Source organism: Pleurodeles waltl, chromosome 9, assembly GCF_031143425.1.
Source record: "Pleurodeles waltl isolate 20211129_DDA chromosome 9, aPleWal1.hap1.20221129, whole genome shotgun sequence".
Classification (NCBI taxonomy): Eukaryota; Metazoa; Chordata; class Amphibia; order Caudata; family Salamandridae; genus Pleurodeles; species Pleurodeles waltl.
Window position 1 is genome coordinate 1,059,852,974 of NC_090448.1, and position 288,358 is coordinate 1,060,141,331.

Genomic DNA, 288,358 nt, shown 5'->3' on the forward strand with positions numbered 1-288,358 from the left:
TGGACCTAGGGGAAGCACAGACCATATACTAAAAAAATGGAATGCAAGAGCTTCACCCCCACCCAGGTAAGTGGAGTGAGTAGAGGGTCGCTGGGGTACAATGGAAGCACAAAGGTAAGTAACACAACACCCCCAGCAACCAGGAAAGCAGGAGTAAATTACCAGAACTTCCCCAACACACCCACTTAGAAGAAAAGAAGAGGAATGCAAAACCCAGAGATGACTGCAAGAAACCAACGGTGGATTCCTGGAGAGGAAGACCTGTGGAAAGAGGGGGGCTAGTCCAGAAGACACAGCAGAGTCCAGTGGCGGCAGGAGCCCCTACCCACCAAGCTGAGGATAGCAGGAGTTGGTCAAGGGTGAGGAGGAGGAGTCAGCACTGCAGCCCTGGAGTTGGAGTCGAGTTCCTGGAGGATGCAGGTGATGTCCCAGTTGCATGTCCGGATTCCACCAGCAAGCCTTGGCACTTGCAAAACTTGCGGTTGGTGGAAAGTGGTACTACTGGGGACCAGCAAGGCCCAGGAGGACTAAACCCAGGAGGGAGAATCAGAGGGGGCCCGCAGCGCCGCAGAGAGCCCACAGAAGCACAGGCAGCACACACAGGAGTCCCACAGGATGGGGACACAGAAGGTGCAAAAGGAGCCCACGCAGCACTACGAAAAAGGATCCCATGCCGCAGGAGAGTCACTCAGGAAGCTGTGCATCGCAGGAATGAGTGCCGCGAGCTGGAGCACATGAAGACTGAAGACTCCTTGGAAAAAGTGCCAACAAGCCTTGGCAGCTGCAAATTACATGGTGCACGGGGGTACTGTCCTGCATGGGAAGGCAAGGGCTTATCTCCACCCAAGTTGGACAGCTGGTAGAGAGGACCGTCTGGACCACTTCCGACCACCACCCATGTGCAGGATCCACACAGCTCAGCAGGAGAGGGGATCCACGCAGCCGGTCATCGTTGCTCTTGGTGTCTGCAGATACAGGGGAGTGACTACTTCACTCCAAGGGAGATTCCTTCTTCTTTCCTGTGCAGACTGAAGACAGGCCATCCTCACAGAATGCACGACCGGGGAAATGTTGCAGAAGCTGGAAGGAGCCAGAGAAACAATGTTGTAGGTGAAGTCTTTGTTGCAGATTGTTGGGTTCTGCAAGCCAAATCTGAGGAACCACCTAAACGAGACACCCTAAATTGCCCTGAAAAGGGGATTGGTCACCTAGCTGGGTGACCACCTATCAGGAGGGGGCTCTAATGTCATCTGCCTGGTCTAGTCACTCAGATGCTCCCAGAGTTCCCTCCCAACCTTGGATTCAAGATGGCAGAACCCAGGGACCCTCTGGATGAGCTCTGGGCACCACCCCTGGGGTGGTGATGGACAGGGGAGTAGTCACTCCCTTTTCCATTATCCAGTTTCGTGCCAGAGCAGGGACTGGAGGTCCCTGAACCGGTGTAGGCTGGTTTATGCACAAGGGCACCAAATGTGCCCTTCAATGCATATCAGTGGGCTGGGGAGGCTACCCGTCCCAAGCCCAGTGACACCTATTTCCAAAGAGAGAGGGTGTAACATCCCTCTCCCAAAGGAAATCTTTTGTTCTACCTTCCTGGGCTTGAGCTGCTCAAGCAACAGGAGGGCAGAAACCTGTCTGTGAGGTGGCAGCAGCTGGGGCTGCCTGGAAAACCGCAGAAGCCTGTGGAAGCAGTGCTTGGGGTCCTTGAAGGAGTCCCGAGAGTGCATGGAATCATACAACCAATACTTGCATTGTATGGGGTATGATTCCAACATGTTTGATACCAAACATGCCTAGGTTCGGCGTTACCATCATGTAGCTGGACATAGGAAGTGACCTATGTCTAGTACACGCGTAAAATGGCGTCCCCGCACTCAAAGTCCAGTAAAGGAGGTCTGGAGTTTGTGGGGGCACCTCTGTACCTGCACCCTGCCCTCTGGGCTGAGAGTGCCTACCATAGGGGTGACTTATAGTGACCTGGTGCAGTGACCTATAGTGAAAATGGGTGCATGCACCCGGTTCACGCAGACTGCAATGGCAGGCCTGCAGAATCCTTTGCATGGGCTCCCTAAGGGTGGAAGAATAACTAATGCAGCCCATAGGGATCCCCTGGAACCCCAATGCTCTGGGTACCATATACTAAGGGCTTACATGGGGGCACCAGTATGCCAATTGTGGGATGAAATACAGAGTTTTGGGAGAGAGAGCATAATCACTCTGTTAAATGAAAAATGACAATTTTTTTGAAAACGTTCCTTTGTGTGGAAACGAAAATCCACATCTGAAACACAACTTCTTTTTGAACGTAGACATCACTTTGTGTCCTTCAGTCTTTTGTTTCTATTTACTTTTAACACTCATGACTGACTCATTCAGGGCATCTTGGTATCCATGTTAGCTGCTTATCTCTCAGCACAGTGTTTCTGCCCGCCAGCCCAATGGGAAACAGGGCCTTAACATTGATGCCAGCTCGTAATCGAGCCGGCAGCAATGTGGCAGTGCAGCGAGTGCAGCAGCACCTACCGCGGTTTCCACTGCTTGTAATTCAGGCAATGGAAAGCGCAACAGGGCTGTCCATGGGGCCCTGCACTGCCCATGCCAAGTGCATTTGCAGTGCAGAGGTCTCGAGGATGTCCCCGGCAGCCCCATTCCGTCAGCTTTTCCATGGCGGTCCAATCGCCATGAAAAAGCTGGTGGATTGGAGAGTCGTAACCCCTAGGGCTGCGCTGCATGCAGCGCCACCCTGGCAGATTACAACTGCCAAGACCGCCAGGCTGTCGACTGGCTGCAAACTGGCAGTGTCGGCGGTTGGACCGTGGCGGCTCCGCTACAGTCTTAATTTGGCAGTCGGACCGCCACGACTGTGGTGGTCTGACTGCAACCGCGAGTCTGGCGGCCTTAGGACCGCCAGACTAATAATGAGGGCGTAAGAGTTTATCTCAGCATTCGTCATCTGAATCAAACAAGCATCCATCAATAACTCTAAGCTGCATGGTTTCTTTATTGTTTAATTCACTGAACTTACAGTGTCTGATGAGTGTGTTTAGACTTTCCACAAATTCATCACTTGTTTCACCTACTGTTCGACATTCTTGACTGAAAACATAATGCTCATAATCAACGTTTTGGTACTGGATTGAATGTGAGATTCAACGCATTCTTAATCTGACGATATGTGACTTCTTTGTCAATTCTCTGCATTTTCTTTATTACTTCTTTCACACCATCACCATCAAGATTTTTTAGATATTTGATAATCTTTCTGTTATCAGCCTCCTCATGTGCATCAATGAAATGTTCAAATGTCTCTAACAAGGCAGTCCATCTAATGCCAATATTTTGCTTTTTGGCAGAATCGAAAAGTAGTGGTGGTTTTAGGTAGGTGGCAGCACAGTAGACCAGTTTCGAACTTACAGACGTCAGGAATGGAGTGCTTTCTGGCCTCACTGACTGGAAACCAGGATCAATTCCATTCATGCCATGGCCTTGAACCTGCGATTGGCCGGCCTCTAAGTCGTGTCGATGGGCTCCATTGGCAAAACAGCCTTCTGCCAAGTTTCTGGCTGCTCTAAATATGGACTGATCTGTTAGCACAACCACAGGCACTTCTCTTTGGACCACTGTCAATTGTGTTATGATGACTCTGTTTACTGGGCTTGGTAAGTCATCTATTTTATTCTTTTTATACTTCAGCTTGCTATCTGGTATCTGATATTCGTCCCTAACTGCACTTTGAAAACCTAGTTGAATCCGCCTTTAACATGAACGCTCCATACACTGTATAACTTTATTTTGTGTGGCAGCACAGTACTTTTTTGTAGGATTTTGTTTGTCGTTTCTTGACCAATGATGTGTGGACTTCTTAGTGAAGCTCTTTTTCCATTCACACGCTTCACACCAGCTGGAGTTGCGCTTTGACTCCACATACGCCAACCGCCGACTCAGCACTGTGACAAAGGTACACATGGCACGCACTAGCCGTTTGCTTGGAACACGGCATGCTTTCCAGGACAGCACTCTATTGTCTTTATTTCTCTACTTCCTCCTTTATTCCTTACATTCTATTCTAGAGATTACATCACTCTGATACAGAGTCTGCATGGAGCCATAAAGGTCCCCTTCTAAATCATGCAAGACACTACATGGACCGCCATACAGGACGTACTGTATGAGGAACTGCAGCAAGTGCATTGGCAGTGAGTGCATTGTGCTGCCTCGTGGACAGCATGCATTGTTAATACATTGGTGTGTTGCAGTCCTCTTTACTTTTATTCAATGATGAACTCTTTGTGAGTGTGCAGTACAAGGAATTATTATCAACCACAATCAGGCTGAGTCCAGGTCTGAGTGTACCATATGGTGTGTGCACCACATGGTCATGGTAATAAACAATATAACAATTTTGACCCGTTAGTTGGATCCAGTGGGTGGAGTCTTGCCTGTCGTTTTCCAAAAAAGCGTCTAACCCACTGTGATCACACAGAGTTTGACAGGCTCCATGGGCAACTCACGTAGCAAGTGGCAGCTTTATTTTTCCTTGCTCGACCATGGAGGAGGTTGCACCCAATGCCAAGGTCAATTCAGTCTTCACTGACGCAAAGAGTAGCATTGGAAAACCACAAAGCATGTACTCCTGACACACAGCACATGTAAGAGGCAGCGAAAAAGCGAGGTACCTAACAGTGACACTTTACCTTCCTTCCTCATTCAGTTAGTACTGGCGTAGGTGGCTGCTAGCTCTTTCAGCGGACCCGACGATTTTGTCCTGCGCCTCGAGCGTCTCTCACAGCTCACCTTCTACAGCACCCACAATTTACAGCCACACCTGCCAATGATGAGGACAGAGCCATATGCCTGAGCAGGTCTCTAAGCTCAGGGACGAGTAGGCCCCCCTTGGTGCATCAGTCCACTAACCAAACAGAATTTGACAGGTAACTGAGGTGCACCCACCGATGTATGTAAGAGATTTTTCTAATCCTTGTGGTAAACAGTTGTTCCTACTACTTTTTTTCAACCTCTTGCTTTCTGAAAATGGTGCATTTCAGAAAAGAAAATTGACTTAGCTAAAAAAAATCCCAAATGTAATTTCTGAAAAAATGCTGAAAAGTAAAATATGAAGTATATGCGCATTTGCCACACTTTTAAAAAATCGTTTTCATTGTATTATTTTAAAAAGCTAGATGGTTTGTATGCATGAGGCTTGTGGAGCTATGTTGCATTATTGCACATCTCGTTTTTTCAGGCATGCCTTTGCTAACATTGTAAAGGTTTATCCAAAATGAACGTATCACTGCATTTCTTTAAATGTGAAGCAATGTGCAACCTGAGCAGTCTCTAGTATTGTCAAAGTTCTGTAATAACTTGGGGCTATGCACAAGTGAAATAACTTATAACTTCTTTTGTAATAAATGTTGACTGCCCAACCATCATTGTGCTGATTGGTTAACGATCCGATTATAACCCATACATAATAATCCATGCAATAATATTAATGAGTTATTTCTGGAACATAATCATGTCAGTTGATCTTTTCCATACTCTTATTGTTTCCGTGTCCGATTATCAGATTCGCATTGGGACATGACATGTGTACCATTGATGTATAATGAACCCCCTTTCCATGATGGCCACCGGATTGTCCCTGTGGCTTTATACTGTTTAGACGTGCCTTTAAGAAACAAAGAAAGGCTCACAGCCAATGCTAGTCTCAATATGGGGGCCATTCTTTGAACACAAGCTCCAGTCTAGTCTTTTCAGGAGCCCTAGTGTTCACGAATCTCAGCTGTCCCGTTTAGGCAATGGGAACAAGCCTTAAAAGCCTACCGCCGGTTCCTGCCTTCACTCCGGCAAGGGCAGAGGATGGGGTAGGTCTCTGGCAAGACCCTCTACGGGACTCAAGTGAGTATCTCACCTTGTGGGATAGGCAGTGAGAATGACTGCCTTTTTAGATTCTTTAAGCCTTGGGCATAGTTTATTTTGTTTCACTCTCATTACCTTTCCTTTCAAACGTTTTAGGCGAGATGCACAAGGGGCCTCCTCTCTGCCACTCGATTGAACTTTTTAAGCGATCACGTTGCTAAGCCAGATTATTCTTGTTAATATACTGGCTGCTGTTGTTTTCATGACTGCGCTGTATGAGGATTTCTTTGCTGTATGTCACTACTGTGGTTTTGTGCTTTCTATTAGAGAATTTCCTCATTTGATTGTTTCTGTGCTTCTTTGCAGGTCATCTATTTGCAGAACAGGTAGACACTACACACTTATTTTGCAAGGGGTAGATTACATAGGGATATCCATTAAACACAACCAACCTGAGAGTAGGTTAGATTTCTGGTCCGGATGTATTGCCATGATCCATGAGGGACATTTAATGGGCAAGAAATATGCCAACCTTACTCCACTCATACACCTGAGTCAGAAGGATCATTGCGGCCATTACTGACTCGCTCTGTTGCTTTTAATTATGACAGGGGCTCCTACACAATACCCAGGGGGAACTATTGGGCATTGCTGCACTGGCACAACGTGGAGCTGCCCGATGATGAAGCATGACACCCCTTGGGGTGTGTGAGGGCTCTTGCTCCTGAAAGGGGCTACCCCCATGTGGGGTTCTGACCTGCAAGCAGTGCTTTTGGGTTTTGTAGGAACTGTATACTTACCTTTAGTTATAGGTAAATTTACTATGCCTGGCAACTTCATAGGAGTTCACCACATCAACAATATATACAATTCTAATGCATACATTTATCAATACCACTATACTGCACTTGCTCATTCTAATACTGTTGTAGTTGGACTCTCGCTCCCAGAGGAGACTGCTGTTTTAGGAAAGTCAGCACTTTTGTTTGTAGGTGACTAGGCCAATCCTACAATAAGTCGCAACTGTCGGCCCAACCCTCCCGGCTCACAACCAGTACATCACAGAAAAAAACAAAAAGTAAAAGGTGATTTCTGGCAGCCTTTATGCATGGACTCTAGAGTACGACATCTCAGGGGAGTCGTGGTGAACCCGATGTTGCCCTTTTCTCATGTTAGTAATAAGTCTCAGTCACACACAGGCAATAAAGGAGATGCAGGAACATTTTCATTTGGTTTATTAAAACGACTGCAATCTACTGTAAAATGTATGAGCTGCAATGATTAGGATGATGAACAATGCAAGAAGAAGAATGGTAAAGATGAGAGTCGTGAATACAAAGACCACCACCATCTTGCAATAAACATGAAATGTAAAATTCCTAAAACCCTAGCATGGAGAACCTAATCTCTAACCTAACCTAAGGAGAGCTAGGTATAATAAACCTAATCTGCCAGTACCAGGTCCATGAGAAACGCCCCCTAGCCCCTGTTACCTTGGAATGAGTTCTCTAGATCAGACTCTGTGGTGACACAAAGGCTGGGTCTGCATCATAGATGGCGTTGATAGCATCTGGTAGGAATCCCTCTGATAACTTTGTCTGTGTGAGATGTATTTATACAGAGCTTGTAGGACCCCTGACGCAGGTATGTTAACAAACAATAGATAAGGGGGCAGGCTTGTGGCAGCAATTATGTAAACAATTCCCACCAAAAGTACATTATGTTCCTGTCAGGTAAGTGGGAAAGTGACATGATGTGAATACCTACCTCTATCACTTGGTTTTGACGCTGTTAATGACACCTTCAAAGAGTGGCTCTGATAACTTAAACAAAACATTGCTCTAACTCTAAACAAATACAGCCATCCTAAAAGAAATAATGAAATAAATAGGCTAAGACAGCAGGATAATTAGCTTAAAAGTCACTGGGTGACGGGGGCACAGGCCTGCAAGCCAGAAGGCTAAGCTAACTCCTGATTCCCATCAAAACTAAGTAGAATCCACTACACCCTCCCCATTGCTGGAACAATGATGACACCATAATGATGACGCATAGAAAGTGCACAAGTCTTCAATAAAATGCTCTGAACTAAAAACATGTTAAGATCTTATTAAAAACTAACTAAAAACATCCAATGTGACAAAAATATCAACCATGACAGGCACAGAAGGCCAAAGTAAATCTAATTTAAAAAGGCAATTTGGCATAAACTTTGAAAACTTAGGAATGAAGCCAATGGTCAAATTAGTTAACAATAATCATGATCTCGAAGAATGTCTCCAAAATCACTGAAAGGAAGTGCATCCAAGAATGACTCCACATCCTCAGAGGTCAGATCGATGACAGGATTGGCAGACGGATCCACGGGGCAGAACTGCGCAGAAGCCTCAAGTGCAGGATCACCTGAGAAGGCAGCACCATCCAAAGTGCCTGAAGGAGCCAAATAGTTGACAGGGATTGGCTCAAAGGTGGCCTCGCGGATCAGCCTCAGTCTCATGGGGCAAGACCTTGAATGAACCCTCATCGGAAACACCGAGTAGTTCTCTGTCCACAGAAGGCACTGGCGGAACAGCAAGACACAGTTATGGTATACACTCAAAGAAGCACCAGGTGCAACGAAAGACAGGTTGCACACACCATGGGACTGGTCGGAAAGACAATGACCAATCATGCTCCAATTCCTCCAGCAAAGGAGCACCAAAGAACTGAACCATGTGATCAGGGCACAGCTGGGCTGGTGACAGTAGCTCCATAACTCCGCTTAGCTGGAAAGGCACAACCACTGAGTATTAGGAACAGAAGCAGTAGTATCGTGCCACAGTCTCTGGAAAGCCGCCAAACACACTTGAGAAGAGTGAATGGATAACCAATGGGATGACTCCGAAGACAGTCTGGAAGATGGAAATTAATCCATACCCAACAGCCTGAAAGAAGTGCACAATCCCTGTAGTACTCGAGGCATTAAATATTCTGGAAACCAGCTTTCCAAAGTGCTTGGGGAAAGTTGGTATTTAATAGGGATTGTATCTCGTCTGATAATCTTGCTATCTGTAGAGCATATGTCTCTCTGGTTGATGTCAACTTCACTTGTTTTTGGAACAGTAGTGCCTTTAGTCTGCTCAGCTTCTCATAATTTACATTAGTAGTATCAATGTGAGGCCACATTTCTGTTATTTGTATCTCTTGTGTGGGGGGGGAACAGAACATGTCCACAAGTTACAATCTGAGAGATGTGAAATTGCAAGCAATTCCTGGTCTCATACCGCAATAGCTCTGTTCGTTCAGGACCACACAACTTCCATTCAAAAGTATATGAAATGCTGACCGAATAAAAGGAAGAGGAGTACCCTTCAGTAAGCATGTCAAGTTTGCGATCCCCGCATTGCAAAAGCTGTGAAGTGATACCTGTTTGCAAATCATTGAATGACTAACAGTAGTCTTGCATTCGCTTCTGCTCAAAAAGACTTCTGTCCCATTGAGATACTTTGTACTCAAAAGGCAACTCCCACTCTTCTTTAATTAAGCTATCTTCTAGCTGCTCACATCTGCTTACCACAAAATGTTTCACAAATTTCGTGAAACGAAAGTTGGAAATGGGCAAATTTATAATGCCATGTATAAGCCATACTGTTGAAGGACTTTCTGCTAATGTGAAAGACAGCTTTTCTAACTTTTCGATGTTAAGCATGGTGTAACTGGCTTTCTTTTTAGCCATTATCTAGTGTTTCCTGGACAAATTAAAAGCAGAGAACAAGTCACTTGTGTTAATGTATTTTCATGGGAGGCGGCCATGTTTCAGAATCTATAACGTCCAACCCAACTGCATGATGGAGTGCAGCTGACTTTGTCCATGGTGTAAAAGGGACATGTCATTCTGTATGCTATCAATTGCAGATGACACTATGTTATTAAGGGTGTATATTCTGTTGGACAGAGTATTCATGCCGTTAACAACAGCTAAAGCTTTTTCCATTTTTTCTTCATCTATCTGCCTTAAACGTACAACTGCCTCTCTTTGAGAAAGCTTCCAGATCTCATTGTATATGGCATACAGAAATCGCTTAGAGCGTGGCTTTCTTGGACCTAGAAAGAAATCTTGCAGGTTTACGTCCTCTGATAGCAAATTAAGATGTTCCTTGACTGCTGCTAAGGTGTTAGTCTGTAACCATTGCTGGCACAGTTTACCCACACTGTATGTGGTAACTATACCCAAATGTTGATCCGAGACATAGTGAGGGTCCGGCTGGTTAATCTTGAAAACCTCTGAGGAATTTAAAAAAACATGCCTAACGCCCATTTGTGTCTGTTGGCCACAATAACCCCCCTGGGACTTGAAAGTGTGGAATTATAGGTACCATCTTCAGCCCAAGCATTCAGCTCTTCCACATGATATTAAGGAATTTTGCCAATCTGTGAATTTGGCTTGTGTGGGGATACTGGGTGCATTCATTTCCTTTTTTTTTGCTAACCCTAGGCAGGATGTTTGTTGTATTGTGTCATTTAAAAATATCATTTGGACAGGAACAAGGCATGCTCTAAACAAAGCTTTCCTACCCTGAATTTGCAATCTTGTGTCCCCCACACACTTTTAACATCCATAATGTTCTTCCAGTATTTGTATCCTTCAACTGTAAGTCAGGAAACAAAGGAATCTGAATAGATGGATTATACGCCTGGGGTGCAGGCTGCGCGCCGGGCGTTTCTCCCAGTCAAACGCACCCTAAGCCGGACAGATGCTAAGTTTTTTTCTCATTTACCCTGCCAAGTTACGTGTGTTACGTAAGGGCAAGTTGCACTTTTTTATGGATCCAAAGCTGGCGGCCAAGTATGTTAAGACTATTCCCAAGAAGGCACCTTCAGCTTGTGCCCCAGCGGGGGGACGGGCGATGCACTACCTGATGGAAGTGATAATGACTAGACTCTGGTTTGCTGCTGCCAACCGCTCTGGTCCCTCTGCTTGTGGGCTGGGCCTAGATCTCGCTTTGTGAGGAGCCGGTTCCTTGGTGGCTGGTGCTGGACTTTGAGCGCTATCCTGCTGCCCCTGCTCACCCACCCCTACTGGGACTGTTATCGGATGGCCTTGCTGATGCCCCTGGCGCATATTATGGAGGAAGGTGCTTTGGAGGATTTATGGAGAGCCAAGCATGGTGAGGACAGGCACGAAACGTGCGTTAATCATGCGCACAGCAGCTGGTCTAGAATAGACCGTGGTTGGGAACCAGGGATGTGGGACTCTGGTCGACCTCTGTTGAGCACATGCCTCGTACGCTGTCAGACCATTCGCCGGTCCTGCTTGAGCTGCATGTCCCCGGGTACCCTGGATGCACATTTTCATGGTGGCTGCTGGGGGGCCGAGGGATCCTGTCTTCCGGGAAGAAATTCATACTGGTACTGTAGACTACTTTGAAATAAATCAAGGTCCGGTGTCCTCAGCAGGCACCCTTCGGGAGGCCTTCAAGGTTGTCATTTGGGGAATCTGTCTTGCGAAGCAACATGGGATGCTGAGAGCAACTCATAGGGAACTGGCGGGATTGGAGGCGAGCCTAGCTGATCTGGAAAGGAGATTAGCGTCTGCCTGGCCAGCGAACCTTCTGGTTGAATTCCAGGAAGTGCTGCCCTGTTAGGGGAGGCAGCTCGAGGTATGTTATTTGGGTAAGGAGACGAAGGTGCGGCTCTATGGCGAAGGCGAACGGGCTGGGAAGACGCTGGTGGCTACGCTCCGCAAACCATGGGCTGGGAATTATGTAGTTGAACTCGCTGACTCTGGGGGACGCTTCGAACGGGTACGACTGAGGTTCAGCGCATCATTTCTGACTTTTACTCAGACCTGTATGCCAAGTGCCCGGGAGTGTCTGCTTTGGATGCCGTTAATTACTTCGCTTCGCTGACCGGACACATTGCGACAGCCAAGATGGTGGTATTGCCTACGTTTTTGTACCTCTTTGTTTACCTGCCTCTTGTTCTTACCGCTAGTTTTCTTTGACGGCTTAGATCCTTGCTTATGACCCTTGTATGGGCCGGGAAACAGCCCAGAATCTTTTGGGAAACATTGACACTGCCATTCGAGCGAGGTGGCTTTGCGGCCCCGGACCTGGAACTTTATTATTATTCTGCACAGGCCCATTTTGTTTATTTCTGGCTCCACCCTGTTTGTTATCTACCGCATTTGGCTCCTGAATCTGACTCGGTGTGGCCGGACAGATTGGGTGGGGTGGTTGGCGGGCTGCCTCGGCCCCGTCAACGTGGCGTAGACACCGTGGCGTGCTCGGCATGGGTCAGGACTTCTTTGCTACGGAGGGCTGGGTTGAGAGACATCTTTGCGCCGTTGATGCCGGTGCGAGATGTGGCTGGCTTGTCCCCATTGGAAGATGGCCAGCTTTCTGAGCAACTCCAGGAGTTAGATATGACTTCTCTCTGATCTTGGTTCCAGGCGGGGACGTTTGTCTCTTTGGAAACTGCGCTGGGCGACCACAGTGAGTCTGCGATTTATCACCTATTATTTTTTAGAATACGGGCTTTGCTGCAGGAGTGATACTCCTGCTTCCCCGAGGAGCCCCCGCTTTGTCCGGCGCTGGAGTTGCTATAAAGGGCACAAACTGCTTGACGGCTTATTACGTGTCTATATGTTTGTTTGCAACATATGGCACCTTTTGCTGAATCTAGAGCTCGAGTGCATTGGGAGGCAGAGTTAGCTGTGGAGAAATGGAGTTATTGTTGCGCCCAGATGAGGGAACTCTCCACTAATTATAGACTTCGCCTCATAAATTTAAATTTTCTACAGCGTGTATACTACACGCCCAGACAACTGAAAAAAATGGGTCTAAGGGTGGATGCTCGCTGTGAATGCTGCTTGGAATTGGAGACGGGCTTTTTGCATTTGGCGTGGGACTGCGGGGCACTGCGTGAACACTGGTCTGAGGTGTTGGGTGCGATTGATGAGATGACGGGCTTGGAGTTGCCGCGCACCCCTCAGATGGTGCTTTTGGGATATGTAAGGGAGGTCCCCTCTGTTTCCAGACGGTTGGTGGGATTGTTGTTGCTACATGCAAAGTGTAGGGTGGCGATGTGCTGGGGCCAGGGGAGGACACCCCGATGTGCGGACTGGCTGAAGAAGCAGCATATTGTCAGGAACAGCTGGTGCTATATTATGAATTGATACCGGAGGGCTCCCACTCGCGCGATATATGGTCCCCTTTTACGACATACCTGGCAGCTTGTGCCCCGGGTGCTTATTAGTTTATCAGGCCTCCCCCCTAGTTCATCTTGCTGTGCTCGGCCTCCTCTCGAGGCGTTGGAATGACCTGGTCCCCGTTTTGATGACAACGCTGCCTTTTTTCATTCCCCTCCCCCTGTTGTTCCTTCTTTTAACTCTTCTTCTCTACCTTGTTTCTCACGTTCACATGCATTAATGGATGATAATGTTGCGGCAAAAGTCTGCTTTATCCTGTATTTCTCCTATTGCCTAATCAAGGTCGTTAACTTCGCTGAGAGCCTTCGCAGTTTGCGCTGGCCATTTGCTATCTGTGCATGGAACTCGCCTTGTTTGCTGGTTGTTGTATATTTACAAATGCAATAAATAAATATAAAAAAAAGGAATCTGAATAGATTAGTTTGGTGTCAGTTAGTAAAACAAATCGAATTTTAGAAGGTGGTAATTTGAAATAATATGAGTCTGCATTTGTGCTGTCATGCCCAGAAAAATATGCATATATGTCTACATATGCCTTGGGGCCACCCAGAGGTGGAGTTGAACAGTGTTCCCACTGTGTGTAATTGAATACTAATCTGTGTCTAGTTGCTCGGTGCAGATAGTAATGTCCCCAATGATTATAACAGAACATCTCCCCATAATTTGCTGTGTTAATGTACACATCATCACTGTCAAATACAGTGTAATCCTGCAGCTCAGCAAACATTGAATTAACTGTTTTAACATCCCAGTCATCAGAAACAACACCATGTGTAATTACATCAATCATTGGAATTTTGAAAACATTTGGAATTTGTATAACATCAGTAGGCCCAAATATATCAAAGGAAGCTTTACCCCAAACAATCCCATCTGGAACTGGTACTGCTGAAATGTTCACAAGGGACAAATCTTTTCGGACCTTATGTGAGGAAAGATATGGTGTTAAAACTTCATCCACTGGCTTGACAGAGGAGCGTACAGGAAGATAATGACCATTTATCACAAAGCCAATCCATAATAGAAAGGCAAGCAATGTCAAAGATATCTACAGGTAATTCCATGAATAAACCAAATAGTTATTTTTAAGCCAAATGAACAGCTTAAGTGTCTTTGAAACAGTTTCAGTTGCAGGTGCAGATGAAGTTGAAAAAAAGTAATCTTGGTCGAAGTATCCAGAAGCAGTCTGTAGAAAAACAGGAGCTAGTGCATTGCTGGTAGATTAATCCACTTCGCGTGGAGGTTCATAGTAGGCGGTGTTGACTATTTGTGTTGCATTGGAGTAGAAAACAGACACATCTTTGACAGGTCTCGTCAGTGATGTGGTAACAGGAATCAGCAGAAGCTCATTCTCTGCCCTCCCTATCTCGAGGAGGCATTGGTAGCATCGTTGTACATGCTGGTATGCTCAGAAGAGTTGTAGTTTCTTCTTTGAAGAGATATGTCCTGTTGGGTAGTGAGAGGGAACTAGGAACTACCCAAGGGACCGCTGGGTAAACTGTGCAGGATCGCCCACATGATGCAATTTGATGTTGTCAATGGAGATAAATCTGTTCCCTTTGGAACCTGGCAGTGGTGGTAAGATGATAGTTCTGGTGCCTTGTATTCCCAGGTCTGGTACAGGTGCTCTGTAGTATTGGCCAAATTCCTTCTTCACAGAAATCTTATCATGAACCAGATCCCCATCTTTAGGAATCCAGCCGGTAGAAGTTGTTGGCAAATCCCTTATTCCTAAGGTGGCAGCATTGGCAGATGAATTATCATTACAAAATTGCTGAAGCTCCTGTAAGACAGTGAGACGTTCATTTATGTCAAAAGGTGTGTCTGCTGCCACCCTACCAGGGCCATCTAGATCTGGGACATACATAGGTATCCCAAAGAGACCCTCATAAGGAGTGCGTCCTCCTAAGGACCATCTTGACAGATTACTCAGTGCTCTCTGGCCCCTATATAGGTGATGAAGCCAATTGTGGCATGAACCTAATACTCTAGTTGTTAAAGACTGCTTTAGATCTTGATTCCTCCTCTCCAAAACCAACTTACCCTTGGGATGGTAGGGGGAGGATTAATGGAGTTCAACACTGTTAGAAATGGGGTTTTTGGTTGGCAGTCAGGTTACCCTCTGTCCAAGCAAGAACCCTCACTCTAGTCAGGTTAAGTCACACACAATCCAAAATTAGCCTGTGCCCTCCCTCTGGTACCTTGGCACGAGCAGTCAGGCTTAACTTAGAAGGCAATGTGTAAAGTATTTGTGCAATAAATTATACAATACCACCATATAGCACCACAAAAATACACCACACAGTATTTAGAAAAATATATAATATTTATCAGGATAATTGTAGGTCAAAACGAATAAAGTTGCAATGTGAATTTGTAAAGATATCACTGAAAAGTGATATAAAGTGTCTTAAGTCTTTAAAAAGCAAACAAAGACTCTTTCAAGCACAAAGTACCTGGTTTGGAGTGGGAAATCTCCGCAGAGGGCCGCAGAAGAGATACGTGGAAAAATGGTGTGTGCGTCGATTTCTCCCCAGCACACACGGATTGGCGTCGTTATTTTTCACGCGGGGAAGTCGTGCGTCGTTTTCCGGCGCGCGGACAGTCGCTTTTTGTGGGTCGCGGGGATTAACAGATGTCCCTGGTCTGTGTGTGGATTCTCCTGCTTGTTTTCCGGCTGCGCGTCGTTCTGCGGGGCTGTGCGTCGAAGTTTCGCTCTCACAGCAGGCGTCGCGTCGATTTCTCCTCTGGAGGTCGGGCGGCGTTGTCCTTGCGAGGCCGTGTGTCGAAGTTCCGGTCGTCCCGAAGGCGAAGCGTCGATCAGCGTCGGTGTGCGGCGTTTTTCTCGCCGCGGAACAAGCTGTCCGTCGAAAATTTCGTCGCACGAAGCGGCCAAGTGAAAAAGAGAAGTCTTTTTGGTCCTGAGACTTCAGGGAACAGGAGGCAAGCTCTATCCAAGCCCTTGGAGAGCACTTTCACAGCCAGGCAAGAGTTCAGCAAGGCAGCAGGCCAACAGCAAGGCAGTTCATGAGCCAACAATAGTTTCTTTTCAGCCAAAGCTCTTTCAGCTTCCACCTGTTTGGCTGCTCTTTCAGCTTCAGCTTGTTTGGCTGCCCTTTCAGCTTCTCTTTCAGCTTCAATCTGTTTGGCTGCTCTTTCAGCCTCAGCTTGCTTGGCTTCTCTCTCTGCCCTTCTTTCCTCCTGTTGAGCCTCAATTTTCAGTTTTGCCATTTGCAATTGGAATTCCCTTTCCTCTGCGGTCAGGCTTTGCACAGAGACACTTCTCCCTGGTCTGGAAGGGGGCACAATTGCAGTGGTAACATCATCCACAGATAGCAATAAATCCTCTGAGGGGCCATTTTCTGGCTCCTCTTCCTCATCATCCTCTTCTAAATGGGCTTCTGCCCAGGCCCTCAGCGCCACCTGAAAGTCTTCCTTTTTGGAGGCCCCTTGGGTGGGTACCCTCATTGCCCTGCAGAACCATCTTAGCTGTTTGACCGTATATGTATCCAACAGGACTAGGTCAAAGTCTACTATTTGAGACCCAGTCACGGACATGTTGAGTGAGGATTTAGTTTTTGAAAATTGTCAGGAAAAATCAAATTTGCAAAAAAGAGATAAAAATCAAGTTGACCTTCAACTGTGGGTAGGTAGTGAAATACTTAGCTACTGTATGTCACTGTACAAATACAAGTCCTATCCTCACCGCTGATCACCAATGTTAGAAATGGGGTTTTTGGTTGGCAATCAGGTTACACTCTGTCCAAGCAAGAACCCTCACTCTAGTCAGGGTAAGTCACACACAATCCAAAATTAGCCTGTGCCCACCCTCTGGTACCTTGGCACGAGCAGTCAGGCTTAACTTAGAAGGCAATGTGTTAAGTATTTGTGCAATAAATCATACAATACCACCATATAGCACCACAAAAATACACCACACAGTGTTTACAAAAATATATAATATTTATCAGGATAATTGTAGGTCAAAACGAATAAAGTTGCAATGTGAATTTGCAAAAATATCACTGAAAAGTGATATAAAGTGTCTTAAGTCTTTAAAAAGCAAACAAAGTCTCTTTCAAGCACAAAGTACCTGGTTTGGAGTGGAAAATCTCCACAGAGGGCCACAGAAAGAGATACGTGGAAAAATGGTGTGTGCGTCGATTTCTCCCCAGCACACACGGACTTGCGTCGGTATTTTTCACACCGGGAAGTCGTGCGTCGTTTTCCGGCGCGCGGACAGTCTCTTTCTGTGGGTCGAGGGGATTACCAGATGTCCCGGATCTGTGCGTGGATTCTCCTGCTTGTTTTCCGGCTGCGCGTCGTTCTGCGGGGCTGTGTGTCAAAGTTTCGCTCTCACGGCAGGCGTTGCGTTGATTTCTCCTCTGGAGGTCGGGCGCTGTTGTCCTTGCGAGGCCGTGCGTCGAAGTTCCAGTCGTCCCGAAGGCGTTGCGTCAATCAGCATCGTTGTGCGGCGTTTTTCTCGGCGCAGAACAATTTCTCGGCGCAGAACAATTTCGGCACACGAAGCGTCCAAGTGAAAAAGAGAAGTCTTTTTGGTCCTGAGACTTCAGGGAACAGGAGGCAAGCTCTATCCAAGCCCTTAGAGAGCACTTTTCTCGGCGCAGAACAATTTCGGAGCACGAAGCGTCCAAGTGAAAAAGAGAAGTCTTTTTGGTCCTGAGACTTCAGGGAACAGGAGGCAAGCTCTATCCAAGCCCTTGGAGAGCACTTTCACAGCCAGGCAAGAGTTCAGCAAGGCAGCAGGCCAACAGCAAGGCAGCAGTCCTTTGTAGAAAGCAGAAAGGTGAGTCCTTTCAGCAGCCAGGCAGTTCATCTTGGCCGGATGTAGTTTCTGGTTCAGGTTTCTTCTCCAGCAAGTGTCTGATGAGGTAGGGCAGAGGCCCTGTTTTATACCCAAATTGAAGTGGGGGAGACTTCAAAGAGTGGCTAAGAAGTGCACCAGGTCCCCTTTCAGTTCAATCCTGTCTGCCAGGGTCCCAGTAGGGGGTGTGGCAGTCCTTTGTGTGAGAGCAGGCCCTCCCGGCCCAGGAAGACCCATTCAAAGTGCAGATGTATGCAAGTGAGGCTGAGTACCCTGTGTTTGGGGTGTGTCTGAGTGAATGCACAAGGAGCTGTCAACCAAGCCCAGCCAGATGTGGGTTGTAAGGCACAGAAAGATTTAAGTGCAAAGAAATGCTCACTTTTTAAAAGTGGCATTTCTAGAATAGTAATATTAAATCCGACTTCACCAGTCAGCAGGGTTTTGTTTTACCATTCTGGCCATACTAAATATGACCTTCCTGCTCCTTTCAGATCAGCAGCTGCCACTTCAACAATGTATGAGTCCAGCCCCAATGTTAGCTTATGAAGGGAGCAGGCCTCACAGTAGTGTAAACATGAATTTAGGAGTTTTACACTACCAGGACATATACCTACACAGGTACATGTCCTGCTTTTTACCCATACAGCACCCTGCTCTAGGGGTTACCTAGGGCACACATTAGGGGTGACTTATATGTAGAAAAAGGGGAGTTCTAGGCTTGGCAAGTACTTTTAAATGCCAAGTCGAAGTGGCAGCGAAACTGCACACACAGGCCTTGCAATGGCAGGCCTGAGACAAGGTTAAGGGGGCTACTTAAGTGGGTGGAACAACCAGTGCTGCAGGCCCACTAGTAGCATTTAATCTACAGGCTCTAGGCACATATAGTGCACATTACTAGGGACTTATAAGTAAATTAAATAGTCCAATCAGGTATGATCCAAAGTTACCATGTTTAAAAGGGGAGAGAGCATATGCACTTTAGCACTGGTCAGCAGTGGTAAAGTGCGCAGAGTCTAAAAGACAGCAAAACAGGGTCCAAAAAGTGGAGGGAGGCAGGCAAAAAGGGGTGACCACCCTAAGGCATGTCAGGTCTAACAAACACCCACTATCCCCATGGTGTCCCTGAATGCCTTAGAGGCAAAAGCAGGGGTCTGGTCTGAATGGAATGCTGGAACTGCATATGTACCGATAAAGATCAGCATAGTTTTTATAACAGATCGAGCGTCAGCTGACCGCTGTGGCCGTACCCACAGGAATCTAGAACAAGAATCTACAGCAACTAAGAAGTATTTGTATGCACCATCAGGTTGTAAGGGACCACAATGTTCCAGGTACACACACTATAGTGGCCTGTGGATACTCGGAGGGATGTCTGCGGTGGGCGTTTGATACTTGAGCCCCTTATCTGCCGGCAAATGTCAAAGAAAATAACATATTGCTTGGTCTGTTTGTATAGACCTGGCCACCAGAAGCATTTCTGCAAGAGTGTTATGTGGCCGCAACACTAGCATGATCAGATGCAACACCCTCAAGCGCTGCTTTGATGAGATCTAACCTCTAGTGGTGGTTGAGGATCACTCGATCTCCAACCCCACAAATTGTTGCAAAGGCAACATTTTGTGCACTGATGTGATATGAATATTTAGTAGGGTATGTTTCTGAGAGAGGCTTGCCTTCAGCCGAAGCTTTCACGGCAGCCAGAATTTCATTATCCAATCTCGTCTGAGAACGAGTTACTGCAGCAACAGAAGCCGTAGCTACTGCAGATTTGACTGCTTCATCAGCCAAGATATTTTAAATAACGTGTACTCCTACACATTGGTGACCCAATGCATGGACTACATGAGTCTTATGAGGCTTATCCTTAAAATCAGCCACCCTCCCACACAGAGTTCTGTGTTTTATGGTGTTCCACTTAGAGTCTCTGAATCGGTTCAATCGACAATGATTGAGATAATCATTGTAGGACTGGACACAATAGTACGAATCATACACAATTAATGTGAGCTGCGATGGGTACGTAAGTTCCAGTGCTAAGATGAGAGCTTTAACCTCAGCTAACTGTGCTATGCAGTCCCATAGGGTCTGCGTGCAGGTGTTGTGAGGGTGGACTGCACCACCTTTCATCACTCTAATCACAGCTATGCAAGTGGCTGAGTACCTACAGCTGGTTGTGCTGAACCATCAGTGCAAATGACAGTGTTACCTGTCCAGCAGCAAGATGTTAAGAGTTGTTGGGTACTTCTGTTCATAAGGGAGAAATTCTTGTGTTTGAAGTTTTGGGTCAAAGATGTAATCAACATCAGTGGCAGTCAGGAAGGTTGCTCATTGATTCCAGCGTGGATGTAATGCTTTAGCATTAGGAACGCTACCTTTGGTGACAGCCTCTAAGGCTGGCACCGGGTTAACGACAATAATGCGTTTCCCTTAGGCAAGTGGCCTCTCCTTGATGACAGCCATCTGCACAGCAGTTAGAATTTGTGAATGCAAAGGGTTATTCTGCATTGGAAGATAAATGTGCTTTATATGCTATGGGCACCGTGTCGCCCTCATTAAAAGTGACATAGGTGAACCTGATAAATGCAAAAACAACAGATGATGGATGGATTGCAGAGCAAATCAAACATTCACGCCCAGTTACAGATCTGGGTTTAATCCATCAGTTTTTTTGCTTGACATGCCATTCCAGTTTGTACCCAGCCATATGCAAATCAGTCTTGACCCTGTTCCACTTGGGAACAGTCCAGCCTGAACTGCCAGACTAGGTCCTCCATGAACCAGAAACAAGCATCCTGGGACCAGTTTCAGGGTATCGTTCTTCTTCAGCTAGGCTAACTTGAATCTGGCGGCATAGCAAGCACAGACCCACATCTGGGCATACCCTTCCCACTTGGGGTGACAAATGCAAAAACAACAGATGATGGATGGGATGCAGGGCAAATCAAACATTCACCCCCAGGCACAGATCTGGGTTTAATCCATCAGTTCTTTTTGCTTGCCATGCTATTCTAGTTTGGACCCAGCCATATGCAAATCAGTTTTGACCCTGTTCCCCATGGGAAGAGCACAGCCCGAACTGCCAGACTAGGTTCTCCCTGAAACTTAAACAAGCATCCTGGGACCAGTTTCAGGGTATTATCCTTCATCAGCCAGGCTAGCTTGAATCTGGTGGCATAGCAAGGACTGGGCCCACGTCTGGGCCTACCCTTCCCACTCGGGGTGACAAATGCAAAAACAACAGATGGTGGAGGAACGCAGAGCAAATCAGACATTCACCCCAGTCACAGATCTGGGTTTTATCCATCAGGTTTTTTTTTGCTTGCCATGCCATTCGAGTTTGGACCCAGCCATATGCAAATCAGTCTGGACCCTATTCCTCATGGGAACAGTCCAGCCCGAACTGCCAGACTAGGTCCTCCCTGAACCAGAAACAAGCATCCTGGGACCAGTTTCAGGGTGTCACCCTTCATCAGCCAGGGTAGCTTGAATCTGGTGGCATAGCAAGCACAGGGCCCACGTCTGGGCATACCCTTCCCACTTGGGGTGACAAACTCAAAAACAACAGATGATAGACGGAATGCAGAGCAAATCAAACATTCACCCCCAGTCATAGATCTGGATCTAATCCATCAGTTTTTTTGCTTGCCATGCCATTCCAGTTTGGACCCAGCCATATGCCAATCAGTCTTGACCTGATCCCCATGGGAACAGTCTAGCCCGAACTGTCTGTTTTTTTGCTTGCTATACCATTCACTCACTATGCCACTGGATTCAAGCTAGCCTGGCTGATGAAGGGTGATACCCTGAAACCGATCCTAGGGTGTTTGTTTCCGGTCCAGGGAGGATCTGGCCTGGCAGTTCCGGCTGGATTGTTCCCATGGAGAACAGGGTCAAGACTGATTTGCATATGGCTGGGTCTAAACTGGGGTGGCATAGTGAGCAAAAGAATTGATGGATTAAACCTAGATCTGTGGCTTGGGGTGAATGTTTGATTGGATCCGCATTCCATCCATCACTTGTGTTTGTTTGCGTAGGTGAACCTGATGGCACCAGCAATTATTCTGATGACCAAATTTGTTTTGTTGTCACGTGTGTGTAAGTGTTTTGCTTCTAGCAGGTCATCCTGCAATCTGTGTTCAATTGTCCACTGTCTGCTTGAGAAATCTGGGTGAATTAAATCATAGAGTGGCTTGATGCGTTGTGCATAATCAGGAATGTATGTTCTGCCAAAATTAAAGAAACAAAGTAAAGACTGCAGTTTCTTGATTGTGTTTGGTAGTTGTAATTGAGCAAGTTTTTCTGAAAAGTGCGGGCCAGGCTCTTGTCCTTGTTTGATAGCTCGTATCCCAGGAACAATACGTTGAAAAAGGCTATTTTAGTTTTCTTGAAATTGAATTTGTAGCCAAGAGCTGTGAATCCTAGAATGATCCGATTGACCCTGGTAAGATGAATTTTGAGGTCGTCATCTGTGAGTTCACATAGGACAACACCTTGGAATCAATATCATGCAATATTGATGTTACATGGGCTAAAAACAACAATGGGGTGTTTTTTTGGCCTTGGGGCAAACAACAGAAGCGTTTTTGTGAGCCAAATGAAAATGCACTCCGAGCCCGACTTTCATATGCTAAGTTCTGACAGAAAAAAGCATTGGAAATATCTAAGGTTGTTTTGTATTTTTTATGCACTATGTTGTTAATTAGTGCGGTGCTGTGTGAATTTTGAATTGCATAAGTTTGTGTATGACATTTTAAGTGTCTGGGGTCTAAGACTATTCTATATGATTGGTGTGGTTTTGCAACGGGGAATAACGGGTTATTCATTGCAGGTCCGTGGTACCTTAGCTGAGTGAGGATCTCCTTCACTGGAGCTTTAGCCTCGTGTTTCACAGGATATTGGGGCTGAGGCTGGGATACAGACCTAATCAGTATTACATGGTTGGAGGAATCAGTACTACACGGTTGGGGGAATCTCTATCCGATCCTACATGATTGAGGTGTAGCGAGGGTGTTTGCGCAAAAGAACAGTCGACAGTATAGGCTTGTTTTACCGCTACCAGAACAAGATCAGAGAAAGAACGCAAAATGACATCTTCCCCATGTGGGAGCTTACGGACGTGCTCAAGTGGCCGGTCTCATTCTGCCAATAGGATATCACAATTAAGTTCATCCCAAAAAAGTACACTAATGGTGCCCTCTATGTCTCCCTCAATTTGGATATTTACATCATAAACCCTGTTGGGTGGGAGAATGTGCACGTCCCCAGTTTTGACTGCAAGAAAGTTGTTAGTTACTGTTGCATCCAGATGATCTTTCAGATTCTGGTGACATAGCATGACTTCTGCCACGCTGTCCAGCAGGGTCATCACCCACACCTTGTTCTTCAGCAATGTTCTCAAGTTTGCTGGCATGTTTAATTGAGATTGCTGCCACCTTTTTCTTTTTAAATTGTGGCTTTTGTTGTGGGGACTTGTCTTCTTTCCTGCCTGAAGACCGCTGTCAGTCTTTCTTCTGTTTCACATTCTCAGGACGTTGCTCTAACGGGCTACGTCTATCTGGTGCATCCTGAAAGGAATGAGAGGGACGTGAATCAGTATATCTGTCAGGAGCCTTCATATTTTCTCTATTTCCGAGATTATAGCTCCTTTCAGAGCTCTCCGGATACGGAGAGTCTGCTTTCTGACTTTGTATGTCTTTATTTTGTTGATCACAGCACTTTTTAGAAACCCTCTTGTGCTCGTTTAGCACCTTCTTTAGGGGTGGTACTCTGAATATCAGGTTTTTTCAGCTTAACTCTCAAACTATCCCGTCCTATACTAGTATAGGTGTCAGAAATAATTTTTGGTAGTTGACGCTCCTGTTCCAAGTGTTAACTCTCCCAGAGCTGCTGGCATATAGCCAACATAACTGTTTCACCTTTAATGTTACTGAGTTTTATTGAGGCAACTGTGTCGAAGTTACACATCAGTTACAGCCCCAAATCCAGGGCTGGTGCAGGCCCGTGCTCATTTTGAATTTGTTTTAACACTTCCGGCAAATTGGCAACAGTCGGGGTACCATGTGTGGTAGTAATATGACAGCGAAGAGAGTAACCCATGTGGTGCAGTCGTCCACTGAGGGAATTATTCCAAATGGCAAACACAGTGTGAAAATTCTATTTCTCCTGTGGTCCCGTATGGGGAAACGTGGCTTCCAACTGATTAGTCTTTTGTGCTATCCAGAATGGGATTTTCTCTTGTTCCTTGGGCACCTTGCCCATGATAGAATGTACTGTTTGTGAGTTAATCCCAGTAACGGCCAATTGGTATCCAGCTGGTGCTGGGTGTGCTGGTGTTGTGTTCAAAGTTCTCAATACAATCTGAACCAGTCGTCTACATAGTATTACTAGCTCATTGTAAAGATTGCACAGATCAGCTGTCTGCACGTTTTGTACACCTGGGTGTGGTGCATACGTGGCAAATATTGGCCATGTTGGTCCGTCATTACTTAAGGGACCTAGTCTCATGCATTCTATCACCTGTGGTAGGGCACCCTTAAACTAGTTCTGGTGTTCTTGATAGGTAATAGGTATTTCAAGATACTGGTATGCTCTGTACCGTTGTGGTACATTTGCTATTTCATATGTGTTGAATGTGTATGTTGTATTGTCTTCCTCAGGAAAGGTGACCCAGGAACAGAATGTTTCTGTTTGGTAACCTTCATTTGCTTTCACTATGAAGGTAACATCCCCGTCCTCATCTTTCAAGCCATGTGCTTTTAAATATAGCGTTAATGCATGTCTAGCATTTTCTGGAACCTCTTTGGCGTTAGCCATGTTGCATAACGGGTAAAGAGAAGGAACACCAAATGTGGAGAAAGTCCTTTTAAGAGTCCAAGCTTGAACAACCTACAGCCTAGTTAGGTGCTCCCTGTTCAGCTGAGGAGGATCTTCCCTAAGACCACGGACATCTCTGTATAACAGCACTTAAGGTACCTGCTGGATGTGAGACAGAGATACTCAAGATATCCATAACTTATTACCAAAACACCATCGCTGATGGCGCTATGTTGTAGTTAGACTCTTGCTCCTAGGCGAGACTGCTGGTTTAGGGATGACAGCACTTTTGTTTGTAGGCGACTAGGCCAATCCTACAAAAAGTCACAACTGTCGGTCCAACCCTCCCGGCTCACAAGCAGTACCTCACCAAAAACCCAAACAGTAAAAGGTGATTTCTGGCAGCCTTTACGCATGGACTCTAGCGTGCGACCTCTCCGGGGTGTCATGGTGGAACAGAAGTTACCCTTTTTTCACATTAGTGATAAGTCTCAGTCACACACAGGCAATAAAGGTGATGTAGGAAAGTTTTCAACTGGTTTATTAAAAAGACTGTAATCTATTGTAAAATGAATGAGCTATAATGATTAGGATACTGAACGATGCAAGAAGCAGATTGGTAAAGTTGAAAGTTGTAAATACAAAGACCCCCACCATTTTGCAATAAACATGAAATGTAAAATCCCTAAAATCCTAGTGTAGGAAGCTGACTCTGTATATACTATACAAAAGTGGACATAGTGTGCACAGAGTCCAAGGGTTCCCCAGAGACTTAACAGAGGCTAAAGTAGAGAATACTAATGCTCTCTTTTGTGGTAGTGTCATTGAGCAGTTAGGCTTATCAGAAGGTAGTGCAAAGCATTTGTTGTACACACAAAGACAATAGAAGAAGCACACACTCAATGACTTAAATCCAGACCAATGGTTTTTATATAGCAAAAATATATTTTCTTAATTTATTTTTAGACCCACAACATTCAAGTTGCAGGTAAGTACCTTAAAAGTTTCATATTTCACACAGGTATCAACAGTACTTTGTTTGAAATAGGTAAGTAATACAGTTTTTGAATTATTGGCAAAAATCTGTTTTAAAAATGGATACAGTACAATTTTCGGAAACAGTTCCTCAGGGGAAGAAATGTTTGATCGTTTTGCAGGTAAGTACAACACTTACAGTTTCAGTCTCCGGGTGTTAGGAAGTCCACCGGTTGGGGTTTAAGTTAACCCCAAACACCCACCACCAGCAACACTGGGCCGACTGGGTGCAGAGGTCAAAGTTGAGCAATTTTGAAGTGGGCTCCTATGGAGGCAGGGGATACTTGGAATCAGGCCTGCCTGCAGGTAAGTACCCGCGGCTCGGAGGGCAGACTAGGGGTGATTAGAAGAGCAATGAAGGGCCACAAGTAGGCACCAAACACACACCCTCAGCTGCACATGGGCGGCCGGGTGCTGGATGCAAACAGGACGTCGGGTTTTCAATGCTGGTCTATGACGGGGGTCACTCGGTGGCTGCAGGCAAGGTCCATGGGGGGTGTCTCGGGCACACCACCGGTGGGACAGGGAGGAGGGCCGCATGCTGAATGTAGAGGCACAGGGGGTCAGGTTCTCCAACGCCTGGGGGCTGTGGGTGCAGTGTGTCTTCAGGCATCGGATATCTTCGTCTGAAGCTTCACTGTCAGGGGGGACCTCAGGATTCCCTCTCCAGGCATCGTCGTGGAAGGGTGGAGGTGTCAACTCAGGGTGGCCACTTGCTCAAAATCGCCTGGGGACCCTCTCTTGCTGGGTGGATCACCTGGAAACGGGCCTTGGGCGTCGGGTGCACAGGGGTTAAGACTCAAACATCTGGAGTGAGGTCGGAGTCCTTGGTTGTAGGTCTCCTTAAACAGAGCTGCTATCCTCAGGAGTTCTTGGTCCTTTTGAGTGTAGGCAAGTCCTCTGGAGTTAGGCAGAGGTTGCTGGTCCCGCTGGACACGTCGCTGGTCTTTTGCAGGTTCTTTGAAGCAGAAGAAAGCCGGTAGGGCTGGGGCCAAAGCAGTTGTCGTCTTCCTTCTTCTCTGCTGGGGTTTCATTTTAGCAGTCCTTTTTCTTCTTGTTAGGTCACCAGGAATCTGGTGAGCTGGGTTCAGGGAGACCCTTAAATCATGGATTTAGAGGCGTGCTAGGGGTCAGAGGGCAGTAGCCAATGGCTACTGTCCCTGAGGGTGGCTACACCCTCCTTTTGCCCACTCCCTTTTGGGAGGGGGGTACAACTCTAATCCTATTGGTCCCTGTCCTCCAAAACCAAGATGGAGGATTCTGCATGAAAGGGGTCACCTCAGCTCTGGACACCTAGGGGTGGTCCTGGCTGGGGTGGTCACTCATCCCTACTTTCCCTAAATTTCCCGCCGACTTGCCACCAAAAGTGAGGCTGTGTCCGGGGGGCGGGCATCTCTACTAGCTGGAGTGCCCTGGGGCACTGTAATCCGAGGCTTGAGCCTTTGAGGCTCACCGCCAGGTGTTACAGTTTCTGTAGGGGGGAAGCACCTCCACCCAGGACAGGCTTTGTTTCTGACCACAGAGTGCACAAAGGCACTCACCCCTTTTCTGAAAATGGCAGGCTGGCACAGACCGGTCATTCCTACACAGGCAGTTTGGCTAACATACAGGGAGCATCTCTATGATGCCCTCTCTGTGCATTTTGTAATAAATCCCACACTGGCAGTGTGGGTTTATTGTGCTGATAACTTTGATACCAAACTTCCCAGTATTCAGTGAAGCCATTATGGAGCTGTGGAGTTCGTAATGACAAACTCCCAGACCATATACTCAATACGGCTACACTGCACTTACAATGTCTAAGAATGGACTTAGATACTTTAGGGGCATATTGCTCATGCAGCTATGCCCTCACCTGTGGTATGGTGCACCCTGCCTTAGGGCTGTAAAGCCTGCTAGAGGGGTGACTTACCTATACCACAGGCAGTGATTAGTGAGCATGGAACCCTCAGAGGGGTGTGTGTTGCTTCACTCTTCAGAATAACAGAACTATGCACTTCAGGATAGTTTAGGGCACAATGTGAAACAATCACTCTCACACACCTTAGTAAGTAGAATAATCAAGTTTATTTATGGGGCAAGTTCTTATATAGCAAAACTGACCACACTAGCATATCATGAAAAAATAACATGAGAATAACTGCGAGAATATATACACTCTGTGATATCATGAAAAATAACACGAAAATAGCTGCAAGAATAAGTGCATATTACATACACACACACACAATATGCTTCAATGCTTATAAATTGAAAGGCTTCACCGAAAAGAGATTCTGCATCCCTCCGCTGCACACAAAGCCGGGGAACCCAAATCGACTGGCACAGGGAGTCTCCTTCGGGACAATCAGTCCTCCTTGCGTTGCGTCCAACCCAGAAGAGAGTTCCTAAACCAGTCCATCAGGGCTTCTGACCTTTATAGTATTTACTAACACCCAGGAGTCTTTTCTAGAAAAAAAGACCCCCTCATTTACAAATTGTGCAATCGGCGGTACCTAGTTCACCCTTCGAGATGTCTCCTCGGAACGGGCCAGGTTCCCAGAAGAGGGCTCCAAGGTGAAGCTTGCATTCCTCCTTGAGTACAGGCGCATCCCCCTGTTGTCCTAACTGATAGCTCGTGGAATGTAAATAGTGCCCTCCGTACCAGGCAGATGGAGCGAAGTTGAACAGAAAAACACCCCACCCTACAGCATGCAGAAGCTTGTGGAAAAACACAGAGCAGTGCTTTACGCACAGAACCAGACTCGACAAAATGCTGATGCCGCCCGCCAAGGTCGTAATGACCCCCACTGTGTTTTGATTTCCATCCTTATTTATACTTTTTGCTGTAAATTATGTTCCTTTGAAATCCTTACTCCCTGCAATTTTCTTACTTTTATGACTCTTCTCAAATGTTTTCCTAGTTTTATTTCCATTCACAACACAAACTTCTTTGCTATCCTTATTATCCTCCAATGTTGCCTTAACACATCTATTTGAAATGTATGCCTTCCTCACTACAGTAACAACTTCCTTTAAAGTAGCATCACTACTAGCCCATAGCCTCTCTTGTACCCTTTTGTTATTTGTGTACATAATACTTTGATCCCAGAGCAATTCCACTTCTAAATTGGCCAAATCTGCTTGGTAATGCCAATTTTTTAGTGCTGACACATAATCATCTATGGACTCTTTCTGCTACTTTTTAAAGTGGAAAAACTTATACCTATCAATTGCTATAAAACTGTAGGTGAATATACTTCTCTAAATCATCAAAAGCATTCTTATATACATTTGTCTCGTCTGCATTTCTCTGTCTTTTCTCCATTTGGCTCTACTGCATTATATATACACCATCTGAACCTAATTAATGCAACAAAATCCCTTTTTTCATAGCAGCAGTCTCATTATCTCTACCCCTGATCTGGTCCGATAATGAGGCAGTTCAGTTTAATCTTAATATCCAGAGTCCATCCATCAAGACAAAAGTGGAAACGCAATGTAAAACTCCAAGACTTTGGAGAAAAACAGAAAAATTGACCCTGGTGGGGAGCCTCGAGCTGATGAAGCCAGATCTTGGCAGTGAGCCTAACGCAGCGGCTGCAAAATATCATGAATGGCTAAACTTGGAGATGTTGAAACATGCTCCAGTCAAAACACTGAATTTCTAAAGAAATCGATCCTCTGCCCCTTGGACTTCTCCAGCACTTATAGCCATGATACAAAAATGTTGTAGACAAGAGAGGGTGTGGTGGATTGATTATAGCGAGTCATAGAGAAGCAATTATAGGAAAGTCACTGGGGAATATAAAAGACTAATAGTAGCTGAAAAGTCCAAATATTTCACTTATAAAATTGAAGCGCAAACTTATTCCTCAAAAGAACTTTTGAAGGTTCTTCAATATCTTTTAAATCCGGATTCCTCTTTTAGACAACCACCTAGTCAGGAATTCTGTGACAGGTTAGCGGACTTTTTTTTAAACATAAGGTAAAGTCAGTGTACAGAGAATTCGATAAAGTTTGTTTTCCTCCATCTGTGGCTGGCAAGATTTTCACTTTGGAAGCAGAGCTATCAGACTTTCCACTGCTGATCAATGATCTAACAATTAAACTCATTAGCCAGATAAAGGGGGTCATTCTGACCCTGGCGGCCGGTGGCCGCCAGGGCCACCGACCACGGGAGCACCGCCAACAGGCTGGCGGTGCTCCCACGAGCATTCTGACCGCGGCGGTTCAGCCGCGGTCAGAAGCGGCAAGTCGGCGGGCTCCCGCCGACTTACCGCTGCTCGGGGGAATCCTTCATGGCGGCGGAGCGCGCTCCGCCGCCATGAGGATTCTGACCCCCCCTACCGCCATCCTGTTCATGGCGGGAAAGCCGCCATGAACAGGATGGCGGTAGGGGGGGTCACGGGGCCCCCATAAGAGGGCCCCGCAAAGTATTTCAGTGTCTGCCTTGCAGACACTGAAATACGCGACGGGTGCCACTGCACCCGTCGCACCTTCCCACTCCGCCGGCTCGATTACGAGCCGGCATCCTCGTGGGAAGGGAGTTTTTCCCTGGGCTGGCGGGCGGTCTTTTGGAGACCGCCCGCCAGCCCAGGGAAAAACTCAGAATACCCTCCGCGGTCTTCTGACCGCGGAGCGGTATAATGGGGGCGGAATTCTGGCGGGCGGCCTCCGCCGCCCGCCAGAATCAGAATCACCCCCAAAGTCTGGAGTGCCTTCAGAGCCATACCCGCCTAGGATAGTTAAAGATATTACTGGTAATCTTGCTCCAAACTTGGCCATTTTGCCAAATATTATACTTCTGTCAATGGTCTTTTCCAGCTGAGTGGAAAAAGCTCTCTATTCTACCTTTGTTTAAAAAAAAAACACCTTGGACCCCACAGAGGAGGAAAACTTTTGTCAGATTTTGCGCCTTTCTTTTGCGGCCAAGCTTCTGAAAAAGCGTATCAATTTGAGCTTATCTGAATATTTGGAGGTGAATGGTTTCTTGGATAATGCACAATTTGGCTATCGGACAGGTTTTAGCACTGAGACAGCTTTAATTGCAGTCTCTGAGGAGATCAGATACATTAAATTTAATGGAGGGAAACAACTGGGGTCCTTTTGGATCTTTCTGACGCCTTCGATATGGTGTGTCATACGGTTGTGTTAGAACACCTGACAACAATTGGGATTCGTGGAACAGCATAACACTTTATTGCTTCTTTTTTAAGCAGCAGAAAGCAGACGGTGGCCCTTATGGATTTTCATTCCAAATCTTTCATACTCCCTTGCGGAGTTCCCCAGGGTCATCGCTAAGTCACACGCTCTTTAGCAATTACGTAGCACCTTTGGCTAAACTGATAAATTCTTATGGCTTTGCTACAGTTGCTTATGCCGACCATACTCAGACAGTGGCATTGGTTCCCAGAAATGTGGAGGAGGTACCAGACAGATTTAACAAATGTATGAATGCTATTGTGAAGTGGGTGACCTTCAATTGTCCGAAATGAAATTCCGACAAAACTGAGGTTCTTACTTTTGGAAAGGAGTCCACTTTATGGGGCCACTCGTGGTGGCCTGACTCCTTTGGTACTAACTACTCCAGTGACTAAACTGAGAAATCTGGGTGTAATTTTTTATTCTAATCTCTCCTTTACGCAAAAGGTAAATAAAGTGGTGTCTTCCTCTTTTTTTCTTCTCAAGTAACTAGGGTATTGTAGGAAGTTGGCTCTGTATGTGCTATTTCAAAGTAAGGAATAGCATGCACAGAGTCCAAGGGTTCCCCTTAGAGGTAAGATAGTGGCAAAAAGAGATAATACTAATGCTTTATTTTGTGGTAGTGTGGTCGAGCAGTAGGCTTATCAAAGGAGTAGTGTTAAGCATTTGTTGTACACACACACAGGCAATAAATGAGGAACACACACTCAGAGACAATTCCAAGCCAATAGGTTTTTGTATAGAAAAATATATTTTCTTAGTTTATTTTAAGAACCACAGGTTCAAATTCTACATGTAATATCTCATTTGAAAGGTATTGCAGGTAAGTACTTTAGGAACTTTGAATAATCACAATAGCATATATACTTTTTACATAAAACACATATAGCTATTTTAAAAGTAGACACAGTGCAATTTTCCCAGTTCCTGGGGGAGGTAAGTTAATGTTAGTTCTTGCAGGTAAGTAAACCACCTACGGGGTTCAAATTGGGGCCCAAGGTAGCCCACCGTTGGGGGTTCAGAGCAACCCCAAAGTTACAACACCAGCAGCTCAGGGCCGGTCAGGTGCAGAGGTCAAAGAGGTGCCCAAAACACATAGGCTTCAATGGAGAAGGGGGTGCCCCGGTTCCAGTCTTCCAGCAGGTAAGTACCCGCGTCTTCGGAGGGCAGACCAGGGGGGTTTTGTAGGGCACCGGGGGGGACACAAGTCAGCACAGAAAGTACACCCTCAGCAGCACGGGGGCGGCCGGGTGCAGTGTGCAAACACGCGTCGGGTTTTCAGTAGGTTTCAATGAGAGACCAAGGGGTCTCTTCAGCGATGCAGGCAGGCAAGGGGGGGGGGCTCCTCGGGGTAGCCACCACCTGGGCAAGGGAGAGGGCCTCCTGGGGGTCACTCCTGCACTGGAGTTCCGATCCTTCAGGTCCTGGGGGCTGCGGGTGCAGGGTCTTTTCCAGGCGTCGGGATTTCAGAGTCAGGCAGTTGCGGTCAGGGGGAGCCTCGGGATTCCCTCTGCAGGCGTCGCTGTGGGGACTCAGGGGGGACAACTTTGGTTACTCACAGTCTTGGAGTCGCCGGGGGGTCCTCCCTGTAGCGTTGTTTCTCCACCAGTCGAGTCGGGGTCGCCGGGTGCAGTGTTGCAAGTCTCACGCTTCTTGCGGGGATTGCAGGGGTCTTTAAATCTGCTCCTCTGGAAACAAAGTTGCAGTCTTTGTTGAACAGGGCCGCTGTTCTCGGGAGTTTCTTGGTCTCTTGGAAGCAGGGCAGTCCTCTGAAGATTCAGGGGTCGCTGGTCCTGGGGAAAGCGTCGCTGGAGCAGATTTCTTCTGAAGGCAGGAGACAGGCCGGTAGGACTGGGGCCAAAGCAGTTGGTGTCCTCTTTCTTCTTCTGCAGGGGTTTTTCAGCTCAGCAGTCCTCTTCTTCTGTAAGTTGCAGGAATCGGAGTTCCTAGGTTCTGGGGAGCCCCTAAATACTGAATTTAGGGGTGTGTTTAGGTCTGGGAGGGCAGTAGCCAATGGCTACTGTCCTTGAGGGTGGGTACACCCTCTTTGTGCCTCCTCCCTGAGGGGAGGGGGGCACATCCCTATTCCTATTGGGGGAATCCTCCTTCTACAAGATGGAGGATTTCTAAAAGTCAGAGTCACCTCAGCTCAGGACACCTTAGGGGCTGTCCTGACTGGCCAGTGACTCCTCCTTGTTTTTCTCATTATCTCTCCTGGACTTGCCGCCAAAAGTGGGGGCTGGGTCCAGGGGGCAGGCATCTCCACTAGCTGGAGTGTCCTGGGGCATTGTAACACGAAGCTTGAGCCTTTGAAGCTCACTGCTAGGTGTTACAGTTCCTGCAAGGGGGAGGTGTGAAGCACCTCCACCCAGAGCAGGCTTTGTTTCTGTCCTCAGAGAGCACAAAAGCTCTCACCGCATGGGGTCAGAAACTCGTCTCTCAGCAGCAGGCTGGCACAGACCAGTCAGTCCTGCACTGAACAATTGGGTAAAATACAGGGGGTATCTCTAAGATGCCCTCTGTGTGCATTTTTTAATAAATCCAACACTGGCATCAGTGTGGGTTTATTATTCTGAGAAGTTTGATACCAAACTTCCCAGTATTCAGTGTAGCCATTATGGAGCTGTGGAGTTCGTTTTTGACAGACTCCCAGACCATATATTCTTATGGCTACCCTGCACTTACAATGTCTAAGGTTTTGCTTAGACACTGTAGGGGCATAGTGCTCATGCACCTATGCCCTCACCTGTGGTATAGTGCACCCTGCCTTAGGGCTGTAAGGCCTGCTAGAGGGGTGACTTACCTATGCCACAGGCAGTGTGAGGTTGGCATGGTACCCTAAGGGGAGTGCCATGTCGACTTAGTCATTTTCTCCCCACCAGCACACACAAGCTGGCAAGCAGTGTGTCTGTGCTGAGTGAGGGGTCCCTAGAGTGGCATAAGACGTGCTGCAGCCCTAAGAGACCTTCCCTGGCATCAGGGTCCTTGGTACCAGGGGTACCAGTTACAAGGGACTTACCTAGGTGCCAGGGTTGTGCCAATTGTGGAAACAATGGTACATTTTAGGTGAAAGTACACTGGTGCTGGGGCCTGGTTAGCAGGGTCCCAGCACACTTCTCAGTCAAGTCAGCATCAGTATCAGGCAAAAAGTGGGGGGTAACTGCAACAGGGAGCCATTTCTTTACACAAGTTCCCCCCCCCCCCCCCCCCCCCCCCCCCCCCCCAGCCCACAGGTCAGGAGACTCAGCCAAAGCTGGGAGAGTCTTCCTAGTCTGTCAGGCGAGGAAGAGTAGAGGAAATAGGCTGGTTTGTTGCAGGTTCTACTCTGCCTTACATCCTCCTGTTAAGGTCATTCCCTCTGGGGAACTGACCCACTTCCACAGGGATAGGACCTAGTCTGAATTGCCTCTTGTCTGTATCTTTAATGTCTCCACCCATTCTCTCTATTTTGGGGTTAGAGGTATCCACCTCTGCTAATCTTATCTTAGCCAGGGTCACCCCTAGCTTACCCAAAGAGGTTACCCAGAGCTGGAGTAACCCCACCATGACCAACAAGGTCAGGGGGCCTAACTTGCTATTTGGCATGGGGTCAGACCACCATGCCAAGGATAGTGCAGCCATAAAGGCTAACACCCAGCAGAGGCTACTGACAGCTGTCAGTGCCCAGAACCACACCTTTAGCTCTTCACCTACAAGGGAAGGGGCTAAGTTACAGGCTTCTTTGGGTTCCGGGGGCCTGTCTGCTGTATTAGAGTGGGGGGTTACCACATCTTGTAGTAAACACCCTCCTTCCACTCTTTCTTCTGTTAGCTGAGGAGCCACCCACTCAGGTTTAACAGTTGCCTGACTAGCCAGGACTTCTTGTGGGTCAGGTTGGACTTTACCAGTGCCACTTGTGGAGTTCTCCCCTAATGGAACAGAATCTCCTTGGCTTGCTGGAACCTTGGCTAAAGGTTGTCCACCCTTCCTACACTGTTTTCTTCTCTTTTTCTTCTGGGGTCTGCTTGCAGTTACTGCAGGGGCAGGACCTCCAGAATCCTTGGGAGAGGACTGGCACTGGACCAGTTCCTCTCTTGGGCTCTGACTAACCTCTGGGTAGTCATTTCCAAGGAGACAATCAAGGGGGAGGTCTGTACTGACTACCACCCTTCTCCAGCTAAAAGTCCCACCCACTTCTATGGGCACAAAAGCCACAGGCCTATCAGTGACCCTGTCTGGGCTAACTCTTACTCTGGCCATCTCACCTGGGATGTACTGGTTTGAGAACACCAGCCTGTCATGCACAATAGTGTGACTGGCACAAGTGTCTCTCAGGGCAGTGGCTGGGATTCCATTCACCTGTAGGTGGTGGAAGTGTCTACTTCCCTCTGGAATCTCCAACTCACCTGTTGGGCCCTTTTTCCATTTGAAGGCTATGAAGACATCCTCATCTGAGGAGTCATCCCCAATGGCTACACTGGTTACCCCTGGGATCTTGCTAAGGGGTTTGTTTTTGGGACAAGAAGTGTCCTTGGTGTGGTGCCCTGTCTGTCTACAGTTGTGGCACCATGCCTTAGTGGCATCCCAGTTCTTACCCTGGTACCCACCTTTGTTTTGGGTTGTGTCTTGGGGCCCACCCACCTGTTCTGGTTTTTGGGGGCCTACAGAGGACTCTTCTTCTTTATTTCTAGTGTCACCCACTTTCTCCAGGGCAGGCTTTGTAACCCCTTTCTTTTGGTCACCCCCAGTGGAAGTTTTGATTACCCTAGTCTTGACCCAGTGGTCTGCCTTCTTTCCCAATTCTTGGGGAGAAATTGGACCTAGGTCTACCAGATACTGATGCACCTTTTCATTGAAGCAGTTACTTAAAATGTGTTCTTTCATAATCAAATTATAAAGCCCAACATAGTCATGCACTTCATTTCCAGTTACCCAACCATCCAGTGTTTTCACTGAGTAATCTACAAAATCAACTCAGGTCTGGCTAGAGGATTTTTGAGCCCCCCTGAACCTAATTCTATACTCCTCGGTGGAGAATCCAAAGCCCTCAATCAGGGTATTCTTCATGAGGTCATAAGATTCTGCATCTTTTCCAGAGAGTGTGAGGAGTCTATCCCTACACTTTCCAGTGAACATTTCCCAAAGGAGAGCACCCCAGTGAGATCTGCTTACTTTTCTGGTTACACAAGCCCTCTCAAAAGCTGTGAACCATTTGGTGATGTCATCACCATCTTCATATTTAGTTACAATCCCTTTAGGGATTTTCAACATGTCAGGAGAATCTCTGACCCTATTTATGTTGCTGCCACCATTGATGGGACCTAGGCCCATCTCTTGTCTTTCCCTTTCTACGGCTAGGAGCTGTCTCTCCAAAGCCAATCTTTTGGCCATCCTGGCTAACAGGAGGTCATCTTCACTGAGGCTATCCTCAGTGATTCCAGAGGTGCTGGTCCCTCCTGTGAGGGAAGCAGCATCTCTGACTATTATGTTTGGAGTCAGGGATTGAGGGTCCCTGATCTCCCTAATTAGGACTGGAAGGGGGGAATTCTCCTCCAAGTCACTTACATCATCCTCTGGGTTGTCATCCTCAGAGGGGTTGGCTTTTTCAAACTCTGCCAAAAGCTCCTGGAGCTGTTGTTTGGAGGGTCTTAAGCCAACTGGGATTTTCTTTATTTTGCAGAGAGACCTTAGCTCCCTCATCTTAAGATGGAGGTAAGGTGTGATGTCGAGTTCCACCACATTCTCTTCTGTACCAGACATTATGTTTTTAAAAGTTGGAATACTTTTTAAGTATCTAAAACTAGTTCTAGGTTCTAATTCAAACTTTCACAAAACTTTTAAACTCTAAAAGAAATGCTAAACAGGGACTAACACAAGGCCCTAGCAGGACTTTTAAGAATTTAGAAAAATAGTTCAAATTGCAAAAATCAATTTCTAATGACAATTTTTGGAATTTGTCGTGTGATCAGGTATTGGCTGAGTAGTCCAGCAAATGCAAAGTCTCGTACCCCACCGCTGATCCACCAATGTAGGTAAGTTAGCTCTGTATGTGCTATTTCAAAGTAAGGAATAGCATGCACAGAGTCCAAGGGTTCCCCTTAGAGGTAAGATAGTGGCAAAAAGAGATAATACTAATGCTCTATTTTGTGGTAGTGTGGTCGAGCAGTAGGCTTATCAAAGGAGTAGTGTTAAGCATTTGTTGTACACACACACAGGCAATAAATGAGGAACACACACTCAGAGACAATTCCAAGCCAATAGGTTTTTGTATAGAAAAATATATTTTCTTAGTTTATTTTAAGAACCACAGGTTCAAATTCTACATGTAATATCTCATTTGAAAGGTATTGCAGGTAAGTATTTTAGGAACTTTGAATAATCACAATAGCATATATACTTTTTACATAAAACACATATAGCTATTTTAAAAGTGGACACAGTGCAATTTTCCCAGTTCCTGGGGGAGGTAAGTTAATGTTAGTTCTTGCAGGTAAGTAAACCACCTACGGGGTTCAAATTGGGGCCCAAGGTAGCCCACCGTTGGGGGTTCAGAGCAACCCCAAAGTTACAACACCAGCAGCTCAGGGCCGGTCAGGTGCAGAGGTCAAAGAGGTGCCCAAAACACATAGGCTTCAATGGAGAAGGGGGTGCCCCGGTTCCAGTCTTCCAGCAGGTAAGTACCCGCGTCTTCGGAGGGCAGACCAGGGGGGTTTTGTAGGGCACCGGGGGGGACACAAGTCAGCACAGAAAGTACACCCTCAGCAGCACGGGGCGGCCGGGTGCAGTGTGCAAACACGCGTCGGGTTTTCAATAGGTTTCAATGAGAGACCAAGGGGTCTCTTCAGCGATGCAGGCAGGCAAGGGGGGGGGCTCCTCGGGGTAGCCACCACCTGGGCAAGGGAGAGGGCCTCCTGGGGGTCACTCCTGCACTGGAGTTCCGATCCTTCAGGTCCTGGGGGCTGCGGGTGCAGGGTCTTTTCCAGGCGTCGGGATTTCAGAGTCAGGCAGTTGCGGTCAGGGGGAGCCTCGGGATTCCCTCTGCAGGCGTCGCTGTGGGGACTCAGGGGGGACAACTTTGGTTACTCACAGTCTTGGAGTCGCCGGGGGGTCCTCCCTGTAGCGTTGTTTCTCCACCAGTCGAGTCGGGGTCGCCGGGTGCAGTGTTGCAAGTCTCACGCTTCTTGCGGGGATTGCAGGGGTCTTTAAATCTGCTCCTCTGGAAACAAAGTTGCAGTCTTTGTTGAACAGGGCCGCTGTTCTCGGGAGTTTCTTGGTCTCTTGGAAGCAGGGCAGTCCTCTGAAGATTCAGGGGTCGCTGGTCCTGGGGAAAGCGTTGCTGGAGCAGATTTCTTCTGAAGGCAGGACAGGCCGGTAGGACTGGGGCCAAAGCAGTTGGTGTCTTCTTTCTTCTTCTGCAGGGGTTTTCAGCTCAGCAGTCCTCTTCTTCTGTAAGTTGCAGGAATCTGAGTTCCTAGGTTCTGGGGAGCCCCTAAATACTGAATTTAGGGGTGTGTTTAGGTCTGGGAGGGCAGTAGCCAATGGCTACTGTCCTTGAGGGTGGGTACACCCTCTTTGTGCCTCCTCCCTGAGGGGAGGGGGGCACATCCCTATTCCTATTGGGGGAATCATCCTTCTACAAGATGGAGGATTTCTAAAAGTCAGAGTCACCTCAGCTCAGGACACCTTAGGGGCTGTCCTGACTGGCCAGTGACTCCTCCTTGTTTTTCTCATTATCTCTCCTGGACTTGCCGCCAAAAGTGGGGGCTGGGTCCAGGGGGCGGGCATCTCCACTAGCTGGAGTGTCCTGGGGCATTGTAACACGAAGCTTGAGCCTTTGAAGCTCACTGCTAGGTGTTACAGTTCCTGCAAGGGGGAGGTGTGAAGCACCTCCACCCAGAGCAGGCTTTGTTTCTGTCCTCAGAGAGCACAAAAGCTCTCACCGCATGGGGTCAGAAACTTGTCTCTCAGCAGCAGGCTGGCACAGACCAGTCAGTCCTGCACTGAACAATTGGGTAAAATACAGGGGGTATCTCTAAGATGCCCTCTGTGTGCATTTTTTTAATAAATCCAACACTGGCATCAGTGTGGGTTTATTATTCTGAGAAGTTTGATACCAAACTTCCCAGTATTCAGTGTAGCCATTATGGAGCTGTGGAGTTCGTTTTTGACAGACTCCCAGACCATATATTCTTATGGCTACCCTGCACTTACAATGTCTAAGGTTTTGCTTAGACACTGTAGGGGCATAGTGCTCATGCACCTATGCCCTCACCTGTGGTATAGTGCACCCTGCCTTAGGGCTGTAAGGCCTGCTAGAGGGGTGACTTACCTATGCCACAGGCAGTGTGAGGTTGGCATGGCACCCTAAGGGGAGTGCCATGTCGACTTAGTCATTTTCTCACCACCAGCACACACAAGCTGGCAAGCAGTGTGCCTGTGCTGAGTGAGGGGTCCCTAGGGTGGCATAAGACATGCTGCAGCCCTTAGAGACCTTCCCTGGCATCAGGGCCCTTGGTACCAGGGGTACCAGTTACAAGGGACTTACCTAGGTGCCAGGGTTGTGCCAATTGTGGAAACAATGGTACATTTTAGGTGAAAGAACACTGGTGCTGGGGCCTGGTTAGCAGGGTCCCAGCACACTTCTCAGTCAAGTCAGCATCAGTATCAGGCAAAAAGTGGGGGGTAACTGCAACAGGGAGCCATTTCTTTACAGGTATGTTATACTTTATGTTCCTTTCCAGACACAAAAAACTGTAGTTTTCACCCTTGTCCTTTCTAGGATTGATTATTGCAATGCCCTGTATATGGCCTGTGACAATCAGCTCTTAGAACGCTCCACATCCTACAGAATGCAGCTGCTCAAGTCCTAAAGAAGATGCCTAAATATATGTTGGTGGCAAGTACTTTATAGGAACTTCACTGGCTTCTTGTAAAGGAGAGGGTGGCTTTTAAAGCACTCTGTCTAGCTCATAAAACTCTGTATGAAACTACATCCACTGGTTTCACAACAAAAATAAGGTGGTATAAATCTCAAATAAATCTTAGATCTGCTTCATTGTTTTCAGTCATGGTTCCAAGAATACATACAGCTTCTTGGGCTGGTCGCAGTTTTGTGTATACCACCTGTTAGCTGTAGAATAAAATGCCTTTGCATCTAAAAAACAAAATGAACCTCCTCAATGTTCGAAAATAGTTGAAATCATGGCTGTTCCTTTTGTCTCCGCTGGTCTAACTGCGGGTATGTTCTCTGGCTGTCCTGCCTTAGCTGATGCCCTTTGGATTCTTAGCACCAAGACACTCCCGGGTATTTGTGCGCTCTATAAATCAAATCAAATCAAAATCAAAAAATAAAATCTATGGTTCTCATATATTTGAAGAAATAATCTTTCCATTTTTGCCTCTTCATACATGGCTCACCTGATTCAGGTAGGAATGATACTGGTGGAGTTAATGTATATGTTTGTGCGTGCACACATGACTGTAAATTATTCATACAACTTTCCACAAACCTTCGCCGAATTGCCCCAGCATGCTACCCAAATAACCAAAATTAGCTTTCTGTTAATATTCATATGCTAATAAGAGCCCCATCACCATTAAATGTCAATAGTTGTTGTCCGCTGTGTTAATCACCCTGTGTAGGTATTATCCACTTAAAGTACTTACTGGTGTGAGTATCACCAGTTTATTTTCACTTCATATGGTGTGCTCATCGTTGATGTGAACGAAAATGAACAACGTAATCTCAGGCCACGGGAGTGCATGTCACCGCAAACTTCACACAGGTTGGCGACACGTCAAATTCTATGTCAGGACCAGAGGCGAGGATTATACACAGCAGGTTCAAAGTTCAACAACAAAAAACACAACTGAACCAAAAGTCCCATGAGTCCGTTACCATAACAACCGTAGGCCAATGAGACGCCCGTAGATGTTGTCACGTACTTCGCACATGCTTTGACGTGAAACGATCACCGCTCATCAACTGTAAGATGCCGGCGTTCCCTGTTCTTCTTCTCCGAACCGCCACTCGTCATAGTATCCTGACCTAAGTCACACCTTGCGCTCCAGCATGTGCTTTGCCTTCTCTCTTGCCACCCCTCCCGACTACGTGCACAATGAGTCAGTTGCTCCTCTTCTACTCAGCACTCTTGGTATCCTATTTCATTTTTGTACTCAGCTCTGCTGGTGTCCGGTTTAGTTCTCGAAGCCTTGCGGCTTCCTCTAACTTAACTGGTATGTCTTTTGTTGCCTATGTCACACCATCTGCGTCTGTTTTAATCTTTGACCTCAAACCGCCTGCATGCGATGGTTCTCCCAGAGTTGAGCTCCTCGCCAATTTGTAGTGATGGAAAGCCACACTTTTGTAGTAGACACAATCCTTTACTTTCAACTCTGTTAACAGCAGGGAAGGACAAGTATACAGCTTCTCCCTCGCCTCCTTCAACTCCTAACCGCTTCTCTCAGAACCTTCATCCCTCTCCCATTCCATATTATCTCATAGACTCACCTTCTACATTCCATTGCATGCGAGCAGCAACACCAGAGTGTCTCCCTTGAGAAACTGCTGCTCTTTCAATAGAAGTCAATTGGAGAAATACATTTTCCTGATTATTTTTTTAATCTCTCATTCATCTTCTAAAATGTTGGCATGTATGGCCACGCATAATCACATCGAAAACATAAAAATGGCACATTTGGTCACCTTGAAAAATGGCAGTTATTTCATTATAGTAACTTGTTGACGTTACTTTATCGACCGGAAGCGCGGCTAAGACGCATGAAATGTGCTTGAGTGTAGTAGTCCGTCTTTTATGCCTAGCAGTACATTCTCTGAGATCGGTGATTGGTAGGAGCGCTCTGGTGTCATATCCGTGCGCCCAGATAGCAACGGATTCAGCGTCCCAACTACCCTCGAAAGCGCAGCTTTCAAAGAGATAGAAATGGCTACTAGCAGAAGCGGAGATAAACTGGAGGCCCTAGATCTGAGTACGGAGGAAGTTGAGCGCCTAAGCCAGGCCTTCAAGGACGAACGCTTCAAGCAGCTCTTCCGCGAGTATGCCGAAGAGATCTCGGATCCGGAGAACCGGCGGCTCTACGAGCAGGAGATTCGCATGATGGAACAGGAAAGGGGCATGGACGCCAAATTTGTTCACCCACAGCCAGGACATGTTCTGCGCACAAGCTTGGAAGGTCGGCAGCGCTGCTACATTAACGTCTGCAGCAACCCGCTTATGGGCAACCCCGAGTGCAAGCCGGGCCAGGGTGGACAACACTGGTCCCTGCCCTACAGCCTCTCACCCGGACGGGAGGACCTAGGCAAGAACAGCTCGGAGAAGCATATGATCTACGATGTGGTTTTCCACCCAGATACGCTGCGCATGGCTGGCAGCAACCACAAGTTCAAGGACATAATAGACTCCACGGCTCTAGAAGGGGTAGAGAAGCAGTTTGGGGTCACACTGGACAAACGTAACGTCAAAACTTTGAAGGTGAAGTACAAGGGGGTCCCGCAGGCAACCGTGCTGCGAACGCCTCTACCTGGAGTCAACAAGCCACAAAATCAAGACCCTAATGACCCTCTCCGTTTCCCCTACCCCTATGAAAAGGTAAACGGCGCCAGCACCGAGGATAGACCTGTGGCGGACCGACAATCACCGAAGGGAAAAGATTCTAAGCCGCAGACCTCGGTAGATGTTCCCACTGAACCCCGTTTCACCATCACCCACAGGTCCTTCGTCGATCTACAGGACTACCGGCATTCCAGGGACGCTGTGCCCAGCCCTGTGCCGAAGGAACTGCTGGTCACCATAGACCTGCCTCTTCTGAAATCAGCCAGTGATGCCACCTTGGATATACATGAACGGCTGCTGAGCCTGGAGTCACAGACACCTGCATACAGTCTGCGGGTCACCCTCCCATACCCCGTTGATGAAACTCTCGGTACCGCCAAGTTCAACAAGGCAAAGAGGCAGTTGCTGGTTACGCTGCCAGTCGTGGCACAGAAATGCCAGTCCTTCGTGAACGCGAGTTCTTTGAATGCCGATGTAGATGACGCCTGTAAATCTGAGGTGAAGCAACTTGTCGAAAAACTTGATACGAAGGAAGATTGTGAAGAAACTATTTGTCAAGAGCCCATGGTTAGTAGACCGGAGAGCTCTCAAACCGGACAACCTTTCACGGTAGAGACTAGAGATGGTGAAACAGAACAGGAAGCAAACACTTTAGGAGACAATGACAGTCGTGTTAGATCCAAGGCCCTGACTGTCGCGGAGTCTGAGGGTGCACAACAGTCTGACGGTCCTTGTATGGCCGCGTCTGAGGAGCCTGCAGTGTCTGACGGTCCTTGTGTCACTGACTCAGAGAGCCTGCCTGTCCCAGAGTCAGGCGGTTCATCTCTCAGTCCTTTTAACTCTGACACCCTACCTCCCGATGTACCTGGCAAGACAACAGAAAGCCTCAACGCCCTGCCTTTGGCAGAAACTGAAAATACTGTGCAGACCAAAAACAATGTCACAAGAGACTTTCAAATGCAAGAAAAACCCAAAGAGCCATGTTTTACAGTCCATCATAAGGAGCAAGTGCCTGTATCAGAGGAGGCGGAGTCCCTATGTCCACAATTCCAGTGTATCCAAGACGATACTTCAGTTACTGTGATCATTCATGTCCCTCAAATTAGTAAGGAGACATTTAAAAGTGATGCAGGTACCAGCCATTACAACCTCTGCTTTACTTCAGAGGAAGTTCGGAAGTTATACTCTCTGGTTTTTCGTTTCAGTCATGGAAATAAACTGAACCCTAATGAGGTCACAATTTGCATCGCCAAGCTCAATGCTGTAGTACAATTGACAAAAGCATCTGAAAGCTGTGGCCTGTGGGAAAAGTGCAGTTTTGGTATCGACGAGAACAACTTGCAGGTAACTGAATTATACAATCTATCTCGCATCAACATGATGGAATTGGAAAAAAAAAGGCCAGTCGAACTCAGTTCCACTCCTAATAACCTAATTTAAAGATAAATTAGCGTTAGTAAAATATTTTTTTCTTATGATAGTTGTGGGGATAACTACGTCTTTACTGTTTACGTTGGTTTGTGTAGATAGTGCTTTCACCGAGTATAGCTTGTTTAGCATTCTGCAATATCAAAATTGTTATCCAAGCAGTAGCGAGGCAATATTGTCCCTATGTCTTAACACATATAGTATTGTTACTGCTCGGATGACAGTACAAGGGTGTAGAATTTAATAAAATGTCTACTTGTTCATGGAACAAGTTACTTCATAAAGCTATTTGCTTGAAAAAAAATCAGTTGTCAATTTGTTGCTACGTAGTGCTGCAACAAATTATGGCAGCAATTTAATTATGGACGAGCCCTGAATACAGCCTCTCTGATAATGCCCTGATTCATACATACTATAATAGGGTTTGAATACTGCCATCTTTCTGCAGATCTACATACTGGGGCTGGAGATAGCGATAACTAATAGTTCCAGGGTTGGGATGCCCTTTTGAGTCTGTGCAAACTTACCCACTTGCATGTTTTGGGCGTTTTCATTAGCTCTGCTTTGATATTTTCCTATATTATGAAAGGTTGCAAATTTACTCTTGACAAGGGCAGAAGTAACATTTCTTCCAGGGTTGGGGTGGGTGGGGGGGGGGCATGGTTGGAGGGAAAATGAACTTGTAAAAGCCCAACAGAGTTTTGCCTGAGCAAATATACGCATGCATATTTGCTAGTGCTAAAATGCAGTTCACAAATATTCTGAAGGAGTACCTGGACTACTTCCGTAAATTCTTGTAAATTCATGAAAGCTGTAAATATGCACTAATGCAAGGATATATGACATCGGTGCACTTGTGTGTCTTTCTTAAAGAAATGGTCCTCTAATTATGTCTGGCATTAATCAAGAACTTTTTTTGTTTTTATCAAAATTCTATATTTTTCTCTATTTCAAGGATATATGACATCGGTGCACTTGTGTGTCTTTCTTTAAGAAATGGTCCTCTAATTATGTCTGGCATTAATCAAGAACTTTTTTTGTTTTTATCAAAATTCTATATTTTTCTCTATTTCTATCTGTTGACTGGCTTCATTGTGACTGACATAATTTTGCTATTTCACAAGGAGCATATCAGCACACAAAGTAGTTTTCCTGGTATTCAGTGCCAGGAGTGTTGTGGCAGTGTGTGCTTTTTGAGAACAAAACTATTTTTACTTTCAATCATGTTTATTAGAATGGTGAGGTCCCAGCAGCTACCACAGCTTTATAGTTGTACAAAAACCATGTCAAAACAAGACATGCATTGACAAAAACAAAAGGCTGACCACCAATGTCAAACCTTTTGGCTTTGCCAATACTTGTTTATTTTCATGTTTTCCATAATCCTGTTGAAACTTGTTACCCTGATTTTTAGTTATGAGTATTTTTTGAAAATACTAGCATTCTTCAACACATTTTACTAGAAGATGCTTCAAAGATATGGTACCTAAAATTTCAAAGTCGTTTAGGAAACGTTTTTTCCTAGTTGCGTTTTTTGTGAGTAATTTATTTTGAAAGCAAAGAATCATCAATCTTGCTTTCAAGGTTCTGCAAATATTTGTATCGGATCAGAGAGCATTATGGAAGCATTATAAGTAATCTTATATTGTTAAACTTTGGAAATGTGTACAATTTTATACTGGAACCACTGTTAGTAATGCACTCACTCTAATAACAAAGGTTCTGCATTATTGAACCATAAATACAAGTTTGAATACCATTAACATATAAACACAAACATTACCTTAACAGCAGATATTGGCCTTCCCTGATCCATAATGTACTGTAAACTGGCAGCCAAACGTTTTGTGCTGCATGGGATTGAGCCTACTTGTCCCAAGGACAAAATAAACATGAAAACGTACTGTCCTTGACCCCAAACAATGTGTCTTTTCTGTGTCAGACTATAGGAATTCCTCATCCCCGCAGTAACTAGAGTACATTGTACCTATGTTTTAACATAGGTACAATATATTCTTGTTGCTGCTTAGATTATCATTTTAAAGTTGCGGAACAGTAAACACTCTGTACTAGGTGAAAGCACTCTTTCTACAAACACATTCAGAAACAGTTGCAATGCACACTACTGAGTAGTTCTTGTTGCTAAAACTTCACTTGCACTCCTCAATAAACAGTATGCATTTACAGTTCTTGGAAATTGTACTTTATAATATAATCACTCTAGTAAAGGCTGATGGTTTTGAGGAAAATCGGGAGACAAAGAATTGTGCGTCATTAGAAGATTGACATGAGACTTGTGTATTCTTTTCCTCAGCAGAATACATACGTTTTGTACACTTTATTGGAATAGGCGGGGCTGTAGTGGAGCAAAATGGCAAAGCTGTCTTAATTCAGTTCTTAGAGATTTTGTGGCATGAATCCCTGGATACAGTCTAACTGCCCTGTGGTTATGAGTAGGGCTCCTGGTTTTATGGTATTTCGTTTTTGATCTTTTCTGTCGGTATTTATCTTTATTTGGTTTTGGCCATCTTCTTGTATTTATCCATGTTTATTTTGGTTTTTGAGAATACATGGAGTTGCAAAAAGCAGGGGTGTAGAATTCCTATCGCCGGACGTCCAGGCCATATTGTTTTGGGCCCAGGACAACAAGTTTTCATGTTTATTTTGTCCTTGGGACAAGTAGGCCCAACCCTCTGCAGCACAAACTATTGCTTCCTCCTGCCCCAGTATGTAGCTCTGCGGAAAGGTGGCAAAATAAATTGAATTTGCTAGTATTCAAGCCCTAAATTTGTTGCCACACTACATGCTACCAAAGAGACAAGTAGATTTCTTACAGGATAAGTAGATTTAGGACTCAACCCTTTCCACGGACAAGTAGATGTTTTATTAAATTCCAAACCCCTGAAAATGGTATATTTCCGCATTTAATTAACTGATAAACATGCTCTCATACTTTGACGCCTGTCTTGTTTTAGCAAATTACACAGCCAAATAGAAAAAACCCTACACCGACATGTAAGTATTTATTTTTCTTTTTTTTAAACTAAAATGTCACATATAGGTCTTCCCCCTTGCCGTTTACCCCCACTGGCTTCCAGCAACCCTGGGGCTCAACCCACATCCTGAATACTGTGAGTGATAGGTATATGCGGGCCAGTGTATATGCAACCCTGGAGCCCGCAGAAAAGCTTGCATGTGCCCACGTGGTGTATTTGCCTCTACCCAGAAATCCACAGAGCAGGTGAGCTTTATGTAATAGAATAAAGGTTGGGGGCATGTCCAGCCAAGTATTTCAGTACTACGCCCCTCTTCAGTGGATTGTCCAGCCTGTTCCCATTCCAAGATAGGATTTTGTGTGATGCTTCTGTACCGTTATGGAGTCTCTGCATCTGTCATATGGGGTACTGCCTGAATCTCTCACTAAAGACCCCTTTCAGGTCTTGCTGTGCTTGCCATCATTGTGTGCCGCCCTACTCCCACCATCCTGCAGCAACTTCCCTATCCACCCTAATACCTCATGCAGCGGGTTTTCAACCTCCTGCCCCTCCCTGCACAATGCCCAAGAGCCCTGTCTCCCTCCTGTAAGCATGCTGTATATCACTCAACAATAGCAGTAAATGCGTTGTATAGCGCTTAAACATCCTTTCCAGGCCTTATAATATCACTGTTTCTACAAGCTAATTTTCTCAGTCTTGTTCCCTTAGGCTATTTCGTCAGCGGTCATAGGAGTAGCCACTGGCAGTGTATTTTCCTCTACCTCATTGACCATGTTGCTTTTACCGGACTCCTCTATATCTTTCTCCAAGGCTGACCATTTGTTACTTGCAGTCTTGGGGTGTTCCTTTACGCACCTCTTGCACGACTCTTGCTCTTTCCTGAAGTGCTTGTTCTTTTGTAGGGGGGGTCCGGGTCCTCTGCTGCGTGTACCGTTCAGATTTCCATTCTTGCCAGCCAGCTGATTTGGTTAATTCCAACATTTCAGGCATTGGGTGTCCTTTGCTTTCCAGCCAGTCCCACACTTCTACTGCTGAGGCAAAAAAATCCAACTCCGTGGGCACAGACACTCTCAGTTTTGCTGGAAAAATCAGTGCGTATTTCAGATTTAGACAGCACAAATGTCTTTTCCCTGGCAAAAAGGCCTCACGCTGCTGCTGTGTAGCATTGGTATAATCTGAGTAAATGTTCTTATGGCTTCCCTTGATAGTCCAGGGCCTGTGTCATTGTGCGACCTGGAGAATGTGATCTTGTTCTCTGAAACTAAGTCGTCTGACTATAATTGGTCATGGTGGCTCTTTCAGCATTGGTGACCTCTTAGGAACCCTGTGGGCATGTTACACAGAGTGCAGTGTGGATGGTTCTCCCCCTAGAAATTTTGTAAGTAGCCATTGTTTCACAAACAGTTCAGCACTTGGGCCTTTTGTGTTTTTGGGGACCCCAATCAGGCGCACATTGTTGTGTTAGGAGCAGCCTTCCGGATCATTCAACCTGGCCATCAGGGTCTTTATTTCCACCTGTGGTTGCTGAGGCTGAGTGGCACCTCTGTAACTAGTGGGGAGACATGGGCCCATCGTTTTATCTGTCGCTGTTACCCTTTCTGACAGCTTTTTGTAATTTGCTCGTAGTAGAATCACATCATTCGCCACCATTTCTGTCTTCTGCTCCAGTGCTGTTTCATGTCCCAGATTGCCACCAGGATCCGTTCGTGTGGGACTCCGGATTCACCTCTCCTCCTGTTTCACTAAAGCTGCTGCATTTTGTCCCTGCTTCCCAATGTCCTGCATCATTTTAGTTTTTTTGGGATGCACCACCTCTTTGGCTTAGCCCTTGTACTCAGAAGTTGACTAGGAGTATAGGCCACTCTGTTCCTCAGGGTGTCACAAGGGGAAGGCTGCTATGCTGCTTTGGCTGAGATCTGTTTTCATACTGCCTATACATCCTATTTTATGAGTCTCGTAGAGCGCTTGGCTACCATAGGGCTTCCCAGCGATGAGACAGTTGTCATAGTTATCCACTAACCGGAGGCTAGATTACTGAAAAGCCAAGTTTTTAAGGCTTTACTAAATGGGAGCTCCTTGGACAGCTGCTGCAGCCCCAGGGAATGGGTATTTCAGCTTCTGCAACTTGATACGAGGAGTGCCCACTCCAGCGCACTATACGGATTTTGGAAACTTGTATTAAATGCATAGGGGAAGATCTGAGGGGCTCTGCTGGGGATATATGGGGTGGCTAGTGACCTCAACAGAATAGGACCTCTCTTATGAAGGGATTTGTGGAAGATACATAAAGCCTTGAGTTGCATCCGCTGCTCCACTGGAAGCCTCTGAAGATCTTTCAGGGCTGTTTTCGCCGACCAATGTCTCGGAAGGTCCATAAGGAGCTGTGCTGCCACATTTTGTGTGATCTGAAGCGGTTTTATTACATATTGAGGTGAGCCAAGATAGAGGGCATTGCCATAATCAAGTTGAGAGATGACAAGAGCCTGGACTATTAGTCTCTTGGCTAAGAAGGGAAGAAGCTTAAGAACCTTTCTCAGTAGTCCCAAGACACCAACGCAGGAGGCAGCATGGGGCATATTTAAGAGCCCCTAGCACCCTCTTGTGCCACATTTGCGATATTTTCAATTTTATGCGAATGTGGCCCTGCGAGGCCAAAAATGGCACGCCATATTTACAAAGTGGCACAATGCTTGCATTCCGCCACTTTGTAACCCCATATGCCACATTATGCCTGCGCCAGGCATAATGTATGCAAGGGGGCGTTCTGGCGCTAGGGGGGCCACACAAATGGCACAAAGGAATCTATGAGATTCCTTTGTGCCATTTTTATCGGCATTTTTTTAACACCTGCTGAGGGCAGACGTTAAAAAAAGCCTCCCATTGATTACAATTGGCCTCCCGGTGCTCTGCAGGATTAGCGTAATTATTTTTTACGCTAATCCTGCAAAGCACTGGACTAGCGTAAAAAATATTGGCGCTAGTCACCCTAACTACTGCCATGGTGCACCGTACTTTAAATACGGTGCTACTATGGTGGCGTTAAGGGCGCCGGATAAGTGGCGCTGCACTAGGTGCAGTGCCACTTTTGATAAATCTTCCCCCAAGTGTTTTAGCTTGGTGCTCCATGGTGAGACTCAAGTCAATCCACATTCCAAGGCTCTTTATCACTTGTTTGGGATTAGGAAGCTTCTCAGGACAGTCAGGCATAGGCAAAGGAACTTTCTGAGTAAAGTTAATGCTCAGTAGCATGATCTCTGTCTTGTTCTCATTTAGCTTGAGTTTGCCATTAGCCCTCTATCTAGCTACCCATGAAAACAAGGGACAAATTAAAGTGAGTGCATTTAGAATCCAGAGAAATGGACATCACCAACATGGTGTCATCGGCATAAGGGACCAAAGACAACCCGAAGAAGCGTACAGTTCCAGCCAGGGGTGGCATATATAAATTGAAAAGAGTGGGGCTCAGGGAGGATCCCTACGAAACCTTAAGTCCACTGATAAACTACCGGAGTAACATGAAAGATCTAGGAGCTGAAAACTAGTATTCACCAGAGAGGCAGAAATCCATTTCTTAGCACGACCTACGGTGCCTGCTTTAGAAATTCTATGAATAAGCATAGCATGATCTACAGTGTCGAAGGCCGCACTAAGGTCCAGGAGGATAACCGCTGCTGGTCCTCCTTGTTCCAACAGAGATCTGAGTTCTTTGACTACTGCAGCAAAGCTGTTTCTGTACCATGCTGGGGTCTAAGCCCCATTTGTGTGGGGTGGACGATATCATTTGCCTCAAGAAATGCAGACTGATTTGTATTAAGCAGAGTAATAAGCTGATCGAGCTGTTGTTATTTCTGCATGATAACCCCTAGTAACCTTCCTATAGATCGATTAACTAGGTATACATGGGGGCCAGTGATTCTCCGGCCTCTTTGCCCTGTGTGCTGTCAGGAGGCTCCCCTTCAAGGGCTGTGTGTCTGCCTTAATTGTGTGGCAAAGGCCATCACTTTTGTGCATGAGGGCCAGGGCATGCAGCGTGTTGTGGCTACAGGAGGATTTTCTGTATTGCTGTCAGAGCACATTCCCTAGCAGCCCATGGCCTTTTAATCCTGGTGCATAACTCATTGTGGTTAGGTGGGCCCGCTCAAAAGTCCTCAGGGCCTGGTCTCGGGTGCCAGCATTCTGGAGTCCCTTTATCACAATTGGCACCTTGGCTCAGTTCTGTGGTCTGCTCTTTGCGGGGGGCGGGGAGCAGATGACAGCAGTGACATCCTTGCTTTCCCCGTGACCCAGAGACTACTCCCTTTCAGTTGCTGGCTGGGTGCTTGCTCCATTCAGAGTGCGGCCCTTAGTGCCTCCCCGGTCTTGCCACCAAGAGTGCTGCTCCCCTCTATCTGGAGCCTGAGGCCTTCCACCCTGCCAGTCTGGCATTGAGTTTGCAGCAGGACGCCAGTCATTGGCTGTGCGTCACCATTTTGGTGTCATGGTCCGTGCCTCTGCAGTCTTCTGCCCGGTGTTGGGGGAGCTGACTACTCGCAGGATCTGGACTTCCAGAGCATCAGGGTTCCTGTCAATCCATGTCGGGCCCAGAACTGATCAGGATAATGCCGCCTCCAGGGCTTTTGGCCTTGGAGCTCAGCGACAAGCATCCAGTGCCATTGCCATCCAGGCCACGACCACAAACATGTAAATATTCCGATTATATACAAACATACACCTGCATTTAAGGAAATCTCATCCTGTTTTATAACTTCCCTCCAGTCTGCCTGCTCAACTGTTGACCTTGAATTCATGAAGGACAGGATGGAGAGTCACTCTCAACTCAAGAAGCACAATGTTCTGTATTTTTCCATTAAAAAAAAATAAATAAAAATAAAACAGGTATAAAACGCATCGTTTTCTGTCTCTATTTATGTGCAAGATGAAAACGTCGGAGTTTAGTTCTGAGCCCTAATCTGTGCATTCTCATCTTTGCAACAGTTACTTTTTTGCTGCAGTTGTACAAGAAGTACTCGCACACATCAAAGCTTTTGTTTTCACAACAGCCAATCACACGGTCCCATCTAATTAGTCTTGTCACGTTATTAAGATTATTTACTTGCATCCAGTTAGGCCTGGGGAGTATTGTGAACGTTGCCTTGAATAAACATTGCATTTGTTCATCAGCTGTTAGAAAGGTGAGTTCTAAGTGCATGCCACTTAAGTCCTTGGTCTTTTGTGCTGAAACTGCATATGTCTGGTTCAGGCAGCAGCAGTCCGAGTTTATTGTTGGTTTATATATGGTTAATTTTATAACCTGAATAGAAGTTTTCATCTTGGAGAGTTCAAAGTACTTTCGCCCTGCTGATAGTATTTTCCCCAGTTCATTCAAAGTGCAATTAATCCTTCATGCATTCCGTTGTCGTCCTTCGTAATACAATTGACGCTGCCTCAGCTCTCTCGATTTCAGGGAACATCAGTCCTATTCTGCTCTCACTGCCTTATCGAACGCAGCAGCCGTGCAGAGATGGAGATGGAAAGCCACAAAAGTTATCAGCTAAACCAGAGCTGCGGCAGCTAATTGTCTTAGGTCTAAGAGCCAAGCATGAACAGAGCCATCAAAGGACTTGTAGTATAAGTCACCCAAGAAATACCACGTAAAAGATGGCATCTGCTTAGAATGAAAAGAAAACACATTTTTTTACACTCGTGTTACACTAAATTACCAACTTGAGTGATGTGTATTCATATTTTTAGTTTTAAAAAATAGGAACTTTGAAAAGTACAACTTTTGCCTTTTACGACACATGAGGCATTTACATTTTCGGTGTGTACTTTATAAAATGACAATATTATTCCATATGGAGTAACATAAATGTTTACCATGACAATATATACATGGAAGTTTGCAGTTGAGTAAAAGGGCGCGTAAGGTTGTTTGTCCTGATTCACACAATTTTGTTTACTATGGAAACTGGGATTGCAGTTCAGGTTTTCTGATGAGCATACATTCTGCCATAGGAGTTTCTCTCGCTTTGCATGTTTCATTAGAGGACAACGATTTATGCATAGTTATGAGATGTGATAGTTCAGTGGGTTTAAAATATTTGTAATAAAACATACTTGCAAAATACCCAAATTGCAACATAAATTCATCACACAATAAATAAAAAACATATTTTTTCTGTAAACCGTCTGCAAGCCAATTAGAAAAGATTATCTGCACAATATTATAAAACACACATCCACTCTTCATTCATTGAAACATGCATGTGTGTTGGCTGAGCTTGAGGGTCAGTTTGCATCTCTGGCACGTCGCTTTCACAAGTCTATAGACAGTGCCCTCCTAGTGGAGGCCAGGGGCAAGATGTCACAGTATGATGAGGTGGCGCAACACAAAGTCTGTTTTTGGGGGAAGGAGACGACTGCGAGGCGCTACACGACGGAGAACGTGCCGGTAAGGTGCTTGCCTCATTGCTTTGTAAACCTTTGGCCAGTGACTATATAGTAGAGCTCAGGGACGATTGTGGGAGGGGGTGGGGGAGCGGGGTGTCACCTGCTGGGACAGATGATGTTCAGTGCATTATGAAGGACTTTTATTCCCCTCTGTATTCCTCAACGAATGGTAAAGACCCTGAGCGTTACATTGACAATTTCGATACGATCAGCCTTCTATAGATAGGGGAAGGACACAGGCAATACCTGGACTCCTCATTCGGTAATTCGGGTAATATGTCAGCTCCCGAGTGACAAGTCTCCGGGACTTGACAGGCTTACTGCAGCCTTTTATAAGGAATACGCAGAACTGCTGGCGCTGCACTTGCTAGATATGTTTGTGGAATCCCCAGAGGGTGGCACTCTTCCCCCCTCGCTTCGAGAAGCGCTCATTGTCACTTTAATAAAGTCCGGAAAAGATCCTAGTTTTTGCAATTTTTAAAGGATGCTGTCATAAATAAGTGTAGATAATAAGATTCTGGTGAAGCTGATTGCATCCAGACTACAGCCTCTGCTCCCTACCATTGTGCTGCCGGACCAGGTTGCTCTACTGTGTATAACTTATGCACTTTTTTTTTTTTTGCAATGGCCCTGTCGATGGACCCAGAAAGTCACGCTGCTGCCAATTTTTATTTTTTTTGTAGTTGTTGTTTTAAATTTTTATTTTTTTTAATTTTTTTTTTAAATAGATGCCGCCAAGGCATTTGACTCCCTCACATGGCCCTTCTTGTTCACGCTGCTGGCCCGGTTGGGACTAAGCCCCAGGTTTATTCAATTGATTTGATAACTCTTTTTCGAACCCTATGCCGAGATTGAGAATCAATGGGTGTATCTCTGATTCCTTCCTGATCTCCAGGGGCACCCGATAGGGCTGCCCCCTCTCGTCATTGTTTTTTGTGGTGGCGATGGAGCCACTGGCTGCGCGATTACGACAGCATCACAATAACAGGGGGTTGTCCTTTTGGCAGCGCCCCACATGGTGTGGATGTACGCTGATGACGTTACCTTCTATGTGCAGGACCCACATAATAATCTGGACCCTATTAGAGTTCATAAGGTTCGGTCAGCTTTCGGGCATTACAATAAATTGGGTGAAATCTGTTGTATTTCCATTGACAGACGCCATGGTTCTGCACACCGGCTTCACTGGGCAACAGAGCCAGTGTGCTACCTGGGGGTCTGTCTGTGTAGATAGGTGAATGATCTTTGGACTAAAAACTATGGTAGAGCAATCTCCTGGCTGGAGGCCAAGATTGTGGCCTGGCATTCTCTTCCACTCTCACTCATGGGGCAGATCGCGATCATCAAGATGGTGGTCCTGCGTAAATGTTTAGATTTATTGCTGGTCTGGGCAGGTAGGCAGCCTAGAAGTTCATTGGGCATGCTGACCCTGCCATTTGAGCCCATCCTATCTGTTACCTGCCACACACCTCCCCTGATTATGACCTTATTTGGCCGTGTGAGCTCTCCAGGGTATTATTCTTTCCCCCACATCGGCCGTGAATGAACATTGACACAGTAGCGTGTACGACCTTGGCTTAGCATGTGCTCTTTCGCTGTACTGGAGCTTTAACTCTGTATGCACCCTCTATGCCGCTTCTAGACGAGCCCTCGCTGCCTTTCACGGAGGTGGGTAATGTGTGCAGGCGCCTTCGCAATATGCAACTGACTACTATGGACTCCTTGTACACAGAGGGCCAATTTGTGACCCCCCCCCACATCATCGCTCATGAACCCTACAACACTGCATTATATCATTTTGCATATTTACAGATCCAAGCTGCAGTTCGAGCATGGAACAGTGATTTTCCTTCCTCTCCTCCGGGGTTTCAGGAGCTGCTATACTCAGTCCCAACGCCTAGGTGAATTGTTACTCATTTATATGCAACAATGCAGGCCCTGCTCTCTCTACTAGGCCACGCGCCAGGGTGCAATGGGAATACGATCTCGATATGTTCCTGTCTGATGACGTCTAGAAATACTGCTGTGCACATACGTGTGCCCTATCCCCTAATTATCGGCTGTGCTTGATACATTTCAAGTTTATTATTCGAGTATATTATACTCCGCAGCGGCTTTGTTGCATGGGTTTGCGTTCAGACTCAGGTTGCCCTAAGTGCGCGCCGATTGATGCAGACTTTTTGCACTCCACTTGGAACTGCATAGTGATTTCAGGCCTTCTGGCAGGAGGCGTTTGATGTGATTGACGAGATGGTTGGCCTAGTGCTCTCACGCACCCCACTGCTTGCACAACTAGGACATGTTAAGGACATACAGCCTGATTGTAGAAAGTTGGTGGGAATGCTACTTATTTTGGCGAAGCTCAGAATTGCCATGTATTGGGGGTGCGATCGCAGCCAGCGTAAGGCGGAATAACCGAAAGATGCGGCGTATTGTCAGAAACAGCTACATCTTTAATGGGACTTAATGCCGGTGAATGCGTGACCCATTGACATATGGGCCCCTTTTCAGGTATTTCTTCGCGTACAGACTGCACCACTTGGGACGTAGTTGGTGCCAAGCTTTGGCACAGTGGTGGAACGAGTTGGAATGTTGTTTAGTCTACATTTGGAGGTTGCCCAGGAAACACATTGTAAAGTCCTGTATGGTGATCGCTGGAGGGCTAGGTGTCCCCAAAACCTCCGCCCCCACCCCACCCCGCCACTGCCCTCTGTTTAACATTTCTTCACTATCAGGACATTTTCCGCAATTGCGAAAGTCATATATTGCAATTTATTACTTGATCAGAGTTTTATATCTGTTAAGGTATCATGTTTCTCATACATTTTGATGATGGACGATACAGCAGTATTGTGATCAGGCACTGGTGGACAGTGACCTTCCTGTTGTTATTGTTACTTGTTCAGTGACCTTCCTGTTGTTCTTGTTACTTGTTGTAACCTATACGTGAAACTCAATAAAAAAAATATATATATTTAAAAAAAAAAAAAAAACATGCATGTGTGTTGTTCTTCATGGTACAAAATAAAATACAAGGAGTGGGCATACTACATTTACATGTTATTGTCACTGATTTAGCACACATGCTATTCCTGAAACCTCCTTACACCTCTATAAAGGCCATAAAATAACTACATTATGAGATCACTGAAGGGATCACTAAGCTTGCTTTCAGATTACAGGCTGACAGTGTAGAGTCACATGGGCTGCAGTGTACTTGACATATTTTCACTTTGTTCTGCATTTAAGTGTCAAGTTATTTTATTTATGACTGTATTGTTACAACCGCTCTTCTTTTACAAACTTGCATGGTGGATGGCTCTCTGCTGCAGTTACTGCTCCAGCACAGGCTGCTTATATTCTGTGCTCAGACTTTAACCATATCCCTCAACCTCTATGCGCTTCGGTTGTGGCTTTCTGCGCCGTTTTCCTTGACTTCTAGGGGAGTTTCATATACCTCCATTGACATCGATGCACCACTGCCTAGGCCATACTACACCCACATTTCGTACATCACATTGGTTTTTCTGGGACCACCTACCATTTTGCCATTAGGCTATAGTGCAACCCTTACTGGGCAGTTAACACCTGTCTCTGGACAGCCTATTGCCAATCTATCACAGGCTTTACCCACCTCCACAGTGCACCCTGTTCTGAACATGGTTTCCTTGCATCAGTGTCCTTAGAACTTCCTGCCCTGGGGGGCCACAGACCGTAGAGCATTGGTCTTCGAACATTTTAACACCTACTCCCCATGTTAAAAACAAAACAAAATCATTGGCACCCCTAAAATGAAAGTGTAAGGAAATGCCTCCTTGGCATGGTTACCCCCTAACATTTTGCCTTTGCTGATGCTAAGTTATGATTTGAAAGTGTGCTGGGACCCTGCTAACCAGGCCCCAGCACCAGTGTTCCTTCCCTAAACTGTACCTTGTCTCCACAATTGTCACAAGCCTGGCACTCAGGTAAGTCCCTTGTAACTGGTACCCTTGGTACCAAGGGCCCTGATGCCAGAGAAGGTCTCTAAGGGCTGCAGCATGTCTTATGCCACCCTAGGGACCCCTCACTCAGCACATGCACACTGCCTCACAGCTTGTGTGTGCTGGTGGGGAGAAAATGACTAAGTCGACATGGCACTCCCCTCAGAGTGCCATGCCAACCTCACACTGCCTGTGGCATAGGTAAGTCACCCCACTAGCAGGCCTTGCAGCCCTAAGGCAGGCTGCACTATACCACAGGTGAGGGCATATGTGCATGAGCACTATGCCCCTACAGTGTCTATGCAAAACCTTAGACATTGTCAGTGCAGGGTAGCCATAAGAGTATATGGTCTGGGAGTTTGTCAAACATTAACTCCCCAGTTCCATAATGGCTACACTGAAAACTGGGAAGTTTAGTATCAAACTTCTCAGCACAATAAATGCACAGAGATGCCCCCTGAATACCTACCCGACTTCTAGTGTAGGCTGACCAGTTCCTGACAGCCTGCCACACACCAGACATGTTGCTGGCCACATGGGGAGAGTGCCTTTGTCACTCTGTGGCCAGGAACAAAGCCTGTACTGGGTGGAGGTGCTTCTCACCTCCCCCTGCAGGAACTGTAACACCTGGCGGTGAGCCTCAAAGGCTTACCCCTTTTGTTACAACGCCCCAGGGCATCCCAGCTAGTGGAGATGCCCGCCCCTCCGGCCACTGCTCCCACTTTTGGCGGCAAGGCTGGAGAAGATAATGAGATAAACAAGGAGGAGTCACCCACCAGTCAAGACAGCCCCTAAGGTGTCCTGAGCTGAGGTGACCCCTACCTTGAGAAATCCCCCATCTTGAGTTTGGAGGATTCCCCCAATAGGATTAGGGATGTGCCCCCCTCTCCACAAGGAGGAGGTACAAAGAGGGTGTAGCCACCCTCCAGGAAAGTAGCCGTTGGCTACTGCCCTCACAGATCTAAACACACCCCTAAATTCAGTATTTAGGGGCTTCCCAGATCCCAGGAAATCAGATTCCTGCAACCTGAAGAAAGAAGGAGGACTGCTGACCTACAAGCCTGCAGAGAAGGAGGAAGACGACAACTGATTTGGCCCTGGCCCTACTGGCCTGCCTCCAACTTCGAAAACCTGCTCCAGCGACGCATCCAACAGGTACCAGTGACCTCTGAAGCCTCAGAGGACTGCCCTGGACTACAGGACCAAGAAACTTCCAAGGACTTCACGTTTCCCGCCGGAAGCGTGAGACTCTACACTCTGCACCCGACACCCCCGGCTCGACCTGCAGAAAACCAACACCTCAGGGAGGACTCCCCAGCAACTGCGAGCCCGTGAGTAACCAGAGACGACCCCCCTGCGCCCCCACAGCGACGCCTGCAGAGAGAATCCAGAGGCTCCCCCTGACCGCGACTGCCTGTAACAAGGGACCCGACGCCTGGAACCAACACTGCACCTGCAGCCCCCAGGACCTGAAGGAACCGAACCTCAGTGCAAGAGCGACACCCAGGTGACCCTCTACCTAGCCCAGGTGGTGGCTGTCCCGAGAAGCCCCCCTTGTGCCTGCCTGCAATGCTAGAGTGCCCCCGGGTCCCTCCATTGTTTCCTATACAAAACCAGACGCCTGCTTTTCTCACTGCACCCGGCCGCCCCTGTGCCGCTGAGGGTGTACTTTGTGTGCCTTCTCATGTCTCCCCGGTGCTCTACAAAACCCCCTTGGTCTGCCACCCCAAGGACGCAGGTACTTACCTGCTGGCAGACTGGAACCGGAGCACCCCTGTTCTCCATAGGTGCCTATGTGTTTTGGGCACCTATTTGACCTCTGCACCTGACCGGCCCTGAGCTGCTGGTGTAATAACTTTGGGGTTGCCTTGAACCCCCAACGGTGGGCCTATGCCCCAGGACTGAGACTTCTAAGTGTTTTACTTACCTCCAAAACTACCCTTTACTTACCTCCCCCAATAACTGTTGATTTTTGCAGTGTCCACTTTGAAAATAGCTTATTGCCATTTTTACAAAGATTGTATGTGATATTGCTTTCATTCAAAGTTCCTAAAGTATCTAAGTGAAGTACCTTACATTTAAAGTATTAACTGTAAATCTTGAACCTGTGGTTCTTAAAATAAACTAAGAAAATATATTTTTCAATATAAAAACCTATTGGCCTGGAGTAAGTCTTTGAGTGTGTGTTCCTCATTTATTGCCTGTGTGTGTACAAGAGATGCTTAACACTACCCTCTGATAAGCCTACTGCTCGACCACACTACCACAAAATAGAGCATTAGAATTATCTACTTTTGCCACTATCTTACCTCTAAGGGGAACCCTTGGACTCTGTGCACATTATTTCTTACTTTGAAATAGTATATACAGAGCCAACTTCCTACAGAAAGCATATTTTTTTTTCACAATTATTCTATAAAATTGGCTGTTCGAAAGATATTTCACAATTCAAAATTTCAGTTATGTTCAGCTATCCCTTTTTAGGTCTGGCTTTAGCCAAGGCCTTTTGATTTTACTAAAATATTATGTATAGTATATTAACTTAAAGGGGTTTTCAGCCGGCTCTTGTCACACATTGGTCTGCTATTGTGTCATCCACATTTTGCTTCCACCCGCTACAGCATACATCCTAGAGCAATGGGTCAGCCTACTTCGGCAACTGGCTAACTTCACTATGAGCGACTGCATTTCACTCTTTCACAAGGAGCACATCCTCACACAAAGTAGTTCACTTCGGTGCTAGTGTTAATTGTTTTTACTGTATTACTGCTTTAGGGATACCTTTGTGGTTAGAGCCTGATGTGATAGCAGTATGTTTTTTTTTTTTTTTACCATTTCTTTCTCTTGTTTTGATGTGAGCACAGGACACATTCCAACTGTATCAATCCATTCCTGTTCCCTGCTAATGGTGTTGTAAATTCATTTTGTTTATCTGACTCCTGCTGTTTCACAGCATACCATATTGTGCCTGTTCGAAAATGTTTTTTATAAAGCACCTTCCTTTTAGTATGCATGAAAATGAAGTTAATTTATAACTGCATTTCTGTATGTAATGTGGTATGTATTGTAATTTAGGACTACAGTTATCTGTGTAAACCAGTTTAATCTGTATGTCCTGCTTTTTTGGCTTTCTAGTTTGCTTTCAAAGCTCTTCTGGGTTGTGCTTATATAGACTTTTAACTATTTATATTTGTAATTGAAGCTGTGTCATTTATTCCAATTTTCTGTCTTTCTCTCTGCCTGTCTGTGTACTTTTCTGTCTTTCTACCCATCTGTCTGGCTGACTACCTTTCTGCCTGTTTAGCTGTTTATCTACATTCCTGTATATATCTATCTACCTTTCTATGTATCTCTCTACCTGTCTATCTATCTTTCTATCTACATGTCTGCAGGGGGCGGAATTTAATAAAATATCTACTTGCCCATGGGACAGGTTGCTTCTTAAATCCACTTGTCCTGTAAAAAAATCTACTTGTCCCTTTGGTACAATGTAGTGCAGCAACAAGTTATGGCAGAAATCCCGTTATGTAAAAGTTCTGGTAATAGCCTCTCTGAATATGTCAGGGCTAATACTGTAATAGGGCTTGAATACTAGCAATTTCAAGCCCTACTATAGCAATTTCCCTATTTTGCCACCTTTCTGCAGATCTACATATTGGGGCTGGAGAAAGCAGTAAGCAATAGTTCTAGGGCTGGAATGCCTTTGAGTCTGCAAACCTATTAACTTGCATGTTTTAAGGATTTTCACCAGCTGTTCTCTGAGAAAGGTTGGAAATTTGCTCAGTAGATTTTTGCATGAGCTAATCTACACATGCATGGTCGCTTGTGCTGTAATACAGTTCACAAATATTTTCTAGGAGTACGGTTAACCTTGTCTACTTCTGCAAATTCTTGTGAATTCATAAAAGCCATTAATTCAAAGACAATACCATGGGTGCACTTTTGTGACTTTCTTCAAAAACTGGGTCCCAAATTAGGTCTGGCGTTAACCAGGACATTTTGTGTTTATTAAACTTTCAGCATATTGGCACACAAAATAGTTTTGTTCAGTGCCAGGAACTACTGTGGCAATCAGTGGTGTAATGAAACTAGAGCCCCCCGCAAAGAACATGGATGGGGTTCCCCCTTGGGACTCAATCAAGCCGGGTGCTGTGCTGAGGGGGGCCCCTGAGCTCACCCACCCTCTCACCGCACCACAGGGGGCCTTTGTTACACCATTGGTGGCAATGTGTGCTTTTTGAGAACAAAAACATTTTTTGCTTTTTGCAGGTATTCGTTACAATGGGGAGGGCCTGACAGCTCCCCCAGCAATAAAGTGTTGCAAAAGCCATGTCAAAACAAGACACACATTGACGAAACCAAAAGATTCACAACAAATGTTGGATTGTTTGGTTTTGCCAGTGGTTGTTTAGTTTCATGTTTCCCATAATCATGTTGAAAATAGTAACACTGATTTTCCATTATGAATATTTTTTGTAAATTCTAGCATGCATCAAAACATTTTACTCAATCATGCTTCCAAGAAATAGTACCTGAAATTTCACAGCAGCAAAACTTTTTTTTGTTCCTACTTGCATTTTTTTTCTGAACAATTATTTTGAAACCGAAGAATCATCACTCTTTCTTGCAAGCGTCTGCAAACATTTGCATCTAATCCAAGAGCATTCTGGGAGCATTTTACTTAGCCTCATGTTGTTAAACTGTTTAAACGTGTACACTTTTTTTTTTTTGGTCTCGGCTGTGCACAGCGCATGCGCAGCCTCGAAGAGACATGTTGTATCTTCTGTCTGGACTTCAGCCCGCCACCCTAGGGTTACCGTTTGCCCAGTGGGTATGCCCAGACGTGGGTCCCGGGCTCACTGTGCCACTGGATTCAAGCTAGCCTGGCTGATGAGGGGTGAAACCCCGAAACCGGTCCCAGGATGCTTGTTTCCGGTCCAGGGAGAACCTGGCCTGGCAGTTCGGACTGGACTGTTCCCATGAGGAACAGGGTCAAGACTGATTTGCATATGGCTGGGTTCAAACTGGGGTGGCATGTTGAGCAAAATAATGGATGGATTAAACCCAGACATGTGACTGGGGGTGAATGTTTGATTGGTTCCGCATTCCGTCCATCCAGTTACGCTATCCCACAGCGTTTGTATTTTGCTTTGCTTTTGCCGCCCTAAGTGCGCCGGGTATGCCCAGACGTGGGTCCCGGGCTCACTGTGCCACTGGATTCAAGCTACCCTGGCTGATGAGGGGTGAAACCCCGAAACCGGTCCCAGGATGCTTGTTTCCGGTCCAGGGAGAACCTGGCCTGGCAGTTCGGACTGGACTGTTCCCATGAGGAACAGGGTCAAGACTGATTTGCATATGGCTGGGTTCAAACTGGGGTGGCATGGTGAGCAAAATAATGGATGGATTAAACCCAGATCTGTGACTGGGGGTGAATGTTTTGATTGGTTCCGCATTCCGTCCATCCAGTTACGCTATCCCACAGCGTTTGTATTTTGCTTTGCTTTTGCCGCCCTAAGTGCGCCGGGTATGCCCAGACGTGGGTCCCGGGCTCACTGTGCCACTGGATTCAAGCTAGCCTGGCTGATGAGGGGTGAAACCCCGAAACCGGTCCCAGGATGCTTGTTTCCGGTCCAGGGAGAACCTGGCCTGGCAGTTCGGACTGGACTGTTCCCATGAGGAACAGGGTCAAGACTGATTTGCATATGGCTGGGTTCAAACTGGGGTGGCATGGTGAGCAAAATAATGGATGGATTAAACCCAGATCTGTGACTGGGGGTGAATGTTTGATTGGTACCGCATTCCGTCCATCCAGTTACGCTATCCCACAGCGTTTGTATTTTGCTTTGCTTTTGCCGCCCTAAGTGCACCGGGTATGCCCAGACGTGGGTCCCGGGCTCACTGTGCCACTGGATTCAAGCTAACCTGGCTGATGAGGGGTGAAACCCCGAAACCGGTCCCAGAATGCTTGTTTCCGGTCCAGGGAGAACCTTGTCTGGCTGTTCGGACTGGACTGTTCCCATGAGGAACAGGGTCAAGACTGATTTGCATATGGCTGGGTTCAAACTGGGGTGGCATGGTGAGCAAAATAATGGATGGATTAAACCCAGATCTGTGACTGGGGGTGAATGTTTGATTGGTTCCGCATGCCGTCCATCCAGTTACGCTATCCCACAGCGTTTGTATTTTACTTTACCATTTGCTGGCTCCATTGTCGCTCTGCTATTCTGTCTCCTCATTTATCCATGACATGCATTTGTCATGCCCCTTCCTATGTTTAACCCTCTCCCGAGAGCCGGGACTAAGTACGCTTTCCCCCCACAGCCCTTCATTTTCTGACCATTTTAGGGACTTCTTTTTAATTGGTTTATGAGCCTTCCTCAGGAGAGCTGATGTTTTCATTCACTCTGAGTGTCTCGCGCTGTTTTTTTAAAACTTGATTACAAGCCCTTGCACTCTATCTTTTGCTCATTGCGTGCGGGGATGTCATTGTCTTTTTTGAGAGTACGGGTTTCTTTGCTCAAAGCAGTGTGAAATCAGCAGAGTCTGTGTTCAGAGAGCTTTACCGGGTGAATTACCAACAGTAGGTTTACTCAGGCTTCAGGAGGTAGAAGGCAGAATCTCTGGGCATGTCTGTACCTGTACTGTCAAGGTTGCGGGGCCCGCGGTACATGAACTGTGTGCACACAGCTCGATCCAGAAACCAGTCTGCAGCTTCTTGACTACGGAACCACTACTTGTGGAGAGCAAGCGTGGCAGTACAACCAGCTTGTTTAACAATGTTTAAAAACTAAACGAGCGCAAACGTCATAGTTATCAATGATTAAACTCCCCACCAATATAAAAGTACAATGACATTTTTGATTTAGAACATGTTTGTGATGGGCCACGCGACACGATTAGTTACTATTATTTTGGGGTGAAGAGTAACATTTTATATCATATTAGAAGGTAGTAGCACAGGCAAACCAGGCCGTTACTAACTCTCTATAATATTTTGAAATGTACGGTCTTTTGACTGTGTGAACCTTGTTATTTCAGTCACGTAATTAGTGCAGCCTGAATCTTTTGATAATTCCAGAAAAATAACTTTCTTTTTTTTTTTTGCAAGAGTCTGCTAAAAACGAGTGCATGACGGCACCCCGCCTGAACTCTCAGATGCTAGACACAGGGTGCATTTGCTCTCTACCTCCCTCTTGTTATTTTCAGCTGATCCTCTTTATTTTGATGTTTCTGTTTGTACAAAATGATTACATTTTTGGTGCAGTCTTGTGACTTGATGGGTTGTCCCTGCAGAGTCGTAACCCCTGTGCCGTGTAAGAAAAGTTGCGCCCCTTTCTGCGTGTGTTTAAATCCCCAGCGCGTGTTCATCTTCGGGGAACAAATAAAACAGCGTTGCAGCCCTTTAGGCATTGTAATTGACCCATGGCAGGGAGGGACCACGTGCAGTGTTGCCAGATTCTAAAAGCCTTCTATAGCGCAAAGCTGTTGAACGACCAGCCCAAAGTAAGCCCAAATGAACCGGTCCCAGCCCAAAAAGTAGCCCAAACATTTAACACTGAACTAATGCAATCGTAGGCTGAAGCAAACATTTTAAAGCATAAATCAAATTTCTATTGTAAGCAAATATGTGAAACTCACAGTGCCTAGATTATTCATTGCATTACACACTAAAAATGGAAATAAACTTGAAAAATGGTCACTCACGTCTTATGATGAGCAAGTGATTTGTTTCAGGGCAGACAATTGACTGTTTGGATTTGTCATGTTTTGAAATGGAAAATGAGCCAAAGGGTGGCAACTCCCTCGTATTCAAGGTTAAATAAGAGGTATGCTCTAGCTTTTCAAACTGGTTTTATAATAAAGCAACAACTCACCGATAACAGTAAAAAGTAATACATCTTAATGGATTACCCCTCATACTTACTCAACTTTTCATGTTTGTGGAAAGCAGACCCAATCCTGTTTTCCCTTTGCATTTTACAGTTCAAGTCCTGTTAATCCCAATATAATGTCAGCCCCAACATGCAAATATACCATTTGCTACATTAGCTCCGTCATTAACCTATAATAATCAACCCCCCCCCCCCAAATAGATTCAAAGCACAATCTTTGTTCTTTTCACTGCCTTGCAGATATGCACACGGTAGATAAAGGTGAAATGCAAGTAGCCATCTAGCATTCCCAGTGTGTATCTGCAGTCTTCTCTACTACTGTTCTACTTTCTGGACTTTTCATTACATGGGCAGCAGACCAACATTTCACTCATTTCCTGCCTCCTTCAGACGTACTCAGGCACTACCCCTAGACTTGTTTTAGCGGGTTACCTCTACCCTGGGCAGTGGAGCTCAACAGGGCCCTGCAGAAAAATACATCCTTTTGTGAGGTGAAAAAGGCTGTTTGTGTGAGGCGATAGACACCCTTCTGCAAATTGCTACCAGAGGCCAGAACACAATGACCCAAACTCCGTGAACTTGAACTTAAATTATTGGTAAAGGCTAGTGTTTTGTGTCAAATGCAAGCAATGGCTACGCTGAGCAGAGCATGACTACAAGTGATGTCAATAATTTAGGCACTAAGATCACGAACAGAACCATGCAGTGAGGCTGAGCACTGACCATGTACCCTCATTTCGCTTAGCTCAGCCAATGAAACCACATTTGTGCTTGCACTGCCTGCAACTGGAGTGAAATAAATCAATAAATCAGATGAGCACACAGCTCAAAGTGCATTAAAAAAAGTATGGGAACAATGATGCTGCATGCAATGGGGCGGGGTTAAACGTGTGGCTAAAAAAAAATATATATATATATTTTCTTTCAGGTAGCCACATACATAACTCATGCCTTAAAATAAAAAAATAAAAAGTTAAGTTAATCACTGTATATTATGAAACCTCTATTAGTTAATGCACTGAAAGGTCTGTGTGTAACCAAAAAGCCACAGAATTAATCTTCACTGCTGCAATGGAGAATTGTGTGTTGTGCAAATGTAAGTCATTAGGTTTTAACTTGCATTACTGGCAGAATAAGATGGACTGCTACCAAACGTGCAAAAAGGTTTCAGATAAAATGGTTTAAGTAATACCCAAACTGAATGATTTATTTTTATTTAACTACCCTGCAAAGCACACACTGCACAACTCAGCTGGTAACACCCTTGCATTACGAGTCGAAAACAAGAACTCTTTGTCATTACCAACCTTCATGTGATTCCATCCAGTGCTTAATTTGTGCTTGTTGTTTCCGGTGCGGAGCACCGGCACTTATTTTTGGGGGACGGCACTCTTTTTTTCCTGCCTCAAGCATTTACTGTGAGCAAAAGACACATATGGGAAAGACGGAGGAATGCAAAAATGAAAAAGAGCGCCAGAAAGGGAGAGAGCAGAAAGCTGCAGGAGTGAGGTGAAATGGCTTAAAATGGACTAAAGAGGCCATTAGTTCTGCCCTAGTTCTCCGTATTTGCACATTTAATTGCAGCAGCCACGTTTTTAAGAGGAGAGCTTTTGGACACCGGCACGTTTTTATTTACAAATTAAGCACTGGCTATGCCACCCTGGATGCCACTCATTCTTATTCAATCCTGCCATGCTTTAGATCCTATGCACTCTCAATATACAATTAGCCCCTGAATATAAAAAATAAGGAATACATCTACTCACAAGTCACAAAGGCACAAATTGAAGCACACTTACCTTGTCCTCCACAGCTGCGCACCAACCGGCCGCACGTCAGTGTAGGTATGGGCTGTAGGTAGCACCTACACAACAGGAAGGGGCCAGGGGGGTGTCTCCCCTCTACCGGCCCCAATCTCGCACTCTGGGGCTGGGTGCTGGCTTTAATTCAGGGTCCAAGGCTGAAGCGCACAACAAAAGAGACTTTTCCAGGGATGGGGGGAGGTGGGGGGACACCACAAGCACACCTGTGCAGGCTGGGCTCGCGGCAGGCCCCAAAAAGAGAAGAGCCACACACACCAGACACCACCACCACGTGCGCAGCGCAGCAAGTGAGTAAACAGTGCGCCACACACTGACTGATTTGCTCGCTCCTCGACTCGCATGCGGCGCCCACCCACGCAGGCATTTTAAATAATGCGGCGGGGGCAGGGCAATAATTTTTGGCAGGGCCATCAATTGGTAGCGCTTTCGCGCGCTACTAGATTGACGGCCCTCTGCCCCAACATGAAATGGTAAAATAACTAACATGAGGGAGAGTTTACAAAAATGGAAATTGTAGCAGGCAAATTATCTTCTCAATAAAATTAGGTAGCAGGCCTCCTTATTTGCCTAGGAATAAACAGAAATCCTTAGAGCAGGAAATCAAAACCACTGACTTTCTGTATAAAGATTTAACTTGCTTTTGAAAGTGTGACCATACACATTTCCTTCTATCCAAATGAAACCCGCTTCTCGCAAGGAAGTGGTGGTTAGGATAGCTATGTCATTTTCTACGCCAGATGGTCCACCTTTCACGTGCACGACGACCACAAATATTGCACCAGTGCCTGTTCTGGGCTTCACAACAAGCGATATGAGTCGCCTTGAAACCATCCTCTTTTTAAAGAACAGCGGCGCCTTAATTAAGACTATTCTAAATTATAGTGTGCTGTTGACTCGGAGCCCTGTTGACAAGATTGCAGAACGGAACTTTCCAAAAATAATTGATTTACACCGTCTCCAAAGTCGGAGTTCTGCTCCAAACGTAAATAATAACCAACCTGAATGAGACTTCGGAATTTAACTTGACACTTTATGAATGGGATTCTCTGAGCGCATATTGAAGTTTGCAACCTTGAATGCACTTTGCTTTTCGGAAAAGCTAAGCAGTCTGTCGCTATAATCGAGAGCGCAGGAAAGTCAACAATCCCCTCCATGGACTCAATTACCTTGCAAGGGCACGTGACTGATTTGTTCCAGCTGCCCTTCACCCATTTTCACCCCACTCCTGAAATAGTTACAAAAAATAGGAACACTTCGTAATTGGCTCACTGGTTACTAATAAAACAGGCTGCGAGAAAGGATTGTTTCAATTCACTGGATGGTCACTGTATAGCGCCCCATGTCACCAACTGCACTCCTAGGCACTGGAGTGCATCTGTAAAGCAAGCATTTTATGGTTTACAATACGGTGCACTGTACATCAGGGAACCCCTCCATAGTCTCCATTGCAATGATATCTGCATTTCGATGTTTGCTGGCCATGATACTGCAAGCCAGTTGGATAGCTCAGTGGGTTGAGCGCATGTGCAACATGCAAGTCAGAAGTATGAATTGCACAAAAGCTGTTCTTGAGAGGTGAACAAAATAAGTATCATGATTTTACTAGGTAATTTCAGCAATACTTGTTAAAGGGAATTGACACATTCCATATTGTGTATTGCCCTCTATCAAATCTTAAATTTAATTTGCAATGCCTTGTTCATGTATGCCCATAGTTACACAGAGGAGTAATGATGCAACAGATGCAAGTGCTTGGGTGCTGCATTTGCATGGGGAACACTTACCATCTGGCCATACACTGCTGAATAGCATTGACAAGGCCAGTGGCTCTTGCATTGCCAAGACTGATTGGCTTTGCCAATGCTTGTTTTTACTGGAATCAGTCAGTAGTGCAGTGTGACCTTAAAACGTTTATTAAGGCGCCCACCCTAATTTTAAAGGCTTTTCATTAATAAACCATATACAAGTTCGAAAAGCAGTAACATATGGGCACACATTACCTCAACTGCAGACAGTTTCCTTTCCTGTAAACTGGTAGCCAAAGGGTTTGTGCTGCAGGGGGTTGGGCCTGCTTGTCCCAAGGATAAAATAAAGATGAAAACTTGCTGCCCTTGTCCCCAAACAATATGTCCTGGGCGTCTGGCTATAGGAATCCTACATCCCTGATGTCTGTCTTGTCTTCCTAATCCTATTTGTCTGTCTGTTTGTCTATATCTTTTAACCCTATCTTTGCTCTGTTAGGCTCATTTGTCTCTTTACCTGTCTGTCTACCTACCTACTTAATTGCCTACCTTTTTTGTACATTTTTTATTTAGATTGATAAGCGCCCAACAGCTTCCTCTACAATAAAGATTCGTAAAAACTATGAGAGAACAAAATAATAATTGCAAAAATCAGAAGGCTGGGAGTCACACTAGACTTATTGGCTTTGCCAATCCTTCTTAAAAATGCAGTCAACTACATGATTGCCAAATAGCCTGGTCTATCAAGGGTGTAAAAGTATCCACATTTTGGATACTTGGGCCGGGGGTGTGGATACTTTTGGCTGGGTGTGTGACAGCAAGCATGGCCGCTTGAGTCAGAGCTCTGTGTCTTGTGGCTGTTTTGGTGAAGTTCAGCATGCCCTTGGTGTGACTTCATAGCCTTCAACACCTGTGCTAGTGTGACTTAGCAGCACCATTGGGGAAAGAAAACAATGCAATGGTAGGCTGAAAATGGCAGCGGACATTTAAAAGTAATTGAACATATGGCAGCAGTGTGGGCTCCCAAAGACCCTGTAGCATCAGGTGCTGTTGGTGATTCTGAGGGCCTCCCTGTGTTCACACTACTGTGTCAGTGTGTTTGCCACATGGTGCAGTGCACCTCATAAGAGTGGATCTCTCTGGGTATAGAATCCACCCGTAGGGAATTGTGCCACTCAAACCAAGCTGCATCTGACTGATGAGTCCCAATGAGGGCAACACCATTCATGGATTGCTTGTGTTCCAGTTTAAGGAGGCTTTGGCGTGGAGGTTTGGAATGGAAGCAGGGTTGAAACAGATTTGCATTTGGCTGCGTTCAAACTGATGTGGCATGATGGATAAAAATACAACGGGTTGGAATGCTACCCCTAATGATTGCCAGTGGTTAGATTAATTGCAGGCATTCCCCCCCCATCACTTTTTGTGTTTGATGTACCGCCCTAAGTGGCAAGGTTGTAGGTCCTGTACTTGCTGCACTACTGGACCCAAGCTACACTCGTCTGATGAGCTTCATTCACAGCAAAATCATTCTTGGGTTGCTTGTGTCCCGGTTCAGAGAGAGCCTTGCTTGGCACGGGCTGCAACCACTGGGGCAGGGTCGAAACTGATTTGCACATGGCTGAGTCCAAACAGAGGTGGCATGGTAGGCAAAAGAACAATGGGTTAAAATACTACAACAAGTGGTTGTCAGTAGTTAGACTTCTTGCACACATTCCTCCCATCACCTTTCGTGTTTGATGTATCGGTCAGTAACACCATAATATGAGCATCCAGATTGTGGGTCTTATTTACCAGATTGTTGCCCGTATAAGGCAAATGTAAAAAGCATTTCTAGTCTACTATTCACACCCCCCAACATAATTCGATGTATTAAATAACGTGTATATAGCACAATCAGAGAATATACTTTTAGCATGCGACAGCATAACGTGCATCCATGTATCAATTCATCAACTATTTGGAGCCACAGTGGGCCCCAAATATCTATAGGTCGTGAAGTGGTTGTCTAAAGATGGACACATGTTTCACTTCTTTCATTCCACTGGGGCAGGTCTTTTAGTCAGTTCTCCCCCTAGGAATAGTTTTCCTGCACCATTTCACGGCTGTCCATTTCTTAGTAATCAGTAACGCTAATGCTGTGAATCTTCTACCCCAGTGGTTCTTAACCTTTTTGTCTTCTATGAACCCCCACTTAATCATTACTGGAACCCGGGGACCTACTCTGAATCATTATTGGATTCCAAGGACTCACTCTGAGTCATTACTGGAAGCTGGGGCCACCGGCCTAAGCATTTTCAATTATATGAACTGCAAAATCCACACAAAGGATACAGAAACAAGCATTCATGAAGGAAATACACAAAAGATTACATACTTTATTTAATTCACAAACAAAAAAAACAAAATCAAAATGTTAAAGGTTTTAAAGATTGGTGCTTTTCTAAATCCAGTTGAGGCCACTCATTGTCCGTCCTGCACTCTCTTTGATGCACTTGCACTGCTCCCATGAATTAATCTGCAGATACTTATTTTTTAGCCTCCAGTTTCAAATGTCTTCATATTTACATAACATTAAAAAAAATTCAATTTTAAATTGTGCTTCTTCATTTATATACACTTTATGAATCTGTTAATATTATTTAATTTTCTAAGCAGTCACAGACCCCCCGATTAGGCTTTGCAGACCCCCAGGGATCCCTGGTCCAGAGAAAAAGAACCACATTTCTACCCCAGACATTATTAATCTCACACGCCCTAATAGCGCATTTATAAGCTGTTCCTCGAACCGGTTTCCTATAATGCAGAAAAACAATTGATTATCCAGGTGAAAACAGTGTCTAGAGAAGTGAAACCAAACAGTACACTTCTAGAGCTGGGAACTTAAATTCCCCTGAATCCCACCACTCAGATGGCAATGTCTGTTCCCCTAGCTAATCATGGACTCTTTGCTGCCTATACCAACCTTATTTATAAGCTTCTCAACGTATGGGAAAACTGCTTAGTTAGAGGAATGGGTATATTTGTAAATAAATGGAGCAACATGGGGAGCGTTTCATCTTTCTTATGGGCACTCAGGCTGCCAAGGAAAGTGGAAGCTTTATCCATCCATTTATCTGGATAGTTACTTTATCTATCACCGGGCTATAATTCAGTCATAACACTCTGCCCCTGTCTCTATGTAGGATGGTACTGTAGTATCTTGCTGATTTCTTGGCCAACTGTAGTGGAAATTCAGAGTCACTCTTAATCTTGATTTCTGTGAGTGGGTGGAGTGCAATCTTTTCCCAGTTTATAGACATTCCAGATAACTGCCCAAATCTGATAACCCTACAGATCAAAGCTAGAAGATTGTTGGCTGTGCAGATTGAGAGCAACAGCTGACTTGAATGAAATGTAGTCCTCTCTGCATTGGCTGGTCCTGAAATTGGCGAACCAGAGATCCATATACAGTATGAATACCAAAGACTATACAGTCTTGCCTAGTGCCCCATGTGATGTGAAAATAGAGGTTGAAGCGGGAAGGAAAACCAGGTTCACAAGCTTTATTAATTTGAACGAAACATTTCTCATGCTTTTTATTTAAAAACAAAAACAAAAAACAGTCCCTGAGTTGCTGCAGGTTGAAAGGGGGCGAAAATGGTCTTTACTGTGAAGTGAGAAAAGGGAGAGGCAGCTGAAGAAGGAGCACACCACCTTTCAATGGTACATGCCTCTGAAAGAAATGTAAATGTGTGCAGTTGGTTAGTAGGCAAATCTAAAGGTTTCTTGGGAGCCATTGTAGTGTTTAATTCATATAATCTAGAATTTCTACTTTTAATGGGAACCTATAAAAAGATTTGCTCCAGGTACAGTCAACATATTACTAAAACATAACTTTTGAAAACATTACAACATTTAAGCAGTCTTTTAGTGACCAACTTTCTACAGGGTGTGCAACCTTTATTATACTGTGTGTAATAATTTTTTTAAAATTAAAAACGTAAGTCTTCACAGTGTTACACCTACAGACCTCTAAAGTGACTGCAATAGCCAACTGAGCTTTTCCATTAATAAATTATGTTGCTTTTATAGGGGCGAGCGCAAAGCGATCATCCTGTGTTGTAAACTCTCTTTGGGCTTCAAACCACGCACATGTCACGTCAGTTTCTTTCATTGGTTCGTGAGCTTGCCTTTTAAAATCTGCTTGCTTTCATTAGTGAAAGGCATGCATAAGTCATGCCATTTTCTAGTGTTGAGTGCAGCGACCAAGTACTGAAAACATACAAGGCTCCACGTTTTCCTTCCGGTTTCTGGACTAGTTTTTCTCTTTTTACACAGCGCGATCTTGCTGGGCAGAAGTTAAGCGCTTTGCATGACATCGACCCTGTTACATAGTTTATTTCACTTTTGTCGGTTACATAGATAATTGCACTTTTGCCGGTTACATGGACAAATGAACTTTTGCCGATAGGTTTCACTTCGAGTGAACTTTTATTTCCCTTTGTGTGTCTGCTTTGCACTGATGACTACCGTCAGCTCGCTTATGTGAAACTTTTACTTTTCAGTTTATATGGCAAGAAAAGTCCAGTTAGGAGTTTACAATGCTAATTGCTCTAGCTCAAGCAAACGCGAGACCCATTGTATTGCAAATGCTTGTTTTTGTTTAAGGTGGGCGCGCGTTATATTTGGTATGCAGTTACCTTTAGGTGAAAAGCAAACAAAATAGTTACTGAATATTTTATTCTTTTTAGGCATGTCTGACCCTATCCCCACACTCACTAACCCCACCTTCATTGTACTCCGGATCACAGTTCCCATACTTTTCTTTGAGCACTTCTACCGCTGCCTGAAAATCATCGGGGGTCAGACCATTTACTCAAATTTGGGGTACTGGCTGTGAGTATAAGAACTGCAGCAATTTTATAACCCCGCCCCTGGTATACCAACATGGTGTAGTGTTATAGTGAATCATATCTTGTTTTATTGGGAAGCAAGAGTTGGCTTAGCCTTCTGGCTTGCAGAATTGTGCCCCTGTCACCCAGTAACTTTTACCCTACTTAACTTGCTCTGTTTTAGCGCAATAATTTAATTACATCTTTCCAAGATGGCTGTATTATTTTTAGTTAGGACAATGTTTTAGTTTCATGCTGTCAGTGCCACTCTGCTAAAGCGTCACTATCAGTGCCAGAGATAGATAAGATGTAGGTATTCATGTTAGATACTTTCCCACTTTGTGATTTTTGCAGTTAATTGTTTATTTAATTGCCGCCCCAAGCATGTCTTGTTATCTATTGCTTGAGATCAGACCTATGTCAGGAATCATATCAGATCTGAATAAATGCACCTTACACAGACAAGATAGTCTGAGGGATTCCTACCAGAGGTCTTTGATGCTACCCATGCTGCACGTCGCCTTGATGCTGACCTAGTCTTCGTGGTCTTGGGGAAGATCCTCCTCAGCTGAACAGGGAGCACCTAACTTGGCTGTAGGTTGTTCAAGCTTGAACCATTAAAAGGAAGGACTTCTTCTCCTCACTTAGTGTTCCTTCTCTTTACCCATTTCACAATATGGCTAACGCCATAGACATTCCTGAGAATGCTAGACAAGCATTAACATTACAGCTAGTAATGCATGGCTTAACAGACGAGGGCGGTGATGTCACATTCACAGTAAAAGCTAGTGAAGCTTATCAAACAGAAACATTCCATTCTTGAGTCACCTTTCCTGAGGAAGACCAAAGTTCATTCACATTCCACACATACAGAATTGCAAATGTACCTCAACGGTACCAAGCATACCAGTATCTTGGAATTCCAATTACTTATGAAGAACATCACAACTGGTTTAATGGCGCCATACCACACGTAATATAACCCATGAGATTAGGTCCCTTAGTTAATGAAGGACTGACGTGGCCTATGTTTGTCACATATACACCTTCCCCCGGTATACAAAACATGCAGGCAGCTGATCTGCGCAATTTATCCATTGAGCTAGTAACACTATATAGACGACTTGTTCAGTTCGTAATGCAAACTCTGAACACTACTCCAGTGCGTCCAGCACCTGCTGGATACCAATAAGCTACTACTGGGATTAACCCACAAACAGTACATTCTATCATTGGTAAAGTACCCACAGAACAATAGAGAATTCCATTCTGGATAGCCCAGAAAACTAATCAGCTGGAAGCTGTGTTTCCCCATACGGGACCACAGGAAAAACAGAGAATTCACACAGTGTACTTGCCGTTCAGGATGGTTCCCTCGGTGGATGACTGCACCACATGGGGTACAATCTTCGCTGCAATGTACACTACCACACATGGTACTCTGACACTTGCCAATTTACCGGAAGTGTTAGAACAAATTCAGAATGAGCACGGGGCTGCTCCAGCCCTAGACTTGGCAATGAAATTAAAGGGTATCTTTGACGCATTCTACTCAGTAACATTAAAGGGAATGCAGTAGTGCTGGCTATACACCAGCATCTCCGAGAGATTCCACATCTGGAAGAGGAGAAACTGGTACCGAAAATTATTTCCGACACCTATACCAGTATAGGACGGGATAGTCCGGGAGCCAAGCTGAAAAAGCCTGAAATACAAAGTACCACCCCTAAGGAAGGTACTAAACAAGCACAAAAGGGTTCTGAAGAGCACTGGGATAAACGAAAGCAATTTAAAGACAGACGAAATCAGAAAGCAGATTCACCACACCCGGAGAACTCAGACAGGAGATATACTCTCAGAAATGGAGAAAATATAACCGCTCCTGAAGATATACTGATTCACGTCCCTCTTGTTCCTTTCAGGATGCACAGGATAGACGTAGCAAGAGAGTGGGCCGGTCAGAGTGACGTCCTGACTATGTGAAACAGAATAAAGACTCACCACAATCTTCAGACAAAAAAGAAGATAAGTACCCACAACAAAAGCCACAGTTTAAAAAGAAAAAGGTGGCAGCACTGTCAATTAAAAATGCCAGTACACTTGAAAACATTGCTAAAGAACAAGACGTGGGCAGTGACACTGCTAGACAGCGCGGCAGAGGTCACAGTATGTCCCCAGAGTCTGAAAGGTCACCTGGATGTGACAGCAACTAGTGACTTCACAGCAGTCAAAACTGCGGACGGGTGTGTTCTCCCCCTACAGGATTTATGATTTAAATGTCCAAATTGAGGGAGACATAGAGTGCACCACTGGTGTGATATTCTGGGATGAACTTAGTTGTGACATCCTACTGGCCGAGTGGGACTGGCCACCCGAGCACGTCCGTAATCTCAGACATGGGGAAGATGTCATTTTGCCTTCTTCCTCTGATCTTGTTCCAGAGGCAGTAAAATAAGCCTACGCTGTCGACAGGGCTTAAGCGCAGGCACCTGCGTTATACCGCAATCATGTAGGTTGGGACAAGGGTTCTCCTTGCCATGTAATTCTTGTTAGATGTACACCCAGCCTCAGCCACAATATCCTGTCAAGCACAAAGCCAAAGCCTCCAGTGAGGGATATCCCCACTCAGCTCAAGTACCAGGGAGTAATTGAGTCTTGCCTCTGCAATGAATAACCTATTATTCCCTGTTGCAAAACCCAACCATTCATACAGAATAGTTTTAGATTACAGACATTTAAACAGTCATACGCGCACATACCCTATACAAAATTCATATAGCACAGCACTAATTAACAACATAGTGCACGAAAAATACAAAACAACCTTGGATATTTTCAACAGTTTTTTCTGCCAAAACTTAGCACACGAAAGTCAGGACCTGAGTGCATTCTCATTTGGCTCACAAAAACATTTCTGCCATTTGCCCCAAAGCTACAAGAACAGCCCGTGGCTGTTCTCATCCCATGTAACGTCAGTATTACATGATATTGATCCCGAGGTGTTGTTTTACGTGGATGACATCTATCTGACAGATGCCGACCTCAACATTCATCTTGCCAGGGTCGATCGGATCGTTTTAGGATTCACAGCCCTTGGTTACAAATTTATTTTTAGGACAACTAAAATAGCCTTTCTCAGCGTATTATTGCTGGGACACGAGCTACCAAATGAGGGCAAGAGCCTGGCCCAGCACTTTCTAGAAAAACGTGCTCAACTTCAGCCACCAAATACAATCAAGAAATTACATTCTTTACTTGGTTTCTTTAACTTTGGCAGAACTTACATTCCTGACTATGCACAATGTATCATGCCACTTTATGACTTAATATTCCCTGATTTTTCTAGCAGACACTGGACAGTAGAACATACATGTATCCTTAGAGGACTACAACAGGACATGCTAGAAGCAAAACACTTAAACACCCATAACCACAAAACAAATTTGGTCATCAGAATAATTGCTGGTGCCATTGGGTTCACTTATGTCACCTTTAACGAGGGCGACACGGTGCCCATAACATATAAATCATATTTATGCTCCAATGCAGAACGTTTTGCACCCACAGAACTGCAGTTCAGATGGCTGTCATTAAGGAGAGGCCACTTGCCCAAGGGAAGCGCATTATTGCCATTACTCCGGTGCCAGTCTTAGAGACCGTCACCAAAGCAATTGTTCCTAATGCTAAAACATTACATCCACGTTTGATTCAGTGGGCAACCTCCCCGACTGCCACCGATGTGGATTACATCTTTCATTGAAAACTTAAGACACAAGAATTCCTCCAATACGAACAGGAGTACCTGGCACCTCTAGATATTTTGCCATTTGACAGATACCATGCTGTCAATAACACTGATGGTTCGGCACCACCAGCTGTAGGGTGTATTCCAGCCTCACAATATCTACACGCAGACCCTAGGGGACTGCACAGCTCAGCTGGCTGAACTCAAAGCCTGTATCTTAGTGCTAGAACACACACAGTCAGAACTACTGACTTTGATTGTCTGTGACTCATACTACTGCATCCAGTCCTACAATGATTATCGTAATCATTTGCGATTGAACTGGTTTAGAGACTCCAAAGGGAACACCATAAAACACAGAACTCTGTGGGAGAGGGTGGCTGATCTTAAGGATAAGCTACCTTGTGTCCATATAGTACATACATTGGGCCACCAACGTGTAGGAGTACAAGTTACTGGCAATAATTTGGCTGATGAAGTGGCCAAATCTGCAGTAGCTACGGCTTCTGTGACTGCAGTGACTTGTTCTCAGATGAGATTGGATAATTAAATTTTGGCTGCTGTGCAAGCTTTGGCTGAAGGTAAGCCTCTCCCAAAAGCACACCCTACAAAATACTCTTACCACATTGGTGCACAGAATGTTGCCTACGCAACACTTTCTGGGGTTGGAGATCGAGTGATCCCCAACCAAGAGCAGATATTATATCTGATAGAAGCAGCACAGGAGGGTGTCGCTTCTGCACATGCGGTATTGCGGCCACAATAACACTCTTACAGAAATGCTTCTGGTGGCCAGGTCTATACAGGCAGACCAAGCAATATGGCCTTTGTTGTGACGTTTGCCAGCAGATCAGGGGTTCAAACATCAAACGCCCATTGCAGACATCCGTCCTAGTGTCCAACAGGCCACTATAATGTGTGTACCTGGACCTTTGTGGTCCCCTTCAACCAGACGGTGCATACAAATACATCTTAGTCACTGTAGATCCTTGTTCTAGATTCCTGTGGGTATGGCCACAGTGGTCAGCTGATGGTCAAACGGTTATCAAAGACTTGCTGATCTTTATCGGTACATATGCAGTTGCAGCATTCCATTGGGACCAGGGCCCTGCTTTTGCCTCTAAGGCATTCAGGGATACCATGGGGATGATGGGTGTTGAACTCCATTAGTCCTCACCCTACCATCCAGAGGGAAATTCAGTTGTGGAGAGCAGGAATCATGATCTAAAGCAGTCCTTAACAGCTAGAGTATTGAGTTCTGGCCGCAGCTGGCTTCATCAATTATATGGGGTCCAGAGAGCACTGAATAATCTGCCAAGAAGGTCCTTGGGTACGCACTCCTTATGAGGTTCTCTTTGGGATACCTATGTATGTCCCAGATCTAGATGGCCCTGGTTTGGTGGCAGCAGATGTACCTTTTGACATAAATGAATGTCTCACTGTCTTACAGGAGCTTCAGCAATTTTGTGATGATAAATCATCCGCCAGTGCTGCCACCTTAGGAATAAGGAATTTGGCAACAACTTCTACAGGCTGGATTCCTAAAGCTGGGGATCTGGTTCGTGAGAAGATCGCTGTGAAGAAGGAATTCGGCCCATCATACAGAGCACCCGTCCAAGTCCTGGGAACACATGTACCAAAACTGACATCCTACCACTGCAGACTGGTTCCAAAGCAAACAGATTTGTCTCTTTTGACAACATCAAACCTCACCATGTAGCCGATCCTACACAGTAGACCCAGAGGTCTCTTGGGTAGTTCGCGGTCCCCTCTCACTACCCAACAGGACATAGCTCTTCAAAGAGGAAACAATAATACTTCTGACTACACAGGCATGTCCAACGATGCTACAAATGCCTCCTCCAGCATGGGGAGGGTGGAAAATGAGCTCTTGCTCAGTGATAACACCTGTCCAAGATTTGGCTGTTTTCTATTCCAACACAACACACACTGACGACATAGTCCACTATAAGCCTCCATGTGAAGTGGATACATCTACAGGTAATGCACCTGCTCCTGCATTTTCAGAGACTGCTTCTGGTTACTTCATTGATATTGATGACTTTTCTTCAACTTCGTCCACTCCTGCTATTGAAACTATTTCAAAGACACGTAAGCTGTATATATGGCTTAAAAACAACTATTTAATTTATCCGTGGAACTATCTGTGGTTATCTCCGACATTCTTGCATTTTTTTCTATAGATTGGTTTTGTGACTGTTTTCTTCTTGCTTATAAATGGACATTACCTTCCTGAGCGCTCCTCTGTTGAGCCTGTGGATGAAGTCTTAACGCCATATCTTTCCTCGTATAAGGTGCGAAGGGTCTTGTCCCTTGTGAACACTTCAGCTGTACTGATTCCGGATGGGATTGTGTGGGACAAAGTTCCATTTGATATATACAGGCATACTGAGGTCATTCAAATTCCATATGTCTTCAAAAATTCTATTACTGATGTAATTACAGCTGGTGTTGTAGCTGATGATTGGGATGTCCAGACAGTTGGTTCTTTGTTAATAAAATGAAGGACTATTCAGTATTTGAAAGTGATGATGTGTATACCAACACAAAGAATTATGAGGATAAGTTCTGCTGTGACAACTGGGGACATTACTACCTGCACCGTGCAACTAGACATAGATCAGTATTTAACTACACACAGTGGGAACTCTGTTGAACTCCACCTGTGGGAAGCCCAAAACATTATTCGGATAAATTAACTTATTTTTTCTGGGCATGACACAAAAAAATTCAGAGTCATACTTTTTCAAGTTACCTCCGTCTAAAATTAGGAAAATGTTGCTAACTAACACAAAACTGAATTATTCAGATTCCTTTGTTTAATGTCTTGTCTTGATATGACTACTGGAGGAACACTATTGATGTAAAGAGTGTATGGGGAACACAAGATTGCCAAATACAGGGTAGGGAAGCTTTATTTAGAGTGTGCCTCATTCCTGTGCAAATGATCTTTTTAAATGACACCATTCAACAGACACCCTATCTGGGGTTAGCAATAATGAAGGACAGAAAGGCACCCAGTATCTCAACACCGGCAACATTTAATAACTGGCAATCCGTCAATGTCACTGAGGAAGAACTAGATGCAGAGGTTCAGGCTGGTACCTATAACTCTTCACATTCCAGTCCCGGCGGGTGGTTAGTTTGGCCAATGGATACAAATGGTTGTGAGGCATGTTTTGGGAATTCCTCAGCGGGTTTCAAGATGAACCGGCCAGACCCTCGCTTTGTCTCGGGTCAACAGACGGGTATAGTTACAACATAGTGTGGGTAAACTGTGCCAGCAGTGGCTACAGACTAACACCTTAGCAGCAGTTAAGGAACATAAACACTCTTTCTGACGATATAGACTTGCAGGACTTTATGTCCAAGAAAGCCACGCTCTAAAAGATTCATCTATGCCATATACAATGAAATCTGGAAGCTTTATCAGATAGAAGCTGCTGCACGTTTAAGGCAGATAGACAAAGAAAATTTAGAAAAGGCTTTAGCTGTTGTCAACAACAGCATGAACACTCTGTCCAACAGGATTTATTCCCTTAATAACATAGTGTCATCTGTGATTGACATCATTCAGAATGACATGTCCCTTTTAAACCATGGACAAAGTCAGCTGCGTTCCATCATGCAGTTAGGTTGGACATTACAGACTCCGAAAAAAACGGGTGCGTTCCGTGGAAGTATTTTAATGGTAGTAACTTGTTTGCTGCTTTTAATTTATCCACGGAACAACAGACAGTGGCTAAAAGGGAAGCGAGTTTCACCAAGCTTCACATAGAAAAGTTAGAGAAGTTGCCTTTCACAGTTGCAGAGAGTCCATTGACACTATGGCTCCTACATGGCATTATTAAATCTGCATTTTCCACTTTTCATTTTTCGAATGCATGAAACATCTGCCATGGGCAGATATGAGTGGCTAGGCGATAGCTATATTAAAGAAAAGTGGGAGTTGCTCTTTGAGGATAAATGTTTGAACGGCGAAACAGAGGTCTTTCTTAGCGGAAGCGAATGTGAGACTACTGTTGGTCATTCAATGATCTGTAAACAGGTGTCCCTTCATGGCCTTTGCAATGTGGGGATCCCAAACTTGGCCTATTTTCTGAAGGGTACTCCTGTCCCTTTGATTCGAACAGCATTTCGTGTACTTTCATATGGAAGTTATGTTGTGCTGAGCGACCAAAGCTGTTGGGGTATGCAACCAGGAATTGCCTATGCAATTTCAGTCTTTAAGGATGTAACGTGTTGCGGACATGTTTTATTACCCCCCACACGAGAGACAAGAGTAGTAGGTATGTGGTCTCACATTGATACTACTAATGTAAATTATGATAAGCTGAGTAGACTAAAGGTCAACACAACTTGTTTTTGAAACAGAAGCACATCGGCTAGAAAGACATATGCTCTACAGATAGCAAGATCATCCTCTGAGATACAACCCCTAATAAATACCAACTTCCCCAAGCACTTTGGAGAGCTGGTATCCAGAATTTTCAACACTTCGAGCACTTTGGGTATTATCCATTTCTTTAAGGCTGTTGGGTCTTGTTTTGTGTCCATCTTCCAGTGCCTTAGGAGTCATTCCTTGAGCCATCCATTCACTATTTTCAAATGTGTTTGGCGGCTTTCCTATAACTTTGGCGTTAATAGGTGGAATACTACTGCTATTGGTTCTGATTCGCAGTGGTTGTGCCTTTCCAGCTAATCAGAGGGATGGAGCTACTGCCACCGGCCCAGCTGTGCCGTGAACGCATGGTTCAGTTCTTTAATGCTCCGTTGCTGGAAGAGTTGGAGCGTGACTGGTGACTCATTCATACCAGTCCTATGGTGTGTGTAGCCAGTCTTTCACTGCGTGTGGTGCCTACAGTGTGCCTTGCTGTTCCGCCGGTGCCTCCTGTGGACCAAGGACAGCTGATGTCCCCAATGAGGGTTCATTCACGGTAGTGCCCCTTGAGACTAAGGCTGATTCACGAGGCCACTTATTAGCTGTCCTTGGTGAACGATCTGGCTCTCACTGTGGAGAGTGCCGCCCCTGCAGGAGCTCTTATACAAGAGACTGTTACGCCCTACTGCTCCATGGATCCATCTGCCTATCCTGTCATCGATCTAACATCTGATGATGTGGCCTCCTTCCTGAGGGCCTTTCCATTCAGTGGCTTCGAAGAAGCTCTTCATGATCATGACTACTGTTAAATAGATTTGATGGTTGCCTTATCTCACCTAATTCAAAGTTTGCATCTATTGCCTTCACTTTGGCCTGCTGTGCTTGTCTTGATTAACATTGTGTCTTTTCATATGTTTTAAGCTATTTTTAACATGTTTTTAAATAGGATTTTTAGCTAATGTGTAATGATTTTAACTTGTTTTAGTCCAGAGCACTTCAGCTTGGATTCATTTGCCTTCAGTGGCATCATCCCATGCTGTCATACTTGTTCCGCAATGGGAAGGGTGTAGTGAATCCTATCTTGTTTTATTGGGAAGCAGGAGCTGGCTTAGCCTTCTGGCTTGCAGACTTGTGCCCACGCCACCCAGTGACTTTTACCCTACTTAGGTTGCCCTGTTTTAGCGCAATTATTTAATTTTATCTTTCCAAGATGGCTGCATAGTTGTTTTCACTATCAGCGCCAGAGATAGATAAGATGTAGGTATTCACATTAGGTACATTCCCACTTTGTGCTTTCGAGGGAAATGTTTATGTAATTGCGACCCCAAGCATGTCTTGATATCTATTGTTTGGGAACAGACCTATGTCAGGGGTCCGATCAGATCTGTATAAATGCACCTTACACAGACAGTCCGAGGGATTCCTACCTGATGCCATTGACGGTATCCATGCTGTACATCACCTTGATGCTGACCTAATCTTCGTGTCCCCACAAAGTCTGATCTAGAGATCTTATTCTAAGGTAATGAGAGTTGGGGAGCTCTTCGCATGGACATGGTACTGGCAGATTAGGTTTAACACACCTAGCTCCCTTTAGGTTAGAGATCAGGTTCATCATGCTAGGGTATTATGACATATTTCATATCTCAAGTCATTTCATGTTATTGCAAGATGATGGGGGTCTTTGTATTAATGACTCTTGTGTTCACAATTCTGTTCCTGGAATTATTCATTATCCTAATCATTACAGCCCATGCAATTTATCGTAGATTGTAGTCTTGTTAATAAAACCTATTAAACTCTACTGCATGTCTCCTTCATTGCCTGTGTTTAACTGAGACATGTTGTTTATGTGAAAAAGGGGTAATCTCCATTTAACCACGACCTCCCTGAGATATCGCACTCTTGAGTCAATGCGTAAAGGCTGCCAAAAATCACCTTTTACTGCTTGGGTTTTTGGTGAGGTACTGCTTGTGAGCCGGGAGGGTTGGGGCAACAGTTGCAGCCTGTTGTAGGACTGGCATAGTCACCTACAAACATAAGTACTGTCATCCTTAAACCAGCAGTCTTGCCTAGAGCAAGAGTCATACAACAACAGTGTCTCCATCGAATGATTCTCAGCGTCCAGAAAGGCGACTGCAGCTTTGAGACTTGGGTTTAATTGATGAAGTAGTGCAAACATTTCTGTGGACCTGTGAGGGGCAAAACAAGACTGCAAGTGGGAAATCAGTGTTTCCATTAATAGGGAGAGATGAGTTGCAATTTCTTTTGCTAATGTTATATTATCTAGGTTAGGGAGTAATAAATGCATATATGGTGCACTATTATTAGGGTCTTTACCCATTTTTAAACAATCAGTGAATCAGGATTTGTAAAGCTTAGTTTTTCACTTGCAAGGGTGTTCAAACGCTGAGAGTGAGGTTGCCTAGCTTAGTCGAACAGCCTGGTCTTGAGACCTTTCCTTAATTCCAGAAGAGAGGAGTTGGTTTGCAGTTGAGGTTGTTCCAAAATCTTGCCGCGAGGTAGGAGCAGGAAGGTCCTCCACTGTTGTTCTGGCGAATGTGGGGGATATGTGCGAGGGAGACTGATGCGGAGCATAGGGGTCTGAGGGGGTTAGTGGAATTTCAGGCAGTGGTTGGGGTATGCTGGTCCTTGATTGTGAAGAGCTTTGTAAGTGTGGATCCTCATCTTGAATTGACCTCTTTTCTGGATGGGGGGCCAATGGAGCTCCCTGACGTCCGGGGTGATGTGGCTCTGTTTAGGGAGGTCAAGGATGAATCTGGATGCTGAGTTCTGTATGGTCTGTAGTCTCTTCAGGAGGTATGTGGAGATTCCTACTTATAGTGTATTTCCGTAATCTAATCGGCGAGTGACCGGGGTTTGGATGGCGTTACGTCTGGTGTTGATAGGGAGCCATTTGAAGATCTTGTGGCGCATGCAAAGTGTTAGAAAGCACATAGAGGAGACTGCGTTGATTTGGATTTTTTTTTTTTTTTATGGAGAGTGTTGGGAATGGGGACTCTAGTTGGCAATGGTTTGCACCCTGTCCAAGTAGGGACCCTCACTCTAATCAGGTTACGGGAGTCACACAGCTAGGATAACCCCTGCTCACCCCCTTGGTAGCTTGGCATGAGCAGTCCAGCTTATCTTAGAGGTGATGTTTAAAGTATTTGTAAACACACACACACACCACACACACACTCCACACGCACACCATACACGGCACACCAGTTTATAAAAATAGTCAATATTTATCTGAGTAAAACAAGATCAAAATGAAAAATCCACCATACACAATTAAAGATAGAAATTTTCAAAGATTAAGGCCCTCATTACGAGTTTGGTGGGGGAAAAAGTGCGGTGACCTTCTCACCGCCCTTTTACGAGTTTCCTGCTGGCTCAGCGGGAAACAGCCCACAACATTGACGTTGGCTCGTAATCGAGCTGGTGGCAGTATTGTAGTACATAGGGTGCAAGAGCACCCGTCGCGCTTTTCACTGTCTGAAAAGGGTGACAGGGCTGTCCATGGACGCTCCTGCACTGCCCACCCCAAGTGCAGGGGCCTCCTTGGGGCCCCCTGCACCCTGTCTCCACCAGCTTTTACATGGTGGTTCCACAGCCATGCAAAATCTGTCAGAGAGGGGACTCGTAATCCCCAGGGCGTTGCTGCCTGCAGCGCTGCCCTGGCAGATTAGGACCGCCGGCACCGCCAGCTCCTCTTGTGGAGAGAAATTGGCAGTGCCGGCGGTCTGACATGGCGCTTTCGCCATGGTCATAACGTGGCGGTCTGACCGCCGCCAAAGCGGTCGGACTAAGGCTTTGGCGGCAGTCGGGCCACCACCTTGAGTCTGGCGATCCTAATAGTGAGGACCTAAATGTAGTATGGCACTTAGACTCAACCCAACTGGAGCTATCAAAATAGCTTGACAGAGTTGTTTCCAACAGTCTGGTGTCAACTACGAGGGAGTGCGGGCCGACTACGGAGTCCCATAGACCTGGGTTACACTACCTTGGAAAGCAACAAGGAAACAAAAACATTGACCAGTGTCAAGGAGATGCGGCGCCAGTTCCTTATGACTAGGCGGGGTCAATGAATCCAGCAGGTCAAGACGTAAGGCGTCATTTTTGGGGTGTCTCAATTACACCCCGGGGCCAAAGGTGCTGCGGCAGAGTCAGTCAGGTGTCATGAACGTCTGTGACATGGCACTCTGGAGTCGCGCTGTGGAGGGGCTTCGGAGGTGCGGCGTCAGGCCTGTGTTGAAGGTCATGGCCGTTGCACTCAGTAGGGACCACAGCTCCAGAGCAGGCTGCGGTGCGGAGTCGGGGAGCAGCACTGGTTCCGAACTCACTCTGGAAGTTGATGTACCAGTTTCTTCCTGGTGGCACCAGAACTCACTTCCAAAGATCCACGACTGGATTTTGCACTACATGGCAAGTAAGGACTGTTAGCAACAGAGCCCAGGTGATGGCAGATGATTTTTTGGGATGGCACTGAGACTTCTTAACAAGAGGCAAGCTCAGTTCAAGCCCTTGGAGAACCTTCTAAAGCAGGGTGTAGAAAGCAATCTTTTCACTTCCCAGGACAGAAGCAGCAAACAGCGGACCTGCACAACAAAGCAACAGGCAGAGTGGCAGTCCCTTCTACAGCATCCAGCTCTTCTTCCTGGCAGAATGTCCTCAGTCCAGAAGTGTTTTAACCATGTGTTGTCAGAGGTCCAGTACTTTCACCCATTTCTGTCTTTGGAGTAGGCAAAATTCAAAGAGAAGTCTTTGTAATGCACAAGGCCCTGCCTTTGGCTGCCCTGGCTCCACACACACTCCAGGGGGGTTGTTGACTGGTTTGTGTAAGGACAGGCACAGCCCTATACAGGTGCAAGTGTCAGCACCTCCCACCACTCTAGCTCAGGAAGACTCATCAGCCTGGTGATGCGCCATCAGAATATGCAGGGCATACCTCCGCTCCCTTTTTGTGACTGTCTAGAGTGAATGTACAAACAGCCCAACTGTTACCCTGACATGTATTCAGCAGACAGGCAGAGGCACAGAATGGTTAAGCAAGAAAATGCCCACTTTCTAAAAGTGCCATTTTCAAACTCACATTTCAAAAACCGACTTCACCAAAATATGTATTTTAAAACTGTGAGTTCAAAGACCCTAAACTCCAACTCTATGTGTGCTCCCAATGGGAAATTACACTTAAAAGATATTTCAAGGCAATCCCCATGTTACCCTACGGGAGAGATAGGTCTTGCAATACTGAAAAACGAAATTAGCAATATTTCACTATCAGGACATTTAAACACACCAGTACATGTCCTATCTTTTAAATATACTGCACCATGCCCATGGGGCTGCCTTGGACCTACCTAAGGGGTGACTTACTGGTAATAAAGGGGAAGGTTTGGGCCTGGCAAGTGGGTGCACTTGCCAGGTCGACATGGCAGTTCATAAATGTACACACAGACACTGAAAAGGCAGGCCAGTGACATGTTTGCAGGGCTGCTTATGTGGGTGGCACAATCGGTGCCATTTGATTTACAGGCCCTGGGCACACCTGTTGCACTATAATAAGGACTTACTAGTAGATCTTATATGTCAATCATGGGTAAACCAGCCACCAATACAATTTAGATAGGGAGCACTTGCATGGTAGCACTAGGCAGCAGTGGTAGAGTGCCCAGAGTCCTAAAGCCAACAAAAACAGGTTAGAAAAAATAGGAGGAAGAAGGCAAAATGTTTGGGTATAACCCTGCAAAAAGGGCCAGGTCCAAAAGGGAGCTTATTGTCCAGTATGATGTAGAGGTTGCGAGCATGGTCAGTTGGGGTGGGTGCAGGTCCAAGTTCTGTGGGCCACCCGGAGTCGTTTCAAAGGGATGTGTTGGTTCCGAAGATCAGCACTTCTGTCTTTTCGGTATTGAGTTTTCATTGTGGAAGCTGGCCTTTGTGCCCCGGGGTCTTCTGAAAGTGAAAGGATCAGCTTTATGTCATCAGCCTAGGATATGATGTTCATTCTGTGGGATCTGATGTTGTTGGCCAGGGGTGGGGGGTTATGTAGATGTTGAACAGTGTGGGGCTGAGGGACAAGCCTTGCGGGACACCACAGATGATGTCCTTGGGTCCAGGGGTGAAAGGTGGTAGGTGGATCATCTAGGTTCTTCCAGCGAGGAAGGATGCGATCCACTTGAGTCCGTTTCCTTGGATTCCAGTGTGATGCAGTCTCATGATGAAGGTGTGGTGGGATATGGTGTTGAATGCTACGAAGAGGTCTAGGAAAATAAGGGCTGTTGTCTCTCCTTTGTTGAGGAAGGCTTTGATGTTGTTGATGGCGGCAATCGGGGCAGACTCGGTGCTGTGGTTGGCACAGAAACCGGACCGGGAGGGGTCCAGTAGGTTGTTCCTTTCCAGATGTAGAGTGAATTGGCAATAATAACAAAATGATCAGCATTTCCCGTTTGGAGAGGGGTAGCACTCTTTTCTCAAGCGATTCAACATAAACGTCTAGATGCTAAGGGGCTATTGTGTGTTTAAATGCTTTATAAAATTCACTGGTTAGGCCATTAGACCCCTTGGCCTTCTTTTGTGCTAGGCTGGTAATAGCAGTGGTTATCTCCTCACCCGCTATATGATTGCTCAAAACCTGCCTCTGACTGTCCTCTGTTGATACTGTGGCAATTTCATCAAGGTATGTTTGGGTGGTGTCTCTGGTTTCTGCAGTGCATTTGGTATACATTTGTTAATAGTAACAAACTAGTACTTTAAGAAAATCCTTGCTATTTATTAGGGTTTCCGTTTCTGCATCTGCAGTGGAATAATATGATTGCGGTGGCTACTACACTTTAAAAGTCAGGCAAGGGTCCTTTCTGGTTGTTTACCTTGACCATATTGCCTGAATCGGATAGCAGTACAAACCTGCAGGCAAACAATAATTGGATCAATAAACCTGACAAACACTATTTTGAACACTATATTTGTAAGATATAGAAGACGGTTTTAAAAAAATTGCTGAGCTATTACAGCCAGTTGTGGATCTTTGGCCAGTGACTATAAATAGAATTAATGCAGATTTAAAGACCCCTGGTAAGTTTACAGCGAAACCAATGAACAACCTTAAGATTGCCCTTACTTAGCCCAAAACCGCACGTAAGGAACCATTGTAGTTTACGCATATTGCTGAAGCTTCGCTCTTGAGATATAGAAGTAAGAGGTATGGACACCTTGAATGGAGCTAATTTTTTTGCATACCCCACAGTTCATCTTTTAGACGATACTAATAATATTTGAAATAACGTTTGATTTTAGTTTGGTGTTCTTTATATACGTGTAACTAAACATGATTAAAAAGATTTGAATTATGCAGCTAAAGTGCATTTTACCTAAATAAGCTACTCCTCTGTGCCATATCTCTGTATTTCTGTAGTAACCTAGTCTGCACCCAGATGTAGGCACTCAGAGTTATTTATCTCTGCACTCTTCCCCCTCAGTTCTTTATTATCTTTTTCTAATTGTTCCACCTGAGAGTGTATGTCTCTCAGTATACCGGTGTGGTTATTAAGATACCTCGGGTATACCACTTAAAAGGCCTTCCAGGGGTCGCATAAGTAAATACTGAGCCACTATTAATCTGAAATAGTCCACATTTGCCTTTTGAAACTCTCAAAAGACAGGGTCTATCAAAGCCTCTCAAGGGAAACTTCAACAAGGTTAGCTCAGTCAGGAACTGGGAATGGGAAGTCTCAGCTGTAGACAGTGTTCAGGTGAGATGTTTAATGTCGGCGACCCAGGCCTTTTCCTAATTCTTAACAAACCAATAATATTGTGCAATTGCGACCCTTCTGCTACAGCATGGAACACATATTCTCTCGTGTCAGTATGCCTCTGTCGTCATATGGGCATCAGGCTATATATATATCCATTATTATATCCTCCAGTGTCCTCATTCAGCGTGGGTATTAGGCGCCTCTAGTCGCGGAGCAATCTAAAGGGGAATTGCTCACCATATTTAAAAATCAACTCTGGTCTGCTTTTGTGTGTCCATCAATTGTCCATCATTAGTTTATTGTGGAAGAAATCGGGCGCATCTAGGTAGGGTGCATAACTGTTAATAAACACCACGGTCGATACACATTTAATCCATCTTGGATTATGTATCTGCACTCAGAGTCTTCAGATTTCCAAGATGGTCTAAAATTTACTCTGCATTGTGTTCTAATACAAACTCCTCTAAAGAAGGACCTATAAGAGGAAAAATATCTATTTATATCCCCATTTAAAAGCTAAGCTGTACCAGCTCCTTAGCGCTAGGTGCGTTTCTTTTAAAAACGCCATATCCAGTCCATATCTTTATAGCTACGACGGGATTTCTTTCCTGTTACGTGGGTTGTTATGTCCCCGGATATCTGCCTATATTATGTTCAAATCGGGCTTTGTAAATATTATGTGTAATCTCTAAAGGCGCATCTGTCCTTGCTACATCTGTAGGTAAAAAACGTAAACCAGGCACTCTTACTCTCCCCCCCCCCCCCCCAAACTCTGAGTACCTCAACATTCATTGCCATGATACCCCAGTTAAACCAACTGCACTCTATAACAAAGTGCAAGGAGGTACACACAGTGGGATGTGACAGAGCTCCTTAACCTGTGATCATGGAAAGTATACTTGTCTCTTTTGTCCTGAATGACAAGCTGTCATCTTGATGTGTTGGAGTGAGTCCTTTTAACCGACCTTGGTTCCGTCTGTTTCTATGTTACAGAGTGCTAGAAGTCAAATATATGCCTGTCAATTGTGACTGCAGTCTCCTTGATCAATCAGCTTCTAGCGCTAGTTGTTTAGTTCGTGCCATTCAAATCTGCTGTGGGGTCTCGTTCCTCTTCTATCGGGGCTGTTGAAGAGTCGATGGAAAATGTCTGGCATTAATGTATTCTTGCAGTTAAGACGTAGCTTCTTCTCAGCTTGCAAAGATGCATGTTTTCCCATCCAGTTCGATTTTTAAATGTGCCAGGTGTAACGTTGCATACTTGATGCCCTTATTACGTAGGTTCCGTTTCACCTCTCCGAGTTTGTGTCTGGCTTCCTGCACCATCAGATGTAATCCAGAAGATGTATAATGGAGAGCCTTGATATTGTAATGGCACCTTCCGTCTTGGCTGTCATAGAATTGTAAACCAATCTCTAAAATTCAAGAGGCCTGAGAGCAGCTCTGTGGTGGCCAGGGACTAAGCGATTGGTGGGCATCTCATACCAAGAACATTTCAGAGAAGTCGGATATATTGAATAATTCAGACCAGAGAATCGATACAAAGGTATCTGGTCGGCCCGTATTGGTGGCTTCAGCCATTCTAAAAGTTCTAATATTATTATTATTATGGCAATCGCGAACATCCAAATCTTAATTTTCGGAAACAGTAGTAAAGAGTCGTTTTTTCCAGTTTTGTCATGTGGTCTGTGTTCGAGGCAGTGTCATCTTCCACATCTAAAGTACGCCTCTTGGCACCATCAAACCTAGCTTTCTGCCGGTCTAATCTCTCAGACAGGCAATTTAGCCTGGATGTCACTGAATCCATTTTGGAATCAATAGATTTAATGCTATTAAATTTTAGTAAAATAATGTATGTGGTCCCACCTGTGTCTTGCAGTGGCATTCCAGCAGCCCTTCTCCTTGGTATTTTATAGTGAATACCTGTCTGTTTAGATTGAGGCTTGCTCGTATTTACTCAGGGGTGGAGGGTCTCTCGGCTGACCCAGCCAAGACTTGTCCAGTGTCAACATTAGCATTCTGTAAAGTCAATGTGGTGCATTTGTTATAGGCACTTTAACTTGCTGGTGCGCTGCCGCAAAACACTGCTCGCATAAGTTTATAAAAAAAAAAAAAAGCTTACTGCTTGCTGTCTGATGTGAGGTTACTGCTCCCCTTTACAAGCCAGCTACGGCAACCTGCTGATCACCAACCGTACTCATTCTGCTAGCTTAGCATTAGTGTTTAAAGCCCCCCAAAAATTGGTGTGCCAAATGGCTAAGTTCACTGCCTCTTTTAATCTTTATTTATGTCCTGCATGGGCCCAGGCTAACCCTCTGTTATGGTTCGTCCACCACTTTGTGGCTTTTTTTAGGTCAAGAGGGTCCAGCAACCCTACATGACATGTATCGGCATTAGAGGGGGTGTGCGGGGACCGCAGTATCTGTTTTTCAGCTGCCCAACTTGATGAGGAGCTAGTGGAGCTGGTCTAAGGCTCAGTTGTCACCAAGACCTGTCTCTGTCTGCAGGCATCAGTGCCTGGAGCACTGATGTAAGTCTTCCCTCCTAGTCCGGTGATGTTCCATTTTCCTTCAGATCAACACTGGCAGCATCAAGTTATTCACAACTCTGCGTCCGCCCAAAAAAAAAAAATAATAATCCCAGGCTTGATCTTCTTGCTACACAGCCATTTTGGTAGCTGGCATGTCCACGTCCTCATCAAAAACCCATATTTTCAGACAACTTAACTAGGTAACCATCAAGATGCGCAACCACCAAAGAAGAATCCAAATTCTCTTTTCCACACCACACCTCTCCTGGCATCTCTGCATTTTCCTTACTTCCCTGATACCTCCTTTAAGCCATACCACCACCTTTCAAGCAAAACAGGGGGAACTTCAAACATATAGTAAACATTATTACAGCATAGTACATTTAATCCCGAATATCGCCAAAAGGACCTTCTTGGGCAAGACAGTTCCTGGGTGGCAGGGACTTCCACAAAATATTGGCATCAGTACAGCACTTTCTTTCCGCTTCCACCACAGTAGAGCCTGATTCAAGTGCTTCCAGAAATAACTTGGTCACTGCCACCTGGACAGAAAAGTAGGAATTCCCCTCCTTATTTACTTGTAGGTGAGCATGGAACTACAAGAAGGCTGAACCCACTTTCTTTGACTTTTCTTTCCTTATCAACTGCATTTCTTTCTGGCTGACCTGTGTTGTCCAGCATTAGGAGTATCCGTTCACTCCCATCTGTAAATCCTGCTTTAAGTGGGTTGCCTCCTTCAGCATCTAATCTTGGAGGTCTGGGTCCCAAAGTAGCACAGCAATTGACCCACCAACTTGATTATTGGGAAAGTCAGAGAATCTGGAGGTCAATTTGCATGCTCTTTTGATCTAACCAGGGGGAGTTGGATGTGTCTAAATAAAACTGTTTGTGGCGAACCTTAATGACCCAATTAGGTTCATCTACAAGTGATTCTCCAACAGTTAAATCATGTTGTGTTATGTCAACAGTGTTCATGTCACTCTGTTTGTGAAATTGTACTATACACCCAGCATCTCTTCCACCTGGCTTGTGTTGTCCTATGTCAGTTGGCGCTTAGACTTCAACTCCTTCATGGATGCTTCAACACCCACCATCTTTGTTTCTACCCTTCTAAAGCAAGACTGCACTGCAACTGTCTCATTCTTAACTTGTCCAGCACGTAAAGGATTTTCAGCGCATCGTCCCTGGGCTTCAAAATATCCTCGCATTGCATTGAGGAACCAAGGCTGCGCTCCTGGAACTTGATGCATCACCTTGCAGCGTGGAAAGAAACTACGCATCGTCTGTGTAGCACTAAAAAATTTGCTGCAGTGCCTTATTTTTCCGCACGTCTCCTCTTGTGCGCCTCTCGTGGGAAGTTATTTTTTACACATCCCAGGTACTGTGTGTTAAAAAAATTCAACCACTGCTTCTTAAGGATTAAGGCTCATTTAAATCTTTAAAACGTGGTATTGGATTTTTATCATTTTGGTCTTATTTTATTTGGATAAATATTATCTATTTTCTTGAACTGGTACGAAGTACTTTTTGTGGTGTTTTCACTGTGTTGCTGTATGAGTTATTGTACAAATACTTTACACTTGGCCTTTTCAGTTAACCCTGCCTGCTCTGTGCCAAGCTACTAGAGGGTGAGCACAGGATAATCTAGGTTGTGTAGTGTCTAATCCTGATGAGGATTGTGGTCCCTACTTGGATAAGGGAGTATACCTCTGCCAACTAGAAACCTAATTTCTAACAATATTAATGTTCTTTTATTAGATTTTCCCATATCAATTGAAGCATAGTCAGTAAAGTATTAAAAATGATTATAAGCTGAAGCTTAGTTGTCTCTCTGTATTACATGATTCTGTACACCTAACAAACACTATATATCCCTGTGACCAGAAAGGTCAGACGGATATTGCTGTATATTACTATTTTAAACTGCCCATTGGAGGATAAAATTACAGGTGTAAGCATTGTCGGTTATTTCTATTTTTTTCAGACATTTTTGATTTCAAAGATTCATTTTTTTTTGGTTTTTTTTTTGGTAAACCATGAACAATCTACATAAATGACTTTTTGCTAAATTCAGAGTTTGTCTTGTTTTCAAAAATGTTTAGGTTTTCAGGGTTCACCCATGGGGTTCACACCTGTTTCAAAAAATAGGAAATTGGACAACCGCTTACAAAAATGCAATAGTGGTTCTATCTGAAACCTGTGAAGGTGGTAATCACAGCACAGCAAGCGTTTGTTGATGCTATTTAGAGTAAAAAAATGTGCTTTCTTGCTCAGCATGATTTCCAGCTTTTTTTTCTCCTAAAACCCCTCTTTGCACCCCCAAATTTGACTATATTTTGGCTATTATCTCAGTTCCCTCTGCGGGAATCCTCAAGCCTTGGGTACCTTTAAAATCCATTGACCTCGTTTAAGGGTCGCTATGGAATGCAGCTGGGATCATTGGCTTCCCTTTGCGAGCCTTGGCACTGCTTTTGCAACACCCTGCCCTCATAGGTGGCAAATTCACTGCCAAGGACAAGAGACCGCTTACTCTTTTGGTCTTTTCACAGCAGCTCTTTTTGTTTGTTGCCCATTTTGTAGTTACACTAATAGGGAATGATAGCGTGTTATTCACTAATAGTGTAAGAAACATGAAGCTGGAATTAGAATTTTGCTGGTAGCAAAGGTAAAAAGAACAATGTTTTTAAATGTGTAATGTGTATTTGTGGGTGAGAGTTTGTGTGTGAGTGTACGTGTGAGCATATGTTTGGGGGAACTGAGTAGGTGACAGTAACAGGTAGTGGGTAAAAATGAGTGGAATTGAGACTCATTAAGAGAGTATGAGTGAGTCAGAATGAGTGTGAGTGGCTGAAAGTTAGTGTGAGTGAACGAGTGAGAACAAATGAGTAAAAATGTGAGTGTAAGGGTGCCCACATAAATACAAGAAAATATGGGGTTCTTGGTGGACATGTTATGGACTGGTTTGATTTGCATTGCCAATATGTTTAAATATGGTATATTGAAACTATACGTAACCTCACTTTGCTGTAATATTTAATGTGTAAAAGCAATAACATTTGGTTTAGTGAAACAATGAGTGTGAGGCTGAGTTCGAGAGTGACACTGAATGAGTGAGAGTGAACATGCGTGAGTGTAATTGTGAATGAGAATAAGTGAGACTAACAGTGAGTGCAAGTGATTGTGAGTTTCCTTGGCTCTGCACACCATGAAAGCCCTCTCAGTGCCTTTCTGGCATTTTAGCAAATTTCTGTGAAAATTGTGCTTCCAGTGAACTATGTGACCTCGTTTTTTTTTCGAAATGTTCTTGGAAAGACCCCCCTTTAATCTCTCGTAGAAGAGGTTGCGCTCACTCACTTTACTTGTTCGCTACAAATCAGGTCAAATAGTACTGCTCCACCACTTCCAAAGGATATGGTAGCATCCTAATATATGTGGTATTGAAAACATATTTGTCTATATTGTGCTATTGTATTAATCAAGCAAATATTAAGGAACTTCAGCAGTGTCCGTTATGATGGTGCCATAAGGATTAAAGTCATGTTACCACTTTCTGGCAAAGGTGTAGGTTCATATGATGTCACATCCTGTGATGTCATTAAATTCAAAGGGTAAGTGATGTCACTTACACTACCCCTGGCATTTTGGTGAATCGAAGTCCATGTTAGAACCCCAAACAAAAACGATGCAAATTTGGCTGGGCTATTTTTTTTTTTTTTGTGGCAAAAAGATTTGACAGCTTAAGCGCAAAGTGCCCCAAACATCAAAAAAGGCTGATAATTAAGGATGAAAAATATCAGCAGGTAAGAGGTTAAAGCCATATCGCACTATTTTGTCAATACATTTGTGACACATGTCTCTGAACACTTTTAAATAACATGAAGGCACATGACAACTGAATGATTAATATAGACATTTACTGTATCTAGCGGCCCAGATAAGAATTTGCATTCAAAGGGCCTGTTTCACGAAGGTAAATGTACTAGTATGTGAAAGGTTACAATTTTTTGGTATTCACAAACTACAAGTTAATAGTAATTTTACGACTGCAGACTCCGCAGTTGGGGCGGAGAGCTCTGGCCATAAAAATATCAGTCTATCTTATTTTTTTTTTTTTCTTTTTTTTTTTTTAAAGTAATCCGTCCGGGAAAGGCATAGAGATTTTATAGATAGCCCTATCCTTAAAGTGGTGAAGCCTGTCAATAAAGAAGGATAGTCCTCTCTTCTCTTGTGTGGAGTTCTCCGCCTCAACTGCAGAATCTCCGCAGTTGTACTAAATGAAATCACCTTGAAATATGCCTGTTCACAGGAGTGGTATGAGTTACAGATAATAGTCTGCTCACCCTGGTTTGTTCTAATCACAAAGGACACATAAAATGAGGTTAGATAGAATATATTATGTAATACTTTGGGTTCTCACAGCGCACCTAGTTTGACATATGATAGCACTTTGATATTGAGACGGACATAAATAGCGTACTCGCGTGCAGGATAAGAGCGTGTAGAAAATCAATTTTAATTGGCGCTACGGAAACACAAAATAGCGAAGTTCTTATAAAGGCAATTAGAGAAAAAGGGACGCATTAACAATCTAACAAGTGGAGCTTTCTTGAAAGGAGGTCCTGACGAAATCCAGGGGCACTCCCGGGATGAAACACGTGTTGACAAGACAACGGGACGATGGGATGGACATTCATGTAATGGATAGTCTTTGGAAGGATTGCATTAATTTCGGATACCTATGAACATTTGGGATTCAAATGTGCAACTGTGAAGCAACAAACATTTCAGTGTGGGGATCTGGACAATTGGATAAATAATCCTTATGAACTCTACATTTATAATATTAGTTTGATTTAACTTTTCTTTGACTGTGCTGAATTTCGATGTATTATATTTGGGATCTAATACTAATTTTCTTTGAGTGTGCGAAATTTCATGTAATTAATAGTTGCAATTATTTACTGACTTGGTGTGTAATTTCTGATCTAATACTAATTCTCTTTGAGTGTGCGAAATTTCATGTAATTAAGAATTGCAAGTATGTACTGACTTGGTGTATAATTTCTTAAAATTAGTACATGGTTATATTGTTGGTCATGTGGGCATGTAATGTTTGTTACTGAACAGGACAAACATAGGTGGGGGTGGATGAGTCAATGAAAGCTCGAGCCTCATTCCAGGTCCTGGCTCAGCTCGAAGTCCTCTTGCATCCTTGAGCACAAAGCGAGCCAAGATTCTGGCTGCCACCGACTCTACCCGCCAGCACCAAGAACCATAGGCAAAACAGTAATTTTCGATTTGAAAAGGGCAAGAAAATGAGGTACTCTTTTAGTGGCTGAACTATACAATGTGGAACTAGAAAGCTAGGAATCAGTCCCGGCTTCCCAGCTTCATAAAATTGTGTGATCCTTGAGAAATCTTTCATTTTACAGAACCTCTGGCTTAGGCCTTGCTTACAAAGTGCATGCCCTGTGCTGCAAGACGTATTTTGTACAATTCAGTGGGCTTACAACCTGTCCACAGCATACCATTAGCAGTTTTAGTCATTCTCATTTGCATTCTTTAGATTGCTTAGCTCCCTGTAGACTTCCCTTCTTTTCTTGTGTTAGCTCCTCCCTGGAGCATGAATGAAGTACCTCGTCTTTTGTCAACGTACTATTTTTTTTAAATTATATGCGTTTCAGTATTACTCCACATGCAGTATTGCCTTCTTTTAACACAGGCATATAGCTACTTATTTATGTTGCTCTCAATCTATCTGCCTCTTCTATTGACACTATAGTTACTTGCACCCACAGCTATACTACTCTACGCCACCCTACACTACTCCTCTCTACTCTGCACCACTCTACTGTCCACCACTTTACTCTACCCGCTGCACTCTACGCCACTCCACACCACTCCTTTCCATCTTACAAGTCCTCCTTTCTATACAAGCAATAATTAAACTTCTAGTAAACTATTTTAATGCATCCCAAATAATCACCAAACCAACCAAGCCTTCATTTGAATTCTCAGAGCTTATCAAGAGTATAGTGGTCTAGAGGTGCACCCGAATTTGTATCGTCAATCTAACCTGAATGGAAGTTAATTGTAAACACTGCTGCATAAGGACTGTCGTAATATTTGCTTCCTCGGCTAAGCTAGAAGAGCAAAGAAATAAGTTAACACTGGAGTACCACAATGGGATGTAGAAGAATACAAGTGTGGAAGAGGTGGCACACGTTCAGGCTGCCCATGAATATTTAGCTCCCGGTGTCAACATCATGCTCAATAGACCCACAAAGGGTCATACATAGTATATGTTTATGGACAACAAAATGAATTTCCTTAACAGAGACGAAGATTATGCTGTGTGGCCATAGATGGTGGAGGAAGGTTGGGCCATAGGATGATTTTTGGCATATACTTATTATTAATTAAAGTGACGAGGCTGTTGGCTGTCATCAAAGGCAAGAGTGAAATGTGGACAGACATGAAAACAGATATCATAGACGAACAATGACTGACTTACTTGCAGCAAGCAAAATCAGTTTCCTTTAATGCTAGGTATGAACTGATACTTAAGAAGTATCTCATGCATGGTGATATTACTCCTCACGTGATGCACAATTATTGTCCTATACACCTCAAGGGTTCTTTCATACATGTTTATTTTTGAAATGCTAAGATTGCTAAATAAACAATACAGTTTACAGAGGATCAGGATTGGTCAGCCGAGCACATGAGTGGCTACGGAGATGAGCTAGATGTGGAAACGCTGATTAATGCTACAGAAAATTAATCTGAGAATCGGGGTTTGGAATTTACTTGCACATGTATATTGTGGTGCTCAAAAACGCCAGTGATTCGGGCATGGCTTGATAGTGCTTCCAGTAATACTGATATCAGGTCTGAATCCAAAAAAGTTCATAATTCCCCACACAACTAGATGTGAGATTTCCTTACTTTTACCCAGGTTAGAAAAAAAAAGATTGTCCTGCTGTTTGACCGAACACAATATGTGTGGATATTATGTGCTGTGGAGAATATATGCATACGTAGGGTTAAAGATACTGCAAAATGTTAATTATTTTGTACTTTTTTCATATGGAAAATATTTTCTTCCCCTACACCTCATTTGAAAGTGTTTGTTTCATACACTTTATACTCCACATACTAGTTGATCGAGATATAATGTTAAAAGTGCGGAAACGCATATAACTTTTTACATAGAAGTCAGTTTGTGACTGATTAGTGCATTTGCATTGTCACCTTCCCTGGCAGTCTTCTGGGAACACTCCCCTTTCTACGCTTAATTGGTAACTCTACCATGGAAAAATCCACACATCTTGTGAATTTTACAGTCGGGAGATGAGTGTGAAAAAAAGGCTTCTGCAAATAGTGTTCCTGATGAAGAAACTGTGTGAACTGCATATGTTGTAGGCACCAGGCATTAAGGCGCAATACCGGATTTGGGGCCCATGTACAACCATTCCAGGTAGCAACTCGCAATTTTCATTTATTTGTGATTCGCAATCTGGAATGTACAACAGTGTGAACCACACTGTTTGCGATTCCCAATGGGGTCACAAATTACCTACCTCATCATTATTCATGAGGTAGGTTGCAATTTGTGAACCAGATGGGAATGGTTGCACTCACAGGTATGGTGGCCTGCTGGGGGGGACAGGAGACCACCATGTCTGTGACTGTTTTTAAATAAAGCATTTTTTTCTTTTTCTTTTTTTAAAAAATTCAGCTTTTTTTCCTCAAAGGACAACGGGATGCATTTCAAACAAAAAAATGAAAAGCTTTCTTTTCATTCATTCAAAGTCGGCATTGGTCCATGGGACCACTACTTGCTTAGAAAAAATATTTTTGCTTCCGTTCACAAAGGGCAAGGTGTCGGTGGTGTAATGCTATCTGTATTTAACCACCTGCTCCATCTTGACCACTGACTTCATTTTGTGCTGTGTTTAGCTTCAAACGCTGTCACATTGGTGGTGCAGGTATTTTTCTGCTCACCCTGTTAACCTGTTTTTGCTTTTCTCACCAGGGAAGGGAACATAACATGAGGGAGGCAATACTGATAAAAATGTACCAGGCTGAGAATGTTTATGGTAGAGCAGGGCACAGTTCGGTCTTGGAACCGTGAGATCTGGCCAGTCTCTAACGGGTTTTTTCCACACTGACCTGGGACGGCCAGCACTTGAATTTTCCAAATTACTCAAAAGAAGGAGGGTTTCTAGAACCTTCCTCTTAAGTTTGTTTAAAGTATAAAAGATGGGGTAGCTTGACACTGAGAGCGAAGGAACTCATCTCTGAGGCTGGACGCATTGGTCAGAGTAAATCCCTTTTGTGGTCGTTAATTTGTCTCAGTCATCACAGGTTCCACAACTTGATGTTGGAAGACAAAGGATGATGTTGGTAAAGCATTGTTAATTCTTAATATCTAGCTTTACTGTGTGCATGCATAAATGTACATAGACACTATATATATATATATATATATATATATTGTTGATGTATTGCATTTTCTTTTATTATTATTATTATTATTATTATTATTATTATTATTATTATTATTGTTAATTCTTAATATCTAGCTTTACTGTGTGCATGCATAAATGTACATAGACACTATATATATATATATATATATATATATATATATATATATATATATATATATATATTGTTGATGTATTGCATTTTCTTTTATTATTATTATTATTATTATTATTATTATTATTATTATTATTATTATTCCACTACGTGTGTTGCTGCATTCACATTAAGTGCTCACATTATTATCATCGTGTAACCTGGCAAGTGCCTTAATAAATTCATTACTCAGACTAAGAGTGTTGCATTCCTTGAATTCTTTAGCTCCATTCCCTCTTAGTCTAAAGCAGTGGTTCCCAACCTGTGGGCCCGGGACCCCGGGGGTCCGCGAAGCCTCATCAGGGGGTCCACAACTGCTTAAAAAATGTAAAAATATTAGGTCCCAGCTATCAGTAATGACTCAGTGGGGGTCCCCAGGTTCCAATAATGATTCAGTGGGGGTCCCCGGGCTCCAGTATTGATACAATAGGGGTCCACAGAAGTCAAAAGGTTGGGAACCACTGGTCTAAAGCAAAGTAGAACACGTGGAGACCCCTTCCAATTTGCGAATGGGTTGCCCCTACTTTGAAATTGGTGGTAACTGTGATTGTTTTACAATCCTACATGCCACTGCAACTCGCAATTAAGAAGGGACACCCTTGGAACGCCCCTTCCCAATTGTGAGTCACAATCTCTATTTTGTGAGTCAATATTTGCATGCTGGCTCGCAAAATAGGGATGGTACATTAGAAAAGGCCATTCTGCAGTTGCAAAAGGCAAAATTCGCCTTTTGCGACTGCAAAATCGCTCATACATTGGGCCCTTGGTCCCTAAACTGGTGACCCAGAACAGAGAGTGACGGGCCGTCGTCCGAGATGCCTCTGGATAGTATGAGGGAACGTAACATGCAACCTAGGTCGACAGCTGGGAGTAGCAATAGGTTAATGTGGTACAAGAACTTGTATGCAGCCAACAAATTGGTATAAAAACGATCGTGGGGGTTCCATGCCCTATATATGAATCACAGAGTCCAGGCTTTCAGTCCAGCTCCCTATTTCCCCCCTGTGACCACTTCTGTAGCCTAGGGGTCCTGTAGAGCCCACCTTGGTGTTCATAATGTCATTAAATTCCCCTGATCATGGTGATTCCCTATGGTAGATCTAGTATCACATCCTGTAGCCTTTCTGACATGGCAATAATCAGGAGAGGAGGGACATGTACACCGTCTAGGGTATGCTCCACTACAATGTACCTGCCTAGATAGTCTTTTATCACCTGGGAGGCAGCTAAAGAAAAATGCAAAATGGAGAAGAATCACTCCTACCCCGAATCCTCTTGTATGTCTGGAATGGCACACCCTGTTGTATCCGGAGCAAGCTAGGAGAGAGCAGTTGTTCCCCAGTAGGTGGGTTTCTTGGAGGTGTGATGCTTTGCAAAGCGGAGAACCACTGTATTTTTAGTCTGGTCATTTACACTGTTAACATTCCAAGTCATAATTGTAAACTATGCATGGTTGCAGGTAGGCAGTAAGTGATGAGCAAAAGCCCATGGGACCCTGGATGGTAGCCTATGTGGGACATCTGAAGTCTAGTGGTGAAACGCCTCACAGGGGTGACTGTCATATTGTGCAAGAACCTGTGACTAGAAACTCAGATGGGCAACTAGCCCAAATGAGATAAATTAAGTAACCCCACACCACAACAACCCCACCAAACACTTCCACCCAGAAGCATCTGTTCCCCCCCCCCCCCCAAACAAAAACTAGGTGTCAGTCCAACTAGAGTCTCCCAGTGTACTCTATACAGGAGCATCAAAGCAAAAGATATATTGGTGCTGAAAGGTAAACATTAGTACATCATAGAGGAGAATTGAACAACAGTTTTATGCCTGTAAAAGTCTACAAGTCAGTGTGCTGTGTGAACAACAACCGCCCTCAGAGCTGAGTGCCTGGCTGTTTAGTTTAGTTTGGTTTAGTTTAGGGAATTTATAAAGTGCATGCCTACCCAAAGGCTTCCCAGCGCTAAGAAGGAAAGTAACTGTATCAAATACAAGAAAAAAGATGACTCGGGAAAGAAAGTTAGGTCAGATAGAGGACAGTTTTTAGTTTTTTCCTGAAAGATAGTTCTAGAGGTTCTTGCCGGAGTTCTAGGGGAAGGGTGTTCCTAAGGCATGTTGCCTTGATTGAGAAAGATTTGCCTCCCCATGAGGACCTCTTGAAGCATGCTATGTGAACTAGGTGGGTGGTGGAAGATCTAAGATATCTAGTGGGGGCATATGGAAGAATACATTTTCCAAGGTAGTGGGGTCCCTTGCCATGCAAGACCTTATGTATCATGCATAAGGCTTTGAAATGAATGTGCTGTTTTATGGGCAACCAATGAAGCGCGCTAAGGCTGGCTTAGCTGAATGATGTCTCTGCGAATTCATAAGCAGTCTTGCAGCAGCATTCTGTACGACCTGGAGTTTCTTCACTACATAGTCCGGAGAGCTAAGGAAAAGGGAATTGCTGTAATCAAGTCGCGAGAGAATCATGGCCTGAATAAGAATTATTCTGGCCAGAGGAGGTAACAGCTTGAAAATTGTCCTTAGGGTTCTAAGGAGGCCAAACCAGGAGGAAGAGATCTTTTTGGCTTGTTGTTCCATCGTTAAGCGACAGTACAGTAAAAAACCGAGGCTCTTTATGTGGTCCTTGTGGGGGTGGGGGGAGGGGATTGCTAAAGGCATCTGGATATAGTGCCAAGAGATTGGGGGGGGAGCCGTTGCCTACGATCATCACCTCAGATTTCCCATCATTGAGCTTCAGTTTAGACAGATTCATCCATTTACCAATGTCAGCCAGACAGAAGGAAAGATTGGTTAGAGAAGGATCTTTAGTGTTGGATAGAGATACTACTAACTGAGTATCATCAGTGTAGGTTACCACTGACAGGTCATATGGTTTGACTATTTTGGCTAAAGAAGAAAGATAAATATTAAATAGAGTAGGGCTTAAAGAAGAGCCCTGAGGTACTCCACAGGCCAAGGTAAGGATATTGGACAGGAAGGAACTATCTAAGACCTGAAAGGTTCTTCCAGTGAGGAAGGAGGAGAGCCAGGCCAGTGCTGTGCCTTCTATCCCAATACTAGAGAGCCTACTACGGAGGGTATCGTGATCTACGGTGTTAAAGGCGGCACTGAGATCCAATAGAATAATAGCTGCGCGCCCACCCTGATCTAAGAGTTGCCGGGTAGATTCAGTGACAGACAAGAGGGCCGACTCACTACTGTATTGGGGCCTAAATCCCATTTGAGTAGGATCTAGGAGTTCATGGTCCTCAAGAAAGCGTGTCAGTTGCTTATTGACATGTTTTTCCATGATTTTTGCTAGAATGGGGAGAAGGGCAATGGACCTGTAGTTACTAAGCAAAGTGGGGTTGAGTTTGGTTTTTTTCAGAAGAGGTTTGATGATTGCATGTTTAAGGGACTGAGACAGAATTCCTGAGGTTATGGAGTGATTGAGAGTTTTTGTCAAACTTTGAACAATGACGTCAGAAGCCAATGCCATAATGGCGGGAGGGGCGGGATCAAGAGGAGACCCAGATTTCATGTTATGGAGGAGGTCTGTGACCACCGACTCTGTTAGGGGCCGAAACTCTGAAATTAAAATCCCTGAGGACTGGGGATTGGCACACTTCTCCTTTTTAAGCTTCTGGTTGGAAGTGGTAGGAAAGGAGGAGTATATGTCAGTGATTTTCTCCTGAAAGTAGGTTGCCAAGTTATTGCTATGTTCGGTAGAGGCCTCTATTGGTGATTCTTTAGGGGGAAGGTGGCAGAGTTCTTTAAAAATATAAAACATTTGTTTATGGGAGTTTGCCAACTGCTCAATCTTAGTGCTGTAGAATAGGGATTGGGCTAGCTTAATGTTTTCATGGTAGTTTCTAACAGCTTCTCTGTAAATTACCTTGGAAGAGATACTATAATCGTTTCTCCACATTCTTTCCAACTTCTTACACTTCTTTTTTTGTTCTAACAATTGCGGAGAGAACCAGGAGTTGAGCTTACATGTGGATTTTATTAGTCTTGTCTTAATCGGCAAAATAGAGTCTAGGGAGGTGGACATCCAGTTGTTGAAAGACTCTACTGTCGTGAGATTGGGATCATTATAGATAGAAGATGAAGAGAGAAGAGTATTATGCCATACTTTAGGGTGGAGCTTTGACCATTGGCGACCGGTAGATTTAGTGCCTACTGGATGCCTGGAGAAGCTGTCATAGGGAGGAGTGAATGACAGTAAAAAATGGTCTTCCCACTTAAGAGGCAGAAGAGTATGGAGGGAAAGATCAGAGGGATTGCTAAATATAAGGTCGATTGTATGGCTTTTATGGTGGGTAGGCCCAATAGTATGATGGGTAAGGTCTAGTGCTGCCATCGAGGATAAAAGTAATTTTGCCGAGGGGCAGTCCCTATTGTCAATCTGAATGTTAAAATCCCCAAGTATGGTTAAGTTAGGAGTTTTGCAGAGAAAACTTGGTTTAGAGTCGGGTAGAGCTTGTAAGAAGCTCGCATAAGGACCCAAAGGGCGGTAGATTAAAATTCCAGAGAAGGTAAAAGTAGCAGAAAGATATAGTGAAAAAGCCATACTTTCACATCCTGGAATGTCAAGAGTGGTAGTAATACATTTAAATATTTTCTTATGGATAATGGCGATGCCACCCCCTCCAGCCTGGGACCTATCTAGATGGACAATCGAGTAGTTAGGGGGGAGTGCCTTGAGGATTTCGGAAGAGGAGTCTTCCTTAAGCCATGTTTCTGTCAGAAATAGGATGTCAGGATGATGGCCATCTAAGAGAGTGAAGATGTGCAAAACAGTGTACGACAGTTAAGCAGGTACAGTCTGCCTAGATGACTAGAAGTGCTCTCCAAAAGGGATGGCAAAACAGGTGATGGAGACCAGGAGCAGCTATGGCAAGACAGAATTATAGGGTTTGAGAGAGCGGTTGATGGTATTAGGCAAAGAGAGATGTTATTATAAACTAACAATTGCTGAGAGTAGTAGACCAACCTTTCGGTAGAAGGAGCGACAACATTCCTGGGCTCTCGGCTCTTACGGGCGTGGACAGGCGCAGACGGGCTTGCCTTTGGCGCGCCTTTGGCTGTGTATATGTTTGAGAAGAGAACCTTCAGATTCCGAGGAAACTTGCGTCTTGGATACCTTTTGCAGTGTTCTGCGAGATGTCCTGGAACCGGAAGGGGGCCTGATTGCACCAAAATAGCTGCTCTTCTGTCGTCCAGTCCCACACAGCCTCTGGAGTGTTGAAGAAAAGGGATTTGGAGGCATAAATCACCTTGAGTTTCTCTGTGTATATAAGCATTATATTAAAGTTTGAGTGCTATGACCTTCTGCTTAACTTTGTCATAATATTGCCACTGTTTCTGCATTGATGATTATAGTCCAGGAAGTTCATAATGCGATGTGATTGAAATATGACTTCCCCTGCTTGCCAAACTTACCCTATGATTGTGTCCCCTGTCCTGTTTTTTTGAGGATTTTCGCTATCATTGGGCTCAGAGGCGCTCTAGGGGGAGACCTCCGCTCCAAGGATCTGTGGGTCCACTAGATGCTGATCAGGTAGAAAGCTGGTCCACAGGTGTCTAAGATGTGATCTAACACTCAAGGAAATATTCCAGAGCCGAGCACTCCTCTCCCGAGAGAGATCCCACAACTCTGAGGTTGCAGTGCCATGCCTTATATTCCGCATCCTCTGCACAGTCCCTCTGGGTTTTGGACATTGCTTAAAGGTGGATAACTGTCGATGTAAGCTCCCTCACTGAATCTTTCAGCTCTGAGATGCGTCCCTCCACCTCAGTGATCCTGTCAGCCACACCTGGAAAGTCCTGCTATAGTGGGGTGGCCTCGATCTGGACCTCCCTGCCTGATTTTTAGATTTGAGTGCAGAGCAAGAAGCTTGAATGGCCTGCAGGATGGTTACTGTGTCTGCAGTCCCGTAGCCATGGTGGGTTACCTGTCATGTCTAGGACCATCGCAGGATCCCAGTGTCTAGCCCATGAATTCGTCAATTTTGCTTCGTGTATGAGGGCAGGCTGGTTTGGCATGCCCATAGTGTGTGATCGTGCCGGCAACAGTGATTAAGGTATGGGGAAACCAAAAATTGTCTGGGAAAATATCCTCATCCATATGCCTGCCGTTTCTATGGATAACAGCCTCCTATATGGGTTTAACCATTGGGGCATAATAAGGATCTCCACTCTGAGAGATATGTGGAGTCTGGAAGGACTGAACATGTCTGGGCAGTTGAGAGTACAATATGGAATGACTAGATCAGAAGATCATAAATTACTTCAATTGACCTCACTAGACCTAATTTCGGGAGACAATTAGGTCTAGATGGGTCCCTTCTGAAACATAAAGCCCTGTCAGGTGCATTGCCTAAGTAGGCCGTTTTGCTGATCTACAAAACTGGAGTCAGTATCACTGTGGATAAAGTACACAAACTATGGGTACAGTAGGTTGTAGACAGGGAGTGGGGGTGGAGGCGAGACAAGAGGTTACTGAATGGGAAGAAGCTCTGTCATACCCATAGAAAATGGCTGTTAGGACTAGTTCAAACTATAGAAACTCAAACTGCTACATAAAGTAAGTGCAGCAGGAAATTGCTGATACCAATGACAAGCTCTGATCTCTAAGGGGATGTGAGTAACAGGGTGATTTCCTGCACAACATATGATCATGCCCATGGCTGAGAACATTCTGGGATGTGGTTAAATCCTACCTAAACTCGACTGGTGGGACCACACAGATTTAGAGGCTGAAAAGCAAGATACTTGGGTTCTGGGGTGACAATCTACCATCACGAACCTGAAGCTAATGATTGTTCGTCAGTACGTCACAAAAGGTACTCACTTGTATGTGTGGGCAGAATTCCCATTTTCAGGTCTTGCTTGTGCTACATGCGCTCTAGCTTACAAGAGATATTGTATACAATAAGGGACTAGCAACCAACCAACTGCTTAGCATTCATTGACTTAATTGTCAGTTTAATTTGCTGCCTTCTAATTGGCCAGCACATCCTCTTCTTTCGTTTAGAGCATAGATCAACTACTAATTGCTTCAACTTGATTACTGTCCTTCCTATGATCGTGCTGTGATTGAGGTATTATTTTTATTTTTTCTTCTTCCCTATGGTCCTTGTTAGACCTCGTGCCCTTAGCAGCTGTGTTTTACTATGGCACACACACACTTCAAAGAAGCTGTCTTTAGGTTGAAGCCTACCAGGCAACACAGCTGTCTGGTTTGCTGAAGACATCTTGACCATATTCAGAAAGCTTCCTTGGGAATGCATTCCACTCAATGCTTACCGTTTATATGTCACATTTGCTTGCTTTTTGCTGCTTTATTTATTTTAGGCTGTCCAGCTTGAATTAGTCAATCCAGTAGAAGCACTTTTTTTGTAATTCTGAAGTGTGGGCGAAATAAATTTTTTAATGCGATCAAAACAAATCAATACCCTTGTTGATGTCATTTCTTCACATTATCGTTTGTGTGCTGTGTTTTTTTTTTATCAGTAAAGGTGTATTTCTGTGCAGATGAAATGGCCATTTGAATTGAAAATGTGTTGTCTGGACTGGCAGAGCACTATTACATCATACATACTCCAATCTATGCAGCTTCACTCTACAACACTCCACACCACATTGACAGTCTACTCCCCTCTCTGCTATACCACTCTATATCACTCAACTCTATGCCACTCTAGAACACACTATGCCACTCTACTCCACTCTACGATACTGTGCCACTTTACTCCTCTGTACGTCACACCTCTCCACTCCACTCTGATTCTTCACTCCAGGCCATTGTATTTCACTCTAGGCCACGCCACTGTGACATTTTGCTCCACCCTCCTCTACTCCACAACACTCTAACCCATTCCGCTCTCCAAGACTCTACTCCACGCCACTCTACAACACTGTACTCCACTCTACAACACTCTGCTCCTCTGTAGGCCACTCCACTCTACGCCACTCCACTCTACGACACTCTGCCATTCCACAGTAGACAATCTGTGGACTTTACTCCACTCTATGCCACTTTGTTACACCACTTTGACACGTTACTCCACTCTACGCCACTTTACACCACGACACTCTCCTCCACTCTGACACAACACTCTACGCCACTCCACGCTACGAATCTACACTCCGTGATCCTCCCTGACACTACTGCACTCTGAAAGTACACTTCAAGACACTTTACTCTACAACCTCTAAGCCACTTTAGTCCACACCACTTCATGCTATGCTGATCCACTCTGTCACTTCACTGCATTCTGACACTTTACTCCACTCAACTCCCCTCCAATTTATGGCACTCCACTCTACTCCATTCTTTGACTCTTTACTCTACAACACTGTTATCTGTGCTACGCCCTTCCATTCTACGCCCCTCCAGTATACGTCACTCCACTCTGCACCACTCTACTCTACGCCCATCTCCTCCACGCCACAACACTTTATTCCGCTCTTCCTCATTCTGCTCCACTCAACAACACTCTGTGACCCTCCACTGTACGACTCTCCATTCTACGACCCTCTCCTCGACACTACTCATTTCTATACCACACCACTCTGCCTCACTGTACTCCACTTTACGCTATTCTAATCAGCGCCACTCTAGTCTAGCAGTCTCCTTTGAAATTGATATTTATTGTGACAACAAATGTTATTATGAGATCAGATGTTATCTGCTTACAAATGTATTTTCACTAAGACATGGATGCAATTGCTTTCTTTATGTAATAGGATTTTTGCCATACGTCATTGTTTTTTGTTGTTGTTTTTTTGCACCTGAGGAAATTAACTAATTTGCTCAAAATGACAGGGGGTTTGTGCCAAGACCAAAAAAGTATGGCAAAGCCCTTATGTCTTGCCTGTGTGGCCGTTGGATTTGCCATTACCTTTCATTCATGCTTTATAGCATGGTCAGTGCCGCTTTGGCAATAATTTGTAGCCATGCTATATAGCATGGCTACAAATATTTAAAAAAAGGACTATAATGCATCCAGCGCTAATGCGCTATTAAGTTATAAAAAAAAACAAAAAAAATTCGCCCTGTCTGTGTCATAATGCTTCTTAGGTCTGGCGTGAGCCATCTTTGTGTTCATTAAAATATGGAAAATATACTTACATGTAGGGACTTTCAGACACTTTTCTTCATCCATTTGTAAGTTGTTGTGTGATTTCATATTTTGCGTCCACCCAGTACAGCATATAGCATGGGACAGTCGGTAGGCCTACTTAAGCAACTGGAAGGAGCATATCTGCGCATAAGGTAGTTCCTTTCAGTGTCTTTGTTTTTGTTGTTTTAGTTTGTAAGTACTTCATTGTTGCCTTTGGAATGTGCATTAGAAGTGTCATGCTATCACAACAGGTTCTAAACACATAGTCCTCACATCCCATCTCCTGCCAGTGATGTTGTAAATTCCTTTTGGAGTATTTTGCTTTTCTGGCTGCTGCTATTTCACAGCATACCAGCTTGTGTCCATTCGAACATTGTCCTCTTTTTACCTTTTTTCTTTGTCTCCTTTCTTTCTTTCGTTTTACTTCCTTTCTCTTTCTTTTTTTTTCTTTCTTTTTCTTTCACTTTTTTCTTTCGCTTTCTTTTTTCTTTCTTTACTTCTTTCACTTTCCTTTTTTCTCTTTGTTTCTTGGTCTAGCCTTCTCTCCTTCTTTCTTTCCTTCTTTTTCTATTTCTCTTTCCTTCACTGCTTCTTTCTTTTTCTTTCCTTCACTGCTTCTTTTTTCTTTATAGTGCTGTTTTCCTTCTTCCCTCCCTGTTTCTTTCTTTCTTTCTTTCCTTCCTTCTCTTTCCTTCTTTCATTCCATCACTTTCCTTCTCACGATCTCGCTTGGTAATACTTAAAAAAAAAGAAAATAACAGGAACTCTGATAGAGGAGTAGATGTTTAGCGTAAACACCAGTGCAAGTCATGAGATATTAAGATGATTAACTGCCATATTTGAGAAGACAGTTTAACCTTCTTGAAAAAGCTTTGAAAACATGTGGTAATGGTTGTTTCATTTGTTAGGACTGGCTGTTTGTTACTGAAGAAAATGTTGATCGCTTCCTGGACGACTTTGTTAAGCCTCTTCCTCAGGAGCACTGTGCATCTGAAGTACAGCCAGTGATTGAGGTTGTGGAGGTCACTGATAAGAGCAGTCATTTCAGATTAAAGGTGAGTGCACTTGTCAACATTACAGCTGTGCTCAGATCCAGTCAGTGCTGCGTTGCTTTACAGCCAGGTTCGTGCTATAGAAATAGCAATATACACAAAACCTACAACAGAACTGAGGCAGCTGTAAAAGAATCGGATGTCTTTCATGTGTAGTGTCTTTTGGGAGAGCACAAGATTATTGCCCGTACAAGACAAAACTGCTGTTGTTGATGCTGGGTAGGTGAAGGGCTAAGACCCGAGAACCCCTCTCTCCAGCCCCCTTTCCTTTGCGCCCTTCCGGGATCATCCCAGGTCAAAGTGTTAAATCACACATTGCCCTGAATGGTTGCAAGGTCCATCTTCGCTTCTTCAAACAACCACGGCCTCTGTAAGCCTTCAGGTGAGCGATCCTCGGCTAGTAACCTACCTTGTCCCACCTCCATCCCCTCCCTCCTCTCCTCTGATGTAGGGCCTGATTTAGAACTAGGCGGAGGGTTTACTCATCACAACGGTGATGGATATCCCTCCTGCCGAAATCTAAATCCCATTCTCTCAGAGGGGATTTCCATTTATAGTCATAAGCACTGAGTAGTCCTGCCCAAGTGCAGTGACCCCGGAGCACTTCTTCATAATATATCCTCTTATGTGGAGATGTTCGCCTGTCTTTGGTAAGGCCCTTCGGAGTCACTTAAGAGATAGTCATCATGCAGCCTACAGGAGCCGGCTACAATGGCCCAGTTGTTCCTCTTTAATTCAAATAAGGGACCAGGATGATTACATATGTATATCATTTGATGGTGAGGGTCTTTCACAAACCCTTTTATGAGGTAACAGAAAGATGAAGCAAGCCAAGACCGTGTAGCCCCATAGCTGCCATTATATGAGTGAAAATAGAGACTGTGCCTTTAAGAAGCCAGAGACCAGCAGTATCCCATCATGCTTAGCAGTTGACAGTTGCTTCAGTTCCTTTTTCCGGCTCCTGCTGAGAGGACCCTGGAGCATTGAGCTCAGCCAAAATATGGCTTTTTTTCTTCGAAATTCACTTCAAAAACTTTGTGACAACTGGTTTATTCAACAATTTTTGTCTTTCCCAAGATTTTTCTGACAGAACTTCAAAAAAGTTTCTCTAAAAAATGTCTTCTGTTCTCGATAAGTGCCCATCCTTTGGAAGGAAGAAGGCCAAGACAGACCCTCAGGAGGTGTGCATTCCCTGTCTACCAGACACACATGTTCCTGCGACGTGTCAACATTGCAAGACCTTCTCCAGATGCACCCTCAGAGACAGAAGATTCACTTCCATGGAGCAGAGGAAAGGAGAAGACAACAGAATCAGTCTGTAAGAGGGACCTCAGAGACAGGAGAGGCTCACACCTCTACCAGGGCTTTTTCATCGGTATCTGGTGAGCATCTCAGAGAAGGACCAGCTGAAAAACTGCAAAGGTCCCAATGAACGTCAAGGAGAGGTACATCCCCTACATGTTCGCCGTTGAGGAATCAACACCATCTGCTTTCAAGGTATGTGGTATCGACGTTGAGAGCAATAAGACCTCTATCAATGAGTTCAACATCGCCGCACCATTCGCCGTCAACCAGATCACGTCGAGACTTCATAGGAGATCGACTTTGAGATCAATACCAACGTCGAGGTGTTGACGCATATCACAGTCGACCAACAGGTCAACGTTGAGGCATAGACGTCAAGGTGCTTTACAACCTCCTCACGAATCCAGGAGGCAGGACGAAAGAGAATGCGCATCTATACATCACCAGACTCTCAGTACTCGAGAACATACTCCTGTTTACGAATTGCATCTGGCTCTCTGCTCGCAGTGCCATCTCCTCAACCTACTCCGCCTCCTCCATCGCCAGTGGTTCATAGGTCCACAACTTGCTCTAGGTCACTCCATTGGTCCAGACATCACAGTTCGAGACCCACATCAAGACATTCACGTCATCGACACCGTTCCAGGAGATCTCGTTCAAGGCATATCCCTTGTAGGGAAGTGCCATTGTTGGCATGGTCACCTCCCCACATTTTGCCTGGTATTGATGCCAACTTAGATTGAGAGTGTGCTGGGATCCTGCTAACCAGGCCCCAAGACCAGTGTTCTTTCCCAAAATCTGTACCTTTGTTTCAACAATTGGCACACCCACTGCACACAGTTAAGTCCCATGTAAAAGGTACCCATTGTACCAAGGGCCTTGTGGGCAGGGACATGTATTATGCCACCCTGGGGGACCCCTCACCAAGCACATGCACACTGCCTTTGCAGCTTGTGTGTGCCCGTGGGGAGGAAAAGACAAAGTTGACATGGCAGCCCTCTCAGGGTGCTATGTCCACAAACCACTGCCTGTGGCATAGGTAAGTCACCCCTCTACCAGGCCTTACATCCCTAAGGTAGGGTGCACTATACCACAGATTAGGGCATAGCTGCATGAGTAATATGCTCCTACAGTGTCTAAGTTCATTCTTAGACATTGTAAGTGCAGTGTAGCCATATTGAGTTTATGGTCTGGGAGTTTGTCATTACGAACTCCACAGCTCCATAATGGCTTCACTGAATACTGGGAAGTTTGGTATCAGACTTCTAAGCACAATAAACCCACACTGGTGCCAGTGTGGGATTTATTGAAAAGTGCACCTAGAGGGCATCTTAGAGATGCCCCCTGTATGTTAGCCAAACTGCTAGTGCAGCACTGGCCAGTCTGTCCCAACCTCACTTTCAGACAAGTTTCTGACAATATTGGGTGACAGCCTTCGTGCTCTCTGTGGCCAGAAACAAAGCCTGTTCTGGGTGGAGATGCTTCACACCTCCCCCACCCCCCTGCAGGAACAGTAACACCTGACGGTGAGCCTCAAAGGCTCAAGCCTCTTGTTACAGTGCCCAAGGTCACTCCAGTGAGTGAAGTTGCCCACCCCCCTGGACAAAGCCCTACCTTTGGCGGCAAGTCCGGTTGGAAAATTAGGTAAAGCAGTGAGGAGTGACCACACCCGCTAAGACCATCCCTAAGGTGTCCAGAACTGAGGTGACTCCTACTCCTTCAACCTCAATCATCTTTGAGACTTTACAACACAAGGCAGCATCTAGACCTCTGTTGCCTTTGATACCAGGCTTGCTAGGACCAGCCATGGAATTCTTTTTAATACTAGCCACAGTCAAGCCAGCCCCTTCCAGACTTCAAAAGAATTACCACCCTCCAGAACAGCTTTCCTACAAACTGATCCAATGCCGGACTCATTCATAGTAGTGGCAGCTAAAAAAACAACATGCTACCACTCTTACTTCCACGGTACCTCCTGTGGGGGGGGAGGGAGGTATGATAGGGAAGTATGGGACTCCACACAACAATTTATGGAATACCTCCCAAGAGATAACAGAGGATTTTCAAGAAATCCTTAAGGCCTACTTGTCTCCAACCAGATAATTAGTGCTGTAGCGTACTCCTCGATCCTTGCGCCACATGAATACTGCCATGGGGTAGTTCTCTGAAGACATTTTTGGCTTTGTCTTACCTCTCTGAAACCAGAGTCGTAGCAGAGAATTTTAAATCTTCCATTCTCTGGTACAACCCTTTTCGGAAGTCATGCCGAAGATGAAAATGGCAAGGACGAAGGTTGATATGGAGACCCTGAAAGCCGTCGGCCTGGAAAGATCCAGTGATCAATGTAAATCTATCCAACCCTACCAAAGAAGGTACTATGCTCAGGTTCAAACCCCTCAGTGGGGACAACACGAAAGCAACATCGAACAACTGAAGCGCCCCTACCACCAGTACCCAAGGAAAGAAGCCAGGGATAGATCCATCCAACAAATCACTCAAGGTGGAAAACTACCTTCCGCTTCCAAACCCTGAGTTGTTACTTCCCCTCTTCTGTTACCCACTCCAGTGGGGGGGGAGGGGAGGGGGGGGAAATGCCATTTCATTTGGCAGAGTGACAAAAAATATCAAATGACGCCTGGGTTCTGAATATTGTACTAAATGGATATGGTTTCACATTCACCAGTCCTCCACTGTCCATCCCTCCAAGCCTGTCCAGTTTTCAACTCTCGCTCTACTGCGGTCGGAGGTCAACATCCTCTACAGAAACAAGCAGTGGTACCTGTCCCTCACCACCATCTAGGAACAGGCTTTTACTCCAGGTACTTCCTGGTGAAAAAAAGATACAAGAACAAACTCCGACCTATTATCAACCTCAAATCAGCCAACAAGTGGATTCAGCAAGAAAAGTTCCAGATGCTGTCTTTTCACCAAATTTATCCCCAATTACACTAAGGGGATTGGCTTTTTTCCATAGACCTTCAAGACGTGTACTTTCACATTCCAAATGCCAAAAAGCACCGCAAGTTTGTGAGGTTCGTAGTAGGTCAAGACCACTACCAATACAAACTCCTTCTGTCTGGACCCAGAACATTCTTGAAGTGCATGGCAGTGGTGGCTGCACATCTGAGAAAGCACAAAATTTGTCTATCCCTATTTAGGCGACTGGCTGATCAAGGCGTCCGCGTCTCGGGAAGCTCAGCTTCACTACACCTGGACTTGCTGTCTTCTCCAACTGTTAGGCCTTCAAATCGACCTCAGCACATCGAACTCTGTCCCAATTCAGACATTGCACTACTTAGGTGTGACCATCAACATTTTACAGCAAAAAGTGTATCCTTTGGAGGAGAGACGCTTATCGATCGTTCGGAAATATCACTCTCTCATGACAGCCACCATCCATCAGTTAGAACAATATCCTCTCTCCTGGGCTCAGTGGCATCCTGCATCCTCCTCACACTGAATGCTTGTCTCTACATGCAACCTTTACAGGAGTGTCTAGCAAACCAGAGGGACCAGCTGATGGGCAATTGGGAGGACAGGATCACACTCTTGGTGGTGCTCCCAAGGAACCTCTTTAGGGGGGTGCCTTTCCATCAAGAAGTTCCTCCTCAAACAATAGTGACAGACGCCTCACTACTAGGCTGGGGAGATCACATGGACCACCTTCAAATTCAAGGCACATATTCAGAGAGGGAATCCACATACTATATCAACCTTCTGGAATTACGAGCAGTCCATCTAGTGCTAAAGGTTTTTTACTCGTCGTTCGAATCCAACTCCCTGCTTGTCCAGACGGACAATACGACCACCATGTACTACCTAAACAAGCAGGGAGGGACGAGGTCCAGAGTAAGCCCAGGCAATATGAAAGTGGCTTATAGCCAGGAATCTAACAATCAACGCTATGCATCTTCTAGGTGTGCAAAATGTTCAGGCAGACTTTCTTGCATGATTCTGCAAGAAAATCACAAGTGGGTCTTGCACAATGACATCGTTTACGACTTATTTGACCAGTGGGGCACTCCTTCTATCGACCTGTTCGCCAGCGCAGGAAGAAAAAAATGCCGAAGCTTCTCAAGGTACTACCAATCAGGGGAATGCCCTGTGGATCGACTGGTACAGCAAATTTCTTCACGGTTTTCCACTGACTCCCTAATTCCAGCAGTTCTCATCAAGTTGACCCACTCAAGAGTTAAATTGATCTTAGTAGCACCGGAGTGGCCACGTCAGTGGTGGTTCACCGACCTCCTTTACCGGTCTATCCGTCGCAGGCTGCCTTGCAGGTCAGACCTCCTGGCAAAGTTCCAAGGTCAGATACTACACCCCAATCTCTCCTCCTTCCACCTGTTCCGCATTTGCCTTCAAGGGGAAAAGATTCTGCACTTGGTGTGACTCCAAGAACGTAGATCCCACTTCTTGCCAGGATTATGTCATATTGCCATACTTTCTCCATCTAGAAAAGTCTGCCTTGCAATTCTAGTCTATAAGGGTTCACCTGGCAGCCCTTACTGCCTACAGAAAATGTCTTTCACAAACCTCTTTTCTCGAAATCCCAGTCATCAAGGTTTTTTTGGAGGATTTAAAGAAGGTTTTCTCTCTCGTTAAGCGTCTATCACCACCCTGGGAGCTTAATATTGTACTCTCTCGCCTAATGCATGAACCTTTTGAACCTATTCACAAATCATCCCTACAACACCTTTCCTTGAAGACCGCTTTCCTTGTACTATTACATCGGCTCGCAGGGTTAGCGAAATCCAAGCACTCTCTTCTCACGAACCATGCAGTCTTCTACTCCAACAAAGTAGTTATGATAACTCATCCGAAGTTCCTTCCTAGGGTTATTTCGGATTTTCACATTAATCAGACCTTATCTCTTCCTTCTTTTTTCCAGAATTCTTCTTCTCCAGCTGAAAGATCTCTTCATTCCCTTGATGTAAGAAGAGTTTTAAAATTTTACTTGGATAAGACACGAGCCACTCGGAAGTTGAACCAACTATTTGTCCACTATGGTCTGGTCCATACGGGCTTGACCTCTTCCAAGCAGTCCTTTTTCAGATGGATTGTTTCTTTCATCCTCTTATGTTATCAAAACGCTAATAAAACACTATCAGCTAGGCCTAAAGCTCCCTCCTCTAGAGGTAAAGCAGCTACCACTGCTTTGCTAAGTAATATCCTGATCCCAGAGATTTGCAAAACAGCCACCTGGAGATCAATCCACACATTTACCAGACATTACTGCTTAGAGTCCGATGCTAAAGCAGACGCTCAAGTTGGACAGGCGTCCCTTAGAAATCTGTTTGCTTGAAAATACATTATTTTTTGTCCACTCTAACTCCTTAAGCATGGATGGGCTTGCTAATCTATTCAGTGCTTATGACTATAATGGAATAGTTTCATACATGTAACTCCAGTTCTCTTGTAGGGGAATTTCCATAATAGTCATAAGCAACCCTCCTTCTTCCCCGTAGTAGGACAAAAAAATGTATCAACTCTCTAAAGCATCATCATGCATATGTCGTCTTAAAAAAGAACTGAAGCAACTGCCACCTGCTAAGCATGATGGGATGCTGGTGGTCTCTAGCTTCCTAAAGGCACAGTCTCTATTTTCACTCATTTAATGGCAGCCTATGGGGCTACAATGTCCTGGCTTGCTTCATTGTCTGTTACCTCAAATAAGGGTTTGTGAAAGACATTTATGTTGTTTTTCTTTATTAAAACACCATCAAATTAAATATATATATATGTAATCATCCTGCCTCCTTTTTTTTAATTAAAGAGGAACAATTGGGCCATTGTGGCCTGCTCCTATATGCTGCATAATGACTTGGGCGGTCATTGGTACCGCCGTCAGAACACCGCACCGCGGTCGAAAGACCGCGGCGGTGATTCTGACATTTGCCCTGGGCTGGCGGGCGGCCGCCAAAAGGCCGCCCGCCAGCCCAGGGCAAATCAACCTTCCCACTAGGATGCCGGCTCAGAATTGAGCCGGCGGAGTGGGAAGGTGCGACGGGTGCAGTTGCACCCGTCGCGTATTTCAGTGTCTGCTGGGCAGACACTGAAATACTTTTTGGGGCCCTCTTACTGCCGTGCCCATGCCAATGGCATGGGCACGGCAGGGGCCCCCAGGGGCCCAGCGGCACCCCCTACCGCCATCCTGTTCATGGCGGGAGAGCCGCCATGAACAGGATGGCGGTAGGGGGTGTCTGAATTCCCATGGCGGCGGAGCGCGCTCCGCCGCCATGGAGGATTCAGACGGGCAGCGGAAAGTCGGCGGTAGCCCGCCGGCTTTCCGCTTCTGGCCGCGGCTGTACCGCCGCGGTCAGAATGCCTGGCGGAGCACCGCCAGCCTGTTGGCGGTGCTACCGCCGACCTCCGCCCTGGTGGTAATTACCGCCAGGGTGAGAATGAGGCCCTTTATCTCTTAAGTGATTCTGTAGGCCTTACCGAAGAAAGGCGAACATCTCCACTTAAGAGGATATAATATGAAGAAGTGATCCGGGGTCCCCGCATGTGGGTGGGACTATTCAGTGCTTATGACTATAATGGAAATTCCCCTATGAGAGAACTGGAGTTGCAGGTAAACTATTCCTTATATCCAATGGGATTTAGATTTTGGTGACAGGATATCCATCACCATTGTGATGGAGTAACCCGTCTGCCGATTTCTAAATCCCGCCTTATGTCCCTAGACATACATAAAACAAAGTAGGAAAGGCCCTCACCTCTACACCATACTACCCACACTTAGGCCAGAGACTGCCCCTCCCACCCCAGATTTTCCTACCATCCTATGATTTCTCTCTTCCAGATCCCTGAGTGATATCTTCTGACACCTAAATCCACAATCGGAGACATAGGTCTGCCCTTGGCAACTTACAGGCCTAGACGACAAGCATTGGTCAAAGCTATGATGCATAAAAAAAAAATAACATAAATGTTTTTATAATAGGTGTAGGAAAGTAGCCTCTTTGTGGCATGGTTACCCCCACTTTTTGCCTGTTTGTCAGTGTGTTTGACTGTGTTCAGTGGGATTCTGTTAACTAGGACCGCAGTGACTATGCTCTCTCCCTTCGAACTTGGTAAAACAGTTACTTTCACCCCACATTTGGCATACTGGTGCTCTCATGTAAGTCCCTAGTATATGGTACTTAGGTACCCATGGCATTGGGGTAACAGGGAATCCCCATGGGCTGCGGCATGTATTGTGTCACCCATGGGGAGCCCATACAAAGTGTTCTGCAGGCCTGCCAACGCAGCGTGTGTGAAAGGGTGCATACACCCTTTTTCACTACAGATCACTGCACCAGGTCACACTAAGTCACCCCTATGACAGGCCTTCATAGCCCAGAGGGCAGGGTGCAAGTACCTGTGTGTGAGGGACCCTCTAACAGGGCACTATTTCCAGCTACATAATGGTAACTCCAAATGTAGGCATGCTTGTTATCAAACATGTCAGAATCATACCCCAATACTGTTGCCGGTATTGGAATTATGATTCCATGCTCTCTGGTTGCTCCTTAGAAGACCCCCAGCATTGCTCCTACCAGTCTTCTGGGGATGTCTGGGCAGCCCAAGCTGCTGCCACCCCTCAGACAGGTTTCTGCTCCCCTGCTGCTTGAATAGCTCAAGCCCAGGAAGGCAGAACAAAGGATTTCTTTTGGGGGAGGGGGTTAACACCCTCTCCCTTTGGAAAAGGGCATTACATGGCTTGAGGGGTGTACCCTACCTAAGCCACTGGTATGCTTTAAAGTGGACATTTGGTGCCCTCCATGCATAAACCAGTCTCCACCGGTTCAGGGACCTCCAGTCCCTGCTCTGGTGCAAAACTGGACAATGGAAAGGGGAGTGACCACTCCCCTGACCATTACCACCGCAGGGTTGGTGCCCAGAGCTCCTCCAGAGGGTCCCTGGGTTCTGCCATCTTGAATCTAAAGTTGGCAGGGACCTCTGGGAACATATGAGTGGCCAGGTTAGGCAGGTGACGTCGAAGCCCCCTCCTGATACCTAGTCACCTGACTAGGTGACCAATCCCCCCCTTTAAGGGCTATTTAGGGTCTCTCTCTTGGGTGGGTCCTCATATCCGGCTTGCAAGATTCCAGCAGGACTCCTCTGCAACCTTACTTCAACTTCTAGCCACTGGAACCAAGACTGGACCCTCCAGGAACCGACAATCTGCATCCACGACGAAGACTCTGCTTGTAACATTGTTTCCATGGCTCCTTCCAGCTTCTGCAATATTTTCCTGGCTGTTTATCCTCTGAGGATGGCAAGTCTTCAGTCTGCATGAGAAGGAAGAAGGAATCTCCCTTGGAGTGAAGGACTCAATCCCCTGCATCCGCAAGCACCAACTGCAACGGCGACCGGCTGAATGGATCTCCTCTTATCCTGAGCTGCGTAGATCCTGCATCACGGGTGGTGGTCCGGAGTAGTCCTCTTGGTCCTCTATGCCAGCTGACCAACTTTGGTGGAGGTAAACCCTTGCCTTCCCACGCAGGACAGTACCCCGGTACACTGCGTCTCTTGCAGCTGCTGAGGCTTGTTTGTATCTCCTCCAAGGGATCTTCAGACTCCGCGTAGCCCCAGCACTCCTTCCTGCGACGCACAGCCCTCTGCATGCTTCTCCTCAGTGTGGCACCCTTCTTCAGTAGTGCTGCGTGGGCTCCTCTGTGACTCCTGGTTCCTCGTCCAGCGTGTCTCCTTTGGAGACTGCCTCTTCTTCTTTGGGCTCTCTGCCTTGCTGAGGGTCCCCCTAGGACTCCTCCTATGGGTTGAGTCCTCCTGGACTGTGCTGGTCCCCAGCACCTCCACTTTTGCTTCACCCCGACTTCTGCCATGGCCAGGGCTTGTTGGTGGCTTGTCCATGCCACTGACAGACTGCAATCTTCCATCCGGCGTGGGACATCAACTGCATCCTCCAGGAACTCTTCACCTGCTCTAGGGCTGCTTTCCTGACCGTTTTCGTCCTGCCGTCGACCATCTCCTGCATCCACAGCTGGGTAGGTAGTAGCTCCTGGACTCTTCTATGACTTCTGGACTTGGTCCGCTCTTCTTCCACAGGTCTTCCTCTTCAGGAATCCACCGCTGGTTTCTTGCAGTCTTGTCTGGGTGTTGCTGTTGCATTTTCTTCTTTTCATTCCTATTGGGTGGTTTGGGGAAATCTATTAATTTACTCCTTTCTTCCTAGTCGCTTGGGGCACCATGGTTCTTAGCTTTGGGGTTTCCTAGTACCCACAGCGCCCCTCTACACATTCCACTTAACTAGGTGAGGGTCCTGTGTTCACATTCCATTTTTTTACTATATGGTTTGGGCTTCCACTAGGGTCACTGTTGTCTAATTGCATTTGCACTATTTTCTATAACTTTCTATGCCTATTGCTGGTAACTAGTGTATATATTTGGTGTCTTACCTCCTTTTGGAGGGTTGCCTCTCTACTACTTTTTGGTATTGTGTCGCTAAAATAAAGTACCTTTATTTTTGTAACACTGAGTTTTTCTTTAATATGTGCAAGTGCTGTATGACTACAGTGGTATTGCATGAGCTTTGCATGTCTCCTAGATAAGCCTTGGCTGCTCATCCACAGCTACCTCTAGAGAGCCTGGCTTCTAGACACTGCCTACACTACACTAATAGGGGATATTGGACCTGGTATAGGTTGTGAGTACCTCAGGTACCCATCACAGACCAGGCCAGCTTCCAACAATAGGTGTGACTTTTTTAAATGTAGAATTTTACCAAAATAATTAATCAACAGTAATCTATTACAGTATCTGACAAGTACTGAAAAAATCGTCTTTAAGTTATAGAACTGGGCCATCATTATGTTGGTTTTTGTTACATTTGTATCACATCACCAAAGGGCATGCAGGCAAGTCTTATATTTTTTTAAGAAAATAAGAAGAATGTGATAGGTTCCAATAGCACAAACGCTTTTAGCTCCATCGATTACAGTGACTTTATAAATTAGTATACCCTCCTGTTGCACACTGGGGTCGCCACAAAGCATTTCTTCTGGACTGTGCCTTTAAATTTGTGAAGACAGAAAGTTCAATTGAGTTGTTTGAGTTGCTCTTTGGCCTGAAAGCTCTCTGTTTCCCTTGAGGGTTGCACAACATGGAATCACTTTTGCAGCTATTTAAGCAATGTTTTGCAGAAAAAAAGACAACTGTTGCATGAACTTTCATCCTTCCACGTTCTTAGGTCCGTGGGGCAGAGGAGATAGTTTCAGAATGGCATTGATCTATGCGTGAAGTGTGCAATGTTACACTTGAACCCAAATATTTTTGTGGTTTTGTGCATGATGGGTACCTCTAGAGAACAGATCTAACTGTGAAGCAAGGGAGCACTGTACAAAAAGAGCGAAGAGTGAAGGACTCCTCGAAAAGATTGCTTGAGCCACATGCAAGCACCTGACTTAGCGCATGTGCTTGAATAGACACATGCACACACTTTTGTTTGCATCAAGAGATGTATATAAAAAATATATACCCGCTTGAAGAAACATACCTGTGTACGTGCTTGCATAGACACATGCACACATGTATGCGTTTGTATGGAGATATCTATATTTGGTATATATGCCCACCAGAAGACATATGTGCATATGCACTTGCATAGACACATGAACACATGTATGCATTTGCATGGAGAAGTGTATATATCGAATAAATGCCCCTTTGGAGACTCATATGTGCTTACATACACACGTATGCATTTGCATGAAGACATGTATATATAGAATAAATGCCTGCTTGATGACCCATACATACGTATGTGCTTGCATTGACACTTGCGCACACATATGTTTAGATAGAGCATGCAGGTGCTTTGACCTGTTGTAAGTATTGTGGGTTTTAACCACGCCCATGTCACGCCCATCACTTTAACTGTGGACTTGCCTTTCAAAAATCACTTGATGTAATTAGTAAATGCTTTACGTTTGTCCCGCCTTGAGGCTGTTTTTGTCATGCCTTGCAGACGGCCCCCGTTACATGGATGATTGCACGATTGCCGACATACTTCAGTGTGGGCGAACTATTTCTTTTGTCTGAACCCTTTCGTTTGCATGGCCGCCATGGCGCTCCCAGCGCAAACAGGCACAACTTTGTGAACTCAATTGGCGGTATTGGAGCACTGTTCACATTGTTCCCAGTTAACTAATCAGTCATTTCTTGTGGCTCTCCCTTTAAAACACTTGAAATTGGTGAATGCTTTATGTAAAACAGAAATCCTCAAAGCAAAATTGGCTCGCCCGGCACAGTGGGAGAATCAATATTACAATATTCACTGCACTCTGGAGAACTCGCCCCATAATGCTTTTCATGCCATTACCTTTACAAAACATTGTTGCTCATAACTCAGCTGGTGGGACCACCACCAAAACGTTCACAGCAACATGCTCTTTCTAAGTCATCTTTGGATCCCCTCACTAGGTTAGTGGGAACCCCAAAATAATAACCTCTCCCAGCATTCAGTGTGCGTTTAAGCTCTCTCATGGCTAGAACTTTTGTTTTACATCAGGGAATAGCTTGTGTTTAAGGGCATCATTTGTAATATTGTAATGGGCTTGCTGCTCCTGAATATATTTAATGCACTATGCCCTCTAGGGGCTAACTATATGGTACATTGTGTTATTTATTGCCATTTCCTTTTTGTGTGGTTATGCCCTGTAGTGGCTAACTATATAGTTAGATGACCATGTTTCTTACAAATGCTATTTATATATCATTGTGGTGTAGTCTAGGGGCTATTCTAAGCATTACAGTCATATCAACATATTAAAATATTTGTGGCACATAAACATGTCTCATAATGCTTTGTAGGGCCTTACTTTTACAAAACATTTTTGCTTATAACTCAGCCTGTGGTGGTCCTAGGACAATGGGACCACCTTCAAAACATTGACCACAGTGTGCTCATTCTGTCTACACCATTTCTGGGTCCCCACACTATGATAGTGGGGACACCAAAATAATAACCGCTACCACAGTTCATTATTTTTTAAGTCTTCTCATGGCTGGAACTTTTGATTTACAGCTGGGAGAAGTTATGTTTTATTGACCTTGTTTGTAATATCATTGCAATACTCCTGCTAACCTTGAAAATGTGTAATGCTGTATGCCATATAGGAGCTAAATATATTTTTTTGTGTGGTTATGCTGTTTAAGGGCTGACTGTATGGTTACATTACCATTTTTCCAAATGCTATTGTTATTGTAGTGTCCTCTAGGGACTGTTCTGAGCATTCCAGTCAACATACTATAATATTCGTGGCACGAAAACGCACCCCATAATGCTTTGCAGGGCATTTATTTTACAAAACATTTTTGCTCATAACTAAGCCTGTGGTGGTCCTAGGACAATGGGACCACCTTTAAAACGCTCTTTCTGTCTACATCATCTCTGAGTTCCAACACCAGGTTAGTGGGGACCCCAAAATAATAACCCCTCCAACCATTCATTGTCTTTTAAGCTTTCTCATCCCTACAGCTCCTGTTTTACATCTTGAAGAAGTTTTGTTTTAAAGGCTTTTGTTGGATACTGGCACTTGGTTGCAGTACCCCTCCCTCCCCACACATTTTGCCTGGTTTCTGGATGCAACTTGGATTGGAGTGCACTGTGATCCTGCTAACCAGGTTCCCAGGGCCAGTGTTCTTTCCTAAAAGTTGCAGAGGTAATTGGCAACACCTTTAGATGCCACTATAAGTCCCTAGTAAATGGTACTTGGGTACCCAGGGCTTGGGATACTAAGGTAGACCCCTGAGGAAGCAGCACTTATTGTGCCACCCTCTAGGGCCCTGCCTCCAGATGCACCCAGCACTGCAGTTGCAGGCTGAGTGTCCTGGTGCAAGCCTAAAATGCAAACTTGACATGGCAACCTGCTTTTGTGCTCTGTCCACTCAGGAATGTCCACTGCCCTGCTGCTGAGCTTCAAAGGGCTTACCGCCCATGAAACTTGACCTCCAGGCATGCTGCTAGAATCAGATGGCTGCCCCGGTTACAAACCCCTAATTTTGGCAGGAGCAACAGGGGGAACACCAAACAAAGGCCAGGAGGAGTGACTCCACCTAGCCTCAACCACCTCCAATGTGTTGCATGTGAAGTGACCTCTCCCCACCCCTTGCAAACTCAACATTCCAAGAGGACCCCTGGGATTCAACTTTAAGCTTACCTGTGCCGTGCTTTTCCAAGTGGTCCCTCGGAGTGGCCCTGCACCAGCTCCAGAGACCTTTTCTCGCTGCCCCACTGGAACCAGGAACCGTCCGAACTTCTCCAGCTGGCACTGTGTGACCACCGACAACCTCAACCAATTTGCAAAAGAAGAACTTGGAAAACCCACTGTGTGATTTTATATGTATTTGTCAAGGTTATTCTCCATTGATTTCTATGGTGCTTAATTTCTCACAAAAAGGCTATTTTTATTGAAATTCAAAAATGTGTATCTCAAAGTACTTAACCAATTTTGCTGATCTTGGTCTTTAGAATTACAGAAATAATGAAGTATTTTAATAAATTTGCCTTGAGTTATTCCTTTGAGTGAGTGCATTTCAAGATTAATGCTGTGAGTACAACAAATGCTTTGCACTTCTCCAAGATTGGCCTAACAGCTCGACCAAGCTACCTTAAAGATTAGAGCATTAGGTGATCTAGTTTTTACCCCTGTAAACCAATGTGTGGTTACCTGGACCACCTGCACAGTGTGCCTAGCTTTGCACACTACGTAGCTGGCCAGCTTCCTACAGCCTTGTTTGTAATATCATTGCAGTAGGGCTGGTAGCCCTAAAACGCTTTCTAGGCGCTAAGTATATGATTACACTGCATTAGTTTTTCCTGCCTTTTTTTCATGAGGTTATCCCTTATATGGGCTAACAATATGGTTACATGACCATGGCCCTCATTAAGTGTTCCGCCCACCAAATTCATAACGCCATCAGGCTGCCTGTGTGGCCAGAACACTGCTGGCCTAATTAGAAGTTCAGGCCAGGGCAGGCGGGCAGAAGCAGCGTTTCCACCCACCAGCCCTGCAGTGAACCGGGCCTTAACATTGACGCTGGCTCATAATCGAGTCGGCGCCAACGTGGCGATACAGTGGGTGCAGCAGCACCCATTGCGCTTTCCACTGCCTGTAATTCGGATAGTGGAAAGCGCGATCGGGTTGTCCATGGGGGCCCCTGCACTGCCCATGCCAATTGCACGGGCAGTGCAGGGGCCCCCATGGGGCCCTCCGGCAACCCCTCTCCGCTAGCCTTTGCATGGCAGGGCTACTGCCATGCAAAGGCTGGCGGAAAGGGGACTTGTAATTGTAGGAGGCTGGCGTGGCTTATAGTGGGTACCTTGTGGTACTTACACCTTGTGCTAGGTCCAGTTATCCCTTATTAGTAGAATAGAGGTGTTTCTAGCAGCTTAGGCTGATAGAAGGTAGCTATGGCAAAGCAGCTTAGGCTGAACTAGGAGACATGCAAAGCTCCTACCATACCACATATATCATATAGCACAATACCATAAGAAAACACAATACTCAGAGTTACTAAAAGTAAAGGTACTTTATTTTTATGACAGTATGCCAAAAGTATCTCAGTGAGTACCCTCAGTTAGAAGGTAAGTAATATACACAAGTCGTATGTACACAAACCCAAAACAAGTAAGTAATAGTAAGAAAAGTAATGCAAACAGGGTAGAATTACAATAGGATGCAATAGGTGAGCATAGGTCTAGGGGCAACACAAACCATATACTCCAAAAGTGGAATGTGAATCACGAATGGGCCCCAGACCTATGGGAGCTTGTAGAGGGTCGCTGGGACTATAAGAAAACAGTCAGGGTGTCCAAGGTACCCCAAGACCCTGAAAAGTAGGAGTAAAGTACACCTACTACCCCAATAGGACACAATAGTTGTGATTAGGGGGATTCTGCAAGAACCAAAAACACCAGCAAAGCACTGAAGACAGATTCTTGGACCTGAGGACCTGCAAGGCAAGGGGACCAAGTCCAAGAGTCGCGATAGTGTCCAGGGGGGGCAGGAGCCCAGGAAACCCTGGATGAAGGTGCAAGAAGGCTGCCTCTGGCTGGAAGAATCCAAGGATTCTGCAACAACGAAAAGGGCTAGGAACTTCTCCTTTGGATGGGAGATGTCCCACGGCGTGCTGGAAGTTGCAGAAGTGTTTCTACGCAGAAATACCGCAAACAAGCTTTGCTAGCTGCAAGGGTCACAGTAGAGGTTTTTGGGTGCTGCTGGGGACCAGGAAGGACCAGGATGTTGCCCCTTGGAGAAGGAGACAGAGGGGGCGCTCAGCAACTTAGAGAGCCCCCACAGAAGCAGGCAGCACCCGCAGAAGTACCGGAGCAGGCACTTAGAAGACTTGTGAACCGGAGCTGGCTCAGAGTCACAAAGGAGGGTCCCACGACGTCGGAGTCCAACTCAGATGATTGAGCACTGCAGGACGGAGTGGTGGGGACCCAGGCTAAGCTGTGCACAAAGGAATCCTTGGAGAAGTGCACAGAAGCCGGAGCAGCTGCAAATCACGCAGTACACAGGTTTGCAGTCTAGCGTGGGGAGGCAAGGACTTACCTCCACCAAACTTGGACTGAAGGATCACTGGACTGTGGGAGTCACTTGGATATAGCTCCTGTGTTCCAGGGACCACGCTCGTCGAGATGAGAGGGGACCCAGAGGACTGGTGATGCAGAAGTTTGGTGCCTGCGTTAGCAGGGGGAAGACTCCGTCAACCCACTGGAGATTTCTTCGGGATTTCCAGTGCACGGTGAAGGCAGACAGCCCTCAGAGCATGCACCACCAGGATGCAGTCGAGAAAGCCGGCAGGATTAGGTGCTACAAGGTTGCTAGTAGTCGTCTTGCTACTTTGTTGCGGTTTTGCAGGTGTCCTGGAGCAGTCAGCGGTCGATCCTTGGCAGAAGTCGAAGAGGGAAGTGCATAGGAACTCTGGTGAGCTCTTGCATTCGTTATCTGAAGAATACCCCAGAGGAGAGACCCTAAATAGCCAGAAAAGGAGGTTTAGCTACCAAGAAAGGAGGATTGGCTACCAAGAGAGGTAAGAGCCTATCAGAGGGGGTCTCTGACGTCACCTGCTGGCACTGGCCCCTCAGAGCAGTCCAGTGTGCCCCCAACACCTCTGTTTCCAAGATGGCAGAGGTCTGGGACACACTGGAGGAGCTCTGGGCACCTTCCCTGGGAGGTACTGGTCAGGGGAGTGGTCACTCCCCTTTCCTTTGTCCAGTTTTGCGCCAGTGCAGGGCTGGGGGATCCCTGAACTGGTGTAGACTGGCTTATGCAGAGATGGGCACCATCTGTGCCCATCAAAGCATTTCCAGAGGCTGGGGGAGGCTACTCCTCCCCAGCCCTTCACACCTATTTCCAACACCCTCTCTCAGAGGAAATCCTTTGTTCTGCCTTCCTGAGCCGGGGCTGCCTAGACCCCAGGAGGGCAGAATCCTGTCTGAGGGGTTGGCGGCGGCAGCAGCGGCAGCAGCTGCAGTGGAAACCAACGGAAAGGCAGTTTGACAGTACCCGGGTTCTGTGCTAGAGACCTGGGGTATTATGGAATTGTCCCCCCAATACCAGCATGGTACTGGGGGGACAATTCCATGATCTTAGACATGTTACATGGCCATGTTCGGAGTTACCATTGTGACGCTATACATAGGTAGTGACCTATGTATAGTGCACGCGTGTAATGGTGACCCGCACTCACAAAGTCCGGGGAATTTGCCCTGAATGATGTGGGGGCACCTTGGCTAGTGCCAGGGTGCCCACACACTAAGTAACTTGGCACCCAACCTTCACCAAGTGAGGGTTAGACATATAGGTGACTTATAAGTTACTTATGTGCAGTGAATAATGGCTGTGAAATAACGTGGACGTTATTTCACTCAGGCTGCAGTGGCAGGCCTTTGTAAGAATTGTCTGAGCTCCCTATGGGTGGCAAAAGAAATGCTCCAGCCCATAGGGATCTCCTGGAACCCCAATACCCTGGGTACCTAAGTACCATATACAAGGGAATTATATGGGTGTACCAGTGTGCCAATGAGAATTGGTCAATTTAGTCACTAGCCTGCAGTGACAAATTTAGAAAGCAGGGAGAGCATAAACACTGAGTTCTGGTTAGCTGAGCCTCAGTGACACAGTTAGGCACCACACAGGGAACACATACAGGGCACATACTATGAGCACTGGGGTCCTGCCTAGCAGGATCCCAGTGAACCAAGGGCTAAACCAAACATACATACAGTGAAAATGGGGGTAACATGCCAGGCAAGATGGTACTTGCCTACAGTAATCCCCAGGCGGATTACAACCGCTGAGACCGCCGGGCTGTCGACTGGCGGCAACCTTGCGGTGCCGGCGGTCTGACTGTGGCACTTTTGCCACAGTCGTAATGTTGCGGAAGGACCTCCACTTTGGCGGCAGTCCGACGCAACCGTGACCCTGGTGGGCTGGTGCCTGCCAGGGTCATAATGAGACCACATGTTTCTTACAAATAATATTTTTGTCATGGTGCCCTCTTAGGGCTGTTTTGAGCATTACAGTCTAATGCCAAAAGTTTACTTCCGATAAAGATTTATATGATAATTGTACATGTTTTAATAATCTCTCCTTATTTCAATTATGACCATAATTCAGACCATATTAACATCCTTATTACACTATGACTGTTTGAACACTGTTGATATGTTTGGGTGACCCTTCTAGTTTATTTCTCTGCTGTGGCTGTCTTGTGTCTGTTTTCTGGGGAATTGTGTTAGCCAGCCAACAACTCTGATGGCGGGGTGGTGAAAGTGGTATTCAATTGGAATTAGCATGGCAGATTTAAATTAGGATGCTAAGTGGCAACATTTTCATTTTTTGTTGCAGATAGAGGAAGAAGGTAAAGGGGAGTGCTTTAGTTATATACAGGGCCACTGGAATAATATGGCAGGAAAGGGCGAAATTATGATGCAGGGTTGACCCATTTATTTGGCAAGAAAAGTCCAGTTATGAATTTACAATGCCGATAGCTCTAACGCAAGCAAATGCGAGACCTATTGCACTGCAAATGCTTGGTTTGTATGTAGACCTATATTTGGCATACATGCCCGCTAGAAGACTAATATGCATGTGTGCTTGCACGGACACAAACACACGTATCTGTTTGCATGGGGATATGTTGATATAGAATATATGCCCGCTTGAAGACACATACATGTGTGTGTGCTTGCATAGACACATGCACACAGGTTTGTATGAAGACATCTATATATAGCATATATGCCCGATAGAAGATATATGTATGCTTGCATAGACACACAAACGTGTATCTGTTTGCATGGAGACGTATATAAAGAATACATGCCCACTTGAAGACACATACGTGCTCATGTGCCTGCTTGGAGATGTATATGCATACACATAGTATTTTATATGCACATTTAAGAAAACTGTTTTGAAATGGAAGTAGTTTCGAACACGCTTTAATGTAACGGATAATTACGGAAAGAATGTAAATCATGGTGCTGTTTAATAATATAGAGTCAGTCTTGAACGCGTTGAAGGAAGGAAGGAAAATATGTTGTTGGGAGGTTTTTTAAAACGACAAAAACAGATGTTACAAGCTCAGCTCTGACCAACAGTGCATGGGAAGGGAGCGTAACGAAAAAGAGAAGCGCTTGGAATGTAAGAGCGTTACCAGGAGCAGGGAGGAGTGGCTTCAGCCCTCTGTGCACGCTCCAGCAAGTCTTTCATGTAACTTTTTAAAGCTCTGCATTCAAGAGGGAGGTTATTCAATTAGTTTGAAAAATCTACTTTTTCTTTTTTTATTACTGATTTTCATGATGGTAAATCGTGATTTGTATGTGGCTGTTAGAAGCTCTGCAGTTATCATAATAAGTAGGTGTGCTCTAAATTCACATTACTTTATTTCGTATGCAACACTTCCGGGAAATCACTCGTAATTACGTGGAATTCATACCAGTCACCCACTGCTGTTTTTTAGCGCAAAAGGCATCTTTTTGTCAATTTTTGAAGCGAGGGTGCATTTTTCCCCAAAAAAAACACACGAGACTCGAAATTGCGACAAAAACAACTCTGCGCATTCTAGTTGGTTGCACTGTTACAGCGCTCCCCTGCTATAATTTTGCAGTGAATGGCAGCGTAATTTTACGATGAGGTATAATCACAGGATTTACTCATAACAAGCATGTCAGTACATTACAGACATTACGCTGGAGTCATTTAAATTTTGACAGGCCTAATAATAAGCATGAAATAATGATGATTACAATGGTCAAGTACACGTCACCTGTTGAAGAAGAAACGTTCTAACAAACAAACAATTTCGATATTTTTTTCACATTTTGCACTCACTTATTAACTTTTTTTTACATTTATTTTGCAGTTTTGTAAAGTAGTACAAAGTAAAAATCATCAAGCAGTGGTGCATATGGGGAAATAGGAGGTATACATAGTTCAGTTATAGCTCTGCAGTATACTTTTCCTATTACACTGGGTACACAGCACCCCACAGGAAACAGCAAGACTTGCACCTCAGAAACGTCCCATACCTCCGCTTTGGCTCAACTGAGACAGGACTCCCCTGCTAGTGAATCACCCCCAACAGTCGTCAGTGCTGTCACTGTTCTTATACGCAACATCCGATTCCGGATCTAGGAGTAGGTCACACAGGTCTCTCCGGTCCGACAGCTCATCAGGCACTTTATTGTCTCGTCTGTTGAGTTTCATATGGGTTTCCTCTGTGAGAGACCATTCCAATATATCATTATGCCACCTCCCAGCCATGTGTTTGCGACCCAAAGTCTGGTCAATACTAACACCAGTTGTAAGAATTTTTATTGTATCTTCCTACCTTTTGGTTGTTTGATGTTACGTAGGAGGCAACACTGAGGGGAAAAGACCTATATTCAAGTGTGTGGTGCTTGTCATGTCGGTGATCACCAGTCTCCAAAAGTGTTGAACCTGACTGCATTACCGTACTAAGGGCCATATGTACGAAAGCTTTTTCCCATAGACACAGAATGGGTAAAATACTTTGGTACATCTGGCCCTAAGTGTAGAAAGTCAGCGACACTGACTTCACAGCGAGGGCAACCATCTGCGCGGGTCGGGGTCATGCGCTGCATGTCCGTAGGTGTGAGTTAAGTCCTATGGAGGAAGTTGCTATATACCAGCTGAAAGTGGGCGTTACATGAGACAGAGTGTGTTAATGTGCTTACCCGTGTCCGGTCATCGTTGTCCAACAGGATGTCTAAGTCTAAGTCCCATGCTATGCAGGCCCGAGGAGGTTGCCCAGCTGCATCCATTTGCATAGCTTTGTATAACAGTGCTATCAGGTGGTGTCTTGGACTGCAAGTTAGTAAAATCCCGAGTGTTTAGGTGGGGGTAGGTGTTGCAGGATAAGTTGGCCAGGGAACATTGGCTATTTCGGTCAGGCCAGCGTGGTGCAAAAAAAATGACCAGGGCTGAGTGTGAATTCTTGGTGAGCCTCCATATAGGAGATGAAAGTCCCTCTGGGGTATACGTCCCCAAGGTGGCCGCACCCACCCTCCTGTCACGCCTGAAAGGAATATTGTCCATTAATTGCCTACCTCATTTTAATGTCCATACCCCAAGTTCCCTGTGGAATGGGGCCTGCTTTAGGACACTCTGGGCAAATTGCTGCCAGATGTGGGCTGTTTTTTTGACTATATGCAGGAGTTCCTTTGAAATCTCTGTGCCCTTAATCAACTACTCTGGGAAATGCTCTGCTGCAACTCTGTCCACCAATAGCCGTTTCTTCCAGTTCTCATCAGAGTCCAGCCATCTGGCTGCATGTTGAAGGTGTGAGGCATAATAATATAGGCTGAGATTTGAGACTTCCAGCCCCCCCATCCCTGAAACATTTAGTCAGTGTCATCAGGGTCATCCTACTGCTTCTCCCTGTCCATAGGAGTGAGATAATAGCGTCAAGCTGCTTAAAGATTTTGGTTGGGAGAGGGCAAATCGAGTTCTGCAGCACAAATGTACACATCTTGGGACTAGTACTATTTTGGCTATTACCATCCTGCCCATTAAGGAGAGGGGCATTGTGTTCCAGAAAGCCACTGATGACCTCAAGGCCTCTGTGACCCTGTCCACAGTTAGGCGTTGTTGTAGTTGTCTGGTGTGTGCATCCCTAAATATCTAAATTGTGTCAATTCCCAGGGCAGGCCCAAAGCCGACAGTTGATCCTCTGGCCTACCTACCAATGAGGCGAGAGGGAATACCAAAGACTTATTACGATTTAGCCAGAGACTTAAAATGTTACCAAAGTCATCAAGCAGCTGCAATAGCTGTGGGAGCGCGAACCTGGGTGAGGAGAGAGAAAATGGGGCGTCATCCGCTTATAGCGAGATGACAGGCCGTACCTCACCAATTTGTATGCCCCAGTATCGCATTTCTCTGCATGCCCATATGGCCAGCAGCAAGCGCATACAAGAGCGGGGTCAGTGGGCATCCCTGCCTTGTTCCCTGGACCAGTCTCTCTAAAAAAGGGGAGTCTGTGTATGTACTTAACCGCTGTATATGCATGTTGTAGGTGTGTATGGAATGTATCACAATGTCCGCCCTGGAAGTAACTCTGGTACGGTCCGGGATGCATTCCCTCCTGTCAGATAGGTAGTGACAGGAGGGGAGTGCTCCTTGCACGAGATCCAGGCTAAAAGGTGTCCAGATTTGTTGCCCTCTCTGTGTTGCCGCTGTTGGTATTGTTTCAAAGTGTATTTATCTAGACGATTCCAGATATCTGCGATACGCCTATGTACATTGAGTTCTACCCTAAGTGAGGCTGCGCTAGGTGGGTTTGTCTTTTGAGCATTTGCAAGTAACAGCTTCTCCCTACTCAGTTTGAACGCAAACTGTCTATGGATCCCAACAAGTCAGTCCCATACATGTGCCTTTCAGCACTGCTTTAAGTGCCTCCCATTCTGTGGTTATACTCCTGGTGGATTCCCAGTCCGACTCAAAGTAATCTGGCAGAGAGAGCGACAGTGCCTCACGCCCTATGGGGTCCTCTAGTATGTCCGCAGGCATCCGCCAAGACCGTGATCCCAGTGCAGCATATCCCAACGCAACAGTATAACAAACAGGTGAGTGATCAGATAGGAGTCATGCCAAATGTGTTATTCAAATGAAATCTAGTCTGGGTAACCCTGCTACTAGGACGTTGTCTAATCTGCTGTAGGTGTTGTGCATAGCAGAGTGATATGTGTATATGTTCTGATCTGGGTGTTTTAGGCACCATACGTCCACTACCCCTATGTTGGCCATGACCTCCCGGGGTGCAGCCATCATATTTGGTTTTGTGCCTGTCCTAGCTGGAGTCTTGTCCAAATGAGATCCAAAATACAGTTAAAATCTCCCAGCCACAGCAAGGGCAAATAAACCTCCTTGGTGATATGGTACAGTATACTGAGAAAGAAAGTATGGTCGTTTGGGGGCATATATGTTTAGTATATTACACCCTGGCCATCAAGGTTACCCTGTAGAAGGACATATCTGCCTCCATGTATGCGAGAGGGAGTATGGGACTCCTGGGCCACCCGTATTATTGTGCCCCCTGGCTTATGTAGAGAAGGGTAAATGATATGCTTGTCCCCTCCATTTCTTGGCCAGTTTCGAGGCACTCATGTCACCCAGGTGGGTCTCTTGCAGCATGCAATGTCAATTGTGTGGCGCTTAAGGAAGGTAAGTACCCAGTGTGTTTTAACGTATGTACCCAGTCCCCAGACATTCCAGGTTAGGACTTTATAGGCTCCCCCATCCCTGTTCTGGATGTGTGGCATGCGCTACCCTCTCCCTCCGTTCACAAACCCTTCTGCTGCTGAGAAACTGAAATTTTAAAACAAGCGGTGTGTAAACTAAAACACACAAATATAGTACAACCATACGACTATTGATCTCCACCCGTTGCGTGTGCCAGGAGTCGCACTGCATCCCTGCCTGTCCAACAGGGACTGGCTAGTACTCATTTTCCAAACCGCATCGCGGCCAGTCTTTCTGATCTACTAATCTCCCACATAATACAACATGCGTGCCGACTCTTGCAACCAACAAGGCTGAGCACAAGAGTCCGCAGCCCTAGATATAGACTGCCTTTGGTCCCGCAACCCTGGGATTTTTGCTCATCCCACACATTTTCATGGCACGGCATGCATACTTACAGTCACCTCATTAACTATCCCAGCATTTCATACATTCTGAGTGATCATATAGGTAATCGTCAAGCCGCCCTTTTCTCAATTAGTCACCTTCATTTATTCTGTTCTGAAGTTGTCCGTATCAGTTCCTTCCAATTGCTTTTGGAGATCTGCACTAAGTTCAGTGACTGGTGAATCAATGGTGCATTGCTGCATGGTGCCATCCTCACTAATAGTTACTTTTCGAGGCGCCAGAGGATGAGTGTTAGGGCTAGTCACCCTTGCTTGGCTTTGGTGTGAAGGTCTGTGGAGGTGTGTCCTCTATGTCTGAGAGTGGCTAGCACCCGGTAGGGATTCTGCAGGTTCGCTCCTGATCTCAAGGCATTCCCAGACATCATCTGGTTGTTAAAAAAAAAAAAAGTATTTCTTCTGGTGTAGCACTTTGAGTTTTTCTTGGTTCAGGAGCATGTGCCTAAGATTGAGAAATCTCAACTTCTGCTCGACACTGAGAAAAGATTTACGTCGCTCCTGGACTTGTTTCGTATAGTCTGGGTAAATGGTGATTTTAGCATTGCCAAATAGGGGGACCACCCCTTTCCGTGCTGCCTGAAGGATACAGTCTCTATCACAGTAATTTAGGATCTTGGGATGATAGCCCGTGGGCGTGGAGGCGGCACCAGGGCTCTGTGTGCTCTCTCCACCACAAACAGTTTGGATAGACCCTTTGAATTTTCTCAAGGAATTGCTCTGTGGATGATCCTTCCATTCCATCCGGAAGACCCAGAATATGAAAGTTACTCCGTTGGGAGTGACCCTTCACGTCTTCAGCCTGCCACTCCAGGTCTGCTGTGATGGTAGTCATGTGGACAATTTGATGTTTGAAAACTGCTTCTTCCCCCTGCAATTTGGATATGTTGCCCTCTTCAGATTTTACTTTGTCAGCCATGTCCTGTAAGTCTGCCCTTTAGGAGGTTCATGTCAATGGAGACAGCCTTAATTTTATGTTTAAGGGCAGTGTGGGACTACTGTATGCTCTGATCTGGTCAGTTCAGATTCGCTTCATGGAATTTCTTCAGCATCATTTGTGCCAATTTCTTTGCCTAGGTTGGTGTATTGCAGGATGGAGTTTGCTGAGTGGGCTCTTGGTGGCTTGTCTTTTCCCATTATTTAGGGCGTTATTTTGGCTAGTGTACCAGGACACCCAGTACTAAGTCTAGAGCTTACACCAGTTCATGAGGTGAACTCCTCCAAATGGGCCCGGATGAGGACCAGAGCAACAATGTTGTGCGCGCCCCAATGCTGGCACCCCATGACCAGAAGAATATGGGGCCTGTGGTCGGTGTAGTCGCCACAAGTGTCCAGGAGTGAGGCCCACCTGTGTCCCTCATGCGGCCGGGGCTTCTAATTAAAGTAGGGCACCCTCACTCTGTTTGCCAGCCTTCGCTGGTGCACACCTGTTCCATACTACCTGTGGGGTTGCCCTCTAGGTAGGAGCACCCACAAGCACCCTGATGTAGTCAAGTTGCCCTGCAACAGGGTTTCCCCCCAATTCGGCAGATGATCACTGTACTACTGACTGAAGCCTGCCAATATGCTCTCCTGTTGAGGAGTACTCACTATGGCAGTGCAGCGTGTACGTGTGTTCAGTTGTTAATGCGGTGCACTGTTTTTGGGCCACACAGACCACTGGGCAGAAAGGAACAAGCAACGCTGCACCTAGGGGACAGCGACCGCAGGGTTCCACCATATACCCTGCAATTGGTGTGTGCCCAGGAACATGCGGGATGGTATTGGCAACTCCCTGGTGTCCTCTGCTAAGGCCCAGTGGGCAGCCCAATTTCCACATGGGGCGGGTCCAAAGAGGCTGTCATTGCCAAGTGCTGCAGACTTCTAACATGGCTGACCGTTCCCCCCCCCCCCTGCCCCCCCCCCCAGGCGAATACCCCACCCTGAACGAAAACACACAGACACACACACCCACAGCCCCCTATACAATTAGAGTCCCTGCAGAGTGCTTCACCTCTTATTTCAGTTGGCCCAGTCCGTGGTGTCCAGGATTTGTGCTGCTGAAATGTCCTAAGACCGCAATGCCGGTCTCACTCCGCCATATGCTGAGTGTTGGGCTGCATCAGGCCGCTGCTAACTCCCGGTGTTTTACTTAGAAGTCTGTGGTGGCGGCCAGCCGGAGTAGGCCACGTCACTGGTACCAGCTCTGCCCGTTGAAGAGGCCAAGCCTCGGATGAAGCACTCCAGCGTCGTCGGGCAGCAGGATTCACTGGCCCCCACAATCTGCTGGTGTCCGACCCAGGCGGCCAGTGTCCTAGGGTCTCATCTCCCACTTCGGGCCAGTAGCACCCCAGGCGAGGCGCAAGGGGCCAACACACGCCAAAGGGTCAGATCCCTCGGTGCCCAGTCTCAGTCGCAGGTCCTCAACACAGCTCCCACAAACCCCACCTCTGGCATTTTCAGCGCTGGCAGGATTCCTAGCTGTCCCTGGAAGCATGATTCTAGCAGTCAGGGTCCAAGGTATCCGCCCTCTCCACCAGATCTTTGGCGACTTGTGCAGGACATGAAGGTCCAATGCATGTCGCAGGCCCAGATGCGACGGGGCCTGGTGTCCACTCCAGCTCCATACTGCAGCCTGCGGTGACAGTGCTTCCAGTTTTTTTTGGCCACTGGAGGGTTATGGGAGGAGGCCTGAGAAGGCAGTCAGCTGCGATGATACAGCAGGATTAGATAGGGTTTTTAAAATTTGACTGAATGGGAGCTCACATCTTATCCAGCCATGCCAAGTATTACTCATTAGGCGTGATTCTAATGCATTTCAGCGTGGTGGTCCGCATCACCGCACAGAAATGGAAAATCACGCATTTATAGCGTCGCCTCCAGCTGTTAAGGGGAGCGCTATGTGCACAGTAGTGAGCAATAATAGGCTGAGTGGGGTGCGCTGCCGGCTCCCGTCATGCTATGGGCAAGGGGCTGGCTCTAGGTGCACTCATAGCGGCAGTGGAGAATGAAAAATTTTCTAGCTTACGCGTTAAGAATTTTCAATTCTATTAAGGACACGGAGGCGAGGATTATGCTTTCTCTTTCTTTACTGAGAAATTCACAGCAGCCAATTAAAACACATTTAAACAAAAAACAACATTTCCCAAAGTGCTCTAGTGTATAAGTCACATGCACCAATCAACCATAGTGACCTTAGTCCATAAAGTCCTTAACCTCGAACGTCATATCCTCTTTCTTTGCTTCAACCGAAAACAGTAAATTCCTTTCTCACGACCTCAAAGTCTTTAGATGATACCAACTCTCATCTAGGAAGGAAGAAACCAATGAAGGAGACCAGACTGAACATCAAGTCGGTTTTCCAAGAACGTAGACATCTGGATGGAAAGAACTTCAGGAATTCTTCTGATCCGTTCCTAAGAAATAATAATAAAAAACCAGCCGGTAATATTTTCAAACTAATGGTAAAAACCATTTTAAAATCTTTCACATCTTAATACACTCTATAAACGTGGGAGGGTAACAATGAATTAAGATTTTCAAGAGTAATAAAATTATTAATATTCATAAAAGGGTGGGATAATCCTCGCCTCCGTGTCCTTAATAGAATTGAAAATTCTTAACGCGTAAGCTAGAAAATTTTTCATTCTATATCAGGACCGGAGGCTCGGATTATGCTAGTTCAAAGCTGACCCATAACCACAGAGGCCACATCCAAAACGAGTTTAAAATAAAACTTACGAAAAGTGCTTCCAGACGACCAGTCTGCAGATTTCATAATATCCGTTAAACTGGAACCTAACGTAAAAGGCTTAGATGCCATTGCTCCTCTTACTGAATGAGCTCCAAAATGGCTAGTATCAATACCTGCTTCATTCATAAGCCATATTAACCATCTCGCCAGAGTGGCCGAAGCAACAGGTTTAAAAGGTTTCTGAAGTGCAATTAATACTTGCCCATTCATGTCCTGTCTATGTTCTTCTGTAGATATTTCATAATCTTTAAGACATTGTACCACACATAATTTTGAATTATCTGGAAAACAAGGGTACGTTACTGACCTGCAATTGTTCTTGGTTCTTCTGGAGATAACAAAGGTTACTCTCTCCGGAGAATAAAGTCTCCCCGATAGATCTAGGGCTCTCACATCTGAGACTCTCTTGCATGAGACTAAATATAGCAACATAGTTAATTTAGCTGACAATTGTTTCCGAGACAAGTATTTGTTACTGGGCCAAGAATCCAGAAATCTCAACACAATATTCACATCCCAAAGTACAGAGTACTTAGGCTGAGGAGGATTCGAAAATCTGATACCCCTCAACAATTTACATACTAGCGGATGTTCACCTACCTGTTTGCCATCAATAGGTGGATGTCCTGAAGAAATTGCCGATCTAAAATTATTGATTGTCCTATAAGCCAAACCTGAAGAGGCTAACTCAGCCAGGAAATTAATAATCATATCAATACCTGACCCCATGGGATTAAGGTCTCTTCCATTGCACCAACTAACCCATTTACGCCATGCCGAAGCATATCTCTTGTGGGTACTCTTTGCCCATGCTCGCTTGATAAAACCTTCAGCCTGTTGTGAAATTCCCGGGGCTTTCCATCTTGCCCTGAAACCCTCCAAGCCATCAGAGTTAGAGTCCCCGAGACAATTAAGGGATGTTGATGGCCCTCCGGACTGAGTAAGAGGTCCCGACGAGGAGGAATGAGTAGTGGAGGAGCACATGCTAATTGAAGGGCAATAGGGAACCACGGCTGAGACCTCCACAACGGGGTTACTAAAATCAATTCTACCTTCTGTCTCCTCACTTGAGCCAAGACTCTGGGTATCAATAGGAATGGAGGGAATGCATAGCACTGGAACGAATTCCAATTCTGTAGAAAAGCATCCGTTGCCGAGGCTTGAGGGCCCGGCCTCCAACTGAAAATTTTTTGGAACATGGTTGTTGAGGCGAGACGCAAACAGGTCTATCTCGCAGAAACCCCAAGTCTGGACAATCTGTTGAAATATCTTTGGATCCAGCTTCCAATCGCTGGGATCCGTCAGATATCTGGAGTTCCAGTCTGATACTAAGTTCTGATCTCCCGGGAGATACTCCGCCAACACCACTAGTCTGTGTCTCAGGCAATAATGCCAAAATTCTTTGGCTATCTCCGCCAGAATTCTAGATCGCGTTCCCCCCAGTTTGTTCACATACCGTACTGCTAAAATATTGTCCATTCTCAGAAGAATGCAACAATCTGTCCTGATCGGGGAATCGCTGGAGGGCACGATAGTGTAAGGGGGCAGGAAATATTGCTTGAATGGAGGAGGCTAATAGTCCCACCAATCGAGCAATGCTCCTTAGAGAAATATTCGGCCTGAGTAATGCCGCTCTCAATTCTCTTTTGATATTGCAAATTTTTGCAGCTGGAAGTATCAAGAGGGAGAGAATGGAATCTATCCTGAAACCCAAGAATTCTATCGTTTGGGATGGTTTCAACAATGACTTCTGCGCATTGATAAGGAAAACTAATTCCTGTAGTAAAGTGATTGTCCAATTCAGATGTGTCAGCAACGTCGTTGCATCCTGCGCCATCAGTAAGATGTCGTCCAGGTATATGATAAGACGAACCCCCTTGGTTCTCAGCCATTCCACTACTGGTCTCAAGAGCTTTGTGAAGCACCAAGGGGCCGAGGATAGGCCGAATGGGAGAGCCGTGAATTCTTGGCAATACCCCTTCCACTGGAACTGAAGATACTTCCTGTGGGGGACAAAAATCGGGATTGAGAGGTACGCATCCTTCAGATCTAAGCGAACCATCCAATCCCCTTCTAGAAGGATGTCTCGCAACATGTGGATCCCTTCCATCTTGAAGTGTCTGTAAACAATCCAAGAATTGAAGTCCTTCAGATTTAATACTAGCCGATGACCACCTCCTTTTTTGTCTACCACAAAAATAGGATTGCAAAAAACGGTAGGGTGTGGGGTTGAAAATGTTACCGCACCTTTGTCTAACAACGCTTATACCTCTATATCTATAAAATTCTGATTTGATTGGGAAAAACACATGTTTATCGGAGGGGCATGCTGAAACGGAGTGTTGAGGAACTCCAGGTGAAATCCCGACACTGTCTGAATAACCCAAGGATCTCCTGAAATCTCCCTCCATTTGTACAAACAGACTGACTCTTCCCCCTAGAATGACTTGTGAATGTAGAATAATTTTTACCGGTAAAGGAGGCGTCTTGTATAGCTCCTTGCTGGCTCCTACGGTACCCTCTGCGGAACCTGGGTCTTCCTCCACGGGGCCGTGAGGGATAGAACGTGGTGTCTGCTTGATCTCCAGACCAGTTACCTCTACCCCTCGGGTAGTAATTTTGGGGACTGACAAAGCCACCTCGGCCGGGCATTCGCCCGCCATAACGCCCAGCCCTGATAAAAAGGCCCCTTCTAAAAACTTTTTTAAGGGACAGTTGGGCCTTGTACAATGTCGAAAAAGTAGAGCAAAATTTGGCCAATTCTTTAATGAAGGATGAGCCGAAGAGGAGACCTTCAGCTGCTGGTCCCGCTTCGGAGGCAACCAAGTCTACTAGTTTAGGGTCCATCTGCATCAGTATGGATTTCCTGCGCTCAGTGGAAATAGCACCATTTGTGATGCCTAAAAGGCATACTGCTCTCTGGGCCCATCCCAATAAAACATCAGTGTTCACTGGGGTGTTTGATTCCTTGGAAGTGGTAGCCAAATCTAAGATTTTTGTTAATGGGCCTGCCATGTCTAATAATTTGTCTTGGCAGAGGCGCCAGGATCTGTCGAGACCCTTCTTAGGATCTTTCGCGTACTTCTTCATGAAGGTAATCATAGTGGGGTCAATCTCGGGAGTTTCCGCTACATTATTATCTAGCTCAGGCCTGGGGCATTCTGCCTTGAGTCTGGAACGCACCTCTTTATCAAAACTCTTCCTTAAGTTCGCGTGAACATAGAGAGCTACCTCAGGAGTTGGACGCCAACTCGACTATCTAGGGTGTATAATCTCTGAAGGATTAAAATCTAAAATTTGAGGCGTAGTGGAAGTAGTTTTCGATTTTTTACTAAGGTTAGGGGTGGTAATGTCGTCTGAATCATCGGAGTCTTCCGAAGAAGAGGAATTACGATGGGAGCTATAATTATGCTCTGCGCTTCCTGCGTAACTTGTCAAACATGTCAGCATGTAACTCTCCAACAGGGTCCTCCTGTGAAATGTTCTTAGATTTTGACTTGGATTTTGTAGGGACAGGCGTAGCAGTGTCCTCAGAGGAAGGGGTGGGGTCCCCGGTCATCCAGCCCTGCGTTTGGGCATACTCTAATAATTGACCTGAGAAGGGGCCCAAAGCTCTTGCTAGAGCATCATTCACCGACTGTTGCACCCTGGAATCTAGTGCCTCAACCAGATTTAACTCCAGTTGGTTGTCGGTATCATCAGGGTAGAACCCTGCATCCTGGTCGCTCCATTGAGCCATAATAATAATATATAGGACCAGATGACAAGAATAATAAAGGAGTGAGTGGATAAACCTCAGCAGGCGAATTAGCAGAACAAAATAAATATATATATACCTAAAAACCACAACCAGTGAAAATAAGTATATATATATCAATGAAAAAACAACTGTGCTTGAGGAGGAAGGTGCCTGCATCAATAAAAGGTATTTCCCCTAGGCCAAGCCTTCTTTTAAATTTTACAACCCAGTGGAATCTTTTCTTAACTGGGCGTCAGGGAGGAGGTGAGTTAATGATTCCAGGCAAGCCCCGATGCCTCTTGCGCTGTCCAGAAACGAACCAATCTCATAAAATGGCAAAGGGAAATGAGATCGGCTCATAATGGGCGTGCACGCTTGGCAACACCGGTTGCCTGTGAAAACAGACTGCCGCAGGGCGTGCAGTCCTCTCCCGAGGTCCCTCCACGAGGGAAAATCCATATAAATATTAACTCGGCAGGGAAACCGAGCTGTAGGGCTCCAAAGAAAAAATCAATAACAGGAGAGTTCCCTCAACACGGGAAAATCAATAAAAGGGATTAACTCGGCAGGAGGCCGAAATGTACAGAGTAAAGCCAGTGCTTTAGAAAAAATCAATAAAAAGGCAATTAACTCGGAAGAATAAAGATTAAAAAGCTTGTAAAAGGCACGCAGACTCGCAGCGCCTGTTACATTTAAGAAATTCAACTTCAATACACCAGTAAAATAGACATAAGATTTAGATAAAGTGAAAAGTTACTTATCTGCTGCGAAGCAGCAAAGAAAGAGGATATGACGTTCGAGGTTAAGGACTTTATGGACTAAGGTCACTATGGTTGATTGGTGCATGTGACTTATACACTAGAGCACTTTGGGAAATGTTGTTTTTTGTTTAAATGTGTTTTAATTGGCTGCTGTGAATTTCTCAGTAAAGAAAGAGAAAGCATAATCCGAGCCTCCGGTCCTGATATAGAATTTACTCGGTTACAACATGTATCAAAATGTTAGTAACCCCCCCGCCCCCTCCCCCTCCTTACCTCCACCCCCGGAGGGCCTTGGCCAACACACGCCCACGCAAAAGTGACGTGCCTGTGAGCGTTCAATCTTGGTGAGCCGCCAGAGTGTGTCTCCACTTGTGGTTATTGGCTTAGTTAGTTTTGTATGGCCTGGCGGTGTTGGTTCATAGAAGTTATATGGCACTGCTGTCAGGCTGATTGAATCCTCCTCTGACCGGAGGGTCGGCAGGTCCAGGCGCGGCGGCCACTTCTGGTCCGGATTCACTCTGTTGCAGGCGGCGCGGCCGAGGTAGAATTATCCCCTGACCCCCGGGGTTGCCGGGGTGGCCTGGCCGGCCACCTCATAACTGGGGCTTTTAATAGTGGCCCTGGCAGGCCACAGCCTAACAGCTACATGCTCTCTGCCTGCGCCCGTCGTCCAAACTAAGCTGGTGGGACAACAAAGTCTGTGTGCTAGTGGAGGAGCTCTTTAGTGAGAGTTTTGTGCAGGATGTTTTTTTCCCAGCGAGGTCAAAGCACTATCCCGCATAGCGTGCTCTCCCCTGACTCCCGGGCCCCAGGGCCCCAGGACCCCCTCACCCGAGACACTTCAAATTTGCAGACGAAAACTAGGCAAAGAAATGATGATAAGCCTCTGTCAGCATCAACTCTTAGTGAGGCTGCGGGCGTCCCCTAACAGCAACTCATTCTACAGCAGCACTGCCACTGTGAGCTCACTACCCCATCCCCTGCCAAAACACGGGCAAAAACGCACTCTCTGGCTGCAGAGAAGCTGATTCACTGATCATGACACTGGTGAGTCCAGCACCAGAGCACTCACTCAAGATCAGTGAAATTAGGGTGAGTGTTAAAGCACAACTTATTCTTTAACTCTTTTAATGTTCATTTTTATACAATAGTGACTGGGCTAAGTCTTTTTGAGGAGTTTAAATATCTCCTAGGTTTTCGTTGCTCAAATGGGTGAAATTACTGTTATTTATGTTTACCTCATCTTCACTGCTTGATTTTTCTAGCAACACAATGTCACTCATAGTCATTGAAATATCACTCATAATTACACTGAAATTATGCAAATGTCACACACAGCAATCTGAAACCTTGCCAGCTATGCCTATCGGCCATGTTTCCACGCCACACCCGGACTATGATGAATCTTTAGCATTATTGATGAGAGCTCATCGCTGAAAAAGCTCCCTTTAAACTTAGAATGAGAGAATGCCACAGTGCAGAATGGCTGCTGGCCATGGGCAGGTTGTGTTCTTACTGACTGATGTGTTATCCTCGCCTAAGCTTAGCTACTGTGGCAGGCGCACAAGTGGTGCAGTGTGGTCTGGTAAGTTTGCAGGCACCAGTGGCACTAGAAGGCAGCCTGTGTGGCAAACTCTGAGATGGCTTATTGTACAGCGCTCGATTCTCGGTCCATGCCCAATGGCCTGGATGATGTGGCCAGCTGCACTGAAAATAGGACATTGCTCTGCTGACTTCCAATGCTGGTCTTGGAGTTGAGGATCGTCGTGCTCCAGCCCAGTACTCTTGCCAGGAAAACTACGATAAGACAGTGACAGGCAAGCAAAGCTGAAGCAAACTGTACCACAGACACCCATGTCCTCACCCACATGCACACATCCACCAAACTGCACATTTCCGCTGCGATCACTGTTGTAACTGTTGAACCTGTCCGTCTGACTATGCCCCAGCTATTTTATATTTCTGTGCTTCCTCTGAAAATCAGATGAGAGACTTGGAATAAGCCAAAATATCAGAGGACAGGATATGTGAGATAAAGTCCCTTCAGCAGTACATTATAAGGATATTGCATATCACAGAGAATTTCTATGTCCATTCAGAGGAATGAGGACGAAGGCCAACTTTCTCCATAAGTTCATGGAACTTCAAGGTGACTTGCGATAACCTTATAATGTACGGTAGATGCTTTTTTATCCCTTGTAGTACATGGTCACACCAATATCTTCCCATAAACAGCGCACACATCTTTGGCTTCTTGGTCCTTCATGTGAATGAGTATAGATGCAAATATGTAGAACGAATTTATGAATGAAACTTACCAATATACAACTCGTAATTTGTTGCAAAAAAATGTATTTGCTAATTAATAAGTTACTTTGTAAAACAGCCATAGTTCATAATGTGTGGCAATATGAAGAGAGATACCCGCCTTAGTCTAGCCTACACAAATTTGCTACTTTCTGTTAATGACTGTTTATGTCAGGAAAATACTTCAGATGAGCTAACAAGCGTTGGCATAGCCAAGAGGTCCGCCTTTCATGTGCTAATGCGTGCAAACACAGGAATGCACCAATGCCGTTTAACATCTTTAAAGCCAGGCCTATTGGATTTGCCAATTTTGGGGAAAAAGTAGCCAAAAAGGATTGCTTATTGTATAGAGTGTATATATGAAAAATTTGAATGCAACAAAAAGTGTGATGATTCGGTGTACTTTTTAGATGTAAAATAGTTTCTCAGGCATTCCAACGGAAGCACTTCCTGCAGGTTGGAATAATACATCAAATAGCCAATAGCATGAGGTGAAAGACATACTCCTCGTGGGGGAGCCAACGTCTACTACATGTATATTTTAAAGAATACAACTGATGTCAAGCCATACGCAAAAAGCTAGTTCTTGTTATCACTATTGAAAGCCTGGTTGTAAATGTTGCTCCTTAGCCTACCCTTCATACTGCCTGCAGGCCCTCAAGTCACAACTCTTTTGTAATAAATTATTACTGTTGAGCAGCTATGTTATTTTCTAACTACAGATGACTAGAGTCGTCACAACTTGACTCCAGTAAGGCAATTAGAGACCGTTTTTTATACTGGAATTGCAGTTTCCCATGTTTTATAATCACTAGTGTAACTCAAGTCCTCTAATTTTGGGAAGGTCCACGCTTGGGAGCCTTGTTCCTTACCAAGCACGAAAAGAGAAAATACCGGCCTGTTGGTGCGCCTGCGTACAATGTGTGCTCGTCCTCAGTAGAGTTGATAGCAAGGTCATAGACAGACCCATAGGCTCGGCATGATAAACACTGGCCAACTAAATTGATAAATACATTACCTAACACGACCGGTCCCCTCAGCAGACCCAAAGGACACTCGGGGTTAAGAAAGGGTGCGCGGAAGGGGCGTTGTACGCCTACACAATACCCCGGTTTCTCCGTGATTCTGCCAAAGACCGGGTGAGTAATTTATTTCTATTTGATATCCAAAATATTGTACTGGAGAATCGCAGTGTCGCCTGGGTGCCAAGGCTTCGTGTATTCGGCTGATATTGCTTGCTGAACAAAACATTCAGTGTACATTGTGCTGTTTCAGATTTAGTGCAGAAATATAAACCGTTTCAACAGGCCACAATTAGGATGTAATCTGCTTTTGCTCCCAATGTGTGGAATGTGTCCACCCCGCAAATCCCTGACCGTAAATTGATCTTGGCAGGACTTGTTCAACAAGGCTGAAGCAACAGTCGTTAACCTTTGCTCAACTGATTTCAGCAGAAAGACCAAAATAACTCGCTTTTTCTGAAATGTAAAATTGCAATAGCCTTGGGTAAACGTAATTCCATTAATTGCATTTCTTGCTCTTAACCACTAAACATTTTTGTAGTGTACAGTTTAAATTGTAAAATATTAGGTGCACAGAGGAACTCTAAACCAGAAAATGCACCCTAACCGTTCTGTAGAAAAATACTGTCCAGTATACTCTCTGGATGGGAAGGGTTCTCTTCCCGGATATTTGTTTAATCTTGACAACAGCGCAGACTGGATGGGCACACAATAGCTGAAACATGCTTTTCTTGAAATAGCATCTCCCAGCATTGGGGAAATGCCTTAGCGATAAACTGGCTTTTCACCTGACCCCGTTGTTCCTGTTATTTGGTCCCGCTTGACCATGACGTGTAGCACACAATACGGTTGAAAAGTTCAGGGTGTATTTTTAGCTGTTTCTTTAGGGCAAGCATATCAAGGAGGGCGTCACAGCTCTGCAGAAAGATGTAGACATGTAATGAAAAATAACGAAGCCTATATGATGCAGGACATTAATTGACAATAGATGTGGCTATGGATTAAAGAAGAGACCTAGTGAAAGAGGAAGTCTTTCCCCGTTGTCTCCTAACCTCCGTCAGATGGCTAGATGACCAACAGTGCTTCGCATACCACCACCCCCCAGTTACCTCTCCCTCAACCCCAGCACTCGCATCATGTTCGACAACCTCCTCTCTGACTTCATCGCCATCAGCTCAAATGACTTCATCCTACTCTGTGAAATCACTTCAACTTCCATCTTGACGATCTTACCTCCACTGCTCTACTTGAAAGCTTTGACAACCTCGGACTTGTCCAACTCATTCAAACCCCTACCCACAATACAGGACACACCTTTTTATCCCATCTTCCTAGCTAGCAGCAAGGTTAAATTTAGCCACTTCACCCCCTTACATAGACTGACCACTCCATCGTTAACTTCTACATCGGCCACTAGCAACCACAGACACAGCTGGTATAAGTTAGCAGAAGCAGATTGGACCAGCAACCTCAGAGCCAACCAACCACACCTCACAGAAGACCTGCAGACAAGCATAAGAACCTTCAACAACTCGATCACAGGTTGCACAGGCACCCTAGCCCCACTGAAGGATGTACATTCAAGAACCAACACTGAATACTAAAGAGACTCCAAACATTACTGCAAACACCTGGAGAGAAGATGGCGAACTAACCGGGACACCAACACAAGAAACATATACAAATCTGCACTTAGAAAACATCACTCCCAAATCAAAGAGGCCAAAAAAGCACCCCTTGCGATAAGACTAGGAAACCAGTGCCAAAAACTACAAAGAGCTCTTCGACATCGTTGAAGAATTCTTCAACCCCTCAGCAGCCGCCACCACAGTCACCCAATCGCAGGACCTCTGCAACAACCTCTCCAGATTTTCACAACACAATTCTCAGCATCTACAGCAACTTCGACACCCAACACGACACAAGACCTCAACAACCAGCTGCCCACTGCCACCAAGTTTGACTCCCAGTTAACAAACTGGAGCTCTTGCAACCCAGGAGACAAAGCCGAAATAATGAATATAAGAAAAATGATCCACTCATGAGCCTCCCACTGTTCCTCGGCCCACATCAGCTGCAACCTCATCAATGCCTCCATGCATAATAGAACCAACTGGAAACATGCAGATGTTACAGCTCTCCTGAAGAAACCTTTGGCAGACCCGGTGGAGTTCAGCAGCTACAGACCTATCTCACTCCTGCCCTTCCCATTTAAAGTTATGGAGAAACCAATCAACATGCAACTCTCCAAGCATGTAGAAAGGCACAGTCTACTAGACATCCATCAGTTAGGTTTCCACAGCAACCACAGCATGGAAACCACCCTCACCACAGCAACTGACAACATCTGGACCCTCATGGACCAAAGGGAAACCTCAGCTCTCTTCCTGCTCGAACTCTCCATAGCCTTTGACACTGTCTACCATGGCATCCTTGTCTCAAGACTCCATCTGCCGGAAGCCAATGAGTCTGACTCCTGCTGTACACCTTCAAATCCAACATCCTCATCTGTGCAGTCTCTCAAGGGTCTTTGCTGAGCCCTACCCTTTTCAGCATCTACATTGCACAACTCACCCAAGTCGAAAGTTCCCACACAATAAACATTGTCTCCTACACAGACAACAGTCGGCTCATCCTCTCCCTCACAGACAACAACCACACCACCAGGGCTAACTTCACAACCTGCATGTCAAGCGTGGTAAACTTGGTGAAACAGAGCTGCCTTAAACACCACACTGATAAAACAAAGACCTGATCTTTGGGAACAAGAGCTCTCCGTGGAACTTCTCCTGGTGACCAAGTGAACTGGGACCCATGCTGACCCCCCACAAACCACGCCAGAATCCTCGGAAACATCTTGGATGACACACTCACGATGACCAAACAGGTGAACTCCATCACCTCCTCCTGATTCTCCATCCTACATATGCTTTGTAAGATATTCCAATGACTCCCCCCAAACAACAGACGCATGGTCACCTAGGCCCTCATCGTCAGCAGACTGGACTATGGCAACGCACTCTACTCCGGTATATCAACCCAGCTCATACAAACACTCCAGATTGCCAAGAATGCTGCATCAGATTCCTCCTCATTTCCCACATGGCACACTGGGTACCCATCCAGAAGTGCTGCCAATTCAAACTGGCTGTACACGCTTACAAAGCCTCTACAACGCCTGACCTGCCTATCTCAACGACCCCCTCAACTTCCACCATCCAACTAGGCAAACGCGCTCAGCCACACTCTGCCTTGCACAGATACCACGCATCTGCAGAAGCAAAACAGGAGGACACTGTTTTTCCTACATGCCCGCCAAAACCTGGACCAACCTTCCCTATCACATCAGGACATCCCTATCTCTACTTGAGTTCTGAAAGAAACTGAAGCCCTGATTGTTCAAGTAGGATCTCTGATGAGCCTACAAGTCTGCTCTAGCGCCTGGCTTCTCCCTTGGGTGATAAGTATGCTATAAAAATCTTCATAACATCCCGGGTGGAGGGGCGGAATAGGTGAGGGAAGGTCTGAGGTGGAGGTCTCTTCGCCATAGCTCAGGAGATGGAGCAGTAGCAGTGAGAATCGTACTTGAGTTAGAAGTATTTTTCTTTTCTTTGATTTTTTTATTTTTTTTTGCTTTCATTTATCACAATACGTTGCACAGGCAAGATGTTGTTAAGCCTGTCAAAAACATAAATATGTTGAATTCTGAATTGTCAGATCAGCCATTTCTTTCCATTAAAATCATGAACAGTAATTTGTTCACCATGTAACATTATTGTGGGCATAAGCCATATATTAACAAAAACATTGACTATACGCTCATAAATGATGTGGTGATTTTAGTACTTTTATCAAAATGGTTTCACATTCCACAAACGTTTAGTGTATATACCACTATATGTGGGGAATAGAGTATTCCTTGTTCTTGTCATAAAATCATAACTTCCTCCTTTTGGATGACCATATATTTTCCATTCAAAGGTTGTAATTTACCAATGTCAAGCATTATTGACACATAGGGTGCAGATTCTTTTAATGGTAATTAGTCTAAGAACTGTTTTGCCTGAACTGCTAGGCCAGGTGCCCTACAGATGGGAACAAAATCCTTTGGGCCCACACCATTCTGAGGTTACTTGTGTTCACATATGGAAGGGACCTGGTTCAGGCTTTACTTTTTCCTGTTGCAGCGGAACCAAGGCTCGTTTGCGCATGACTGGCTCCTTTCTAAAGTGACACAGTGGTAAAACAACGGAATGGAATGCTGCTAGTGCAACTACTGGTGACTGAGATTAATTCAAGTATTTCAACCCATGTTTTTTTTTTTTTTTTCTCTAAGTGACAGTGCCAATAGACTCAAGCTGCTCTTCACTGATTTTTTATTTTTGTAATTGAGATGCACTAAGTGTAGCGGGTATACCAAGACTTGGGTCCTGTGTTTCTGTGCCGTTAAACTGAAGCTGCACCCTACTAACGGAACTCAAGTTACACCTTACTGACTAGGCATAAAAGGCTGACATCTGTCTGGGGTTGCATGTGTTCCCATCTGGAGGGGACCTGGCAGTTCAGGATACATCGTTCCTATTGGGACAGGATCGAAACTGATTAGCAGATGCCTGGTTTCTGTGTAAAGTGGCATAGCCGGCAAAAACACATTTTATTTTTTCCAGTTCTAAGAAACAGCACGATTCAGAAGAGGTAGGGAAAGTAGGGATCAGGGAAAAAAAATCTCTTTACATTTTTGAGGCTCCAAAACACGTTTGTCAGTCTTACAGAGACTGCAAGATAGTGGATGTTGGAATGGACTACACACAGGATACAGGCTGTAACAAACCTCATATGAACTATATTTTCCAGCTCACGGAATTCCACTCACTGGATATGACAGTCATATTCAGAGATTTTAAAAAAATACCCAATTGCAATGAGAGCAAAGTTAAAATCCTTTAACTATGACCTTGGTTATCTTAATGGTTTAAATGCGGTAAAGCACACCTGGAATTCATTCATGTTTAGTTCTTCCCTATAGACAGCTGTCTTTTGGAGACAAACCTATTGTAGCCAGTATAGACCTACTGTGAATTTTGTGTCTAGCCTTTACTCAGGATCCTGTGGTTTCTTTTCCTTCGTCCCCTGCTCCTGATTTAGTGGCTTTCTTCACTAATCTTGTTTTTCCAGCCCAAAGAGTATTTTGGTGCCATCCTGTTTTAATTGGATGAGTTGTAACTTTTCACAGCTGATGTCCAGCCTTGCATTGCAGTTCGTGAGAGAGTTTTATTGCCCTTATCTGTCTCTCTCTCTCTCTCTACTCACCCTCACCTTTCCTACTAGCCTCTTTTTTTATTAAAATGTTAGAACCTGCCAGCACCTGCTAGCCGCTCCCACGCCGACCGCTTCGCACTGCTGTATCGGCTGGTGGTTATCTGTAAAAGGTTGTTATTGTTCCAAGATGACCACTTGTGTGCTTACCTGTGTGCTTAGCAACCATCTTGAAATGTTTCACAAAGCATAAGAAAAAACATTTCCAGATGACCATTGTGCGTGCACATGCACATGCACAGTGGCGGGAAAAGAGCATTAGCAGAGCCAATAGGTGTGTGCCCTGCATCACAGCGGAGATCTGCTTGCTTTGCCTGTGGTCAGGGCCACTGGGATTATGTGGCAAGGTTGACAAAGTTATGCTGCAAGAAAAGGCAAATTATGTGGTATAATGTGGAACATTTTGCCATGGTAGTACTTTATTATTTTGCTATTTTTGCACATGGTTACCCTGTCTGGGCAATTATTTAACCTAATTACCAGTTTAAGGCCCCAAAATAGTAGTAAGCAGTTGAAAGATGGCCCAGTACAGCAGAGCGCTATAAAGTCAACAAGTGATAAGAAAGGTAGCTGGTTTGTGAAGAATTAATGCAAAACAAAATATGTAGTGCTTCTTAGAGAGGTACATCTTCAACTCTTTCAATAATTGGAGTAGCATGCAAGCTAAACTGATGAATATAGCAGTGATGTTCCAGATCTTGGGTGCATAGGTGGGAAAGCCTGCTCCGTTGTTTTTTCTTTTTTACACTTTTGTGTCTGCAGGCTGATGATGTCTTGACTGTTGGTGACCAGAGAACGACCAGAGATGATGAGCTTGTTAGAAAGGTAAGTGGCGGTGCCGGTTACAATGGCACAGTAAATAAAGCTGTCAGTTTTGAAGATTTTATCATCTAGCAAGGGGAGCCAAGGAAGTTCCACCAAAATGGGGTTGGTGTGATAATATTGCCTCAGGACCCGGATGAGCAAAATTCCTTATTTTGGTAAACTCTTGAGCCACGACATTCCACAAGAGTTGGATGTCTATGTTCTTGTATTTATATGGATACGACACATGAAACTTGATGTGTTCTGGGTACTGCAGCTCACATTTACAATGATTAAGTAGCACAATGCGTGAGGGTAGTTTTGCTAACAACATTTGTCATTATTAAAGTTTGTAATGTTTTCAGTAAATAACCCCGAAGAACCACTATTTAGTGTTAAATACATTGGGAACTTCTCTGTGATATACATGATGGTGAAAAAGGAAGAACATTAAGGCCCGCATTATAACATTGGTGGTAAATCCCACATACCGCGATGGCCTCCAAAAGACCGTTGCCGTGGCTACCTACCGTCCACCATAATATGACCGTAGCCGGAATTCCGCAAGAAGGCTGGCAGAATTCCGGCTACGGTCATAGTGGCGGATGGCAGTAAGGTGGAGCTGTTGCCAGCAGCAGCGCCACCTCAGTAGAACGCCGCCGACTGTATCATGACACATGATACGGCCTGGCGGTGTTCTGCTGGCGTCGCTGCATCCCGTCTCCTGCCGGAGGACCCCCTGCAAGCAGGTAAGTCATGTGCTCCGACAGGGAAGGGTGGTGGGGGTGTTGTGTGTGTGTGGGGGTGTGTGATTGTTTTTGTATGCATGCGCGTGTAAGGCGTGTGGAATCCGTGTGTGCATGAATGAGTGTATGTTGTGTCGTGTGAATGGGTATGTGCTTTTATGTATGTTAGTGTGTGTTGCGGTGTGTGTATGAATGTATGCATGCGTGGGTGGATGTGGGTATGCGTGTTGTGTATGAGTGTGTATGTCTGCGCGTGTAGATGTGTGTATGTCGGGGAAGACTCTGGGGAGGGGAGTTGGGTAGACCCATATCAGTGCCAGGGAAGAAATGCCCTGGCACTGATAGTGCCTACCACCATGGTTTTTGTGGCGGTAAGATTGCCACGAAAACCATGGCGGTAGGCGGAGTTATAATCCCAAGGGTGCGATTGTGACAGCCACCTGGCTGTAGACCAAAGTCTCCAGCCCGGCAGCAGTTACCGCCCTGGTGGACGGAGTGGTACATTGGCGGTTTGGCTTGAGCCAAACAGCCAATGTCATATTTTGGGGAAAGGTACAGCCAGCCTGTTGGCAGTACCTTTCTTCAAAATAACACTGTCCGCCAGGGTCGTAATGAGGGCCTACGTTTTGAAAAATGTACAAACTCAGTCAATAAATATGAAACATAAAATATGCACAAACGTGAATAAAATATGAATGAGAATTTAAAATTCTGTAAGAGCATCTGAATCACCTGGGCGGTCTGGGATAGGCAGACACAGCTTTTCGTCTGAGTGAATTACACCCTTTTACAGGCTAAGTGCTGCTGTAGGCTTTGGCCGGAAGTGTAACCAACCAAGATGGAGTACCGAGTACACCAATCAAGATGGAGTCCCCTACTGCTGCACTTGTTAAATTTAAGATGCAATTAAAAGATGTTAAATGAGAAAAACGTAGTAGGCTGCTTTATCAATAGGTAGTTAAATAACATTCAGAAATACCCCATAAAACTGCACTTACAAATGTTACAGGGTAAGTCAAATGATGAGCATGATAAAGGCCATCCATAACAACTAAAAACATGAAAACATATTCTGTTACTCACAATTGCTGCCTTATTTTCTGAAATGTAATATTTTCACAAGGTTGCAAACTGCTGCAGAACACAAAAACAGATTCCCTGTGTGTATTTTAAAAAGGCTCGCACCTTCACCAAATCAAACGACCATAGCCGTTGTGCAATAACAAAACTCCATAAGTGAATGTCACCTACATTCGACCAGTGACTGATAAATCTGATGATGTGCGCACTACTCAACCAAGGCTGAGCCCAGTGTTGTCCCCTGTACAAATTACATGATGTCTGTGAGACCTTAAACAAGGTCATGTGAAGCTTTTATATCAATTGGAATAAAATGGGCCATTAAATATAAAAACTTAATCTGAAACAACACTGACATGCTTATAAGAAAAATAACCAATACAGAGCGAGGAAAAAGACAAGTTGGGAATTTTAAGTGACACAAACTAAGAACAAGGGCCTTGTGCTACATTGAAAACAACCCTACCCTAACAGTAGGGCCACTGGAATTATGAGGCATAGGAGGGCAAAATTATGTCGCAGGATTGAGTAAATGTGGCAGGAAAAAACAAATTATGTGGCAGATGGATTATGAGGCAAATATGGCAAATCTATATTTATGCAAAAATCGCTGCGGCCACAGAACTGCATAATTCCAGTGACTTGCCTAAAAACCTGGTGCTCTATATATTTGACTGAAAGGTCTCTTTGTGAGCAAACCACTCTACATGAGAAAATCCGAATAATGGGGTGGAGTCACTCAACAATCTTTACAAAATAAATTTTAGGAATACCACATTGTCACAGCGTAGGCAACCTTCTGCTAGGTTCACCAAGTGTCTCACGTTTGCAGTGCTGCACCTGTGTACTAATCCCTGTGCAATTTCAGCCTTGTGAATGCCTTAGGCCATCTGTAGAACATACCCTGACACGTGTTGGCTGAACTACTTCCAGAGTCACCAGCTGTACGACCATGTTCATTCATGAATAAATACATATACAACTCATTGGATGCTATTGTGCTTTACCGTATTTTTTATGTTTTTTGCTGTTAGCACTCAATTTCTGCACTTGAAACTTTCAGTATGGGGTTTGGACTTGACCTTTCTTTGGAGTTAAAAGACATCACAGACGTTATTGTTCTTAAAATTGAGCAATACGTAGTCGATAATTGTCCCTGGGGCCTTTTTTCAAGCTTTATTATTGGAAGGACATGGGCAAGACTGTTGGAGAAAAGGTCGGCCAACATGGTCTAGGACAGTGGTTTTCAAACTTTTTATTGCCGTGCCTTCCCCCCCCCCCCCCCCCCCCCCCCCAAGGTGAGGGGGAAAAATAACCACCCCCCCCCTCAGAATTTTTAACAATGTTTAGGCATATTTAAATGTTGCAGTTAAGTTATGTTACCTTTAAAAAAAATGCAGTGAATTCTTTTCTGCTTAAAACAAAGCACTGTTACCTGCATAATGTTTCTTTTGGCCAGAGCCTATCAGCCCCCCTGGGATTACTTGAGACCCCCCAGGAAGGCCCGCCCTGCAGTTTGGAGACCCCTGGTCTAGGAGGAATACTTAGTAGAGGGTCTCACTGGGAGCTATTTTTTGCCATAGCCCCAACACCAGTGATAAAAGACATAAGAGGCACAGGCTCAGTGAACTGTGGCTCCACTGGTGGCCTCAGACAGGGTGTTGAGGGGTAGTGGGGTATTTTGTGGACTCCTTGTACAGTCTGCATGAGAAAAAGGATGTGATGGAGACTTAACTAAAGGTTTCACACTTAATGCTGGAAAATATGCTGGAAAAGCTTTTCAGCAACTGAAACTGCTATACAGAAAGAAGAAACAAAGATGACAGCGACAGGAATTTGTGGTGCAACCAAAGCAAAAGGAAGACTCATTTTCATTAATATGGTATTTGTGCACCAGGCAGAGGAGAGGTTGAAAAGATGTCTACATTGTGAGAGCTTTAAATTTTTGGATACATAAATGGCTCAGTATGGGAGGCACTGCTGAGTTTAAAACGATCAGTTTCTCCCAAACGGTGAATCTTTCAGGTGAATAGATAGCCAGATGTCTGAGAGGGGCAAATCGCTTGGCTCTAAGAGAAGCTAGTGGCTGTGGCAAGATGAGAAAGTTGCTTACCTTTGGCAATCTTTCTGGTGAACAGTGCCATTTACCTGTAGATTCCTCACTGCATGCATCTCCCCAGGCAACATTGTGGATATAGAAACTTGCACTAGCTCTCCCGTGCCAGTTGTTGTTACCTTGGCTCGATCCCAACTCCTGCACCTCTTGCGGTTGTGATGTTACAGAAGCATATATGACACAACCACTCTAACATCTGTTTTTGTTCTTTTTTTCCTCACGCATTTAGAGGCAGAGACAAACCTAATGAAATAATGCAGTGCTCAAAACTAACCTGGGACCCTATTATTAGTTATTGTAAACCACTCATTAGAATAGGGCAGTGCATGGAATGGTGGATAACTGCGGGTAGGTAGAAACATATCATGACAATCCATCGCCCACCTGTTCCCTAGCCACAAAGAGAAGAATATAAACAAGACACACAAACATTATTTGAATAAAACAAAGAGCATATGAATTAACTAAGACAAAAGAAAGTCAAGGTCACTGAAGCAACCCATGAGGTGATGTTGGAAAGTGGGCCAGCCTTACCAAAAATAGTATGGCTAGTCGAATAAACCATTTACCCTGCCCCCCACCCCCCAAAGCGAAAGAAAACACCTAACAGGGGAGTGGCACCTCTGTAGAAGCAAGGACTGAGATGATCATTTGTAAGTTTCTATGTTTTGGTATTTCTTAAGTGCAAACCTAGCTGGATAGCAATGATCACTGTATAGAGGTCAAGGCCCAGTGGAGATGAATAGAGGGGGCAGACGGAGAAGGTACACCTAGTAGAGGGCATCAGAAATCAGCCTATCTGAGGAAGTGTTCCTTGAATAGGTGAGTTTTCAGTTTCTTCACAAGTGTTTTCTAATATTCACAGTGTTTAGTATCTAATGCGGTGATAGCTTAGCTTCTTATTTGGCACTGACTGACCGATATTAATAGTTTGTTAGGTAGACAGGGATCTTGGTATGGAGGGGCTTGTAAACAATGCAGGTAATCTTGAGGACAATCTAGACTTGCAGGGGTAGCCAGTGTAGCTACTTTAGTGTAAGGGTGAAGTGGTCAGGTTATTCAGCCTCCTGGTAAGTTTACTACTGTATGAAGGAAGTCCTTTATACGAGTGAGACTGGTCTATAGTATGCAGCTGAGCATGGTGTTGTTTCTAGTCTACGTGGGGAAGACTACGGCTTCCACGATAATTCTGAAGTCTTCTCCTGGCGAGAAAAAGGTCAGTTTTTTTTTTTTTTACAAGAGCTAGAGATGGAACCAAGCTGTTTTGTTCTTCTTGGCAATGTATTCCTTGGCAAGAGGTTTGAATCAATGGTGATTGCAAGTCATTTTGCATTTTCTATAATTTTGAGTGTGAAGACCTTTGGGTTTAGGTTGGAGACTTGTGACTAAATCACAGATTATTTCGTAGTGCTGACAAACAAGAGAAATTAACATTAAGTGGTTTGTTGAACTCTAGAGTGTTCGAGACAGGGCTTGAGTCTCTGTATATCCTTTGTTGAGGAGATTTTGAGGCATAATTCATTGTCAAGCCTCGAGAAATCTACTTGCCCACCCTCAACGATAAGCCATATTTTATCACGTCAAGCTATTTTTAAGACCTACTTGCCCCTTCTGGCGAGTTGACAAAGAACAGGTGTTCTATTCAGTCCGAAAGTGAAACACCAGTAAAGATGCCTTTAAATCTTGTTCTTGACACGTGCACTGTGTCAGAGGTCAAAAGACAGATTGCCTTATTTCCTTCTGATTGCAGCATTCAAGGATTTTGTTAAGGTGAACTGTCTGACCTGCTGTAAAAAGTGTGAAATGAAAGACTGCAGGGTCAGGTTTTTCCTAACCCACAACAATTTAATAACTAAGGGCCAGATGTACGAAAAACCCAGTTTGTGATTTCCTAAATGCAAATCTTTGTGATTCGCTACTGTGATGTACTACAGTGTGTTTTAACTATGTTTGTGATTCTCTAATGGGTAGCAAGGGACCTGCCTCATCAATATTAATGAGGCAGGTTGTAAATTGCGACCCATTGGGAATTGTCAGCACTCACAGGGAAGGGGTCCTGCTGGGGTCAGCAGACCACCATGTCTGTGACTGCTTTTTTAAATAAAGCAGTTTTTTGTAATGCAGCCCGTTTTCCTTAAAGGAAAACGGGCTGCATTACAAAAAGAACATTGAAAAGTTTTCTTTCCATTTTTTAAGAGTAGGCACTGATCATTAGGGCCACTGCCTGCTCTTAAAATACCCACATTCATGAAGGGAAAGGGGTCCCTTGGGGACCCCTGCCCATTTGCGAATGGGTTACCACCTCCTCTAGGGAGTCGGTCAAATATAAATGTTTTGCAATCGCTTTCCGGTTGTAAAACATTCATGAACACCAGTGCTATTCGGTATTCGGAAGGTACGACCTAAACTTGCCCCTTCCTAGTAATTAATCCATGGTTCGTACATCTGGCCCTTAGTTAACTGAATAAACATCAAAATATGTCAGGAGTTGTGACAGCCCCTTTTTTTGTACTTCTGTGTGCTAAAAAAAATATCAGGATGAAAACAAATCGGAACACTTCACTTGGTGATATGCAAATCATAAATATGTTTTCTGAAACCCAAATTTCAGAGATTATTGTTAATACACTAAATAGTTTTATGAGTAAAGCTGCAAATTATTGAGAAGCTTTTGGGGCATTTCTTGGAAATTTACTATCTGTAAATGACAGTGCGCTACCACATCATGCTTTAGTGATATATTTTTCAAAAGTGAGTGTGTAAACATTAAACTGAGAAACACTCCTGCCCTGCAGTGCTATTAGTAAACTAAGAGACAAGTCATGGATCATATGTGCCCTATATGTGGGTTAGATTCTCATTATACATGGGACAAACCTTTAGTCTATTTAATCAAACAAGAGGTTTTTTTTTTAGAGCAGAAATGCTAAACTCACAAATTTGAAGGTACACTCCTGTGAGAATGAAGGAAAAAGGCAACTCTGCAAAATAAAATATTTGCCTAGAATCAAACAATTTGGAACACATTTACGGGTCAAGTACATTACTGTTAGGAGGAGTAGATTATTCAAATTACTCAGCCTGCAGGTCTAGTAACATTTTTATGATTTTTTGAGGTCTGATTGTCATCAGAATACTGCCAGATCTTGATTTTGCTGTCTGCACGGAGGCTCTAAACAGGTCCATATAAAGATTGAATTATGATAGGTGACAGGCTGGAGTCCCGGGCACTACAAAGGGAAGAAGTAGAGTACAGGACCTGGTAGTTCCTATATGAACAAGTTGCTGTCAGTTGGTGAACTGGATGGTGAACCATTGGGATTGTGGTAGTGAAGCCCATTCACATTTTCAGGGTGTGCATCATTGCTGGATGGTTGAAGATATCGGAAGCTTTTGGAGATGTCAAGCAGGACCAGAGGCAAGGGTCTTTTTTGGCCCTGAGGAACAGGGAGTCACTAACTACTTGGGGCGTGACTGTTGCAATGCTTCTACATAGTTTGGACCCTGATTGATAGTCTTGAAGTAGGTGGTCTTCCTTATATGGTCATGGAGCTGGGTGACAGACGCTCTCTTGATGATTTTTCCAACAATTGGGGGATGGGTCACAGGATCAAAGTTGGCAAGGTGGGCTGAACCTAGAGTAGGCTTTTTCAACATAGGGAGGATCTCTCCAGTCTTGAAGCTATCTAGGAAAGTGCCCTTGGTTAGCATAGTGTTGACAATGTGGAGAAGCAGTGTGGGGGATTATCATTGCAAAGACTTGATGATAGAGGAGAGAAGCATGCTAACTTTGCAGGTAGGGGCTTTTGGTCAATTCAGAATGTTAGCAAGGTATTTCTGTGAAACCATGTTGAAGGGTGACCAGCTGGAGATGTGGCTGGTAGATATAGGTGATAGTGTGGATGACCGTGATGAATAAATGCTTTTACATCAGATTTTGATTACTTTCTCCATGAAGAAGATGTTGCTGGTGTACATTCTGCTGACTGATAGTGGTTTCTGGATTGTGTTGGCATACTCTTTGATGATCTTAAAGAGGGCTTTGCTTTTGTTTATTGCTCCGTTGATGATGATCTTGTAGTGTAGTATGTTTAATTGTGAGGGTGGAATAACGGTTGGAGCAGATTGCTTTAAGAAGGGTAAGGGTCTTCTTGTATTTTGATCTTCTCAATTTCATCTCCTGGCTTCCTATGCACACTTGTTTTTGATAAGTTCTTGGGTGTACCGGAGTGCTGACAGCTTAACCTTTGAGACACTACTTTTCAAAGGAAGATGACATTTTACCTGATTCTTCAGAGTGGTTTGTGGCTGTTCGGAAGGGTCTTGACATTAGTTGAGGGTTGCAGTTGTCTAGATAGGCTATTGAGTTGTTCTTAGAGTTTTTCTAGTTGTCCTTGAAGAATCAGAAGGTAACTTTTTTTCTGATGTCCTTCTTGTCCTTCTTGTGGCTGAGTGTCGTGTGTGATGGTGATGGCGGTGCAAATTTGAAAAGTCCTGTCCGGAATTATCACAAGAAGGCAGTGGGTGCTCATGATTGAGAGGATGAGCTTCAGAAGATGAGATACAGCCTGTTGTCTTTAAACTTTAAACTAAAAAGTTGTATTTGTCATATATTTCTTTTTAGGATGTTGAGTAAAAGGTTGAGAACTTCCTTTTTTTTTTTTTTAACTATTTTATTTATTGAAGTTTTTTTTAAAGAGGGTGGGGTACATGAGAAAGCATGTATTGTTTCATACGTCTAGAACACAGAGGGTGTACTTATCTTGAGATGATGACGAAGGATTGGTCATTGAGTGGTACGGAAAGCTATTCAGCAGGCTTTGCCAGTGTTGAGGTGGGATTTGTGGAATAGGGGTGTGACTTGGCAGGAGTATCAGGATCAACAGAGTGTTTGGTGGCATAAGTATTAAGTGTCCCCAGAGTTTATGGTTGCAGGAGTATCTCGGTCCACAGATTGTGGCAATTGTTGGAGAAGTATATCATGGGACACATACTTACCAATCTTCTGAAAGGTAAACATGATCTGTGTCTCTGACCTGATGCATACCAAAGGAGTGGGCTTCAATTGCTTCAAGGAGGTGTGGTAGATTTTACCTTTGCAACTCGGCAACTTGAGAGGAGTATGGTCATAACTGGAGTGGTGCTCTGAAGGGGCCTACAAAGCAAGCTATTTTACGTGGGTGGGGTAGGCAGGAAAAGGGATGAGGACAGAAGGCTAGGGGAGGACCAATCAAAAAAGGCAGATAAAGAGTACGAGGAGACAGCAAGGGGAGGGTAAAATCAGTCTCCATGAACACAAACAAGTAAACAAGTAGAGAATTGTTCTCTGATGGATAATCCTTTATTTAATTCAATTCAAGTAAAATTTATTTCAGTAACTAGTAACATAAAAGCACAAAACATAAACAAAGAAAAAACCATCACATTTCATATACATTAAAAAATAAGTTAAGACAAGGATAAAAACGATACATACAACAATAAATACTACTGGGCCCAGAACTTAAACATGAAATTGTGCACAGAATACTCTGGCACCATATACATAATAAGATGTACATAAAAGATTTTGAAAGTTATAAATCTGTACAAAAAACAATAGTTTATTCAGTGATCAACACCAAATACAGTACTGGGAGGAGAAGCACTTCCCTAGATGATTTACAGAGTTGATTGCAAAGATTTGCAGTTTTGGACCACAGATCCAGCGCAGTCACTGAACAGCTCCTTTGGCCCAACAGCACAGTGGTATTAGAATACACGCACTAATTAAGAATTTATTTCACAAAATGTGCTACACCCTGCCCATCATTGGGAAGGCAACCTGCAATGATGTAAAACTATACATACTAGGCAACTCCACACGAAGAAGATAACATTTTTGCTCTATTGTTCCACGTAGCTCCAATAAATTTAGCGACAGCAGTAACTAAAACATGATCAGTATTCGATTTAAGAATTCATAGAGCTATAGCAGCCCTACGGACACCCAGCAGCCTGCAGACAGGTGCAAGCCACTTCCTGTGAGGGATTACATAAGCGGGGCAGACAGAAAATACATGTGGAAAATGTTCAATAGGGGCGTTACAAGCTGGGCAGACAGCACTTCCGTCAGATGACCAACTGCTAGTGGATGATCTTAATGGTAAGGTTCCTACACGCAATTGGAAGTACAACTTCCTGTCCGTAGGGGTCTAGATTATGTCCCAAACTGCCTCATAGCTGCGCGCATCCAAATTGTTTTTCTTTTATTTAAATCCATTGTATTCATTTTTTTATTTTGATATGTGTTTTCACATTTCTTTTTCAAGTTTTGTTTAAAATAGAGGAATGCAGCGAAGTGAGCAACAGTGCATGGGAGGTGCTGGTTTTCTATACTTTCATTGGAAGAAAGTTCTAAAATGTCACAAGGAGGGTGACACAGGATTGGTCATGGAGTGGTACGGGAAGCACGAAAAGCTATTCAGCAGGCTTTGCCATTGTTGAGATGGGATTTGTGGAATAGGGTGTGACTTGGCAGGAGTCTTGGGATCAACAAAGTGTTTGGTGCCATAAGTATTAAGTGTCCCGAGAGTTAAGGGTTGCAGGAGTATCTCGGTCCACAGATTGTGGCAAATGTGGAAGAAGTATATCATGGGACACATACTTAACAATCTTCTGAAAGGTAAACATGATCTGTGTCTCTGACCTGATGCATACCAAAGGAGTGGGCTTCAATTGCTTCAAGCAGGTGTGGTATATTTTTCCTTTGCAACACAGCAAATTGAGAGGCGTGTGGTCATAACTGGAGGGGAGCTATGAAGGGACCTATCAAGCAAGCTATTTTACGTGGGTGGGGTATGCAAGGTAGGTAAAGGGATGAGGACTAAAGACTAGAGGAGGACCGATCAAAAAAGGGAGCTAAAGAGTACGAGGAGACAGCAAGGGCAGGGTAAAATCAATCTCCATGAACACAAACAAATAAACAAGTGGAGAATTGTTCTCTGATGGATGAGCCTTTATTCTCTTTCATGGACTAGAAATAGATTATGTTCAAGATGGATTGATTTGAAAACGGGAAAGGACTGATTCCGATTTCCCATTATTCTCTTTCAGAGGAAGACATATATTCAATTGACCTTGCCTGGACCAATTGAAAATAAGAACCTTCACTTTACTAGAGGGTGGGAGAAGCAAAGTACCCTAAACTTATATGACAAGTTTCTCCACGTATTGATATGATTTGAATGACTGTAGGAGCCCAAACGAAATTGGGTGTCTCTTGAACCTTTGCGTATTCAGTGTGGTGTGTCAGATTTTGCAAAGGCTTGAGTAACTCATGGTAAATATCATTTACATTAGGTCACAATTCATGAAGGGACTCAGCTTATGCCAGTGAGAAAGAATGTATTATGCAGTCATTCTGCCCATTGTGACTAACAGCACTGTGAGCAGATGCTGATAATTATAGACCAACGACCTCCTACAAATCTGAATAAGCTCACACTGCAGGTCAGAGACCACCCCCATCCAAGTAATCCATGATGCGCTCCACATCACAGGCAATGGCCACCCAGCTTCGGTAGTCCTCAACTAGCATGCTCTATCCTGCACCTTGTAAACCACAAAGGACTTCAAAGGATACATAAATTAGTGGCTGATCTCAGACCAAGCCAATAGACGCTGAGTCATCTAGATGCACACTTTCAAATTGGAACACATTTCTGTGACCTGTATTGGTTCCATTCTATCTCAGGTGATAGCCAAATGCAACATGGAGCCAATCAGAACTAATATTCTGACTGACAGGACTCCAAGATACATCAGTATAAAGATGACACAACTCTGGGGGTGATTTAGATTGTAGTATTTAGTACATCAGGGTGATGGAGTAAATTACTCTGTTGCCTTTATGGAGTAACTGTACTCCAGATTTAGAAATATCCGCTGCCCCAAAGGACATCTCTTACATTGGCAAGAACTGTAGCCACAGCGGCTCCTGTCAGTGGTCAAGTGGCTCCATCAACATGCGGCACACTTACAATATCTTTTTCTTTTCTTTTCAAAAACAACATCCCAAAGCAGGATTTTCTTTTCGAACTTAAAAAAGTAGTGACCTCCCCCTACGAATTTTCTCCGATGTCATGGGGGTCATTAAAACGTTTTTATTTTCACTTACTGCCACAACTGCCCATTTGTCTGCCCACTCTGAATAGGGTGGATGAGAAAATAGCCAAACTTCCAACAGCCCTTACTCTGTTGAGCCATCAGAGGAGTATGTCAGCAGCGAATACAGAGTAGTCTCCATTGGTGATTTACTGACGTTCCACCTGACTCTAAATGAGGTGGGCGGAACTTAAGTTTGGCAGAGAGGGTACTGTCTCCATTGCGAAGGAATTCCCTCACTGCCACACAATAAATCAGGCCCTCTGTCTTCAAATGTAATGCTGATACAATGTTGAGTGTAAAAAAAAAAAAACTGCCTTCTCACCATTGTAACCTAGATGTTTACCTCAAACGTAACAAAAAACGAAATTTGTCTTCATCGCACTACAGACTAAAAAGCAAACTTTATACTGTATCTCATGAATAAATCCAGATGGTTCAAAACCCCAGGTGACCTATTTTGCTAATCACTTAGCTTCCATATTAACATTTCCCCAAGTGAAAGACACATTTGACCCAAAAGATGAAAAAACTTGACACCAAATATCACTGCTTTGATAACTCCTTCCTTCTGGAAACAGGAATCAGAGCTACCGTCCAAGCTGTGGTCATCTTGCACCTTGATGGAAATGTAGAAGAGTAACCATATACTCCAGTAATTAGGGCTGTGCCACAATAATCATGACCCCCTCCCCACGCAATTTTTTTTTTTTTTTTTAAACACTACCATTTACCTCACGAGGACCCACTCTTAGTTGAAACTGTGCAAAAGAGCACCCCACTCAACATTCTTTTAGTAGAGTATCAAAAATAAGAAACTTAGACCACTCAATAACTGAGTTCTAGATCAGAGAAACGTTCAATGGTTTTATTACAGAAAATATCAAAATGAAGCAGTACAGAATAAATGCCATGAAGGCTCAAAATGCACAGTTAATGAGGAATAGTAGAAAATCCGAAATCATTCCGATTCTCAAAGGAGCAGTAAAATCAAAAAGAATTCAGACAGCATCCCTAATAGTATAGGAAAGTCTTCATCGGAAATCTGGCTCACCCCTACACCAAGGGGTTCTTAAACACAATTCTCGCATAGAACTTTGGCTAAAGGACAGATCCGGAATGATACAATGTGATAATTCTTTGGCAAATCAGAATGAACCACGTCAATGGCATTATATATTAGCAGTATCCCATTTCTAAGAAAGCATCTTTCTTCTCTACCTCAGTGTAATCTGGAGATGTTTTCAACAAAATATGTAACCTCCAAAGACCATTCATAAACGTGCAAAACTGAACTGGACTACAGAAACAGTGGATAGTCCGTGAACGTTGCAGTCTATATAGTATACTAAAAGTGTTTGTATTCATCGCTAATAGAAAATAATAAATCGACTGTCTTACTTTCTGCTGACTCTGTAGAGAGAGAAGATGTGCAGGGTGACCTGATGTGTGGGGCTGAAGGCAGGAGTGTAAAACAGTGACTGAAACAACATCTGTTTCATCCAACATGGTATTTCACCAAAATGTGGCATAACTACATTATTTTAATACACACACGTCTAAACCTTGTTTTAGGTACATTAATAATATTTTATAATTTGCACATTAGATCCAACATAAAAATTATCAATACTCAATATCATTTGTCACCCAAAAATATGAAGCTTTAAAAAAAAATAAAAAAAATAAAAAACTTTAACAGAGACAATATCCTGCTCACATAAGTAATAGAATCCAGCCTCACCCATCTAAAGAACATCCTCCACATAACAGGCTGCTGTCTCATTGACCTCCCAATTATTGACAGGATCACAGATGCTCTCAGAGGACTCCACTAGTGCTTCCTCTCGGCTCGCATTAGCTTCAAGGCATGCTTAAGTAGTTACAAAGTATGCAACACCTTGCCTGGAAGATATGAATTGGTGGAAGCACCCGCACTGTGCAAACCATAACTGGCAATCCAAATTCACTTTTCAGGGCCTAATCTGTGATGTGGCAGATGAAATCACAAGTTATAGCAGTGGCATTACTGATGACTTTACCCATCACCTAAACATTATCGAGGACATCACAGGACGTACAGATAATTTATTTGGATATGAGTCACTGTTTTGTGATATTGTATAACAAAAATCAAAGGAGATTCTGCACAGCCAGTCAGTGCAAAAGCCTTCTCTAGACATAAGCTATGGTTTCAAATTATTTCGGAAATGTCACACATCAAGCAAGCCTTCATGTTTTAGAAAAACGTGGAAGCATTCACTGCTGCCCAGCTATGCCACTGGCCCACACTCCACGGCCAATGAATTATCACAGAACTTAAAAACTTTGAGAGGCAGGTTGGGGTGGCTATACTATTTCCTAAAAAATACTTATGATAGATTGCTGTAGGGTGAGGGACGAGTGAAAAGTATAATGGAAAGCATATGCTTAAGCAGTTTAAATTCATAACATCATGATCACAATGTCAAAGGGGCAGTCTTTTCACCTCTCTCGGCAGGCTGAAAGAGCCAGAGTATTGACCCCTTGCTGCCATGAAGGAGCCCTCTCTGTATTATGGCCCGAATCCCCAAGGAGACTATCCTAGCTGAGTAAAGTTCAGGTTTTTAGAAGGGGATGTCCTAGATTCTTGTGACAATACGCCACTGTTTTAGAAACATTCCTTTTCTTCATTGTTATCACTGTGGTAAGTAAAGCCATATAGCTGGTTTATGCTCCCATGGTACCAGAGACAATATGGTATCTAAGACATAGGCATATTTATCATCATGGAGGGCAGGTAAGTCAATGTTTACAACCATCTATGAGCACAGTCAGATCAGAGAACTTGGTTAAACACAGTAAATAATTCACATAGCAGAAGGTAAAGAAGTGATTCTACCGTAAAAGAAGGCAACATCTGACTTGGTTACACTGATGTCACCGTGAACTGACGGAATAAAGAATCCATACTGTTGGAAAATGGCCCTCTCTGAAGGGTCACCCAAAACTTTTTGCCTTCCTCCTCTTCTGACCTTGTTTCTGCTGGCTTTAGGACTCTGTGCACTTTACCACTGAAACACAGCTTGTACTCTCTCCCCTAAAACATGGTAACATTGGCTCACACCCAATTGCCATATTTAATTTACTTATACGTCCCTAGTAAAGTGCACTACATGTGCCCAGGGCCTGTAAATTCAACGCTACTAGTGGGCCTGCAGCACTGATTGTGCCACCAACTTAAGTAGCCCCTCAACCATGTCTCAGGCCTCCCATTGCAGAAACTGCCTCTGCAGTATACACTTGCACTTTGACCTGGCAAGATAAACCTCTTGCCAGGCCTAAACCTTCCCTTTCATACATATGTCATCCCTAATTCTGGCCCTATGTGACCCACAGAGCAGGATGCAATGTATGTAAAAGGCAAGACATTTACTTTTAAGTTTTACACACCCTGGTAGTAAGAAACTCCCAAATTCATTTTTCTTTGGTGAAGTCAGATTTTAAATTGCAGTTCTTAGAATGCCACTTTTAGAAAACTGGCATTTTTTTACGTTAGCTATTTGGCGCCTACTACCTGTCTACAATATATGTCTGGGGTGGGGTGACAGCTGGGTCCCTCTAGACAGCCACACACAAAGGGAGCTTAGGTGTGACTAATTAGCCATCATCACCCTGATGGGCCATTCTGGGTGGGATGGGCTGACACACCTGAAAGGGCAGTGTTCTGCCACACACAAAGAGCTGCAAAAACTCCACCCGTAGTGAGTCTGGAGCCAGGGCAGGAAGGGAGGGTCTCTGTGCACTTCAAAGTCCCTTCTTTGAAGTCTCCTTCACTTCAAAGGCACAACTGGGTATAAGTACTGGAACTCTGACACCACCAACTCAGTACACTTCTGGACCTGTGGATACTCTGCAAGGAAGGACTGCTGGGCTGCTACAAAGACTGCCACTCTGTTGAGCTGCTACTCTGCTGAACTTCTTTCCTGAACTGACTGACCTGCTGCCCTCCTGCCTGGGAGTGAGAAATGGACCTGCATCTCTCCATCCAAGAACCATGGTGACTCCAAGTGCTTGCTAGCTTGCTTCCTGTGCTACAGCTCCTGGACCCATCTTTGAACAGCTCCTGACCCTCAAGAAGTGCCCTTCCCGTCCTGGGATCTTGAAAAGGGTTTTGTGGCTCCTGAAATCATGCTTTTGGGCTCTTTGTGACCACAAAAGGGCCCTCGTACCGGAACTGTGTTGCTGGCATGAAGAATCAGCGCGACCCGCCAAAAGTCCGTCTTTTCACACAGCAAGCATAACCATGAGGCTCCAATCCACAACACCCAGCCCACTGTGCATCCACGCACCACAACATGCAACACTTTCCTTGCTCCCGGGAAACTTCTTCTCACAGAGCAGGACTCGGCTCAATTCTGAGAAGTTAAAACTTCAGCTGGATTGTATCTGACCCACACTCCATTGAGGTCGGCCTGAACTTTGGGATTTACCCTGGTTTAGCACAACCAGATATCACTGGTTGGCACTTTATGCTTTTAAGCTCTATATTGCATTTTAATCTTTAAAAATTCAAAATTCGACTTAGACTTATTGGATTTTTTTATTTTGGTCTTGTTTTACTCATAAAATTAACCCCCTCAAGTGCCAGGCCTTTTCCCCCTCAGGTGCCAGGCCTTTTCCCCCTCAGGTGCCAGGCCTTTACCCCCTCAGGTGCCAGGCCTTTACCCCCTCAGGTGCCAGGCCTTTTTGTGGCTATTTGGTGCAGTTTGCGCTTAGGCCCTCATAACTTTTTGTCCACATAAGCTACCCACGCCAAATTTGCGTCCTTTTTTTCCCCCAACATCCTAGGGATTCTAGAGGTACCCACAGTTTGTGGGTTCCCCTGAAGGAGACCAAGACATTAGCCAAAATTCAGGAAAAATTGTTTTTTTTTGTTTTGTTTTTTTTAATGGGGGAAAAAGGCTTCAGAAGAAGGCTGTTTTTTCCCCTGAAAATGGCATCAACAAAGTGTTTGCAGTGCTACAGTCATCAGCTTCCCAGCTTTCAGGAACAGGCAGACTTGAATCAGAAAACCCAATTTTTCAACACATTTTTGGCATTTTACTGGGACATACTCCATTTTTACTATTTTTTGTGCTTTCAGCCTCTTTCCAGTTAGTGACCAAAATGGGTGTGAAACCAATGCTGAATCACAGAAAGCTAAACATTTCCGAAAAGTAGACAAAATTCTGAATTCAGCAAGGGGTCATTTGTGTAGATCCTACAAGGTTTTCTTACAGAAAGTAATAGCTGATATAAAAAAAAATTTAAATTGAGGTGACAAAAACAGCCATTTTTCTCAATGTTTTACTCTGTAAAAATAAAAATGGGCACAAGATAAGGCATGGCGAAGCAGTGGTTATTTGCACATCTCAGAATTCTGCGGTGCCCATACCAGCATGTGAATTACAAGGCATTTCTCAAATAGACTTCTTTTTTTAAACACTGTCTTACATTTGGAAGGAATAAATGTAGAGAAGGACAAGGGGCAATAACACTTGTTTTGCTATTCTGTGTTCTCCCAAAGTCTCCCGATAAAAATGGTACCTCACTTGCGTGGGTAGGCCTAATGCTCGCGACAGGAAACGCAACATGGACACATCACATTTTTACAATGAGATCTGACGTGTTTTTTGCAAAGTGCCTAGCTGTGAATTTTGGCCGCTAGCTCAGCCGGCACCTAGGGAAACTTACCACACCTCCGCATTTTTTAAAAGTAGACACGTAGGGGAATCCAAGATGGGGTGACTTGTGGAGCTCTCACCAGGTTCTGCTACCCAGAATCCTCTGCAAACCTCAAAATGTGGCTAAAAAAAACACTGTTTCCTTACAGCAAGTTCTGGAATCTGAGAGGAGCCACAAATTTCCTTCCACCCAGCGTACCCCCAAGTCTCCCAATAAAAATGGTACCTCACTTCTGTGGGGGCCCAGGGGCCTGCAACAGAAAAAGGCCAAAAACCTGTAGAGATTGAGGGGATAGAACAGCGAGTTGATACGCACATATTTTTCTTTTATTCATCTTTAGGCTGACTCTGCTTTGGGGAGCCACACAAGTGAGGTATCATTTTACTTGGGAGACTGATGGGAACGCTGGGGAGTAGGAAATCTGTGCAAAAGCGGTGATCCTACAAACAAAAGTGAGGAAAATATGCTTTTTTAAGCACATTTTGAGGTTTGCAGAGGAGTCTGGGTAAGAAAATGTTGGGGGATCTACGCAAGCCACACCTCCCGGGATTCCTTGGGGTGTCTAGTTTTTTAAAATGTCTGGGTTTGGTAGGTTTCCCTAGATGAAGGCTGCACCTGGGACCAAAAACATTGGTGCCCCCTAAAAACTATACCACTCACTTGCCTGAAAAAGCTAGACTCACCAGCAACTACTCTGCACAGACACAGCAATCACCAATGATATCCCACTAAAAAGAAAAGCAAATTAGACATAAGACAACACAAATATCATTGTACACAAATCTAAGGACAATTTCACACACAATCCTGCATTTAGTACACCACCTACAAACATGTCATTCATGCATGTCAACAATACTCCTTTGGAGTAAATTGCTTTTAATTACCTAAAACATGCAACTATGCAAACCGCAGGACAACTACTGCCAAAACCGCAAGGATCCACAGCAAAGGAAGCAAAAGCTTTGAACTAGAACAAAAAGAAGAAATAAACTGTTTTAATCACAAATACTTTGCCAGTTGGCAAACACCCGCCACCAAGAACTTACAAATTTTCCCTAATGCCTAAGTGGCTTCTGCCCCCCCCCTTGGGGGCAGATGGGCCTAAATAAAATAGGCCGATCTGCCCCCAAAGGGGGGCAGAAATGACCATCAGTAATGTGCCCCCTTTGGGGGTGACCCTTGCCAAAGGGGCTGAAATGGCCAACAGCTCAGTGCTCCCTTTGGGGGGGGGGGGGGGGCGGGTGACCCTTGCCAAAGGGGGCACCCCCAGTGCAAAACAAAGGGGGAAAAAATTCCCTTACGTCTTGGTGGCTTCTGCCCCCGTTGGGGGCAGGTGGGCCTAAAAACAAAATAGGCTGATCTGTCCCCAAAGGGGGGGCAAAAATGGCCATCAGTAATGTGCCCCTTTTGGGGGGGCGACCCTTGCCAAAGGGGCGTCCCCCAACACAAAACACACACACACACAAGATCCCTGGTGGTGCCCCTTGGGGGCAGATGGGCTAAAAAAAAAAAAAAAGGCCGGGCCAACAGCTCTGTACCCCTTTTGAGGGGCGACCCTTGCCAAAGGCGGTGCCCCCAGCACAAAACAAAAACAAGAGGAACAATATTTTTTAAAAATTGCCCCCAGGGCAGCGACCCTTGCCTAAGGAGTAGCTGCCCAAAAACATTATGGCAAAACATAATCCCTGGTTTCTAGTGGATTTCGACCCCGCCTGGGGGCAGAAACACAGATGTGATATTGCCCCCAGGGGGGAGCGACCTTTGCCCAAGGGGTCACCCCCCAAAATAAACAAACAGAACATGCCTGGTGCCTAGTGGTGGATTCCTGCTCCACGATCACGGGCGAGCAGGAATCCATTGAAAACAGGCACAGGGGGAAAGGAAAAACTCTTTCCTTCCCCTTGTCTGTTTTCCACCCCCAACTGCCCCCCAGGAGAAGGACTCACCTCTCCTGGGCCCTCTCTCCACTCGCGCTGGAAGCAAGTGGCTTCCAGCGCTTCCTCAGCAGCATTTTATGACGGCGCGCTGTGAGCACGCTGACGTCATCAGATTGCTGAGGGGGGGAGGTCGGGGGTGGAAGGGGAAGCAATTCCCCTTCCATCCCGACTGGGGGGGGGTTGGAAGGAGGCCCACGGGGGAGTGCTAGCGCTCCCTCCGTGGGCCGGTGCAGGACGAGCTGGTCTTGTCCCGGGCACACAAGAACCGTGTCCCAGGACGAGACCAGGTCACCCCAGGCACCCTGGGGGTTAAGCTGTGTTTTCTAACAGTGTGGTGTCGTTTTGTGTGTTGTTTGCACTGTTTTACTGTTTGAAATGTTGCACAAATAAAATATTTTACACATTGCCTCTTTAGTTAAGCCTGATTGCTCTGTGCCAAGCTACCAGAAGGTGAACACAAGTTAACTTTTAGTGTGTATCTGACATACCCTGACTAGTATTGTGGTTCCTTCTTGGACAGGGTGCAGACCTCTGCCAATCAGAAACTTAATTTCTAACACTTACTTTCTGTCTAATGGTTTAGAGCTCTGAGTTTGCCCAAACATATGGTATATTTAGAATGGTACAATATGAATATTCCAGTCATCAGTGAAAGATAGATAATGGGTATTCAAGTTTCAAAATGTCCCTAATGCTGCTGTGTGGATTCCTTATTTAGCGTGTTGATTGAGGTCCTAGGATTGTATGGGGATCCAATAAGAGTTTTTAAGAAAATTTGCAATGTAATTCTAAGTCCTTATTGTCATCTGCTTCACTGGAGACTTTGGAGTGCTAAGTCTTAGCAATTGAAAAACAATTTTGCCTATCAGTTTTATATAAGCCATCAAACATTCATACTACTTAACTAAACGTATCTAAATCTTAATCTTCACAGACTAATTTATGAGCAGCTGATGATAAAAACAGCAATGATGTACATTTACTGCTCATGGACCTCGAAACATTGGGTTAGCCAGTTCTAGGTAGTAAAGGCAATCCATGAAATGGGGAAATTGCTGAACTGGAGTCTAATTAACATTGAGCATATTATTGTCTTAACACAAAGATCTTGCTGGATGGATCATACAGCTATAATAATTTACAAACAAAATGCCAGACTACCTTCCAGTTATTTGGGCCCAAGGGTATGTACGCATCTACATATGTGGTCTTTATAGTGCGAACTTTCCCAAAAGGCAGCAAAGCACTGTACAGGTTCAAAGGCAAAGAGACAATCCCCAAAAGATTGAAGATATGGTTGGTTTCTGGAAGCAGAAATGAACTATTCCTGCATTGTGATGTAATGTTCTATAACTAGGTAGTCTTTGACGCTTTCATAAATAGGAGCAAGGTTGGGGAAATTCTGATGTACAAAGATGTTGGTCCATATCCTGGGTGCATTGATAGAGAATGCAGAGTGCATGGTTTTACTTTATTACACTTTTTTGAGCCCCATCAGATGGTCTCTTGGATGCGGGTGTGCAATGAACCACAGAGCAGGTGAGCTAGTCAACCAAATAGGCGTGGGTGCTGAATGCGGAAGATTTGTGAATGAAGCAGCTGGTTTTGAAGATAGTGTAGATAGCACCAGGATATAGGTGATGTGATAAGAAGTTTATGTTTCCTTTTCTTTTGCATTGAGTTATTCTCATGGTCACAAGGGGTTAATATGCTAGGGAGTTCTTGTGTGTTGGTGTAATTTTAGGTTGTTGTAAATAAGCTACCCCACACTGTGGTGAGAATTTTGTGATAAGCATTGAATACAAGGAAAGCACCAAGCACAATTCCTTTTCCTTACTTTGATAAACTTCTTATTGTGATGAACTCTTGAGACACAATTTTCCACCAGCAACACAAAGAAGTCACTTGACAAGTATGTTTTATAGGGATGTGAGGCAAGAAACATGGTGTGTTCTGAGTAAGGCAGATCACGTTTATAATGATGAACTAACACACTGAGTGACAGTAGTTTTGCTACGATCATTAAAGTTTATTTCAGAAAACAGCCGTAACGAATTGCTATTTCGTTCGAAATGCATTAGAAAATTCTGTGTGATATAAACGATGGTGAAAAAGGAAGAATATGACGTTTTGAAAAGTGTACACCTCTGTTAAGAAGTGTGAAATGTGAAGAATGCGAAAGTCTCGAATAAAATCAGGAGGAAACTAGAAATGGGAAATGATCTTCTCTAAAAGCATCTGAACCAACTGACTTTGCGAAAAACGTAGCAAAATAATGTTGCCAGGTGGCAAGAGAGTGCAATTCTGGGATAGGCATTCACAGCTTTTGCATTGATTTTGAGTGTTGGGACAGGGATTTAAAGGACCTCATACTCGGGTAGATTCCGAATATCTTCTTTCTTCAAAACAACTATATTATGAAACATAAAACTAATCACCTCCTGTCAATTCACAACAACTAGTGTACAATAAAAACTGGGGGTCTCACGCAGTAATATTACAAATAAACCCAAATTGTGAATATTATGGATCCTCATTTTTCAATTTCTAACCTAAAATGTATTCAATAGAGTGATCGCAATCTGCACACCAACTTCTACTGAATGCAGTGGTATTTTGCAAACCTATTTCTTAATAGGTTCGTTCACAAAATACTGAATGTTAGTGGGTCGCAATTACACCTACCTCATTAACAGTAGATCATAAATCGCAAACCGCTACGCTAGAGTCACAGGCATGGTGGCCTCCTGGAGTCAGCAGACCACCATCTCTGCGATTGATTTAAAATAAGGCATTTTTTTCTTTCAAATGAAGCTCATTTTCCTAAAAGGAAAAATGTTACAACCATTTTTTAGGAGTAGGCAGTAGTCCTGCTCCTAAAAGGGGCCTGGCTTAGCTCTAAGAGTCAAAACATGAGTCAAACCACCAGAAGGGGCAATTGGGAACTAAATGCAGCACTGGCAAAAATGTCAAAAGTTCTGTTCCCTTCCTCCTCTCGGATTTCTCTCTGGGCTGGAGCACCCACTTTGACTATTGTAATTACACGGGGGAGAGGGAGAAAGTGGTGCAGCCACTAAAAGCAACCTATCATGTTCTTTAAATATCTAGCCTGTGAAGCAAAATTATTTAATATCACCTATTTTTAATTGAGGGTTCTGTACAGTGCAGAGATGCGTCCTTGTGCCCTAAAAATGGATGATTAAAGAAAATCACACATCGTGAAGTGAAGCGATAGTCTGTGCTCACAAAATTTGATCAAGTGGTGAAGCATCCATTTGAGTCCAGGACTGCATATTGTGCAGTTCAGAGGCTGTAGGGTAACATCGATATCTCTTTTATTTAACACCAAAGGTTAGTACTTTGGGCCTGATTTAAATATTGGCGGACAGGTTATTCTGTCACAACGGTGACAGATATCTTGTCCGCCGACATCTAAATCCGATAGGACGTGATAGGATTTACATTTTGGCAGACAGGATATGTGTCATCATTGTGATAGAGTAACCAGTCCGCTAATATCTAAATCAGGCCGTTTGTGTTCAGTTATTCAATTATTGTTACTCATTTAGTGTAAGTATATGCAGTTCAATAAATACACTTATCACACCTTAATTCATAGTTCAATAAATGCACTTATAACTCCTTCATTCAAACAGACAATTCACACACATATATACTTGTGTGTAGTCGTAAGAGTGAAAGGCGTGCTTTTCAGTTTGGAATGTTTCCACTTACACTGAAGATCAAGCACAGTGACAGGACATGCCTGTCTCAGATCGTGCCATATTTTGTAAGCATCTCTTTGAACATCTGGTTTGACAAACAAAGCAATTTAGTAGAGACTTCACACCTCAATGACCGCAATTAAATAATTACCAAAACAAAGAGGACATAGAGCCCCCCCCCCCCACACACACACAGAGAATGTTCCTCATGTAACAGAGCTTGATGGAGACCGGCAAATGGCAGCATGGCTTCCGAGAGACCTGTGCCGTCTGCCACTGTTTAATGTTTAGTTTCTACTTCAAAATCTAGGGATCTGCATCTCTCCAACTTCAAACTCTCAGGTGAATAAATCCCTTTACTCGCTATGGTTCTTATACCTATATATAGCAGTACGAAAATGCAGGTACTCTGAGTTATCTTAAGGAGTGTGTTATTAGGCCTGATGTTAGGCCGCCACCTCCACACTCAACCCATCCCTCGTCGACAGTGGAACAAGATCCCCGAAGAGCAACTCTTCTCCGCACTCGCCGCCAACCAACCCACCCTCACCACCGACCCCAACGACGCAGCCCTCAGCCTCACAAACTGGATCTTCAACTGCGCAGACAACCTTGCTCCCCTCAAACGCACGCATCGACTGACCAACACCAAAAAGCCTCTCTGGTTCTCTGACACCCTCAAAGAATCAAAGAAAACTTGTCGCGCCCTCGAGAAGGCCTGGCGCAAGGACCACACCGCTGACAACATGACCGCCCTCAAGAACGCTACCCGCGAACACCACCACCTGATCCGCGCTGCTAAAAGGAACTTTTTCACCGACAGACTGGACAAAAACAGTCACAACAGCAGAGAACTCTTCAGCATCGTCAAGGAGTTCTCCAACCCCAACGCCAACGCCATCACGCCCTCACAGGATTTGTGCGAATCCCTCGCCACCTTCTTCCATCGCAAGATCAGCGACCTCCATGACAGCTTCGGACACCAGACCCAACCAAACACCACTGAACCCGCACCCCCGGCCATCACCCTCAACAACTGGACCCACATCAACACTGAAGAAACCAAATCCACCATGAACTCTATCCACTCCGGCGCCCCTTCGGACCCCTGCCCTCACTTCATCTTTAACAAAGCCGACGACATCATCGCCCCGCACCTCCAGGCCGTCATCAACTCTTCTTTTTCTTCTGCTATCTTCCCCGAATGCTGGAAACACGCCGAAGTCAACGCCCTACTAAAGAAACCTACGGCTGACCCAAGCGACCTGAAAAACTTCCGCCCCATCTCTCTCCTGCCTTTCCCACCCAAGGTAATAGAGAAGACCGTCAACAAACAGCTAACCACCTTTCTGGAAAACAACAACCTGCTCGACCCTTCACAAACCGGATTCCGAACCAACCACAGCATGGAAACCGCCCTCATCTCAATCACAGACGACATCAGAACCCTGATGGACAACGGTGAAACAGTCGCCCTCATTCTCCTCGACCTCTCGGCTGCCTTCGACACCGTCTGTCACTGCACCCTAATCACCTGCCTCCGCTCCACTGGGATCCAAGGCCAGGCCCTGGACTGGATCGCCTCCTTCCTCTCAAACCGTTCCCAAAGAGTTTACCTCCCTCCGTTTCGCTCAGAACCCACCGAGATCATCTGCGGCGTACCTCAAGGCTCATCACTCAGCCCGACACTCTTCAATGTCTACATGAGCCCCCTCGCCAACATCGTACGCAAGCACGACATCATCATCACCTCCTACGCCGACGACACCCAACTTATACTCTCCCTCACCAAGGACCCCACCAGCACCAAGACCAACCTACAAGAGGGTATGAAGGACGTCGCAGATTGGATGAGGCTCAGCCGCCTAAAGCTGAACTCTGAAAAAACGGAAGTCCTCATCCTCGGCAACACCCCGTCCGCCTGGGACGACTCCTGGTGGCCCACGGCCCTCGGCACCGCACTGACCCCCACAGACCACGCCTGCAACCTCGGCTTCATCTTGGACCCTCTTCTCACCATGACCAAGCAAGTCAACGCCGTGTCCTCTGCCTGCTTCCTCACCCTCCGAATGCTCCGCAAGATCTTCCGCTGGATCCCCGCTGACACTAGAAAAACCGTGACCCACGCCCTTGTCACGAGCCGCCTGGACTACGGCAACACCCTCTACGCTGGGACCACAGCCAAACTCCAAAATCGCCTGCAACGCATTCAAAACGCCTCGGCCCGCCTCATCCTCGACGTACCCCGCAACAGCCACATCTCCGCACACCTGAGACACCTGCATTGGCTCCCAGTCAGCAAAAGGATCACCTTTCGACTTCTCACCCACGCACACAAAGCCCTCCACAACAAGGGACCGGAATACCTCAACCGACGCCTCAGCTTCTACGTCCCCACCCACCTCCTCCGTTCCTCTGGCCTCGCACTCGCTGCCGTCCCTCGCATCCGCCGCTCCACGGCAGGTGGGAGATCTTTCTCCTTCCTGGCGGCCAAAACCTGGAACTCCCTCCCCACCAGCCTCAGGACCACCCAGGACCACTCCGCTTTCCGGAGACTCCTAAAAACCTGGCTTTTCGAGCAGCAGTAACCCCCTCTTTCCCCTAGCGCCTTGAGACCCGCACGGGTGAGTAGCGCGCTTTATAAATGTTAATGATTTGATTTGATTTGAAGACCTTTTGATTTTACTTAAATAATATGTATAACCTCCTTACTTAAAAGGGCTTTCAATCAGCTCGCTTCAGCCATTGTTTTGTTGGTGCCATTCACATTTTGCTTCTTCCCAGTACAACATACAGCATGGGGTAATTGATCAGCCTAATTAATCCAGTGGTTAACTTCACTTTGAATGACTGCATTTTTTCACAATGAGCACATCCACACACCAGGTAGTTTCCTTCAGTGCAAGTGTGTTTATTTCTTTATTACTTTGTTTTTTGCCTTTGTGATGGTAGCATGTTTTCTACCACATCTTCATTTGAGCAGAGGGCACATTCCAGCTTTATCATTTCCTGTCTCCTGCCAATGCTGTCGTAAATTGGAAGAGGCCTTTCTTTATGGGACTGCTGCTGTTTCACAGCATGGCATATTGTGTTCCTGGACTTGGTTTCACCAATAGTACTTAAACAAACTTTGCCCAGGAAGTAAACCAAACATTGTGTTTAATTTGCAGCACACACGCAAAACTTTTATTTAAAGTAGGGTGGTGTAATTTGGGTTTTAACCCCTTCGCTGCCAGGCCTTTTCCCCCTCCTGTGCAGGCCTTTTTTTGCCTATTTGGGGCAGTTTGCGCTTAGGCCCTCATAACTTTTTGTCCACATAAGCTAGCCAAGCCAAATTTGCGTCCTTTTTTTCCAACATCCTAGGGATTCTACAGGTACTCAGACTTTGTGGGTTCCCCTGAAGGAGGCCAAGAAATTAGCCACAATACAGTGAAAATTTAGTTTTTTTAAAAAAAATGGGGAAAAGTGGCTGCAGAAGAAGGCTTGTGGTTTTTTCCCTGAAAATGGCATCAACAAAGGGTTTGCAGTGCTAAACTCACCAGCTTCCCAGCTTTCAGGAACAGTCAGACTTGAATCAGAAAACCCAATTTTACAACACAAATTTGGCATTTTACTGGGACATACCCCATTTTTACAATTTTTTGTGCTTTCAGCCTCCTTCCAGTCAGTGACAGAAATGGGCATGAAACCAATGCTGGATCCCAGAAACCTAAACATTTCTGAAAAGTAGACAAAATTCTGAATTCAGCAAGGGGTCATTTGTGTAGATCCTACAAGAGCTTCCTACAGAAAATAACAACTGAAAAAGACAAATATTGAAATTGAGGTGAAAAAAACAGCAATTTTTCTCTACGTTTTACTCTGTACCTTTTTCCTGCAATGTCAGATTTTCGAAAGCAATATACCGTTACGTCTGCTGGACTCCTCTGGTTGCGGGATATATAGGGCTTGTAGGTTCATCAAGAACCCAAGGTACCCAGAGCCAATAAATGAGCTGCACCCTGCAGTGCATTTTCATTCTATACCGGGTATACAGCAATTAATTTGCTGAAATATAAAGAGTCAAAAATAGCTATCAAGAAAACCTTTGTATTTCCAAAATGGGCACAAGATAAGGTGTTGAGGAGCAGTGGTTATTTGCACATCTCTGAATTTCGGGGTGACCATACTAGCATGTGAATTAAAGGGCATTTCTCAAATAGATGTCTTTTTTACACACTCTTATATTTGGAAGGAAAAACTGTAGAGAAAGACAAGAGGCAATAACACTTGTTTTGCTAATCTATGTTCCCCCAAGTCTCCCGATAGAAATGATACCTCACTTGTGTGGGTAGGCCTAGCGCCCGCGACAGGAAACACCTCAAAACGCAACATGCACACATCACATTTTTTGAAAGAAAACAGAGGTGTTCTTTGCAAAGTGCCTACCTGTAGATTTTGGCCCCTAGCTCAGCAGGCACCTAGGGAAACCTACCAAACCAATGCATTTTTGAAAACTAGAGACGTAGGGGAATCCAAGATGGGGTGACTTGTGGGGCTCTGACCAGGTTCTGTTACCCAGAATCCTTTGCAAACCTCAAAATGTGGCTAAAAAAACACATTTTCCTCACATTTTGGTGACAGAAAGTTCTGGAATCAGAGAGGAGCCACAAATTTCCTTCCACCCAGCGTTTCCCCAAGTCTCCCGATAAAAATGATACCTCACTTCTGTGGGTAGGCCTAGCGCCCGCAACAGGAAATGCCCCAAAACGCAACGTGGACACATCACATTTTTTGAAAGAAAACAGAGGTGTTTTTTACAAAGTGCCTACCTGTAGATTTTGGCCTCTAGCTCAGCCGGCACCTAGGGAAACCTACCAAACCTATGCATTTTTGAAAACTAGAGACCTTGGGGAATCCAAGATGGGGTGACTTGTGGGGCTCTGACCAGGTTCTGTTACCCAGAATCCTTTGCAAACCTCAAAATGTGGCAACAAAAAACACATTTTCCTCACATTTTGGTGACAGAAAGTTCTGGAATCAGAGAGGAGCCACAAATTTCCTTCCACCCACCGTTCCCCCAAGTCTCCCGATAAAAATGATACCTCACTTGTGTGGGTAGGCCTAGCGCCCGCAACAGGAAATGCCCCAAAACGCAACGTGGACACATCACATTTTTTGAAAGAAAACAGAGGTGTTTTTTGCAAAGTGCCTACCTGTAGATTTTGACCTCTAGCTCAGCCGGCACCTAGGGAAACTTACCAAACCTATGCATTTTTTAAAACTAGAGACTTAGGGGAATCCAAGATGGGGTGACTTGTGGGGCTCTGACCAGGTTCTGTTACCCAGAATCCTTGGCAAACCTCAAAATGTGGCTAAAAAAAAACACATTTTCCTCACATTTTGGTGACCGAAAGTTCTGGAATCAGAGAGGAGCCACAAATTTCCTTCCACCCTGCGTTCCCCCAAGTCTCCCGATAAAAATGATACCTCACTTGTGTGGGTAGGCCTAGCGCCCACGAAAGGAAATGGACCAAAACACAACGTGGACACAACACATTTTTTCACAGAAAACAGAGGTGTTTTTTGCAAAGTGCCTACCTGTGGATTTTGGCCTCTAGCTCAGCCGGCCCCATGGCCTAAAATAAATTTGCCCCCTCAACCTCCCATCCCCCCCCCCCCCCCCAGGCGTGACCCCTGCGTGACATAGGCGGCAAAAAACAAATCCCCGGTGCCTAGTGGTTTCTGCCTAAAATCGGCCAATCTGGCCCCAAGGGGGGCAGAAATGGTCTAAATACAATTTGCCCCCCAGGGGAGTGACCCTTGCCTAATGGGGCGCTCCCCATCTCTAAAACAAAAACAAAAAAAACACCAAAATAAATTTTCCCTGCCGCCTAGAGGTTTCTGCCCCCCCCCCCCCCCCCCCCCAGGCAGATCGGCCTAATAGGCCGACCTGCCCCCCAGGGGGGGGAGAAAAGGACTAAAATAAATTCGCCCCAGCCCCCAACCCCCCCCCCCCCCAAGGGAGCACCCTTGCCTACGGGGTCGCTCCCCCTGCGTGACATTGGCGCCAAAAATAAAATCCCCGGCGCCTAGTGGTTTCAAGATTGGCGTAGCAAAAAACGGCCGATCTGCCCCCAAAGGGGGTAGAAATGGCCTAAATACAATTTTCCCCTCCAGGGGAGCGACCCATCTGTAAAACAAAAATAAAACAAAAAATCCCCGGTGCCTAGTGGTTTCTGCCCTCCTTGGGGGCAGATCGGCCTAATCAGAATAGGCTGATCTACCCCCCAGGGGGGCAGAAATGGCCTAAATATAATTTGCCCCCTAGGGGAGCGACCCTTGCCTAAAAGGTCGCCCCCCACCTAAAAAAAAAAAATAGAAAAAAAAAAAATGATCCCTGGTGCCCTAGAGGTTTCTGCCCCCCCTGGGGGCAGATCAGCCTAATAATAGGCCGATGGGGGCAGAAAAGGCCTTCCCAAATAAAAAATGCCCAACCCCCCCCCCCCCCCCCCCCGCCCCCCCAGAGCGACCCTTGCCCAAGGGGTCGCTCCCATATGTCACTTCCAGAAAAAAAAAATCCCTGGTGTCCAAGCAAGCAATCCGGCTTTTGAAACCCTGGGAGAGACTTCAAAGGGAAGTAAATACATTTCCTTCCCTTTGAAGCCCCTCCGGGCCTCCCCCAAGTGATTGAAAGAGAAATGCTGAGCATTTCTCTTTCAATCGCGCTGGAAGCTCTCGCGCGCTGACGTCACAGGGGAGGTGGCGGGGATCGGGGTGGAAAGGGAAGGTCTTCCCCTTCCATCCCCGCCTTGGGGTGGGGGGTTCACAGGGGGGGCGCGCTAGCTTTCCCCCAAGTTCCCGTGCCTTGGACGAAGTGACCTCGTCCAAGGCACACGGGAACTGTAGCCTTGGACGAGGTCACCTCGTCCAAGGCACAGAAGCGGTTAAAATGCAAACCTTCATACTTTGAACAGTCTTTTTTCCTTCCTTTTTCTCATTTTTTTCTCTTTTCTGTCCTTCCTCTTTCCTTCTTTTTTCTCTTTCCTTCTTTCTTCTTTGTGTTCTTTCCCCTTTTCATTCCTTCATTCCGTCTTTCTTTTTTTACTTCTTTTCTTTCTTCCCCTTTCATCTATTTTTGCAGTCTCGCCTTCTTTCCTTTTTTCTTGCCTCTTTTCCTTTTTTGTTACTTCTCTCCTTTACCTTCCTTATTTCCCTTTTGCCTTCCATCTTTTCTTCTTTTCTGTTTTCTTTTTGTGCTGTTTTTCTTTCTTTTCTCTCCTTTCTTTTTTGCCTTTGTTCCTTTTTTCTCTTTGACTTACCTTTCTTACTTTCATTCTTTCTATTCTCTGTTGCATTTTTAGTCTTTCTTTTTTGTTGTTTTTCCTTTCTTTCCTTTTTGCCTACCTTCTTCCTTTCCTTATAGTTTTTTTGCCTTACCTTTAATTTCTTTCTTTCTTTGCTGCCTTATTTCTTCTTTCTTTCCTTCTTTCTTTCCTTTTTTTTCTTCTTTCTTTTTTGATTTTTCTTCCTTTCCTACTTTCTTTCATTTTGCCCTCTTTCATTCTTTCTTTTTTGCCTTCCTTCTTTCTTTCCTTCTTTAATTTGTTCTTTTTTCCTTCCTTTCTTTCCTTCTTTCTTCCTTTGTTGGCTTCCCTCTTTTCTTTTTGCCTTTCTTCCTTCCTTGATTTCTTTCTTCCTTGTTTGATTTCCTTCCTCCTTCCTTTTTTGACTTCCTTCCTTTCTTTTTTTGCTTCCGTTTTTACTTGCCTTTCTTTGCTTCCTTCCTTTCTTATATTCTTTCTTACCTTCTTTCTCAAAGCCAGTACCATACCGACTGACTGTCTTAGGTTTATGTTAGCCTAAACCTTTTAATTGTATGTGAAATATGTATAACATAGTTTGTTATAGAGGTTTTCAGCCAGCCTTTATCCATTGGTCTGTGATTGTGTCATTCAATTTTATTTCCACCCACTCTAGCATGCATCAAGGGGCAAGGCATCAGCCCACTTTACTATGAGTTACAGCATGCTGCCCTTTCAAAAGGAGCAGATCCACATACATACCATGGAAGTGTGTGTATTTGGAGACCAGAAAAACAATTTGGTCTTTTTTTTTTTATTTGATAAGGGCCCAGTAGCCACCCGAATGTTAACTCTTTACAAAAATTGTGACAAAACAAATCAATAAGTGCCACAAGGCTGGCGACCAACTCCAGACCTATTGGATTTGTCAATGTTTGTTCATTATTTGGCAGTTTATCTAACTAATGCATCTAAGGAATGAACAGTACTTTACTGCAGTTTAATTTATTTGGAAAGTGCACAGCACAAAATAAATGAATTTGGCAGGGTTGTCTGCATGCTTAAGTGTGCTTGTATGTTCCTGCTAGTGTTTGCTGTGTAACATATTTAGCCAGGGCTACTGGAATTAGAATATTCTGCGGCTGGTGCTTTTTTTGCATCATTACAGAATTACTACAGTTACCATGCCCTCTAGAAATAAAAGTTAACATAAAAAAAAAAAAAAAAATAGGAGCATGGTTGGGTGTCTGGGAGGCTGGAACGGAGGAGCAGGTGAGGTTTGCAGTGGGTGAAGGTCAAAAAAGAAACACGAGGAAGGAAGAACAAGGGGGTAGGGGTGGACACACAAGAGGGAGAGCACAACACTTGTGCGAAGGAAGAATCACACAGGCGAGAGCAACAATCAACGCAGGGGAAGAGAAGTACAAGAATGGGAGAGAACAACATAGACTACACTGGAAAAAAGCACACGAGGGAGACAGCTGCAAAATGCATACACTTTCATGTAATGCTTAATCAGAAAAATAAAAAGAGTTCCTTAAAAGTGAGCAGTGGAAGGACACAAGTAAAAGGCTATGTTCTGGGGGAGGGACAAGGCAACTCATTGAATAAGAAGCAAACGAATGAGTGACAATTAAGCCGTCCAATGGTAAGCTATGGGTGAGGCTTTGAGCCTAAGTAAGTAAGCTGACTATAGGTATTTTGGAACCAGACAGTTTATGCTGACAGGTAGGCTCAACCTAAAAAGTGCCGCCGTTTGCAGAGGTTAATCCATCCCCTTTTAAATGCTGATTGCTGTGGCCAAATGTTAAACTAGAAAGTGTTGTCAAACGATAACGTGTGAAAATGACCAAGTACTCCAATAACACTGCAGCAGAATGTGCCGCATTATTCTGCATTTTATTTTTCTGCGTCATTTTGTCAACTTTGCTGTATTTGGTAATTCCGTTGGCCCTACATATAACAAAACCAAACCCGTTTGTTTTGTCATTATTTATTTTGTGCTGCAAGCGATTCAGCACTATGTATTAATATGTCCGCTTAGTCTGCGTTCTCAATACTCCTTGTTTTTTTTTTTTTATCTTCTTACCTAATGTGTTTTTATATATAAATTTAACAATATCTAGGTGCTCTTTAAAATGTTTTGTTAGATATTTAAACTCTAGTGAACAAATGTAGTTTGCCGTGTGATCCCTGTTCTTCCCCTGACATTGATCACTCTTGTTCTCCGCTCTACAGGAACCTGTAACCAAATACTCTGACCTGCCCAGCGGAGAAGAACAACGCATTAACAATGCAGATCACAGTACAGCTGAGCGCGCAGTCACTGTTCACCTAGAAAACATGGCAACCAATCCCACTGAAACCCAACAGACAGAAGAAAATGGCGAGCCCAGCGTATCTATAACAAACGACGAAACAATGGAAAAAGTAGGTCATGCTCCACACTGTGCTTCGAAACTTGAGCATCTCGAGTCTAGTTCACCTCTTCCCGGGGGAGGCCGGACAAAGGAACCGGAATTACGAGCGGATGCCACAACAAGTAAATGTGCAGCATCGTGTCACGGGGCGAAACAAAGGAGCCTGCGTTTCAGAGACCAGGTGGAGGAAAAAAGAGAACTGGATGAGGACGACACCCCGGACGTTGTGAGCAGCGCAGTGGACAGTGAGGGTGCGGTGTCCCCGGCTGTCCAAGAAATTCACCCGAATGACGGGAGTGTACATGTTATAACCGACCACACAACGCGTTGCGCCTTTAATTTCCAAAATACGATGATATATGACTTGGATTAACGGTGTACTGTCTGGTTCGAATTCCAAGTGCCAAGAAACCACAACCAAAGAACGTCCCCTTTGTACGTTTGACACACATCACCAAGGGCTTCATGTTTTGTTTTATTGAGACATTGTATTATGTTGCAAATGGGGATGGAGTGTGCCAACCATTTTCACCTGGGCCTTTCAACTGCATATTTACCGGAATTAAAGGGATTTGTATTTACAGATAACAATTGTCGTTCGCTTGATCGTCAGTTCGGGGAGACTCAGCTCCCCCTGATCCCCCTTTTGTTCCCTTGCCTCTGCACTTGCAGCTCGCTGTCCACTGGAGCAGGAGGCTCTGTAAGTAAGCAGAGCCGAGGCCCTCGTTCTGTGGGAACTAGGAGTAATGACGCAGCATTCCCATACCGGTAATTCGGACAGGCAGAAATGCCACAATATTCTTAGTGGCAACCGTAGGGTCCCCTTAGAAGTGGAGAATAACAGCAATCCATCTTCTGCACTAAAATGTCTACCGGTACCTCTGTTACGGGCCGAATCTGCAATTACTTGAATTAAGAAATTGATCTTTTATAGGCCTTGTATTGTTTTCTAACTTACGTGCCTTCACCCATAAGAGAAGAGTGGAACCATTATGAAGTCAAAAGATGTCCCTTCCGTTGCACCAGACATTTTAGTGGAGCCCATGGCTACTTGCCCAAAGCTTCCAATTGCTTTGCTGGTTGCGGTTTGAGTGCCCCCTCCCGGGGTGGGGGTGAGTGAGCAGACTGATTTGCTCCAAAATCAAGAGCGGGTAGCGACCAAAATATAAGCTAATAACGCCTTAATAAAAACGTGTCTTAATAAATGGACTAAAGCTGCGTTCATTGTCACAGTGATTTTAACCTCCCTAGTAAATCCAGTTCCTTCAAAATGAAGACTGTCTGTTTTGTAAAGCAACTTGCCTCCCTTTACAAAACCTGTTCGACTAGAAAGGGCAGAATATTATCGGAACTCAGTTGAAACCAAGAAGCAAACAAAACGCTAATGCAGGTGACTTAGTAAATGATGGAGCTCCAGGCTGTTGTCAGCTCCTCATTTAGATTGTGGGTTATTCAGCCTTAACAAAAGCAGATGCAAAATATTGTTCTGCTGGGCATGGATTGCAAAGTCTCGTAAAATGGGTAGAAACAAATTCTAGAGATATTTTTTTTGCTCGCTAGTCTCATTTGCACTTTTTCGAGGTTCGAATTTAAGGTGATCATCAACAGATTTTCTTAAAACAGCATGTGATGGAGAGTTCAGGCCCGGTTCTTGAGGGAAGGCCAGATGGGTCAGGCCCTCCCAAGATAGACCCATGGGACACCCAAGGCCAATTTACAATTAGAAAAACAGCTTTTGCATTTTTTCTTCATGAGTCACCTGGGCCTCTGCGGCCTGGTTTAGCGTTTATGAATAACTCCAATGTCTTGGGCTGAGTGAGACAGGTGTGAAGTCTGTTGGGAGGGGTATCTGTGACACCCCCATTTCATCAAAAGAGACAGACCCGAGATCCCATCACACAGTACTTAAAAGACGCCATATAGCAGAAACTATCTGATGAATTTGCCAACCCAGGAAAAGGAAATGAAAATGTACATATAATTGTACAAATATTCTGACTCTGCTAATGCGTGGGCTCTGGTGACTGCGTTTATTCTCTCCCAAAAAATCCTTGTTTTGGTTATATGAATAGCTAGAAATGGATTATAGTGCTGCTGTAACAGGCCCTAAACCGATAAGATAATGTAGTCTGCTAATGCCCTTGCGATTGAGATGTTCCTACAAGCTGTGGCTTCACAAATTCAAATCTTGCGGCTCAGCCTTTCATTTCTGACACAAGAGTGGGATGGCATGAGTGGCAAAAAAACATTCATGTCTGGGCATCAATAGAACTATTCTGATTTGCCAAGTGTCTCAACTATTTAAACACATTTATTTGAGTTCCAAATAATTGTGATGTTTTGAGACATTCTGAAAGAAAGAGCGCGTAACTCACAGTTCTAAATGTTAGTAGCTTTTGAGTAACTACCCGCTGTGGACACGGCATGTCCTTTCACTAAAAGTGCTGAAAAATTCAGGGCCAGAGTTCTCAGAGCTGTGGTACCAAAAGTAGCAACCATGATCAAACAAATTCTAGGCCAGAGGTCTTCAAACTGTGTGGTGCAAACACCCCCTTTATTTGATGTTACCAAACCTCAACTCATTAATGCTATCACTGCAGATGTCTGTTTGTGAGACCAGAGAGTCACACAATTGAATCCAGGTTGGCACAGTGCGGAATCGTGACTTATGTAGTTATAATGCGGTCCTGGCCTGTAACACAAAGCATGGTGATTATGCAAGTCATTATTTAAACATTGTACTACGCACTGTATAAGCAATGCCGCTGGAATTATGCAGCGGGAAGGACCAAACTATGTGGCAGAGTTGACTAAATTATGCTGCAAAAAAAGCCACAATATGTGGCTTAATGCAGCACTTTTTGTGATAGTGTTACTTAATTATTTTACCTGTTTTACACATGCTAACACTGTGGGCAAATGTTTCGCCTCATTAGTGCCAATTTAACTCCCAAATGCAGTAATAAGCAACAGAAAAGTGACCACAAGCCTTTGTGCGATAGGCAGACATGTGCTCTTGCCTTTTTAGTATCTTGATCTGTGCACTAGAAATATTTTTGTTAAAATCTGTAGAATATGCAGCAGATGGTGGACTATTTGGCAAATGCAGCAAATCCATAATTGTGTGGAAAATGCTGCCGCAGCAATTGCATAGTTCCTGTGGTCCTGAGCATAAGATAGGTGCCGCAAACTGATTTAGCATTTAAGATAAAAAACAAGCGCTTTCAAAGAATACCCTTTAGAAATAGGTAATTACACTATACCTAGAGCAAACACTTTCAGAAGTCCATTAAAAGGAAGTTTTCCAAAACTAAACACTCTTAGAACACCTCTCAAAAATAGTTAAAGCCTGTACATTTGATGATTACCCAATGGGAAAGAAACATTTACATTTCTTTCAGATTGCAGATACACTGGTGAGACGGCCTATTTCTTCTTTAGATCTCTGTCCATGGATAGCCTTAAGGAGATGGCCCATAGGAAAGTGTGCTCTGTGTGAGCTGTGTTTTTCCTTAACAAATGGACAGACACAGCTGTCTCTCTGGGAGGTCCCCTGAGGAAAGTGGAGATTGCTTTTCAAATGGCCATCGCTACCGTTGGTGTAGCAGGTACTGTGGAACTGGAGCAGTGGACCCCCATTACGTCAGTTTTACTATAAAGATTGTGTGTGGTAATCCTTTTTTTCATTGTAAGCATTAGTGCTCTGGTTGCTCTTACTGTGCAGGGAACAGGTCCAAAGCAACAGGCAGCGAGATGTGTGATTTACTCCTTTTTTTTTTTTTTTTTTTTTTTTTTTTTTTTATTAACACAGGGAGGCATTGGGTCTCATGTCTAGGACTGAAGGGCCAGTGGAGAGAGTAGTAGGTATCATTGTGCCACAACTGCAGTGACACAGGGGCTCAGGGGTGTGAGACACTATCTTTTTTTGCTCATGTTGGGGCCCAGTGCACCACTGTTGTGCCAATGTTGATTTTGGCCTCGGACCAATTAGCATAAGCCTCAAAGAAATTACAGAATGGAGAATGGAGCAAGGGGCAGAAAAGACAACCACTTTACAAGGTAGTCAGTCTCATTACTGAAACAGATGCAATGGCACTAGGGCTGAGGAGTGAGCTGCCCACCGCATAACAATTATGACTGCCTTCATATAAAAAGAGGACTGGAGGCCTTCATAGCATTAGAGGTGAGGGCACCCTTGCTAAAAAGTGGTGGGCAACATGTCAGAGCTCATTTTATTCTGAAAGGGTTAGCTGATCTGTTCCAAGATTGGAGTGATGGCCATGCTTGGTGGGGAAGGGGTAATGAGGCAGGGGACACAGTCTGCTACTCAGGGCTGTAGCTATCATTAGTGCCACAGGTGCAGTTGCATTGGGTCCAAGGAGTTTGAGAGGCTCACAGCACCCCGATTTTCAGGAGTTGAGTTTTGCTTGATATATATGCACCTTCATAAGTCACACATTTAGTGTAGATTATCAGCTACAGAAAAAGCACTCTTCAAATGGTGATCCTGCTTCCTGCACTGGGCCCTGACCCATCCGCTCCCCCAAGTACTGCCATAAAGTTTTGGAGGGGGACCGACTAGAAAAAATTTTGCTCATGGGGCTCACAGCAAAAATGTTTGGAGACCTATGTTCTTGACTCGTCACAGATGAGAGAGAGGGATGAAAAGTGATTAGAGGAGAAATCAAACAGCAAAAATGAGGGTAATAAAAAAGAAAAGGAAGACTAAGACAAAAGAATTGCAAAGAAAAGGGGGATGAAATAAAAGTAAATGAGTAAGTAGAAAAGAATAAATAGAATGACATACATGGTTGATTAGAGAGGAGGGTCATGAATGTCATAAAGTAGATGTCAAAGGTGGATGAAGGGGGATTATATACATGTCTGAGGAACTAGGATGATGTACCAGGATGGTGCAGGAGAATGGTGTGGAAAGTGTTTGTTTGATGGGAGTAAGAGAATGGAGGAGCCAGGGACGGAGGGTAAGAAGAGTAGAGATTGTTAGAACAAAAGGGACATGCAAAGAAAGTGATGGAGAAAGAAAGTGCGGATGATAGGACTAGGAAAGACTAGTGGGATAAGAAAGAGATCATGAAAGAGGCAGCAACCTGATAGTCAAAATTTAGGCGAGACAGTTCAGATTTGTGATACTCGCAATATCTGTACATTTCCTCTTTGTTTCCTTTAAAATACATTCTACTCAAGAAACTGCAACCAAATATTCTTTGAGATAATAGCCACCCAATAAGAAGTCCATTGGTCACCTTCAAGAGCTGTACTCTTGGCACAGTGGGTAGCTACGGGTAAAAACAGGCTCACATTTGAGGTTCAGTTGGTTCTTCTTAAATTGCCCAATCTGATTGCTGTTCTAATTTTTATCATTCCTGTTTGGAGAAAAGCCACAGCAGCGGGCACTATCCTCACTGTTAAAAAGTTGCACAGCTCCTGCTATCTTTTTAAAAAACACATGGTCCCAATGACTGTAGATTTTGTGCTTGCTCATGAGCATGCTCTGTATAATCCCGGCCTTAGTGCTGTCACTGTTAAATGTTGAAAGCTACTAGTGAATAACATGTCCTGTGCAGCAGGAGTGTGAGGTTTGATTATGAACACCTGTGTACCCACACATGCCAATGGATACATCTATCTGCGCATTCCTCCCCTTTTGAGTACTCCCATGAGCAAGCATGTATTCAACATAATTTTTTCTTGACAGCTCTCCCACGTCTACAGGGGCTTTAGAATCTTTACGACTCTGCACGCAAGCTTATGTGATGTCACTAGAGCCATAAGAAGCTCGTCGGTGTGCTGACGTCAGTTATTTTCTTTCTGTGCCTTCAACGCATATAGAGCAGCTTCTCTGGGCTCTCCAGTAGGGAGTGGTTGAAATCTTTCAACGCCTTTTTGTAATTGTTGCAGTTCTTCGGTACACGTTTGCCGCCTTGGATGTCAAGGTTCAAACCCTTTAAGGACTTTGAGGGTCAAATGTCAACTACTGACCCTCATGACATTAGTCTTTGGGATCTTGGGTCAGATCACAACGTTGATGTCTGTTCTTCGTGTCAAAAAATGAATCCTAAGGCATTAAAGGGAAAGGGAAGTGAAAATGTTTATGGCACATGCAAAGCAGGAGAAAACAGGTAGTCGGAAGTCTTGACCTAGATCCAAGTCTCCATCTCCTCATTAATCGAGGTCAGCAAAGAAGAAACAGCATCTTAGTCACAGTTCCCAATGTCATCCTTCAAAGGATAGGTCTCCCTTCTTCCTCAGCCGGCTTTAGATGGTGGGCATCAGGTGGCCACTCCTGTGCTGTTCCCGGTGTCACCTTTGGAGCCAGGGCCACATGACTGACTTCACCTGGTGTGCAGGCAGCGATGCCGACCTTTAATCCAGAGCCTCAGCAGGCATATCTAGCCTTTGCTGCTCTGTTGGGAGATGCTTCCCATTTTTTAAATGCTTTTGTTTTTAGCATTTTTAATAGGGCGATGACTCCAGCTGGTGCGACTGCAGGCCCATGGGTCCACGGTCATATATTTGGGCTTTCTGGCAACATATTAACAGGCTCCATTTATGCCCTTTATGCTGATGGCCCATGTTTCCTTGTGGTACAAAGGGAGACTTCTGCTAAGAAGACCCCTTCTCCTCAGGCTGTTCCATCTGCTGATGTATCGCCGACGCTAAGCATATCTTTTCCACCGCCAGCTGGCTCCATCCCGATGCCAAATGCTTAGACTCCAGTGCCACTTCTCACTGCTCTGGTGCAAGTGCCGACATCTCCGGCGCTGGTACTGATGTCATCGTCGCAGATACTGGCTCCATGTCACAGGTCAAGAAGAGAGGCCCAAAGGCTTATTGAAGAAGAAAGATATTTCTTCACCGAAAGAGCTCCTCCAGAGCTAGAAGAGGGTGCGATTGTGTCACTAAATCTGAATTTTAAGGGTTGGAAGAGGCATGTGGTTTGGACACTTCCGCACAATGGAAGTTATTATCACCCAAAGGTATTCCGTCCCCAGAGGTTACCTCCCACCACTCAGTCATAAGAAAAGCAGCAGAAATGTTGAAATAGACTTTAATCTTCCAGAGAAGCCGTATCTGTTAACTGAGGAGCTCACTCTTCTTCATTGTCCTCAGAATCCTTTTTGACTTTTAATGAGGCTTTAACAGAGCCAATTTTGGATAGTTGGCAAAAGCCTAATAAGAATCCTGCTGTGTCCAGGCAGATAGCTAGGAGGTATAAACCAGGTCCTGGTGATCTGTCCTTTGTGTCAGCACGTCCATCACCTGAAAGTTTGATTGTGCAGGCTTTGCGTTTCTCAGAGTTGGCTTCTGGGTCTTTTCCATCTTCACCAGCAGATACAGAGTTCAAAAAGATGCAATAATTGGAATGAAATTGTTTTCATCAGGCAGTATGGAGCTAAAATCCACTAACACTACTTGAACCCCTCTACCTGGAAATAGGTCTGACAGGAACGATACCGCAGTCCTGGAATGGGTCCATAATTTCCCCCATCTTCAAAACAGGGGACAGGTCGCTCCTCGATATCTATCGTCTGATTGCCTTAATTGACAACGACACAAAGTACTTTGCAGGCCTGTTATTGGATCATCTGCTGGCATGGGCTACCGAAAAGGCAATAATCCCTACGATTCAAACCGAATTCTCCAAACATACCAGCACAATCACGAACATCATGACCATTGCCCTCCTAATCGACAAAGCAAAAACACTGAAACGTCAGCTCCAACTATGATTTGTTGACTTCAAGGTTGCATTTGACTGTGGACAGGAACCGGCTGTGGAAGAAGCTTGCAACCTGGGGGCTTCCCCATCCACTTCCACGCCTAATAATAGCCCTTCACACAGACACATGGGTCCAGATAAAATTAGGCACAGGCACTCATCTCTCAAGGCGGATCCCTACTACCAAAGGCTTAAAACAGGGCTGCGTTCTGCCCCCCACACTGTTCAATCTATACCTAGCAGACTTAGCGGGTGCACTCACCCTCACAAACTCGCACCCTCCAAAAATTGGGGACCTCAAGCTTACCATGCCTCATGTACGCCGATGATCTCGTACTACTCAGCCACACGGAAATAGGCCTTCAGAGTCTACTCAACGCCACCGAGCACTATACAGCTACGAATGCCTTGACAACAAACTTTGGCAAAAGACGCATAGTCAATTAGGTCAGAGACACCCTCGAGAGCCTGGTTTTGGGGTGAGACACGACTGGTCCAAACAGATAAGTACAAATATCTTGGAGTCACTGTTGACAAATCGGGGAACTTCCTGCATCAAAGGAAAAGCCTAATGGGAAAAAGTCTAGCCATAGCACTCTCTCTAAAAAGACTAAAAGCCCTTCTGAACGGGCCCTCATGCACCGTCCTCTTAAAAGTGATAAAAGCCAAGCTCCTCCCCACTATAACATACAGGTGTGAAGCACAAAGAGCCAGGGACTCTGATATCTTAAACCGTGCAGTAAGCAAAGCTTACAGGATGATCTTCAACATCCCCAGATTTACCTCCCCTGCCCAACTGAGACTGGAGTTTGGTCTGCTGAAGCAATCCCTGGCTCGACCCGTCGCCTATATAAACTTTTGGAGCAAAGCCCGCAGTGCCTCCCTGGGCACTCTCACCTACCATTTGTGGCAAGAGCTTGAACGTAAGAACACCTCCCCGTTCAGAATCCACTTAGATGACTCACTTAAGAAGACCGGGCTAACAAACTTGTGGAGGATCCCAATCCCACACAATGCCTTTAAGCAAGCAGCTGGGAAATCACTTCAGCTCCAGTCACTACTGGAGGACAAAGCAGCCTTCTCACGGAGGTCTCTCTCCTGGATGACCATGCACACCTACACTTCTTCGACACCACAGCCATACCTAGGCCAGGCCTTCTTGAAACAAACAAAGGACGATTTCTAAAAGTACTGACTTGGTCTCCTACCACTAGCTTTACATGCGGCCCCCTGGTTGAGGGACGTAACCAAGTCTATCTGCCGCCTGTGCGGTGAGGACACGGAAGATCTCCTCCATGTCCTTCGTTCATGCAATCATTTTGCACTAGAACGAAAAGCCCTTCTGAAGAGCAAATTTAATGAAAAAGGCATACGGACACAGAGACAAGCAGTAATGGCGTGCTTTGCACCTGGTGACCTACAGTTGAATTGTGCTTTGGTAAAGTTTCTATTGCAGGTCGTACAAAAGCAGGATTTAAACAAGCAGGACTGCCCCCCTGTTGATCTACAGGAGGTGGTCAGGGTCAATGCCTTACAATGGACTACAATGGCATCAAGCGCTGCTCTACTCACACTGGAGCAATGTAAAATCTTAAGTAGCAATACTCAACCATCTTTTAAAACATGCTACTATGGAGCGTGAAACGAAATGACTGAACAATGTATATAATTATTTGATGGAAACTTAGTAATACTAGAAATGTCCTATTTTTTTTCTTTTGTTACCTTTTTATATAGTGTTTATCTATTTCTTACTTTTTGTGTTATGGTTTTAAGAAACTTCTTGTCGGAAAGGTATATACATGCCTTGATGGATTCGGCTAAAGCAGTCAAGCAGTAATTCCAAAACTGCCAGAGGATGTTCAAGGACAGTATACCGAGCTTATGTACGATGGCCAAGCTGCAGCTCGGCAAGTCATATAGTCTGGTTTGGATATTGCTGATTCAGTGGCTAGAACAATGGGGACTTCAGTTGCTTCAAAAAGGCACGCTTGGTTGAGAGGATCTAGCAAAATGTCACCATGGATTTACCTTTTGGTGAGTCTATACTGTTTCGTGCCAAAGTGGATTCTGCCTTGGAAAGGTTTAAGGACAGCAAAATGATAGCTAGATCTTTAGTACATCAATCCCATCCCAAGGATTAGAGACAATTTAGGAAGTTCTAGGCAAGAGCTTTCACTTTTGAGGAAGAAATCAGAAGCAATAGCAGCCAGCTAAAAGTATAGAGCTTACAGGGGGTGTGGCAAAAGTAGACAGCATGGAACTGCCCTTCCCAAGTCGTATGCCTGCTCTGCCAATGTCACAGTAAGGCAGCCCTAGTTTTCCCATCTTAGAGCATGCTTTACTGGGGGGGAGGGCGGGTGTCCCCATTTCTACAGCTGTGGAGATCCGTAACATAGGATTAGTGGGTGCTGAATACTGTAGAAAAGAGGTGAGCCCTACCCTTCCAGGAATTCCCTCCACCATTTACTGCCCAAAAAAGGTTTATTTTCCAAAGACCCTATTCTCTTACTCCAACAGGAGGCCCAATTCTTACTTCAAAAGGGAGCGGTGGAGCTGGTTCCAGAGAAGAAAAGGGAACAGAGTTGCTATGCCTGCTATTTTTCGATTCAGGAATTTGAACTGGTTTTACAAACAGGATGAGTTCAAAATGCTGACCCTTGGAGAAGACAATGAAGACTGGATGGTTTTGATCGATTTGCGTGATTTCACATTCTGCAGTCGCATGGGAATTATCTTTGATTCACAGTGGGGTCTCAACATTACCAGTTTGCAGTCTTCCATTTGGTTTTACTTCCACACCTCTGGTCGTCATAAAAATGATGGCAGTGTTTGCAGCACATCTCAGAAGTGGGGGGGGGGGGGGGGTAAATATCTGCATTCCTTTACCTGGATGATTGGTTGATCAGGGCCAAGTCTCCAGAGTTGCTGTTGCATCACTTGAAATTAACAACTCACTTGTTATTCAAACTGGGCTTTTCTATCAACAAGCCAAGTCATATCTAGAGCCCTCTCAGGGCACCCTGTGCATAGGGGCAGTACTGGAAACTATGGTGAGTCGAACCTTCCCTCCTCCTCAGAGGATTCTAGACTCTCAGGCTATGATTCTGATGTTTCAGAATGGAGCAATCGTTCCAGTCATGAAGGTCTTGTGCCTGTTAGGCCTTCTGCATTCTGCTGGTCACCCATGCACGCTGGCACATGAGGGCCTCCAGTGGTGCGTCAGCAGATTGTGGTGCCAGCACAATGGGGATCTAAAGATCTCCAGACATACTGCAGTGGATCTACAATGGGTGGGGTGTGTCCAGCAATCCCTGTCATGGGAAGCCGTTGATAACAGATGCCTCCACTTTAGGGTGGGGAGCTCATCTAGGGGACCCAGAGATCAAAGGTCTTTAGTCTCCAACAGTTGTTGCACATCAGCCTGTTGGAATTGGGGGCAATACGTGTGCCTCTCAAGGCCTTTTTCCCTTCCCTTTGCGATCAGTCAATACAGGTCTTGACGAACAATACTACTGCGATGTGGTATATAAACAAGCAAGGAGCAGTAGGGTTGTATCCTCTCTGCAGAGAGGCTCTACGATTTTGGACCTGGGCTCCTTCTCATCAGATTTGCATGATGGCAAATCACCTGGCCGGAGATCTCAACATGGTTGTGGACAGTCTGGGGTTTTTCAGCCGACCACTAGTGGCGCCTCCATCCGGAGGTAGTTCTTCCTATTTTAGGGGTATCTGGGGAACACCACCCGTCAGTCTGCAGCCTCGAGTATCAGATGCAGTCAGCATTGAGGGATGTGTTTCAATTGAACTGGGGCTCCTAGCTATTTTACGTCCACCCCCCTCCATACTCTTGATTCCTCGGATTCTGAGGAAGATTTGCAAAGAATGGGCCCAAATCATATTAATAGCCCTGGATTTGCCGTGAAGGGTGTGGTACACAGACCTTCTTCACCACTCTGTGTTGTCTGGTCCATCTCCCTCTCAGATGGGATCTCCTCTCGCATTCGCAGGGGCAGATTCTTACACCCCCACACCGGGACCTGCACCTACATGCCTGGAGATTGTACGGGACAACCTGAGTTATTTTTCTCTTCCCCATAATGTGGTGGATGTTTATATTTAATCAGCCAGAAGACACTCCACCAAATCAGTTTATGCTGGCAGATAGTCTAAGTCTGTAACGTAGTAGTGAGAATTCCGTAGAACCTTTAAAGGCCCATTTGTCTGCTATCTAGCATTTTGCACTTTTCTTGGCACAGCAAGTTTGTGTAGTTGCAACAGTAAAGGGCTATTTATCTTCCTTTTCGGCATTTATTTGTTTCCCCAATCAGCCTTCTGTTTAAGTCCCCTATTGTGTTAAGGTTTATCAAGGGCGTTACTAACAAGTACCCTCCCTCTCCATTTATTATGCCTCAGTGGGATCCTAATTTAGTGCTTACTTATTTTATATGTCCTCTATGTGAACCTTGGCATAGTTGTCCTTTAAAGTTACTTACTTTTAAGACAGTTATTCTGATTGCTATAATGTCCGCTAGGCAAGTTAGTGAGTTGCAGGCTCTAAGTGTTAGCCTCCATTCACAACCTTTTACCCTGATAAGAACTAAGGGTGCTTTCCTGCCAAAGGTGGTTACTCCCTTCCACTTGGGCAAGTCCATCACCCTACCTACTTTCTGTCTTCTACCACACCCATCTAAAAGGAGGAAAGGCTTCATCTTTTGGATCCCAAAAAGGCTATTAGCTTTTATGTGGACAGCACTCATGACTTCTGGTTGGATGATCAGTTGTTTGGTGGGTAAGATGAAAGGGAAAAACAGTGCATAAAATAATTTTTGACACTCTGGATAATCCTTTGCATTAAGATTGCGTTTGCCATGGCTCATAAAGAACCTCCAGAAGGTATTCATGCTCATTTCACAAGAGCTAAATATTCTACTACTGCTTTAGTTAGAGGTGTCCCTGTAGTTGACATCTGTAAAGTGGCAACTTGGTCCTCTTCTCCACAATTTTGCAAAGCACTATTGCTTAGACTCGGAAGTGAGAAGGGATGGTCATTTTGCTAGTTTTTGTGGTATAGGCAGACATGCACCCTCCTCAGAGTGTAAGACTACTTTGGTACTCTATTCAAATGGTGAGGAATCCACTGGCAGATGTATCCATCAGAAGAACATGTTACTTACCTTCGGTAGCCACTTTGAAGGCATGTAAACAAAAAAAGGGTAGAAACTGACATCAGCATGCGACAAAGGATTCTTATGGCTCCAGTGAGGTCTTGTGCTGAACCATGAAGATTCTGAAGCCCTTGTCGACGTGGGAGAGCTGTAAAGAAAAAAATCTGTGGAATGCATACTGGTGCATGGAATTATTCAAAAGGTGAGGAACCCACAGGTAGATACTGTAGCCCCCAGAAAAAGCACGACAAAGGTAAGTAACTTATTCAGAATGCTGCCACACGCTTGTGCGGTAGCAAATCATGCTTCCTTTACAAACACAAAATTGATGCCAATATGCGGCAGCAGTGAAGGTGATACTCACAGAAGGCAATAAGGGATAGAGAGGAAAATGCAAAACAAAGGAGAGGGTGATGAGTAGGAAACTTAGTGTGTTGAAGGAGGGTGAGGCAGGGAGGGAGGATAGCGAGCAAGAGTGTTAAGGCAATGCAGTGAAGAAAAGAAGCGTGGGTCAGAAAGACAGAGGAAAATGAGGCAGAGTGAGGAGGGAAGGCTAAGCTAGGGAGAGGCAGAAAGAGAAGGTTAAGGTGGCGAGAGAGAAGGGTGAATTGGGAGAGGAGGTTGAACAGCGAGAGGGCGGCGAGGTGAGTGATCGAGGAAGGTGAGGTGGAGATAGAGGGTGAGGCAGAGATGGAGGGTGAGGCAGAGATGGAGGGGAGGCTATGGCACAGAGGAGGATGGATGAGGTGGCAAGAAAGAGGTTGTGACAGAGAAAGGAGGGTGAGGTGGAGAGAGAAGAGGCTGATATGGGGATAACAGAGGATGAGGTGGATAGTAGAGCATTATGAAGCAGATGGCGCAGAGAGTGAAAGGAGGATGCGGCTTAGGGACCAGAAAAGTACAACCCTAAGAAATACAGTGTAGTAGGCACAACCTGTATAGTAGGTAGAGCATTCTGCTCTTCCTCCTCCAGGACTATACTGCATGTCCAGAGCCGGCTTGGGAGTGTCTAGGTTTCCTTGTTATGCTGGTCAGGGGCATGGTCTGCGGAGCATGGAGGCAGCAGTACAGCAGGCGAGCTCTGGCACGCTGTGACTGTGTGAGGCATAAATTGACCCCCTGGGGGGGGAGAGGTAGGTGTGTGTGTGTGTGTGTATATATATATATATATATATATATATATATATATATATATATATATATATATATATGTATGGGGGGGTTGACTTTGTGGTGGGAGGAGCTAATCATTCCCATATTGATAATGAGTTTCTAGGGACTGCTGCAAGCGGGAAAAGAGCACAGTCCTCACACAGTCGTCAGTCTTAGATTTCCCTACCAGTGTAAAGGCACTTGGTTCAGCTAGAATAGACAGAGCTGTGTGGAGTTACCCCCTCCCAATTCTCTGGCCTTCTGGGAGCATTGGAAGACAACAACTGGGGAAGTGGATAATTCCCTGGCTACAGGTGAGGGAGACATATCCTGTGTCCCCAACGCTAAACACAGATGCTCCTCCTGAATCAAGGGACGCACAGGGAACAATGGGACCCCTTGCCCCAGCCTGACAGGAAACAGGGCTGGATTGGTGCCTGGGGCCAAATCCTGGGCACAGGAGACAAAGCTGTGCTAGAGACTTCATCACTGAATACAGAACTGCACGGTGACCACGGCGGGGTGCTTGTGCCTGGGGAGAGTTGGTGGAAAGGCTGGCATCCTGATAATAAACCACAGCCCTAACTGAGGTGGCCTTAGAGACTCCTGCTCCGCCAAAGGCATTGGAGCCTACATTTAAGGAGTATATACAGGAACTTTGGTCCCCCTTACAGGGAAGGAGAGAAGCAGGATGGTGTGCACCAAAGCTACACACTTAAAAGGTGGAACTGGGTGGGGTGGCTTTGAATCCCCCGCCAATGGCAGAAAAGGGACTGGAATCACATAAAACAATAATCCTGGCAGCTATTAAAGACACTAAAGAGGCACTGGAGAGAAAGATTGAGACATTAGCACATGATGTGAACCTCCTACGGGAAGATCATAAGAAATTGGTCGACAGAGTGGCAGAGACTAAATCAAGCCTAGCACAAACGCCACCAACAGTTCTGACCCACAGCAACTATTTATCTGTGCTTGAAAAGAAATTGCTGTAGTTATGGGGAAAGATTGATGACGTGGAAAGCCAGTCGTGGAGGAATAATATCAGAGAGGTGGGTCTCCTGGAAAGAGTGGAAGGAGAATTGGCCACAGTGGTGTTAGAGGGAAAATCCTCCAAATGGTTTACAGTAGAGAGGGATCACCAGATACTGGGTAAACCACAACAACCAGAGGCTCCTCCCAGGTCAACAGTGTTCAGGCTCCTGAATTACACAGACAGGGATGCAATAGTGCATAGAGCCCGATTCCATGGATCCTGGCAGGTGGAAGAAGCCTTGGCATCACTCTGTCCAGACTTTGCCACAATGGTACAAAGAGAGAGAGGGATGTTCATAGAGGTAAAGAAACATCTATGGACAAACAATATGCTTTCTTTTCCCACTGAAACTTTGCATTGTCCTGGACGGCGACATGTACTACTTCTTGAATTCAACGGAGGTATGGTAGTGGTTCGAGCGCCAAGGATATCCACCCCCTCAAGGCTACCAGGAAGGACACTGCATGTCTGAATGGTGATAGGCAAAGGGACGACTCAACCCACCCAGGAGAGTGGCCCAGAAATCTTCTCAGGACCAGGTGGATACTGAGAAAGCAAAGGTGGTGTAGGCGAGAGGGCATGAGATGGGATGTTCTCTAGGGGAGGACTAGGAGGATGAGAGATCAGGGTCCGGAACTTCGGAAGCAGACACCCAGCCATCAGTAGTGACACCAATGACTTTAGCAGAAATAATATAGCTGAGCTTGAGAGAGCACGTGACTTAAGTGGGCTTGGGGGACACACTCACATACCTCATGGACCCCGCCTTGCTGCCGCAGACATTGGACCTTCGGCAACTCATGTAATCTACTTTTGATTTTGGGTTGAGGGGGCGAACAACGTAACGTGAATTGGGGGGCAAGGGGCCAGATGTATGACCACGGCATGGTAAAGCGTTTGACTCAGTGGAATGGCGCTATATGTTTGTGGTTTGGGTGAAAATAGGTTTTAGACCAAAATTCCTGGCCTGGGTTCATTTACTACATACAAGACCTCAACTGCGACTGAAAGTGAATGGGATCCTCTCTGAGGGATTCCCAGTCGTGAGGGGCACATGACAGGGCTGCCCCCCGTCACCATTACTGTATGCATTAGCACTCGTGCCATTAACGGAACGGGTGCAAAAGAATGCACAGATTGAGCGCTAGAGATGGGATCCCACATGGGAGGATCGTATCTCGTTGTATGCAGATGATCCGCTACTGTATCTGGCCAACACCAACAAGACCCTGGAAAAAGAAGGTGAAATATTTGAATTTTATGGGGAATATTATGGACTCTGCATCAATTAGGGGAAATCCCTAATTTTCCCAATGGGTACATGGACGGTGGGGGTTAAACTCTCAATGCTGCTGTGTATTGAAGGAACACACTTCAAATACCTAGGGATGTGGATATCTCGAACCGCAACCTTGAATTAGAAGGACAAACTTGCACTATTGTAGCAGAACTTGGAAATGGATGTGAAACACTGGTGAGGCTTACCCCTCTTCTTAATGGAGAAGGCGGCACTGTTCAAAATGATAGCCCTCCCATGCAACATTTATGTACTGCAAAGCAGCCCCTATAGGATTTTCAGGGAAGTAAATGCGATAATTCGGAATTTGCTGTGGCAGGGGGCACCTCAAGAATAGCACTCTCTACACTACAACGCTCCACCTATGAGGGAGAGACAACGCTGCCCAATGTACAACGGAATTACGAGGCAGCACATTTGAGCATAGTTAATGATTGGGCACATGCGCCAATGGGGAACCCAGCATTTCAAATGGAAAGGGAGATGGTGGGAGGGAAAGGATAGTTACCACCATCATCAAAATCTTTATTTTCAATCACTGGGATCATAAAAGTATATCAGACATAGGTCACATAAAACACTAAAAACCTTGCAACTGAGATTGAGTTAAAATACAATAATAAAATAATGAATAAAATGTCCAGTTACAATATCCACAGAGCACTTTTAAAGAAAGAGTTTGTACACTATAGAAGGCCCCCGCCAATTAGTCATTCATGACAAAAATGTAACAAGTGCATCTGGATTGCAACATACAATCTAGTGGATCCAAGGGAATTATCAACACAATACAAAACTCTATCAACCATAGCAAAATTCCTCCATACTACAGTAAAGTGCAGGCTGCTTCATTTGTGTTAAAGTGAGCAGTGCGAAAGTACAGCAAATGCATCTAAATGGCAGCGTAAAATATGGTGAATCAAATGGTTACTAATACAGTAAAAGGCTGAATCAACCATAGCCTAAAACTCACATGCTACAGTAATGTACAGACTATTCATACAAAATGGAAGTGACCAGTGCATTTGTAATGAAACTCAAACGCCCCATCCCTTTTTACATCCAATCTTAGTAATTGAGTCAGCATGAATTCAAGGTTCCATTGCAGGCTATTATATCAGTCACTTCCTTGGAGACACTTGGGCCCATATTTTTACTTTTTTTGTGCCGATTTTGCGTCACTTTTTGACGCAAAAGCGACGCAAACGTACAAAATACAATTGTATTTTGTAAGTTTGCGCCAAAAAATGATGCAAATGCTGCGCTAAAAAAGTATAAATACGGGCCTTGGTGTGTCTTATCCATAGAGCCATTAGGTACTCCGCTATAACAAAGACCACTACTTGTATCCGTAGGCAGTATTCTAAACACCTCCATATACCTTCTAACCCACAAATTCCTACAGAATGGCAGAATCCACTTTGCCCGGAGGAGTTGATAGCATGGACAGAATATTAATATATGTGTTAATGATTCCGAACTTCCTTGGCACACAGGGCATAGATCGTCAGCAACACCCTTCTCTTGCCATTTGCTGCTGAAAGCTTTGATGGGTAGGTACCCATACCTAAATTGCAAATACTTCCTCGGGCAATTTCACCACTAGTCTGCTCATACCGCACACAGGGTGTAAGATCCATAAAAGCTAGTAATAGCTTTCCTTTACAATTCAACAATTTTCCACAGAGACACACTCCCAATAGCTTTCTTTAATACTACCTCTAGGAATCATACACGTTTTCTCAGGAAAGGACCAATAGAGTTCTAGACCCAGTTTCTGTGGTAGATCCTTAGTGGCTCATAACCAGGTTATTATTTTCAGCACACTGGGGTGCCATAAGGTGTCTAAGGCTGACCCAATAAGGTTCTAAAGCTGGAGTGGACCACAGTCAATGCCAAAAAGTAAAGAGTCTACACTTGATTGTTTGAAAGAGTCTTCCTTGGGCCAAGTCTAAATAAAGAGGGATCACTGGAGTACTCACAGGGAGATATAACAAAGATCTAAGGAACCTGTACTCCACTAAAGTTAAACTTTGTGTGTTTGTACAGCCCCATAGCTCTGCCCCATACATAACTGACCCCATGGCTTTGATGTTTTAGATCTCGAGGGCTGGGGCCGCCGTTCTAGATGTGGTACTTCTATGGATCTTCGCTATACTCACAGTCTTGCTGAATTAGGGACATATGTGCTTTTTCCAGCTGCAGCGCCTAGCACACATTTGCTGTAAGTCTTATGCCTAGATAGTCGAATTTGGCCACCACATCTATTGGGGTGTCAACCACTAGCAGACTTCTCTTAAAGTGAGTCACCTTACATTTAGAGAAAACATGCATTTAGTCTTGGAGCTATAAACCTTCAGGCCGTGCTCCTCGCAGAATTACTTAAAGGTGTTAATAACTGTTGCAACCCCTGTGGTGTCTTGGATACAAGCAGGGTGTCATCGGTGAACAGGAGGGCAGTGACACCCCCTCTAATTTAGGCGCATCACATCCATCCCTATTCACAAATTCAATCACTCCATTGATATATAAAGTAAAGAGGGTAGGGGCAAGAACACACCCCTGCCTGACCCAAACATCTACATGAATAGGGTCTTTCAATACCCCATCCTCCCTCCATCTTACTTCGGCAAGGTTATCAGCGTGCAGCCTCAATAAAATATTCAGTAGGGGACGAGGATGTCCATTTCTTCCAACACCCCTGCGGACAGATCAAAAGCAGATCTTAAACTCACAAAGGCAAAATAAAGTTTACTCTTGTTGATTATAACCTCTTTCCAATAGTTACAAGTGAAACAGAAGACCTGGTCAATAGACCTTACTTTGGCTCTGAAGCCAGTCGGCCAGGACATCCTCTTCGCTAATGCAGTCTTTTAGATGTGCCAATACCAGTTTACAAAACATTTTTTGCAGGGAATCAATCAGGCTTACAGGCCTATATTTCCCCGTAGAATGGGATAATTTCTGCTGTTTTCTATGAGGAGGGTGTATCCATACCATAGAAGATCATATTAGATAGTACATTTATATACAGACCCCAAATTCTGGATTAGCTTGATATAGATAATTTGAAATCCTGTCCGGATGTCTGGACCTGGGGCTCGGGCAGAGATACAGGAATTTATTGCATCTATTGTTTCATTTAGTGAGCACTTCAGGGTATTGAAATTGCATAAAACACTTTTTCATAAGTGCATGCTATCTTCCTTGCCCAAATTGTACATATTTGTGTACAATTTACTGAATTGGGCCACCCACTTCTGAAGTTGAACACAAAATTCTAGTGCAGTTTTTGGGCTACTTAAATCGTGTCTGTCCACAGAAGTCCTTGCTGTTTTTGAAAGGTCAGTACTTCGTTCTGCGTGGGAGGAAACTAAAAGAGGAGCTCCCTGCAATGAAGGTGACAGTAACACTGTGGCCTGGGCTCCACAGAGTGACGGGATGAAAGGGGGCCTCACCCCGGGGAATCCACTGTGCACAGGTACAAGGTTGAAGGAGGTGGCTAGCCTTGGGGGATTCTGACAATAGAATGTGATAGGGCTTAGCACCCTGATGGACCTATGGGATGCTAAATGGATGGTTACACCTTCAGACATAATATGAGATGCCATCCTCCCAGATCTTCAAATATCTGCAATTGTGCAATGCACTGCCGGCAAGTATCACATCAAGGTAGGAAATTATGGAAGCTTCCCCCCTGGAGAATGGTTTACTGGAGGAGCCAAAACCTACAAAACTAATCTCTCTCACCTCTCAAACCTTAATGAGGAACACCCAAAAATACCTAGAACCAATGAGAGTTTAATGGCAGAGAGACGCTGGAGATCTCAAGGGTGAGGACTGGGGAGATGCTTTACAATTCCCCAGACAGGTAGCAATTAAGGTCTGTTACAAATTAACACAATTAAAAATCCTACATTGGATCTGCTATACCAGCGTTTCGTTATATAAAATGGGGAAGGTGTTGATGATTACTGTTTGAGAGGGTGTGGCAGCCAGGGAACCTTCCCACATACACTTTGGGATTGCCCAGTCGTGCGTGAGTTCTGGGAGGGAGTAACCCACAGGTTGGAGGCTGCATAGGACATGCAGGTAATCATGGGAACTCCACTAGTTCTATTGTGGGGTTGGATTGATTTGGACGCAACCTCCTACCAACACAGATTATACAATTTAGGGTTTCTCCTTACAAAAAGAGAAATGGCACATAAGTGGGGATCCTCAGTGGCCCCAAGTATAAAAGACTGGGTAAGGGAAGTGGATATGAGCCAGACACAGGAAAATAAAATTTATGAAGGGAGAGGGTGTTCCCGAAGAAATTTGAGAAGATCTGGAAAGGTTGGACTAGTGATGAGTGGGTTATTTGTGATGCCGGTAACCTCAGCGGGTGGGAAGCTGGGTTAGAAAGTACATTATATGGTTGGAAAATCAATAAAATACTTAAAAAAATGTGAAGCTGGTCTACAGTCACTGAATGGTCGAGGTAAACATCCTACTTTTCCCTCAGGGGTGCAGGTTCCCAAAACTCTTTATCCTTGGCTCCAGTTCTCCATATGGCAACCAGATCCTGTTGGTTATGTACTGTTTCATCTGAAATAATCCTGACATACTCGCTGTCCTGGAAGTTTCTAGGTTTATGGTTAAATCAATTCACCAGGATCCCAGGTTGTTAACAAAGCCATCTCATATTCTCAAAGTTTACAGGGCTATTCTCTAATCCTATTAAACAAATCTGGGCAGCATAGATTCATCAGGGTTTAAGACTGGGTATAGATCAGTTTTCAGCGTTGGTCCATGTTCTTCCAGATTATCAGGATATTCAAATATTATAACTTGAGGTACAATAACTCTAAATGGAGTCCATTTATGTAGTTCTTGATTATTCTTAAAGTTTGGTATGGATCCAGCCATCCTGGAACTGCCTTTGGATTCCTTGATCCATTTAAATCTTCATCTAATAGAAATGTGCATTGTTGCCATTATCCTGAGGTGGTCGTCTCTCTGGATCCTTTGCTATCTCTTACCTTGTAAATGGCATCAGCACCTCCCTTGGCTACAGCCTGTGCAGTTCTGTTTGCACTTAAGTGCTGTTGTGCAAATCTGCCCTTCCTCTTGTCACTGCTCCTCTTCACCATGAACTGAGATTTTGGATAGCCATTCGTAGTGAAAATGCTTTCCTGGACTTCCAAAGGAAATACGTGGATCATCAAAAACAGTGTTTTCTCATCATTTTTAAGCTAACAAGCTTAACCAAAACATGACCATAAAGTCCTCCCAAAATAGAGCTGCTAAGCCCAGATTTACAAACAATGCACAGAATGCAGCACGGCAGCCAACAAGGCTGTACTGTGTTGAGTGACGGGGGAAACATGAGAGCATCATTTCTACAGAGATATGGCGCCAGTGCACATTTTAGCTGCTGTACGAAAGGCACAAACCTTTGCGCCACAGTGCAAGGGTGTGCGTGAGTCTAGCATAGGCTTTTTACTGGAAGGATGCCCTTCCAGTACAAAATACTACGCTTAGACACTTTAAAACGTTTCCTACTTTGTGTGCATGCTACACAGTCAGAAAAGTAAGGGGAAATGAAAAATTTCTCCTTTCAATGCCTGCTTTCAAATGACATTAACGTTTGCCACAAAATCTGTCTACTATTGTTTGTACATACGGTTTTGCATTAAAAGGCATGGGTGTTGCATGGGAATGCCCATGTACCACCCATGTAATGCCCCCTCAGCGCTAAGTAATGCAAAACAGTGCTTCACGCTGCTTCGCGTTACTTTTAGGGTACTTGCCAGCACAAAACAAGTTTTGTGCTGGAAAGTAAATAAGGAAAAAACATTTTGCGCTGATTAAACCCAGTGCAAAATGTTTGTAAATCTCCCCCTCATTCTCTAAGTCTGAGTCATTCAACTACTCTACCCTTGGAGTTGCCTTTTCACACCAGGCTGCTGAATGGCACTGCTCTGCTGCATCTCCACAAGTCTGAGGTTTGAACAATTTAGGAATCCCCAAGTGTAGTTCCAACATGTGTCACCCACCCCAATCACACACACACACACGCTTGCACAACCTCCAATGTGTAATGCAGCCTAATACATACATCATCTTCAACATGACACTAGATCTTGTTTCAGGGGTAAATCACTTTGGTTTGATCGTGTTATGAGACGTGGGTGCCACTATATGACTTCTCTATGAGCAATACTTTTTACCTCTCCTTGCTGATTTCCTACCATACAAGCTCCAGACCATGCTCTGCCTGCGTTTACTCTGTACTGTCTTGAATCTGGAAGACTAGGGAATCTACTAAGTGACACTAGGAATAATGTCTTTGCTTCATCACTGCTAAAATAATTGCTGCATTTATTTAAGGGCACGAGAAACGTACTCTCTTCTTTGTGAGAAAGGTCAGGCCAAGCCTAACTTGCCTGGGAATGCAGCGATTCTGTATGTAAGTATGGACATTCGAGACAAAAGCTAATCCTGTTGAATCAACCGTTCATCAAAGGGTTTCAACCTTAAATTCAAGTCTATGGAGAATTAACAGTATCCGTCTTGAGTTGCTTTCAGATGACAGATGACAGAAATTGCTATAATCCTTTACGGGAGTAGGTTGGCAAACGGTTTTTACCAAAGCAATGGCTGAATTGCCTGTCATATTAATGTCTATTTTCTTTTCAGGCTGGTAGATCTGTTCATGTCCTGTAGAATGAACAGGTTGCCAGGACTTCTAACGCCAGCATCCTGTGACCACTTTGAGTACAGCACAGTGTCTTAATTTGGGACCCTCTTTATTGTGTTGTGTAGTTCAATGTGTACTGAATTGCCTCTCAGCGTCATGAATGAGTGAAAGGTTACCAGGACTTGCTGTTTGTTCATGAATGTTTGTTATGTAAACATTATTTAAATATTTGTCAGCATCGTTGTGAAAACGCACAAGCTGATAAAGTATCATGTTAAAAATAAATTTACATTGAGATGATGGGAGCCCCACGCTCTGCTTATTATTCTGGTTATAATTGTTACTTGGTGTATCGAAAGTCTGGCTATCTAATTTTGAGATAGCTGTTATTGCAGGCAATCTCCAACTGTATTAAGTGGTCCCAGGATGACCAGTCTATCAATCTTGTGTTCAAAAGGGAAACCCGATATACCCCTGTGGGCATGGGCACTTAAACTAGAATATATAAAGGTGCCAACAAGGGATATTACTTAAAGAATTGTTGTATATCTTATTGTTACTTACTGATGTCTATCACTTACATAAAAAATCAATGCATGACATATTTGTGAAAAAATAAAACAACGATACCACACCAGCAGGTGTATTTGTTTTTGAATTTATATTAAGAATAAAACTCAAGAAAAAGGAAAAGAAAATAACAAAATACAGAAAATCAGGGGTTATACATCAATGATGTTTTCAAGTACATTGACAATGTCCAATGCAATTTAATCAAAGCTTAAAACTCTATTGACATATCACAACGTACATAGTGCAGACTTTCTAAACTTTCCCAGAGATTGTCTTACAAACATAACAAATAACTCTTGTAGATATTACAAATTATTTCAAGGAAAGATGGGTATTGCATCAACGTTTCGGTCTCACTCTGTATTTATCCACAAGACCATCTTCAGGACTATATTGTTTGTATGAAAATCAAAGGCTCCCTATAGACATTTAAAACAAGACATTAGCTTTAATACAGTCACCAAATTGGTTTGTAGCTGTTAAAAGAATGCACCTGGAGTAATTTTTAAAAACAGAGCCAGAAAATGTTGCTCCTAGAGAAGAAGTGATGGAACCCTTCACTGTGACGCTAACAGATCTCAGTGCCTACAGTGCAAAATCCATGAGTGATTCAGCCCCACGTTCCAGGAGAGTGCACGAGGAATAAGAAAAAAAAATCTTGCATATAAATGTGAATCAAAATAAGTGCAACCCCACCTCAAAGAGTGTGTTTAAGTATGAGTTGAGCAATGGCATCTCTAACAAATTAACTAGGTTTTAAATCATTAGTGCATGTGCATCACAAGGAATGATTGATGCACTTACTATAAAGGTTGATGATGTAGCTAAAGCAGTAGATGCCTGAACTGTATATTGGGAAATGGTCATAGAATTACAGACCAAAAACTCATAGTTGTCACTACTGATAAATAAGAGAAACCAAACGAATCACTGTAGACCTCAAGTTTCAGAGACGGTAATGGATTGATCCGTGCTCCTATGGTTTCAAATGAAACCCTGCTTATTCTAAGTATTGTTGAGTGTGCGTACGTGCCTGCTGGAGTAGGTCCGCAGGGCCTTCATTGCATCACAGCGCACCTCACATTCCGCTTGCAGGACCATAAAATTACACCACTCCCTTGGCTGGTCGTAGCGTTTTTTTACGGGCGAGCGGAAAGTGCTCCGTCCTGTGTTATTATCTCTCTTTGGGCTTCAAAGCAACACCCATGTCACGTCAGTGTCTTTCATTGGTTCGTGGGCTTGCTTTTTAAAATCTGCATGCTTTCATTAGTGGAAGGCATGCATATGTCATGCCTTTTCTGGTGGGTTAGCCCTCCTTGAGCGCAAGTACTGAAAACATACGAGGCTTGCTGTTTTCCGCCCGGTTTCTGGACTACTTTTTCTCTTTTTTCGCAGCGCGATCTCGCTGTGCAGAAGTCGAGCGCTTTGCATGACATCGACCCTGTTACATAGTTAATTGCACTTCTGCTGGTTACATGGATAATTGCACTTTTGCTGATAGGTTTCGCTACGAGTGAACTTTTATTTCCGTTTGTGTGTCTGCTTTGCACTGATAGCAGCCGTCAGCTCACTTATGGGAACATTTTTACTTTTCAGTTTATATGGCAAGAAAAGTCCAGTTAGTTATGTGAAACTGTTTTATTTTCATTTTCAATTTATGTGGCAAGAAAAATCCGGTTAGGAGTTTACAATGCTAATTACTCGAGCTCAAGCAAACGCGAGACCGGTTGCTTTGCAAATGCTTGTTAATTAATGGCGGGAGCCCGCCCCACTGCCTTTATAGCCTCTCCTGCTGCGTCACTGGTCTCAACCAGCACACACGATAGCAGAGGGATCCACCACGAAACACCCCTCTCAGAGTGCCAGAACACACAATAGCAGAGGGATCCACCACGAAACACCCCTCTTGGGGGTTGTAACATATCGACCCATGATGTGGGTCGCAGTCTCGCAACATAACATGCATCAATTATTAAAGTGATCAAAACATAGACTTCAGTTTGAGATTTGGAAGCCTAAAAAATTGTTAACTGAAAAAAAGTTCAATAAGTTGTAATGAATCACACGCATGTCGGCTCCAAGAACTTACTTAAACTCTATGAAGAAACCGGTCGACTCTTTAAACAATCTGAAATGCCTTACACATATGTCTGCACAAGTCAGTACACATAGGGTGACCACCTGGCACTGAGGCAAATTCTGGACAGGACTGTAAAAAATTCAGGACAAAGGGTCAAAATTCAGGACAAAAATTCAGGACAAAGGGTCAAAATTCAGGACAAAAATTCAAGAACAAACATCAGTTTTACAGACACACGCAAGAGGCCATGCCTCACTATGTTGTCAGTGCATTTATTTACTCTTTTTTAACATAGCACTATTTATTCACTGTGGACCTTTTGTGATTGCCTCCTGGTGTGCTACATTCAGGTGTCACATCACGTCCTTGTTCAGTAGTAAATTAATGCCCTTCACGGCAAGGCCATTACCCCAACCCAAATCTACCCGATCTTTCCTGAAGAGAAAGTAACCGCAAAATTTTGATTATGTTTCTGAACTTTGCTCTCTATGCTACTTCACACTATGCCTCTCTGCTCTACTCTGTACTACTCTACTCTAAGCCACTGCACTTTACGCCTCTCTACAACACTGCGCTCTGCTCGTCTGCACGCCATACCACTCCAGTCTAGGCAACACCAATCTAATCCGCACAACTCCACTCTCTGCCACTCTGCAACGCTGCACTGTACGCCACTGCACTCTAAGGTAATACACGCTATGCTAATGCACTTTACTCTGTAACACTCAACTCTATGCCCCTGCACTCTACATCAATACATTGTACATCATTCTAATCTACTCTGCACCTCTGCACTCAATGCCACAGCACTCTACACTACTTTACTCTATGCCATCACACTCTATGCCACTTTATGCAACTCCACTCTAACCTGCACTTCTCCACTCTAAGCCACCTCACTCTACTGTGAAATAATCTACTTTATGCCACTGCACTCTGTGCCACTGCATTCTATGCCACTGCACTCTACCCTGCACCTCTCCACTCTATGCAACTGCACTCTACTCTGAAACAATCTATTCTACGCCACTGTACTCGATACCACTCTGACCACTGCACTCTAGTTCAATGCACTCTACACCACTGCAAGCTGACACTCTGCAACACTGCTCTGGCCGCCACTATACTCTACACCACTCTGCTCTGTACTACTGCATTTGGCACCAATATACTCTATTCCACTGCATTCTATGCCACTCTACTCTGCCCAATGCCACTGTATGCAACTGCACTCTACACCAGTGTACTCTAAACAACTGCACTGCCCTTTACGTTGCACCACTGTACTCTATGCCACTGTTCTCTGTAACAGTCTACACCACTGCACTGACACACTACTCTGCAACTCTGCACTCTACACCACTCTACTCTATGCCACTGCACTCTAGGCACTATACTCTACTCTACACCACTCTACAATACTCCACTCTGCACCACTCTACACCACTACACTCTATGCCACATGAGTCTACTCTGCACTCTATGACACTGCACCACTCTGCATTACTGCACTCTCTGCTACTCTATTGTATGCCACTCTACTCCACTGCACTCTATGTAACTCTACCCCATGCCACTCTATGCCACTGCACTCTGCACCAATGCACTCTAAACAACTGCACGTCACTGCCCTCTACTCTGTACCACTGTACTCTACGCCACTGCTCTGTGCCACTCCACAAAACATCACTGCAATGACACTCTACTCTGCAGTTTTGCACTCTCCACCACCGTAATATACACCAATGTACTATTGCATTCTATGCCACTGCACTCTATGCCACTCTACTCTGCATCACTCCACTCTACAGCACTTTGCCCTACTCTGCACCACTCTACGCTACACCACTGCACTCCCTGCAACGTGAGTCTACTCTGCAATCTATGCCACTGCACCACTCTACACTACTGCTCTCTCTGCCACTCTATTGTATGCCACTCTACTCCACTGCACTCTATGCCACTCTACTCTGTCCCATGCCACTCCATGCCACTGCACTCTAAACCACTGCACTCTACGCTAACGCACTCTAAACAACTGCACTGTACCCCATTGCACTGTACTTTGCCCCACTGGGCTCTACGCCACTGCTCCTATGCTATTCTACTCCACTCCACACCACTATGCCACTAGCTTTAAGCCATGCTGAACAGAAGCTACTCTGGTGTATAACATGGCTAATGGCTAAAACACATTAGCAAAGCCAATAACTCTTTCGTAGATGAGACCTATTGCTTTGCCAATGTTTGTTAGTACTATGAGGTACCGAAGTACCTGAAAGAACTGTAAAAAATACAATTACATCATAATAAAGGCTGCTACAAAATGCGCAAATACATTTCGGTTAAATTAAAAAAAAGCGCTTCTCAAATACAGATTTGAATAATATACAGTTTATACCTAGGGCTAAAAAATGTTATAACACTCCATTAAAACCACACACTCCACAGCTCACCTTGGAAAACCATTACAACACATCTCTGAAAGAAATATCTTTGCCACCAGAAAACTTCAAGTGGCTCCTTTTAGTAAAGTCAATGCAGGTTTTCAAGCCCCTTTGTATTTGCAGATTTACCAATTGCCCCCATTTGCATGTGTTTAGGGAAGGAGACCCCCTTGCAAGAAGGCCTTTTCTTATCTGTCTGACCCTCCCTCCCTCAGAGCACAGGAGACCACCTGCCTTCCAGGCCAGCTGGGGAAACTCCTCTACCAGTAATTTCGCCCTGCCTCTGTTGCCCTTTAGATGAAAGGCTAAAATTACGGACAAATGCCGTCCGTTAAAGCTTTCATCACGGACAACGGACCGCAGGGCGAAATTACGGACAGTCCGTGAAATTTACGGACGGGTGGTCACCCTAAACTGTACACATGGAATTTTTAGGCGCGGTCATATTTAGCTGTGAAAGAATGAAAAACAACATTTAATAATAAATCTTTCATTGCAGAATCTAAAAGTCATATATGTTAGTTGATCCACTTATATAAAGCGATGGGCACTGCGGTCAGTTTAAAGCAAATGGCCATGTCTTTATTTGGGTATGCCGTGTTTCCGGCCTTTGTTTCAGGATTGCTAGAGTCTTACCTACAACGTAATTACAGAATGTAAGAAAACACCTCCATGTATATAGGCTTAGCAGAAAAACATATTTCGTATTGTATGAAATATGCAGCCAAACATTTTAAATCTAGGAATAACTAACGAACGAAGAATCAGGCAGGGATTCTTTAGACTTTCCAACACAGCTTGGAAATCATTGCGCGCCAATCCAACTTTCACGTGTAGATGCGAGTGTCGATTTCTGCATATTCTGAAGTCTCCGTGCTCGCCAATACCGAGGTTTCAAAAGCGCGCGGAAACTGAAGCTATTTTAACATACTCAGAGCCTAGACTCTAACTTATGGTCGGATATGTTGGGAGTGAAACAACCTTGAGTCGTCGTGCGATGAAACGCTAAAACCAGTAATTCTAATACATAGATACAAGTCCACAAATTTAAAGGTTACTTTTAATCAGCCATTTTGGGGGCATCATGACCCTTGCTTTCTTTTTTTAATTTATTTTATTTATTGAGTTTTTAGTGCATAATAACGAAAACATACACATTACAAACAATCAGATAGCAATGACTAGCATACTTTGGCAGTGATCCCGCTTTCAGCTCTCCTACGCGGCCATCTTCTCTCCATGACAGCGCACCACCCCTGTCGTATCTTTAAATGAATGATACGTCCATCATCTCTATTTTTGTCATCGCCCTATACCCCACTCGTGCGGAGCAGTGCAGGCCATCCCTGCTTATAGCTTGTGTGCAGCCAGCCCATAACCAATCACACATTGCAATTACAAGTCCTGTCTTCCCCTCATCTAAACCCTTGCGAGGGGTGCGGCAGGCCAACCAATCGCAGCCTAATGCATGAGTGCTTCTCTCACTTCATGTCCCTGCTCCTGTCTCTCCAAGTAAGTCTGAAACGGGCCCCAAATATCTCTTGGGCGACTGCAACTTGGAAGGAGTTTGCCATATAGGTCAGACTGCAGGCTGCAGTACGTCATATCCCTTGTCCATTCCCCCACCGTTGGCAAGGGGGCCCTATTTCAGTGCATAGCCATGCGTCTCTTTGCCAGAAAGAGCCCCACAGCTATTAATCGTCTAGTCGTGGGTGGTAGTCATTTATCATAGCCTAGCAATGCCAGCATAGGGGCTGGCTCCACCAACACATCAGTGATGAAACCTAACTCTCGGAGGATCCCATGCCAGAAAAAGTTGTATGCCTGGACAGGCATTGCCACGTGTAGGAAACTGGCTTCATCCTCTGATCATCTAGAGCACTTTGCATTATCAAGAAGACCATACCTGTGCAACCGGGACAGAGTATAATAGACCTGATTGAGGTATTTTAAGTGTATGAGCCTGTGACACCCATTAAGGGAAATAAAGGGTTTTAGTTACAGAAAAACAATATTCCCATTGCTTATCATCTATAATGATTCCCAAGACCCTCTGCCATGCCAGTCAAGCTTTAGACACCGCTGACCTACGTTCTTCCTGCGTCATGGCATACAATCTCAATATTACAAGACCGGGAACGGAGTGGTGCAGCAGCGACACCAGAGCAAGGATTGGAGGATGTTCAACAAGATCATCCCCCAATATCCACCGCAACGTAGCACATGCTCTATAATAATGGAACCTAGTCAGTGGACTGACATTGACCTAATTTTGCCGCATCTCCTCCCAGCCCTGTAATTGACTGTCCTAAAACATATCTCCCGTAGTAGCGATGCCCAAGTCCTGCAGTGCTTTAACAGCTCCCCTCTCCCCCAATAGCGGAAGCCAAGCACACCACTCCAGAGTCATGGTCGGGGAGTATAGTACGGACCCCGTTTGCCTTCCCATTAATTTCTGCCAGGCAAATGTTGTCGAATTGAGTGAGTCCAGCATCCCGTATCGGCGCCTCAGTCTGTCAAACAGAACCCAAGACAGTTTGGCTGGTGCTGCCATCTCCCACTTCAGCTAAACATGGGGTTGATCTGCCGGTCCGTGTTCCCAGTAGTGCGTAAACTGTGCCTGTGCAACCTGGAAATACGCTTCTAGATCTGGGACACCTAGACCTCCCATATCTTATGGGACAGTCAGTGTTTGCCATCTTGTTCTGGGCTGTTTGCCCGCCCATGCCATCCTGTTCAGGAGAGCCTTTAACCTATCAAAAATGGTGCAGGTGAGGATGATTGGGAAATTTAAAAACCGAAAAAGGAAGCGAGGCAGCACAACCATTTTCATAATCGCCACTCTCGCAGCAAGTGAGGGAGGAAGACGAATCCAGTGCTCAACTGCCTCGGACAGTTGTTGCACTGCCATGCCATAATTGTTTAGCAGCACGACAGCCGGGTCGGAGTGAATCTTGATCCCCAATTAGCGCACAGATTCATCTGTCCACTGTTACGGCTACTCCACTTGCACCAGGCCAGTCATAGAAGTAAGTGGAAATACCAGCGACTTATCCCAGTTTAAGCAGAGTCCAGCATGACAACCAGACAGTACCTCTTCGCGTAGCACCTGTGCGAGGTTCTGTTCTGGGTCCCTGACATACAGCAGGGTGTCATCCGCATATGCAGACACTATCAGGGTATAATATGAAAAGTGCAACCCTCTGTGTGAATGGTATTTCCTGAGTGCGCATGCCAACGGCTCAGCAACAAGTGCATATAATAGAGGCGAAAGGGGGCATCCCTGCCTTGTTCCACGCTCTATAGGTATAGGGGGAATAACTATGCCATTCAATCGCACTCTAACCAGTTGAATAAATAGAACTCCTGGGCCAAAGCGGTGCAGAACTGCTTGCATGAATCCCCACTCCACTGGATCAAACGCCTTTTCGATATCAAAAATTACCTTTGCTTTCAACGTGAAGGAACATCAAGCTGATTAAATCTAATTCGTGAACATAATATCTAATGTACTGATCGCTGAAAAAATAAAGACTAAGATTTTTGATTTCGGCATGATGATATGCCTGAATGGTTAATCCTCATTCATGAGTACATGCTAAAAACAACTAGAACGTTATATCTGGCTAGCCTTGTTGGATGAATCAAAAAACCTTTAATATCGGTGTTTTGGAATGTTAACATAAATAAACCTTAGATTGGGAAATATCGTATTTGGTGTGTTAGTCACCAAAACAGTGCAGAGTGAGACTCTAAGAGGTTGATTTAAGAGCCCTTAGCGCCTCCTTGCGCCACATTAGTGTCAGTGTCATTGTTGTTGATGGTAGTGTGGTCCAACGAAGCCAAAATCTCCACACCAAAGGGCATATTTATACTCTGTTTGCACCAAACATTTCTTTTACTCTAATTCGGTGCAAAACTAACTCCATAGTTACACTTTGGTGCTAGACCCATCTAACACCAAATTTATGGAGTTAAAGTCATTTTTTGGGAAGTTGAAACCTACCTTCCCTTAATGAGATGCAAGGTAGGCATTCCCGTGCAAAAAATTACTCTATGGCCTTAACACCATATTTATACTCCAGTGCAAAACTGGTGCACGGGAGGGAGCAGGGGTCAAAACATGGTGCAAAGCTTGCTTTGCCCCATTTCTTAACGCCTGGGTCAGGGCAGGCGTTAGGGGACCTGTGGGCCTATTTCCATGGTGGAACACCATGCAATAAGCCCACAGGTGCCCGCCCCAGGTACAGCCCCACCCACATCAGAGGTACAGCGGCGGATGGGGGGGCCACATCCCAGGTAAGTACAGGTAAGTATTTTATTTTATTTTTAAAAGTGCCATTGGGGCCCCTGAAATGCCCCCCCCTACATGGCACTGGGTGCATTGGCCATGCCCAGAGGAACCTGGTCCCCTGTACTGGCCATTGGGGTGGTGGGCAGGACTCCTGCCTTTTTTAAGACAGTAGTCATGTAGTATGGATGCTTTTGTGTCAGAAAATGACTCGAGGCAGGTTAGAGTTTTTTTTTTTTTTACTCTAACCTGCCTAACGTCATGTTTTGGTGCAAAAACCCCTTCTTCCATACTGCCAGCCCAACCCGACCAAAGTCTTTTTTTTTGCAGCTAGCCTACCGTTCGCACCAGCTTGCACCATTCTATAAATATGGTGCCCTGCTGGTGCACAGAAATGGTGCAAGCCGGTGCTAAACCTATTGGTGCAAAACTGAGTTGGTGCAGTTTTGCACCAAAAAGTATAAATCAGGGCCCAAATTTACTAAGTGGTGCAATGCATGTATTGCACCACTTTGTAACTCCTTTGTGCTACATTATGCCTGCGCCAGGCATAATGTATGCAAAGGGAGTGTTACCCCATTAGGGGGACTGAAAAAATGGAGCAAAGAAATCCAAGAGATTTCTTTGTGTCATTTGTTCGGCACTTTCAAAGCCTACTCAGAGCAGGCGTTAAAAGGAGGCACACCATTGTTTACAATGGGCCTCAATGGGCTTTGCAGGATTAGCGTCATTTTTTTTGTAACACTAATCGTGCAAAGATCCGAACTAGAGTAAAAAGTGTTAACGATAGTTTCCCTAACTACCACCATGGTGCGCCACATCTTAGATACAGTGCACACATGGTAGCATTAGGGGGGAGCCAAGGGGAGCAAGGAAGATGGTGCTGCAGCACCACTTTCCTTAAATCAGGCCCTAAATGCTTTGAGGTCGATCTTGACAAATGTAGGGGCTTATTAACAAGCCCTGTGCACCACTTTTTGTGATGCACCAGCGACGCATAGTCCAGGCCCATATCTACAAGGCCCATGCAAAGGCACTTTGCATGACTTTTCATGACCTTGTAGATATGGTGTAAGCCAATTATGTGTAAGTTGCTGCGTTTCCCTACATTGCATCAGGGGGGGCGTTCCATGGGCACTGCAGTGGGTTCTCCCATGCAACACCCACGGGTTTTGCCGCATTCCCAGATTTACAAGAATCTGTAAACCTAGGACTGTGTCAAAAGTGTTCGCATCCCCAGGGGAAGAACAACAAGGAGAAAGATGTTTATTTCTCCCCTTTTTTCCTCTTTCTATGCCCATAGAAAGAGGAAATGCCTCCTAGGATTGTTTTTGTGCAGGAAGGTGTCCATTCCACAGAAACAATACTGTCTGCAATGCAGGCATCCTTGCACCAGGGTGCAAGGGTGCCTGCATCGGCGCTAGGCAGGCCATTATGCACCAGCGCAGGGGGAGAGGACAGAAATGCACCATATCTTGTAGACATCGTGCATTTCTGCCCTTTCCCTGTGGCGCAGGGCAGCGCAGCAAGGCCACTTCCTGCTCTGACCTGAGCCACAGGGCATCAAAATAAGTTCTTTGGTGTTTTAAAAATACATTCAGAAAAATACAGCAGTTTCAATACAAAGGGCAGATATGTAATTCCATCAATATGTATTAGTCTGTAATTTACAAACAGTAAAACAATCTTAAAAAGAAATCATTCTTTTATGTTTCTAATTTTGACTGAAACATCTGTTATTGATGTAACAATATTTCCTTATGTAAAACAAATCACATGTGCACTATACATATGACAAATGAGTGAAGATTGCATTCATATTACAAGTGCACATAAAGTCCAATATATAAGCAGAAACAGTTGTTCATGAATCAGTGATTTCCTCCAAAAACAAAAAACAATCATTGAGTCCAGTATATTAGAAGAAACAACTGTTAACGGATCAGTGATTTCAAGGACACCAGAAAAATTAACAGATTACTTCTATGTATTGGAAATGTTGATGTATATTGCAACCCTTTCGCACATCTCTTTGGTAACTGATGTAAAATAAAATGTATTTCTCTATTCTAATCTCATGTTTGATCTATACAGTGTATTCTCTGCCTAACTCATAAAGCTAGAGGTTCCTAAAACGGCAAGTATTTATAATTGTGTATCTGCAATGTGGGTAGTGTTTGCCACTCTACAGAGACATTAAGGCCTTTTCTCACTCTGTCCAGCTTCCAGATCCATCCATTATTTTCAATCGTCAGAATGCAGACAATATTAGAAGATCTGATTAGGGGTTTAAGATCTTTTTCTGAGTGTTTGGATTATATATAATGTTCAGCCACTGGGTGTGTTCTACTTTACATCTTATCCGTAACTGATGCTGCACTATTTGCTTTCTCATTGGTTGGGTTGTTTTCCCTATGCGGGGAAGGCCCTTGGCATTCTATACACTAGATTATGTTAGAGGTGTTACAGTTTGAAAAATGTTTAACAGAAGAGTGGAGACCATTAATGTTGAAATTCTTGACCGTTTTAGTTGTAGTGCAAGCGATGCAGTTATTGCACTTATAATGATCTGAGATGGGTGTCAAATAAAGCATCTGTTGAATCGTTGGTGATGAAGGCTCAACATATGCTTTGACAAGATGGTCTTTCAAGTTAGAGCCTCTTCTAAATGCAAACAGCGGTTTCTTATTGAACGTGGGGTCTCCCATCAGTAGGCTCCAGTGTTTATTGATTATTTTCTTGATTTTGTTGTAAAGTGTGCCAAAAGAGAACACACGCCAACAAGATTGATTGGGTCTTTCTCTGATTTATAATATGGCTTCCCTGTTATTATACCAGGTTCTTTTCCAGATTATGACTTTCAATCCCAGTCTGTGCATTTTTTTTTTAACCAAGATTCCTTTAGGCCCCTTTGCCTAGCATCTAAAAAAATATACTATACTCTGATTTCTTTTTTTTTTTTACTTTTCCCAGCAGGGTGCTAGACCCAGTTCTGTAGGGTCAAACAAGCAGCAGATCATAACTGACACCTCCAGATCCATTTCCCTCCATTTCATTTGGATTCAAAAGAGCTTTGTAGCCCAACTCAGAGAAGTGATCTGACGTGGAACTAGAGAGTAGAAAAGCTGATTAATCCTTAAACAAGAGCAAGCCCCAACTAATTTGTGTGTGGACAAGAGCTTGTCTTCCCTGAATCCTTGACATCCTGTAGCCCAGTGAACCTGAAGCTAACCGAAGAAGCATCGGTGACCAACAGTATCATCTAATGGCAGTGGAAGATGTGCTGAAATATCGGAGGACAACACCTTTTGGTGAGTTTGCACTGATTGCCCACTAAAGTTATTGGGGGGGGGCCTACATCATCTCCTTTATTAACTAAAGAATTTTACTTTCATTTCATAGTTTTCTAAAACAAGCACAATACATAAATAAATAAATATTGTTACACAATAAACCTTCAATTCGCATACGTGGCCTAATGAGATACACAGGCCCAGAAAGAACTATTTATGGCATACTTTAGCTTAGTCTACTCCCATTCCCTCCTATTCCCCGAAATGTCCACTCCACCCCCATCAGCACCACCAGAAAGTGATGAAAGGGGACAGTATTTTGAAAGCCAAAGGCTTCAATTCTTGTTGCATTTATGGGAGAACGCCCATGCCTTCTAGATGGACTTTTCCAGAATAATGTATCTATTTATGCCCTGAAACCAGTACTCCAGTGAGGGGAGAGACAGTGTGGTGCAATATCCTGATAGGCCAGCACTAAGTCTAGATCAACCAGGCATTCATATATCAATTGGCATTTATGTAATCAAAGAGATACAGAAGAGCAGAAAATGTACCATTCCAACCCGGGGAATCAGAGAGGGCTCATGCCACGCCACTCCACCCTGTGCATAGAGAATCATTACAAGTGTATTTATGACAAGAATTCTGTGCATTTGGAAAATCACCTTTCCACCCAGGAAAGTCATTGTGAGTTTAGCTTCCACTTTGCTAAACTTGGAAAGAGTGGCAAAGCCATGATAATATGGGGTGGGGAGCATATTGTAACTGCAACTAAACATTTTACACTATTAAAGTCAAATTCCTATTTTAAGTTAGCCAATAAACATACCTCAGGGTGGAGGGCTACCCACTAAAACACCAATTGTTTCCTATTATGAAAAGCCCTGATGTTTGTGAATCACTGGAAAAATGAAAACCGAGAAACCAAATTGGAGGAAATCAAATCATGGCCATTTTAAAGAAAGACAATTTTAAGGAAATACACAAAAATCGAAAGTGAGTGGAAACATTTTAAAGGAATGGTAATTTAAAGAAACATCTAAAATTGCATTCATTACACTTGGGTGGAGGTTAGCACAATGAGGGTTTTTTGGGTTGATGGATGGGTAATGGTTAAGGTGATGAGGGATGTTTAGGGGTCAGGAATAACTGGATTTTGGGCCTAGAAATAGTTTTTTAGGGTTCAGGGAATGTAGAGGTTTTTTTGGGCCTAGAAATAGTTTTTTAGGGTTCAGGGAATGTAGAGGTTTTTTGGGGGGATTCACGGCTGAGTAGTGTGTAGGTGTGTGAGATGCTTTTAGGTTTCAGGGATGGATGGCATGTAAGAGTAGTGAGGGTTTTTTGGGGCTCTTGGATGGGCAGAACGTAGGCTGCTGAGGTTTTTTTACGGTTCAATTATGGGACGCAGCTTGGGTGCTGAAGAGTTTTAGGGTTCAGGATGGGGTGGAGTTTAGAGTGGTGAGGGATTTTAAGGATTCAATGGTGGGCAGCTTTTAGATGTAGAAAACGGGTTCTAGGATTCTGGGATGAGTAGTTTAGGGTGATAAGGAGTTCCTATCAGTCATGGATGGCTGGTGTTTATGGGCATTGAGGGTTTTTAGGGTTCATTTTGGGTGCATTTTAGGTATGCTGAGGTGTTTAAAGGGGTATGGAACGGGTGGGGTTTAGGTGTAGAAAGTGTTTGTTGGGGTTCAGGAATGAGTGAAATTAGGACTAGTGAATCATGTTATGGTTCAGAGATGGTGGAGTTGAGGGACAGAAAGGACTTTTCGGCTTCATAGGTGAAGGTAGCTGAGGTGTGGTGATGGCTTTTAGGGGCAGGGATTGATGGTGTTCAGGGGTTGGTGAGCATTTACGGATGGTAATGGGTCCACAAATTAAAACCATCTGAAGTAATTGTTTGAGATATAAATATGAAGTAATGTCTCCTGACATGAGGCACTGAAATAAACATCTTTGTCAAAACTGTTTGTGAAAGTGCTTCCACTTGTTGTTGCTCACCAGGCTTGGAACGCATCGTTCTCCAAGCCTCTCTTTGAGCCCTGAGCCCTGCCCCGGTTTTGCATGCGCCATGTTTCACATCCCCTTGTTGTTTGTCACGAGGCTTGGAACACATCATTCTTGAAGTCTACCTTTGAGCCCTGAGCCCCGCCCCGGGTTTTGCATGCAATAACACTGCCAGAGAGACATGGCTTGAGGAACGGCATTGAGTGACTGTGGCGTTTTTTTCAGATAAGCTTTGTTTCACTTTACCTATCCCAATACCTTCTGACTGCCTTATCCCATGCAGCCTTCCTCACATAGCGCGGTAACCGTACCACGATGCAGCACAACAGGAAGACGTTTTCATACAAAGAGGCATATTTATACTTTTTGGTGCAAAACGGCACTAACATTGTTTTGCACCACAAAGTTTACCACCAGCTTGCGCCATTCCTGAGCACCAGCCAGGCACCATAATAATGGAATGGCATAAGCCAGCACAAAGGGTAGCTAGTGTAAAAAAAAAAAATGACGTTAGCCCGGTGGGGCTGGTGGTACAGGAGAAGGGTGTTTTGCACCAAAAAATTACGTTAGGCTGGTTAGAGAAAAAAAAGATGACTCTAACCAGCCTGGCGTCATTTTCTGACGCAAAACCATCCATACCACATGACTCCTGTCTTACAAAAGACAGGAGTCATGTCCACCACCCCAATGATCAGCACAGGGGACCAATGTTCCCTGGGCATGGCATTGCCCCCTGTGCTATGCAGGGGGGCCCAAGCTGGCCCCTCAATGGCACTTAAAAAAAAAAATACTTACCTATACTTACCTGGGATGGGGTCCCCCATCCTCCGGTGTCCCTCTGGTGTTGGTAGGGATGTTCCTAGGGCTTGAGGGGGGCACTGGTGGACCTATTCCATGGTGTTTAACCATGGATATGGGCCCACAGGTCCCTTAACGCCTGGTCTGACCCAGGCGTTAAATAATGGTGCAAAGCTCTAACCCCTCTTCTCACCCATGCATCATTTTAGCATGGGGAGATAAATATGGGGCTATGGGGTTAGCACCCTCTTCTTTTAGATGGGAATGCCTACCTTGCATCCCATTGACGCAAGGTAGGTTTACACATCTAAAAAATAGTGCAAACTCCAATATATTGACGTCAGACGGGTCTAAAGTCAAAATATAAATATGGAATTAGTTTTGTGCCGAATTTGCGTAAAAAAATGTTGCAAATTCAGCACAAATGGGGTATAAATATGCCCTTAAATATTTTGTGCTAACACTCTGTGCTTGAGCTGTGAGTTATGTTTTTGTTTCAGCTTCCTGTTCCTGCATGCTAGAAGGGCAGGCGTCCTTTATGCTAATGGAATTTATTCCATTGAAGGAAAGTGGCCCTTCCGAGGATATCCAGGTATAAACATATTTTTGTATGTAAAGTCTGACTGTCTTGCAAAACCTTTAACAAGAATTTAATATAAATGTTCTTTTATACTGCACATTTATCGAACATGATTTATATAAGAATTGTTTTTATTTTAGAGCATAATTAATTTTCGATTATACATTTCCACTGCCTGCTTAGCAAGTGATTTTTGTGTGCTTCATACCAGATGGCGAATGCATTAGTTATTGGCAATTTATGTTGACAGCCAACCGAGCCCTCTGAGAGGCATTTTCCCTTGGTGCAATCTAATTTATCTGAGTAACTGTTTTTATTTACTCATCTATTGGGTTTGACAGTTGCTCTATTTAAGTCTCTAAGCTGGTTTGGCACATCTTTAGATATGTATTCACTTCAACTCACATACATACCACACACTTCCTTTTCTCAAATTATCCAGTAGCTTGATTCATCCACAGTACAAGGCTGCTCTCCTGCAGTCATTGAAAACGCCAAAGCGCTTGGCTTCATTCTGGATAATCAATGCAATCTCCACAAACACAGGGCTTATTTAAAATCCCTGTGGCGCAGGGCAGAGCAGCAAGTTACCTTGCAGCATTGCCCTGTGCCACAAGGAAAGTAGAGAATTGTACCGGATCTACAAGATATGGCACATTTCTATCCTCTCTGCCTGCGCTGGCTCACAGTGGGCTGCCTAACACCAATGCAGGCACCCTTGGACCATGCTGCAAGGGTGCCTGCGTTGCAGACATGATTGTTTGGTGCAGGAAGGCACACCTTCCTGCACCAAAACAATCCATGGAGGCTTTTTCCTCTTTCTATGTGTGCTGCAGAAAAACCTAGGAGAAATAAAGATATTTCTCCTCGCTGAGCCTCTCCTGGGGAGGCGTAAGGTAAGATTTTGACGCATCCCCAGGTTTACAGATTCATGGTTATGCGTCAAAACCCATGGGTGTTATGTGGGAAAACTCACCACAATGCCCATGGAACGTCTCCCTGACGCAGTGTAAGGCAACGCAGCAACGTGCGCTGCTTTGCCTTGCACCATATCTACAACGCCAGGAAAAGCCACACAAAGTGGCTTTGCTTGGCCTTGTAGGTATGGGCCTGCACTATGCACCTCCTGTGTGTCACAAAAAGTGACACACCAGTGGCACAAAGGGCTTGTAAATAAACCCTACCGTTTTTAGAAATGATAATCGTTAACTCAGAAATATGTGAGGATTCAAGGTTCTCCTACAGAAACTAGGCCTCAAGGAAATAAGTCAGGCCCAGCGTCTATCCAGATTAGATCATCTGAATGCAGTTCTGTCTGGTGTTTCTAAAATTCATCTGGCACCTCTCAAAGCCTCTCTGCAGGCAGAGGCAAACTTGATTTCTGGGGTGACTATTCAGATCACATTACTCCATTCGGCCAATCCTTGAATTCACTACATATTGATGGTAGAAAATTGCTTGCATATTTAAAAAACGAATCTCCTCTGATCACTTGAGCATGAAGGAAGACAAGCCGCAAGAGCGTTGCAAAGAAGCTGAAGACCTCTAGTAGCATCCACCAGCTGTGCAGCCCGGACACATACCTCCTGGAAAGAGCAGCTTTCAACAAAAATGTACCTCTAACAAATGCTACTCTGGATGTGCACCCGAAGTCTGGTACTCACGCAATCCTGTCATTCACACTACAACATCCCTACCCACTTTGCACTTTTGCATGCCCTCTTCCCTCTAGTCACGCTACTTATCTTTAAGCTTTTAGAGTCTGCTCTGGTGCAGGCTACTGAAATTATATAAGATTGGACCATTGTTGAGCGAGGCTAAATCTTGCTCTCGTGCAACAATATATATTTCTAGGAAATACAGGCACTAGAATGCAGATTTAAGAAAAGTGCAGTTGCACCCAGTGCAGTGTCATTTTCCTTGCACTCTTTAGTGCCCCCCTACTGCCACCATGTGTGCACCGTATTTAAAATACAGCGCACCATGGTGCAGGGTGGGGGGGTGGGTAATGGCAAAATTTAGGCGCTAATCCTGAACAGTACATAGGGGCCCATTATAAATAATGGTGTGCTCCTTTTTAACACCTAATCTGAGCATGCGTCAAAAATACTGAAAAAAATGACTCAAAGAAATCTTTTAGATTTCTTTGTGCCATTTTTTAGGCCCACCTAACACGGAACGCCCCCCTTGCAGAAATTATGCCTGGCGCAGCATACTGTGGCACAAAGGGTTACAAAGTGGCGCAATACATGCATTGCGCCACTTTATAAATCTGGGGCAGCATTTTTGCCATAATATCGCCACATTAGCGACACGAAATGGTGCTAATGTGGTGATATTATGGTGCAAGGGGCTCTTAAATCTGCCCCTAAGTGTCTTCTACCAAGTAGTTAAACTAACATCGGTACAATATGGAACTACTTTTTTCCGGTGTCACTGTTGCCTTGGGAGGACAAGGGCAACTGCTACTTCTTTCACACAGTGACACAAAGTAGAGCTGTTTCTGCTGTTTACGTGTCTCCTTTTGTGTTGGCAAATGTGGTACTAGTTGAGAGCACTGGACAAAGTCATACTGTTTGTATTACATTTTCTGCGGTCTGATAGGCACGCTGCTCTAGGCCCTGTATAACTACAAGTACCAGAAACACCCGCACAGGAGTAGCCATCTTGGAGCGCCACAGGTGCATGTAAGGAAGAAGAGAAGGACTCATGTTTAATCCGTTCCCTCGTTCTTGATCGGCTTTGTGGGACCTGAAGCACACCTTGGAGGCTTGGAAGTACCAGTCTAGTATTCTCAGGTGTGCATCAAGTAATGCTGCATCATGGTTCAAGGTAATCTAGGATCCACACACCCACAAAAACAGGACAGTAACTTGTTTCCTCATTAAAACCTTTTCAGACAAAAATGATTTTTGTTTACCAGGAGAGGGTCATGAAAGAACCTCTGCTCCTTTGAAGAGCGAGTATAACTTTTTGTTGTGAATTGCTTAATGAAGTCAAAATCAGGAAACATCACTATTGTGAAGAATAGCTCTGAAAACATTCACCAGCGACCATTATTGCAGATTCACATAATAAGCAGTAAACATTTGCCCTTGTATACAGATATGTAAGAAGGGATATGCTAAAAGGAAACGCTTTTATTGCAGAATTCCCCTCACTCCACTGTGGGGAAACCTAAGAGGCCATAGACTGGTATGAGATGTTAGTGTTTATTGAGTTAGTTATATGTTCAAACGCCTACGGTGAATGCAACCATTTTGTTGGGAGATAGCAGTGCCCTCTTCCGTTTTTCAGGGTTCCTTTCTGCAACACCGTCACTAAAATCCCTTCCGCTCTCTCCTGAGCTTATTGAGGGAGGTGTGCCCAAAGAATCTGGATTCTGCCAATTATGTTATCAGTTTCACATCTTGGTTAAATATGTATTGCTCCCTGTTAATGGAATGCCATTGGTTTATCACTTCTTCATGCTCTATTAGAAGCATACTGATGCTTTTATAAATATCTATAGATATATATATCAGTTGCAATTTGTGATGTAACCAGGGTTATTATTAATGTCATCTGGGACACTGTGAGGTCAGGAGCAGCTTCGGTGAAGGTTGGTTTCATAGTTCATTGTAACTGACGAATTTCTGTTGGTTTATGTTTTGAAAAGTAACCCTAGTGCACCGTCAACTGAGGTTTTTTGTGGAATTACTATGTTTTTATAACACATGAACACATTAGTATTATTTACTCACAGGAGAATATAGCTTCCCTTTTATAAAGTGCTCTCATTTAATTATTTATGGGGCTTCTGGTCTCAGTTACCGTAACCTCTAGATCAGTGGTTCCCAAACTTTTGACTTCTGTGGACCCGCACTTTAGCATTAATGTAACCAGGGACCCCCACTGAATCATTATTGGAATCCGGGACACTCCCACTGAGTCATTACTGAAAGCTGGGTACCTAATCTGGTAATATTATTTAATTTTCCAAGCAGTCGCAGACCCCCTGAAGAGGCTTCCCGGACCCCCGGGGTCCCTGGATCATAGATTGGGAGCCACTGCTCAAAATGAAGTAAAAGCCTTTACCCATGCACACAGGAAATGGGGTGTAGAGCTGGTCAAAGTCCCCAGAAAACATTCTGCACCACCGCTGGCCGTGGACATTGGATTATGGGTTCAGGGAATAGCCTTTGGTCACATATTGCATCCAATATCCATCTCACAGAACCAGTTGGCACTTGGACAAGGGCTTGATCTTTGGCCACTGTTGGGGTGGGAATGTCTACTACAGGGTGTACCCATGCTGTGAGTGCCCAGACTGCATGTGAAACTAGTATCCTGAATTTTTATTTGCCAAGCTACCATACTTATCTGGAGTACTGACTAAGGCCTAAACCTGTGCACGGTAAAGCAAGTGTGCTCTCTTTGATGACATGAGACTACTGTTCCTCTGCTGGGTTGCTGACATACAGCAGTGGTATAAGAATTAATAGTCCTGGAAAGACCATACCGTTCCAGGATGGGGTATGACCCACTGGTGACACTCATGTAAAAGATCCACTTCACTGTAACACCCACATCCTTGCACTGACATTCTACATGTGTAGTTAGTGTATGGACACTTTGTGTACGTCGCTCATACAGGACAGTGAGACACTTCAATGTGAGTATGTCTGCTGTGACCAATGTGATTCATTTTGGATGGCCCCTGGGTTACCATGGCACAAGAAGGAGGTTGGCTACAGCTTTCCCAGACAGTGGAAGTGCAATGGCTGCATTTCTGAAGCCATAAAGTGGAAACCCAGACACATTTTAGTGAGAGAGGAGGGAGACCGAGCTGCCCTTGAATGCACTTTGATAGGGAGCTGGACGAGGAGTGGGGATGAGTCAGCATATACTGTTTCTAAAGGTGAGGAAGATTCTAGACAGGGCCTACCCTTGTCTCTCCATGATTATGACATCACCAAGGACAATGACAGCCAGGTACAATATCTCACTTCATTGTGCTCATGTTTTGGATACTCCAGTTTGGAGTACTGGGACTTTTGTTCCAATTACATTATACTGTAGACTCGAGTATTTGCTTTTAAAAAGATATTAAGGATATTTTGTATTTGATAAAGATTATTACTTACAATCTGACTCATGAAATCTTAGTGACTTGAGATGTGGAAGCACTGAAGAATAGTATCCCACAAGTGGCCATGTTATGTGTTGTGGAAATAATACTTAGAGATTCAAACTGGAAGCAGAATATGCCAATCACGCTGGTCAGGTTTGTAGATGAACTGCACTCACAAAGAAGATTTTCCAGTTTGGACATGATATTTACCATCAGACAGATGGAACTCAATGGATACTACCCTTACACTCAGCTTGGCCTGCCTTTATGTTCATGATTCTGAAAAAGATTACATTCATGACACCGTTAACATGTTTCATTACAACACTGTCCTCTGTAAATGATAAGCAGGCAATATACAGTTGATTTGGAAGGGTGATAATAACGCCTTACAAAAGCATGCAACTCGGATTTCAGTTTGGGCATTTTTTTAACATTAAACAAATTGTAATGAGGTAGAAAGATTCAGAGAACAGACTAAGGTCCCACTGGGGAAGTAGAGACTGAGAACTGCCTTAGGAAAATGGTCAGAGGGGAAAGAATGTACAAGAATCAACAATGAAATATGAGACTACACCTAGAAAGAAAGCCGAGAGAATGGCCAGTCTTCACTTAATCCCCCACAGCTAGCAGTCTTAAGAAATGCATTAAGAAACACTGGCGGAATTTGAATGTAGATCATATCATTTAACATTATTTACCAACAACCACTCTACGCATCTTATTCACACTGGATGTAAGCCACAAAAAAGCTTTATCCCCAAACCACGTTATGGTGTCACCTTCTAGTAAGAGGCCACTACCAACAATTGTGGGGTCAATAGAGTCACACAAAAATCCAAGCAGATTGATTTAGTTCTTAACACTCCATGGAGACAAATATTTTGTGCTCATTTAAGCACATAGGTGACCACAGGAAAAGTGACTATAGTTAAGTGAAAGGGCAATTGTGTCTTCATGTACAAACAACTTAAAGGCATTTGTGTCTTCCAGTGTTATCAGGCTCGCTGTTGCCTGTAATCGGGTCAAGTCCTGGATGAAGAAATGTTTGTTTGTATTTGGTGTAAACCACATTTCAGCCCCTACTTGAAAACAGGGTCTAATCGGGAAGGCAGATTGAGGTAGCCTAAGGGCCAACACTAAGGGTGAGGTGGGTAGTCTGATGAATACAGTGCATGGTAACACCAACATGAGGGTACAATAGAAGTACCCACAGGTGTGGGTTCATTGCCCTTGGAAATTGATCAATTAGTGCAGGTGTATGAAGGGAGAATCCGCTCACATGTTGTAAAGTCTTGAAAAGGATAGTGTTGCCCATACTTGGAGATGGTCTAGAGACCACTGAAGCATCTGGATCAGCTGGGGCAGGAAAGCTACCCTGCTCGGTAGGTGGATCTCGATTTTAATAACTACTACCACACTGCAGATTCATTTCAGTATGACATCCCAGGAGCTTGGTACTCTGTTTTGATACTGTGACTATAGAGACTGGAACCCTATCTCCTTTTTCTTGCATGGTGTGCCCTTCCATTTGATGTGTGTGGGTGTTGAAATAGAGTAAGTGGGGCAGACTCTTCATACAAGAGTGGCTTTGTGGTGGATCACAACGCGATGAGTCAAAATCATTGCTGTGTATATATTTTACCATACTCAATTGGCTCAGAAAGATTGAACTGCCTATGTTGTCAAACCGTTCATTATTGGATGGGTTATAACAGTTTTGTGCATACTCTGCTTTACTTTTGCAGGGCAAGTCGACCACATTCCTGCAAAAGCTGACGTTTTGTGACTTTATTTGCTGTTCCTTCACATCTGACTGATGAAACCAGCACAGTGACTGAAGTGTAGGACTGACGATAGAGCTGGATGTCATTAAGGATGCGCCTGGGGTCGCTGCTACGACCCCTGTATTGCCCTTTGCTACCCATCGCACTGCCTTTGCGACCTCCTGGCCTCAGAGGTGACAAATTCAGTGCCAGGAACACAGAGGCAGCTTGTCTTTATGGACGTCAGTTGTTTTCTGTCAATTTTTATTAAACTAATACTGAATCATAATATATAATTCACTATTAGTGTAATAAAAATCGAGTACAATTAGCTTGAATATACCCTTCCACGGGAGGTGAGGTCAGTAAAATATGTTTTTAAATGTATGTTGTGTGTGTGCTTGTGGGTGAGAGTGTGTTTATGTGAGTGTATGTGTGTGAATTTGTGTGAAAGTGGAGTTTAAAGGGTATGTGATGTCACTTCCGCTACCCCTGGCACTTGGTGAATTGACGTCCATGCATTAAGGGCTCGTCCTGATGAATGACCCTTTCGACTTTCCATGAGGGCATAAAAATGTAGACAACCACCAGGGGGATTGCCTCACAACATTCCACCCTGTTCTCGTTTTAAATTTAACAGGGAGGTTCAGACTTAAACATCTCAGCTATCATTGAGGGTTACTAATTTCACAGCAGTTGAAGGTAATAAAACATATACATATATATTGACTGAAAAAAAACAAAGGTTACAGGAACTTTATAGTTAGGTTCACATTTTAAACGTACGAAACCATAGAAATTCACCTGTTATAGTTACAGTTATCTTGAGTAACTATAACTGGCGCCCTAAGGTAACTATAACTTGCGCCCTCGCCTTGCACAGTTTTTTCGTATTTTTCTTTTACTGCAAATATTACATTAATATGGTTAGTGATGTTATCAAAGACGTCATGAGTGCTGTAATTTGTGGGGTAATTAGCAGTGCATGGCAAGGGTGCAAGTTATAGTTACCTTAGGGCACCCAATTTCTGTAATGCCATGTTACCTACTATATATTGCCCAAATGGGCATATCTATAAGTACACAGCTGTGAGAGCATTTTGAATTAGCCCAGTAGGGCTGAATGTTCAGAATTGGACTTAGGCCCTCATTACAACCCTGGCGGTCGGTGTCAAAGTGGCGGTAATACCGCCAACAGACCTCCGGTTAAAAAAAAAATGGGATCATGACCATGGCGGAAACCGCCAACACAGACAGCCTAAAGTGGCTCTCCGACCGCCACAGCGGTAGCAACAGACACTGCGGCAGTAACCGCCAACAGACAGGCGGAAGACAATGTACCGCCCACACTATTACAAGGCACCAGTCAGCCAGCTTTTTCGGGGCGGTATCAACGCCATCAAAAGCACGGCGGAAACAGTACACAGAAGGGAAACCACTCACCTCTCGACACCCAAGGAAGAACTTGGACGCCATGGAGCCCAAATTGCAGATCCTACCCATGTTGGTGTATCTACTAATACACCACGAAGTAGAAAGAAGGCGGTGGCGGTTATGACGGTGAGTACTGCACCTAGCACACAGGAGAGGGGAGGAGGGAAAAGAGAGTGACACACATACGCGGCACGCAACACCCCCACCCACAACAACATACACACACACACACATATCCAAGAACATCACAGATACACCCCGACACCCCCGGAAGAACGCAAGGACAAAACAAAATGAGTTTAACTAGAGTTATATTGGAACAATCAGATAGATCTATAGAAAAGCAAATAATCAGTATACACAAATATTTACATCAAGTACACAAGTCCGTACACTGTCCCTTTTAAATGTCCGTGGAAAAGTGGTCCAAAAAGCATGGACGAAGCCCCCATATGACACCTGCCTCAAAACGGAGAGAACACTGCAGGGGCATCAGGTCGCAAAAAAAAAACAGGCACCTCAGGGGGAAGAGGAGGAGGGGGCACCTCAGCCGGATGATGGTACGACGCCACTGCTCCTCGAGGGGGCTCCATGCCTACTGCTTGGTCCTGGGGAGTGCAAAGCCACAGTCTCTCAAGTCTCTCAAGTGGGCGGTTTGCCCACTGCCTGGTCCTGGGGAGTGCAAAGCCACAGTCTCTCAAGTCTCTCAAGTGGGTGGTTTGCCCATATGCTCTGGAGGATTGGGTGAGTGGATGCATTTCTCCAAGAGTTCTGAAGGGGGCTTTGTGCTCACCCAGAGTACTTCATCCTGCCAAGGACTGGGGGAGTGGATGCATTTCTCCACTGGTTCTGGAGGGGGCTATGTGCCCAGTGATGCTGCACCTGTGGTGTGGCAGTTGACATCCTCTCACCTGGGTGTCTTAGCCACGCGATGTACCTGGAACAGGAGGCATGATACTCCATGGAGGCAGAGCCACACTCCATCCTGCGGCGACTTAGGCTGCCAATTGCTGGTTCGTGTCAGTGCTGGAGGTGGTTTCTCAAGTGGCGTGTCCAGGCTCCAGGACGTCACCTGCAGACTTGGATGGCTGCCCACTGGGGATGGTGCTGACATCCGACAAATTGGTATCGGCTGTGCACGTGGCGGTGCTGATAGTGGTGCAGGTGGCGATGGCTGCGGCGAAGATGCTGCCAGTGCTGCCCATGGTGCAAGTGTCTGTTGTGGTGGATGGAGACACCATACCATCTCCGGCAGCCCCGGATGGCTGATCCTTGGGGAGGATGCTGCAGCCTGACGTTGCGGCAGAGGCGGTGAAGGTGGCGGTCGGAGCGGTGGTGGCGACTGTGGTGCAGGTGGCTGCCATCCCTGATGATATGGTGGTCACCAGCCCCTCACCAGGAGACATCGTGCCCTGAGGTGTCTTGCCCTTTGGCTTTTGGCCGTTCCCCACCTTTGCAGTCGCTGCAGGGACCTTGGCCCCTGTCCTCTCTGAGTTTGGGAGAGGCCTTGCTGGGGGGGTGGTGTGACTTTTCCCTGCTGGAAGGCGGCACCTTTTTGACCTTTGCAGGTGGCAGAATAGGGTGGTCCTTCATATCTGTTGGTGTCACACTGGCAGCTCTGACGGGTGCCCCCTTCGATTGTACCAGACCAGCAGGGACCACAGCGGATGCAGATTTGGTGGCTGAGGTGCTGGGCTGGGATCTAGACATCCTGGCCCTAGGGGAAGGACGGGGGGTGTAGGGAAGAGGTTAATGTTAGCAATGAAACGTTTTTTTAGACACACTGGGACGGGAAGATGGAGGGGGTGTGGGAGTAGAGGAAGAGGTAGTGGTTGTAGGAGGTGTACGTCTTCTGAGTTTGGGTGAAGGTGCATGGGCTTGAGCCTGTTGTGAGGTGGATGGCTGTTGAGTGGGTGTGTGCCTGCGTTTGTGTACTTTGGAAGGAGGGCTCACAGACACACTGGGAGAGGATACAGGGGACGTGTGAATGGTAGTGGGGGTGGTGATTGCACCTGAGCGGTGTGTTGTGATGGGCGCGCTGGTGATAGATGCAGTGGCTGATGATGTAGGTTTTGCAGGTGTGAGTGGAGACGAGACAGGGAGGGAGGTGGAGGACGTGGAGGAGGGGGACACAGTGAAGGAAGTGGATGTTGGTATGTGTGCATGGGTATGGTGCTTGTGTGAGTGCCTGTGGGATGTGTGGTGCTTATGTTTTCCTGAGCCACTTTTGTGTGTTGATGTGTGTGCATGCTGGTCTGATGGTATGCTCAGGATACGGTGAGGTAGAGGAGATTGGGTCTGGGTAGTGGAAGTTGGAGAGGGGAGGCTTGACACAGGGACAATGGCTGCCATCAGTGCTGAGGTCAGGGCCCGAAATGCTCTCTGTTGGGCCGCCACATTTTGTTGCAAATGCCTCTCGACACCCTGGATGGCATTCAGAATGGTTGACTGCCCAACAATGAGGGATCTCAGGAGGTCAATAGCCTCCTCACTGTGGGCAGTAGGGCTGACTGGGGCAGGGTCTGAGATGCCTGGGGCGAAGGAGATGCCCACCCTCCTGGGTGAGCGGGCACGGGAAACTCGCTGAGGGGCTGATGGAAGGGCGGTGCTGGTAGGGGGGGTGGAGGCTGTACCTGTTGTTGGGGTGGGCACAGAGGTGTCCGCCACCACCAGGGAGCTTCCATCAGAGGAGGAGTCGCTGTCGCTGGTATCCCCTCCTGTCCCCGTCGTGGGGCTCCCCTTGCCCTCTGTCCCACTGGTGCCTTCACCCTCCGTGGATTCACCCTCCTGGGCCATGTGGGATGCATCTGCCTCCGTCACCGGTGCCTCTGCTCCTCCGCCAGGTGATGCTAATGCACACAAGGACAGGGTGACAAAGAAGAAGGAGGGAAAGGCAGAGAACACACATGGTCAATGCCAGCAACACCACTACCGTTGGCGGACACAACACACAGGGAGCAGCCCTATGCACTAGGCCATGCACTACCAGTTAGTAGGAAAGTCACCAGCCCATGGGGTACAATGCCTAACACCATTAGATGCACACCTGAAACCCAAAGGAGCCTGCCCACTAGTAGATGCCCACTAACACTATTGGGGTTGGAGTGGCTCAGAGCCTGCCCAACAAGGGACCTACACTGCCATGTTCACCCTGGCCTAGGGGCATCCACAGCCCACATCCCCCACCCAGATACTTCCTAAACTGTGCAGAGTCAGCTTTATGACACTGCAACACCCCCTTGTGGCTGCTGTGATGCCCTCAAGCACCCATCCAACTCCGGATAAGCCACCGCCAGGATGCGGAAGATCAGGGGGGTCATGGTGCGACGGGCACCCCTTCCGTGCTGGGAGGCCAGCCCCAGCTGGGCCTCCCCCGTCTTCTTGCTCCAGCGGCGTAGGTCCTCCCATCTCTTGCGGCAGTGGGTGCTCCGTCTATGATAGACCTCCAGGGTCCACACTTCCTTGGCGATGGCACGCCAAATACCCTTCTTCTAGTGGGCACTGACCTAGAGGAAATGTGCAGGAGAAAAGGACATTACTCACCCGTCCGGACCGTCAGAGTCATTGCCCACCAGTTCCCAACCATGCCCTGATGCACATACACTGACCATCCTCACATGCAGCCCCCCCAACATGTATCTTCCATCCACACCACTCCAAACAGGCATTGCCCACGCATCATGCTCACAGTGAACCCACCTGTTTGTCTGGAGGACCGTAGAGTAGCATGTACTGGGGGAGGACCCCATCCACCAGTTTGTCCAACTCCTCCGCGGTGAAGGCAGGGGCCCTTTCCCCAGAGACTCGAGCCACTGTCGCTTCCAGACACAGGTCACAGCAGCACTTGCAGTGTAGGTCCTCTCCTGTTGAAGGTCAGTTATCAAGTGAGTGAACAGATAGAAAATGGCGGTCACGTCCATGGCGGTATGTACCGTCACCGCCGGCGTACATCGCCATTGGCTCCTGGAACCCATAGGGCCCAATGATAACCAATGCTGAATTACACAGCGGTCTTCGACTGCCTACCGCGACGCAGCACAGTGCCAGCTCAGTCAGGCAGCTGCCATTTCAGGGGGGCACATGCCATGACACCTAACTGCGTCACAGCACATTTTGGCACATATACGGACTAACTACGTCACACACTGATTTACTAACATTACTGCAGACACACTTGTGCAACCTATGTGGTACATGACCCTCTGCTCACCGTTATCCTCCATAGGCCACAACCGCTGGGGCAGATGATGAGATGGCGGCATCCTTTGGTGTACAGACCCCTGGTGGACTTGTCGACAATGGAAGACAGACACATCATAATCACCTACAGACTTGATCGTGCCACAATCCAAGACATGTGTGCCCATTTGGAGCCAGACCTGATGTCATCTATCCGCCATCCCTCAGGAATCCCCCCCTTTAGTACAGGTCCTGTCAGTGCTCCATTTCCTGGCAAGTGGCTCCTTTCAAACAATAGTGGCCATGGCATCAGGGATGTCTCAGCCGATGTTTTCTAACGTGTTGACCAGAGTGTTGTCTGCCCTGCTGAAACACATGCGCAGCTACATTGTGTTTCCCCAGGTGGAGGATTTGCCCACAGTGAAGGCTGACTTTTATGCCCTGGGACATATCCCCAACATCATTGGTGCCATTGATGGTACACATGTGGCATTTGTCCCCCCGCAGAAATGAACAAGTGAACAGAAATAGAAAAAGCTACCATTTGATGAATGTGCAGATGGTGTGTTTGGCGGACCAGTACATCTCTCATGTGAATGCCAAGTATCCTGGCTCTGTGCATGACGCCTACATTTTGAGGAATAGCAGTATCACTTATGTGATGGGCCAACTCCAGAGGCACCAGGTGTGGCTAATAGGTGAGGCCAAGGTCCCCACACAGTGCGAGTAGGTGTCTGGGTATGGGGTTGTCCCTAAGGGTTAGGGTAACAAGTATCCCTCGACATTTGCAGGTGACTCTGGTTACCCCAACCTCTCATGGCTACTGACACCAGTAAGGAATGCCAGGACAAGGGCAGAGGACCGCTACAATGAGGCACATGGGCGAACTAGGCGTATTATTGAGAGGACGTTCGACCTCCTGAAGGCCAGATTCCAGTGCCTCCATCTAACAGGTGGACCCCTATACTACTCACCGAAGAAGGTGTGCCAGATAATTGGGGCATGCTGCATGTTGCACAACCTGGCACTGCGACGCCAGGTGCCTTTTCTGCAGGAGGGTGAGCATGGTGATGGTCTTGTGGTAGCGGTGGAGCCTGTGGACAGTGAGGAAGAGGAGGCAGAGGAAGACGATATTGACAACCAAACAAACATCATCATGCAGTACTTCCAGTGACACACAGGTAAGAATCTGTAACTCCTCCTCACATTTCAGAATACTGTAGGACATTGTATAAGTCAGCCTCCTAACCTCTGTCTATGGACACTGACAGTTCACTTTGGATTTCCATTTTTCAGATCTGGGTACCCCATTCTGCCTTCTGCTATATGTAGTGCTGCCCAACAACTGTCATACATTGGTATGAGTAAATGAACATTTACATTGCTATTTGTTACTAATGTTGTCATTATGCATTTGTGAAAGATCAGACTGACTCCAGATTGGTTTGTGCTTAAAGGGTGTTTATTTAGGGGATAATGAGTATTGGGGTATGTGCAAGGGGCTGGAGTGATGGTGGAGAAATGTCCAGGATAGAGTCCAGTCTATTGGGGCCACAGGTGCATTGTCCAATGGGACATAGGAAGGGGAGTAATGGCAGTTCAGTTTGGACAGGATGACATAGTGGGACAGAAGGGTGACAATCAGGAGAGTCTTATTTCCTGGCAATGTTCTCTGTCTTCTGCCTGGATCGCCGGGCGTTTGTGGGGTGGTTCTCCTTCTGCAGGGGGTGGGGTGCTGGTGGCCTGTTGGTCCTGTGGCGGGGCCTCCTGCCCACTAGCGCCGGCGGAGGTGGAGGGCTTTTCCTTCATATGGCCCTTTGATGTGCCACTGCCTCCCTCATGGTCTTGCCTATGTCAGCCAGCACCCCTGCTATGGTGACCAGGATGGTGTATATGTTGGTGAGGTCCTCCCTGATCCCCATGTATTGTCCCTCCTCCAGCCGCTGGGTCTCCTGAAACTTGGCCAGTACCGTGCCCATGGTCTCCTTGGAATGGTGGTATGCACCCATGATGTTGTAGAGTGCCTTGTGGAGGGTCGGCTCCCTGGGCCTGTCCTCCCTCTGTCGCACAGCAGTCCTCCCAGCTTCCCTGTTGTCCTGTGCCTCTGTTCCCTGAACCGTGTGCCCACTGCCATTGAACCCAGGTCCCTGATCGTCCTGGGTTAGTGGGGTTGCTGATTGACGTGTCCTGGGGACAGTGGCAATGGCCGCTAGGTGGGTGCTGTGGTGGTGTTTCCTCAGGGGTGAGGTTCTGTGGTGATTTGGGACTGTGGCAGGGGAACCGACTGCCCAGAAGTCCCAGATGGGCCAGGCTGGTCATCGTCATTCAGGCGTGCAGAGCTGCTGTCATCACTGTGGGCCTCTTCTGTGGGGGGACTGGGTATGGCTGGCACCTCCTGTCCGGTGACGTTGGGTAGGAGTCCTGTTGGGATGTAAATGCATTGTTATTGTATCTGTGTGTGCCAGCCTGTGCAATGGGTGTGTTTCCCTGTATTAATGTGCTTGCACTATCGCCTTGGCCCTTGTGTGAGTGGTGATTTTGTGGCCTGGGTGAGTCTCTCTATTGGACATGCTTTGGTGATGGGTGCGCATGCATGTCTGTGATGGGTGTCCATGCATTGTTGTTGCATGCAGGGCTTGGTTGTGGAAGTGGTGGGTTGTGATGGTGGGGTAAATGGGAGGTGGTGGAGTCATGGGAGTGAGGGTGGGAGTATGTGATGGCATGCAGGTGGGGTTGGGGGGGATATAGTAGTAAAGATTTGACTTACCAGAGTTCAGTCCTCCTACTGCTGCGAGGCCCTCAGGATGCATGATCACCAAGACTTGCTCCTCCCATGTTGTTAGTTGTGGGGGAGGAGGTGGGGGTCCACCACCAGTCCTCTGTACGGCTACCTGGTGTCTTGATACCACAGAAAGTATCTTCCCCCGTAGGTCGTTCCACCTCTTTCTGATGTCATCCCTTATTCTTGGATGCTGTCCCACTCCGTTGACCCCGTCTACAATTCTATGCCATAGCTCCATCTTCCTGGCAATGGAGGTCACTGCATCTGTGATCCGAATAGCTGTGGCTCTACCCAGATGATTTCCTCCACCATGACCCTGAGCTCCTCCTCAGAAAACCTGGGGTGTCTTAGAGGTGCCATGATGTGGTGTGAGTGATGTGTGAGGTGATGTGATGTGTGGGGTGATGGGTTGGGGTGTGTGGTGCGTGGATGGTGTATGCGTGATGGTGTTCTGTGCCTCTGGATGATGGTGTGGTCTTTGCTTTTTTCTCTCGCTGCTTCTTCAAAATTGTTGCACGTAAGGGGTTGTGGGTAATGTCGGTGTGTGTTTTATAGTGGGGTGTGGTGTGTGTATGTGTGTCTGGTGTGTGTATTTTGAATTGGCCAATATGGTTGTTTTTTGTAAGTGTGTGTGTATTTTGAGCGCGGCGGTGTGTAGGCCAATGGTTTACCACAGTTGAAAGACCACTGCGTTGATTCGTGGATGAGGATACTGTGGGCGTATTCCTGTTGGCGTAACGGTGTGGGTTTTGCTATTGCCAGTTTATCACTAGCCTTTGGTGTGGCGGACCTGTGTGGGTGTCTGTATAGTGGCGGATTTCTCAGTGTGGGTCATAATACCCATAGCGGATTTCCGCTGCGGTCACGGTATGTTGGCGGCTGTCAGCACGGCGGTAAGCGGGATTTACCGCCAGGGTTGTAATGAGGGCCATAATGTGTACTCGTCGATATGCCCATTTGGGCGATATATAGTAGGTAACTTAGTGAAACGTGAAATCATGACAGTAATATTGAATAGTTCAATACAAACAGGAATAATATGGATATAATTGGTGAAAGTTTATGAAAAAAAAATATGAAAAAAAATATGTACATATATTGAAAGAGAGCATGTTTTAAGATGGCTCCCACATTTTTTATGTTTATTGTTGGTCCTCAGTGGTGGTCTTTTGTTTATTTCATTAATTGAGTGTTATGTTATGTTATTGAGACTTATATAGCGCCAGCTACCCGGAGGCCTCGTAGCGCTGTGTATGATAGGTTTAAAATTGTCAAGCAATCATGTGAAAGAGTTACCCATTAACAAGGCTTAGGACGCTGAAACGTGTTGGGTTGTTTCTTGGTGCTAATCTATATTATGGAGACTAAATAAACAACACGGCGCTATACGCTGCTGAGTTCGTGTAATTTCTTTAAGGGTTTAGAAGAGTTTTTGTGGACATTTATATTACGGGAGCCTGACCCGGACACAAACTGCTATTGTGGGAACTTGTCAGACTCAGGAAACGGAGTGAACACCCCCCCCCCATCCCTTTGTTTTTTTGTTAGTATGAGGACAAACATGATGATGAAACATGCCCCTGTGGTGAGGGTTTTCGTCTTATTAAAAGCCTTAAAATGATTAGGCTAATTAACAAAATGTTCCACTATGCCTTACCTCTTGAGCTAGGGAAGGATTAATACTACAAGTCTGTGGCCTTTTTTCCAGTTTCAGTTTTTTTCTGGGCCAGTTGTTTACCCCATATCATCCATGAATGCCCTTGTTTACACGATCATTTAAGATTCAGGGATTAGCCTTATAGGCAAAGCCAATGTTCTCCCCTGTATGGCTCAGGCGATAAGATGCACTCACTTTCCCAGCGTGTGAACCACCATAACACAAGAATAATACAATATATGTGATAATTGTGAGCGTATGGGAAGCTCTTTGTTTATGGTGGTACAATGTGCGTGGTTCATAATGTTATAATAAAAAGAAAGTAAAAAAAAAGACGTCTTTGGTTAGTACCATTTTTAAATCATTTGGTTTCACCTTGCCAGGGTCTATTTTTCGCTAAAGCAATGCAACGTTTAGCCATGTTGGTGGTTTTCAGCTGTTGCTGTTTCATAATGTAATTGTACTTAGTTTAGAGGCCTTTGAATAGATGGACGGTTGAGTCCACCATGCTGAGATTCGAACTTGTGATTGGCAGCGGCCAGCGTTAATATTTTTGCTGAACAGTAGAACATTAACCCACTGACCCATGGCTTTTACTAATCATCCCTGTCATGTCTTAAATACATGTCTGACCTCCAAAGTACTATCAAGTACAATCCTTTACTGTGTGTATCTCTTAAATATGTGTATGTTTCAAAAACAGCCAGTATTATCCCTATGGCTCTCATCCCCATGTGGTTGCACACTAAGATATTTCTTTTCTGACTTCTTCTCTCTACTTCATTTTCTCTACTTCCCTGAGCGTTTAAATGCCGGGCCCATATTTATTAAGGCTTTGTGTCGTCCTTGTGCCGCGCAAGGCGATGCAAGGGCAATTCAAAACATAAATGAGATTTATGAAGCCACACAAGTCCACCATGCGTGGTTTGTTAATATAGAGTAAAGCAAGGCAGTGCAAATCTCTGCCTTGTGTTACTCTGTGACAAAGAGGCGTGCCATGGGTGGAGCATGGTTGTTCCCACGCATCCATCCATGCATTCTTACACATTCCCAGATTGAGCAATAGATTTACCTTCAGTGATAAACCTGGCAATGCATCAGAATTCTACACCTTCCCACCAGAGGCGCAGTGAGGAGAAATATATCTGTTTCTCCTTGTTGTTTTTTCTTACACGTACAAAGAGGAAAATGCCTCTGAGGATTGTTTTTTTGCCTGAATGTGTCTCTTCCTGCGCAAAAGCAATCCTGCCTACAACGCAGGCATCCTTGCACCACGGTGCAAGGGTGCCTGCGCTGGTGCTAGGCAGCAGTTTGTACGCCAGCGCAGCCAGAGAGCAGGAATGCACCATTTAATATTAAATATGATGCATCCCTGCCCTTTCCTGCAGTGCAGCAAGGTAGCCTGCTGCATCGGGTTGCATGAAATATTTACAAATTTGGGCCCTGGTACGTTCACCTCACATCACTTCTTGCAAGAAAAGCCTGAAAAGGCAGTTACATTTCATTGCCTTATTTTGAATTGGATTTCTTTAAATTATTCTGATATCCTGTATTTGTATAGTTTATATTATGTTTTCTTTCACTTCAGTATTCTACAGGCTGAAATGGCTGAAGTGTATTAAAATCCCTTGAAAAACTTCAAATGATTCGGTGTTTGCCATTTCGTTGTTACGGTAGTTTACTCTGGCTGTATACTGTACTGGGAGGAACAAAGTATGCTTGAAAGTTATACAGAAACAGCAAACATTGCAATATTAGCTCACTACCGTCTGCTGCTGTCATGTCCCTCTCAGGTCCCAGGGAAGGTGACAAACTGAGGTATATGTTTGCGAGGAATTCGCTAGCAACTAGAGAGGGTCAGACTAAGACAGAAAATATGCCATGGGTAGCAAAATAAAAGTGGCTTACCATTAGTGAGTTAGAAAGCTAAGAAACTGGCCCATGTTTGCAAATCGGGGCAGTCTTGAACTTGTAAAGACACGCTGTATGAGTGTTTTGTATGGTATGGGAGACTGCATGGATTTGAGCTTGCTACAGGCAATGCTTGTTTTAATATCAGGGAAATCAACAGTAAAAACAGCTTAGCAGACCATAAAACAGGCCCACAAACAGCCAGAAAACTTGACCACACACTGACTGGCCGGCCTGACCAGCCTGTTGGGCACTGTCTGATTACTCTATAGGTCAGTCCGACCCTGCAACGAGACAGTGACCGGCATTGCACTACTTACCTGGGGCGAATTCGCCTAGGAAGAATGTTGTCTTTGGATTCAAGCCAAGAATGTCATTAGCTGCTATTGTTAGGCCCTTATATTTTTAGTCAGGCAAGGTAAGCAGTGTGCGTGCGAGCACTAGAAAGCAAATACTTATATCTGTGTTTAAACAAAACGGAAAAGCTACCTGTTGTGAGTTGGAATTATTGCCAAATGTATCCAAATTACAATTTCTGCACACTGAATTTAGAAGCACTGCAATCATTTCACAAATATGTTGTTCTGACATTAAAGGGAACAGTGTTATCACAGAATATATGGTTCTTGAAGACCAGTTTTCGCATAGGGCCTTGTGGAGCCCCTGCCCAGCTACAGCCTCCTGCTTTGCCCCTCTGGATTTTGAGAACTAAACAAGAAACAGTCCAAACCTAGAAATGGGATCAGACAGCAAATGTATCCCAGCTTTGTTCTGCTCTGAGCTTTTGTTGCCAAATCAACAGGTTCAGCGGGAGCTCGACTATTATTGAACTTTGAAAGCTAAGCTTTGAGAGACCCTCAACAGTTTGATCTTCTTGCCTTGCCTCGCTGGAGGTCTTAGGAGCCCTAGAAAATAAACCAAGTCATATGGTTAAAACTTTGACTGACAAGATATGCTTAGCCTACCTAACCTCTGATCCATCACAGCCAGCCAGAAAGCATACATAAGGCTTAGTCAACCATTTTATTTCATTTGGCAGAAATCTTGCCTCTTCCCCTTCAACCATTCTACTCACCCGATGAGCCTCAAATGAGCCTCAAGTCCCATCTGTTGGAATATATTTCTTTCTGGTACTTGCCGATCCAAATCTCATTCAGCCTAGGACATCAGAGAGGGCAACTTAACTTGAGCAGCGAATGCCCCTAAATCTCAGATGTGGTTCTGGAGATCTCACCCACTATTATTTGTGGGGCATGTTGCACTATCAAAAATGGTGACGCTTCTACATCTCAAGCATTATTTTGCCAGCAATCATTTGTTCCTTCGTCAATAATTCTTTCAGGCCATAGACACCCTTTGGGGCAACCACATCTGCCACACAGGTTGAAGCAGATTTGCATTGGCTAAACTCAGGCTCCCATCAGATCAGGGAGGGTAGGAGCCACTAACTTTGAGCACTATTTTTTGGCAGTGCAGTTGCAGTGGCAGGTCTGTTGGCTTACAGGCCACTTGCTGGATGAAGCTTCCACTAAAGACAAAACCCTCCGACGCATCAACCTATATAAGCTAATGCTTCTGGGTGCTAGACCACCTCATAGCTCTTTTAGCCTGCTTTGAGTGGCAGTACAATTTCTTACCCTGAGCTACCACCTTACTAAACATGTCACCCTTTATGCCCCAGCGCCCCCCCTTTTTAGCCTCCCCAGTCAGGCAGCCTTACTAAATCACACTTGAATCGATGGGAAGCTGTGAAAATCACACTGTGAGACCGTTTCTAAGATGGCCAACACCTGCCATTTCCTTTCCTACAAAAGCAGTTGTAAGTACAGGAAGACCTGACACATGGCTTCTGGACACACATCCTTAGGGTCAAATATTCAGCAGACAACTCTGAACCTGAAACCCATACCATACACCATACTCCAAGTCCTGTATACCAAGGCCAGAAATGGATTACCTGGCTGTACAAAGCTATACGGAATCACAAACATGTTTCTTTCCAATCCCTTTGAGACCACTGGAAACCCAAATACAATAGGGCACTAGAAGGTAAATAATGGTCCATGGCTCCTGAATACCCATGTAAAGTCTTGCAGAACGCGCACTTTAAGCTAATTCAGTTTCACCTATCGCATAGAGCATACCTATCCCTGACGAAAGTTAATCATCTGTTCCCTTCAGCAAATACAACCTGCACACTCTGTAAAGCGCTGTTAGCTGACCTTTGCCACAAGCTAAGGAGTTGCCCTTCCTAAAACCATTTCTGGTCTGACACTACACAACTGACTGAAGATCTTACTGGCTTACGGAAAATAAACTTCTGGCAATCTGGCACCCCAGGTGTCTTTAAAAGACCCAACAAACACAGTGTAACACTCCGCTTCTTAGATCTATCCTTACTTATAACTATAAGAGCCATCACCATTATATGGAAATCCGCGCTTCCACATTCACTTGAAACTTGGTGAAGTGACCTGCTACGGTGGGCTTAAGCTGAAAGAAAGCCCTCCACAGAGAAGCAAGAGGGCTCTGTAAGTGAACAAAAGCAGAAGCCTAGGACACTATTTGGTTGCAACTCAAATTATCTCCCACAGATGCACATGGACACATCTTATACATGTATCCTCTTCTTAGCAGTGTCCATCTGAACCCATTTTTTATCCTCTACTATGTACAGTTCAGAGGTTTCCCATTTATACATTTGTAGTGCTCTAGGCAACAAAAGGCATAATCCTCTTGTTTTATTCTGATAACTGTTTACTGTATATACATGCTATCATTATTCCATGTACTTGAACTATGTAGCCGGCTCAGTTAGTGTTTATGTCTATGACTTCTTACCAACATACCTATGATACTGGAAAGCTTGTAAGTTCTATGCACTAAGGCCCTGATTTATACTTTTTTTTGCGCCCCATTAGTGTAATTTTTTAATTACAATTGTGTTTTGTACGTTTGTGTCGCTTTTGCGTCAAAAAATGATGCTAATGTGGCGCATACAAAATATAAATCAAGGCCTAAATGTCATTAAACACAGTTTAACTATAAAATGAATGTTAACCGTGATCCGAACATTGATGTTGCCACTTTGTATTTACTAGACACTTTTTGTCCTACAACATTAAAAAAATCATATATCTGGTTTCCCTTATCGATTTTGAAATGTAACGTTTTGCTTATTAAAGTGTTTTCTAAATTCCTTTTGGGATTTTATTGTGTTGTGTTCTTGACTTTAAAGATGTTGGTACTGTTTGAATTTAACTTTCAGTTTTCCAAGAGATTGACTGCTTCTTTTGCTACAGCTAACATGGGATGAGCACAGATTCTCTTAGAGCTATGTGTGAGCAACCCAAATGGTTCTGTTAAGCTGGAGGTGGGAACCCCTCCCAAGTTAATAACCCAGTTTCTCACAGCCATCATTTTCAGCTGCTCCTCCCTTCTATAAAACTGCCCTCCATAAATGGCATTAGTTGCTCATGTATAAGATAAAAACTCTCAAGACATCAGGGATACTTCACATGTTGATACTAGAAATGTACCAACCACTTTGAGGGTGAGGGTCTAGTGCCATTTTGCAGCAGCATATTTCCATCATAGTGATTCCCCAGGAGGTTTATCCTCGTGTGGCGGAGGAAACCAGATTGTGGTAGCGAGGAAGAACACCTGCTGCTGTTGTGAGAGAGTTTAAATGAGGTAGGCCTTTCTCTGCTGTTGTGAAGGAGGTATTTTCTTTGCCAGACCATCATCTGGATGGGCTAGTCACCAAAGGATACATCAGCCTCATAACATTTTCTTTCTCCTTTCACACCAATGCCTTATCTCTTTCTCCTAACAGTTTGCCCGGCATCACTTCCCTTATTAGGTCTGGCTACAGGCAGCCTTAGTGGTCTGGTCAACAATTCTTTTACAATGTACACTTACAAGATGACCAGAGAGAGAGTGACTTTTGATTGTCTTAAGGAACCCAATAATTTCAATTACATCTACCAGACTTCCTGAGCCCCAAAACAAGACTGACCTTTTTGGAAAACAGAAATCTGAAAAGTGGTTTTAACCCTTCCCGCTGAGTCATGCTATTGTGAAGAATCAGATAAACATGTCATGGAATCTCTTGCATCTGCAGGCAAAAATGATGAGCCACACCCCGAACTGTAAAAATCAACTGCTTTATGCTACACTTCCTTACAGTCTTGCATTTATGAATAGTAATTGCATACTCTTTAAATCTCCAATCTACCTGTATGCAATTAAGTCTCAAATCAGGTCCATTTGACAGCATCACTCCCCAGCAATTGACTAATCTGCTTGCCTCACCCCAAGCGCTAGGGTCTTTTTGATACCATTTTCTCTTAAAGAGCGAGGGGTGCCTCACACTGCTTGAAGTGTGCATGTGAACAGGGCTGGAGTAATGCTTCTATTCCTTTATTAGGAAGCAGAAGGAGTATGGGGTTCTTGTACCGCTTTAATTCCACTAGCACAAGGTGATATCTACAGGCAGGCGAGCCTGGAGAAGAAAATCCTTCTCTGGCTTTGTGTGTAGCAGATAAAGTGTGACAAGTGAGCAGATGTGAACTCTGTTAGTTTGCATATAAATGAAGTCAGGAAACCCACAATAATATATGCCTAAGCACACAGGCCTAGCACACTTAATAAATGAATGAAACGCCGCTCAGATTCATTCAGAGCACAAACGCATATGTTAAAATGCATCATGGCCTGTGACATGTACCATTTTCAAAACGTGTGTAAAACAAAATTACGCTCTTATCCCACATGATCAGCCCCCTCGGAAAAAGGCTTTAATGCGTTTGTAATGCTTTGCCATTGCTCGCTTGCGTGGGCTGTCCATAAAACCCAGGGCATTGTCGATGTAATTGTCCCATTTGTGTTCCATTAGGTGTTGCTGATAGGACATTTCCTAACCCTTTTGTGAGGCTGCAAATGAACGCCAGTGTTTGTTCTTTGATTTGTTTACTTTGCTGACACAATTCCATTTCAATTGCTGATGTGTCTCTTTCTTTAGGACGTGTGTGCTGTTTGTATATCTTGGCCTTCCATAAAACCCACAGTGTTAAACAATAAATACCCTTGCTCATTCGTTTTATTTTGCTGCCATCATAATGTGTTTTCTTTGTTGTTTCCTAGTGTGTTTATCCCTTTCCCCAGCACGACGATACATTTATCCTCATAAACAATGACTCCCTAAATTTCAAGTGTCTCCTCTTTCCCCTTTTATTGAATTTTATTTTATTGTTGAAAAACAGGATTTTGCTCCAGACCCAAATGTGCACGTTAATATGTCCTTTCTGAAGTGGTTTAGCATGGGCAGCTCCCTGCTCGCAGAGCCCCGGCCAGGTCTTGCATGCTTGGTTTTCAAATCCACGTGTTTATCTTTCAGTGCTTTTCACTGCATTTTAGAAGTTAGCTGTTCACAACAAACTGCCATCACTTTGCCATTTACCACCAAATAAATCTCTATAGACTTCTTCTCGGAGAGAAGTTCAAATTGAAATTACTTGAAGAGCCCCCCTTGTATTTAATCACATGATGAGCGAGATGGGACATATTACCCCATGCACTCAGGAGCTTGTGTCTTTGAATTGTGATGATGATGACACCTAGCGTGTCTGTACCATATTATATGTACCACATAAATGGCACTTAAAGGACTGAAGTCATAGTCAAGTTTATGACTTCAGTCCTTTAAGTGCGGTGGGTTCCAGCCCATTACTGACCCCCTGTACTGCCACCCTCCAGTGGGAAGCCTTTAAAAAAAAAAAAAAAAAAACTATTTTCGGCAGTTCATGTTTAAATTTTCCTAACCTTTATTTTCTTCAAAATGTATCCAGGCATAAAATAGCACCCTTTCCCCTACATACTGAGATGACAATGAAAACCAGGGTTTACTATTTACCTTTGAGGGGCCTGAGAAAATAGCCACCATGTGGCAAAGATCATTTTTTTTTTTCTTTTACAAAAATGATCCACAAGAAAGTCTTTTTTTATTGAAAATGATCACAAAAGGTACTAAGATTGCTCTCTTTCTAGCTTTCAGACACAGTGGAGAAAAGGCCATTATTATTATTTTCATGGCAGCTTTTGCAGTGTGGTGTTCAATATTCCCATTTATGTGATTGATATCTACATATAAATAGTAGGGTGAAGAGTTATGAAACCCAGGGTTGAATCCAGAAAGCAATACTATCACGTCTGTTAGATTTTTCCAACCAGACAAATGTATAGTTTTTTTCTCAGTTGTTCAAAACCCCATGATATTCAGCGCCATCAACCAAGCTGTCACCCTCAATCATTTTTTCATCATGATCATGCATCACTTCATAAGGAAAAATCCAATGAATGAAAATATATATGAAGGGAAGTTATGCACTGTTTATATGTACGCACGAATCTGAGATTAGGGATGTGTGTTATTTTTATCACTCCAAATTCGGGATTACTCATAATTTGTGGGTCGCTCTAATGGCGCTTGTTTTTCAAAATGTGGTTTTGAGTGCACTGACTTATGATTGGGAGCCAAAAATTTAGAGAAATATAATATACAATAACAGATGTTCTATCATTTTGCATTGTCACACTTCTGATAAGAAAAGTACCACTCAAGTGTGGGTGGGCTTATTGCTCATGGCAGGAAATGCTCAAAATGCACAGTGGAAACATCAAGAAATGTGGTTTAAATTTATAACAGCTCTTGGGAGCGGGGTATTCAACATTTCTGAAAACTAGACATCTGGGGAAGCCTAAGGTAGTGTGACTTCTGAGGATTACATTACTTTTTCGTACATAGAATGCCCTGGAAATGTCTCGCTCTTGGTAAAATCATATAGCTAACTCTCTGTGTGTGGGGAAAGTGCTGAAGTTGGTAGAGAACAACAAATGTCCTACCACCCAGCCTGATAAAAACAGTACCTCGTGTGTGTGGGTTGGTTTAGTGCACAAGACATGAAAGGCCTAAAAACAAACAGTGGAAACATTAAGAATTTTGATTTGAATTTACATCAATTCTTGTGATGTTGTTAACTGATGTATTTGGGCCTGGGGCTGGCCAGCACCTAGGAAATCCTAGAAGCCGTAGGCATTTCCAAAATCAAAGCACATGGAACAATCCAAAGTGGTGTGGCTTGCATGGAACCCACTACATTTTCTTAACCAGAATGCCCTGCAAATATCAAACTCTGGATGAAATCACAGGATTGGGGACCCGCCCCACGGCACGACGGACTGGACATCACCACATAGTTTTTTCACAGTTATGTCCCTGGTGGTTCAGAAAGCGTTCTGCCTTCTCAATGGACATATTGGGGCTAATCTCCACACTGCCTTCACAGGGGAGCAGAAAGACCCTTTCTGGGAGGATGGCTAATGCCATGATGGGCCTCACCCCTTTCCTATTTCATAATTATATTTCTAGTTGGATTTCTGCCCTGGGTGGCATGTGTGTGGTAAATCCTCCAGTCTGTCAATCCGAGGGGGAGGCAGAAAGACTGGTTTGCCTCTGGATTGGAAGAGGGTGAATCTACACCGTATGGCTAATGAACTCCATATAACGTTACCTAGTGGTCTAGTGGGTGGATACCTGCTCGGAGGATCCCCAGGCTTTAATCCACTAAGAAACCTCTAGAAAGTGGAGAGTTTCCAACAGCAACTCCCCCCCCCCCAGCTGACCTGGCATTCACTCAATCAATCAGTATTTGTAAAGGGCGGCAACTCACCCGTGAGGGTCTCATGGCGCTGAAGGGGAGGGGAGGGGCCTCATCCAAAGGGCCACGTCTTGAGGTTCGTCCTAAAGCTGGTGAGCAACAGGCTTTGTCTGAGGTGCAAGGGGAGGTTGTTCCAGCTCTCCGCTGCAGTTTAGGTAATTGTCAGAGGGAGCCAAGAGGCTCCTTTTGCTTTCACTTTCAGTTGTAATGACACCAGTGTGATCTCAAAATCCTCTACACTGCAAATGTAGTGTTGAGGAAACAGAGCTCACATCCTCTGCACTATAGCAAATAAGTACACACATTTACACAGACATATTTCTACTGCATGCAATGTAATTTCAAGTGTCCTCTGTCGCTTTTTCCATTCAGGAAGTAGCACATAGTTTCCACTTGATTCAGTTACTGGAGTGTGGGGTTTGGAACTAAAATGGGCTGCTGTGCAGGCCAATTAATTACTGTTTCATCATGAAGCTGGTTATTTGCATCTAAGAGTGTGTACTGATCTTAGGATGTATTTTTAATTAGCAAACTTTCAGGCCTGCCAACTTACACAGTGCCACGTGTGGCACACGATATGGACTCCCCTCACACGGTCTCCCGGTGAGGAGACAATATCACACAGTGGCATGGAAAAGAAGCTGAAAACCGCTGTGAACAGTGTTTTTCAGCTGGTTTCCCAGAGGCTTTTAACCGCTAATGTCCATTAATGGTTGTGAAAACACCCAGGACATCGGCAGCTGCTTCAACAAGCTATTTTTTTTTAATGATTTTTGTTTTTAGGGGGTATTTGAGGCCAAAGTGGGGGCAAAAGTGCCTCTTAGCTCTTAGGTGCATCTCAGCACAAGGCCATGTCGCCTCCAAAGCCCCACCTCCTCCTCACACTGAGGTTTTTGGTGAAGTTGGCAGGTCATAACCATAAAACAGTGTCCAAACACTCTTACATTGCTACCTCAACGGCTGAATGTTAGTACTCTTATGCAGTACAGCTATCCTACAGCAGTGCAAGTGGGTCGTTGGTGTTTACTAACTCAGCAGATAAGGTGTGGCACATCTGAGACAAAAGAGTCCAGTTTCCTATTTGCCAGAGTGTATGGGAACTTACCTGTGCACCTCAAAGAAGCAAGTGTTATAAAGTCAGTGGGAAAAAATAGGTGAGCTTAAAATATTTAAAAAAAAAAAAGGAAGAGAAAATTAAATGTTTTTTGTTTGCATTCAGTCTGCTGGTCTTTGCTGGAACTGGCTATAATGTAATTGCACTGGGATAAGAGAAAACATCTGGGAGAAAGGAAAATCTTTCAAATTCCCAAATTAAAGAGAGAATGAGGACATAAAGGAAAAAATACAGCATGTAGAAATAACTAACTCCAAAATCAGAAAAAAGTACAATGAGATGGAAAGGGAAGACATTTAAACTTATGTTTTTGAACCGATGTCTAGTTGTCTGAAGATTTTTCTGGGCACATTGGTCTATCTACTTAATTAAGGGCATCTAAGAGTTCACGCTTCCATCAAAAGCAGTGCAAATTCTAGCACTGAATATGGTTAATCTCTGTGGCATGCAAGTTGCTGCGTTGCATTACTCTGCCCCAGGGAGGTGTTCTATGAGTGAAGTGTGGGTGTTCCCATGCATCCACCCCTTGATTTTGGAACATTCCCAGATTTAACATGAGTTTAACAAAGCAATACGTCAAAATGCTACACCTTCCCAGGGGAGGCATCACAAGGAGAAATATCTTCATTCCTCCTCGTTTTTTCCCCTTTTTACGTGTGCATCCTGCAGCACATGTTGAAAAAGGAAAAAACCTCAAAGGATTGTTTTTTGTGCAGGAAGGTGTGCCTTCCTACACCAAAACAATCCTGCCTGCAACACAGGCACCAGGCAGCTAAAGTGTGCCAGCCCAAAGAGAGAGCAAGAATGCGCCATACCTTGATAGATATGGTGCATTCCTGCCCTTGCCCTTTCATGCAGTGCAGCAGTGTGTCTTACTGCATTGGGTTATGTGACAAAAATGATAAAAATGGCCCTTTGCATCGCAGAGAGATAGCTATGGCCAGGGCCCACAGAGTGACAGTGTCTAACTTTTAGCTAAATCACTGACAATATTTATGCAGCTTGCTATCAAATGGTTATGTTTTTCTGAACACTGATCAGCTAGCTTCCTATGAAGTGCAGCTTTGCACTTACCTCAATAACCTGAATGAGTAAGGTAGCCAACTTCCATTTGGAAAATCAGTATGAGTAACATGAGGGTCCCAACCAGGTCGCACATTCTCGTATTGAGATTAGAGGTATGGATGCCTTCAGTTTCACCGTGGTGACCCTTGATGATTCTAGAAGTCAGTACTTATCTGGGCATAGTCCAACTTGCATTTGGCCATTCACATCAGATTCAGATCCAGAATTAGGTTTCCTTAACTTCTGATGCTTACTTTGGCCACTGCTGCTGATTCAATTTTAGTGACACAAACACAAGGATCTCAGGGTGAAGTTTTGTGACACAAACCCAGCACAACGTGTTGATAAATTTCCCCTAAGTCCTTATATGGGGAGCACCTTGATACGAGAAGTATGGTCTGAAAATAATCAGCGATATTTCTCAAGTAGGCCTTCCCCCCAAACTAGCTTAGTTTCAGGACCTGTGCAGCATTCCCGTCTCCTCAGGGATGTAGGCATTCTTTACACTTCCCCCTGTTTTGTCTGAGCGGAAGGACATGTACAAAATCAAGAGCCGAGCCCTGCCCTGTACCCGGAAGTGGAGAAGGGGAAGTAGAGGAGACAGTGGGGAGCGCGACTTGCTAGTGAGTTTTAAGTTCACCACACCAACCGGATTCTCTGCACGATTTAGCTCAAACCTTCTGTTTCTATTCATGCTCCTTTCTGATTAGTGTTTTTGTTAACGGTGTGTTCTTTTGCAAGTTTTCCTGGTTCAATGGCAACCTGTTGTGCTGCTAACAAAACTGTTTTGTGATATCATGGTGGAGCATCCCGTGAACATTAGTTTGGGCCCTTACAGATCACATCAAGTTTCCAGTTAAAAAAACAACAACAAAAAACAAGAAAAAACAGAAAACTAAGAACAAATACATCCTCACAGCGCACATAGAATTCTTACAGAGATCTCGAGGACAGCCACTACCTCAATGTGTCCTCTCCTCTGGAGGAAAATACGAGTTGCGACATGGAGCCAAAAACGGACCTTGTCTTCATTGTGACTTCTGCGGTCCACCCTCTTACCTCAATCGCCAAGCCTCCCACCAAACCCCGGCAACAGAGGTGCTGTAAGTGCGCTGATAGTGAAGACACTGAGCAGTGAAAGCGCGTCGATAAGAGGGTTAGGTTAGGACTTTTCTCTGAGCACTTTCACAGCATTCTGCACTCTCGATGGCCTGCCCTTCTGAAATGCCGCCCTAACCCTCAGCGTAATGTAAAATGAAAGAAGAAGCTTGAATGGACTGTACTTTGTGAAAGTGTGCCGGCTGCTCAGCCCTGTTCTTCACTTGTGTCATCTGAACTCCACAAGCCCTCCACGATCTTTATTTTTAATGCATATAATTGCCTCCATTATGGTGTTCTGTCTCTCCTTCAAAGCTGTTCGTTTCTTAATTCAGGTTAAGCAGTAGGTATCAACATTAAAATACATTACACTGCCTTTCCCCAAATTAACTTAAGTAAAACAAAACCATCCTGCAAAAAAACCAAAAATGTGCATTGGACCACGAGCTGTTGGATTAAATCCCTTAGTGTGACACCATCGTGCAAAGTGACCCATATGCCGGTCATAATATTTGCGAGTTGAGGATCTACGACATAACTGAATGGATTCCACTGCTGAATACACCTGTGCCAACAGAGTCACTCACTCCGCAGCCAAACCCCCAGACTGAGGCATTGTAGGGGGTCCAGCAATAGAATCGGTCAATTAAAGGGGGAGTGATGTAGACAAAAAACCTAAAGGGGGGGGATATACAGATAACTGAAGGAGAAGAGGGTACCATGGAAAAACCCTGGGAACCAACTGAATGGGGAGGGAAGCAGGGCCGCCCCCCACTCCCAGCCCAGGGGGTTGACTGCATCCGTTGCCCAAGCTCTCGGGGTTCACTACACATTACATTGAACAATAGGAGACGAGAAAACAATGAGCAGAAATGGGAAAGGAATTGCTCTCTGTGGCAAACAGGTCCAGGCATGAAATCTCAAACCTTGGTGATAGCCCTGGGGAAACAGGTACAGCAAGATTAACTAATTTTGTTAGTGCAGAGGTAGAACCTTAGGACAAAATGAAGCAGTAACCAAGAATACTGTCTCCATAGCAAAATCTGGGTCTGGAAACCCGATGAAAAAACAAATGACAGGAAAGTCAAAACATAAATCATACAAAGCACCACACCCGATTCCAATAAGCTAAAATACTGAGCAGGCAGAAAAGAAAGTAAATAAGCCATAGGCGCTGGCAGTAAGGGTGTGGAGGTGTTGCAACACCCACAGAATAACCATACTTGAATACAGAAGGTGAATGAACAATAAAGATACATTTACATTTTATATATAAGGCTATGTTTCCTGATAAATTACTCCTTATTTTGTAACATGGAGTTTGATGTTTACTTTTTTCCTAAGAGTGCAAAGTGTGAAGATTTTGTAAAGTGAACTACATGACAATCTTGGGGTACACGAAGTGTCAAAGCAAAAGCTTCAGGATGTCAATTTTGTTTTACAAAAATGCATTTACCTATACAATGAAGTGTACAAATATTTCAAACTATATCAGCAATCAGGAATGCACAAATTAAGCAGGTAATTCTGAAGTGTGACAGAAACAAAATACTTTAATATGATCAACTCAAGACACTTTGCTCGGTGATGCACAAATGATTAATATTTTCTGAAACTGATGGTTGCAAATAATTGTTTATGCACTGCACAGCTCTCAGTAAAACTGCACGTCTGTGAACATTTATTGGCCATTTCAATGGAAAATGTGTTACCTGTGCACTACCACAGTATGCTTTAGTAATAATATGCTATCTTCTCACAGAGTCAGCTACACATACCACCCTACCAGAGCGTTCATCAGTAAAACAATACCAGGGACACACAAAAAAACCCCAGATAAAATCATCCCAAAATTACTGAAGGCAGGTCTCCAGAGACCCATCTCTATCCCATTCGACACCCAAGTTTGCCCCTGAAAATAACAGCTGGGTTCTAGAGAATGACACAAAAAAATCTAGTCAGTTAATTAGAGTACCGTCCTCCATTGAGAACTACTGTGCTTGCTATTTAAAATATAGTTAAAAATCTGAGCAAATAAATGAGAGAATGTCATGTAGCTACTGATTTGCAAATACTTTCTTTTCTATTGCTCTGATGAATCAAGTCAAGATCAATTTGCATTTACGTGTGGTGATGGTTAGAGCTGTCAGACGTAGGGTGGTCTTCCCTCAAACCTTTGGCCATCACTCCTCCTATTTTTCTGTATTCATTTTTGTTGGCCCTAGGAGTCTGTGCATTATACCACTGAGTACTAGTGTTAAAGTGCTTACTCCCTAAAATATGATGAGCTTGGCTTATACCTGATTGGCATATGTAATTTGGTAACAAGTCTTTACTAATGTGGTAGTAAAGTGGGGTACCATATACCCCAGGACTGGTAACTTAAATGCTATTAGTGGGCCTACAGCCCTTATTGTGTCACCCATTTAAGTACCCCCTTAAAATATGTCCTAGTTGTGCCGCTGCAGCCTGTATTGCAGTTTTTAAAAGCCTTTTTGATTTGGTAAAATAACCCCTTTGTCTAGCCTTGAAATCACATTGTATTACATATAAGTCACTTCTAAAGTAGGACCTAGATAGCCCACAGAGTAGGGTACACTGTAATTAAAATGTTGGACATTTACTTTTACGTTTTACATGTTCTAGTAGTGAAAAATTCACAAATGCATTTTTCACTACTGCACAGCCTATCTCTCCCATAGGATAACATTGGGTTACCTTACTACATTTAATTAGTGCTAACATTTGATTGGGAGAAGGTAGAAAAGTCATGTTTGGTGTCTGAGGAATTTTAATTCCAAATCTTCCCTCATGGTAAATTTGGATTTGAAGTCACAATTCTGAATATACCACCTTTAGAAAGTTGGTCTGTCCTTGCACTAACCATTTGGTACCTGCAGCCTGTCCCTGAAACACATGACAAGGTGTAGTTGGCCTTTGTGTATTCCTCAATACACAAATAGAGGGGCTAAGTGTGCCTAGATGGTCTTTATCAGGCGGGGGGGGGAAGCTGTGCATAGCCCGACTTGCACTTTCATAGGCTGTGACGTGCTCTCACACAAAGAACTTCACAATAACCTATTGTGCATGCAGACAAACCAGGATCACAGTAGAGATGTAGGAAATTCCAGCTTGTATTTGAGGAGAAGCCTGCAGAAGTTTCTCCCACTTCAAATAGGACTCTGAAACTGACTCTTTAGTTGACTCTTGGACCTGCAGGTTTCTCAGATGACTGGCTGCTCCTTGGCCTTCTGTGTACTTCAGAAGGACTGCTTTGCCGCTTCAAGAAGGATTGCCCTCCTGCCTGAAGTCTGTGAGCTCCCAGAGGTCTGCCCTACTGCTTGACCCCTGCTCTTCTACTTGTACCCAGGACTTCCAGAATGACTGCAAGGGTTAGTTGGCTGGCCTTCTGATCAGAGCCTCAGGGGCAGAAAAATCTCCAAACATCTTGAACCCACACCTGGACACTGTCTGAGTGAGCGCTGACCCTCTAAGTGGTACCTAGCCAGTCCAGGATCCTTGTAAGTGGTGTTAAAGGTGCCCAGCTAGAAATCCAAAACATGGGAGCTAGAAAATGTTTGCCCAAAAAGTGCTCCAAGAGGAGACCTGGACCTAGCTGTTCATTGATCCACCCAAACAGTATCACTTGTTGGCCTAATTTTGAGGCAGCTCCCGCTTTGTTCTTCTCCGCAGCAGCACATCCTATTCAGCGGCTCCTTGTTCTGTACCGTCGACATGATGACCATGTGTCCAGGAAGCTATTTAACTTCAAAGAGACCTACCCTGCAACAGACAGATGTAGCTAACAGCTGGGCCTGCCTCCTCTTCTGTCCCCCCTAGTCTGCAAGGCACCAAACCCTGTGGGAGAGGAGATGCTCCCAGAACCAGTCGTGAGGGACCACTGAGGAGGGGTTGCTCATTTCCCTGGCCACAACTGCGAGGTAGGAACAGGAGCTCTGCACCCAATAAGAAATGTTGTAAAATGTTGGATTTAGGTTGAGAAGGGCACAGTGGGATTGTTTGCAGTAAGGCACACAGGAACTGCTGCTAAGTTGGGCAGGGTTACCCCTGAGAACTTTTTCTCTAGCGGTTAGGGAGGGGCCAGGAGTGACCAACCCCCCCATCAACAGACTAATGCCAGGCCCCCATTAGCACCATCTTCAGCACAGTGCAGGGCCTGTGGAAGACAGAAGAAGGGCTATACCTGCCCTGCTGTTGAGACCAGCGAGGAGACCTGAAGGGCTGGAACTGCTCCCACTTGTACCCAGGACAATTAAGTGAACTTCAAGGGTCAGATGGCTGACTTCCTGTTAAGCTACAGGGACACAACACTCTGCTAAAAGCCCTTTTTCTGAAGAACCCAGTTGCCCATTTGACAAAAACTATAGATCTGCTTTATATATGTTAATAAGCTGGCCCCTTGATAGAGCCAATAAGCCTACTTTTTATATTTTGGTGTTATCCTTTGACAAGTCAGTAAATCTGATTCACTTTATATTGTTACAACACATAGTCAGCTGTGCACACCTGTGAGCGCTGGGCAATCCTGCACCCAACCCAACCTCATGCTGCATACAGCTAAAGGCTGTGCGCAGCTGGGAGTTGGCTGTGTGTAGTGGCAGGTTGAGTGTCTCATGGGGACTGGGCAGATGCCACCTACAGGCGATTTTAGGGCCTGTGCGCATGGCTCTGCGCCCAACTTCACGCCATGCATGGCCAATGGCTGTGCACAGTAGAAGGTTGGTGCCAGTGGAGTGTTTGGCAACTCCATACCGATGACGGCCAAAGGCTATGCACTGTGAAGAGTACAAGCGCCTACAGTAAGATGTCCATTGCTGTGTGCAGTGAGGGGTTGGGCTAGGCCCTGCGCCAAACCGCCCATGGCCAAAGGCCATGAACAGCAGAGAGTTTCAGCATGGGTTGCACGCAGCAATGAACTTACTTTTTGTGAAACAAATATAAAGTCAGTCACTGAAAAAGAAACAAAGTTTAAAGTGGCATATAGTTAGGGGTTGTAAAATTAGAAGTTGTAAATATATCTTACTTTAAAATACAAAAAGCAAGTGGCTGAGAAACCCAAAGGGTAAAAGGATGATATAGTTAGGTGAAAATGTCAGTTAAAACACGTAGTTTTAAATTGAAAAAAAACAGAGTTCACTAGCTACCTGTAGCTATAACTCGTGCCCTAAAGTAACTATAACTCACACCCTCTCCATGCACTACTATTTACCTCACATATTACCTCACTAATGACGTTTTATGATACCACTGATATCAACACTGCAATATCTAAAATTACTTGATTGAAAGCAACACTGTGTATGGAGGGGGCAGGAGTTATAGTTACTTTAGGCACAAGTTATAGTTACTTAACATAGCTATAACTGGTGAATTTCAGTGGTTATGTTTGTTTCAAATTGTATGTTTTAACTTTTCACTTTACTATAACGTCTTTTTAACCTTTGTTTTTTGTGTCTGTGTGTGTGTACTTATATATGTGTGTACTTACATATCTATATACGGGATAAAGGCCCCAACACACATCAAGCAATTTGTTCAGACATATATTTAAGGAACACTACAGACTCTTCCTTTGCCTTGAAATTCCAATATTTCTACCTCAGAAAGGAAATAAAATGGTACTACCTGACAAAGCCTCCTCACAAACCCTATCCGGCCTAAAAACAGCTATTAATAGTTATGCTGCCATGGCAACAAATACTTTAACCGTGGACATGCTGCTATTAAAGGCAGCTACCGGATGGCCAATCCACAATGGCACCCATATCTCCTGACCATCTTTTGCAAACATTGCTTCACAAATCCACAGAATCTGAACCATTAGGATGCTTGGATTCAACGGTGAATGTTATGTGATCAACAACTGGCTTGTGGAACTCCTGGCGCGACCAGTTTCAGATACCTAGACCAATGGCCCAAGTCAGAAACAAAGAGAAAAACTAGAAATAACTGTTAAAACAAAAAAAACGTGTATATCGTACCAACCCCAATCAAAATATAGCCTACCAAGAACAAGGATTGTACCAGAAAAATATACTCTATCCTACATTTCAAAACAAAGTAATCAAAACCCTAAAATGACCCATCTCAATACCTTTTTGAATACGGTCTCCATAAATTGGATAATCTCAACACAATATCATAAAATCATTATAGTTTCATTATTATCGCTTCTGTAAAGTGTACTTATCTTGTGCAGAGCAACCAATAAAAGAGTGGAGTCTGTCTGGGACGTCTGGGATATGTATATGTAAATATAAACTATTGGAGCTTTTGGTGGTTGTTTTAGATGTAATTGTGTTCTTTAAAATTTTGCAGGGGGCAGAACTATAAAACTATAGATCCATAATGATAGCCACTTGTCTAGTAATAAAATAATCTATTCTATTCATCGGGTTTATATAAACATGGCTACCCAATGGGCCTCCCAATGCTGATGATATCCCTCCGCTGACTATCCTGCTTACCTCTCTAGGGATTAGAATATGTATGTTTTCAGCTGTTTCTGAAGCTGATTTTTGATTTGTCCAGTCTGATGTGGTTGGGAGAGCATTCCAGAGTTAAGGTGCCAGAAATGTGAAGGAACTTCCTCCGCATCTTGCTTTCTTAACCCTTGGGACTAGTAGTAGGTTACAACCCTCAGAGTGTAGCGTTCTTCATGGCGAATAAGGAGTCACCAGACGTTGAATGAGTAGGAAACATATTTTGTTAATGGCACGGTTGACCAGACAGAGAGATTTAAACTGGATTCTCTTCTGGATTGGGAGTCAATGCAGGGCTGCTAATGCTGGTACTGCTCACATATGATTGGGGATTCTGTAGAGAATCCGCACGGCGGCGTTTTTAATTACCTGCAGTCCGTTTGTCACATATTTGGGACTGACTAGGTAGAGGGAGTTTCTATAATCCAGATGTGAGTTGATAAGTCCCTGTGCAACAACTCTTCAGAGTGGGGCCAGGAGCCAGTTTAACAGTTTCCTCAGAGTACAGAGAAGTCCAAATCAGCAAGATTGCCTGATGCTTCATGCACAGAGAGACAGGATCCTGTTAGAACTGTTTGTCATTTTAAACAAGCCAGCTGGTGAAGTAGTTTTCTTGATGCTGGAGCACCTTGAGTGCACACCCTCCAAGAAGTACATTCACTACAGCAAATCTTTATGCTCTATACAGTTTCTCAAAAACTAGCTGCAAAATTCTAGCCTTTGGACAGGGAGCAATTGTAATTGGTGGAGACCTAAACACAATTATGGGTGGTATCGGGCATTGCTCCTCTCTGTAGTTTGGAGGGTGGGGCTGCTTCGTTAGCCTTTGAGTCCATAGGCCTAACTGAGTTATGCAGGGCTTAACATGTCTCTGATTATAGCTTGCATTCTAGAAAACATCTTAATAAATACTGGGCTATTATCAAACAGAGACTCCAAGATAGGCAATTTTTTCACTTTTTGACCATGCCCCAATATCTGTAGATTTAGAGATCTTTCACTAACCCCTGCAAAGAAGCACATGGAAGCTTATGGATAACTAGTCCATCATACATTACATAGGGTGAGATTGAAAACACTCTAGCCAATTTATGCTTGAAAAAGATGAACAATTACATTCCTATATTGCTCCTCTGTAACACTGAACGTAATCAGAGGGGAGGTAAATGTAGTGGCCTTTCGACTGACAAAAGGCACAGCTAACCTGAGAGCATAGTGAGAATGACTGCTTGTGCTGAGGTATAACACAAATGAACAATGTCCATTGAACTTGGTTTTAAACATTTGTCTATGATGGTAGAAGTATGTGAAGACTACGCCCTTGCAGACACTAAGCCAGAATTCTACGCCTGAGGAAATAAACACTGCAGAAGTTGTTAGATCACAGTGGTAAGATTATGAGGGTGAAGGGGATGTAACAATCTCCTTAGGGGGCTTTTACCAAGCACTTTGTGACACAGAGCCAACATTTCAACCCCTTGTTAAGGCACTTGTTTGGTGATTTAGCTTAAAGAACTACACTGTTCTTAGACATTTATGTTGCTCTCTTTGATTTTGTAAACAATGCTAAATTTAAAAAGTAGTTATAGTGATCTACTTTGCTTGTTTGAAGGTCTCACTTTTATGTGGGCAGATTTTCTAACTAATCATATCTGAAATCGTTGAGTGCCCGGCTAGAGTTGGGGAAGATGGCATCCCACTAGAGTGCAGATGGCGAGCACTCTTGCCTCTCTTTAGTCGTCATCAATACCAGAAGTCCAACACACTTTTTGTTGCTGGAGTTTTAAGAGCAATTGAAGTTGAGAATCATCAGCCTACTGAAAAAAGTCTGAATGTGACCCAATTCATTTGTTATAAGGTCTTCTCACCCATTACGTCTCATCATATCACAAAGCTGTTCAGAACACAGTTGAAACAAAGTGAGAAGCACACGTGACTCATCGGCACAGACTGCAATTCATGGCTTCAATGGCACCCTAGGCATAAGCAAAACCATCACATTGCAGTGAATCTATGCCCTTGAAAACCCCGACGGAGCTTCTCGGAGCCACACTGCAAGACTTTGGCACTTTGAAAAAGGGCTAATGTTGCCACTGACAGCAAGTAGTGAGACTCAAGTAGGAACCATTGCTGGAGTCAGTGGGGAGAACAGGTCAACTGGTGCCAATGACTACAGACCCCTTTTTCCTTCTGTAACTCCTGCCAAATTGCCTGCCCCACACACTGCAGCATCCTGCCACCGTTCCTCTGAACCCACCTGTCCCAGGTGAACTGAAAAGCACTTCTGGCTCTGAGGGGTCAGACTCTGATGTGTCCCATGATGTTGAAGTTGATGCTAATGTAAGGGAGGGCACAGACTTAAATTTGCAATTTGCCTAAAGTGCTGATGGTAGAGAAGATTGCGCCTGTAGTCTTGCCCATATTTAGCGTAGGCTGGCCGAGGTAGGTCTATCTACTGCAGCAGAGAATTTAGAATGTTTGAAAGATCGGCTCACATATTTTTTTTGGTAATGCTGTACAAATGTCTGGTAAAGCACACAGTCTTACAACCCCGTTATTACCAAGGCAACCAAAATACTTTAGTAACTGTGGGTGCAGGCCAGTATAATAAAGGGGTTATCTTTAAATCAAGATGTCTTTTGACGAGAACTGATTTAGCAATGTACAGTAAAAATATAATTCAGAATCAGCAAGTGCATGGCTCTTCAGTGGCTTTGAATGATTCATTTCACCAGTCTTGTTAGTATGCCCTACACAGAAGAATCCTTAAGTCAAACAACCAGCTCTAGAACAGATATATACTTAATAAGCATGTGTTTGAATCCTGAAGTGCTTTTTGTACAGTCACAACATCAGCAACTGATAACCCAGAAGAGTTTGTATTCTTTATTAGGTTCGTCAGCAGAAGAGTTGATGCTGACAATTAAAAGGCCCTGGATGTCTCTGAGCTGAGATCAAAACAAAATTCTGGCTCAAATCGTTTAGCAAGAGCTACACGGTACTGGGAATAATTCAGAAAGTTATGATGAAGAAAGAGATCTGACTTTTAATTAAACCTCATATTTTACTTCATTGTCTGGAAAGAAGCAAATTCATAGAAAGCTTGGTAAACAGAATATACAAATTTCAGCTAAGGCTGTGGAAACCAACCCTCAATTCTGTATATAAATTAATGTTGACACACTGAGATAAAACTCTGAGAATCAGCCTTTTAGGCATGCAACGTGGAAACTCCAGGGCTTTGTTGTGATAACTGTGAAAATCTGCCCCTTAATGTCTGACAGATTAAAGGAAGCATAAAGATGTACCATGGGTAAGCTGAGACTGTAGTGGCTCAAATCTCAGTTCTTCTTGAGGGGCAGTAAACAAAATACTGGATGATGTGCAATAGAAGCTTGAGGACCTTGAAAACAGACAATGTTGCAATACTTTAAGGATACCAGGGGTCAGAGAGGGAGGGGCTGGCACAGATATCAGACAATTCATTATTGATCTTTTAAAAAAACATTTTTTTAGACTGGATGGAAACAAACTAGATGGATCTAGATAGATTTAATTGATTTCTGCTCATGCTGCCTAGTCTGAAACAAGACAAATACCCTAATGTGAAACCAAGACCTTTCTTTGTTTATTTGGGTAGCTTTTTGCTGCCGGGGCAGTTATACTACAAAGCTCACCCTAGCATGCCAGTTTTGTTGGAAAGTTATTCTTTATTGTGCAACCGGATTTGTGCTGTGCCACTGTGGAAAGAAAGTGGCAGCTGTGAGCCGGGCTTTAAGTGAGATGAAAAAGCAGGGGGTCTCTGAAAGGGGTGTGGCTGATGCAATTAAGGGCATGGCTTAAAAACACATATGCTAAAAATCTGTGCTTAGCATAATGTGCTGCCCAACTGGTACGTTGCTGCTTCTTTTTGTCATTGCACCTAAATATAGATAAGTAAAAAAAAAAAAAAAAAAAAAAAAATATATATATATATATATATATAGATAAGTATAATATATATATATATATATATATATATATATATATATATATATATATATAGATAAGTATAATACAACAAATAACATAACACCTACAATAAGCCAGGACTAATGGCTTTGTCAGTGGTTGTTAGTTTCATAAGACAAATAAGCAACAACAATAGCTTCATCATATACAATATGGAACATGCTTCAGTTCTCAAATGATGAGACTATGAAAGAACTATAGCAAGCCTCTTTGAAGCTACATTAATGGCACTGATGGCTGATACTGCTGCAGAGTTAAGATTTTCTTTCAATGGAAGGGTGAGGGCAAAAATAGAGAGCCTGATACGGACCAGTCTCAGCACCTGCTTTTTAGAACTGCTGGTGCTCAGCACCAGCAGGACCCAGCACACTTAAAGCCCTGACTCTGAGTAAAACCTTTGCAAGATATGAGTGCCCAAATTATCCTTCCAAAACCAGCAAAACTTAAAGCGATAAAAGATAGGCACACTTTTGTCTTCTGAGATCAAAGATGCAGAACTTTTAAACTTTTGGCTTTCTAAATGATAAGGCAGTCATGGGGGGCTTCAACTTAAAGTGCAATGCCAGTAACATAATTTCTTGCCATAGTAAAAGTTAACCCGATTAATACTTACTGAATACACAAGAAATAGGACTGTATGCTTTACGGTTTGACACTTGGACACAGTTTGCTCCAGAGCACCTAATGGCTCCCCAAGAGCAGCCTAACTGAGGGTGATTTTCCTCAAGAAAGGGTTAGACAGGCCAGTGGAAGGAAGGCCTGGAATTGGTATTTAGCCGATGGTGGTCAGGGTGTGTCAGGAGGGCTCTACGTTAGGGCAATGTGTAAAGTATTTATGTAGTACCAAAAGAATAATGAATTCAAAACGCCAAGGAAGATAGCCCACGCCAAACTAGAAACAGAGAGAAATGTAATGAATGAAACAATACCAAAATGACAAATTCAATAAGCGAAACAGGAGATATGAATTTTTAGTTTTAAAGTAAAAATAGCATTGAATAGCGTCAAATGCCAATGATAGACTATGGTTGCAGTAGACCAGGGCCTACGTGTGATTTTAGACTGACTGCAATGGTCAGATACACGGCCCAAGTTGGTCCCAGTCAAAGATTTTTTCTAAAAATCCTTTTTTCAGTGTATTTGCCATCAAAGTTCACACACACAACAAAAGCACATACAAAATATATTCCAAACAAACATCAATAAAATGTTATAGATGGTTAAAATCTACCTGGTACATACAGAAGAACGTTCTATTAAAAAGTTACAAAAATAAAATCAGGATGTTACCCAGTTGCTGATAAAACTTCATTATACTTTATACAATGACTTAAAACTCATAAAACCATCAACCCAGTTCTGAACAGTAGAGCATACGATAATAGGCAGCCACAACAAGGGCTGCTCTTAACCTTTAAATGGTACCAGGCGAGTGTCTTAATGCATCAGATCTAATAACCCAGCACCAATGAAGGAATTTGGCACCTGCACAAACAATGTGCTCCTTAGTCTAAGCTCTCAAAATCCTCAGGGCCACCATGCACTATCACCGCCGACTGCCTTCAAATTGGCAAGATTCATCGTAACCTAGTTTTAGTATACCCTGGGCAAGAGAAAAAAAAAGTGCAATAACTTCTCCTTACTGTGCTGGCCTGCAGGGCAAACCATGTTTTTATCAGGTTTCAAGTGTGCACAGAAGTCATTGAGTGGAAGGGTGCCGTGCCTAAATTTTACGTAAAGTGACCGAGCTAATGGAACCGTTATGTAATCAAAAATGGACTCTTAGCTGCTTTGAAGTTTTAAATCAAAGGTGGCCATGGTCAAAGGGCCACATCTACTACTTTTCACCTCAAGGGCCCATTTATGCGCCCAGAAGGCTTCTTTGATCGTGTTCTTGGTGAGATTCAAGGGACGGCCAGGGTCATAGGAATAGTTTCCCAGGCCAATTTCAAGTAAGGTGTCCCTGACAAATCGTAACTATCCAATTTTTACATTCTTATCCAGCTCTACCCCTTCATTGAGGGCTTCCTTGTAAGCTACCAGGGCAGGTGTTGATCTCAGCATTCTTATTTGGGCCATGTGGATAATGGATTTGACCCTCAGGTCCCAACGCAGCATGCTTTTAGGAAGGCCAGCCAAGGACCTCAAAAAGATGTTTTCAGCTTTCCCCCAAAGACAACAAATCTGCAGAACCCCAAAGTTCCGCTCCATACAGGGTGCCACCTTCCGCCTTAACATTATAAACTTTATATGCAGGAGATAACTGCTTGGTTTAGAAGCTTGGAACATCATTTGTATTACTGATACATGGTGGGATAAGGTCAGACTGCTCTTCTTTATCTGAGATGATCACCGCATACTGCTTGTTAATCTAACATCTAAATCAGTGGTTCCCACCCTGTGGTCGTGACACAAAACCAGGGGGTCCGCAGGCCTGGGCTGGGAGGAAGGCACTTCTCCAGCTGGGGCCTCTGACAAACACGTGCCTGCGTGTTTTCATATTTATTACTTCCTTTGTTGAGCAGTTTTAAACGCACTGCAAAGCTCCTTGTACTGCAAAAATAAAAGATTCATGCTAACTCAAGTGATTAATGAATCTGCTGGAGAGAGATGGGAGTTTTGTGCAGTGGCAGTTTTGACTCAAAGGTAGCACAGATGGTTAATATGCCTGCTGCAAAGAATGTGTATTATGCAAAGAACAGTATTTTATGTGCATGGCACAGTGGGTTACTGCTTTTGTCACAGAGATTCTGTTGTTACTATGCAGTTCATAATCGTAATCTAGCACAGTGAGCTGTGAACTGCCATTAAAGAGCTGCATGCAAACCGCATGACAAATTAGAAAGTTGTTTTTTTCTAGTCTTTCATTTTCCTTGTGCTGCTAAAAAAAGGTTTACATGTGTAGAAATACATTCTTATTGCTAACGCAGAGCTTAATTTGTGCTGGTTGTTTCCGGTGCTGAGCACCGGCTCTTATTTTTGAGGGCCAGGGCTTATTCTTTTGCCTCAAGCATTTGTTGTGAGCAAAAGACACATATGAGAAAGACGGAGGAAGGGAAAAACGAAAAAGTGTCACAAAGGGAGAAAGCGGTTAGAGTGAGCTGAAGTGGCAGGGAGTGGCTTTATATGAATTGAAGAGTCCTGAGATGGCTTCAGGATTTTGCTGCCTCAGTATTCCGTGTACCCACATTTAATTGCAGCAGCTGCGTGTTTAAAAGGAGGACTTTGGGCACTGGCACGTTTTTATTTACAAATTAAGCACTGTGCTAACGTCATTGCTAATCACTGTGCTGTGTTCTGAATCCTAAGTTTGTGCTTCTCCGGACCAAGCACTCTTAGAAAATGCCTACCAGTGTGGATGACATGTGAATCCTACACATTGTAGTCCCCTGTAAAGTGCCCTGACACCCTACGGTGGTATGAGAGGTGCTATAAAACCAATGAAGTACATGTGACAGAGAGGCTAGAAAGAGATGAGAGGCCCTTATGGTTTACATCCATTCGCCTACACTTATTTATGTGAAAAAGCTTTCTCAGATCTTGCATAGCTAAAAAATAAAAACAGAAATCACTCCGGGAATGTACAATCTGACCTGGGGATTCATCTTTCCTAAATAAAACCTAACATTGAAAAGGTAGTTGTCGAGATGCAACGCCAATCTTCCCAATAAAATGTTTCGATTTTTGCATATTTTTTCAATATAAAAGAATTTTATCTTTAGTAATTTGAGTATTTGTTTGTTGTGTACTTTTTTGGTGAATTACTGTTTTAATGTTTGAAAATTAAATTGTACGAATTGCTGGGGGTCCCCGGCTTCCAGTAATTATTCATTGGGGGTCCTCAGGAGTCAAAAGGTTGGGAACCACTGGTCTAAATAATCAAATTCTGACACTTTTTTTTTTTTTTTTTGAGTGCCTTACCCTCTAATTTTACTGTTCCTCTAAAAGGCTTATGCGGATTGAGGGCCAAAAACTTGGTTTTAAAATGGTTTATTATCAATCCTCTCTCCCTACAAAAAGCCTTGACCTGGTTAACCAGTTTCTGCGGACCCAGAGGGGTTTTAGACACCAATAAAGTGTTACCCGCAAACAACTGTAGGGGTATTAATTCCTCTGCAATTTTCAGGGCATCGCTGTCGCAATTCCGAAGGGTGGGCACCACATCATTAAGGTATAGGGAGAACAAGGTAGGGCGAGGACACAACCCCCTTTGGGGGTTGATATGTGTCATGTTAGTTCTCCTGAGGGGCTCGAGTGCACCTGTGCATAAAAATCCAGGTGCAGCCTCATCAAAATGCTTAATAGATCCTCAGATAACCCATTATTCTTTTAGACAGCCCATATGTTGGATTGTGGGACCAGATCAAATGAAGATATTAGGTCAACAAAGACAAATATAAGTGTGATTTTTGCAAAATTACGATCTTCCAATAGATGGTCCACAATCTAAAGACCTGATCAATAGTACTGATAACTAACCGAAAGCCAGCATGCAAACTGGATAGGGCACCAGCTTCATCAATTCATCCCTTTAGCATGTCTAAGACCTGCCTGCAAACATTTTTATGAATAACTTCAAGCATCTAATGGGGCTGTAGTTTAGAGAAGAGTCCCTGCATCCTTTTCTGTGGATGGTGATGATCTTAGCTGCTTTCCAACTATACGGGATCTCAACCCCTCCCCCCCTCTAAGATGGCATTGGATAGCAAGTTTATATAGGTATCCCAAGTCTCGGGATCCTGTCTAAAACAATCCCCTGGGGCCCCATCCGGCCCAGCCACTTTCCACAGTAAAATACAGCTAAGAGCAGATACTGTTTCCTCTCTCTTAAATCTTAGTGAAGAAGAGTATGCCTGGAGACCCAAATCTTCTGGTGCACAGCCTAACTAGGGAGAGCCTGGAGCAAGCTGCAACAGGTCTGTAAAATGCTTAAACCAAATTTGTGGCTAAGCTACGATGTTCCAAAACCCATAAGAGTTTCTGGATATCCCATTTGTTATGAAGCTTCCCCCAAATTTAGCTTCCCCAAAGGATGCAGGCCTTTACCTGGACCAGTCTGTATGCCTTCCTCTGCGGGCTAATACGCACAGGATCCCCAGTCTTCACCGCCAGTCTTAAATTTCATTTGGCAATCTGGCAATCTCTGGTGAACCACCTTGCAATAACTGAGGGATTACCCCCTGACTTCTACTGGGGTTGTCTCTGTACGAAACACTCACCTAAGAAACAAAAAAGGTTCTCATGAATCGCCACAGCTCCCTGTGATTGAGCCTGCTCAGGCGGAAGAGTTTCCCAGGTTTTGATGGCCCTCTTAACAGCCCTGTCAATCGCCACCCCAATCTCCGGTCTAGATGAGATAATATCCCATCTATGCCTACGCCTGTCATTTGATGGTTTCAAATTAAGAGAGCGAGATAAGGAAACTTGATCTTGGTGCACCAACACATTTATCAGTTTACATACTACTGCAATGTGATCACTATCGGTCCTATTTACAATCATACTGTCGTCCACATATTTCCATATGGGAAAGAGTGACCAAAATATAAATCGATTCTACTAGAACAATTTCAGATGATTATACATGTGGGATGCATGCACATCACACCTACTGCACCCTTTACAGGCCCTCAACCAATGCGCTAATGTAACAGAGCATTTGATACGCAGCCTCTGACCATCTTTTCACCAGTGGAGAGAGGGGAACCCCCCCATTCCTTGTCCTCCTCTTCCTCAGAGAGGACATGACCATCAGATACCATGGTTCGAAGGTGGTATTAAAATCCCCTGTAATGATCACTTTATCATATGTGGCATATTGCTCTCTATGCACCTTGAGGGGAAGGGTCTCTCTGCCACCTCTGATCCCCCGGTTATAAACATTGTACAGGAAGACCTCTTTGTTGTTTGCCCCAGTTAATTTGATGCACTGAATATCCAGAGAAGGAACATATAAGCAACTCGCTACTGCATTAAGGAAAGTACAAACCCATATCACCAAACCACCCGAAGAGCATCCCTTGCCTGCAATAGTTGCTGGCTCAAAAAAGCTAACATAGCTAGGTCTGTAGATGGAATCCATACCCCCATGTCTCTACTAATAAACAGATATCAAATTGGTCCACAAAGGATTCCCACTCTTCAACACCGATTTTAGAGCTCATCCCTGCTACGTTCCAGGACAGAATACTAATATTACCTAGGGTTCGGGCCTGGGGATCTATTACCACCCTGTCCGACCCTCTCTGTACACATGGATGGAGGGGGTCGCATAAGTTGGGACCACAATCACTGATACATTCCCTGATGCCTTCATCTGAAGGGAGGGCCTTACAGTTTTTAGGTTAAAAAAAAATAGTTATTGGCCCAGAGTCAATCAACCTGTGACAGCCCGGAATCTCTTCTGAGCCGCTTTACATTAACACCAGCACCAAAGTCACGTAGAGGGCCGAGGTGCTTGTGCTTGGTTGGCTTTACACTTAAACTGCATGAAAGTATTTTCTGGGGGGATTTTCTGCAGCTCCAATCCCACAAGCCCTTCCACTAGCTTAGGACTTTTCAAGCCAAGCTCAACACAATTGTTTTGGCCCCCTAAATGGGATGGGTCATGAAATCTTTTGCCATAAATAATATCAGCCCTGATTAGCGAGTAGCAGTTCCTAATATGGCTTATGTAGTGGATGCACTTATTAGTTAAGAACGCCTCGTCCTCCTTTTCCCCCCCGTGGGCCAGCTTTGGGACATTTATCAGAAGGACGCTATTCAAACCAGTTCTGTCCTTGTCCATATCACCCACACCCAACCCCAATGGCCTATGTGTGTAAGCAGATGCCCATGACTAAAACACTCCCTTTTGCTTTTATCATATTTCATGCTACCTTCAGATAGGACATGAGCCCTATTAGGAACAGGAGAGGGTTGGTTAGAGGAGGGTCAGTTTGCATCGTAAGGGGCCTCGGGGTAGATTAGTTGCTATAGGATAGTTCCTCCTATTTTGGTCAGCTATCAATCCTAGGTATGCGCTGTCCACTCACAACTACATTAGCTCGTTTCAAGTTCTCAACCTCCCCAACCACAGACGCCATTTGGGTTCTTAGCTCCTTTACCTCGTCCTTCAGTTGCTTAACTAAGGATATGACTCAAAGCAAGTCCATCCCCTCATTAGGGCCTGCCTCTGCACCAGGGACTATAGAGTCACCACAGGCCTCATTGACTACGAACCCCACCCTATCGTCCCCTTGGCTACCTTTTCATCTGCAGAACTCATTTGCATGTCGGTCAGAGCAGCCAATCTAATAGAGCAGACAATAACCATCTCTACAGGGACGAGGCAATGGTTGAGAATACCATTTGTAAAGCCTCCTGAAGACATCACAATAGACTTGGCTGTACATGGTTAGCCAGGTCTCAGTTTAGGGAGGAGCGCTGGTGACGGGTCCGCCGCTTAGACACAAAAATCGGGGCTAACTTCCTATCTACTTTACATTGATACCCACCTTTCCCACTTTTGTGCCCCCTGACAAGGCCTCAACCTCTTCAATAGGAGTGTCAATGTCTTCCAGCATTAGACGAGATCAAGGTTTCATAGCACCCCCAGAAGGAAAAGTCTTTGAACTTTAACTCAGTTTCCCATGGAGTCGATCCACCGCTTTATGCTTACCCATACTCAGGGATTCTATGTCGAGGCAACCTTTGTGGAAAGGCGGGCTACCAGCTTCCACTGCAAATTTAATAGTAATACTCCAGCAATGCCAGAGATCCAAAGCATCCCAAACAGTCAGAACCAAGGGGGTTGGCCCTGCCTCTTCCTGGCACTGACGAGCCCGCTCTTGGCCCGGGCTTTACCTGGGTGCTTCCTGCACCATGGGAGCGCAGAATGTGCTTTGCAGCACTCAGGTGCTGGTGGCTGGCATGGGGGACTGCCTCCTGGGACCACCCAGTCCAGGTTGGGACTTGGGAGGCCCCCAGGCTATCCTCACTGTGTTCCAGCACCGAGGGAGGGCAGAATGTGCTTTATAGCACTCAGGTGCTGCTGCCATTGGCTGGTTTGAGGGGCTGCCTACTGGGACCACCTGTGTTCAAAGATTTTACCTTTTGACTTAGTCTTTCTCGTTTTTATTTTTCATTGTTTCTGGAGCAGCTCCTCTGGGTCACTTTTAAGATCCACTCTAGGTCCAGTTGCTCCTGGTCAGCTGGGAAATCTTGCAGCTTGTTGTCTCCTTGTAGCCACAGAGGAAGTCAGCCAACTGACCCTTGGCGCTGCCTTTATTGCCTGGGTGCAAGGGGGAGCAGGTCCAGTCCTTCAGGGCTACTCAGAGGTCACAGACAGCAGGTCCAGTTACCGTCTGTAGGTCAAGATAGTGTTTTTGTGCAGGTACCCTGGGGTGTCACAATTATGCCTGGCACCCGCTAGTTGGTGGAGGGGGGCGGCCCCTGGATACTCCCTGATCATAGAGTTCCCAGGGGCAACCCTACCCACTTTTTCAGTAGTTCCTAGTTGCTTTACTGCAATCCGTCCCAAAGTGCTGTGTGGAAGAGTATTTAGAAAGGGGAAGTGTTCGGCCACAATAAACTTCGGCTCCGAGGGGTTGTGGGTGTATAGGGGAGTGCACTATGGTAATTACTAGTGTCTTACCACATCTAACAGAACATCTAGTATGAAGCAGGCAGTCTACTCTACATAATGTTGTTCATAATCAAATCTTTTTTTTTTTTTTTTACAGCCAGCAATTGTTCACTAAGGAATATTATGTTCTGGAGCATTTAACCACCAGTGCCAGGACACCCAAGAGCACATTTTTCTTCCCAAAAGCCACTGCAATGATGTGGCACCTACCCCAGTGTTTCCAGTCGGAACTTTCCTCGACAACTGGGTTTGCGCAGTTTCAGAAAAACATTTTCTCCCTGTCCCCAAAGCAAATGTGTGTTCCCTATCATCAAATTCCTTGGTAAATCGTGACACATTCACACCTGTATGCTACACAAATCCAAAATCATTCAAATTCATTGACAGCGACCTATCCTCCAAACCTCATACAGCTGTGTGTAATAGTGTGAGCTGAATCAATTGAGACGCTCTCTGTATTCTTCTTACAATGTCCCATCCAAAGCTCACCCGGATTAACTGTCAACGGGGAACAGTAAAACCCTGGCACACCCAACAGCCAGACTAAGAATTCCTAATAGTCTGCAGAGAAGCACCCTGCCCAACACATCATCCCATTAATATAGAAATGGAAAACACAAGTAATGAAGATACGTGGCAGAGGGAAAAAGAAAATTGTGAAAACAAGTGGGAAATCATAAAAGAAATAAGTGCTCTAACAACTATATCTCTGCATACAAATGTAAGCGTAAAACAGTCTCTACTTGGCTTGTCCTTTTCCTTGCACGCAGGATTACTCTCAATCCTCTGACTTTCTGGCTAATTATTCAACACTCTTCTTGAATGACCCCATTACCACCACACTTTTTCAGTTAGACACATTGTACTCAGTTCTGTTCAGGTAACCTTTTAACATCAGCCGTCTTTAAATCTTTTTTTACGGGTTTAATCAAATTGAAAGACTTTGCAACCTTCAATAATTTCTTCCTTCCAACTGAATTTTGATCATGCCCACCCTTCAGCCCCCCTAACTTCAATAGTACTGGTAGGCACAGCCATTCTCATATAAAATTTTCTTTGAATCGCCTTTTGCTTCTGTGCTGAATATCCCTTTGCTTCTATACAGTTTTTTTTTCACCATGGACGTCAATTCACCAGCATGCCAGAGGTAGAAGAAGTGACATAATCCTACCAGTCAGCCACCGATGACGTCACAGGAAGTGAAATCACATGACCCTTTGACACTGATGACATTAGGGAGAATGTTGAAACATGACCTTTACATAATGTCATTAAGCTTGCGACACCACGGAACTCAAAAGACAAACAATAAACAAAAGAGTAAATATTAAGTGCAAGATTAATAAGATAATGCACAGGTTTCTAAAGCAGTTACAGATCTATTCATGTATTATACATATACATTATTTCATGTAGTGCCATGATACGCTATTAATGTAGCTATTATATTCCAGGACAGCTGTCTTGATATGTCAGGTTTGTGGCAGTCATCTACCCAGATACAACCAGTATGGACGCACACCCTCATGCATGCACAGGCCCACATACCAAGACACAACTCAAAATGCCCAGACCCAGCAAAGGGCCAAACACATCACCTGGAGCCCAGATCCAGCATTCAGTTCTTTCACACTGCCTCAAATGAAAGGCTCAACCAGTATTTAAAACATTCATCGCAAACTATGACCCAGATTTGCAAACGCTTTTGTTGCAGTTGTGTTAAAAAAGTAAATACTGATAAAGTGCTGTGGGGGCAAGGGGGGGGGGGGGGGATTTACAATCAATGCCAATTGTGTTTTATAACCCACAGTAATACAAAGCACTGCCTTGCATTACTTTGCATCAAGGGGGCATTCTTTGGAGGGGTGCATGGTCTTTCCCATGCAACCACTCAAGCGTTTTGATCCAAATCTGTTTCTACAACGAATTATGCTTCACACAACACAAACACTCTTGCACTATGGAACAAGGGTGGCTCCATTCACACATGGCACGCAAAAGTGTGCTGGCGCAGGGAGCACCACATTTTAATAACTATGTTGCTCTTTCCCATTCGATGAACGCATTGCGTGACTATTCTGTGAATCTGTGTTCAAGTATGTACTGCATAGTCAGCAAAATAATAATGGCAGTCAACCTGATGGCTGATGATAAATCAACGTGATGCAGGTATAACCTTGCCAAATCATTGGTAGGATCTTTTTTTCCCCCTCTCTCTTCTCCTGGACAGAGAGTTCCTGAAAAGGCACATGCATATTTTAGCAACTACTGTTAGCACCTAGGAAAGTAAATTAGCCTTTTTTAATAAGCCCAAAGGAAAGCAACATTATAAGTTGAGTGTGCAATGCATGCATGTTTTCTATTTGCAAAATAAAAAATTTCTGAAGTGGGAAACAATCCAATGAAATAAAAAATCCTATTTCTACTCATATTACAGGAAGTAAACAGGGCCATTGTAAGCACTGGTTCCTTCTTTTCCTGCCACTGCCTTTGTGATCTCAGAGGCCAAGGCTCGCTAGACCGCCTGCAATGGTATGCTCTCTGAGTGTCTTGTTAAATCTCTCTACCATCCAAGTGATTTCTTGGTGATTTAAAGCATTTCTGTTATGGACAATATCTACATAATTCTTCTGCTCAATTGATGCTAACTGGATAAAAATATCAATTAGAATAGCAGAAAAAACAATCTTCCTCTTAAAACACTAATCAAAATATTTTATGAGGCTACGATGGTTGATCTCATTTGGCAAATGGAGCTTTGAGCCATTGCAAAAGCATAACCTCTCAAATTATTATGTATAGCGACTTACACAATCCCAAAATTGAACTCCCACATGCAACCTCCTTCTACAGTACTGTTGGCAAGGTTCTAAAGATCAAAGAAGGGATATTCATGTTTGATGCCTATCTGCAACATTCTGCGCAGTCTTTAATCATCCTTTCAACGCCCATATGTAATGCCAGCTATCAAAAATCTGCCCTTAAACACAGATGTCCAAAATAAGCCAAACCCAACAACTTAAGCCCAACGCTCCTGAAAGGTGCCTGTCTAGTCCCCCTAGAAAATGTGCTTCTAACCCTTAGAAAACATCCCACCCATTGCTCAAATACTGTTGATCTTTCCACATTTCTTCAATGAATCACAAGACTGCTTCTAAAACGTCATTATTCTCCTTCTCCTCCACTCTTTCTGATACAACTCTTCTGTGATGGCACATACCTTCTTCTAAACCTTATATTTGTACACCATCACCTATAGCTTCTTATAGTTTTCCAGTCTATTTTACTTATCTCAACAAGCAATCATCGGCTGTTTATCAACTCAAGGTATCCTAACTTAAAAATGTGTTCCTGCAAACTGATCACCCTTTTAAAAAGGGATTCAAAACAGCATCAAGTCCTTTTTTAATAAAAAAATAAAAAAATTCCATGTTTTTTTTTTTAACAATACTGATCTTGAAATTCGTACAGTACACAAAGCACTGCAGGTTTCAGATAGCCCACAATATTACCAGTGCATCCCGCTCAGTAGCCGGATACTTTCTCAGCATTCTTGAACTTATTTAAAGTGCATACACTAGTACCTTCTGTTTGCCTTCACTCCGCTGCACAATTAACCCCCCTATACCTTTGCCGCTAAATTTAGCATGCTTTCAAATAAGAGATAAAAGCACTGCAAACAAGGCACTTGACACAGGTCTTTCTTTATATGTTTAATTTTACACATTTCTCAATCCAGAAAAACTCAGATTTTTTCCTCAAAAACTGATTCACACCTACATCCCTGGCAAAATTCCATACAATTTTGGTAAAAATTTCCACCATATCGAAAAAAATAAAGAGTTCCACCTTATTTTTTGGAACAGGCACCTGAGGTACAGTTTTTACTAATTCCTTGCTTGATCTTACTCTTCTCTTTTAATCTGATGTCCTATATAATCTTTTTCCTATACTTTCATATTTACATTTATTGACTCTTAAAAGCAGTACATCGACCCTAAACACAAGCCAACAACTGGAATACACCCCCTCCCCCCACACCGCATTGTGTTCATTCTAATTGATCGCATAAACAAGCAGATCATCCTGGAACAGCAGCTCATCCATTATTTTGCCTCGGATGTTTGAGAATAGATTTTATTATATTCATGAGAAATGTACATTACATGCAACCACGTGCGTTATGAAGGCTGTCAGATCACTTGCCTGTTATACAAACAATGTCACAGCAGGTTGTGCTGAATTGTCAGTTCACAGTAAAGGAAAACAATATATCATGACGATCTGCACAACACAAAACGGATGCCAGTCTGCAATTATCGTTTTTAGCTCAAGATTATTAAAGTATAGCAGGTCGCAATATGGAATCTGTAGGCAGAGAAGACACACGTATTCTAATGATATCAACTGCAATCTCTGAACAATTTTAAAATCTAAATGTTACGTCAAGCTATGTTGCCAATGTACAACTATTCAGTCTCTGTGTGGAACTACCGAAAGTAAAATGTGGGTGATCCTCAAAAAACGTGTACACCAACACCTCCCCGTATACTACAGAGACGTGAAGCTCCTAACGGGGATCACACCAGGAATTTGTGGTGGAAAAAGGACTGTGGAAAATGTTGGTTTTATTGTAAGGTAAAGCAGAAGGTTATATTTTTAGGCCTGGTGAAGCAAAATACCTTTTGTTTTGGAAAAATAAAGAGCATCCATGGGCTTCGGTCCAGCCGACTTGAGCCACTTTTTTGAGACAATGACATCAGGGCATAGGAAAACTTTTTCTAATTGACATGCTATTGGCCATTAGATGTATTCTGCTTCCCAGGGAATGCTTCAACTAGGATAAGTGAGGTGTGCGTTATGTGAGTAGCTGGCAGAGTTTTGATAAAAGGCGGCACAATCTAAGATAGAAGCCTTCCCCACTGCAAGCAACACATTGAGTGATCTTAAAGTAAAAAAACGTTTACTTGAACTTACAAGTATGTAAACAAATAATAAAATACGCTGTGTTACTTTCCAACAAATTGTTTGTGTGCAAAATAACATCAAAAAAACACAAAAGAACTTCACTGAAAAGAAAACAAGCAATATAGTTAACTTTTGTAGTTACTCAGACTATACTTCAACTAAGCATTCATTATGTTTTCAGAGGTTGGCAGTCACCATCATGTCTTGGAACATCGCCGGAGCAAAAACTCTCATTACAGAAGGGTTCTCATCAATAACCAGCTGCAACTATTATACAATCATACTGCAAGAAACATGGCTAGTAGATCCGATCCAATTAGGAGGCTACCTATTATACCACATTAGTGCAGAAAAATTAAACAAATCTAGCCACGTATATCTCCACTGCACTTAATGCCACAACAGAGCAGCTGGTATTTTCAAAAAGCAACATGCAGGCCATTAAAATCAATTTTAGCAATAATCCACATGCCCCGTTAGTAATGTTTAATGTTTATGCACACCCGCAGAAACATCGGAAAACCCTCCTTTTTGAGTAACTATTGAACAAGATAGAAGAGATAAGATGCACCCAACCAACATAGGACATTTTAGTGACAGGTGATTTTAATGCCAACTTAATACACACTCCCGAACCAGATGAGTAACTGGCAGCGGAAAATGCTATATGGTCAGTGCTGCCACAACTTCCACCAGTACAGAAGAGATGGGATGCAATGGGTAAACAACTGGTAGAGGCACTAGAGCATCTGAGTATGAGGGTTCTAAACAGGCAGGATCAAAGATGACGCGCCGCCAAGCTTCACTCATCACAGCACAAAGTCTGCAACCATAATAGATTATACAGCCGTGTCTCTTCTGTTGCTAGCTCATGAAAGCAAGGTCAAAATTAAACCTACTCTCCACAGTGACCACTCATGTCAACATATAGAACTGGACTTGAATGCCCCACACTTTCTCCCAGCTGCTATTGAACTAGGAACAATTACATCCATCAACTTAAACCGTCTGATTTGGTCAGAGTCCTCATTACCACGGTTGTGTAAAAATATAAAAACTCCGTTTCAATCGACAACTTGCCAGGACTTGCCAACTGTGGAAGTATGGACCGTCTTTTTACTTTCGTTATCTTTACTTGGCTCTGCCAGGCGTCAATCTCCAAATCATAATCGGATGATGTCGTCAAGCCTATCAGTAAAAATCCTAAAATTAAAAAAGGAACTGAGGCACAAGCTCAGGCTAACAAAAGACAGACCTTTCACAGATCTTTCATGTGCCCAAATAAATGCTCTTCGAAAAAATTATAAAAATCAGGTATGGTATGAACACAAGAAAAAGGAGGCTAACTTCTGGCTTAAATTACTTCACAACTCAAGAAAGGCCAATTCTAGGGCCTTTTGGGCAACAGTCAACGGTATTGGCCGGCAGGCAAGAGTAATAAACTGTTCATCAATTCCTGATGACAAATGGGCGGACAACCTGGCCGACATCTTTTTCAAACTGCTCTCATCTGAAGTAAATCTGCATCTGAAAGACTCTGTAAACCCTAAAGCCATCTGTCAGAGCGATGCTGGATTCAGTGTCAAGGCAGTCTCCCTAGCAATCAGGAGGGGCCGCAGGAATGGGGCTCCCGGCCCCAATGGGCTTCCACAAGCTATATTTAAAGGCAGATTCTGAGTACTGGTCAACCACACTGTCAACCTTATATACTGAAGTTGAACGTAATAGAACCATCCCAGTCAGTTGGCGAGGATCCATCATCAATCCAATATTTAAAGGGGGTAATAGAACAAACCCAGCCAACTACAGACTGATTGTGCTAATCACCAGTGAGGCCAAATATTTCGCCACCTTAATTTTAGACGACCTGCTCAATTGGTCTAACTCAAAGAACCTTGTTCCCCTGAATCAAACTGGTTTCCGGAAGGGTTATGGCACAGTGATTAATATCCTCATGTTAAGTGACATCGCCGACAAAGCAAAATGCTTAAAGAACAAGTTACATTTATGCTTTGTGGACTTCAAAAGTGCCTTTGATCTGGTGGATAGAGCAACTCTGGCGTAAACTGCGCAGTTGGGGCTTGCAAGAATGGATATTTAGGAGTATTGAAATGCTATCTGACAAAACTTGGGTACAGATCAAGGTAGCAGATGGCTCGAAAATTTCAAAGAGGATACCAACAAATACAGGTTTAAAACAAGGCTGCGTTCTGGCCCCGCACCTCTTTAACCTCTTCATGGCAGGTCTCTCCTCAAAGCTGGACGTGACCAACTCACCCGGACCAAGGATGGGAAGTTTGTCTATATCGCACCTTTCATATGCTGATGACATGGTTTGATTGAGCCACACAAAAATAAGGCTGCAGCGGCTGGTCAGCACCCTGGGCGACTTTGCAACGACAAACAAATTAGAACTCAACACCACAAAGACTAAAACTATGTCTATAGGATGCCCTTCTAATTTTGTAAACAAAATAAAGTTGTGCAGCATTAATGACTCGCTCCTACAAATACTTGGGTTTTACTATAGACAATAAGGCTAACCTTGTGCCGCAAAAGCAGTACATTGCGCATAAGTGTAAAGCCCTGGCAGGCGCCTTCTGCGCTCTAGCCAAAAGGTTAAAAGGGCCTTCGTACAAACCATTACTGTCTGTCATGTCGGCAAAATCCTCCCAGCTATTACATACGGGAGTGCAGCTCTACACTGGAAAGACGCCTTGCTTCTGGATCAGCAACAAATAAAAACTTACAAGCAAGTCTTTAATCTTCCTCGTACTGCTTCACCTGCACAGGTCAGGTTAGAATTTGGCCTCAAACAACAGCAGCAGGACAGGAAAGCTCATACAATAAAGACCTGGTATAAAATAAGCAGAAACACTGCTAGCCCTTTAGTTGTGGCTTTATGGAATTCAGTGAGTAATAATCCAAAGTCAGTATACAATAGGTATTTGCAAAATTCCCTGCAAGAGACACAAATGATACACCTATGGGACTCAAATATCTCATATCCCCTTGTGTCATGTGTTAAAAAAAAAAGTAAATAGGTCTGTAATCCTTTCTAAATGACAAATCTAAATTTGCACAACGCTCGCACGCCTGATTTCTTATGCACACTTCCACTACCCTACCACCATCGCAATACCCGAGTTCAACTTTTGCAGTTCCTACCAAACGTCGCCTGCTTTCGCTTCGTTTAGGAGCTCTACCATCAAGAGCGGATCAACCATCGTGGAAGAACGGAGGTGAGACGTCTTGCAGGCTATGCAATGGTGCCAAGGAGGATATGGTCCACTTGGTCTGTATTTGCCTGGCCTTAAAAGAAGCACATCGACAACTGCTAAAACCAATTTTCAAGAGGAATAGGATTCGTTTGTGTCAGCCAGCAGTGATGAAAATGTTTGACTCAACCGATACGCAGACAATCTGCAGACTCGTCAAATTCTTGACTGCGTACACCACAAGCATAAACTTGCTATCTGGGATGCACATTTAATTGATAAGATCGAAGAGTTTTGCGTTTTACAAGTGTTCAGCTACTATTAATGTTTTACTCCAAACCTTTTTGTTTTTCTAATACTATTTTATTATTGTTGCTAAGATTTTAATTAATCATGCAAATAAATAAACACTACTTACGCATTCATTATGCAGTTTATTTTTCATTTCCGGTCAAGTTTTACTTGTACTCGTTACACGTGCACAAAGACCATCTTTAGCCCCTTTTTTGTTATGTCCTGGCTTTCGATGTGCGGCCATTGTACAGAGTGAGTTGCTATAACAGTCCTTTACTTCTTAAAAACTACATTACCTATCGTTCTTGTACAAAGATTATAAAGTACGCTCAGCAGCAGAGTTCCAACAATAGTTTACTTCTTGAATGAAAGGCTGCCACCCTCATTTTGAACTGTTTTGGTATGCCCAGTCTTGTATTGGGCTTTGTTTCACATGGGCTTCCTGTGGTAGTGCAGGCCTTAGTATTCATGGAGGATCGATTTTGTGTCTGGCTTCTTTCAGCATGGCGTGTGCCACTTTGGACATTTTTCTACAGGAAGCTTCTTTTCAATTTCCACCTAAATATGACATCTCACTCCTATGAATTTGGACAAAATGTTATACACGTAAATGTGCTTTTGGCTTCTGCAAGTGTTATTAATCTCCTGGTGACGTTGGACAAATGGTAACTGCTCCAAAATGTGATAGAACAATACGCCTTACTTTTCACCAGTGGCAGTTGTGCATATACAAGTGACTTGTTCTCCTAAAGGGTCCTCATACTTGTGGTGATTGGCACCAGAGATGATTTTGTGCGGAGCTCAAATGTGCTGCCAACTAAATACGATGTTGTACTGATGCATATCTATGAGACATGTTGCTTCAACATTTGCTCCATATGCTGAGTGGTTTTACGTGCCACCAAGAGTCTCTGGACTTAAGCATGTTTGTGCATGTAACTGCGTCAATCCACTGCTGATGACACTGCGCCTAAATGAGCCATTCAATCTAAAAAAAAAAAAAATACTTCCACACCCTTACCAATGGTGGTTTTGCACCTTCTTGTGATTTTACATTTAAGAGTGATCTTGCAACTAAATGCAAGTTTTGGACCCAAAAATTATTTTCCTCTACTAGTGCGTTTTTACTCTCCAGTTTTTTTTTTTTTTCCTTTTTAACTGCTGCAAGCTTCCAAGGCATTCTTAGACTGCCGTAAGCTTCAGGCATGGGTGCCATGCAATGCTGTGTAGATAAAGTAGGAGGACACAAAGCTAGCACATTCCTTTACACACAGCCAGTGGAGGGACATAGTTTAAGGGAGATGCTGTCATTCCAGTTAGTCTGAGCAGGAGCCCGACAGTGTGTTCAAAACTCTTTTAGACTTAGATGTATATTTATGAGGTATTTCACAGTCTTATGTGATGACAGAATACTGGTTACGTTGCACCAAAGGTGACTATGCCCCTAAAACTAAATGTTCTACACACACACAATTGGTGCTCCTAAATGAAATGTTACTCCAGTATTATAACTTTCATAGATTCCAATGCTTGAATCATTCCCCGTTGTCGAGATTGAAGCCCCCAGTAACATATAATTGCAATGCAAAGTTAAATATAACATATCCCTATTAAGCCCTTCTATTGGGCAACCCATTACAGTCTATTTAAAACAAGAGACCAAACCTATTAGTCAATCGGGCTGAACTACCCTAAAGAAAAACTCCTGAGAGAAGCTCCAGTCGCTCATATTTTCTACCGCACACCGTTCTAGGGAGTCTCCACCGAGCTCTGCTCTACTTTTTCGTCTTTGGATACTTTTATATACTATTTCGACTGGAAACCTCTTATTTCGGTTATCTCAGAGTTTTTCCTCTCACAAGATTATTCTGTGCTGACCTTTTTTCCACTGTGTCAGACAAGAAGAAAAGTCTCTTCAGGGCCTGCAGTACCTGTGGAAAGAAGAGACTTCATTCAGAAGACCCACATAAGGACTGCATCTATTGCCTCTAGTCTGATTATTCTGCCAAGGAGTGTAAGGTATGTCATACCCTTTCAACAAAAAAGTTGAAGGATAGAGAGGGAAGGCTGCCAAACTGGCTACAAAAACTTAAATCTAGTAAAGACCCTGTTTTGACTCAGACAGTGAGGACACCTCTTGGTCTTTGAGGGAAAGATAACCTCATTCAAAAACTTCCTCTCAGCAGCCCAAAAAAGCCTTAACTTTATTTTTTTAAAGTCCACTAATGGGTCTTACAAAGGTCACAGCCCCAGAAAGGTAAAACCTCCTCTTAAAAAAAGAAAAAAGAAAAAAAAAAAAGGAAATGGCTACATCTTCAAAAATGGCTTCTGAACCGCGTACACCTACACCAAAGATCAATCATTCTCTTTAAGAAACCTTCCTCAGCTCCTCCTGACAGACTGCTGACAAGTATTCCACTGTCGACAAAGAACATATACAGCAGCATCGTAAATGACAACAACCACAGTTACCATATTGTCTTGTCGACAATGACAGACAGCGGGTTCACCTTTGACAACCATCTCTTTAGCGACACCACCACCGACACTCAAATAAAAATCACTCTCCCATCAAAGATCTTGTCGATGACAAATATAATTCCTAAATAAAAATGTAAGACTATAACTCCAGAGCACACCTCTCCCAGCAAGGTGACACCTCTTGTATCAGCTCATCTTTTAGCTAGAGAAGACTCTGATAAAGAGGGACCCTTTGGGATTGCACATAGTCCCTCCGAATTGCATGTTAAAGTGCCAAGAAGAAGAATATGAGGAGGAATATGAATAACAGGATTACTACACCTCCCATAATCAATACCAACAGCCTTACCAGGAGCAAATGGTCTGCTTGCCTAAATCTCTTATCTCAGACCTACAGGTAATGCCTTCAGATTACAGAAAGCGTTTTCCATCAGAGGCACCTCTTCCACAGCAAACTGCTATTCCCACATCTCCAGTTTCTCCTCCATCTAGATAAGCACAGAGACCTGTATCACTGCCAACCTCCATTAGACGCACACCACGAACAGTACTTTTTCATGACCCAGACATCTCAGATGAGGAAAGGGATGAAGCAGAGTTATGTGAAGCAAATACAGAATGGGATGAATATCGTATACCTACACCAGAGTCTTCATCCCCTACCCCAGTGAACTTGCAACCTGAGGACATCAGTGATTTTTACAAGTTGCTGGAAAAGGCAGCTAAGAGATTTGCACACACCATGCCTACCAAACAGACAGTTTCTTTTGATGATTTTAAGGAGCCTTTTCAGAAAAGTGTAAAATCCATGCCCATTGTAAATTATATATGGGAAGAGGGCCTGAAAGTTATGAAAAATCCGACTTCTGTAACAGCAGTTCTTCCACGTCTTGATTAAAAAAATATATATATATATACTAGACACTGAAAGATGCCCAGGCATGTCTGACTGGTCAGCCAAAGTCGGATTCTATGATCACGCAGGCGGCCCACAGAGGATCTAAAAAAAAAAATCCATCCACCCCAATTTCAGCACCACCAAACAAAGAAGGAAAATGCCTTAACACTGGGAAGTGGGTTTCTTCAATGTGGTCATTAACAATTCGAGCAGCAAATTCTCTAGCTGTCTGGGGCAGGTATGATCAACAGTTATGGGCTGACATCACCCCATCCATAGACCAGCTCCCAGAAGAAGCTATGGGAGAGGCACAAAAAAAGAAAAAAAGAGGAAGAACACACTACAGTGGAAGTTACAGACGGTGCTATGGACATCATCACCACTTCCTTTAGACTGCCTGTAGGCTCTGTAGACTGAGGAGACAAGGCTGGCTTAAAGATACTTCCTTTAGACCTGAAGTATAAAATACAATTCTGGATCTTCCCTTTAAAGGAGAGGCACTTATCAGACACTTCAGTCAATTAAAACAGATATGCTGGATCATTGGGAACTCCTCAATTCAAGCTAGAGAAAGGGGAATGCCTTCATACAGAGGAGGCTTCTAATACAGATATTCCACCTACACCTGTACCTCTCAACAGTTTCGGTCTCCATACTCCCAAAGACCACCACCTCAAACATCATATTACAGACGCATGCTGCGAGGGCGATCAACATGTCACCTAAGAGCAGAACATGTCCCAGGAATCCAAAACGAGATAGACACCTTAGGCAGACTAAGATCCTCGTGCCACGAGTGGGAATTGAATCAGGACACAACCAACCAGATATTCTCACACTGGGGAAAACCCACCCTAGACCTCTTCGCAAATCCTCAGAACACCAAATACCGGTTCCTTGCAAGCTGGCATCACCATCCAGGATCTTGGCGGAATGCGTTTTAGATAGTATGGTACGGAATCTTTGCTTACGCTTTTCTGCCCATTACCCGGATTCCAAGGCTACTGACAAAGATGAAGAACAAGACTTACAGAATTATTTTAATAGCACCAAGGTGTCCTCACCAACACTGGCCTACAGAGCTTCTCCTACTGTCCGACAAACCTCACATCCCGCTGACCTTGTCTCCTTATCTTCCAACAATTAGCAACAGCCAGGTCCTGCATCCACATCCTTAATCCCTTCACTAATTAGCCTGGCTCCTGATCACAATGAATTTGTCCATCTTCCCTGACTTTGGGAAAGCCTTGTGTTTAGGCTCTCCTGGAGGTTGCAGATAGTGCAGATCACGGCCGCTCTCCTCCTGATGAAAGTTCCCCAACAAGCTTCGGCCTCAGAGGCCCTGAGGGACTTGCACTGGCTTCTGGTGGAACGCTGAGTGCAGTTTAAGTCTCGCTGTATCACACAAAGTGCAATTCACAAGGGCACCTCTCTGTTAAGATATTTAACCTGTCTATCAACCCGGTATATTTCTTCGTGCTTCATCTGCCATGCTGCTGAAGGTCCTCAGGATTCACAGGTCTCACTGGGGAGGCCAGTCTACTTCTTTTCTAGCCCCCAAGCATTGGAATGCTTTCTTTTCACACAGCTCTGAAGACCTGGCTCTATAGCTCATGATCTCCCTCCCCTGCTATCACCATCAGTCTACTGCAGTGTCTGTGACAGCACTGGGAGGTCTTCGGGTAGCCATGCGCTATATAATACTGCAAGAATAGAACAGAATGTAGAGATACTTTCCAAGGCAAGAGAGGACAGTACAAACACCTATCTTCATAAATGGAAAAGATTTTGCTTATGGTTCCAACTGGAACGCATATATCCACTATCCTCATCACTAGAACAGATTTCACCATACCCATTACATTTAGCACACTCAGGTTTAGCTCAAACATCCATCAAAGTTCATCTAACTGCTATATTCCAGTTCAGAAGAACACACAGATCTCCCTCAATGTTCTTTCAGGCGTATTAAGTAGTTTCTCATAGGCTTTAGTTTTGTTCCCCTCCATTCAGACCTCCGCCTCCATCATGGCATCTAAACATGGTACATTCACAGTTCATTCAAAACCCTTTTGAGCCTATTCACAAAGCAGAGCTGAAGTACCTGTCTTGGAAGGTTGCCCTTCTGGTGGCTCTAATATCAGCCAGGCATGTCAGCAAAATCCAAGCTCTGAC

The 288,358-nt window shown here is 44.6% G+C and overlaps 1 protein-coding gene across 1 annotated transcript; it reads left to right on the forward strand.

Annotated features, from left to right (window-relative positions):
- Positions 1-41,718: 41,718 nt before the first annotated feature.
- DNAAF2 (dynein axonemal assembly factor 2) lies at positions 41,719-187,417 on the forward strand. The gene is made up of 3 exons (XM_069208701.1): positions 41,719-43,801; positions 110,720-110,866; positions 186,018-187,417. Exons 1-3 carry the CDS (start codon positions 41,828-41,830, stop codon positions 186,570-186,572), a joined length of 2,676 nt encoding a protein of 891 aa, XP_069064802.1. The 5' UTR covers positions 41,719-41,827; the 3' UTR covers positions 186,573-187,417.
- Positions 187,418-288,358: the final 100,941 nt, after the last annotated feature.

What these genes read in the sequence shown, in the direction of transcription:
- DNAAF2 (XM_069208701.1), top strand. Translation starts at nt 41,828, where the DNA reads ATGGCTACTAGCAGAAGCGGAGATAAACTGGAGGCCCTAGATCTGAGT. An exon ending in TCGACGAGAACAACTTGCAG is followed by an intron (nt 43,802 to 110,719) that starts GTAACTGAATTA and finishes TTCATTTGTTAG; the next exon opens with GACTGGCTGTTTGTTACTGA. An exon ending in GCAGTCATTTCAGATTAAAG is followed by an intron (nt 110,867 to 186,017) that starts GTGAGTGCACTT and finishes TCCGCTCTACAG; the next exon opens with GAACCTGTAACCAAATACTC.